Raw genomic sequence first — 213,627 nt, 5'->3', positions numbered from 1 at the left:
AGAAATGCATTTCCATAAAAAAAAAAAAGAGAAAAAGAACGAAACTGTAACCCATTTAAAAAAGAAAAATCGGACTTGCGGAAGATGGCGGAAGAGTAAGATGCAGAGATCACCTTCCTCCCCACAGATACATCAGAAATACATCTACACGTGGAACTACTCCTATAGAACACCCACTGAACGCTGGCAGAAGACCTCAGACCTCCCAAAAGGCAAGAAACTCTCCACGTACCTGGGTAGGGCAAAAGAAAAAAGAATAAACAGAGACAAAAGAATAGGGATGGGACCTGCATCAGTGGGAGGGAGCTATGAAGGAGGAAAGGTTTCCACACACTAGAAGCCCCTTCGCGGGGGGAGACTGCGGGTGGCTGAGGGGGGGAAGCTTCGGAGCCGCGGAGGAGAGCACAGCCACAGGGGTGTGGAGGGCAAAGCAGAAAGATTCCCGCACAAAGGATCGGTGCCGACCAACACTCACCAGCCCAAGGCTTGTCGGCTCACCCGCCGGGGCAGGCAGGGCTGGGAGCTGAGACTCGGGCTCTGGTCGGATCGCAGGGAGAGGACGGGGTTTGGCTGCGTGAACACAACCTGAAGGGGGCTGGTGCGCCACGGCTAGCCGGGAGGGAGTCCGGGGAAAAGTTTGGAGCTGCTGAAGAGGCAAGAGACTTTTTCTTGCCTCTTTGTTTCCTGGTGCTCAAGGAGAGGGGATTAAGAGCACCGCTTAAAGGAGCTCCAGAGACGGGTGAGAGATGCGGCTATCAGCGCAGACCCAAGAAATGGGCATGGGATGCTAAGGCTGCTGCTGCTGCCACCAAGAAGCATGTGTGTGAGCACAGGTCACTATCCACACCTCCCCTCCCGGGAGTCTGTGCAGCCCACCACTGTCAGGGTCCTGGGATCCAGGGACAACTTGCCCGGGAGAACACATGGCGCGCCTCAGGCTGGTGCAACGTCCTGCTGGCGTCTGCTGCCGCAGCTCGACCCGCAACCGTATCCCTCCCACCCCCAGCCTGAGTGAGCCAGAGCCCCCGAATCAGCGGCTCCTTTAACCCCGTCCTGTCTGAATGAAGAACAGACGCCCTCAGGCGACCTACACACAGAGGCAGAGCGAAATCCAGAGCTGAACCCCGGGAGCTGTGCGAACAAAGAAGAGAAAGGGAAGTCTCTCCCAGCAGCCTCAGGAGCAGCGGATTAAATCTCCACAATCAACTTGATGTACCCTGCACCTGTGGAATACATGAATAGAAAAAGAATCATCCCAAATTGAGGAGGTGGACTTTGAGAGCAAGATATATTACTTTTCCCCCTTTTCCTCTTTTTGTGAGTGTGTATATGTATGCTTCCGTGTGAGATTTTGTCTGTATAGATTTGCTTTCACCATTTGTCCTAGGGTTCTGTCCGTCTGATTTGTTGTTGTTTTGTTTTTTACTTTTTAAAAAAATTTTTTTCTTAATAATTATTTTTTATTTTAATAACTTTATTTTATTTTATCTTACTTTATTTTATTTTATTCTCTTTCTTTCTATTTTTTCTCCCTTTTATTCTAAGCTGTGTGGAGGACAGGCTCTTGGTGCTCCAGCCAGGAGTCAGTGCTGCGCCTCTGAGGTGCGAGAGCCAACTTCAGGACACTGGTCCACAAGAGACCTCCCATCTCCACGTAATATCAAATGGCGAAAATCTCCCAGAGATCTCCATCTCAACACCAAGACACAGCTTCACTCAACGACCAGCAAGCTACAGTGCTGGACACCCTATGCCATACAACTAGCAAGACAGAAACACAGCCCCACCCATTGGCAGAGAGGCTGCCTAAAATCATAATAAGGCCACAGACACCCCAAAACACACCACCAGACATGGACATGCCCACCATAAAGACAAGATCCAGGCTCATCCACCAGAACACAGGCACTAGTGCCCTCCACCAGGAAGCCTACACAACCCACTGAACCAACCTTAGCCACTGGGGACAGACACCAAAAACAACAAGAATTATGAACCTGCAGCCTGCAAAAAGGAGACCCCAAACACAGTAAGATAAGCAAAATGAGAAAACAGAGAAACACACAGCAGATGAAAGAGCAAGGTGAAAACCCACCAGACCTAACAAATGAAGAGGAAATAGGCAGTCTACCTGAAAAAGAATTCAGAATAATGATAGCAAAGATGATCCAAAATCTTGGAAATAGAATAGAGAAAATGCAGTAAACATTTAACAAGGACCTAGAAGAACAAAAGAGGAAACAAGCAACAATGAACAACACAATAAATGAAATTAAAAATACTCTAGAAGGGATCAGTAGGAGAATAACTGAGGCAGAAGAATGGATAACTGACCTGGAAGATAAAATAGTGGAAATAGCTACTGCAGAGCAGAATAAAGAAAAAAGAATGAAAAGAACTGAGGACAGTCTCAGAGACCTCTGGGACAACATTAAATGCACCAACATTCAAATTATAGGGGTCCCAGAAGAAGAAGAGAAAAAGAAAGGGACTGAGAAAGTATTTGAAGTGATTATAGTTGAAAACTTCCCTAATATGGGGAAGGAAATAGTTAACAAGTCCAGGAAGCACAGAGAGTCCCATACAGGATAAATCCAAGGAGAAACATGCCAAGAAACATATTAATCAAACTATCAAAAATTAAATACAGGGCTTCCCTGGTGGTGTAGTGGTTGAGAGTCCGCCTGCTGATGCAGGGGACACGGGTTCATGCCCCGGTCCGGGAACATCCCACATGCCGTGGAGTGGCTGGGCCCATGAGCCATGGCTGCTGAGCCTACATGTCCAGAGCCTGTGCTCCACAATGGGAGAGGCCACAACAGTGAGAGGGCTGCGTACCACAAAAAAAAAAAAAAAAAAAAAACGAAAACAAAAAAAATTAAATACAAAGAAAAAATATTAAAAGCAACAAGGGAAAAACAACAAATAACACACAAGGGAATCCCCATAAGGTTAACAGCTGATCTTTCAGCAGAAACTCTGCAAGCCAGAAGGGACTGGCAGGACATATTTAAAGTGATGAAGGAGAAAAACCTACAACCAAGATTACTCTACCCAGCAAGGATCTCATTCAGATTTGATGGAGAAATTAAAACCTTTACAGACAAGCAAAAGTTGAGAGAATTCAGCACCACAAAACCAGCTCTACAACAAATGCTAAAGGAACTTCTCTAGGCGAGAAACACAAGAGAAGGAAAAGACCTACAATAACAAACCCAAAACAATTAAGAAAATGGGAATAGGAACATACATATTGATAATTACCTTAAATGTGAATGGATTAAATGCTCCCACCAAAAGACACAGACTGGCTGAATGGATACAAAAACAAGACCCATATATATGCTGTCTACAAGAGACCCACTTCAGACATAGGGACACATACAGACTGAAAGTGAGGGGATGGGAAAAGATATTCTATGCAAATGGAAATCAAAAGAAAGCTGCAGCAGCAACTCTCATATCAGACAAAATAGTCCTTAAAATAAAGACTATTACAAGAGACAAAGAAGGACACTACATAATGATCAAGAGATCGATCCAAGAAGAAGATAAAACAATTGTAAATATTTAGCACCCAACATAGGAGCACCTCAATACATAAGGCAAATACTAACAGCCATAAAAGGGGAAATCGACAGTAACACAATCATAGTAGGGGACTTTAACACCCCACTTTCACCAATGGACAGATCATCCAAAATGAAGATAAAGAAACACAAGCTTTGAATGATACATTAAACACGATGGAGTTAACTGATATTCATAGGACATTCTATGCAAAAACAACAGAATATACTTTCTTCTCAAGTGCTCATGGAAATTCTCCTGGATAGATCATATCTTGGGGCGCAAATCAAGCCTTGGTAAATTTAAGAAAATTGAAATCGCATCAAGTATCTTTTCCGAGCACAACGCTCTGAGACTAGATATCAATTACAGGCAAAGATCTGTAAAAAATACAAACAATGGAGGCTAAACAATACACTACTTAATAATGAAGTGATCACTGAAGAAATCAAAGAGGAAATCAAAAAATACCTGGAAACACATGACAATGGAGACAAGACGACCCAAAACCTATGGGATGCAGCAAAAGCAGTCCTAAGAGGGGAGTTTATAGCAATACAATCCTACCTTAAGAAACAGGAGACATCTCAATAAACAACATAAAGCAATTTGAGAAAGAAGAACAAAAAAACCCCCAAAGTTAGCAGAAGGAAAGAAATTATAAATATCAGATCAGAAATAATGAAAAAGAAATGAAGGAAACAATAGCAAAGATCAATAAAACTAAAGCTGGTTCTTTGAGAAGATAAACAAAATTGATAAACCATTAGCCAGACTAAACAAGAAAAAGAGGAAGAAGACTCAAATCAATAGAATTAGAAATGAAAAAGGAGAAGTAACAACTGACACTGCAGAAATACAAAGGATCATGAGAGATTACTACAAGCAACTCTGTGCCAATAAAATGGACAACCTGGAAGAAATGGACAAATTCTTAGAAATGCACAACCTGCCAAGACTTAACCAGGAAGAAACAGAAAATATGAACCGACCAATCACAAGCACTGAAATTGAAACTGTGATTAAAAATCTTCCAACAACAACAACAACAAAATCTTCCAACAAACAAAAGCCCAGAACCAGATGGCTTCACAGGAGAATTCTATCAAATATTTAGAGAAGAGGTAACACCTATCCTTCTCAAATTCTTCAAAAATATAGCTGAGGGAGGAACACTCCCAAACTCATTCTACGAGGCCACCATCACCCTGATACCAAAACCTGACAAAGATGTCACAAGGAAAGAAAACTAGAGGCCCATATCACTGATGAACATAGATGCAAAAATCCTCAACAAAATACTAGCAAACAGAATCCAACAGCACATTAAAAGGATCATACACCATGATCAAGTGGGGTTTACTCCAGGAATGCAAGGATTCTTCAATATATGCAAATCAATCAACGTGATACACCATATTAACTAATTGAAGGAGAAAACACATATGATCATCTCAATAGACGCAGAGAAAGCTTTTGATAAAATTCAACACCCATATATGGTAAAAAAAAAAAAAAAACCTGCAGAAAGTATGCATAGAGGGAACTTTCCTCAACATAATAATGGCCATATATGACAAACCCACAGCCAACATCGTTCTCAGTGGTGAAAAACTAAAACCATTTCCACTAAGATCAGGAACAAGACAAGGTTGCCCACTCTCACCACTATTATTCAACATAGTTTTGGAAGTTGTAGCCAAGCAATCAGAGAAGAAAAAGATATAAAAGGAATACAAATTGGAAAAGAAGAAGTAAAGCTGTCACTGTTTGCAGATGACATGATACTATACATAGAGAATCCTAAAGATGCTACCAGAAAACTACTAGAGCTAATCAATGAATTTGGGAAAGTAGCAGGATACAAAATGAATGCACAGAAATCTCTGGCATTCCTACACACTAATGATGAAAAATTTGGAAGTGAAATTAAGAAAACACTCCCATTTACCATTGCAACAAAAAGAATAAAATATCTAGGAATAAACCTACCTAGGGAGACAAAAGACCTGTATGCAGAAAATTATGAGACACTGATGAAAGAAATTAAAGATGATACAAATAGATGGAGAGATATACCATGTTCTTGGATTGCAAGAATCAACATTGTGAAAATGACTCTACTACCCAAAGCAATCACAGATTCAATGCAATCCCTATCAAACTACCACTGGCATTTTTCACAGAACTAGAACAAAATATTTCACACTTTGTATGGAAACACAAAAGACCCCGAATAGCCAAAGCAGTCTTGAGAACGAAAAACGGAGAGGGAGGAATCAGGCTCCCTGACTTCAGACTATACTACAAAGCTACAGTAATCAAGACAGTATGGTACTGGCACAAAACCAGAAAGATAGATCAATGGAACAGGATAGAAAACCCAGAGATAAACCCACGCACATATGGTCACCTTATCTTTGATAAAGGAGGCAAGAATATACAGTGGAGAAAAGACAGCCTCTTCAATAAGTGATGCTGGGAAAACTCGACAGATACCTGTAAAAGTATGAAATTAGAACACTCCCTAACACCATACACAAAAATAAACTCAAAATGGCTTAAAGACCTAAATGTAAGGCTAGACACTATCAAACTCTTAGAGGAAAACATAGGCAGAACACTCTATGACATAAATCACAGCAAGATCCTTTTTGACCCACCTCCTAGAGAAATGGAAGTAAAAACAAAAATAAACAAATGGGACCTAATGAAAGTTAAAAGCTCTTGCACAGCAAAGGAAACCATAAACAAGACCAAAAGACAACCCTCAGTATGGGAGAAAATATTTGCAAATGAAGCAACTGATAAAGGATTAATCTCCAAGGTTTACAAGCAGCTCATGCACCTCAATATGAAAAACACAAAAAACCCAATTCTAAAATGGGCAGAAGACCTAAATAGACATTTCTCCAAAGAAGATATACAGATTGCCAACAAACACATGAAAGAATGCTCAACATCATTAATCATTAGAGAAATGCAAATCAAAACTACAATGAGATATCATCTCACACCGGTCAGGATGGCCATCATCAAAAAATCTAGAAACAATGGATGCTGGAGAGGGTGTGGAGAAAGGGGACTGTTGGTGTGAATGTAAATTGATACAGCCACTATGGAGAACAGTATGGAAGTTCCTTAAAAAACTACAAATAGAACTACCATATGACCTAGCAATCCCACTACTGGGCATGTATCCTGAGAAAACCATAATTCAAAGAGTCATGTACCAAAATGTTCATTGCAGCTCTATTTACAATAGCCAGGACATGGAAGCAACCTAAGTGTCCATCAACAGATGAATGGATAAAGAAGATGTGGCACATATATACAATGGAATACTACTCAGCCATAAAAAGAAATGAAATTGAGATATTTGTCGTGAGGTGGATGACCTAGAGTCTGTCATATAGAGTGAAGTAAATCAGAAAGAGAAAAACAAATACCGTATGCTAACACACAATATGGAATCTAAGAAAAAAACATAAAGGTCATGAAGAACCTAGGGGTAAGACGGGAATAAAGACACAGACCTACTAGATAATGGAGTTGAGGATATGGGGAGGGGGAAGGGTAAGCTGGGACAAAGTGAGAGAGTGGCATGGACATATATACACTACCAAACGTAAAATAGATAGGTAGTGGGAAGCTGCCGCATAGCACAGGGAGATCAGCTTGTTGCTTTGTGACCACCTAGAGGGGTGGGATAGGGAGGATGGGAGAGAGGGAGACGCAAGAGGGAAGAGATATGGGAACATATGTATATGTATAACTGATTCAGTTTGTTATAAAGCAGAAACTAACACACCATTGTAAAGCAATTATACTCCAATAAAGATGTTAAAAAAAAAGAAAAATCAACCAATCTAAACTGACCCAGAGCTGACAAAGATATTAGAATTATCAAACATTGTTGGGGGTTGAATTATGCCCCCCAAAAAGATATCTTAAAGTTCTAACACCTGGCACCTGTGAATGTGACCTTATTTGGAAATAGGGTCTTTGCAGGTATTCAAGTTAAATTGAGGTCAGAGTGGATTAGGGTGGACCTTAATATAATGCCTGCTGTCCTTATAGGAAAAGAGAAGTATGGACACAGAGATACACAGAGAGAACATCTTGTGATGATAGAAGAGAAATTGGAGTAATGCAAGCCAAGTGACGCAAGTCAAGGATTGCTGGCAACTATCACAAGCTGGAAGAGGCAATGAAGGATCCTTCCCTAGAGCCTTCAGAGAAAGAACACCCCTGCCAACACCTTTATTTTGGACTTCTAGCCTCCAGAACTGTGAGTGAATTAATTTCTTCTGTTTTAAGCCACCAAGTTTGTGGTTCTTTTTTTTCAGCAGCCCTGGGAAACTAATTCAGATATCAAAATAGTTACTGTGATTTAGATGTTCAGAAATTTACATAAAGACAAGGAAAATACGTTAAAGCCCAAATAGAACTTCTAGATATGAAAACTTCACCTGAGATGAAAAATACACTGGTAAGACTAGTGGCAAATTAACTCTTTCAGAAAAAGAGAAAAAGAATACTGAATATGAAAACATAGCAAAAGAAACTGTCTAAATGAAAAATAGAAAAAGAAAAGTTTTGATATAAAAAGCATCAATGAGCTCTTTGTGGGACAACTTCATTCAGCCTAATGTAAGTGTAATAACTGGAATCTCCAAAGGAGTAAAGAGAGATAAGGGGATAGAGAAAGTATTCATACATGAAGAAATAAAGCCTGAAATTTTTTCAAATTATAAAATTTGAAAACCATAAATGCACAAATCCAAGACCCTCAAAATACTGCATAAGAAAGATGAAGAAAAATACATCAAGGCACATGATAAAATGACTCTTAACCAGTGATAACAAAAGTCTTAAAAGCATCCTATGGGAGAAAAAAACATGCTGCAAAAGAACAAAGAAAAATGACAGAAGATTTGCCCTTGGGAACGATGCAAGCAACAAGACAATGAAGCCATATTTTGTAAGTACTGAAAAGAAAAAACTGTCAGTCTATGACTCTGTACTAAGCAATGATACCCTTTAAAAATAAAGGCAAAACTAGCACTTTTCAGACCCACAAAACCTGGCATAATTTGTAACCAGAAGATCTGTACTACAAGAAACGTTAAAGTCTTTCAAGCAAAAGCCGGGTGACAGGAGAAAATACGGCTCTACGTACACTCAGGAATGAAGACCAAAAAGGATAACTAAATGAGTCTTTTCTTATGACTTAAATTTCTTTGAAAGATAACTGGTTATCTTAACAAAGATAATAAGAACGTATTGTAGAGTTTATAGCTTACGCATAGGTAAAATGTACGGCAACAGAAGCATAAAGTCCAGGAAAGGAGAAATGGAAGTAACACCGTTATAGGGTTCTTAAACCATACATAAAGCAGTGTAATAGCAGCTGCAGGTAGACTCTGATAACTTAAAGACATCCACTATAAACCCTAAAGCAGGCACTATAATAACCAAACAGTTATAGCTAAGAGTCAACAAAGAAGATGAAATGGAATCATAAAAACTCCTGAATTAATCCAAACAGGTTAAAAAAAGAAAAGGAAAAGGGATCAAAGAATAGATGGGATGAATAGAAAACCAGGAGCAAGATTACAGACTGAAACATAATATCAATAATGGCATCTTGGGCTTCCCTGGTGGCTCAGTGGTTGAGGGTCCGCCTGCCGAGGCAGGGGACACGGGTTCGTGCCCCTGTCCGGGAGGATCCCACATGCCGCGGAGCGGCTGGGCCCGTGAGCCATAGCCGCTGGGCCTGTGTGTCCGGAGCCTGTGCTCCACAATGGGAGAGGACACAACAGTGAGAGGCCCGCGTACCAGAAAAAATTTTTTTTAAAATTTTTAAAAAAGTAATAATAATGGCATCAAATGTAAATGATCTACACAATCCAAATAAAAAGCAAAGATTGAAAGCAAAACCTGCTTTCAATCTGCTATTTATAAGAAATGGCAGTTCAAATATAAGGATGCAAAGAGGTTGAAGTAAAAGTATAGAAAAAGACTAGCATGGTAACACTAATCAAAAGAAAGTTGGATTGTCTCTATCTATAACATAAAAAAGTCAATTAAAAAGAAAAGGACATCACAAGAGATAAAAAAGTACATTTAATAATGATAAAGGCATCAATTCAAGAAAATAAGAGTTCTAAATAGTTGTATATTTAATAGTAGAACTTCAAAACATATGAATCAAAAACTGATAGAAATACAATGGAAAAAAAGACAAATCCCCAATTATAGTAAAAAAAATTTTAGGACCCATGTCTCAATAATTGACATAACAAGTAGATAGAAAAATCAGCAAAAATATAGATGACTTGAACAACACTATCAACAACTTGATCTGTTGTCATTTGTAGAACACATTCAGAATGCACATTTTTTTCAAAAACACACTGAACATTTGTCAAAATAGACCTTATTCTGAGTCTCACTAAATTTAAAAGTTCTCAAGTCATACAAACTATGTTCTCTCTCTACAGTGGAATAAATTTAGAAATCAATAACAGAACAATATGTGAAAAATCCCCAAATATTTGGAAACTAAATAACACACTACTAAATGACCCAGAAATCAAAGAAGAAAATTAGAAAGTATTTTCAGCTGAATGATAATAAATATCAAAACCTAAGAGATGTCTCTAAAGCAGTACTTAGAGGGAAAATCTATAGCACTATACAATATTATCTTTTAAAAAGGTCTCAAATCAATGACCTGAGCCTTCACCATAAGAAACTAAGAAAAGAAAGGCAAATTAAACCCAACAGATGCAAAAGAAAGGAGATAATAAAGATCTGAGCAGGTATCAATGAAATAGAACATAGAAAAACAATAGAGAATCTATGAAACAAAAAGTTGCTTCTTTGCGAATATTTATAAAATTGATAAACCTCTAGACATACTTATCAGGAAAGGAAGAGTGAAGACACAAATACCAGTATCAGGTATGAGAGTGCTGACATTAGAACAGATTATACAAATATGAAGAGGATAAGAGAATATTATGAACACATTTATGACAATAAGTTCAAAAATTTAAATAAAATGGACAAATACATAGTAAAACACAAACTGTTAAAGCTGTCTCAGGAAGAATTAGATACACTGAATAGCCCTACCATCTATTTTTAGAAATTTAATTTGAAGTTAAAAACCTTCCAGCAAGTAAAAATGTCCAGATAGCTTCACTGGTGAATTCTACCACATAACTAAGAAAGAAATAATGTCGATTCTACACAAACTTACACAAATTTGAAGAGGAGGGAATATTTTCTAACTTATTCTATGATGGCAGAATTAGCCTTATACAAAAACTTAACAAAAACATTACAAAAAAGAAAATGACAGTTAACATCTATGCAAAACCCATAACCAAATTTTAGAAAATTTAATCATAAAATAAATTAAAAACTTAATATGTCATGATCAAGTGGTGTTTATCCCTGGAATGCAAAATGGGTTTAACATTCAAAAATCCATCACTTTTATTCACCACATTAACAGACTAAAAAAGAAAAATGCTGACTCATCTTAACAGATGCAGAAAAAGCATTTGGAAAACTCTAATACCTATTCCTGATTAAAAACTCTAAGAAAAGGAGAATAGAAGGAAAATTTCTCAACCTGATGAAAAGCATTTATGGAAACTGTATACTTAACATCATATTTCATGATGAAAGAATGATTTCCCCCATATGATTAGAAACAAGATGATAACTGCCCTTAATCTTTCTACTCAAAATCGTACTGGAGTTTCTAGCCTGTGCAGTCCAATAGGAAAAAGAAATGAGAAGCATTCAGATTGGAAGAGAAGTAAACGATCTATACTCAGACAATACAACTCATCTATGTGGATAATTGGATGGAATCTATGAAACAGCTTCTAGAACTAATAAGTGAATTTCGTGATATTGCAGCCAAGCTATCAGATAACTGCAGCCCTAGCCGTCATTTTGTTTGCAACCTCATGATAGACCTTAAGCCAGAGCATCCAGTTAGACCTCTCCCAAATTGCACCACAGAAACTCTGAGATAGTAAATGTTGTTTTAAGCCAATATTTAACATTTTGGGGTTATTGATTATGCTGCAACAGATAGCTAATATAGCCATTGCCTATTCATTCATTTAACATTTATTATTTCCTAACTCTGAGCTAGGCACTGTTCTTGGTGTTAGGGATACAGTGGCAAAAAAAAAAAAAAAAAAAGCAAGGTTCCTGCTTTCATGGAGCTTATATTTTGATGGGGATGGGAGAGCAGCAAGAGACAGGCAATAAATGAGCAAACTAATTAATAATAATAACAAGAGATAAGTGCTTTGGTGAGGTAATATGATGGGGGGATCGTTACTTGAGAAAGCTTTTTCCAGAAAACCTTACGATATTTAAACAACAACTTGAATGATGTGACGATCTGGGGACAAATTTTTCCGGGCATAGAGTTCAACAATAGCAAAGGCCCAGAGGTGATAATAAACTTGTCTCTTTCCAGGTCCAGCAAAGTGATGGTAAGGGCCAGATCTTGAAAAACAGGAATCAGCAAACTTGTCTTCTAGGTCAAATCCTGCCCGAGTCCTGTTCCAGTACAGCCTACAAGCTAAAAATGGCTTTTACATTTTTAGAGGGTTGTATGAAAAAGAAGAAGGAGGAGAAGATGTGACAAAGATCCTATGTGGCCCACAAAGCCTAAAACATCTAGGTTCTTCACAGGAAAATTTCTTCACACGAAAAGTTTACAGGCACCCATAGTAGGATTTCATTGGTTAGTATAAAGAATTTATACTTAATTTTCTTTAAATTTTTTTAATTTCTTCTTTATATTGTGGAATAGTATTCCATTGTATGGATGTATCACTCTTTGTTATCTATTACCTAGTGGAAGAACATTTGGGTGATTTCCAGTTTGGGGGGATTAGGAACAAAGCCACTAAAAAAATTGAAATACACATATTTAAAGTGCACAGTCTGATGAATTTTGGCAAATGTATACATCCACTTATGTCCAGTCTAATCAAGATGTAGAACATTTCTATCAATATAACTGCCATGAGTTCTCTGCTGTCCTTTTCCAGTCAATCTCCCCTAACCATTATTCTGATTTCCTTCACCATAACTTCCTCCCGCCGTCCCAGAAGTTCATATAAATGGAACCATATATAGCATGTAAGAAGATGCTATATGATGCCATATGCTCCTTTTACCCAAGAAGAATTAGTAAGCAATTGAAAGTTTTTGAGAGCGAAATTGGCACAATCTGATATTTATTTTAAATTATCTTCTTGGCTACTGTGTGAAGGATGATGAGTATACAATAGTGTGCCCCTTAAGTATTCTTCCTCTTCCCATCTTCTGGGGGGATATGTAGCTCGATAATATTCCTGGCCAGACCAGAATTTACAGGTCGACTTCAACTACATAGAGCAAAGCTCGATTCAAGAGTTCCATTCAAGGCACTCGAACAGTTTCTGCCGTTCCAGGTTCTCCCGGCAGGTGGCGCCAGAGCCCAGTTCCTGGCCTGCCTCGCCGAGTCCGCGCGCGGCAGTGAGAGCCGGACGCCGCCGAACGCCGCCAGACGGCTCCCCGCGGCGATTTCTGCGCTAGTGGCTGCGCGCTCCCAGAGGTCCGGGTTTGCGCTGAAGTTGGGGAGCCGTGAGGATCCCCCCGTGGGTGTCGCGCCCCGGCCTCGGCCGCACCTCGGGCTGGCAAGCCACATGTGCCCGCCTCCGACCCTCGACAGAGGCGTCCTAGGCCAGGAAGAGCTGAAGTTCTGCGGCACCGGCGTCCGTCCCGGGACGGTCCTTTCCGCTGCAACTTTCTCTGGATAGAGGGTGCGTGCGGATGGATCCCGACAGGGAGCGCTTTGGAGAGGCTACCCACCCATGGGAAGAGGTGGCCCGTTGGGTTTAGAGCCAAGGAAAGGAGCGGGCGTGTAAACTAGGCTTTGGAGGGAAGTAATGGGAGGGGCGCGTGAGGCAGGTTGGAGGGCAGAGAGGACAGCCCGGACCGGCGCTGATTGTCAGGCAACAGACGGGAGTGGCATGGGGCAAGGAAAGTGAAGTACGTAAGCTTGTTTGGGTGGAGGGTTGCCTAGGGAAACGGAGCACTTGAGAGCCTCTTCTTTCCCCTCTCCAGCCTCCTCTTTGGTGCTGAAGTCACGACCCCATCGATTTCTCCTTCCTCCCACCCCTCCCGCTCTCCTTCAGCCTGAGGGAACCCGAGGCGCAGAGGGCTGAGAATGAGGCGATAGTGGAGGATGAAGACATAGCCTTGGAGCCCCGAGGACAATGAAACCGACGCCCCTGCTGCAGCTGGCGCTGCTTCTTGTCCTGCCCAGGAGCCTGAGGGGGAAAGGGTGTCCTTCTCCGCCCTGCAAATGCCACCAGGAGGACGACTTCAGAGTCACCTGCAAGGATATCCACCGCATCCCCAGCTTACCGCCCAGTACGCAGACCCTGTGAGTACCTGGGAGAGGAGAGGGGAGGACTCAGGAGCCAAAGTCGGCTGGAAAAGGTGGATGGAAGTGCACAAAAAGAGCTTGAGAGGGTTGTGTGTGCGTGTGTGTGTGGGTGGGTGTGTGTGTGCGCGCTATGAGTAAAAACTCCATCGACCAAACGTGGGATTGCTGACGCTCGAGTTACTCATAACACAGAAAAAGTTAACGAAAAAAGTTAACGAAATTTTAGTACAAGATGAAAAGTGAGAGTTGTTCTTTCTAAAGAGCTGCTGTTCTGCACTTTGCCTACTCCCAGACCTGGCTGAATCTTAATTTTACTTAAGATGTAAATAAGATTAATAGCAACTCAAAAACGGATCCTTTTGATCTTATTTTGGGTGATGAAAATTGCAAAAAAAAAAAGGGGGGGTTTCAACTTTTAATCTTTCTAGATGGGAAATTATCTTAGCAGGTCTCTTGGTTCATCAAACAGTTGACAAAAATTTAATCAGGGCTCTTTTAAAAACACAGTCGTCCCTCGGTATACATGGGGGATTGGTTCCAGGACCCCTGTGTACACTCAAATCAGAGGATGCTCAAGTATAGCATTTGCATATCACCTATGCACATCCTCCTGTATACTTTAGATCATCTCTAAATTACTTATAATACCTAATACAATGTAAATGCTATGTAAATAGTTGCCAGTGTGTGGCAAATCCAGGTTATGCTTTTTGGAACCTTCTGGAATTTTGTTCCCCCAAATATTTTCAATCCAGTGTTGGTTGAATCTGCAGATATGAAACCTGCCCAGATGGACGGTCAACTGAATATCCTTTATACTTTGGAACTCACTTTGTATGAAGTATTTGAGTTATTTACTCAAATGTGAGATACCCACTGATGTAGTGCATCCAAAAATCTCCTTTGGCTTTGGCATGGTAGAGGTATAAAGAGATGAAATTTCATAAAGTACATTTTTATCTGCGTGTTAAATGTTACCAGATTAGAAACTTGATGTTAAATGAGTTTTGTGTACATCTGTTCCTTAACAGATGTTGAAATCAACGATTGAAAGGATAATTGTAAACAAGGGAAGAAGGCTTTCTTGGGTAATTAGAAATAGAACAGTAGGAAAGAATAGTAAGACAATCTGGTTTTACTGTTTACTTAACTGGTTAAACCCAGTTAAGGTACAAAAGCTCAGGTTATTAAAGAAAATGTAGGTAAGTGGAAAGCAATGGTGAAGTTGTATTTAAGATTTCCTCAAGAATTCAGCTCATAGGGACATTCAACAGTGGGTTATGAACGTTTTGGACACAGGTGTGTATTTCTATGCTGCGATATCTCAGTTTCTTATCTCACCTGGGTCAATTAGTGTAATAACATCCAGTGAATAACATTCATTCTCGGGCTTCCCTGGTGGTGCAGTGGTTAGGAATCCACCTGCCAATACAGGGGGCGCGGGTTTGAGCCCTGGTCTGGGAAGATCCCACATGCGGTGGAGCAACTAAGCCTGTGCACCACAGCTACTGAGCCTGCGCTCTAGAGCCTGCGAGCCACAGCTACTGAAGCCCGCACGCTTAGAGCCCGTGCTCCACAACAAGAGAAGCCACCGCAGTGAGAAGCCCGCACACCAGAACAAAGAGCAGCCCCCGCTTGCCACAACTAGAGAAAGCCTGCGTGCAGTAACGAAGATCTCCATGCTGCCACTACAGAATAAAATACGTTCTTACCTCTTGATTAAACCCCTGCATTGACTCCCCATGTCTCCCATGATAAAACTCTTTTGTACAACCTACAAGATCCTTTAAGACGTAGCCCAGTCTTTCAAACCTCATGGCTCCTACTCTGTCACACTTTTCACTCCTACTGAACAGAATTTCTGGCACTTTCCCCAAAGTTCTTTGCTCTCACAACTAACTGCCTAGGCCTTCCCTTCCACATTCTCTTCCCTCTGCCTAAAGCGACTTTTCCCTTTTCTTCATCTGGCTGATGCCTACTCCAAGGTCCAGATTAGGTGTCAACTCCTTCAGGAAGCCCCTCCTGGTCCATGACCCCTAGGCTGGGTGAGCGACCTTCTCCACAACATTCTGTGCATTCACCCTGTCCTAGCCCTTACACACAGCTTTTCCGTAACTTGATATTTCTTTGAGTGCCTGTCTAAGCAGGACGTGAGCTTCTCTAACACAGGGACCCTGTCATTCAACTCTGGAACTACTCTGATGCTCAAAAAAAAGCTTGTTAGGTGAATGAAAGAACAAACAAATATGCTGGTCTCAGATTGTCTGCTGTGTGTGGGGAGAAAGGAGGCCAGAGACATCATGACTTCAGAGACTTCTTTAAGGGGAGCAGAACTTCAAGAGTCATTGAAGAGAAATGTGGCTCTGGCAGTGGAAGGGAAGCTGGAATCATTCTGTGTATAGTTCCACCAAGTGATGGGACAGGTAGTGTCAGAGAAAGAGCAATGAAATCAGAGTCAGGATACACATCTCTTCCTCCCTCTCTCACTAACTGTGAAATTAGGTGAGATAATTTATGTGGCAGGACCCAAGTTTCCTTCAGGGTAAAAGGGAGGGTTCCATTAGGTTCTTTCTGATGCCTGTGATGCAATGAGAATAGTCTGAGGGAATCCACTGAATCACTGGATAAAGACAGTAGTGGGGAGAATCTGACCTTGAAAACAGTGGGAAGGTGGGGAGAGGGAGGGCAGGAGGGGAGCTGTTCTGAAGAATGAAGTTATCCTGAGATAGAGAAGAGAAAATTGATGAAAAGTATAGGTTAAAGAGCATGCTAATTTGAACAATGACCGCAGCCCTGGGCAAAAGTAGCAGATTGATTTTCAAATCTTTTGGGGGCAGTAGAACTCTTCTGTGAAAGGAAAGCTTATGAGAGAAGTCAAATATGTAAAGCTAACAATCATACTGTGCTTTTTCCTGTTCTCAGTACTTTATACCAACTCACCCATTGAATCCTCACAAAATCAAATCTAGTAGACGATTTTATTACTCTCATTTTATAGATGAGAAAACTGAGACACAACAGAAATGAAGCTATTTGCTCAATGTCACACAACTTGTAAGCGGTACTCAGGATGTGAAATACTGCAGAGCTGCACCCTGAGCCCCCTGCTTTCAGAGGAAAATGGGTCTCACCCTGCCAGCTCTTCCCCAGTATGGTCGTGAGGCTTTGGAGAAAAAAGTTTGAAAGCTAGTGATGTCCAATAAGCCACAGATAACCTTGGGGGCTATTGTCCCTAGAAATATGCAGTAACTCAGAAAATGGGAGGGTAAGAGGAAAATAAAACAAGGAAAGAAAGAAGGAGGGAAAGAAGAAATTGGGAGGGAGGATTGGGACAGAGGGAGGAAAAGAAAGACTACATCTATCGTACAAGGCCTTCCCTGCTGGAGCAAACCAGATCCTTGTCATTAAAAACCTGTTCTGAGTGGTAACCCCTATTCCAAATACAGATGCTGTTTAACCATTGCCTAGCCATTTTACAAATTACTATGGTGCAATTTTCCCTAACCCTTACCTTCTATCCACATAGTATGGTGCTGAAAGGTAAAGAGATTGCCTCTTTCTTCACCACCCATACACCTGTCACATGGGCTGGGTGGGAGTTATACTGTTTATGGCTCCCACTGAAACAGTGGTTTGGAATCTTTTCTTCCACTTCCCTCCCTCCAAATGGGCATGATACACTCTCTTTATAACAGTGGTTCTAACTAGGTGAGAAGTGAGGGAGAGCTGGTATCCCTACTCCCCGGTGGAACATTCTAGAATCTTTGATATACAGGTAGTCTGAAAAAATTGCTCCTTCCAATTGGGAAGTACTGATTTAAGGGAACGTTAATGAAGCAAGAAGAATAAAATTTAAGTTTTCATGTATAATTATAGATCATATTACCTTAACACCAAGGATAACAAGATTGACCCATCACTCTCATTCAGAGAGTTGCCATTTGCTACTTCTGTGTATAAGAGACCATCCCTTCTCTGAGGAGGTAGATGAGGTTAGACGGCTGTTCTGGATTTCTGTGGATTCTTCCTCAAGAAAGTGCTGCCTTACCTTGCCTTGTCCTTTTAACCCACCTGCTTTTAGTTTTATGATGGTGACAATCATTGCCTCCACCCCCTCCATCCCCCGCCTTCCAGAGTCTAGGGCTTCAGTGAAGTAGTGGTTTGTCCATCACGCACTTGTGTGCCTTCAGAAATGTTTCTGAAAGAGTTGTAGCTATTGTTTTCGGGTTCTGCATTTTGCTTCAGTTTTTAGTCATTTGCATTCTGTATCTGTGTCTCTAATTGATGGCCTGCCCTGTTGTCTTCTAAACTGAAGATGGTAACTCACCATCTTCAGGATTTTTGCCTTCTCTGTGTTCTACCCGTGCTATGATTTACTCAATATTTTTAGGTTGACTCACTTCTTCAACTAAAAGAAATCTGTTTAGAAGGCTTATATTGTGACTATAAGTGGAAAATTAGCACGCCTTGCTCTAAATAGGAGGTAACTAGAAAACTAAATACAATTAAAACATAAATGTAATTCTATTCTAGCTCAAGACTATTGTCTTTGAATGTTCTGAGCCTGAGGCTGCCTTCTCTTTGTTATAAAGGAAGTTTAATAAGTGTTCAAGAAATATCAAAGAGATATCAATCCACCAATCCTTGGTGGTGTCAGAAAGACTGAAGGACAATGGAAAAGGGAATCACTTTCTCACTGTGTGATTCAATATTATTTAATGCCATGTGGGCATTCCACCTAAAATAATCTCAAGTTTCTCCAAATCACACCTGTTTTACACTTAGGGAAATGTGGATTCATTCTACATTTCACAATTACTTCAGTTACAATTAGCGGTCATAACCTGAATAACATTTGGCTTCAACCTAAAGAGAAGCCCTCTGCTTCAGCACCCATATCCTGTCCAAACATGGACCAATACTTTGTGTCTTATAAAGGCAGCTTCACTTCACACTTCCAGGCTCTGTGACTTATTCTCTGTTATTCTGTGTGAGTATGTGTGTGTGTATATCAGTCAAGGTTTTCATTGGTAAGTAACAGAAAACCCGCTATGTCTAGCTTAAGGAGAAAAGAAATATTTTGAAAGAATTACATATAATTTACAGAATCATCGTAGAACCAGGCTTTGAGAATAGGCCAAGGCCCACAGCAGGCAGGAAGTTGGAACCACCGCCAACCATCTGGTTGGAACAACTCCATGGACAATACCGTGATCACAGCCACAGAACATCTGTGGTGCTGGGCACCCAGTTGTATAGCTGCTGGACTATCTGTGTGCTGTCATAACTAATTTCTCAATTGTCCCTGCCTCTTTGAATCACCAGCCAGAGAATGATATCCTATGTGAGAGCAACTGATTATCTGGTGTAGTTTACCTGCTGTGTCCTAGCTGCTGGGGGTAGGAAGAGGAAAGAGGTCTCCCTTTATCATTTTTGGTGTCAGCAGTAGGAGATGCAGAATAGTGTCCTTCTAATATTACACACAATGGGGAATTTCCCACCAAAGAGGGGCCATATGCCCTCTACATGGCTCATCACTTCTTTCATTCTGCAAATGTTTAATAAGCACTGGCTATATTCCAGACACTGTGCTAAGCTCTGGATTTGGTGGAGAATGATGCCAACATGTCCCTGTCCTCAGGGGTCTCACAGTCTAGTGTGGAAGCTGAATATTAATCCAATAATCCCATAAACATGTAATTAGAATTGTGTAAGTGTGCTGAGAGTATACTTGGTGGAAATGGGCAGTGGGGGCGGGGCTAACTTTGACTGGGGTTCAAAGAAGGCTTTGAGCTGTATCCTGAACCAGTAGAATTTGGGTATAAGCGTTTCATGGAGGGTGAGGAAGCATTGTTCCAGGAGATGGAACTGTTCGTTTGAAGAACTTTGGAGAATTCTAACTTAAATGCTGAAGGGTTTGATTAATTCACTTGGGACAAAGATATTGATGGGCAACAAAATATGTACTACATACTTTCTTCATAATACAATACAGGTCAAAGTGAATTCTGATGTCAGTGGGGGCAGCTTTTGTGTCCAAAGAAGGCTTTTGAGGGTAACTGGTTTTAAAAACAAATATTTGACTCATTAAAGTAATAAATGTAAAACCTAGGGTTTTTTTTTTTTAGTTTTCCATGTATTTATTATTTTATTTGTAAATCTAGTTGTAACAATTACTTTAAGGAAGACTTTATAATTTAATAATATCTTAATAAGTACTTTAATAAAATAATAAGTAGTTTAAATGAATACAAATGTAATATATTTTCTTTTAAAGCATGTGAATATTTGACAAAACTTTCCAAAGACTTGGAAAATTCTAGAAAGTCTATTAAATTAAATCTTATAAGTACCGGGAATCCTAAGTTTTTAGATATCCCAGTGCTCTTTACGGGGCAGGAGAATAAAGTGGTTAAGAGCATGCTCTCTGGAGTGAGGTCATCTGGGTTGAATGGCTTGCTGTACTGTTTCCTAGGTATGCTTTTGAGAATGTAGGAGAGAAAAAAATTTCCCCCTACCCTTCTAAGTTCTCGGCTGGGGCCTCTGTAACAGTAACAGATTAACAAAAGAAAGGCATACAAATTTATTTAATATAAGTTTTACATGACATGACACAGAGCTTTCACAAGGAAATGAAGACCCCAAGAAGCATTATACCTGAGCGTCTTTATGCTAGTTTTGATGAAGCATGGTGAGCCATGGAACAATATGACAAGACAAAAAAAGGTGTGAGCTAAGTGTAATAAAGGGGCAAACAGCAAAGTCTGTTCATTCAGATTCCTCTTGCCTTCCCTCTGTCTTTAGAGATAGGGATGGTCCTTCCCTCCGGGTATAGGGAGGACACCTCTCACAAGAGGGTGTTGTGACCTGCTTTGGGGGAAGGTCAGAAAGTCCTCCCTGCACATGCTGTTTCTCAAATTCCTTAAAATACTCAATATGCCAAAGTTCTGTATTTTGGGGTAGCCTGTCCTAAACCCCATCAGGAACATTGCCTGATTGTTCTGTGCCTCAGTTTCTTCATCTATAAAATAAGGATAAAAATAGTACCTGCCTCATTGGATTGCTGGGAGGTGTGAATGACCTAACACTGTTAAAGAATAATTTTCAAAGGCAGGTAAAATTATGACTCTCCTACAGCTATAAATTGAACACATTAAAGATTGTACTTAACTCATTGCAGCGTATTAGTTTCCTAAGACTGCCGTAACAGAGTATCACAAACTGAGGAGCTTACCATAACAGAAATGTATTGTCTCACGGTTCTGGAAGCTAAGTAAGAAATCAAGGTGTTAACACGGCTATGTTCCTCTGAAAGCTCTAGGGAAGAATCCTTCCTGCCTTTTCCAGCTTCTGATGGCCATGGGAATCCTTGGTGTTCCTTGGCTCGTAGCTGCAGGATGCCAATCTCTGTCTCTGTATTGATGTGGCCTTCTCTCTGTGTGTCTTTGTCTCTGTGTGTCCTTTCCTCATCTTATCACAATCCCAGTCATTGGATTTAGGGCTCACCCTACTCCAGGATGACCTCAGCTTAACTAATTATATCTACAAACACCCTATTTCCAAATAAGGTCACATACTCAGGTTCCAGGTGGACATGAGTTTTACGGGGACACTAGTCAACCCACAACAAGGAGAAAACTGGTAAGATGTTGCAATCAGCTTAAAGGAGAGCCCACAAAATCAGCACTTTTATAGATGTGGAATACCGAAGTGAACATGCTGATGGAGGCAAAACTAACTTCTTTCGTGTGGGGAAGAGTGGGCAGAGTCAACTGAAGCGCTCACAGGACAGAATTTGCGTGTCCGCAGACAAAATTGTTTCGCCTTGTTGTCAGTCATCTACAACCTACAGAGCTGTAAAGTAGCTCTTGTTGAATCAGACTCAGTCTTGGAAGAATGTGCTCTAAATCAATGCATAGTTTTCCACTGAAGCACGATTTTGCCCCTACAATGTGTATAAATTGCTTAGAACAGTTACTGGCTCACGGTAGACATTTACAAGTAAACACAGTAAAAAAATAATTTTCTTTTCAACTTAAATCACAGGTTGAAATAAATTACTCAATCATTCATTTTAAATTGGAGTTGCAAGGGCAATCTATTAGATATTCCAACAGCCCAAGTTTAAATAAGACAAAGACTGAACATACCAAATATGTATTGACTATTCTTAAACTCAACACAAACATATTGATACTGTGGATCTGGGTTAGCCTCTCATTTCTATTCTTAATTGTAAAATTTCCCAGGCTAAAAGATGTCTATTCAGTAAGCAAGTTGGTCTTCCTCCTCTAACGAACTCTGGTTCCTAAGTTCCTTGTAATTAGGGTTGCCCTATCTGAAAGGAACCTTCTCTTGTACCTGTTGTCCAGGTGTAATTAATAGCATTCCTTTCATTCTCAAAGGTGTCCCAATTTGGAGGATAAATTACTAATAGAACATAAAGTCCAGAGGCCCACAGGACATATGGGGACATTCTTAGCCTTGTTTATTGTCACCGTAACTGGGAGACAATAACTTAAAATGGATTGGTCTCTCAATACCCCCTCAAAATCTGCAATCCCCACATAGTTAGGTAGCTAGCTTCCTTCACTGCTTCAGTTGATTTTGTGTTTCTTTGGCTCTCTTAAGATACTGAAAGTGTCTTCCCTTCTTGCTTACTGTAGGAGCCTCCGAACCTGTCCCGTCTTCCACCCCTGCCCTCCACAGTCTGTTCACACAGCAGCCAAAGAGCTTTTAAAATGTAGGTCAGGTCATGTCCCTCCTCTACTCAGGAACTTCTAACAGGGTTCCTAGTTATCTCAAGTTAAAAACCAAAGTCCTTACAGTTTGGCCCAAAAGGCCCTATGTGATTCAGACCTTCTTTACTTTTCCAATTTTATTTCTTATTACTTTCATTCGTAATCCAGCTTTCACTCCATTGGCCTCCTTGTTGTTCCTCACGTTTGTCAGGATTTACACATTTGGTCCTTCCCTGCGTCTCAAACATTATTTTCCCAGACATCCCCACGGTTAATCCCTGCACCTCCTTCAAGTTTCTGTTCAGATGGTACCTTCTCAATAAGGCTTTCCTAATCACTCCATTTAAAATTTAACACTCCTGCTTTAAAACATTTTTTAATCCATAGGACTTGTCACCTTCCAGTATCTAAGTAATTTGCTTGTTTTTATGTTTCTTGTTTATGTCTTTCTCCACAAGAATATAATCTCCACAAGGGCAAGGTTTTTGTTTTGTTTGTTGTTGTTGTTATTGTTTGTCTGTTTTGTTCAGTTATGTATCCCCAGTGTCCAGAAAAGGCCTGGTATATAATCGATAGTCAGTGAGTATTTGTTTAATAGATGAACAAACGCATGAATGAATGTCTCCAGAGGCACTCTAATGTTGTCCCATTGGGTTCTTTGCACCCTTTTATAATTCTTTTTCCAAGTCCTTTAGTTTTATTGCCCTGTTAAGACGGATGGAATTCTGCTTTGTTTCGTATTTTTCCTGGCTATCTGGGACACTAGTTCTTTAGATACTGAAGTGACATCCACATCTCTCATTGTTTGTTCATATTACTAAAGACCTGTTGATGAAGATCCTTTGAACTGCCACCCCCAAGAAATTAACTACCCCAGTGCTTTCTAAACTTCCCAAAGGTAGGGCTCCTCGGCAAGGGGAAGTGGAGCAGGGCCCCTGGGATAGCTGGGACACTCAGAAGGAATCCAGGGCAAGCAGGACATTCCTTCGAAGTCTTTGGTTTATTTTTTAAATTTAACTTCCAAAAAATTACTAAAATTTTAAATTCTTTTCCATCACGTATTTGTTTTTCATGTGGCTTCTTGTATACCTTCCCGGAGTTATTTCCTTGTACCTTCAGGTTAATGCATCTCTGTATTTGAATATCCCCGTCACTTGATCCACAGAAGTGCCTTGATGCACGGAATGGCAGGCACTGAAGGAGGCCAGTGAAGAAGTAGTTTGGGAGGCAGTGCTGTGTGTAAGAGCTCCATGATCAGACCAGCTCTGCAGAGGCCAAGCCCATTCAGTCCTGTTCTCAGAGACCTGGGTCCAGAATGGCTGGTTATGTCACCTGTCCCTGGGTCTAAGTCTGTCTTCATATATCAGCTCTGATAAAGTAGTAGACATAGAAAACAAATTCACACTACTTAAAATGTGTTGTTAAATGAGTGAACTTTACCTGAATTTATCAGTCAATTAATTGAAATAGCTTTTTCCCCTCCAGAGCTGAGAAATTAAAATGATATATTTGATTATTTTAATGTTTCTTGGTTGTACAAGGTATGTTTTTTACCCTTCAGGTTAAGATTTATTCCCAGAGAAAACCATAATTCAAAAAAACACATGCACACCAATGTTCATAGCAGCACTATTTACAATAGCCAGGACATGGAAGCAACCTAAATATCCATCAACAGAGGAATGGATAAAGAAGATGTGGTACATATATGCAATGGAATATTACTCAGCCATCAAAAGGAACGAAATTGGGTCATTTGTAGAGACGTGGATGGACCTAGAGAGTGTCATACAGAGTGAACTAAGTCAGAAAGAGAAAAGCAAATATCGTATAATAACACATATATGTGGAATCTAGAAAAATGGTATAGATGATCTTATTTGCAAAGCAGAAATAGAGACACAGATGTAGAGAACAAATGTATGGATACCAAAGGGGAAAGGGGTGGGGTGGGAGGAACTGGGAGACTGGGGTTGACACATATGCATTATTGATACTATGTATAAAATAGACAACTGATGGGAACATACTGTATAGCATAGAGAACTCTACCTGATGCACTGTGGTAACCTAAATGGGAGGGAAGTCCAAAAGGGAGGGAATATCTGTATGTGTATGGCTGATTCATTTTGTTGTGCAGTGGAGGCTAACGCATCATTAGCCATACTCCAATAAAAATTTTAAAAAAAAAGATTTATTAACCAGAGGTTCATGGGCTTCCTAGGGGTCTGTGGTTGGCCTCCTGGGAATCTGTGATCATGTAAAAATTTGTATACAAGAACATTAGGGCATTGCTGAGAGAGTCTATAATTCTTCTCAGATTTTTCAATGAAAATCTTTGGAGGTTTCTTGACCTCCAAAGAAATTCTGTTTTGGCATAATTTGGCATTTTTGTGTAACTGTAAGTATACGTTTGGTATCACCTATAATTCTTTTTATTATAAACATTTTTATTTTACTACAAAGAATGCTTAAACATATATTTAAACAAAAAAAAGTCTTGATCGTTGAATGTGATATATTTTCTCCTGAATACATTAGTATGGTTACTTTTTTATGCCTCACACTTAGCCTGTCCTTTGAATAGGCTTTTCACACAGAAGTTCACTGAATGTGGCTGTTCTTCAAGCCAATAGTTTAAAAACAGATCTTACAAGTGTCTAATACCTCATGTCTGACATCAACTCCTCCACACTGACCCTGTTTCCATTTTCACTGAAGCTGGCCAGTGTGCTTCATTACTCTTTAGCCCTTCATTCCTGCAATTAAAAAATCATTGAAGAAAATTTCAAGTATGGGCAAAATGGTCCCATTTGTTCAAAGCTACAAATTGGATTTTAAAGGATTCCATTTAGATGTCAGACACTACTTACTTTGCTTCATTCTTGTGTGGATCCTTAAGATCATTTAGGGTGTTCTGGAAATGTTCAAAACAGATTCTTTTCTTAAAGTTACAGAGCAGGCATTTGTGATTTTTAAAGCATCTTATAAATATTACTCTCTTAATGTAGTGACATGTGAATATGGCGTAGGTTTTGCACCATCACAATAGTCCAGAAATTCAAATATTTCATCTTAACTAAACTCCCCACACCCCTTTTGCACCTGGGAAAAGCTCACTGTGTCCCAGTTTTTCTTTCAAAACCACAATCTTTGTATTTATATGATACATAAGCTCTTGGTTTACATTTTACAAGCATTAGCTTAATTTTACCCACACCCGTGTGTTATCGTAATTACTCAACTCCAGTTAGAGGATTGAACTCATCTCTTCTTATTGCCAGGTCACTCTGTATTTTGTTATTTCAATCTTTTTGTGAGCTGGGAAACTAGAAGGCTAACGTTGGGTGAAGGATGTGGACTTGAGAATAAATAGGCTCTAAAGGGAGGGTGTCAGTGAGGGGCTTTCCTGTGACAGAGTCCTTAGTGGGCTGGGTGACTGCTCTGTTTCCTTCTCAACACCTTTTTCAATTATTTCTGGCTTCATGGCCATGGTCCAGAGGTTTGAGATGACCAGAAATCTTACCTCTAGATAGATGGCATTTTGTTCTAGTTAGTTATTCTTCCTTCCTTTCTTCTTTCTTTTTTCAATAAATATTCATTGATCACCTATTAAATGTAAATACCATTCTAGGCATTGGAGATATATAATAAATGACCTCCTTGACCTTACATTCTAGCAGGGGAAATAGCCACCAAAAATAAATTAATAAATAAATAAGGAAAACACATAAAATGTGATAAGTATAATGGAGAAGAATAAAGGAAGGGGGAGGAAGAATGCCGGAAGTTGCATTTTAAATGGTCAGAGAAGGCCCCACTGAGAAGGTGACATTTGGATAAAGACCTGAAGGATCTAAAAAAAACTAAGCCAGGCTGGTATCTGGGTGGGGGGGATTCTGAGTAAATGCAAAGACGCAGAGTCGGGGGGACAGGAGAAGAACACGCATAATATGTTTAAGAAGTAACAAGAAGAGAAATGTAGCTGGAGCAGAAAGAGTTGTTGGAAATGACATCAGAGCAGTTATAGATCATGTTTACTTTATAGATCATTATAAGGTATTTGTGTGTGTGTGTGTGTAAAAAATAAATAAATATTTATTTGTTTGTTTTCTGAGTGAGATAAGAAGCTAGTAAGGATTTTTAATCACCCCCCCCAAGAAAAATCGCATGAAAAAAAATACCCCCCATAGGTCAGGGTGTTAACTCACCAACCTTCCGGGTTTCTTATGCATGGATGATATAAGAGTTTCCAGATATTAACAGAAAAGCCCCGGGGTGGAAGGCGAGAGGAGCATGATGCAGGGCTGAGATGCAGCACTGTCAGGGTGCACCTGGGTGAAGCCAGCTGGCTTCTGCATGAACCGGTGGCTGCGGAATGGCTAGAGTAGGAGGCACGTAAGGCTGAGAGGATCTCAAGTGAGATATAAGAGATCTCCAACGTAGTTCACTCTTTGCACCACTCAGAATCTGCCCAAGATTTCCATTATATCCTGCTCCCATACGAAAATATGTTATCTGCAGTTTTGTAGGAATGATATGCCCTTACTTCTTTCCTGAGAGAGAGGAGGATACAAGTCCAATCTGCCACTCCCTTCAAGATGCAATCTTGGGCTTCCCTGGTGGCACAGTGGTTGAGAATCCGCCTGCCGATGCAGGGAACATGGGTTCGTGACCCGGTCCGGGAAGATCCCAGCAAAAAAAAAAAAAAAAAGATGCAATCTTTGCAAAGACATAATGCAGGAGAGTTTCTGACATGAGCTAAAGTCTTCTCTGTTGTGTTTGATCCCAAGCTTGTAATTGATAGTTATCATGTCTCTGCAACTCCAATTCTAGATTTCTTTCTCCTTCGGACAGCACTTTGACTGGCTGGGGTGATGACCTAGTGGTAGGACCCAGACTTGCACCTCCAAGTGTTCTAAACCCTTAGTTGCCTTGCCCTTTTCAACTATAGTCGCCCCATTTTCTCATTCACCATTATCACTGGCCATAGAAGAACCAAGGTATGTCCCAGTGAAATTCCCGGGTTCTAGACATACTCCTTGCAGCTGCTAATGTGTAGCAGCCACCCCAGCTTCTCCTGGTTCTATTATTCCCATCAGTAGAGAAACTCCTTTATTTTCCTATTCATGCACTGGTACAAGGAGCCCAAATGACCAGGTGGTTATTATAGCATCAGGCCCCCTGTGTTTTACTTTGTGGAAGTTATCTGTCCATCCAGGAACTAGGACCTCTAATCTGGCAGGAATTGAGAGGTTCAAATTCTGGAAGTAGGTCACTGTGGTGATGGTGAGAAAGGCCAATCCTACCAACTCTCCTAGGTCCTCAGACCCAGGTATTCTAGCTGTAAAGAACATAATAGCGTACAATGGCTATTGGTTCAGTGTGTATACTTCATTAGATCAGATCCCCAACCCTGCAGGACTTAGTCTCCAAGTTGGAACCTTAGCTGAGCCTTTAACGGGTCAGTCCCTCATTTTATTAGGCAGTCTGCTTCTGCACGATGGTAGGACTAGTGGATATGGCGGTCATGCACCCTTTGTTGTGCCTTCTCTGTCCTGAAAGGTGTCTCTTGGTTGAGGGTTGTATTGCACTGTTGCACAAGTCGCTTGTTGCGGTATTGTGCAGGATTTCCTACTGGTAGATCAAGCATTTTATAAGCCCTTGAATAGTGGTTCTGGTGGACGTGTTGAGGTCAGGGAAGATAAACCGAAATCTAAAGTAAAAATTCTTTCTAAAATGAATCACTATTTTCTACAGGGTGGAAAGGGTCCAGTGTAACCCAACTGCCACCAAATGGCTGGCTGTTTTCTGGGGAAATTTACTTTATCAAGGTTGCAGCATAGGGTTCTGCTGTTGGCAGGTCGGGATTTTACAGAGGCAGTATCTTGACTAGCTGTGATGAAAAGGAGCCCATGTTTGGCTTCAGTCCCTGTCGCCATGGCCGTTTCATTCATGTTCACTGCACCATAGAATGGGTCATCTTGTCCAGCTGGTTGTTGAACATCACCTCTAGGGTGGCATCGTAAAAATTTCCTTAGGGTGATCCAGCCTCCCTTTCAATCAATAGACTCCTGGTCTCAGAGATATTAAAGTTTTTTTCCAAAAATGTGCATCTTAAATTAATGAAATAGAGTACCTCTTGATGTAGGTCAAGCAGTATTAGAGTGAAGAATTTGCCACAACGGTAATTTTTAGGGTTAAATTAATGCCTTGATGCCAGAAAACTTGAGTTTCAAAAACAACTAGTTCTTCAGAGTGTTTGGATTTCTGAAAATTGCCATGATTTTTATCTACTATGGTTTATTAATCCAAGTTACTTTTATTACATCATAACAGTTTGAGCAATAATAGGAATTAAATGAGTTCTGTGTACTGCCTCAAAAAGCCTATCACTGTTATGTTATTTTCTTTTGTTGAATTATGTTCTGTGTGTGAACTCTGTGTCCAGCCCCATGCTATGTGTTTTCACATATGATATTTCACTTAGGACTCATGGTAGCTCTGTGAGGTAGATGTTTGACTCAGATGAGGAATCTGAGACCTAGAAATGTCATCTCTCTCATCTTTTATGTCACAACGAGTTTAAGTGAAAGGGTATTCGAACTCGGGTGTCCTAACTCTAAATCCAAGGCTCTCTCTACTATTCTGTAGTTCTCTTCCTAAATAACTCCCCACCACCCTCTCTTAATTGATGTGAAATTCATACAGTGCCCCGAGTAGTACTTAGTACGTTCATAGTGTTGTACAGCCATCACCTCTAGTTCCAAACTCTTTTCATCATCTCTAACGGAGATCCTGTACTGATTAAGCAGTCTCTTGCCATTCCCCCTCGCCACATAGCCCCTGGCAACCATTAATCTGCTTTCTGTCTCTATGGATTTACCTTTTCTAGACATTTTATATCAATGGAATCATACATATGTGACCTTTGTGTCTGGCTTCTTTTACTTCATGTTTTCACATTTCATCCACGTTGTAGGGATAGAAAGAATGTGGGTGATCAGATGAGTGGCCCAGTGCAAAAGGAGATGTAAAAGGCCAAGCTTGGTTTACTTTCAAGATTTTTCATACAGGTTCATTTCTAACACACCTGTATAAAAAGGACCCCCACCCCTTGTCTAAACACCTTACACCTTAGATATAATCATCTGAACACCAAAAATGTCCATACTTATTCTCAGAGGCTTAGAGCTACAAAATGACTTTCCCACGTCAAAAGGTTTTAAGAATACCCATCTTGTGAGGGAGAGTGTTTCTAGCCAGTTGGCTGAGGAACTCCATGCTCTTAACCCTTCTGGATCCCACAGCAATCTTAGTCAACACTTCTACAAAGAGGGGACTTAATAGCAATGCATGAGCCATTATCCATATCTCTTACCCTTTTAAGAGCCAATATTTATGCAAAGGACTTCCCTCTGTTATAGGGAAGCTGAAGAACTCAAACAGTATCCCATTTGTAATGGTGTTTCTTTTAATAATATTTTCCATCTCCGTTAAAAATTTTTAACCCATATGCCAATAAAGGATATTTGCTAAGAATAAAAAAAGGTTAAATGAGAGAAGTAGATTATTCTTCCCCTTATGTTTACCAGAGTTTACTTCTCAGCTATTTCTTCCTAACCTGCTCTGGACTTGGAGGCAGAAGCTGTATGGTCAAATCCTAGCTCTCCATCAACTCACTGTGTGGAAGACTCTATTTGCTCAACTCACAGGATGAACAAGCTAGTAAGTTGTGCTATACCCACATCATGGAGTGGTTATGAGGATCACGTGAGGTTATGCTAGTAGCATGTACGTGAAATACCTGATAAACCAGAATAAAGCCTTGATCACAGGTTAACTGTTATCACTAATGCAGTAGTGGGTCTGAGAGCCTGTGAGATCTGGCCTGATTTAACCCTTGATGTGGGTATTATATTGCCTCGGGGAGGTCAAGCTTCCATGCAGGGACCATTCAGCAGCTGTTTGGCTTGAGGGTTGTACAGCTTTATTAAGAAGAGCAAACACTTGTCCACTGTGCAAAAGGGACAGTTTAAAGATTTACAAGATTTCTTATCTTCTTCCCGAGATATTCATGCCCGAGAAGTTACTCTTAGTAGGGTAAAGTGACCGAAATTCTAGCTGGGAGGGTCTCTGTCCCAATAAGGCCCATAAATCTCTAGGAAGGGTTTATCTGTTCTGTGTCAGAGTTTGGCTGAAAGGCTTGTTAGTATTTCCAAACTCTCCAGATGCCCCTATTTAATGCTTGGCTGGCCTTCTTATGTAGCATAACCAAGTTGCCATTTCAAAACCATCCTCAATCCCTGGAATCTAAAACAACAAAGCCAGAAGCTCTGAAATGTGCTCTACGAAGCATGAAAGAATCCATTAAGGTTCTGTCTGATTCAGTTCTATGTGACAATAGAAGTTCTAATGTATTTATGAAGAATTCCTTCTACTCTTAAGAAACTGAGCACTTTACAGAAAGTATGTTATCTCATGGCCAAAAAAAAAAAAAAAATAGAGGGACTTGGAGGGGCTATGCTTTCTTTTTATATTATATCCAATGTCTTCAGTTTCAATAGCAGCAAAGTACGGAGGGAAATATTGTGGTTAAAGCCATGTCAGCTAAAAGTCATGGTGAAGAGTAGAGGATGGAAGTTTCTGGAGCAATAAGTAAATGATTATATGACTATGTGACAGAACTCTATATAGTAAGAGTGGTAAATAGAAATGGAGGTCATAAGTCAGGAGACCTTCAATAAGTCATGAACATTTTAGCAAGGCACTTAATCTTTCTGTGTCTCACTTTTTGTATCTGTTAAATGAACACCAAGGAATGGCTCTGTCCTACCTCGGAGAACTGATGGGTAGACCAGGGAAGTAACTGTTCAAGTGTAGAAGGTGCTCTTCATTATTCAAGGATAATCTTTCTCATTCAGCAGAGTAAGAATATGGGGGGTTATGCTTTATCAAATATTTTGGGGAACATAGATGTATCATATAGGGATTTTGAGGGAATTAGACTAAAAACAAAGCAACAACAACTAAATGCTTAATTTAAAAGCATCCACATCCATCCTTTCCTCCTCCACTCTTACAATAATGGAAGAGGAGTCTCTCCACCTGTGTCCATGCTCCCTGGTCTCTTCACCCTAGACTTTTTTTCCTCTCTCTTTCTCTCCCAGATCTTTTCCACTGCTCTCCAAACACACTCAAGTCTCTGTCTTCTTAAAAACATCTCTATAGTTCTCACATTTTAGTCCATCTACCACTCCTACTTCCCTGCCTTCTTCCCTTCACAGCTACATATTTATAAAGAGTTTTCTCGAGTTGCTCTCTTGATGTTTTTACTTCCTATTCATTCTTTAGCTTAGTGAAATCTGTCTTCTGCCCCATCACTCAATTGAAAAATCTCTTTTCCAAAGTGACTAACAATCTATGTTGAAAAATTCAGTGGACATTTTAGAAACTTTCCTGGATTGAACCTTTGGTAGCAGTGATGACCATCTCCCTTGGATTCCTCCACTTTACACTCTGATTGCCTGGTGCCTCGAAGTGGCTCTCTGATCATCATCTAAGGTAGGGCTGCTATTGCACAATGAGGGCAGATACTGAGATACTGAGCCAGTTAGGAATGTCAGCTGCACTCCTACAGCTTAATAGCAAGTGCTTTCTTGAACGGAGTGCTCACCTCCACAACTGGATCTCAGTTGGTCTCAGGATCACAATTGGTATTTATAGTCTCTCTCTTCCACTCTCCATTCTAAATTCCCCTCACACTCAGCTTTCACCTCAGCTGGTCTTGATGACTGATCTAGTTGTCTGATCCAAGCTTTCATTCCTGAGGGGTTTGAGCCCATGGTAACTATACCCTTCTCGGGTCAACGTTGCTGTCCGTGTCCATTTTAGTCATAACGGAACAAGTACTTCAATATGCCCAAATGGATCAGCTGAATTCCACACATATTCCCTTCTGCTCTCACTGTGGAACAGCAGCCCTACCTCTTCCTGCTGATCAGGATCACTTACTCTTGCCAAGATATTAACTCCTCCTTTAGTCTGCTGATTCCCTGGACATAAGGAGTCCAAAACGCCTAGGTAGCAGTCATAGTTTAAAATTCCCTGCAGAGCCTAGAATTGTAGGGATGGGAAACACAAAGATCCTTAGTGGGTCATTGGATATAAAGGCAACTGAGGCTACTCCTGCTTTGGCTGCTTGGTTCCCAGGCCCATTTTTCTTCCTAATAGAGCAAACATCCAAATAGAGGTTTGTGATTCAATGTGTAACCTGCATAATGGTACTCCATCACGGTCAAGTATTGCCTACAAGTTGTGCCTTTTGCAGGCTATTCCATTGCTCTGTAAAATCAATTGCTTCTGGATTATATGGTACTTGATAGGACCAGTGGATCCCCTGATATGGACTCACCTCCCTATCTCCTTCTCTGTGAAGTAGGTCTCATCGTCAGATGCTCTATTGTATGAGATTCTATGCCTGTGGATCAGACACTGAAATCTCTCAGCTAGTGGTGCTGGTTGAGGCTCTAGCGGCAGGAAAGGTGAACAGTTACTGATAATGTCTACTATTATGACAATAAACCACTGGCCCTTCTAGGAAGAAAGGGCTCAGTGTGGTCAACTTGTCACCAAGCAGGCATGTGGTGCTATCAAGTAATAGTGCCACATTGATTTCTGTTGCCAACTAGCTGGACTTTCAATGGTGATAGTGGCCAGATCAGCCTTAATAAGTGGGGTGGAGGGGGGCAGGGGGGTGTCTATGGTATTGGTGTGTAGTCTCCACTCTGTTAATGTTCCATTTATGCTAGTTCTGGGGTGGCCAATGATGAAGGCTGGCTACTGTCAATTGATCAAGTGATTTTGTCTTGGTTATTTCAATGTTTCTTCTATGGTAGCTGCTTTCTGACGGTCATTAATATATGATACAAAGGTCTTCACATTTTACACCCTTTCTCATATATTCATTCATTCTCCTCCATCTAGCCCAAACTTTTTTCCCTTCAACCTTCTCATCTTTGTCTTTTCCTTTCTTTCCTTTTCTTTTCGTTTCCTTTCGTTTCTTTTTTTCTTTTCTTTTCCTTTCCTTTCCTTTCTTTTCTTTTTCCTTTCCTTTCCTTTCTTTCCTTTTCTTTTCCTTTCTTTCCTTTTCTTTTCCTTTCCTTTCTTTTCCTTTCCTTGCCTTTCTTTTCCTTTCCTTTCTTTTCTTCCCCCTCCCCTCCCCTCTCCTCTTCTTTTCCTTTCTTTTCCTTTTTCTTTTCCCCCCTGCATCCTGAACATCTTTGATTTTCTTTCACCTGGAATCTTCTCTTCACCTTCCTTCTTTTGCACACAGCGTCAGCACTTATCGTATGGAGCCTGGCCCAGGCACCACCACGTGGGGTGTGGGGCTGGGATTGCCCCCCGGTAGGGCTCACGGAGTGCCCGGGGGGGTGAGGGCGGGGGTTAGCACGGGGAATAGTGCTGAATGCTGCAGAAGTGAGTGGTGCTTGGCGGCAGGAATTGACGGAGGCTCAAGGGTGCCGCATCTGTTTCAGGCAGTGAATAACCTGACTTCCGGTAGCTGAAGACTGTGGACTGTCACTGCCCAGCTGCCTTTTCTAGTCTTTTTCTTCCCAGGCCCCTGACCAGATGGCCAAACCATTTGTTCACAAATCCATATCTTTTTTTTTTTTTTTTTTTTTTTGCGGTACGCGGGCCTCTCACTGTTGTGGCCTCTCCCGTTGCGGAGCACAGGCTCCGGACGCGCAGGCTCAGCGGCCATGGCTCACGGGCCCGGCCGCTCCGCGGCATGTGGGATCTTCCCGGACCGGGGCACGAACCCGTGTCCCCTGCATCGGCAGGCGGACTCTCAACCACTGCACCACCAGGGAAGCCCCATATCTATTTTTTATCTCTGAACACTCTTCCATGAATTGAACCCATTAGGAAGATTTTCCCTTGCTGCTATCTTTCAAGGCCACTTCCACTTGCAGCCGATGTCGATTTTGGGTGGACATAGTGAACCAACATCTACACACCAGCAAATGATCCATTGACCAAGATCTGGCTTTTTGTTTTTCCCTTAGCTTCTCATATGGGACCTCATACAGCCATAGGTGTGAACAAGGAAGGGACTGTGCTGCAGTCTTAGTAGGTGACTTGAGGGTCTGGGTTACCTGTTCAGACAGTTTACTCATTCATGCTTTGTAGTTCTGCCCAGGTTTGATCTTGGATGTACCACTTTCCATCTGATTAACTGCTGCTGAGTCTGCCAGGTACTCTGACTTAGCCAGTCCTATAGAATTCAGCTCATGATGGACAGTTTAGGATGCGTGGCCTCTTGGTTTCCAGGGTCCAGTGTTCAGTCTCATTTGACTGAGAGCTCAGTAGCTTACCAAGAGCTGTTTTTCTGTACTGCAGATGGTGCGGCCTTGCTCTAGAACTCCAGGGGACTGCATTATATTTCTCTTGTGAGGGCTAACCGTAAAGTCCACTCCACACTATCTCTTTTTCCAGTATTAACACCTCCAACACAACAGGGTCTACCAGGTCATATGACCCAGCTGCTTGCCCTACAACCTGGTGTGCAGAGTCCTGCTCAGTCCCTACCCCAAGCTAGCAGGCTTCCATGTCAACTGATATATAGACAGAGCAATCCTTGTACAATACTCCATTGAATGAATAAACCACAGTTTGTCCATCTTCCTACTGAGGGATAAATAAAAGCATAACTCTTAACTGTAAGTCCTGAGTTTGGTCTTCAGCTTTCTCTGATTTCACACTGGACTGTACAAGGGCCTTTACATTTAGTTTTCAATTGTTTGTTAATTGTTCTCAGCTTTTCATTATCTGTCTGTAGTAGCTTCAATCACAACTTAATAATAAAAGCCAGCTCTTTCTTTGGATGCATTGCCTTCCTTCACTTCCCTCACTCCCACCTCAACCCATCCCCACTACTTTCCTAGACCATGAATCATTGCAAAGGCCAGGAAAGTTCCTCAACAAAACATTCTTCCAAGCCACTCCTGGTGAAAGTTTTAGTAATTGGGCTGCTACCTTGTGCCAGGGACTACTTGTACACCGCATACCACCCAGTATGGGATCCTCATTATCAACCTGCAGAAAGTGATCCATTCCCTAAACTCTACTTTTGCTCCTACTTTCTCATACCTGTTCCAGTACCAACTGTATAGGTTCAGTTATTCTGGGACAGATGCTGAGACAGAATGAGGAGTGCAAGTGGTTCGTTGGGAGATAACATCCGTGAAAGGTAAAGGGAGAAGAAGCAGACTTTGGCAGGGATACTCTCAAACTGTGCTGCACGTCTGACAAAGTCTCAGCCAACCCATTGGGGAGCTCTTGAGTGAAGATTGCCTGTTAGAGGAGCCCCACGTTGGGTGTAAAGGGTAGGCTCTAGTGCCTCTTCCATGCTCAGTCACTGGCTGTGGGCTTTCCAGGAAGAGTAGGTATTGGTTCAAACTCTGTGACAGATCTGAACTTGCTACAGATGGAGCAGCTAACTGCCTCTTGAGGGCAAAATAGAAAGCTGTTTCTTCCAAGGTGATCGGAGTGGCATGTCTCCATGGCTGCCGCATCCATTTTTCTCTTTTATCTGTTCTGTTTGCACATCCCTGGTTTTCCTTACAAGCTTCTCTTTCTCCACCCATCATTTAAACGATGTTGTTTATTAAGTTCTCTTCTCATAGGATACTTGCCCCCAACTGTCTTGTTCACTCCAATTCGTACATCCATTGAGATGCTAAATGAATTGCAATTTCAGATCTTTAGGCTAAGTCTATTTTCTGAGCACTAGATCTATATCATCCAAATGCCTATTTAGACATCCTACAGACTCCTAACATTTATATTTCCCAAAGTGACCTCATTCTTTTCTTAGCCAAAACTACCTTTCTGTCTACGCATCTCAGTGAGTGGATCGCCATTTACCCAGATACGCAAAACAGACAGCATATAATAGTATCTTTGGTACTATCTTCTCACGCATCCCTAATATCAATCCATAATCATTACCAATCTAAACATCTCTTGAATCTGTCTCTATTGCATTCGTGTTACTGCCATGCAAGTTCACACCACCACCATTGTTTTCCACCTGAACCACTATAAGTGGAGATTCTTCTGTCCTTATTAAACGCAGCAGTCAGAGTGATGTCTAAAATGTACTATGGATGGGGGTCTCAGTTCCCTGTTTAAAATACATTATTGGTTTTCGTTGTTCTCAGGAGAAATTTCAAACTCTGCTTGGTTTATGAAGCCTGTGTGATCTGGCCCTGCTTCTCTTTTCAGGCAGATCTCTTACCAGTTTCCCTCCATTTCAGTCACTTCTATTATTTCAGCAACTTTTCATTATTTTTATAGTCCAGAATGTGTGTGCACTGTGCTGCTCTTATGCAGTTTTGCACAGGCTATTCCTTCTTACTGGAACATTCTTTATCTGCACTCCTTTTTTATCTGGTTAACTCTTACTCATCCTTTACTTTTTAAAGTTATAATTTACATGTATAAAAGTACAAAAATAGCAATGCAGATGGCTGTGTATTACCATCAAGATTAACCAGAAGTTGGGGCTTCCCTGGTGGCGCAGTGGTTAAGAATCCTCCTGCCAATACAGGGCACACGGGTTCGATCCCTGCTCCGGGAAGATCCCACATGCCGTGTAGCAGCTAAGCCTGTGCGCCACAACTACTGCGCCTGCACTCTAGAGCCCATGAGCCACAACTACTGAAGCCCGCACGCCTAGAGCCCATGCTCCACAACAAGAGAAGCCACTGCAATAAGAAGCCCGTGCACCACAATGAAGAGTAGCCCTGGCTTACCACAACTGGAGAAAGCCTGCGCACAGCAACGAAGACCCAACACAGCCAAAAATAAATAAATAAATTTATTTAAAAAAATAATCAACCAGAAGTTAACATTTGGCCTTATTTGCTTCAGCTCTCTCTTTTATACTTTAAATAAGTAAAATGTTATTGAAACAGCTAAAGCCCTACCATTAGCCTGTATTTTGCTTCTCTCCCCACCTATAGGTCAAGATATATGTCTGTTGTCTCTTGCCTTCTATTATTGCTGTTAAAAATCTGCCATCAGGCTAACTGTCATTCTTTGTCTTTGACTTCTATTTGCTTTTAAGGTCTCTTTGTCTTCGATAGCCCACAGTTTTACTATAATGCGCGTAGGTATTATTTAATTTTTATTTATCCTGTTTTGAACTCATTGTCATGAGAATTCTCAGTCATTATTTCTTTAATATTGTCTCTCCTCATTTTCTCTATTCTTTTCTTCTGTAAGCCCTATTAGATGTATTTTGGATCATTCATCTTCCATTCTTGTCTCTTAACTTCTATTTTATGTTTTCCAATATGATATCTCTCTATGCTACATTTTATCTATTTTCCATGGCTTTATCTTCCAATTCACTCTTCTTCAGCTGACTACTTTTCTATTTAATCCATTCAGTATTACTGCATATATTTTTCATTTCTGTTATATTTCAGTTATCTGTTCTTTTTAATATTGCTCTATTCTTTTTTGTGGTTTGGGTTATATCTTTTATGTTTTGAATTATTTTAAACAAGCTTACTTTATAGTCACTATGAAATCGTTCTATTTTCTGAAATTCTTGGGGTCTCAATTTGCTAGCATGTTGAGTCTACTAGCTCTTTCATGGTGAATTGTAACCTCCTTATTTTTAAATTTTGGATTATAAACTCATCTTCAGCAGGGCTGTGTCACTGAGAATCTTGTGCAGCCTGGGCTGTGAGCCGAGCATGTTTCATCAGGAGCTCTGCATTTGTTTCTATCGGCAAAGTCATGGATCTCATCACTCAGGTCCATACTTTGTGTTACTATCACTGCTTGGGAGGTATCTCAACCAGGCAGCAGTTTAAGTGCTAACCCAGACACCCACATCTGTGGGTAGGTGCATTCCAGATTCTTAAAATATTTTTTAATACAGAATGTATACAAGGGATATACAAACTTTAGTCAGTGGGCAGATCTTTTCTGACTCACATTTTCACTAAGTGTGTAGCCATCTTACATTGCTAATATTGTAACAGTATCTTAATTCCAACTCTGCCCTTCACGTGTGCCAATGTCTGTTCTTATGACCCACTGTCAGCATTAAAAGCCAAGCTCCCAGGTTACTGAGTCTGGCAATGCCTTCCCCACTATCACTTTCCTATTTCTAGACCACTCACAAGGCTTACCATTCTGTTTGCCGTTCTCTCTTGATACCAGGGGAGCTCACCTATCCATTGAAAGAATTATAGTGTCTTACACAGAATTTACAGATGGTCATAGTAGGAAGGATTTTGGATTGTGTAGACTTCCAGGAAGTCTCCATCTTTCAGTTTCTAGATTATTCATTCTACAGATATCTTATTGTCTCAGGGGCTGTATAGGGTGTTGAAGACAGTGTCTTAAGGAAAAGGATAGAGATCCTATGCTATCAACTGTACAATATAAATTAGGCATCAGTTTCTCCAGGAAAACTTCCCTAACTTTCCTCAAATCTAGATACGTAGACCTAATTCAGCACTGTATGTTTCCTCGTTCTTTAACACTATTTTAATTGCATATTTACTTGTGTGTATCATCTTCTAGACTGGACTATAATCTCCAAGATGGTGAAGAATGTCCTCTCGATTAATGATTCCACATCACCTTGCACAGAGGCAGCATACTGTGGGAACTAGAATGTAATTGTCAAACACAATTATTTCCAAAGATACTTGAAAATTTTAAGTCTTTATGAAAATTCCATTTTCAGCCTTTTATTTCCCCCCATCATTCTTACAAATGTCAACCTTTCTTTTTTTCTCAAGTTTTTCTTCTCTGCATATAAATGTGCTCAGGCCTCCTCTATTCTTAAAAACAGAGCAAAGCAAAATGATACCTCCCCTGGTACTTGGTACCCTCTCAAGATAGCATTCTATCTATTCTTCAGTTACGTATTACTCCATTCTCCATTCCTGCATCTGTGAGTTCTCTTAAAAGCAAGGGAAAGCATTTGCAGCAAAATGGATGGATCTAGAGATTATCATACTAAGTAAAACAAGTCAGAGAGAGAAGGACAAAGATCATATGATATCACTATATGTGGAATCTAAAAAAATGATATAAATGAACTTATTAAAAAACAGAAATAGACTCACAGACATAGAAAACAAACTTATGGTTACCAAAGGGGAAAGGGGAGGGGAGAGATAAAGTAGGAGTTTGGGGATTAACAGATACACACTACTATATATAAAATAGATAAACAACAAGGACCTACTTTATAGCACAGGGAACTATATTCAATGTCTTGTAATAATCTATAATGGAAAAGAACCTGAAAAAGAATGTGTGTGTGTGCGTGCGCGCGTGTGTGTTTGTGTGTAACTGAATCACTTTGCTGTACTCTTGAAACTAACACAACATTGTAAATCGACTATACTTCAATTTAAAAAAAAGCCAGGCAAAGCAGTCTTGGTGCTTCCCATATGTCATTTCCAAAGTAATACTGGTCCTCCATGAGGCAACTTGCTGCAGTACATTGACACTGGATGCCAGCATTTATGACTTCCAGCCAATTCCCTTACCTCCTGGTGACCCCCTGAAGGCTTTGCTTTCTCATTTCTATGCGGGTACTTCAACTCTGGTTCAGTTTTTTTATATTGATTGTATTTTAACTCTACTTCAAGTCTTATGCTGCATCCCACACTTTAAAAAACTAAAACCTTTCATCCCACTTTTTCATTGACAGTACAGTTCACCTGAGATTTCTCCACCAGGTTGCTCAGCTCTGGAAGTTCTCTGCTGTTTCCTGGTAACTGACAGACCGGTACTTCGATTAGGTTACACTGCTAGTGCTAAGCGTTTTGCTTTATGTAGTTACCCCTCAGGTTCTAGTATCTTCCTTTCACTCTCATATTCCTCATTGCCACTGTTTGTTCATCCTCTATTCACTCCTCGTTCCTTTGCTACTTACTTCTGACCCCATCTTTCTACCAAAACTTGCTATCCTGTGTTTACAAGGGCTTCTTCTCAGTCTTTATCTTCTGGATGCTTTCTGGTATTTGAAATTCTCGTCCTTCCCTTTCCTTTCTACCCATAACACATTTATTCCAAGAACTGGAAGTTCTGTTACAAATTATCTACTTTAGCGGTTTTCAAATTTGACTACAGGTTAAAATTACCAGGAGAGCTTATTAAAAATATTGGTTCCCAGGCCCCATTCCTGAAAATTATTACACAGTAGGTCTGAGGTAGAGGTTGGAAATCTGCATTTTAATATATTTGTTCAGTTAGGTAAAACGTGTGCGTGGTAAAAATTTAAACAATACTAATGCGTAAGTGCTAAAATGTAAGTCCTTCTCCATCCTTCCCCTTAAGTTCCCTAAATTCTCTCCCCAAAGGCAACCACTGTTAACAGTTTCTGGATAGATCCATCCATACCCAAAAGTCCATATTTTTAATACATGTTTCAATTGATTTTGGTACAGCTGGTTCACCAAACTTGGGAAAACTTTTACCCTCATCTTTCTTGAAATTCTTTCTTCCCTTGAAATCCTTTATGCTGGTTGTCCACTATCTCTGACAGCCTGAACTCTGTCTTCTCGACTCATGACTTACTTCTTCTGACACCTAAGTGTGGGTATTCCCTAAAGGCATTCTCCTTGATCTTCTTCTGTCTCTGTCTTCCTCCTTGACAATCCTTCCCAGACCCGTGAGTTATTCAGAGAATACACTCATCCTTCAGTCTCTCACTCCAATATTTTAACCTCATCACAGACCAATATTTTTTCTACTTTTTAGACATTTCTGCCTGGTTGTCTGGAAGGACCTCAACTTCAACACCCAAAGCAAACTCATTTTCCTGTCAACAGAACTGCTCATCCTTTGCTCTTTCCTGCCGTCTTTACAGTCTCCCATCGTCATTGCCTCCTCTTCTGTCTCTTCAATGTTATCGTACCTCTGAAATGTCTCACACTTTCATGCTCTGCGTTCCAGTTTTATGTTACAGAATTTTACACACCACTTTCACTTCTGTTTCCCATTCCCCTGCCCACTGCTCATCACCTGCTTAAGGACAGGAGCTCTGTCTTCTTTATTTCTGTGTTCTCAGCACCTTGCTCTCTCTCTGTCACATAGTTAAGTGTTCTATAGATATGTTGAGTCAATGAATACAGAATAAAGCTCAAACTTAGCTTGGTGGTTGAGATCTTCCATTTTCTACTTTACCAATTTCTTTGATTTAGGTATCTATTTACCCCTTGCTTTGACCAAAATGAACTAGTCATACTCTCTCGAATACACGTTATACTTTTCCTTTTGTATTCCTTCGTGTATGATTCTCCTGCCTGACATGCTCATCTGCCCCATAATTGCCTATCAAAATCCTACAAATCCTGAAAGCTCAAATGCCTCCCTCATTCTTCACAGATGTTTCCCAAATCTCTAAAGCCCTGGGTCCGCACAACATTTGGATTCAGAAAATGCACCTGTCAGATTTATAAAGTCACAGGATTTTAGGTGTGGAAAAGACTTTTGAGGTTATCTAAGGCAACCCTGTATTTTACAGCTAAGAGCGCTGAGGCCCAGGAAGAATAAATGTTGTTCTCAAGCCAGTGACCCATAGAGCCAGACTTAGAAGGCAACTCTCCTGAATCCCTTTTTCAGAGCTGTGCCGCCTATGCAATTATTTTATCTTCTCTTCTCGACTATTAGCACCTAAGGTCACAGATTGAATTTTATTCAGCTGTGCTTCCCTGTACCATCTAATCTAGTGCCTTGCAGATTCACAAAGTTATCCTGGATTGAAATGAACTTTCGTGTGCTGGTTAATTGATATTTTTAGCTAATAGCCATCTTGTCCTAGATTCCCTGGAAAACAGAGTCTGAGGCGGAGGTTACTTGCTGATGTGAGCGTGAGGAAAAAGAGAAGTAAGGCAGGGAGGGCTGGGAGCAATGCACTGCTGCAGCTTCCTTCCCAGTAAGCCAGAAAAAATCCTGCAGGTCATGTGGTGAGTGCATCTGCACAGCCATGTAGGGCATCTGTGGACAGGCCCTGTGGAAAACCCATGTTTCAGAAGACAGTTCATAAGAAGGAACCTACCCACGCCCTCCCATCTCTTGTTTCCCATTGATTGAAGTCACTCCCCTGCACTTACAGGTGTGTCATCTGGCCTCTTTGATGGCTACTTGGAAAGCCAGATTCTTGCCCAATTAGAAGGCTTCTCATTTGGGTCCATAATAGAAGAAGATGCACATAAGATGCATCCAATAGAATATCCCTGACCTAAGCCTGTTATGATTGTTACTGCACTAGTTTCTATATTGATGCTAGAAACACAGGACTGGTGGCTGTTTTCTTTAAGAGAGAGGCCTGAAATAGGAATAATTTTTAAACATTTTATACAAGTAAACGGTGACATTCATGAATAAGAAGATTAAAATACAGATCGAACAAGTCCTAATTTTTTTCTCTCTTAGTCAAAAGTAATTTGTAAATTCATAGACGGCTTTTAAAAAATCAGTATTTTCTCCTATGATGTTATTATGCTAAAGTAAAAGACCTAGAAACTCCTCTTTCCATTAAATTGTTCAGTATAGTGCAAAAGAGTCCAGCCTTTTAACCTGTCACTCTCTGTCCTCATATGTTAACTCACATCTTTAAAGAAAGCTGCTCACCAGTGCACATGACAAAAAAACACTTGAGTGGGGAAAAGCATTCTTTTTTTCAGACAAGTGGTTTTACCTACTTACAAAAAAGACTTGAGAACTTGGACACACTTCAAGAGCCTCTGAATATGTTTCTTCAGCAGAAATTCCAGCCCAGACATTCAATAACCCAGGTTTGTTTTCAAAGTGGAAAAAAAGAAACAAATTTCATAAAGACAGGGCAAAATTTGAAAGCAATTAATGTTGACAGGGCCAGGGATTTTGCTTCATTTTGTTATTAACCCTACCCCTCTTTCCAGTTTTATTGTCAGATATTGGAGAAGAGGAGGGGGGAAAAGTCTGGGAACTGAAAATAAAATTCAACAGAAAGGGGACATTTGAAAACCATGTTCAGAGTAGAGCAAGAGTAATTGAAGGAGCAGATGGTCCAAGAACACTGTAACAGCAGATGACAAATAAGAGCCTAAGGAAGGTTCACAGACTTCAAACTCTGAAAGGAATTTTGAGGACCAAGTTCAGCTGACATATTGGTGAAGTTGCTTTAAATTAATTCACACCACCAGAGGGATTCACACCATTCAGAGGAATTACATCCCTCAGTGCTGAAGAGATCCAGTCATCAGTCTCTGAAGGCACAATGTGGAATATCTGGGGAATCTTGGGGAAAAAAAATTTTTTTTGAACAGAAAAATAGGACCCCTTTTTCCTGGCTTTCTAAAAAAGGGGAAAAGACACTTCTTACTTGCTGGGTCACTTAAATTGCTCTGAGCCTCTGGTTCTTCTGTAAACTGAGGATTATTTGCTAACCCTATTATCCACCAGAATTATTTTGAGAATTAAATAAAATCTGCAAGCTAATCATAAATCCTAAATCAATATAAAAATGTTAGCAGTTGTTTAAATCTCTTCCTTCTTTGCATGTTCACTACGCTTTACACGGACTCCCGGACTCCTGTTACAGGTCTTAACACGTTGCATAACATAACTGGAAACTTCGTGTCCAGTTTCCTGACTGGAATGTGAGATCCTCAGGAGGTGAGACAGTGACTTAGTTTTTCATTTGACTGCACAACCCAAAACAGTGACGAGCACTTAGTGGGCGCTTAATCAATATTTGCTGAATGAGAAGAGATTAAAAAATAATCTCAGTAGGCTATGTTATAAATCAAACTGTGCTAGATGATAAATTTAACCGAGATGAATATAAACCCTATAATCAGCTCTAAATAATAAATTACACAGTTACAGGATGGTAACATCCTAGCCCAGATTTCATGGTAAAAAGCCTCTGGGGGCTGTAGCTAACTATAAAAAGAGCCAAGAGACAGATGAAATTCCTAAAAATATTAACATTAATTTTATTAATAGTATAGGGTATGCAAATCAAGAGAAATGATAGCCTCACTGCATTCAGCACAAGTCAAATCACATTTGAAAAGGGAGTGGACAAACTGGAGAAATTCAGGTGACTGCCATCCAAGAAGGTAGACAGTACCCCAGGCTATATTTTAAAAGTTGAAAGAGCCCAGATAGGGCCCTGGGGGAGAGAAAAATAAAAAAAACAGACTTGATCTGTTTTCGGATATTTAAAAGCTATCCGGTGTTGCCCTTGTAGGCAAAACTTAGATGGGTAAAAATTTACTTCCAGATTGGATTGTCATCTTTCAGATTTAGATACAGTATAAGACGGAATGTTCTGAAGATAGCAGCTGTTCAACAGTGGAATGGACTCCTCTAAGAGATGGAGAGACAAGCATTCAGGCTAAACACCTGTGGCTTAGACCTTCCTTGTAGTCCCCTCGGTGCCTAGCATAGTGCTGAGCACACAATCCATATTCCCTAAATATTTTTCTCAGATTGATGCCAAGGGAAACAGTCATAGTTAATTATGAGCGCATGCCTATCCTGCCCAGTAAAGTTTAGAATTGGGCAAATCACCCAGAGGCGTGATCTCCAGATTCAATTTATTGTGCGCTCTTATCAGTACATTTTTGAACATGTACTCCTAACATCCACATTTACTTATAAATTCCATGCTAAACTACTGAACTAATCAGCACACTTTATACATGCTTATAAAACACACAAATAATGTAAAGGCAAAAGGTATGAGAAAAAGAAATGCTAGTGTGTTATCTTTCTGCACTTTAGTGGCTCAGCGTGACCCCCTGCTTTGCAGAGAACCAGCGGACCAGTTAAGGAGCTTAACGTACTTCTGTCTCCAATACCTGGCTGTATGGGTGCTTCTTGGTCTGAATTATCTACATATCAATCTTAACTTTTTCCTTTTCCCATGTAGATAAAACTAGTTTTGATTTTTTTTAAAGAAGGGTAAGTGATTTTCTGGAGTTTCTGTATATTTTTGTAAGTCAAAAAAAATTAATAGTTTCCTGTTGACCCTGCATGATTTTGATCCTATTTTTCTATCTTATGTCTTAAAAATAGGTGCATTCCCTTGTAAATATAATAAATTTTACAAAATTGCAACTGTGTGGTGTTCTGTTGAGACAGAAATGTAAATAAATGCATCAGCAGGAACTGAATCAAGAATTTATACCCCTTTCTGTCAGACTTTCAATTAAATCCCAAAGTCCCAACATGAACCCAGCAGCCTTGTTTGAATACTTAGAGGTTCTTTGCTTCACCAATATCTTTTCCCTTTCCTAGGAGATTTGAACTGTTTTTGCATAAATTATTATACAGTACAATGCTACATATTCCCATGATTGTCCTTTATTTTTGGAAACATTGTTCTTTGGCCAAGTGACTATAACTTTATTGCAACATTTTCTGAATCACATTGCTCCGTCGCAGTAAGCTTTCAGAGAACCAGCCGAGGGAGTAGTAAGAGACAAGCAGGTGTCATCTCAGAAATTTATTTCCAGTTACCTAAGGGGCCAAAAAACCCCCACAAATTCAGATCTGGTCCTCAGCAGAAAGAAGCACTGTTCTAGTAATTGGGAAAACCTGGGGTTTAAGCAATGGCACCACTAGGAATCCAATCTCTTGCCTAAGTTTTCTTGGGATTCTCATAGCAATAGAGGAGGGGAAGTCTCCTGTACTAGTTCCTCCTTGGGCCTCCCTGGCTCCTGTTTTCTCAGATCCTAATGAAATAGACCCTGTGGACTGAGGTGGCTGGAGGTAGTGGGATAGAGAGAAAAAGAAAAAAGTTTCTTCTTGTTCAGCATCCACTCACCAAATCTGTTTCTCCCAGAGCAAACACAAGCCTTAGCACTGGTTTACCAAGTCTCTTACTGCTCTGCTCTCTGGGTACCCTGAGACCAAATCAGTAAGCTACTGAATCTCAGTTTCTTCAACTGTAAAGAAGACATTATTATTTTCATTATTATTATTATCATCATCATCATCATTATCATTATCATACTACTACCATCTTTTTAGTCACTTCTGTTTCCTGCACTTAATCTCATTTAACCCTCATGTCAGCCCTATGAGTCAGGTTTTGTTGTTCCCACATTACAGATAAGGAAACTGAGTTTTAGTGAGGGTTCAGGAACTCAGACAAGGTCATACAATTAGAAAAGAGTAGTCCTGGGACTTAAATGAAGCCTCTGTGACTCCAATACCCCATGCTCTGCACCTCCCTTGGGAGCAAGAAGAGCAATACCGTCTCACAGTTATACCTTACAGAGCACTTTAATCTTTATTATACCCACCTCAGAATAATGCCATGAGGTAAACAGGAAAAATATTAACATCTCTTCTTCCCTATTCCTCTGTACCTCTTTAGCCTGCATTTTAAAAATATTTCAGGAAAGTAAAGCCTAGAAAATGCAAAGGATTTTTCTAAGCTCTTATGGATAGTAAATGGAGTTGAGATCAAGCAGGCTTTAGTCCTGTGATGGCTCCACCACACTGCTTTGTCACCTAGAGATAAAGAGACCCAGCTTTGCCTATAACTAGCACTTTAGCCCTAAAATGGTCATTTAAACCCTGCAGTTTTTGCCTATGAAAAATAGATGGGAATAACAATAATAATAACTAATACCTATGTTAACTACCTCACAGTGTTATTACAAAGATCAAATGAAATCATATATGTAGGTGTTTATGGAACAAATGGACAATACACAAACCCAGATAGTGTTATCATTAGGATTATGCTGGTTAAACTATCATAGCATTATTTGCCAGTCTGGTTTCTGGCAAAATGTAAGACAGGGTAGGTTTGTGGTTAACGCTGCCCATCTCCCTGCCTTCCAATTCCCAGGTAGCACATACAACCCTGCTGCCTTTGTCCCGCCTCTCAGAAAGGAATGTTGCCTGAAAAGGCATTTGAAGGTATTTAAGAAGCAGGAGATCTTCCATATTTACTTACATTTTTATGATGAGGCTGCCTATCTCAACTGTCCCATGAGGTGGTGTTCACCTACTTGGGAAACCATCCACAGCTTGTTCTCCCCTGCATAGGACTTGGAAGCAGTTTTGTTGTGCTTTAGAGGGAAACCTTGAAAGCCAGGTGAGTTGTGCTTACACCTCTGTGAACTGTCCCAGTGCCCATTTGATATAGTTGGTTACAGAGATTAATGAAGTAGTTTAAAAGGAGGAAATAGAATCTTTGGTCTGATCCAGAACAAGGGGACAAGAAAATACTGCTATCTTTCTGAAATTTATGAAATGAAAGGGGAGGCTATTTTTTTTTTTTAAGGAACTTTTCCAAAACAGGTAAGTTGTCTGTCTGTGTGTGTGTGTGTGTGTGTGTGTGTGTGTGTGTGTTTTGATGTGATGTGATGTGACGTGGAAGATATGAGGAGCATTGGAAGGAGCAGATGATCATTTCCTTGCTTGATTTCTTCATTCAATTCAATATTTTTGAGTGCTGACACTATGCTAGGCACTGGAAATGGGATGCTGAACAAGACAGATAAGTTGTCCATACTCTCATGGAATTTGCATTCCAGACAGGTGGCCAACATTGATCAAATGTATCATTACAAGTTTGATGGGTATTATAAAGGAGAAAAAGAGACTTCCATTACAACTTTATTTGTGAGCATACTACAATGCCTTGAAGTTATTACTTATAAAGGTCAAGAAGAAGCTACTGCCACATTCTAAAGAACACCAAGTGATTTCCAACAATGAAAAACTTGAATTTCTTAAATAGTAACTATTCTAAAAAGAAGCTAGAATGGCTAATCTTGGCTCTCAGTCTCTTTAAAGCCAATATAAAGGAAATGAGAGCTATACAACATTATCTTTACCTCACTGACCACCAGATAGCCCAAGAAACAGTGCATGCAATATGGTAGAAGGAAGGATCAAAGAATGTGTTTTATAAGGATAATGAATTCTGCTGAGTTTTCCCTGTCTGGGCTCTAATAATTTTGGCTTCTTTTGTAATCATACCCTGTTGGAAAGCCACATGGCTTGGACTGATTTTTGCCTACTACAGATTTTGGATTCCAAAAGTATATCTCCATGACTAAAGAAATGGGCAGTCCCAGGTTGGCTGGCTCCTTCAAGAATACTTAAAACCTGATTGCACAACTGCATGGCCAACTGGGGTCTTAGCATTAACTTGACTTTTCTTACTGGCATCCAGTTTTGAGGATATCATATTACTTTGGGAAGAAGGGAGTAGTTATTATGATTTTCATGGACTTGAGGGGTTTTAGTATTGGAAAGAGGGACTTGGAGATCATCTATTTTAATCTTCTACCAAATGTAAGAATCTCTTGTGGTTGATTCATGATATTCATCCTTTGAATACATATGGTAAAAAGAACTTACTATCTCGTTTTTGAAGAATTCTGTTATCCTTTCCTGCACTGGAGAAAATCTAGCACTATTGGTCTTAGATGTGTCTACTTGAGTGCCACAGATCGAATCAGAAAGAATCTCACTTCCATTTAATGACTTTCCTCCTCCTTAGTCTTTTCTAGGCTGAACATTCCATGTTTTCCCTCCATTTTCTACACAACATGATCCTCCAAACTGCTACACTTTTGGATGATAGATTGAGGAGATGGGAGAGGAGCAAAATATTTATCTCTTCCCTAACACATTTGCCATTTCTCTCACACACACCCACAACTTAACTTTTTTGGAAAAGTTTCTTAAGTAAATAAAAATAGCCTCCCTTTGTTTCACAAATGGCAGAAAGATAGCAGTACCTTCTTGTCCCCTTGTTCTGGATCAGAGCAAAGATTCTATTTCCTCCTTTTAAACTACTTCATTAATCTTTGTGACCAACTATATCAAATGGGCGCTGGGACAGTTCACAGTGGTGTAAGCAGAACTCACTTGGCTTTCAAGGTTTCCGTCTAAAGCACAACAAAACTGCTTCCAAGTCCCATGCAGGGGAGAATGAGCTGTGGATGGCTTCCCACCTCAGCAGGTTTGATCAGCATACCACCTGTGCCCGCATTCATGTTGATATTTAAACTGCACAGAGCTACTTTAATTGTAAAGATAAAAACAGAATTTCTCCATTAATATAGCCAGATGGGGTGGCTTGCCAACTCATCCTCTGTGGTTCTAGAAAATGCCCAATAAAATAATATTGACTCTAAAATTAAGCTTTGGGTTTGAAGATGCTACCATGCTGTTGAGTCACAAGAATATATTAGTTTTAACTTTTATAAGCTACTAATTTTAGTAACTTTGGCAAAGGGAATATAAAAACAGGCTGTCCCCAATTTATAGGGTTGTGTTCCACAAGTCAGTTGTTTGGAATGTATTTCACATGTGTATTAAATTTTCCGGCTAGCCTACTAAAGAGTTTTTAACCTTAAGATGCCAGACGTTATAATACCATTTCCAGAAATCAGCTGTAAACCAGAATGCAGTCTCGGGTGTTTTTTGCTTCACATGCACCTTAAGCACCACCAGAAATATCCTGGCATCTAACACTATGTTTTACCATGTTTCTATGGGTTAAAATGTCAAATGTCCAAGTGACTACTGGGATCACTAAGAACATTTTCATGCTTTCCCTTTCCTTTCCAATAGAGTTAGTCCCCCTGCCCCAGTCAGCTGAACGAAGAAACCGGAGGCTCCTGTGACCTGAGCCTGGTGGTGGCTGGGAGGGTGAGGTGCAGAGATAGATGCCAAAGACCTTCTGAAAAAAAGCACACTGTCAAGTATACTTCTCAGTCTTCACTGGTTCTACTCAGACACCCATTCTTTTCTTCAATGTCAGCCTGATTCATAGTCTCTTCATATCCATTCTCAGTCTCTCTCTTTTTTTTTCTCTGTCTTCCTGGGGGTCACAATGAAGTCTTTCAGGTTTGCTTCACTTGTCCCTTAAGCATTCTCCAAGGTTTTAACGGTTTTTCAGTTTTTCCCCACACTGGGTAGCAAAATGAATGAATGAATGACTATTACTAGGGATATAGGAACTATAAAGAATCTCTCTAGTAGCATCCTCTGTCCCTCAATATCTCTTTCCATTTTCTGTCTTACTAACACCTGGAAGGGAGAGGCAGGATCACCTTGACCCTACTGGTGGGTCAAGTAAAAAAAAAGGAAAAGCAAGGACAGGCCATGCTAGACCTTAAAGGAAAGAAGGTGACGTCTGTCTGGCATCTATCTGAGCTTTGATAAGAAAGCAGAACAAAGGAAAGCTTCTTGGGACATTTGGGAGTGAGGAGCTGGGACCTAGCTCTACTAGTCTTCCTTTCACCCCCTTTTCTCTTGTCACAAAGGAATAGGTGTTCCCAACCCTTTCCAAGGCCATACCCCCACCTCTGTTACCTTCTCCCCTTCCTTTCCTTCGGAGACATGTTCAGCTATTGTGGGAGCACTGTTCCCTATCCACAAAATTCAAACAGCTCTGTACAGTGACAAGTTTTTGGTAACTCACAGAAGCAGAACTTGGCCCAAACTAAAGTGAGCTATTTATAGTCTTAATTCATTCATATATTTACAAGTGGCATATTCGTAAACGGCTCTATTTTCCGGCATCTTCCTCTTTCCAGCAAAGTGTAGAAGTTAAAAGCATAGACTCTAGTGCCCCTAGCTGGACTTAAATCCTACCTCTGATACCAGGTGTGTGTGACCTTGCTTAATTTACTTAACTTCCCTGTGCCTTAGTTTCCTTGTTTGTAAAATGGAGATAATAGCAGTGCCTACCTCAGTGTTGTTGTGAAAATTAAAATGAACTGATCTATATAAAGTGCTGAGAATAATTCCTGGCACATGGTAAACACTTTACGTTTACTATTACCATCATGCTTTGTCCTTCACTGCTACCTACAAATATTATCTCATTTCCCCCTTGATGCTATCTTCCCAATAGTTAACTCTCTATCAGTTTCCTTTCATTCTGTCTTAAAGAGAAGACCATACGTTCGCAGTTCCCGTTTATGTTCAGTCTGCTAAAATCCTGTCCATTATCCCTTTACTCAACCCTGTGATAACTGCTCTCCTAAAGGTCCCTTAGGCCTCTTAACTGCCAATTTAAAATGTTGCAGTTTAGTTTTTATTCTGCTTGATATTCCCATAGATTATGATATTTCTGTAACAAATAGACCCTCTTCCTACCTCATCTCCATTCTGCCTCTCCTGAGACTTGCTCATTAAATGTTGACCTTCCCCAGGATTCGATCCTTTGTTCCTTTTGCACACTCCCCAGGCTCCTTAGAAAATCTCATCCAGTATTTGTCTTTCTGTGGCTGGCTTATGTCACTTAGCATAATGTCCTCAAGGTTTTGTATGACTCCACTTATTTGGGGTATTTAAAGTCATCAAATTCATAGAATCAAAGAGTGGAGTTGTGGTTGCCTGGGGTTAGAGGGGTCAGAAAGGAGCAGTTACTAATCAAGGGACATAAAGTTTCAGTTAATCAAGATGAATAAGTTCTAGAGATCTGCACAACATTGCAAATATAGTCAACAATAAAGTATTATATACTTAAACATCTAAGAGGGTAGATCTCTAGTATTTTTACTAAAATAAAATTAAATTAAAAAAATAAAAATAAAATAACACCTAAAACTTAAATCAGAAAAAGCTGGTAGCTGTGCAATAGCCAGCTAGTAAGTTTTTCTTAAATTTTTCGGTAAGGAAAAGCAGTTTGCATAGTAATAGCATACTATGGCTTATGTGAAAGAGATATTTATTTTCTTTTGAACAATATTAAAACAGACAAATTATTATGGAGTTCAGTAATGTAATGAGCTCACAATAGAGTTAACCTTTTAAAAGTCACTTCCGGTACAATCACAGTAATGTAGCATAGACGATTAGAGTTATTTCTTGCCACCTTATAAAATTGCCTGCTCATTTCACATTTTTCTTTTAATGTACTTCAGTGAATTATTGCATTTTATAAAAATTTCAGTCTCTTCATATAATGAACCTCTATTGATTGGTTTATTTTAGTTCCATTTACTATTAATTATCAACAATGAATCACATTTAAAAGACATGTTAAAATGTCATCCTTTATTCGTGTGCTAAATTGATCATTTCTTTACAGAGTTATAAGAAAGTGATTTAAGTACCCTCCTAAAAGAATAAAATTTGAATAAACCAAAAGAAAAAGGAAAAAGAAAACCTCATCCAATTTAACATGTCAGCTATCATCTGGATAATGATTACCAGACTTTATCATTAACCCTGAACTCTTCCAGGTACTTCAGACTTCATTTCCTATTGCCTCCTAGACATCTCCACTTGATGACCTGCAGGAAATTCAAACTCAGCTCATCTCAACCAAGCTCATCATCTTCTCACCAATATCCTGCCCATAATCCCCACTCCCAACCCCAGAAGAATCCCACATTTGTGCTTCTTCATTCTTCATCTCAGTTTTGACAACATTGTACTTCACCGGCTAGCTTCAGCCAGAAATTCCAAATTACCACCTTTCTTTACTTTCCACATTCACTTACTCACTAAATCCCACCAATTCTTTTTCAGTATCATCACGAAAATCTACCTACTGCTTTAATAAGAACTTCCATCAACTATCATGTAGATCAGTGGCTTCACACTTTTGACCATGACCCAGAGTGAAAAATATGTTTTGCATTGTGCCCCAGGACACAGACGTATTTATGGATGTGTGTGTTTTATTTTATTTCATTTCCCTAAACTGATGACCATGATACCCTAAATTGATTTAACAATCTACCGATGGGTTACAACCTGCAGTTTGGAAAAACACTAACCTAGAGTAATGGCACTTTTCTACCCCTTCCCTCTCCCATATCTGTAACAGGGGTTTAATACATAACACTACAGGGTGTGTGTATCAGGACCTCCAAGGGCAGGTGTTGCAATTTGAAAAAGAAAATCACCCCCCCTGCAGGTGATTCTGATATCTCCTATATGTTCTACTCAGTTATCAAAACAATAAGAAATATTTATTAAGCTGTATATATAACGCTTAAGGCAGTAGTCAAAATAAGCATGATTTACTTATCTGGCTTTTATATTTACTTTTACTCAGAGTCCTCACACGTCTCTTAACACTCCAAGCATTTCACAATTCATACCTTTGCACATATTATTCTCCTGCCTTGGAATGCCTTTCACACTCCCTTTCATCAGGTGCATGTCTACACTTAACAATGTATATAAAAATCTATTTCTTGGACTCCCCTGGTGGCACAGTGGTTAAGAATCCGACTGCCAGTGCAGAGGACACAGGTTCGATCCCTGGTCCAGGAAGATTCCACATGCCGTGGAGCAACTAAGCCCGTGCACCACAACTACTAAGCCTGTGCTCTAGAGCCCATGAGCCACAACTACTGAGCCCACATGCCACAACTACTGAAGCCTGTGCGCCTAGGGCCCGTGCTTCGCAACAAGAGAAGCCACCATAATGAGAAGCCTGCGCACTGCAATGAAGAGTAGCCCCCGCTCGCCGCAACTAGAGAAAGCCCACATGCAGCAACCTAGACCCAACGCAGCCAAAAATTAATTAATTAATTAATTAAAAAAAAACTCATTATCTCTTATTTAAAAAAAAGAATCTATTTCTTTACAAAAGACAACTCGATAGTAGGGGTACTGTGTCCAGTTTATGTGCTGTCCAGTTACTCTGTTTCCTGGTGAGCATGGACCTTGCAACAGCTCATGCAGTTCCTACTAGCTCACCCCAAAAAGCTCTGGTACATTGGCCTGCACCTCATTTTTCTCTGATGTGTTCTGATTCAGAGGTACTGGAAGTCAGGTTCAAGGTGAAACAGGAGGGAAGAGGGCAGGCACACCTTTTATTTATTTATTTATTTATTTATTTATTTATTTATTTATTTATTTATTTATTGGTTGCACCTGGTCTTAGTTGTAGCAGGCAGACTCCTTAGTTGTGGCATGTGAACTCTTAGTTGCGGCATGCATCTGGGATCTAGTTCCCTGACCAGGGATCGAACCCAGGCCCCCTGCATTGGGAGCTCAGAGTCTTATCCACTGCACCAACAGGAAAGTCTCAGGGCACACGTTTTAAAAGAATGACTTAGCCATAGGACATGACAAAAACTGGTTAGAACCAACTAGGTCCAAGATGGTGGAAGATTTGATTTCCAGTGAACCTTTAGCCTCATTATACGCTCATTGTAATACATTAGCATAAGCTAAGTGACACACCAACCAGCGCCATGACGGTTCCGAGGGCGACCATCGAAGATCAAAAAGTGGGTAGGGGCCCAATTCCTGGAAATCTCCGCCCCTTCCCCCAAAATAGTTGGAATAATCCTCCCACTCATTAGCCTGTGAAATTACCCAGCTCATAAAAACCAACCACCCCATATTTCAGGGCCTCTCATCTTCTGAGATGGCCCACACTCTGTCTGTGGAGTGTGTCTCTTTCTAAATAAATCCACTTCTTACCTATCACTTTGTCTCTCACTGAATTCTTTCTGTGACGAGACATCAAGAACTTGAGCTTCATTAAGTCCTGAGACTAGGTGTGTGATTGCAATTAAAAGACCTGTGCAATCTGGGTTGCAAAAACTAGGTGTGTGATTGCAATAAAAAGACCTGTGCAATCTGGGTTGCACGGTTTCAAAGGTTTGTTGAAGAACAAGTAGAAAGCTGAATCTGACAGTATGGGCTGCAGGTTTTACAACCACATGGGTTTCTGATTAAGAAAGTTTCCATCCTGATGAAACCAGGGTTTTTTTCCTCATCCCTCTCCTACCTGGAAATACAACATGAGGTAGTACTGTTATGATCCCCATTTAAAGGATGAGGGAGCCAGGGCAGAGAGAGATTAAATAATTTGTGCAAGGCACATACCCAACAAGTGGTAGAGCCTATAGTTTGAAAACATCCTTAAAGATGAAAATGTATTACTCACCTCTACTATTGTATTAAGGGGGGAAAAAAGCCCTAAGAATCTAGTTTATACTTTCTTACCCAGTGGTTCAGTTTTTTCTGGTTACTAATGATATGGTCTCCAAACCCTTTTGTGTACTTTAAAATATATGTGTATTTAAAATATATGTGCTCTCAATCAGCACTTTAAAATATATGTGTATGTGTGCATGTTTCATAGACACATACTACTGTGTTAACATACCATGTAAATTATAAGACACACACACACAAACAGAAATCCAAATATTTTAAAATTATAAATAGAGGTTCTAATTTTTTTCTGTACTCCAGAACGTTGCCTTGGACACTGTGTTTTGGAAACCAGCTATAAAGTATTATACTTAATAGAAAAACATGCTTTCCTCCATACACAGAAATAAAATTGACCTACAATCAATATTTATTCACAGAATTGCTTTTCAAGGTGTGTTGGTCCGCATGTCACGTCCCCCAGGGCAGCATTAAAGACAAGCATTTGCAGTTTTGAGATGGCTAACCCTGATTAGGAAAGTAAATTATAACTGCCACAGATTATAATCTGACTAATGTGCCCTTGAAACTGCTAGGCTACAGAAGTTTTTGAATTTGGGGTCAAATAGGAGTGATGGGAAGAGGGCTGGTTGATTAACAGCAGATAAGAGTTCTAAATAATTTGACTTCTGCCTAAAATAGCTATGAGACTTGGGCAAAACATTTAATAATGTCCTTTGATTAAATTGCTTTTGCATGTATTAATTCCACTGATGTCATAATAACCCTGTGAAATAAGTAGGGCAGATACTACCACCTTCATTTTACAAATGAGCAAAGGCTTAAAGAGGGAAAATAACCTGCCCACACAGCATGAGGTATAAGTGGGCTTCACCACAGCATTTTTGAGTTTTGTACTGCCTTGTTTAACCTCTTTGGGGTTCACTTCTTTAAAAAAAAAATGTCTATTTGTAGAACAGTTTTAGATTTAACAGGAGAATTGTGAAGATAGTACAGGTAGTTCCTATATACCCTGCACCCGGTTTCCTCTATGTTTTGGGTTATTAGAGCTGCCATAACAAAGGACCACAGACGGGATGGCTTAAACCAGTGGTTCCCAACCTTTTTGGTACTAGGGGCCAGTTTCGTGGAAGACAATTTTTCCATGGACTGGGGGTGGTTTTGGGATGATTCAAGCACATTACATTTATTGTGCACTTCATTTCTATTATTATTACATTGTAATATATAACGAAATAATTATACAACTTACCGTAATGCAGAATCAGTGGGAACCCTGAGCTTGTCCTCCTGCAACTAGATGGTCCCATCTGGGGGTGATGGGAGACAGTGACACCCAAAGTGTGTTGCTTATGTCCAGTCTACTCCGTAAGATGCAGCTTAATTGTTACTTGCCACTCACTGATAGGGTTTTGGTATGAGTCTGCAAGCAATTGATTTATTATGGTCCCTGTGCAGTCAAACCTCTTTGCTAATGATAATCTGTATTTGCAGCCGCTCCCCAGCACTAGCATCACCTCCTCAGCTCCACCTCAGATCACCAGGCATTAGATCCTCATAAGGAGCACGCAACCTAGGTCTCTCTCGCATGTGCAGTTCACAGTAGGGTTCGTGCTCCGCTGAGAATCTAATGCTACAGCTGATCTGACAGGAGGCGGAGCTCAGGCGGTAATGTGAGCGATGGGGAGTGGCTGTAAATACAGATGAAGCTTTGCTCACTCACCCGACGCTCACCTGCTGAGCGACCACGTTCCTAACAGGCCATGGACTGGTAGCAGTCCATGGTCCGGGGGGTTGGGGACCCCTGGCTTAAACAACAGATATTTATTTTGTCATGGTCTTGGAGGCTAGAAGTCCAAGATCAAAGTACAGGCAGCTTTGGTTTCTTCTGTGGCTTCCCTCCTTGGCTTTCAGACTACCTCTTTCTCACTGTACCCTCTCAAGGTTGTCCCTTGATCTGTGTATTGTCTGTGTCCTAATCTCCTCTTCCAATAAGGACACCAGTTGATTGGATTAGAGCCCACCCCAATGACCTCATTTTAACTGAATGACCTCTTTCAAGACCCTCTCTCCTGGGACTTCCCTGGTGGCACAGTGGTTAAGAATCCACCTGCTAATGCAGGCAACACGGGTTCAATCCCTGGTCCTGGAATATCCCACATACCGTGGAGCAGCTAAGCCCATGTGCCACAACTACTGAGCCCGCGTACCACAACTACTGAAGCCCACATGCCTAGACCCCATGCTCCGCAATGAGAAGCCCACGCACTGCAATGAAGAGTAGCCCCCGCTCACTGCAACTAGAGAAAGCCTGCGTGCAGCCAAACTCAGCCAAAAAAAAAAAAAAAAAAGAAAGACCCTATCTCCTAAAGCAGTCACATTATGAGGTACTGGAGGTCAAGACTTCAAAGTATGAATTTTGCAGGGGACACAACTCAGTCCACAACACCATTTTATTAACACCTTATATTTGTATGGTACATTTGTCACAATCAATAAACTAATATTGATATATTAACTAAAGTCCATACTTTATTCATATTTCCCTAATTTTTACCTAATGACCTTTTCCTATTCCAGGATGCCATTCGAGATACCACATTACATTTTGTTGTCATTATGGACCGAACTGTGTCTCCCTCCCCCCACCCGAATTCTTATGTCAAAGCCCTAACCCACAATGTGATGGTATTTGGAGGTGGGGTCTTTGCAAGGTAATTAGGTTTAGATGTAGTCACAAAGGTGGGGCCCTTGTGGTGGGATTAGTGCCCTTATAGGAAGTGGGAGAGACCAGAGCTCATTCTATCTCCATCATGTAAGGACAAAGCAAGAAAACTGCCATTTGCAAGCCAGGAACCAAATCCGCCAGCACCCTGATCTTGTACTTCCCAGCCTCCAGAACTGTGAGAAGTAATGTCTGTCTAAGCCACCTAGTCTATAGTATTTTGTTATGGCAGCCTGAGCAGACAGAAACAGTCATCATGTCTCCCTAGGCTCCTCTTGATTCCAACATTCTCAAGGGTTCCTTGTTTTTTTTTTTTTTTTTTTTTTTGCGGTACGCGGGCCTCTCACTGTTGTGGCTTCTCCCGTTGTGGAGCACAGGCTCCGGACGCGCAGGCCCAGCGGCCATGGCTCACGGGCCCAGCCGCTCCGCGGCACGTGGGATCTTCCCGGACCGGGGCATGAACCCGTGTCCCCTGCATCGGCAGGCGGACTCCCAACCACTGCGCCACCAGGGAAGCCCCAAGGGGTTCCTTGTTTTTGATGACCCTCAGAGTTTTGAGTACTGGTCAGGTATTTTGTAGAATTTTCCTCGATTGGAATTTGTCTGATGTTTTCCTTGTGATTAGACTGGGGTTACAGGTGTTTAGAGGAAGACCGCAGAGGCAAAATGCCATTCTCATCATGATTTATCACTATTAATATTAACCTTGATCTCCTGGCTGAGGTAAGGTTTTTCAGTTTCTCCATTGTAAAGTTATTCTTTTTTCCTCTTCAATACTGTGCTCTTTGGAGGAAAGTCACTATGTGCAGCCTGAACTTAAAGAACGAGGAGTAACAGGTTTTCACAACTTTTATCTGTAAACCAGCAGGGCTGGAGTAGTTGGTTTCTAAATCACCTTTAGTTTTTTCCCCACAATCATGAGAAGTGTTTTTCTGATTTAAAAAGAAGTCTGTATTCACAGAACAGGGTGAGAATTCTGAAAGCTTGTGGGGGTCTCTTCTTCACACCAATGACAGAGATTTGGATGCAATGCACTGTTTTCAGTAATCAGTACTCAATAATTATGTTAATTGCTGATTAGTTGCATCTGACAAACAAGAAACTCAGTACCATTTTCTATAAGTAAAGGGTAAAATTTACTAGAAATTTTACCTTGAATACAAACTTTATGTAGTTTACATTTTTTATCCCAGTATATGACGCATGCAGTGAAATTCAACCAACACGAATATGTAAGATAGGCAAAATAAGTGAATGTTGAATGGAAATTGTTTTCAGTCTTTATCAGAGATGAATTATTCTTAAAATAGGAAGAATTGCTAATTGTTTCATATCAATTTTCTGTTTCCTGCATCAGTTTAAAAGTATCCACATTAAGAGGTTCTTGAAAGCTCCAATTATTCTAGGAATAATAAACATTTTCTCTTTAAATATTGGAACACTAATCAGTTGTTCTTTAAGATTTCCTTCTTTAATGATTATAGAAGCACATCTGTTCAAGTTAGCAACATTTTATCCAAGCAACATGGAATTGTGTTTTACCCATAACCAGTCCTCAGATGACAAATAATTTTGCTGTTTACAAACTAATTAAAATCAAGTTTAAGCCCCATTAAACATGATTACATGGGCAAAATACCCACCTTTTTAAAGGAGAGCTCTACAGTGTTAATTTAGAAGAATGATTATAATTAATAGTTTCCACATTCTCAGATTTTTAAAACAATATTAATATAACCATACTTTTATCTCTTTATAATTTATGGGACAGGAAGCAAATGATCCTGTCTTGAATATGGAAAAAATTTTTAAATGAAGTTTCTGGAGGTTTCAAGTCGGCAAAATGTTTTTCAATAACATCATTTGTCTTATAGGCCACTATTATTCATATACTTACTGGCTACCCTCCGCATATTGTAGGTTCTTTATTATAGAACATTTAAAATGCATAAAGATAGACACTGTACTATAGCAAATACCCTCTTTCAAGAAAATTATTAATAATTTTTATAGTTTTATGACATATGCCATATCATAAATACCATAGGATTGTGTTTTATATTTTAACATTTTATTTAATGGTATCACATTTTGTGTATAATTCTATAGTTTAACTTCTTGACTCCATATATGAGTTCAAGAGAAATTAATATTGATATATGTAGTGTAGTTTATTTTAATGGCTATATACTATTTCATCACATAGCTAATCAAACTTTATTTATCCATTTCCTTATTGATAAGCTTCAAGTTGTTTCCAAAAGTTGACTCTTGTGAAGAATGCTGCAATGAACATCTTTGTATATGTTGCCTTGTGACAGTTTCTTTGGGGTATATACCTAGGAAAGAGGATTTGTTAGGTTGTAACATACAGTAAACTTCAGCTTTATCAGACATTTCCAAATTACTTTTTGTAATGATTGTAGCAGAATTCACTCCTAAGAGTAGAACATGAAAATTCTTATTTCCAAATATCCTCACCACATCCTTAGATGTTAAATATTTACCAGTCTGATGAATATTTTTCTTGCTCTCATTTTCCTTGTAACTACTGAGGTTGAGCATTTTTCATATTTATTCATCATTTTAACTTTTTCTTCTGTAAATTGTTTATTTATTGCCTTGTCTTTTTATTGCTTCAAGGAGTACTTTATCTATCTTGGGTATTAATGCTTTGGTATACAATTGGTAAGTATCTTTTCCCAGTCCATCACTTGCCTTTTGATTTAATTTTTAAAATATGTATTGAATAGGAAGTTATATTCTAGTCATTTAACTTTTAATTGTGCAATCCTTTATTATAGAGGTAATTTAAATTTTGATGTAGCCAAATGTATCTTTAATTTCCTTTCAATCAAATCTAGTAATTTACTCCACTGAGGTCTTGCATGTCTTCCATTTTTAACTATCTTGTAGTTTTGTTTTTATTTTTCTATGAGATTTTTTTTAAATTATATTTTCTAAATGATTTTTGCTGGTGTACAACAATGCTGTTGATGATTGTATGTTAATCTTGTTTAAAGCCAACTTTGCTGAATTCCCTTGATTTTCCTTACTGAAAAATATATAAATATGATTGTTTTGTTTCTTCCACCTTAATATCAACTCCTAAATTTTTCTTCTCTTAGTGCATTGATTAGGAACTCCAGTACAACACTGAATACGAGCATCCTATCTTCTTGACTTTAAAGATAATGCTTTGGAAGTTTACCCATCACATATGAAATTTGCTGTATTTTTTAGTAGATGCCCATTGATTTAGAGTTAGAGGTAACAGAAGCTTACCCCAATTAACTTAAGCTGAAGTCAGACAAATTCATTACCAAGGACACCATTGCAGGTATTGCTGCCTCATGGCACTGAGTACTGCTCCTATCATGTTCTCACTGTCATGGCTATCAGAAAACTTATCAACTTCATTATGGCTTGTTGTCACTCTCTCAAGATTCAAAGGCGCATATGTGAGCAGCCAATTAGCTATAGCTAGGAAATAAGCATGATTAGGTTGGACTTTTCCTTTCTTGTACTGTCAAGATTGTATGAGCTTCATAAAGCTAGTTGGTACACCCTTCACCCTTCCTTCCTTCCTTCCTTCCTTCCTCTTTCTTTTGTCCTCTTTTCTTCTCTTTTTCTCCCTCCCTCCTTTCCTTCCTTTTCTTCTTTCTTTTTTTCTGGAATGATTTGTACAAGAAGGAGAGTGTCAGTTTCTTGAAGGTTTGGTAAATCCATTCAGGCTGGTGCCTTGGGGGAGACAGATATAGATATATAGCTAGATAGATAGAATTTAATCTTATTTGTCTATTTAGGTTTTTCTATTTCTATTTTTGGCCATTCATTTTTTTCTAGAGACTAATCAGTTTCATTTAATTTTAAAAATTTATGAGGATAAAGCTATTCATAGTATTCTTTTCGTTATTTTTTCTTTTCTTTTTTTTTTTTTTTGCGGTACGCGGGCCTCTCACTGTTGTGGCCTCTCCCGTTGCGGAGCGCAGGCTCCAGACATGCAGGCTCAGCGGCCATGGCTCACGGGCCTAGCCACTCCGCAGCATGTGGCATCTTCCCAGACCGGGGCACGAACCCGTGTCCCCTGCATCGGCAGACGGACTCTCAATCACTGCGCCACCAGGGAAGCCCGTTTTCAGTTATTTTTATAAATCTGTACAGTATGTGTAGTTGTAGCCTCTTTTGCATTCCTAATACAGTTACGTATTGTGCTTTCTTCCTTTTTTCTGATCAATCTTGCTAGATGTTTGTCTATTTTATTTTCTCAAAGAACCAGCTTTTATGTTTATCAAATTTTTAAAATTATGGTACAATATTTATGGCCTAAAAGGAATTACAATTAGAATTTTTAATCATATGTAGTAATTTCTAGGAAAAAGTTTGTCTCAGTGACACTGAAAAGTCCCCTGGAAAATATGAATTAAGAGTTTTTTTTCTATGTAGCTCTTGCAAGGAGAATTGTAACACATGTACATATGTGTAGAGACATTTAGGTGTTTTTTTCTGATGAACATATGTCTATATAGGATTTGTTAGGTAAGCGCCATTGTGATAGACTTTGTTGCTACAAATATGAACATACATGCCCTGTCCTCCAGGAGTTTTCAAGCCAATGAAAATTTATAGCCACGTTTTATGTTCCACTCTACTGTTAGGAGTCAAGGTCATTATTAATCAGCTTTCATGACACTGGGCACTGACTTCCTGGGAAAGTGACTGGCCTGGACCTCACAGCCTCCAAAGCTTTCTCTTCATACCAGACCACACATATGGCCCACGGAGTGATATTTACTCTGACCTTTTAGAGTCTGAGAAAACATTGTTTAGTGGTCTGGCATCATCTATATTTACTTGGCTTGATTTGGGATAGAGTATAATCCTAACTCTTGATGAAAGGATTTTCATGCATTAACCTTATGGGTCATGATATTTGTGGGATTATTCCCACTCATAAAGTGATTTGTGGAAAAAATGTGTACTAATCTTTAATTTAGGATTAAAACAGATATACCCAGGAGACATGGGTCTATAAAATTCACCTTAACTTGAGAAATGCAATAAATAAACATTTCTAAAATATCATGTTGGTTCAGTTATTTCAGTCCAAAACCAATTGGAGATCTGTTCTATATCAAGATTCCCCAGCCCTCTTGTGAGAAGGAGCTGTTTTTCACAATGTCAGAGATGATCCTCCTCAGAGCCCTACAGGGTCTGCCCATGTAGAAGTGTTTGTCTCCCCAGGAAGAAACAGGATGACCTGAGCTTAAGTGTCAGACCAGAGAGAATGGTCAGATTTAATATCAACAGCCAGTCCCTGACTTTAGAGGTATCCTGGCTGATTCACACGATGCTAAATAACAAATATCTTTCTTTTAGGTGTCAGAGTCCAGTATGGTGGGGAGTTTGTATCTAGGGGATATAAAGGAGAATAAATGAGATCCTACGTTGACAAGCCAGCCAGAGTACCTGAAAAATAGCTTTCAGTAGATTTCTTCTCCACTTCCTCCTTCTCCTCGCCATCTCATCCTTAGCACCCCTCTAGAATTGTCTGTATAAGCCCTAAAGGTTTGATTGGACTTTGGCACCATACAGTTAATGCTACTGGACTCTAACATGCTCCGATAGCCACAGTTTCATCGAATGGGATTGGGGTTGGTAGCCAAACTAAGCTAATGGACTTTGTTGTCATAGAATTCCCACACCAAGTAGGAGGCATAAAATGACTTGGAGACCTGGTCATGCAGCTATTAGTCATGGTGTGTTAGTGGAATGCAGTCTCAAAAAGTTATTTCCTAAGTGCTTTCCAAAGACCTGGTTCTTCACACAGAGAGTTTTGGCCAACTGTAATGGCAGGGAGAAACTAGAATGTCAGGGAGAACAGAATTGATGCTTTAAGTTTAATTTTATTTTGGATCAAATGTTCCTTAAAAATAAACCTTCACCTGATCCTAATTTTCATTTCAATGCCATGGACTGGTGATTTGAGTGTTGGGGATGGAGATCTTAGAATCTGTTTATGTGGTATAAATACAGAAATGGTCTGGTTCTGAGTAGTAGGATCATGATCAGTGTTTGGATATAAACTCAAAACCTCTCTAAGTCACGTGTTCTTTTTTGAAGCATAGAAATTGGTCTTTGCAAACACCCTAAATCCCTTTGTTTGAGAAACTTTAAATACACATTGAGTCTTCTTGCCATAAAGTTCTGCACTGCATCTAGAAAGCTTCTTTAAAAAATAGCTCTGAAAACCTGAGGCTGGCAAAGAAGTTGGATAGTTGAAGGGGAAATGATAGAGCATTCTGTTCTGTGGTAAAGGGGAACAAAGGAAGGGGGAGAAGTTATTATTGTCAATTTAAAATTTTGTTTTAAATTTCTAGTGTACAGTGTTCAAGACTGGCAAAAATTTCAGTTTGTTTTATCCAAACATAGTTAAAGTGTTAGATGTGTGTTAGAAATCCAGCATGTGGATGCCACCTCCTTAAATTTTAATAGCACAAGAAATAGGAACAGCAAGGGAATAAGGAAATAAACAGAGCACAGGCTTTTGCAGTTCATGGAATACCAATGGTGCTTGGAGATAACAAAGGTAAGCTAAGGAAAGAATTGAATTTGAGCAATGTCTCATTTTTACCCATGTTACAAGTTTCAACCAGTTCTAATGTTCTGCTAATATTTTGTAATTTTATAGATGGTAAATTTGGATGGTGGAGGAAAGGGACTGGCATTAGGGTAATGCCCGGAGGGACGCTGGAGTAACCCCTGTGCAGCTTGAAGGTACTGGGAAGGTAAAAGGAAAGAGGGAGTGTACAGAGGGAAACTTGCCCCCTTTAAAACTGAGGTCAGCTGTGTGTGACACTCCAGAGCATTATTTCTCAAAGTGTGGCCCCCAGGACAGCTTGCATCCAAATTGACTGTGAAACTGTTAAAAATCCAAGTTCCCAGATGGCACTCCAAATCATTGAAACCAGAACACTGGGAATGTGGCCTGAGACTATGCATTTCAAACAAATAGCCTAGGCAATTTCAAGGCATGCAAACTCCTGTTTGAAACTTTGTGCCAAAGAATGTCAAGGGTAAGTAAAAAAGTAAGAAAGGAACCTACAAATACCATACATTAAAATACCATATATAAAAATGGCCACTGCTCAGGCTTCCATAACCCTTAGGTCAAACTCTCCTCTGCAATTGCTTAGAGAGTCATTGGGGAAATTTCGAACATGGAAATTTTGGAGAATCTCTAGTGTAACTGAAAGAAGGGAAGAATTGCAAAATGCCAAATAAGTAGATAGCATGCCATTTATTGGGACAGATTGGCCAGGGCCCATTTCATGTCTCTCCATTCCCATCTTGAAATGTACGGTCCAGCCATACTGAGCTGACTACATGTCCTCAGATGGACCACACTTTCCCTTGTCTCCATGCCTTTGCACTTTGTTGTTCCCTCTGCCTAGAATGTCTTTCTCCCGAGGGCAGATTTCTATTTGCTTTTCACGTCTTAGTTCAAGTGTTGCTTCCTCTGAGGAGCCTGACCACCCCAAATTCCATATTGCACAATTCTCTATAATAGCACTCAACACCGTCTATTGAATTACTTACCTGTCTTTCCCACTAGCCCACTAATTTTTCAGGGCCATTTATTTATTTCCTCTATTTAGTACAGAGTTTAGTTCATGAAAGCTGCTTGCAAATGTTCTTTAATAAATGACTTAATGTCACATACTGCCTAACCTGCATAATCCAGTAGCGAGAATATTGTCACTTCACGTTGTGTAAGATTCCATTTGGAGTAAGTGAGAATTTTAGTTCAATAAATGAAATCAGTCAGTTATCCAGTAGCATGAATTGATTCCACCTTTGGTTTTCCAAGGGTAGGAGAGAAACTACACACAGAGTAAGGAAGAGGTGACATGGGTAATTTTGACAAAAGTTTTAGGGTTAAATTGGTTCTGAGTGCAGCCATGCAATGAATGGGTAAGGGCTGTGTAAGGGCACTGAGCAGGAAGGACTTGGCAGGTAGGCCATAGAGAGGTTGAAAGTGTGGGGTGGAGGTGGGTTAGAGGGAGGAGGATGCAAAGTGCTTATTTCAAAATTTTACCTAGAGATGGCCCTGCACTCAAGAGTGGAGGCAGCTCTATTTACAACAGCCAGGACATGGGAGCAGCCTAAGTGTCCATCGACAGACGAATGCATAAAGAAGATGGGGCACATATATACAATGGAATATTACTCAGCCATAAAAAGAAACAAGACTGTGTTATTTGTAGTGAGGCAGATGGACCAGAGTCTGTCATACAGAGTGAAGTAAGTCAGAAAGAGAAAAACAAATACCGTATGCTAACACATATATATGGAATCTTAAAAAAAAATAATGGTTCTGAAGAACCTAGGGGCAAGACAGGAATAAAGACGCAGAGTATGGACTTGAGGACATGGGGAGGGGGAAGGGTAAGCTGTGACAAAGTGAGAGAGTAACATCGACATATATACACTACCAAACGTAAAATAGATAGCTAGTGGGAAGCAGCCGCATAGCACAGGGAGATCAGCTGGGTGCTTTGTGACCACCTAGAGCGGTGGGATAGGGAGGGTGGGAGGGAGACACAAGAGGGAGGGATATGGGGATATATGTATATGTATAGCTGATTCACTTTGTTACACAGCCGAAACTAACACACCATTGTAAAGCAATTATACTCCAATAAAGATGTTAAAAAAAAAAATAGTCGAGGCAGACAACTCCTCCTTCTCTGATGGCCATGGCCTCCTTATGGCTCCTAAATACAAAACTCAAGCAGGTCCTAATTCTACCACATTAATAAATGAAACAGGCTGTGGGAACCTGGCCTGAGAATTTGACCACCCTAAGGAAAAATGCATTCAAAATCCCAGAAAACAGATTTTCAAACAAACTTTTGAAATCTAACCAACTCAGAAATTGAACAAGGCCTAGATTAGCTTTCTCTTACAAATCAACTTAGTAATGAAAGCAGATTTTATTTGTGCAAAGGTCAGTACTCCAGAGATACAGCAAGAGACATTTTATGAGAAGGAAACTAGATGCAGTTTGAGGAGCTGGAGATATTAAAAGAAAAAAGTGCATTCCTTAAACAAAGAGTATCAAAATGACCAAACTTTCTGAACCCAACAAGCAGACACATGATCTTATAAGTCATATAACATATGAGTTGGCCCACTCCAAAGAATCTGTGGTGCGATCAATATATAAAAAGGGTGACTCAGCTGTGCCAAAATACAAGCAAGATTGAACAGGCAAGAAAATGTGAATGGTTTAGTGCAAGCCAATCGCCATTTCTAAAACTCATTAACAAATATTTATTAAGCGTGTGTGTGAGAGAGAGAGATACTTAGGCACATAAGAGGTATTTAATAAATATTATTGAATGAATGAATGAATGAATGAATAAATAAACATCTACTATGTGTCAGGTACAGTACTAGAGCTGGGGAGTAGTCCTAAGACACACATGGTATTTATTCTCATGGACATTACAGTCTAGTGGGATGACAAACAAAAGTGTTATGTGTAGAAAAGGAAGTACTAGTTTCTACTGGAGCACATATAGCAATTAATTTAAGCCAGAGGGTCAGATAAAATATCCTCTATTGAGATGAGGAAAATTGGAGAAAAGGCTGGCTTGGGGTTGGGATAGGTGGACAGAGATGATATCATGAGTTAGATTATAATGAGATATAGTTAAGCTCAGTTAACCTGTGAACTCAATATGTTATAGTGAAACACAGGAAACTTATCTGTAATCCAAAACTCGAACCCAAAACTTTAAACCAAAGCTAGAGTTCTGCTTAAAATATGCAGCACTAGCAGTGGAAATCTTAATATCCAGGCAATGTTTATTTTAAAAACCACGTATGTAGTAAATCTATTCTTTGAAATGGAATTGATTGCCCAACAGAGCTGTTTTTCTTCCTGTCAACTTTATGCTAACTAAAAGAACTCAAGAGTATGGATATTACTTAATAAGTAGGTATTATGTTTCAGAGGAAGCCTGTATAACAATTCAGCTGAGTATAATTAATAATTTTAACTATGTAAATCTTTTGAAAATCTACTTTCACAACAACTTCCTTTGAAATATAATTGACTTACAATACTAGGGTCAAAACAACTTCCTTTATTCAACAGATGTACATACACAATTTCTCAATCTTTTTATTGGGCTGAAATATATGGAATTGCAGGGTTTTGGTCAAAAATTATTGAATATAAGTTGTTTTGCGTGGGTTTCATACGGTTTGACCTAAAATTCTGGAACAGTACCTTGGGATCTCTGATGAAATAAAAGGAAATCTCTGATACTTATGTCAAGGAACAACTCGAGATCAATTCAGACTAGACAGACAGATGGATAAATAGATAGATGTTTTTCTTTCATTTTACTCTAAGATAAATGTTGAATCTGAGGGTAATATATATTTATTTCTATCTTTAATCATTTCAAATTTCTTACAAACATAGACTGTTAGACCTGAAAACAACCCTAGATAACTACTCAGTGAATTTAGGTAGTTAATCAAGTAAATAAATGTTCCAATTTGCTTATTTATTTTTGTTTATACAAATCAAGATTTTATTAAGCTGCCCACTTATTTCGGTCTTGGGAGCACCATGGTTGATTTTTTTTCCTATGTTTTTATTGAAGTATAATTGATTTACAATACTATAGTTGTTTCAGGTGTACAGTGTAGTGATTTGCTATTTTACACATTACAAAATTATCACTATGATAAGTCTAGTTACCATCTGTCACCGTACAAAGTTATTATAGTATTAGTGACTGTATTCCTCAGGCTGTATATTACATCCCTGACTTATTTATTTTGTTACTGGAAGTTTCTACCTCTTAATCTCCCTCATTTATTTCACTCATCCCTCCACCCCATTCCCCTCTGGTGACCACCAGTTTGTTCTCTGTATCTATGAGTCTGTTTCTACTGTGTTACATTTGTTCATTTGTTATAATTTTTAGATTCTATATATAAGTGAAATCATACAGTATTTGTCTTTCTCTGTCTGACTTATTTCACTTAGCTAATACCCTCTTGGTCCATTCGTGTTGTCACAGATGGCAAGATTTCATTCTTTAATAAATGTTTCAATTTACTGGTGGTGGTTATGGGGGCATGGGCTCTGAGGTCAAACAGATCTTGATTTATCTATTTATTTGACAAACTCTTTTTGATATCTCACCATTAAGCCAGACACTGATAGAAGCTAACTTCAAATGGTGAACAAAAGTCATCCTTACTACCTTACACAGGATTGGTTTTGTGGGACTCAGTTTTCTCTGTTATTGGGATGGGAGAAGAATAAAAACATATGCCTCAAAGAGTTGTTATGAATATTAAATGAAATAAATGCATGGAAATTATTTAGTAAAGTGCTGAGCATATGGTAAAATTTCAGTGTATGGTAGCTGTTGACATTACTGTGGACCAAGCCCTCATTTTAAAGCTGACAAAAACGGTATCACCCAGATGTTCTCATTCTCCTCACAACTCCAACTTCTCTTACCTCTGTATAGGTTTTATGCTCAGAAAGCCTTGCAATATGGTGGCAAAGATGGACACTGGGAGCTCTAGGCTTGTTCTTGCTGCTAATGATTCCAATGAGAAGACCGTGCCTTTGCCCAGCGATTAGTGGGTGGTGAGCAGAGTGAGGGGTTAGCCTCACTTGAACCACAAAGAAAGTATTTATGAGAAAGAGGGTTTCTACTACTAGAAAACAAGGATCAAGGAAAGGCAAGCTAGACAGACAAGAACTATAGCTACCACAGTTCACTTTAGTGAGACAAAGGGGAAAAAAGGGATGTATATGTGTGGTGGTAGTAGTGGGGTATGTGTGTGTGCATGCACACATATGTGTTTGTGAACTGTGAGTATGACTTAGATGACTCTAAAGCAATGGACTAGAAACCACAAAAATGATCAGTTCCTAAAGAAAAAAAGAGAAAAGTGAGCACTCACAAAAAGGTCATTTTCAAATTTGCATTCAAATTCTTTCATTGTACTCTATTTTGCACAATTCCTTATTATTTAATATGGTGAAGTCAACTACAACACTATGGATGAGAGCAATCGAAGATTCCTATGATTGCAATGATCAGAAACCTATCTCAAATTACCATTTCATGAAGATAAAGATGGGAGGTGAGGGTAGGCATAGGCTTACCTGGGGATGACAAGGCCAAACCAGATTTCTGTACCAGGTAGATGCAGGTGATGAACCTCTTGTATTTGCAAATACAGAAACCGTCAGGTACACCATGAGATTAGATTCTATAATCTAGAAGAATAGGAAAAGTAGGAATCCTTGAAGAAATTTCCATAACAACCTGAAACTTTAAAATACATGGGCAAAAGGCACTTTCTAAATGAGTATGAGTAACCACTGAATGAGTTCATGCAATGAGCAGAGTCATCAAGAATTCACACTGCTTTACCACATTGATCATAATTTGCATCAACCCAACATCCTTGATCTCAGAGTGATACTCAGAAATATTAAGAAACATGTCCCAAAGTCACACAGCCCATAATTTAGAAGGCTAGGTTGGGAGCCCATGTTCCCTGAATCTTAACCTATAGCTCTTTGTCTGTACTAGTGGTTGTCAAACTTGAGCAAGCATTAGAATCATGTAAAGAGCTTGTTAAAATACACATTGGATTGCCAACCCCTGAATAAGGGCCTAAGAACTTACATTTCTTTCAAGTACACAGGCAGTGCTGATGCTTTGGGTCCAGGGACCACACTGAGAATGATAGGTCTATACCAAACCTACTACCTTTAATATTTCCTCAATAATAAATATGAGATACAAGTAACTGCCAACACTCACTGAGAATTTACCATGTGTCAAGCACTGTTCTACGTATATCTATGCATGTTAATTCCCATGAGGCAGGGATAAAGCAGGCAACTTGCCCAAGGTCATACAGCTGATATGTGGCAAAGCTGGGTTGCAAAATCAGGTCATCTGGCTCCAAAGGCCAGTATCTAATTTATACACTATAGTCCACCTTTGGTACTGCAGTAGTACCTGTGGTATATGTAAGTCTACCCTTAGCACATATCTGGTGTAACGTCAGAAGACCCAGAGCTGACAAAGACAATGGCTCTTACTGGGAGCTACTGGTGTACAGAAACTGAGGTAATGAGTAAGAAAGAATTCTTTTAGTAATATCCACAATCTCTCCATTGCCCATAATTCTACAAACAGTAATCGCAATTTGTCATATTTTTTACATTGTCTTATTTTCTAGTAAATCCCCAACAAAAAATGTAAAATGTTAAACATGAAATTATGTAGATACTAATCAGAATACTGATAAATGTTCAATTTGATTGCAATTTTTTTCTTTAACAAAATCTGCAAGCAGAAAGTCAAGTATATAGAAATGGAAGTGGTGACAAAAAAACATAAGAAGAGATATCCAAACAAGTTTTCAGAATAATAAGTGTTGAGAAAGATATTGGAAGGTGGAGTCTGAATTCATGGAATCAAAGAGCAGGACTGTGAGAGCAGGGAATGATGGGGGTCAAAGTTTGGGTAATTTGGTTTCCAACCACAGAAAGAAACCTTGGATGCCTTAAGAAAAAATGTACTTAAAGACTATGAGGTTACTCATATCATTTAATAATTCCTTCCAGAATATGTCTCTTTGCTGACGAATCCCTGATCAACCTTTGAGGCCCAGCTTACATGTCTCCTCCCCTGTAAAGTCTTCTGTCAGCATAACTGATCACTATTGCACTGACAGAGTTCATCCCTTTATTTATGGGTTAGGTGTTCTACCTGCTTGTCTTCCTCACTAGGATAAGAGCAAAAAGATTCTGTGTTTTGTCCGTCTTTGTTTTCCCTAAATCTACTGATTGTAGTAAGAGAAGGAAGAAAGGAAAGAAAAGGAGTAAAGAACAGAGGAAAGGACAGTAAGAGGGAGAAGGAAAACAGAAAGGTAAAATAAATCATGTTCTCCTGCCTCTAAAGAAATTATGGTGCATGAGAGATCTGGTAGCCTGGTTGTTAGATAATGGAAATCTCAATTCTACTTTATACTCAATAAACATTGTTAAATGACATTAATTCCTCAGTTCTACTTTATACTCAATAAACATTGTTAAATGACATTAATTGCCCTACCACTCTGGGAAGAAATCTGTAATTTTATAATGTTTTAGATCAGTTCTTTTTAATATATTTTTGCAGCTCATTCAAACCACTTAGCATACTTTTAAGTATGCAAAATATATAATCTGACTCATGGTAAAGACATTTTCTAGGTAACAATATCAGTAAATATATGGCTGCACTTTCAGTTATGACCTACTTTTACTCTTTTCTAAGTTTACAACCTCAGTCCGTTCTCAATGGCTGATACTGTTCAATAGCTGGTACGTCACATACATTGATCTAAAAGTGGGCTTTAAAATTGCAGTTATTAGTATGGGTATGATGGTTAATTTCATGTGTTAACTTGACTGGGCCACAGAGTGCCCAGATATTTGGTGAAACATTATTCTAGGTGTTTTTGGATGACATTAACATTTGGATAGGTAGACTGAGTAAAGCAGATTGACCTCTCTAATGTGCGGGCCCTGGATTAATCAGCTGAAGGCCTGCATAGAACAAAAAGGCTGACCCTCTTGCAGTAAAAGGAGACTCCTACTGCCTTACTGTTGAGCTGGGATACTGGTCTTTTCCTGTGTTTAGGCTTAACTGGAACACTGGCTCTCCTTGGGTCTCGAGCTAACAGCTTTTGGACTGGAACTTGTGGCATCACCTGTCTTGGTGCTCAGGCCTTTAGACTCACGTTGGAACTACACCATCAGCTCTGCTGGGTCTCTAGCTTGGCAGCTGCAAATCTTGGGACTTTCAGCTTCCACAGTCACGTGAAAACCAATTCCTTATAATAAATCTCTCTCTATATATATACATCCTGATGGTTCTGTTTCTCTGGAGAACTCTATCTAATACAATGGCTAAATCAGTAGAAATATATACTTGTTTTTTTTAATGTGAGAAGAGGTGGAAAGTTAGGTTTGGACAAATCTGAAGCTGTTTTTATGAATAAATCCCTGATACTGATTTTTATAACTTAATGCCTATATATCTTTCACATAAAATAAGATGTAATGGGAATGGTGTTTAGCTGGGAGTCCGGATGCTTGAGTTCTGGATTGGATTCATATTATAAACTATATGTGAAACCTTGACTAAATCACTGAATCTTTTTCTTTTTTTTTTTTTTTTGTGGTACGCGCGCCTCTCACTGTTGTGGCCTCTCCCGCTGCAGAGCACAGGCTCCGGATGTGCAGGCTCAGCGGCCATGGCTCACGGGCCCAGCCGCTCCGTGGCAAGTGGGATCTTCCCGGACCAGGGCACGAACCCGTGTCCCCTGCATCGGCAGGCAGACTCTCAACCACTGCTCCACCAGCGAAGCCCACACTGAATCTTTCTAGGCTCAGGTTCCCTCACTTTAAAAGTGAAAAGATGGACTATTTAGTTTCAGAATAGTAAAGATATCTAGATCCTATACCAATCTCTGGAAACAAACCAAAAACAACAAGGAAAATTAGCAGCAGACATTCCCATTGTGATTATTAGAAAATCCTCATTAACTTGAACCATAATGTACATGAGGAACAGCTGTCAAGTACAGTAAAATTGGCCCAGAGGGAGGGAATAAACTGAAAGAAGAGGGCTTCTGGGGATCATAGCCTGAGAGGGCAAAGTTCTCTGAGTAGGTGGTACATACCAAGGAGCAAGACATTCATAAAACAAGATGGGTGAGCTCAAGGAGCTCTGGAAACCACACAAGGTACCCTGCAGTGGCAGGGGATGTGATGATTAATGAGGGCATTTGCAGACAAGCTAACTCTTCAATAAGTTATCTTTGTGTTTGGCAGACCAGATGAGAAACTGAATGATAAGCATTTTAGGCTCTCAATCTCCATCCTCTACAGAATGTAAACTCCATGGAGACAGGAACTTTTTTTCTGTTTTATTGCTATATTCCCCAAATCTAGAGCTGTACCTGACACAGAGAAAGTGCATAATAAATAAATATTTGTAGGATGGATGGATGGATGGGTGAAGAGAGACTATGGCTAAATCAACCCCTTAACCTACTTATAAGTGATACACACACACACACCCTTTCATTTTATTTGGGACCTTGATGTGAACTGAAAAATCTTCCTGCTATCCCAGAGCACCTCTCTGTCCCTTCACATATTCTCATACATTATTCTGCTACACCCAGAGAAAAATCCTTCATTATCAAAAAAGAATTTAATAGGATTTATGCAAAAGCATAAGATTTACGCAAAAAATAAAAACCTATACAAGTAACAAAGAAAAGGAACAAAACAAATAAAAATTATAAAAAGGATACCTACCAAGCTATTTTTATTGCCGTAGAGCAAACAAAACATGTGACCAAATAGTTATCTGTGAGCTCACAAAACTTAATGAGATAAAAGTCTCAAAAAAGAAAAAAGAATAAGACAACGTAAAATTAAAAAAAAAAATTAACTGGCAGATCTTGGGATAGAAGTGAAAAAGAAAAATAAAGTTATCATAGATATAAAAGCCTTGATAGAAACAGCAATGCTGCCAATGCTGAAAATACATTCATCTTGAGAAAACTAAGCAAAATGAAATGGAAAAGAGTAAAGATTATAGTAGATGGAAAAAAGGTAGCTAAAGAACACAGAAGGAAATCCAACACATGCAACATATGTTTTAAAAGACAAGAACAGAACAAACGGAGCACAAAAATATTCCAATATGTGCCCAAAACTCCTGAAATAAAAGAAGACCTGAATCTATAGAATTAAAGGACGCAGTATTCCAACAGATATAAGTATCTCCTAATACCCATGGAAAATCTAGTAAAGTTAATGGATTTCAAAGAAAAAGAAAAAAAAAATATCCAGAGAAGGGTGACATAAAGATCCCATCTTAAAATCAAAAGAATTAAGGTAGCTTCAAACTTTCCACATTCAGTGCAAGGAAGATTAAAGTCATGTCTGAAAAGTTCTCAGGGAAATAAAGTGTGACCCCAAAATTGTATACCGAGACACACTAGGCACTTTATCTCACTGTTCATATATGCAATAACTTTTTCAAATATGCAAGAAGTTAGGAAAATACAAACTACATGAGTTTTTAAAAAATGATTATCAAACTTAATCAAGATATGAATGTATTACATATAATAAAAGGACCAGCTGTGAGCATAGAGTCACTTTATATGTAGAACTCAGGTTAAAATAACTTGGGAGAATTATGATTATAGAACAGACTATAAACATAATAAATTATCACTTTGTAGAAATAATATAACTAACAAAAACCAGGTCTAGAGAGAAAAGAAGATGGAGTAGTATAAGTGTACTGATTTCCTAATCTTCAAAGTATGTGTTTAAGGCTGCTCTAAGATCAAGTACATAACTAAACAAAATAAGTGTAGCAGAAAAGAAAAACAAGAAGGTGAAACTGAAAGTATTCTAAAAATATAATCAGAGTGGGGCATTAATAGATACTGGTTAAAGAAAGAGAGAATGTAATATATTATTTGAAGTTATATTTTAGAAGATGACAAAAAAATTACTAGAACTAAAATTGGACCATACATCTTCCATATTATGAAAAAGAAATATACACATGGGCAAAATGAACCTAAGAAATCACAAATCAATGGTAAAATGTTAAAAACAAAGCATAAAAGACTTCCACTTCCAGGGATATTCACAATAACATGAACATAACATGCACATAACATAAACCACTCCTGCTGAGAAAAAGTAACAAAGCAGGATAAAAAAATTATTTTTCAATCTCACAGTCATCAAGGTAGTAAAGAATTGTAACAAAGAAGAGAGAAAGGAAACCTAGAGAGGTGAATCCCAGGAGTGGCTGATGATTCTGGAAGAGGTAATTAAGGGAGAAAGTAAGCACAGATTTTGGCAGCCCCATAGGACTAGACGGTTAAAAAAATTCTAATCTAAGTTTTGTCAAGTAGGGATCTCTGACAAAGCCCTCACATTGAGTTGGGATCCCAAAGGGCTTCATCTTAATGTAAGGAGTCACTGGAAGAAACTTGAGACTAAAGTACAGTTTCAAATCATCTCAGTCCCTATAATTGGAGTAAGGTGATCTAGGATTGCTGGTGCCCCTAACCACCTCCAAAGGCAAATGTAAATCCCACCTGGAGGAAACTAATTCCAGGCCTTAAATTATTTCAACATTTTTTTCCATATACAATGTCTTGCACAGAATTAAAAATAACCAGACAAATGAGAAGAGAAGATGATTTAATTAAAAAACCAAGAGAAATAACAGCAATAGAAATGGATGCACAGGAAATTCAGATAATGAATTCTAAGACAACTTTAAAATTTTTAATAGAAAAGATTTTTTAAAAACCCAAAGTTTGCTGTACAGTAGAAACTAACACAACATTGTAAATAACTATACCCCAATTTAAAAAAAACAAAAACAAACCAAAGTTGATTGTTTAAAAAGATGAATAAAATTGATAAACCCCAGGTGAAGCTCCTCAAGAAAAAAGAATAAGAAATGAAATGGGATATATCATTACAGAGCTTACAGATATTTTAAAAATTATTATATCATTTAAAGATATTATTAACAACTTTATGTTCCTAAATATGAGAATTTAGATAAAATGGACAAGTTTCTAGAAAAAAAATTCAACTTACCAAAACCGACACAAGAAGAAATAGATAGTCTGAATTATCCAATAAACTTAAAGAAATTAAAAACCATATCAAAGGTTCATTGTAACTTCCCCAGAGTTATCCCATTCACTTTTTCTACTTAAAACTTGATTTCCATCTTTTTGAGAAAGCATTCATTTTTCTATAGGAATGTTTGGGGAATTTTTAAAAATTATGAGTACCTATTTCCTCTTCATCTTATTTTACTCAATTTTCTCAAACTCTCCTATGATTTACTTTTAAGGATTATATGTATTAGCATCTCAATTATATTTCAAACCATAGGAGGCAGACCATGTGGCAGAAGAGTGAAGGAAGAAAAGGAGTAAGGAGGGAGACATGGAAGAAGGGAGAAAAAAAAGAACTGTTCTGACTTGAATTATTAAAGTTCTGCAACCACACCCTTTGCTGCCTATTTATAGCCTTCTGACATATAGTCATGAATAGTCATGGATGTTATTAAATATGAATATATTCAGAGAAGCAATATGAAAAGAGGTTAAGATTTGTGTGTGTGTGTGTGTGTGTGTGTGTAGTCTTGTAGTCCTTGAACAAGGTCCTTGGACAAATTACTTAACCCCTCTAATTTTCAATTTCCTAATCTATAAGATAAAGATCATCATGGTACACCTCCCATATCACTGTAAAGATTAAATGAGAAAATACACGTCACAGTATTAGTACAGAGCCTAGGATATAGCAGAATTCTATGAATAGTAGTTATTTATAATTATGATGGAGAGAAAATAAATAAAAATATATGTGATATGATTTTAGGCTTTAAAATGTGTTAATGAGGAAAACCCCAAATCAGTCAAAGTCTCTTTATGCTTCTTTCATGGAAATACAAACTTTCTATACTAAGCGGTAGAAATGAGTATGGCCATTCTGGGAAACTGTTCTAAGTTGGCCTACCTGATGGCCTATGAGTTGAACAAAACATTTGACATTTTTCTAAAGAAAAGAAGGTGAAATAATAACTTGGCCTTTCTTTAAAAAAATATACCAGGGACTCTGCATCCTTGCCAGTTTTCTGTTACACGGTTTGTTGAGACTGCCCAACATTGTCTGGAATTTCCAAGCCTCAGCACTATAAAAATAATTCACTAAAACCATCCTCCAAATAATTTTATATTGTGTACTTACTTAACACTGAACTTTGGACTACAGTATGGGATGGATATGCTGGGAATTATGTTGAGTTCAGTGAGAGTCCTGTATAAAGCCTATTTTGTCGTGAAGAGCAGACCCTGATGTTTAAGGAATGGTGCTGATAGGTTCCAGAAACTTATTACCTACAATTACTAGAACATATTTATCACAGCAAAGAGGGTATTTAAGAATGGCTGATGCAAACTCTGCAAAACAAGGTTACTGATGTTCCAGTTTGAACCTTCAAGAGCCCTTGAAGGAAAAAAAAATTACTTTCACAGTGAACTTTCAATTGCCTGTTCTCTGATGTCTAAACAGAATAGACTGAGTTCATTTTTTTCCTTGTCTCTTGGCTAAAAGACCACAGCAAACTGATCCTTCACTTAATTTCAAGAAAAAACAAATTGTATTTCTTTTGGTTAAATTCATTTTTCACCTCAGGGACTGAGTTCCAGTTCATCTCATCAAAATATATTTTCTTTAAAAATCTGAAATCCTTTCCCTGAATTTTATTGAAAGTAAATTCTACTTTAATTATAATACGAGGTAAAATATTTTGGTGTTAATCCTTTTCTCTTTTAGTGAATTAAAACACATAGAAGCACTATTTAAAAATCATGACGCGAGATAAATGTTAAATTCTTTTTACCAAGGATCTTTTGTTTTGTGAAACCAGCTTTTCCATATCTGAAGGCATCACTCAAAAAAGGACTTCACTGAAAAGTGTTTTTAATCATTCTGAATGGAATTATCTGAATATGACCTCCCAGATACTGATGCATTTGGATTTCCCATCCACTTAGACTATTTCATTCATAATCAAAAATCATGTGGTTTCATGTTCATTGTTTTTTCAGTTGAGAGGTTTGTCAGGAGGAAAGGTGAATGTGACTTTCTTGTCTTTTTTGTTTTAATCAAGAGAATTGTCAATAGGAAATGATTTCTGTATAAAATACACATGGAGCAAATATGACCTTTTGGTCATGACATTTTTCCATTATTACACTGGAGATTTTTCAGAGGTACACATCATGTTTTGCTGCCCTTTTCACATAAAATTGTAGCACCACAAAACTTCAGACCTGTCTATGAAAGCTAAAGAGTATTGGGAACCAGGAAGCTCTGACTGATTGCCATGATGAATAAAACAACCAGGAAATCTCTAGATTTTTCTTCCATAGATTTGAATATCCAGGTATGCCCTGCATAAGCCCTCGATCTTAGAAAACCTGTCTATACTTTTCCAACAGGGGACAGGGGAGATGGAAAGCTGACCTGCCAGTGACATATACAGCATTATACTTGGAAGAGCATGGGTTCCCTCCACCTTGCCACTCTGCTCTTACCATCAAGTCACCAGTTTAGGTCATGCAGTTTAGGTCTCTAGAGTCATACCTTTGGAGGAAATACAACCATAAGAGGCAAAGTGGGCATTGGCTCTGAGTATCTACATTAATATTTTGATGAATAGTATTTATCAAAACTTATTTTTAACTGAGTAATAATTTGAGTTATGGTAAAAATATAAAGCTGTTGGTTGGGAAAAACATTAAGCTTCAAACTGGATAAATAAATATATTTTAAGGGCAATTCTATCTACATTGTTCCTCATTTATTTACACTTTGCTACTATAGAACACCAATAGGGTATCTGGTTTCAGATTTTAAAACTTGTGTTTTTTTTCTTTTAGTTAGATAAAATTTAATTTTTTTTTCATGTGCTTCTTTGGGCATCTGGTTTTCCATGCATCTCTGGTGATTTTTTTTAAAATTTTTTAACACCTTTATTGGAGTATAATTGCTTTACAATGGTGTGTTAGTTTCTGCTTTATAACAAAGTGAATCAGTTATACATATACATATGTTCCCCTATCTCTTCCCTCTTGCATCTCCCTCCCTCCCATCCTCCCTATCTCACCCCTCTAGGTGGTCACAAACCACCTAGCTGATATCCCTGTGCTATGCGGCTACTTCCACTAGCTATCTATTTCATGATTGGTAGTGTATATATGTCCATGCCACTCTCTCACTTTGTCACAGCTTACCCTTCCCCCTCCCCATATCCACAAGTCCTTGCTCTAGTGGGTCTGTGTCTTTATTCTCATCTTAACCCTAGGTTCTTCATGACCTTTTTTTTTCTTCTTAAATTCCATATATATGTGTTAGCATACAGTATTTATTTTTCTCTTTATAACTTACTTCACTCTGTATGACAGACTCTAGGTCCATCCACCTCATTACAAATAACTCAATTTCGTTTCTTTTTATGGCTGAGTAATATTCCGTTGTATATATGTGCCACATCTTCTATATCCAGTCACCTGCTGATGGACACCTAGGTTGCTTCCATGTCCTGGCTACTGTAAATGGAGCTGCAATGAACATTTTGGTATACGACTTTTTTTAATTATGGTTTTCTCAGGGTATATGCCCAGTAGTGGGATTGCTGGGTCGTATGGTAGTTATATTTTTAGTTTTTTCAGGAACCTCCATACTGTTCTGCATAGTGGCTATATTAATTTACATTCCCACCAACACTGCAAGAGTGTTCCCTTTTCTGCACACCCTCTCCATCATTTATTGTTTCTAGATATTTTGATGATGCCCATTCTGACCGGTGTGAGATGATATCTCATTGTAGTTTTGATTTGCATTTCTCTAATGATTAATGATGTTGAGCATTCTTTCATGTGTTTGTTGGCAATCTGTATATCTTCTTTGGAGAAATGTCTATTTAGGTCTTCTGCCCATTTTTGGATTGGGTTGTTTGTTTTTTTGTTATTGAGCTGCATGGGCTGCTTATAAATTTTGGAGATTAATCCTTTGTCAGTTGCTTCATTTGCAAATATTTTCTCTCATTCTGAGGGTTGTCTTTTGGTCTTGTTTATGATTTCCTGTGCTGTGCAAAAGCTTTGAAGTTTCATTAGGTCCCATTTGTTTATTTTTGTTTTTATTTCCATTTCTGTAGGAGGTGGGTCAATAAGAATCTTGCTGTGATTTATGTCATAGAGTGTTCTGCCTATGTTTTCCTCTAAGAGTTTGATAGTGTCTAGCCTTACATTTAGGGATTTAAGCCATTTTGAGTTTATTTTTATGTATGGTGTTAGGGAGTGTTCTAATTTCATACTTTTACATGTACCTGTCCAGTTTTCCCAGCACCATTTATTGAAGAGGCTGTTTTTTTTCTACTGTATATTCTTGCCTCCTTAATCAAAGATAAGGTGACCATATGTGCGTGGGTTTATCTCTGGGCTTTCTATCCTGTTCCACTGATCTATATTTCTGTTTTAGTGCCAGTACCATGCAGTCTTGATTACTGTAGCTTTGTAGTATAGTCCGAAGTCAGGGAACCTGATTCCTCCAGCTCCATTTTTCGTTCTCAAGATTGCTTTGGCTATTCGGGGTCTTTTGTGTTTCCATACAAATTGTGAAATTTTTTGTTCTAGTTCTGTGAAAAATGCCAGTGGTAGTTTGGTAAGGATTGCATTGAATCTGTAGATTGCTTTGGGTAGTAGAGTCATTTTCACAATGTTGATTCTTCCAATCCAAGAACATGGGATATCTCTCCATCTATTTGTATCATCTTTAATTTCTTTCATCAGTGTCTTATAATTTTCTGCATACAGGTCTTTCGTCTCCTTAGGTAGGTTTATTCCTAGATATTTTATTCTTTTTGTTGCAATGGTAAATGGGAGTGTTTTCTTAATTTCACTTTCAGATATTTAATCATTAGTGTGTAGGAATGCCAGAGATTTCTGTGTATTAATTTTGTATCCTGCTACTTTACCAAATTCATTGATTAGCTCTAGTAGTTTTCTGGTAGCATCTTTAGGATTCTCTATGTATAGTATCATGTCATCTGCAAACAGTGACAGCTTTACTTCTTCTTTTACAATTTGGATTCCTTTTATTTCCTTTTCTTCTCTGATTGCTGTAGCTAAAACTTCCAAAACTATGTTAAATAAGAGTGGTGAGAGTGGGCAACCTTGTCTTGATCCTGATCTTAGTGGAAATGGTTTCAGTTTTTCACCATTGAGGACAATGTTGGCTGTGGGTTTGTCATATACAGCCTTTATTATGTTGAGGAAAGTTCCCTCTATGTCTACTTTCTGCAGGGTTTTTATCATAAATGGGTGTTGAATTTTGTCGAAAGCTTTCTCTGCATCTATTGAGATGATCATATGGTTTTTCTCCTTCAGTTTGTTAATATGGTGTATCACGTTGATTGATTTGCGTATATTGAAGAATCCTTGCATTCCTGGAATAAACCCCACTTGATCATGGTGTATGATCCTTTTAATGTGCTGCTGGATTCTGTTTGCTAGTATTTTGTTGAGGACTTTTGCATCTATGTTCATCAGTGATATTGGCCTGTAGTTTTCTTTATTTTTGACATCTTTGTCTGGTTTTGATATAAGGATGATGGTGGCCTCATAGAATGAGTTTGGGACTGCTCCTCCCTCTGCTATATTTTGAAAGCGTTTGCAAAGGATAGGTATTAGCTCTTTTCTAAATATTTGATAGAATTCGCCTGTGAATCCATCTAGTCCTGGGCTTTTGTTTGTTGGAAGATTTTTAATCACAGTCTCAATTTCTGTGCTTGTGATTGGTTTGTTCATATTTTCTGTTTTTTCCTAGTTCAGTCTTGGCAGGTTGTGCATTTCTAAGAATTTGTCCATTTCTTCCAGGTTGTCCATTTTATTGTCATAGAGTTGCTTGTAGTAATCTCTCATGATCTTTTTATTTCTGCAGTGTCAGTTGTTACTTCTCCTTTTTCATTTCTAATTCTATTGATTTTTTTCTTGATGAGTCTGGCTAATGGTTTATCAACTTTGTTTATCTTCTCCAAGAACCAGCTTTTAGATTTATTGATCTTTGCTATCCTTTCCTTCATTTATTTTTCATTTATTTCTGGTCTGATCTTTATGATTTCTTTCTTTCTGCTAACTTTGGGGTTTTTTGGTTCTTCTTTCTCTAATTGCCTTAGGTGCAAGGTTAGGTTGTTTATTCGAGATGTTTCCTTTTTCTTAAGGTAGGATTGTATTGCTATAAACTTCCCTCTTAGAACTGCTTTTGCTGCATCCCATAGGTTTTGGGTCGTCGTGTCTCCATTGTCATTTGTTTCTAGGTTTGTTTTTTTTTTTTCGGTATGCGGGCCTCTCACTGCCACGGCCTCTCCCATTGCGTAGCACAGGCTCCGGATGCGCAGGACCAGCAGCCATGGCTCACAGGCCCAGCCGCACTGCAGCACGTGGGATCCCCCCAGACCGGGGCATGAACCCGTGCCCCCCGCATTGGCAGGTGGACTCCCAACCACTGCGCCACCAGGGAAGCCCCCGTTTCTACGTATTTTTTGATATCCTCTTTAATTTCTTCAGAGATCACTTCATTATTAAGTAGTGTATTGTTTAGCCTCCATGTGTTTGTATATTTTACAGATCTTTTTCTGTAATTGTTATCTAGTCTCATACCGTTGTGGTCAGAAAAGATACTTGATACGATTTCAATTTTCTTAAATTTACCAAGGCTAGATTTGTGACCCAAGTTATGATCTATCCTGGAGAATGTTCCATGAGCACTTGAGAAAAATGTGTATTCTGTTGTTTTTGGATGAAATGTCCTATAAACGTCAATTAAGTCCATCTTGTTTAATGTATCATTTACAGCTTGTGTTTCCTTATTTATTTTCATTTTGGATGATCTGTCCATTGGTGAAAGTGGGGTGTTAAAATTCCCTACTATGATTGTGTTACTGTCAATTTCCCGTTTTATGGCTGTTAGTATTTGCCTTATGTATTGAGGTGCTCCTATGTTGGGTGCTAAATATTTACAATTGTTATATCTTCTTCTTGGATCACTCCCTTGATTAGTATGTAGTGTCCTTTTTTGTCTCTTGTAATAGTCTTTATTTTAAAGTCTATTTTGTCTGATATGAGAATTTCTACCCCAGCTTTCTTCTGATTTCCAATTGCATGGAATATCTTTTTCCATTCCCTCCCTTTCAGTCTGTATGTGTCCCTAGGTCTGAAGTGGGTCTCTATAGACAGCATATATATGGGTCTTGTTTTGTATCCATTCAGCCAGTCTGTGTCTTTTGGTGGGAGCATTTAATCCATTTACATTTAAGGTAATTATCAATATGTATGTTCCTATTCCCATTTTCTTAATTGTTTTGGGTTCATTATGGTAGGTCTTTCCCTTCTCTTGTGTTTCTTGCCTAGAGAAGTTCTTTTAGCAGTTGTTGTAGAGCTGGTTTGGTGGTGCTGAACTCTCTCAGCTTTTGCTTGTCTGTAAAGGTTTTAATTTCTCCATCAAATCTGAATGAGATCCTTGCTGGGTAGAGTAATCTTTTTTGTAGGTTTTTCTCCTTCATCACTTTAAATATGTCCTGCCTCTCCCTTCTGGCTTGCAGAGTTTCTGCTGAAAGATCAGCTGTTAACTTTATGGGGATTCCCTTGTGTGTTATTTGTTGTTTTTCCCTTGCTGCTTTTAATATGTTTTCTTTGTATTTAATTTTTGATAGTTTGATTAATATGTGTCTTGGCGTGTTTCTCCTTGGATTTATCCTGTATGGGACTCTCTGTGCTTCCTGGACTTGATTAACTATTTCCTTTCCCATATTAGGGAAGTTTTCAACTATAATCTCTTCAAATATTTTCTCAGTCCCTTTCTTTTTCTCTTCTTCTTCTGGGACCCCTATAATTCGAATGTTGGTGTGTTTAATGCTGGCCCAGAGATCTCTGAGACTGTCCTCAGTTCTTTTCATTCTTTTTTCTTTATTCTGCTCTGCAGTAGTTATTTCCACTATTTTATCTTCCAGGTCACTTATACGTTTTTCTGGCTCAGTTATTCTGCTATTGATCCCTTCTAGAGTATTTTTAATTTCATTTATTTTGTTGGTCATTGTTGCTTGTTTCCTCTTTAGTTCTTCTAGGTCCTCGTTAAATGTTTCTTGCATTTTCTCTATTCTATTTCCAAGATTTTGGATCATCTTTACTATCATTATTGTGCGTTCTTTTTCAGGTAGACTGCCTATTTCCTCTTCATTTGTTAGGTCTGGTGGGTTTTTACCTTTCTCCTTCATCTGCTGTGTGTTTTCCTGTCTTTTCATTTTGCTTATCTTACTGTGTTTGGGGTCTCTTTTTCGCAGGCTGCTGGTTCATAGTTCCCGTTGTTTTTGGTGTCTTTCCCCAGTGGCTAAGGTTGGTCAGTGGGTTGTGTAAGTTTTCTGGTGGAGGGGATTAGTGCCTGTGTTCTGGATGTGGCTGGATCTTGTCTTTCTGGTGGGCAGTTCCACGTCTGGTGGTGTGTTTTGGGGTGTCCGTGGCCTTATTATGATTTTAGGCAGCCTCTCTGCTAATGGATGGGGCTGTGTTCCTCTCTTGCTAGTTGTTTAGCATAGGGGGTCCAGCATTGTAGCTTGCTGGTCGTTGAGTGAAGCTGGGTCTTGGTGTTGAGATGGAAATATCTGGGACATTTTCGCCGTTTGATATTATGTGGAGCTGAGAGGTCTCTTGCTGACCAGTGTCCTGAAGTTGGCTCTCCAACCTCAGAGGCACAGCTCTGACTCCTGGCTGGAGCACCAAGAGCCTTTCATCCACACAGAAAAAGAGGTAAAGGGGGAAAAAAATAATCTTTCTTGCTCCCAAAGTCCACCTCCTCAATTTGGGATGATTCGTTGTCTATTCAGGTATTCCACAGATGCAGGGTACATCAAGTTGCTTGTGGAGCTTTAATCCACTGCTTCTGAGGCTGCTGGGAGAAATTTCCCTTTCTCTTCTTTGTTCTCACAGCTCCCGGGGTTCCTGTGAGGTAGCAAAAGTACCACCTTCCTCCTGTACTTCCTCTCTCCAGGTCCCAAAGTCACCTTCACAAGGTCTGCTAGTGTTGGAGGGTCTCCTGAAGAGGCGGGGGGTGGCTGTGGCTCACCGCAGGGACAAGGACACTGGCAGCAGAAGTTCTGGGAAGTACTCCTTGGCATAACCACTCCCAGAGTTCCTAAAAGTTTTTTTTTTTAATCTGCATCATTTGGTTTATTCCCTTTCAATTATGTTTTAGTATCTCATGTATTTAGAACAATTTCCTAAAAATCTTTTGTGGTTCCAAAGAAACATAGAATATTAAGGCTGGGCTTACTCTTTATCTGGTGCTGTCCAAGAGAAATATAATGCAAACCACATGCATAAGTTAAAATTTTCTAGTTGTCACATTAAACTAAGTAAAGAGAAATAGGTGAAATTAGTGTCAATTGTATGTTTAATTAAATTAGTATGTTCAAAATTTATAATTTTAACATGTAGTCAGAATAAGATATTATAAATATTTTACTTTTTCTCTTATTAAGTCTTCAAAATCCAGTGTGTATTTTACACCCTCAGTTCATACCAGCTGCATTTCAAGGGCTTGGAAGTCACATGTGACTATGACAATTGTGTTGGGCATTACAGCTGTACTTTATGAAGGGAAGTTATGGCTACCGTACTGGGTTGAAAGAACCAATACTTCCTTCTTTCCACTATGCTCATCCCCCAACCCCCATGCCTTTGAACTTTTAATGAGAAAATGACTCTTCTAGAACTATAGACCATGCTCATAGCTATGAGTAAAAATGATCCAACCCTGCTCCACCTAACCACACTTTTTTAAATGGTTAATAACTTTTCTTTCATTACAAGTGAAATACATGTTTTCTGTAGACAAATTAGAAAGTACGGATTACAAAAAGAAAAATTTAAATATCTCTAATCCCACTCCCTGAGAACTTCTAATATTTTGTTGAACATCTATTTAGAAGTTTTTTTGTGCAATTGATATAAAACAGTTTTATAATGCATGCACTCTTTTGTGACTGGATATTTTTTACCTAGTATTACCTTTTAAACATTTCTCATGTTCTTTTTATGCAACTTCTAGATGAATTTTAATGGCAGAATAATATTTCATTTAGTACATGTACCATAATTTATTTAAGCAATCCCTTGTGTTTGGACATTGCAACTATCTAACTATCAAATTTTTTGCTATCGCAAAGGAGTCTATTCTTTAGGTTTGTTTTGCTCATGTTTGGAGTGAGGGAGCAGGGAGCACTTCTACAGGTAATCCAAAAAACAGGAAGATAGTTGCAAATTGCAGCCAACTAAATAATAGTTTCCGGGTTTGTCTGGATACTTTGAAATGTTCAGTTTAGCATGCATAAGGGATCCTCATGAAACTATCAGAAAAACCATACACGTGTCTAAAGATCAAATGCATTTTATTTATTTATTTATTTATTGTTGAATGCATTTTAAATGCTTTTCAGGCTCATGTAAGAAAACAATAAAAATTAGTCTCTTTCTTTTTCCCAAGTAGATATTCTGAAAGAAAATAGGTAAACACAATCTCTTTTATGTTATCATTTGTTTTTGGAATCATCATCGCTGTTGCGATGAAAACATAAATCCAAACTCATTTCATTTTCTGAATTGTTAGGGAAGCTAGAAATCTAAAGGGTAATTTCATGAATGTAAAACATCTGCCTCAAGTGTCTCGTTTCCAGGGTGTGGGAAAAGGAAAGATCGTTCGTTGAGTTCTCTCTCCATCTTACCCCCAAATTATTCAAAATTCTCGGAGGCTGACTATTTTTCACAAAGTCAGTTTTGCTTCCTAAGAGCAAGTACAAATAGCCCACTGTTGCCATGAAGCCACTGCTCTTCCAGGTCTCTGCATGGAATGAAGTGGGTCTTCAAAGAAATAAGATCTTATACTCAGCCAAGCAAGTTCCATGTTCAAATGCCTCAGATTACAATGTCTTACCTTACGTTCTCATGACAAGCAATTATTTCCATAATGATCAGATTAAGAGGGATGACCCAGCCACAGGTCCACCCTGCACAGAATCACTATTAGCTCCATAACTATTTAAACTCCTGCAGAGTCTAGGTCAGAAGTCTAGATTGCCCTACCACTCATGTAAGTTCCATCAAGGGGTCCCCTAGGTGTCTTTTCCTTTCAATAAATCACACTGAGAACCATCTTAGTCCTTTAGTGAGGTTCTAGTTACATCTCAGCTCAGGAGGGAAGGGGTAAAAGCTTTCCTTCCCAGGAGACCTTGATCCTGGTACAAACTTTCTCATATCTTCTTCAGTGATCAGCCCTTCAAGCAAAAAAAGTAATGGAATAGAAAGCTTCATCAATCCCCCCAATGGGCTTCTCTTACCTTTCTCCCAGGATGGCCTCACCTCTGGATTCAAAGGTCCTGGGTTCAAATCCTTGCCAATTCATTTGTTGTGTAACCTTGAGCAAGTCAGTTAACCTTACTGAACCTCAGTTTCTCTACTTGTAAAATCATAGGGGTGTTGTAAGGCTTTATGTAACATAAAGCACTTAGCCCAGCAGCAGGCACCTAGTAAACTATAGTATTCGTTCCTGTATTACTTAGCTATACATAACTAAGAAGGGAAATAGCAGACTGTGGTGCTCCATCCATATCAATTTAGATCCCTTTATTGTTTCAGTGGACCCCCTTCCCCAACTTCTGTGTGGTTTTGCTTCTAGCAAATCATGCTTGCTCTTTAGAGGAATGCCTGGAGCTGATTTGAGGAGTTTATAATGGACTGAAGTAGGACTATGATAGCCACACTCTTTCTTTGAGTGAGGACCAACTCTAAGACATGATCTATACTCCAGAGCTCTCTGTGGGACCCCGCCGAGGCTGGGACTCTGCCTGAAATCACACCTTCACTCTCACACTTCACACACACACACACACACACACACACACACACACACTTCTCACTCTTTCCTGTCCTGCTTCCCTCTGTCCCTCTACAGTTTCCCCTAGGAATACTTCCCTAATAAATCACTTGCACACGAATCCTTGCCTCAGGATCTGCTTCTGGGCAACATGGACTAAGACAGGAAAATCCAGTGATTCTTTCTAAAACGAGAAAAATCTATTCCAAGATGTGTTGATGTCTTGACAATGTTAATAGCACCCTCTCTTGCGCACACACAAATTCCAGTCTGCTTAATGGGATATCAGATACAGTAGTAATACATAAAGCTTATCCCTAAGGTTGAAATAATAATGAAACCTTGTAAATTATTTCATGAGGGGAAAATTAGTGTTTGGCCATTTTGAGGCAACTCGTTTTATCATCCAGTTGAAATGATTTCATAAAATGGCTATTAGAAAACTTACCCTAAGAGAGTCTCATGATATGGAGAACTGAGTGTTTGTAGCCTTATAAAAAAGTAATTGATTTTTAAACTGTGGTAAGAAAGCATCTTAATGTTATTTTTTAAATAAAATTGTTTGCAGTGAGGACAATATTTATTAGCTTCTGCCTCCCTCCTTCCCCACCAAGGAAAACTCCTTGTGAGCCATTTTCTTGTATGATTTGTGGAACAAAATCAGGAAAATGTGTGGAGTAAGATAGCATCTAAAAATGAGGCAGATAGGACTTCCCTCGTGGTCCAGTGGGTAAGACTCCACACTCCCAATGCAGGGGGCTCAGGTTTGATCCCTGGTCGGGGAACTAGATCCCACAAGCATGCCACAGCTAAGAGTCTGCATGCCACAACTAAGAAGTCCGCACGCTGCAATGAAGATCCCGTGTGCCGCCACTAAGACCCAATACAGCCAAAATAAATTAATAAATAAAATAAAATAAAATAAAAATGAAGCACAAATAACCAGTAAGGCTTGGTCACTTTGTATAACCCAATACTTTGGGGAAGGAATGAAGTAGAAAAAGGAAGGGAGGAAGAAACTTTGTAGAGAATTTTGGAGGTTCATCAGGAGCGGGTTTGAAAGAAGGGAGAAGCAGAGGAAGGGCTTTTAAAGATGTGTTGTGAGGATTAAGAATGATTCCCCTTTGGAGATCAGCTCAGTGCTTTGTGACCACCTAGAGGGGTGGGATAGGGAGGCTGGGAGGGAGGGAGATGCAAGAGGGAAGAGATATGGGGACATATGTATATGTATAGCTGATTCACTTTGTTATAAAGCAGAAACTAACACACCATTGTAAAGCAATTATACTCCAATAAAGATGTTAAAACAAAAAAAGAATGATTCCCCTTTGAACCCTCCTGCACTGTTGGTGGGAATGTAAGTTGGTGCAGCCACTATGGAGAACAGTATGGAGGTTCCTCAGAAAACTAAAAATAGAATTACCATATGATCCAGCAGTCCTACTCCTGGGCATATACATGGACAAAACTATAATTCAAAAAGATACATGTACCCATATGCTCATAGCAACCCTATACCCAAAAGCCAAAACATGGAAACAACCTAAATGTTCATCAACAGATGAATGGATAAAGAAGATGTGGTACATATATACAATGGAATACTACTCAGCCATTAAAAAGAATGAAATAATGCCATTTGCAGCAACATGGATGCAACTAGAGATTGTCATATGACGTGAATTAAGTCAGAAAGAGAAAGACAAATACCATATGATATCACTTATATCTGGAATCTAAAATATGGCACAAATGAACCAATCTACAAAACAGAAACCGACTCACAAACACAGAGAACAGATTTGCAGTTGCCAAAGGGGAGCGGGGGAGGGAGAGGGATGGACTGGGAGTTTGGGGCTGGTAGATGCAAACTATTACATTTAGGATGGATAAACAACAAGGTCCTACTGTATAGCACAGGAAACTATATCCAATCTCTTGGGATAAATCATAATGGAAAAGAATATCAAAAAGAGAGTGTCTATATATATATGTGTGTGTGTGTGTATCACTGAGTCAGTGTGCTGTACAGCAGAGATTGCCAAAACATTGTAAATCAGCTATAGTTCAAATAAAGAAAAAAGAATGGTTCCCCTTTAACCCTAACTAACTCCCACAAGTAAAGACAGGACTTCCTTTTACTGACTTAACAGTATTTCTTTGCAAATGACATTGCAGTGAGCCTAGGTCACATGGGGCCTTGAGTTATTTCTGAATATCAACCTCTACCTTTCCCTATTCCCTAACTCAGAATCAATTTCAGTTTGAAAATGAGAGACCTCTGTTCTCTTCAAACCACTTCTTTATCCCTATAATTGGGAGGGCAAATATGATATAAGAAGTTAAATGCTTGTTAATTATAATACCTATTAATACTATTATAATCACAATCATAAAATTTTCATTTAACTTCAGTTAGTTTGTTTTAACTGGTGGTCATTATAACCCTGTGGGTTAATGAGAAGAGATACTATTCTCCACACGTGAAAAAAAATTGAGGCTCAGAGAGTTTAAAATTCACCTAAAGTCACAGAGACAGTTATTAGCAGAGTTGAGATTGGCCAGCCCAGTCAAAAGGCAGCTAAACTCTCTCCCCCATTGTACAACACAGGTGGTAAAATAAACACTAACAATGCTACATGGAGAAGAATCATTTCTAGTTTGCCTCTTTACAGGTTATTAAACTCTGTTATTACCCAAGTTTTCAAGTAACTTTGCAACCAGGATAGAAATAATAGAGGGAAAGAGAACAGTGGACGTGAAGCTTAATGTCTGTCATTCTGCAGGTGCTTATTAAATCAATCCTATTACATTTATCTCAGCTTGGTGAGGTTTATTATGATAAGATGTGGCTACTCTTAGCAATATGTGATACATGTAAAATTCATAGCACAATATTTGACTGGGTATTTTAGTTATCTATTATTGCAATAAAAAATTAGAGGTTTAAAGCAACCATTTTATTATATCTAAGTTATAATCAGGAATTATATAATCTAAATTATAATCAGGGTAGGATAAGATATAGCTGAATCTTTCTCATGGCATCATCAGAGTTCACTTAATGGTATTTGTGTGACAAATGGGTGTCGCTGGAGAGCCCAAGGTATGTTCCTTCACATGTCTGCTGCTTCGTGGGGATGGCTGAATGCTGGTCTCAGGTGGGACTGTGACTGGAGCTCCTACACTCTTCATTTCAGGGTAGTCAAACTTCTTTCATGACAGTTCAGGGCCCTCGAGGAGAATATTCAAAGACACCCATGCAGAAGCTTCAAGACATCTTCTAATCTAACCACAAAATGCAAGAACACTACTTCTACCACATTCTTTGGTCAAGCAACCAAGGCTAGCCCAAATTCAAGGGGAGGAAAATTTGTGGCCATCTTTTTACTACCGCAGTGGACATCAGTAAATCTTTTTTTCCCTTAAGTAACAGTTTCCACGTTATCTTATCTCTCTAAGCAATAGGAATTTTTTTAAAAAAAAAAAAAAGGCAGGAGGGGCTTCCCTGGTGGCTCAGTGGTTGAGAGTCTGCCTGCCGATGCAGGGGACACGGGTTCGTGCCCTGGTCCGGGAAGATCCCACATGCCGCGGAGCGGCTGGGCCCGTGAGCCATGGCCGCCAAGCCTGCGCATCCGGAGCCTGTGCTCCGCAACGGGAGAGGCCACAACAGTGAGAGGCCTGCGTACTGCAAAAAAAAAAAAAAAAAAGTAAAACAAAAAGGACAGGAAAAATGATCCATAAAAAAGAGAAAATCAGTTGATAACAACAGACCCATAATGACAGAGATGATGGAATTAACAGACAATGACACAAATTTTCTGTTATAAGTCTTCTAAAGAAACTCAAGAAAAGAAAACATGACCATAATGAGGAGAGAAATGGAAGATATGGAGAAGACCCAAATGGAATTCTATGGTTAAAAATACATAAAATGAAAAATTAACTGGATGGGCTTACTAGCATTAAACACTACAAAGTGAAAAATATTAAGACTTTGAAGACTTAGCAATAGAAAATATCCAAAATTGAGTACAGAGGGGAAAAAAGATATTTAAAAAAATGAAGAGTGCATCAATGACCTGTATGACAAAATCAAGTCTTTAATACACATGTAATTGGAGTTCCAAAAGGAGATGAGAGAGAAAGGGAACAAAAGAAAATTTTGAGGCAGTAATGACCCAAACTTTTCCAAATCTGATAAAAACTCTACGCCCACAAGTCCAAGAAGCTCTAATGAAGCAGAAGAAGAAGAAACAGAAAGAAAGCTACACCAGGGCACATCATAATCAAATTGCTGAAAATCAGTGATAAAGAGAATATCTTAAAAACAGCCATAGAAAAAAATAAATACACAGAGTTCTTGTCAGAAACTCCACAGATTGGAATGCAACAGAATGACATCTTTAAGTACTGAAAGAAAGAAAAAGCTGTTAACCTATAATTTTATGCCCAGTGAAAATATCTTTCCATATTGAAAGCAAAATAAAGACTTTTTCTGATAAAAGTTGAGTAAAGTCATTGCTAGCAGACCTGCACTAACAACAAGAAGAATAACATGTTAAAGGAAGTTCTTTAGGCAGGAAAAAAACAATACCAAATGGAAATTCGGATCTACATAAATGTATGAAGAGCAGCAGAAGTGGTAGGAAGACTGTGGTTTGAAATCAGTGTATAACACTTAAGACGCAAGCACAGAAAAGAAAATTAACTCATTCAAAAATATTAACACCTGAAATGCAAATTAGGAATGAGAAGAACTTGCTTTTTGATCATTTGTTAAATAAAATTATTTTTCTTCTCCCTAACAACAACAGCAACAACAAAAACATACACACACACAGACACACATACACACACATCTCCTTCAAAAATATTTGACCCTGGTATTTAACATTTCTGAATAGAATATATATATGATAAAGCTATGCATACTAACTCTTTGATGTTTCACTCTTTGTCCTGACTGGTTTGAAAGTTTCCTAAGCCAATAGTCTTTTATCCCTGGATAAAATTCACTGACAGTACTTTGAAATTTTAATGAGAGATGATGAACTTAATGAACTGCCAATCTGCACATGACTACGAGAAAAAAATGTTAATGTTACCCTCTGCCAAAGCCTGCATTGCCATTTTTAAGGAAAGCTACTTTCCGATCACTGGACAGATGGTAAGTGTTCACCAAGTGCATTTTTTTTTTTTTTTTTGCGGTACGCGGGCCTCTCACTGTTGTGGCCTCTCCCGCCGCAGAGCACAGGCTCCGGACGCACAGACTCAGCGGCCGTGGCCCACGGGCCCAGCCGCTCCGCGGCACGTGAGATCCTCGCGGACCGGGGCACGAACCCGTGTGCCCTGCATCGGCAGGCGGACTCTCAACCACTGCGCCACCAGGGAAGCCCTCACCAAGTGCTTTTATCTGGAGTACAAACTGGAGGCCAGCTATGTTTATGGGCATCATTTTATATAAGACCTCATGCATTATAATTCCTGACATTCATTCAGTATTGTGTGATATATAATTCACTTTTCATTTCTCCTCATAATAACTGAGAAGAGTGGATAATATCATCACCCTTCTTTGGTTAAGGTTCAAAAAGCCTTGACTCCCAGTCCATCACCCTGCTTCTTTCACTGACACTTTTAATCCTTCAGATTCTGTTATAAATTATAGTCTTCTGGTTTCAGCTTAAATCAGTTCTTTGGAGAGGACTTCTTATGCACTTGCACAGATCTGGGCTCTTCCTTCATAGCATTAACACAGTGATAATAATATAGTAAGTTAACTGTATTAAATAGCTTTTTTAATGTCTAGCTCCTCCACTGGTCTCAGCTTCATGAAGGCAGGATGTCCATCTGAGTTGTTTATCATTGCATTCCCCTCACCATACGTGGTGCCTGGAACATGGTAAACACTCAACATATGTGTAGTACTAAATATGTGTTGATTCCTGAAGTGCCTCTGGGTCACACCTTCACAACAAAGGAAAGAACCTATGGTTATGTAGTTTCAGAACACCATATGTATGTATACTTTATAGTGGAAGGCTTGCAGGACTGCTATTACTTTATTATATGAACTTAAGTCACTCAACCTTTCCTCATATTATTCATCCATAAAATAACAAGGTTTAGACAAATATATAGGCTTTAAACAGTGCTCCTCAAAGCCTAAAACGCTCCTTGAGGGTTGAGGAAATGTTAAAGGGAACCATTTACATTTTCTCTTTTATTTACATACCAAGTAAGACTACCACACAAAGTAAACAGTAGTCCAAGGCTCTGTAATAAAATATTCCCAATAATATTGAGGCTGCACTGTAATCCTCCCTCGTAAATTAGAAACAAATGAAATAGAGGAAATTTTTAAAGTAACACATAATGGATCATAATAGAGATATATAAAATCTCTTAAAGGAAATACAACAACCTCATGCAATCTAGTTGAAGAAAATATCCATCTGGCAGAGAACTGATCAGCCATAAATGCAGAGAGAAAGTGGAGTCACACATGAGAATTGTGGAAGTTCCTGTCTAGTCAATGTCCAAGACAAATGAAACTTAAACCAGTGAATGCAAAGTGCTGTGATCCCACAGGCAAGGTCATTCCTTGTAAGAAGTGGTGATGTTAGGCTCTCTTAGCCTGAGAGCATTAAAAAAGTGAGTTCCTCTCCTTCTTTTGATGGATTTCATGCTCTACAAGCAACCTTCTGAATCTGTCTTGGTTCCCTACAATAGTCTGCTCACAAGAAAACACGGGCTTGGCATCATGACTACTCTGGTCCATGTGACAGTTTTATTTCTCATCATCGATTAATACATTGGCAAACAGATTTGTATGTTTTTATTTCTTTAAGAAAAACAGTTCATCTAGTGTTCAACCACTATGTGCCAGACATTGTTCTACGTGCTTCTAACAATAATTTGTTAAATCTTCATGGCAATCCTATGAGGTAGGTATTATTATTATCATCTACATTTCATACTTTGCAGAACAGCAGTAGTGTATACTGAAGAATCTGATGTCTTTTTGCCTGTGATCAAAACCCTGCTCTCCTACTGAACAGCTGTGTGGCTTTTAGCAAGTTATTTAACCTTCCTGTATCTCAGATCATCATCTGTAAAATGGGGATAATAATATTACATAACTCTCACGGCTGTTATGGTGATGAAGTAATAAATGTAATGTACTTTCATAGTGCCTGGCTCAGAGCTATGTAGATATTTATCATTTTCAATTTACATCCTTGTTGTACTAGTCTGGATTTTCCAAAGAAACAGAATACATACATATATATTCTATATACAGAGACATAGGCAGAGGGAGAAGGATTTTTTACAATAAGGCATTGGCTCACATGGTAATGGAGGCTGAGAAGGCTGAGACCTGCAGCTGGAAAGCTGGAAACACAAGAGAGCTGACAGTATATTTCCAGTCTGAGTCCAAAGACCTGAGAATCAGGAGAGACTCTACGTAAGTTCCAGTTAAGTCCGAGTCCAAAGGCAGGAAAAGACCAGTGTCCCAGCTGGAAGATAGGCAGGCAGAGAGAAAGAATTTTCTCTCTTATACAGCCTTTTTTTTTTTCTATTCAAGCCTTCAATGAATTGGATGAGGTCCATCCACAATGGGGAGGGAAATCTACTTTACTCAGCCTACTCATTCAAATGTTTACCTCATCCAGAAATACCCTCACAGACACAACCAGAATAATGTTTAACCAAATATCTGGGCACTCTATGGCCCTGTCAAGTTGACACACAAAATTAACCCTCACACTTGGGTTTACAAATATACTTTTTTACATGACTGTGCATATCTCCAAATCCTTTAGCAGTTAAAAATACCAATCATGTGGTATTGGTAAATACCAATTGGTATTTACATACACATCTACCAGTCTGGCTAAAATTTAAAAGACAGATAATACCAGGTGTTGGTGAGGAGGCAGAGTTAACTGGAACTCCCATCCATCACTGGTAAGAGGGAACATGGTACAGTCACTTTGGAAACCAGCAGTTTTTGTTATAATTAAGTATATATTTACCTATGATTCATAAATCCCACTCCTAGGTATTTACCTAAGAGCAGTGATTGTATATGCCCATAAAAAATTTGCACACGGATGTTCATAGAAGCTTTAAACATAATAACCCCAATTGGAAAAATATCAATTATAGAATGAATAAACAAATGATGTGTATTCATAGTTAGCAATAAAAAAGAACGACTGATACAGGCAACAACATGGACGAATCTCAAAACCATTATGTTGAACAAAAGAAGCCAGACAGAAAAGGGTGGCTAATGTATGATTACATTTATGTGAAGTTAACAAAAAGAGCAATCTGCGAGGGACGGGGTTACTGACTGGAAAGGGGCACAAGGGAACTTTCTCAGATGATGGAGATATTCTATATTTTGATCTAGGTCCTCGTCACATGGAGGTATGTGTTCATATGTGTAAAGTATAAGTATACCTACCTATACTGGATGAAATAAAAATTCATATTTTAAGGTAAGACAAGAAAAATTTAAACATAAAATTTTTCTCTGCCCTTTGGCCTCCTCCCTCCCCTCGAGTGCACATTGTGTGTCTACATTATATGTTAACCAGACCTCCCCAACAGCAGAAATAACTGCTCAACCCTAAAGATCAATTTTCTCCTTCTGGCGCCAGCCATGTAACTCCTCGGAAGACAACATTCCTTTCTCAATCCTAGAAGGAGTCACAATGACTCACTACTCCCCTGTATGTGCGGACATCTCTGGTGAACTGTATGTACATTGCCAGTGTATCATTTCCCTTAAAGATAGCGATTGGTGTGGAACAGACTATTCACACGAGCTGGGGAGATACTGGCCCACACCCAGTGGAAGTTCTTGCTTAAATACTTAACGGATGACCTACTAATCTTACTAGTCATATTACTTGTATTCTGCCTAATTGTACAAGATTATTGTTTCTTATATTACCAAATGTGTGACTGAGGCTCAGATAAAATTAATGATGATTAGGCACCTTGAAACCTAATTGATCAAATTTATAATTCTATAAGATCAATTGCTGTAATAGTGTAACTCTAATTATGAGAAGCAGCAACAAGAGGGAACCATTTCCTGGACCCCGACAGACAGGTAGTCCAGAGGATTTGGGCTACTGTTAACAGGGCCTACTTCAGTAACAGCACACTGAACGGCCTATCAACGAAGTCCTCACCTGACCTGGGGATGAGCATTCCTGCACCATGGGACAAATTGCTCATGAAATGCCTCCCAAACCTTGGTTGAAATTAAGACCGAAAGGGAAGGGATTATAAAATAAAGAATGTTGGGCTTCCCTGGTGGCACAGTGGTTGAGAGTCCGCCTGCTGATGCAGGGGACACGGGTTCGTGCCCCGGTCCGGGAGGATCCCACATGCCGCGGAGCGGCTGGGCCCGTGAGCCATGGCCGCTGAGCCTGCGCGTCCGGAGCCTGTGCTCCGCAACGGGAGAGGCCACAACAGTGAGAGGCCCGCGTACTGCAAAAAATAATAATAATAAAAATAAAGAAAGAAAGAATGTTGTCCACTATCCAGGTCTACACATTAGCCACTGCAGTCGCTGACCTGCAATACACCTTGAAAGGAATTCATGGCGAAGATCAGGAAGAGGCACTCTGTGCTTTGGGAAAACTGGCAGAACAGACCTTCAGATAGATATTTTCAGGGGAAATTTTTTATAAACCTAGATTCTTGCATCTTCCCATACTTAGAAAAGCACTAAACCATTAACTAAGACGTCTGTTCCTTGTGACTAGCAGCAAATTTCTACTGAGATGTGTGTTTGATTGTATATACCCCATTCACCAAAATCCAATGTATACTGGCCTTCCCCTTTACCTCTTCAGAGCAGTTCTCAAAGCTCTCTGAGAGACTGTGTCCTGGGTTATAATTCTTAGACTGGCTCAAATAAAAATTTCCATTTCATTCTTAGACTGACTATTGATTAATTTTTTCATTGACACACTGGTATACCCTTAAGTAGCTAAGTAGACATTTAAGATTTGTGCATCTTACTGGACACAAATTATACTTGAGAAAAAATTTCAATACAATAAGTATCCCAAATGAAATAAAACTAAATTAAATATGTATTTTTCAATCTGGAAACCAAGCATCATAAATAGAAAACTCTCTCCCAGATGACGTAAGCTGGACAATTTCCATAAGCCAGATCTCTCAGGCCATTGCTTGGGTTCCTAAGTCTTGGATGACAAAAATTAAAGCCCAAACGGAAACTGTCTGTCCCAAAATGATGACTCATAGGCGCCTCTGGAATCTGGGTATTGTAGTTTCACACCTTGCGCTGCAGGCATCACCTGGTATTTTTGTACTGTTTGTAAATAATTCAGCAGCAGCCCTGACTGAAATCCCACTCTACCACCAAAAACAGAAAACACAACTTAGTACAGATTAAAATTTGTTCATACTTAAACATACGGCCTATATGTAAAGAGGGCCAACTATTTGACTGTGTGATTCTTCTGGGTCTACATCCCTGATATTAATCCCTGTGCTTGCTGCACTCTCTCACAACTCACCACAGAGTTAGAAAAAAAAAAAAAATTTGCACAGTGGTAAAACAAATTCACCAATGAGAATTTTTTTCTCAGCCAAGTAGAAACAATGGGAAAACGATAAATGTCATATTTAATATTGTCCGGTTTATAGGGTACAACTTCACAATATATAAGTATCTGGATTATTTGCACCAATTCTCTCTTCTTCTACTGCCAGTACTTTCCAGTACTTTTTATGGTCACACTTGGCACATCTAAATGAATTATCAGTTGATTGATACAGGTATTTAATAAAAAGGAGCTTTTCCAGATCTGCTAGTCAACACAGTGCCTGTAGTTAACAATAACGTATTGTTCACTAAAGATTTGTTTAGCAGGTAGATCTCATGTTAAATGTTCTTAACATACACGCGAAAACCAAGAAAAAACAAACAAAGAAAAGGGGACACAGGAAACTTTTGGAGGCGATAGATATGTCTATTACCTTTATTGTGGTTTCATGGGTGCATGAAACCCATATGGGTGCATATGGCCGAACTCAGCAAATTGTATACATTAATTATGTATAGGTTTTTGTATGTCAATTAACCTCCACAAAGCTGTTAAAAATAGAATTAATGTAATTCTGAATAAAAAATACTTTCTCCTAAAATATTTTTAAATAAAAAAATAAATAAAAAGGAGCCCTTGAAATGCAGATGACAAGGGAATTCCCTGGCGGTCCAGTGGTTAGGATGCAAAAAAAAAAAAAAAAAAAAAAAAAAAAACAGAAGGAAATGCCGATGACAACATTAAACAAACAAGCTTGGTGCAGAATCACAAAATATTCTCAGCCTGGGCTTCCCTGGTGGCACATTGGCTAAGAATCTACCTGCCAATGCAGGAGACACGGGTTCAAGCCCTGGTCCAGGAAGATTCCACATGCGCTGGAGCAGCTAAGCCCGTGCGCCACAGCTACTAAGCCTGTGCTCTAGAGCCCACAAGCCACAACAAGAGAAGCCACTGCAGTGAGAAGCCCACGCACCGCAACAAAGAGTAGCCCACGCTCACAGCAACTAGAGAAAAGCCCGCACACAGGAATGAGGACCCAACGCAGCCAAAAATAAATAAATAAATTTATAAAAAAATAAAATATTCTCAGCCTGATTGCCAAGAGACCAAAAATGTGACACGCAAGTGAAAAGTTTGGTGTTTCTGGACCACACAAGCTCAGCCATGGCAAAGAAGATCAGCAGGGATTCTCAACTCATGAGATTCAGTTTGGCTCATCTGCTCATACTCCACATTCTTTATCAAGTAAAGGCTGTAATGGGAAACCTGAAGCATTGCTTAATTAAAACCTCACCCACATGTACACACTGACACACAAACTATGTATTATGAGTCCAGAAACCTTGTAAAACACAAGACGCTGGAATGTTGATTGGATTTACGTGTTGATAAAATTTCAGTGAAATGAGCCTACTATCATGCAAGATTACTGTGAAAAATTTAATTGCGCTAACTGTTCTTTTTGGAACATAGAGAACTATCTGCTCTCTTTAGTAGCATTAATCAGATTTCCCTCTTCCATCGCTACTGCAAGAACAAAGACGGTACTTAAAACTGGATCCTATTCGGCAAAATCTGTAAGTCAATCAGTGGCATCTCACATGCATTTCGATTTCTGCACTGCAGCTTCCAAATGCAGATATTTGAGAAATATAAATCTTGCCTGCTCAAAGCCCAAAGGAAACATTTGACTCTAAGTCATATTCTCACTGATACTTCTTGGTTAAATAAGTCTTAGAAAAACAAATTAAATTACATCAGCAGCTTAAATATTTATTCTCTCTTGTAATTTCCATATCTTAAAGCCAACATGTTTAACTATTAAATGTACATAGTCCACTTAGGATACAAAACTATAGCTGTAAACTTTTTTCCCCAATGACTTATATGTGATGCCTTAGTCATTAATAGTAAATACCGATACTATTTGTATAAAGTAAGCCTTCTGAGTTTTTTCATTCTATTTTAGAGAGAATAATCATTGCCTTCTTATTTTGAACCATAAAAAAAAAAAAGCAGAGTCTCTTCTGTACCTGGTGTATTTTCATACGAAATAAACATTATTTTGATGCTAATCCTTTGGATAATAGTATAACACCTTGAAGCTTTTCTAATGTATTTATCAAAAGAATATACTCTTAGATATGTATTTTTCTCCTCCAAAAATATTCAAAATGTATTCTGAAAGTAAAATAAAACATTTTGGCCAAATAATTACAATCATTTGCTTTCTTTCCTCTCCCATCTGCTTTTAAAGCAGTAATCACAGGCTTCCCTGGTGGCGCAGTGGTTGAGAGTCCGCCTGCCGATGCAGGGGACATGGGTTCGTGCCCCGGTCTGGGAAGATCCCACATGCCGCGGAGCAGCTGGGCCCGTGAGCCACGGCCGCTGAGCCTGCGCTCGGCAACGGGAGAGACCACAACACTGAGATGGCCGCGTAAAGCAAAAAAAAAGCAAAAAAAAAAAAAAAAAAAAAGCAGTAAACACATGTCACAAAATTCTTTGAATAAAGTTCTGCTTTTGAAAATATAGACAATGGAAAGAATATTGTGCATATTGTATCATTAGTAAGACAGCTGTTCTGAGATACGTAATTCTTATCAGTGCATTTATATGGGTGGCTTTCTTTGATGAGAAATCTGGCTGAGAAGAATATCTTGTTTGTGCAATCAAGCAAAATGTTAGCATTTCAAAAATGATTGTCTTTTAAAACACGTTCTGCATGTAGGTGAGGAAAAAAAAATATTTCCCTTCTACTCCTCTAGGTTCTCAGCTAGGGCTTTGTAACCAAACACAGAGTGGCAAGAGAAAAGCATACAAATATATTTAATGCAAGTTTTACATGACATGGGAGCATTTATGAAGAAATGAAGACTTGAAGAAGTGATTTAACTTGAGCATTCTTATGCTAGGTTTAATGAAGATAGGAAAGTGGTGGGAAAATGTGATAGGACAAAGGGGTATGAGCTGAGAATAGTAAACTAGGGGAAACTTGCAAGGTCTGTTCATTCAGAATCCCCTCGTCATCCCTCTGTCTTCTGTGATAAGGCTGCTCCTTTCCTCCGGGGAGGGCACCTCTCGCATGAGGGTCTTAGGGCTTGCTTCAGAGTGTGAAGGGGAGTCAGAGAATCCTTCCTACACCTCTGCTTCTCAGATTCCTCCAGCTTAAAGTATTCAGTATGCCAACACAATATGTTTTGGGATAGTGTGTCCTGAACTCCATCAACTACAACTAACTCAGTAGTAGGTAAAAGATCTTTGTTCTGACTTAAAGTGTGTATGTGTTTACGTGTGTGAAAGAGAAAGAGAGAATCCAAGAAACGTGTATTACAAATTTCAGAAATTCATATATTGGAAAATGATATAAACATTATTTGAAACTTTAACCAAAGGCTATTAAATTGCATTTAGATGTTATTTCTGTTCCAAGTCAAACTTCTCTGAAACCATTGTTGCTCTAATTTTCTTTTAAATTAAGTATAGTTTCTTTTCTTTTAAACACAGAATAAACCCCCAAATTTTTAGCCAATGAAAGTTACAAATTAAGTCCGCATTACCTACAAGCAGCGTGCAAAATCTTAGATAAATATGCCCTTGATATCCATGCCTTAGGACATGCTCTATAAGTAAGACTATCTGTGAGCTTAAGTAAGTCTCTTCGGGTGATACCCAACAGGTGTGTACCTTATCCTTTGTTTTTCTTAGGCATGGCCCAATTTTACTGGGAGATTTTAGTCCCAACGACTTGTTATTCTCATTTCTTTTTAACTTCAGAAACTTGGATCTGGACCAACAGGCTTTTAATCAATCCAATTAAGGGAATGTAAGTGGGAGACCTGTGAGGGAGTACAGGTAATCTATGGGACCTGAATTTCTGGAATCATATGAAGGCATGTTGCACTTTATGCTGAATCACCAGTGTTGCAAAGGGCTGACAATCTACCCTTTTATCATTCAGGTTGCCTCCCTCTGCCCCCTTTTATAAATTAATTTGGTTTTACTGAGGCTTTGATTAGGTAAGTTACAGATGTATTTCTTGATAGACAGACATGATGTACTGGGTAAAAGGAATGGCTATAAATAGGTCTTAGTAAGGTGGTGATAAGATGTCAGGGGAGGGGTAGTGTTCTATATTCCTGTGATTAGGTATTTTAGTGAGCCTATGCCTCTGGAATGTGAACTTCACAAGTGTTTCTCAGTTTTTTTCTCTCCACCCTAGGTAGGACAGAATGGCTAGAGTGAGCTGGAGTTGTGTATTTCCCTTCCACAGGGTCTGGATAACTAGTTTCCCCTGAGGGTAGGCCTTGTTAAAAAGAACAGAGTGCTCTGATGTACAGTTGGCCCTTGAACAACATGGCTTTGAACTGCATGGGTCCACTCATTCGTGGATTTTCTTCAGTAGTAAATACTACAATACTACTTGATCCAGCAGTGGTTGGTTGAATCTGCAGGTGCAGAACTGCAGATACGGAAGGCCAACTATAAAGTTATACGTGGATTTCCGACTGTGTGGGCATTGGTGCCCCTAACTAACCCCTCCATTGTTAAAGGGTCAACTGTATTTCCAGATGGTTCCTTTTCCCCTCCCTGTGACAGAAGCACAATGGGATTTTTCCCTAGTGGTTACTCTTAGAACCTTGTGGAACTCCTGGAGGTAAATCTCACAAAATTGTGGAAGTCCGCCTGTGACTAGGTTCTCCTAGAATTTCCAGCTCTCAGAGTTGTCTGCACTGCACCTCTGGCAATTGGTCAATCACAGCTCAGGTTTTCCTACCCTACCCTGGCACTGGTTCCCCCTTATAGTTTTTGCTCATGAGTCTCTGCTCTGGGAAGTAGGGACTCCTTGTATTTACCTGTCTCTCCAGTCCTGGGGACAGTGGTTTGCCCTATGTCTTCCCCTGTCCCACAGATCCAAGAAGAGCTGTTGATTTTTCAGTCTGTTCAACTTTTTGCTTACTGTTAGGAGGGAGGGGTGACTTCCAGGCTCCAGTCATGCAGAACCAGAAACCAGAAATTCTAAATATATTTCAATCACTGCAAAAATTAGTAGTTCAAAGAGTACATAGATCAAGGAAATAGATTACTGAGAAAAAACCCTGCAGCATAGAAGGAAAAATACACAATCTCAGTATGATGTCTTTTAAAAAGGTAGCAAATGAACAATGTGTAATTACCAACATTTAAATGGCAAAAACAGACCCGCGGGAGAAGAGGATAAGCATGGTGAGGCATTGGCGTTTTGCAAAGCCAGCTTAGAACAGTAAGTACACCTTTCTCCATACAGAATTCTATTCAAGCAGTTGCTATAACAAAGAAAGACAATAAAAAATGGAGGATCAAGGTGGAGACATACTGGAATGCATAAAGAGGTCTCATTGAGTAAGGAAACCACTCTCCGCCTTCTGAAAAGTAACAAAAAAGCAAACTGGAAGAAAAGGCACAACCTTTTGGTTGCATATGCAACAAAGACATCATGATCCTGAGAAGAATTAGCTCCTTGTCAGTCATTTATTTCCAAATTGCAGCAAGTTGACGATAAGATCAAGGTAATGGTTGAAGAGACCTTTGCTTGGGCAAAAAGATTATAATCATACCACTATATTTAATCTTTAAGATATATCAAATGCATTTAATCCTCTTAATACATACTCTGGTGGCATTTCAAGATATTTCCATTGACCGTGAATTCAGTAGTCCTAATAAACTTATGAATATATTATGTTGCCCTTCCATTAACAAATTGAATATGATGTTATACAAGGCATACTAGTTCACTGATAATTCAAAGGCAAAGTTTGAAGATTTATTGTCTGCATTTGATTCTCACTCTCAATTCTTGTTTTGTTGGGGGAAAAATTGTTTTCTTGCTTATGTATGATAAAATATACATTGTAAGGATTGTCATGCTTCTAATAATGTGTTCTGTATAATTAAGGTGGATTACTAGAAAAGTCTAATGATTTAAACTCTAATTGTGTAACTGTTATTTTCATAGGAAGTTTATAGAGACTCATCTGAAAACCATTCCCAGTCATGCATTTTCAAATCTGCCCAATATTTCCAGGATGTAAGTCAATTTTTTTAATATAAAGAGAAGTTTGCAATTGTGACGTGTTATTTTCTAAATGTGTTCTATCAAGAAAAATACTTGTTATATATCGCACTTGCATAAGTCAATAACATTCTACATTTCCAATATATATGAAGTTTATGTACAAGATGTTTATTTGATTTGGCTACATATTTATTCCCTAATTCCTAAATGATTTTTTAAACCTAAAGTAAATTTAAATTCCTTTGGCCTTAAGAATTTAATAATTCTTGATGTATTTCAATATATTTTGAGATGTGGCAAAACCTTAGCCAGGAATCTCTCCCATAAACAGATCTATATATCTATCTCTAATCTATCTATCCCAGTTACCAATTCCTGATTTTCTTTTCACCACTAGTACAAACGTTTACATTTTGTCATAAATGTAGCCAGTGATTTCAGACTTCTCACTTTAAAAAATAACTAAAATTAATTTGAAAATTTGAAATCGTAGAAAACTGAATTGCTGTACACTCAAGAGTGAGGAGAAAAAGGGGTTCCATGTTGCATTGACAAAGAGTGTCTGAAATGAGCCAGGTCTTTATTTCATTTAGTTGATTCTGACAAGCAATGCAGATAATCCAGGCCTACCAATGACATTACCACCAGCCCGTGTGGTCTCTGGCTAAATTTATTCATTTCATTACCATTTATTGAGTGTCCATTGTGTCATGTCAGGAGCATTTGATGTTTTTGGTTGTCACAACTGGAGAGACGGGTGCTACTGTCATCTAAGGGGTAGAGGTGAAGGATCTACTCAACATCCTACAAGGCATAGGATGCCCCCCACCTCCAACAAAGCATTATCTAGTCTACAATGTCAGTAGTGCTGAGACTGAGAAACCATCCCAGCTGAACATCTCTGCAGTTTTTTCTTTTTCTACCAGCCCTTCCTTTTTCAAATTCTTGCCTCCTTTGGTTTCCCTGCTGTTGTTCTCTCCCTCTTTTTAACATCTTACCCTGGCTACTCTTCCTCAATTTCCTCTCCTGGATTCCTATTTCATTTCATTTCATTTCATTCAGTTACTTACATACCAGTTCTTTGTTTATTTTGTCCTAATTCCTTTATACCCTCCGCACCTTGAATGAAAACTCTCATTCCTTTGGCTTCACTATTACCTAATACAACTAAGTCCTAAATGAGTATCTCTAGCCCTGAGTTGTTCCTGCAGCTCAGGCCTGTATTACAAACTTCCTTCCAAATAGTGTCACCTTGATGTCCCACAGACACTTCAAACAACATATCCAAAATAAACTCATCATCTTCCTCCTAAACTGTTCCCTCTCTACTCCTTCTTGTAACAGCAGCACCATTTAGTGGTCTGAAAGCTAAAAGCCTCAAATTCCCCTTTAGCTCTTCCTTTTCCCTGATCTCCCCTATACAATTGCCTATTTGGTGTCTCTACTTGGCTATATTCATTCATTCATTCATTCAATGAATATTTATTGAGCCCTACTTTGTGCCTGGCGCTTTGCTAGATGTGTCACGTACAACAGTAGACAATACTTATGGAGCCTCCAGTTTCCTTCCTAAGAGAGTGGTAAGTGCCATGATGGGGTCAGTTCTAGGGTGACCTGGGAACTCATATGAGAGGTCTGTTACCTGGATATGGGGTGGGGTCAGGGAAGGCTTCCTGGAGGAAATGGTGCCTAATTTGCAATGTGTATTATCTGGCCAAAAAACAAAAGATGGAAAGATAGTTCCAAGCAGAAGAGAAAAGGGATGTCAGTGAAGTTAAAAATAAGTTTGTTGAGGCTGGAACTTAGGCTGGGAGTGGGGACAGTAGAGAAAAACAAAATTGGGAGGGAAGCGAGTACAGGGCCTTGTGAATCATTTGAAGGAGTCTGAAATCTTCCCTAAGGACCAAGCCACAGAACGATTATAAGCAGGGAAGTGAGAGATCAGATGTTTTAGAAATATTCCCTGGCTGGGCTGTGGAAAAGGGGTGGAAGTGGAGCAAGGCTGGAGACAGGAAGTTAGTGAGGAGGTCGATGCAGTGCCTGGGGAGAGGGGACGGCAGGTTGAATGGTGAAGGCTGAGTGGGAATAAAGAAAAAGTGGCCAGGTTTGAGAAATAAGGGAGAGCGGACAAACTTAAAAGTTGGTTGATTTTGAAGGGGGAAACAGATGGAGAATTTCAACGACATTTCTGACTAGGACACCTGTGTGGTTGATGAGCACATTTGCCAAGGTAGAGAAGTTTTCTGTGCATTTGCTATGGAGGGACAGGGGGTAAGTTAGGAATTCAATTTGGGGCCTGTGGCATTTGAGGTGCCTTTGAGGCATCCAGCAGCTATGGCTAATAGATATCAGGATAAAATTCTTTTATTAATTCATTCAAGAAATATTTATTCAGTCCCTGGTATATATCAATTATTTTTCCAAGAGATAGGGATACATCAGGGAACAAATGCACAGAGAGCCATGCCCCTGTGGAGTTCACATTCGAACGAAAAGAAATAGGCAAGGAACCAAAAACATAATAAATAAATACATTAATACAGAAGGGAATATGGATATGGCAAAAAGGAAAAAAAATCAAAGTAGACTAAGGAGAACTGGAAATTCTGGGTATGTAGGGGTACTCAGGAGAGATTTTGGTAGAGATTAAGACTTGAGAGTCATAAACAGGTAGAAGTAACTGGGACCAGGGAAAGGCATCAAAGAGAAGGAGAGGCTTAAAAAAAAACTGAAGAAAGAACAATTTTAAGAACATGAGGTCCCTAAGAAGGCAGGAGGGAATGGGGTCCAAATAGAGGGATTGACCTTTTACAGGAAGATGGACACCTTTTGTACTATAACGAGAAATAGTAGTTAGAGATGGGGCAGGTGCAGGTAAATTAATAGGCTTATTAGAGAGGGATTCCAGGAATTCTCATCTCAAGGTTTCAATATTTTCTACAAATTATTAAAAAGATTATCTACTAATATTTGGGTAGAAAGGGCAGAGTTAGAAATTTGAGAAGGTTTGAAATAAAATGATGGGCAATAAAAGAAGGAAGTTTGACTGGGATATTCAGGGCATCCAGGCAGATTTGAAGGTCCTGATGAGGACTCTTCCAGGGGGACTATGTTTAGATTCTCCAGTCTGGGTTAAGTGTGCCCTGAACCCCATCAAAGAATTTATCACTCTACATATTAATCCCATTTACCTGTCTGTATCTCCCACTACTGTGAGTTCCTTGAAGCTAGGGAACAGGTCTGAATGGTCAATGCTCATTTACTGACATATAGTGAATGTTTAATAGATATTTATTTAATGAAAGCATACACACATACGTAAATAATAGTTAGGGAGCTGTCACATCTACAGGGCAAGAGATCACCAGGTAGCTTTGCCTGGAACAGTACAAATTCCCACCTATTATTCTGGCATAATTATTAATAGCACCCTGCATTAACTCACAAAAATATCCTATTGTGGATGATTAATGATATGGTTACTCTAGTTGTTACATGAGACTTGCATGCTTAGAAGAAATATGAGGAAGAGGTGGGATCTGATTTTTCCTGATTATAAAAATGGGATAAGCAAGTAGGGAATCACTGCTCTTATCCCACTGAATAAATGGTTCCTATATATTGTCTTCGCAACCAAGCTATAAGAGTCCTCTAAGGAGGTATCATTCAGTTGGAGAAATTGGAACTTCAGTGATCATGACATGTGCTGAATGACTAAAACCTTAAGAAAGCTTTGCACCTCCTAAACTAAGAAATTCGGGAGAAAATTTGGAGCAGTGGGTATGATGCAAAGTTAGGAAAACAAGTTTGCAGCCTTCAAAATTAATCTTGTCCTTCAGATGGCTCAGCTTCATCCATTCTAAATCCCCACAATCTCTACACAATAAATTAATTCTTTTCAACATCTTCAGTGGTTTCCTCTATGTTAGAGGTATGATATTTGGATCAAAATAATTTATGTAATGTTATCCACAAGTGGTAATGACTTGGGAGACCTGGTAAATCAAAGGATAATTGTTTAGAGAATAGATAATTCAAAACAGAAAGCACAGGACCTTTAGAATACACACAATACCCATGAGAAAAACACTCAAATGGAACAGTCAGCACTCCTCTTATAAAAATTGTATTAATGAAAATATTTTACTGGCAGATTCAATTCAAACTATAGGCCAGTGGTTCTTAACCCTGCCTGCGCATTAGAATCATCTGGGAAGCTTTTTAAAAATAAAAATGTTTGCCCCATCCCTTAAATACTCTGAATTAATTATCCTGGACCGAGTCTTGGACATCTTATGTTTTAAAAGCCTCCCAAATAGTTCAGTTGTATGGCCAGGGTTGAGAAGCTCTGCTACGGCCACAGGTGGACACCATCTGTTAATCATTAATTTTCCCAAATGTCATAGAAATGCCTCTCAATAAAAAGCCGTCATTGAATTTGGCTGCATTAGTCATTCTTATTACAAGATAGAATTTAGGAGACTTTTTGAAACATCATCCCTTATGTATTCTCGACAAGTTGTATTTAGAAGTTTCTCTTTTCTCCTTTTTAGTACTTAAAACTTTTATTTGTGTTGCCTTTCAATTACAAAGTTCAAAATAAATATTGAGTTTTCAGCCTCTCAAAATCAAGAAGAGAAGTCTTGAGAGAATATATAGTCACCACCCTATGGAATGTTCCACTAGAGAAATGTGGCTTTTTCTTCATCTTCTTTGTAACTACATCTCTGACCTCATGCAATTAGCTACTCCATTAAAAATGCCTCTTATTTATTGGTGAATTCTTTTCTAATGTCTTTCATTTTCTGCCATTTTGAGTAACTCTCCTGTTCATTCATTCACTCAGTCATTCACTTAATCCATATTTATTGGACGTCTACTACATGACAAGCAATATGAAAGGTACTTTGAGTGTACCTTCAGTGTCCATCAGAAACAGACAGTTCCCCATTTCAGAGAACTGGTACTCTAATGAGACATCAATCACATATCATCCAAACACTTGCAAAGTTTCATTGTGATAATTAGTGGAAGGAGAAGTTCATGGTGCCATGAGGATATACTATGCAAAATTTGATCTAATCAGGAAATTTGGGGAAAGCTTCTAAAGGAAGTATCTGTTGAATGAAACCAGAAGAATGAATAGGTCCAATGAATTGGGAAACTTTCAGATAAAACAGGATCTAAAAAAAGTAATAACTAATTTTAACATAATTAGGGAGAAACCATGAGGGTTGTGCATGTTGCATGACCTGGGAAGCCCCTGACAAAGAAGTTACATCAAAATTAATAGTATGTTTGCAGTTTACAACCCTACTAACTTTCTACTTTGTTTTATATTTTTGTGATGTTCAGCTACTTGTCAATAGATGCAACTCTGCAGCGGCTGGAATCACATTCCTTCTACAATTTGAGTAAAATGACTCACATGTAAGTACAATGAAAAGTGAAGCATGAATCCAAGCCACAGCCAATCTTAATTGATAATTTGGGGGCTCCAGATGGCAATAGCAACTAGAACATGGGTCAGAATTTCCATTTATATTCAATTCTTAACTTGTTCTCACTCTCAGTTTATGTTAATTCATCCTAATTCTAACTTGCATGGCTGGAAGTTAAAGACAAAATTAGAAGTCCTCTTTTTGAATTGTCATTTCTTTCTATTACTACTGTGTCAACGGATTTTATTGACATGGATATCAGTAAGTCAATAAATATTTACTGACCACCTACTGGATTCCAGGGCCTGTGCAAGTTTCTGCAAAAACTAACTTTTTTCCCTCATTTAGGAAAGAGAAATGTAGCCTTGTGAGATTAGAACAGGAGTGGAGTTAAGAGCTCTGGCTTTGGAGTTGGTCAGAGTTGGGTTAAAACCCTGGTTTCTTTGCCTGTCATTGTCTAACCTTGATGTTCCCTGGTGGTCTAGTGGTTAGGTCACAGCAATCTCATTATCTAACCTTGGACATGTCATGTAATCCTTCCTAACCTCAGTTTCCTCATTTGTAAAATAATGGTAATAAGAGTTCCAACTTAATATGCTTATTATAAATATTGAATGACATAATGCATGTAAGCATTTAGCACAGTGCTTCCCATATAAAACCAATCAATACACTTCATAAATAATTATTCTGTTTTTATTTCTGTAGTACCTTGCAATCTATAAAAAGTTTTACACAAATAATCACATTACATTCTTTTAAGCAGCCATGTATTATGAAATATTAACTCTCTTTTCTTGATGAAGAACAAAAATACTTATCATCTATGAATACTTAGTATGTTCTAAACATTATGCTGAACATTTAAGTACTTTATTTATTTAACCTTCAAAAAACAACCCTGTGAAGTAGAGATTATCATTTGTATTATTTATTTAAGAAAAGCATAAATGTAGAGAGACTAAATACATTATCCTAGGTCACAGAGTTACTAATGGATAGGGTCAGAGGTTTTACATCATAAATAAGTGACTCAAATCTTCTTTCCCTATGTAATACAGTACGCTGCCTTTAACACATTTTTGACCAGAGACGTATTATGGCCACAGGTGTTAGTTTCTGCAAAAATCCCCCGGACAATAATGTGTTAAGAATACTGAGGCCCAGAAAGTTGTCTCCAGCTATGGTAGGCTAGCGGACATTATTATATCAACCATTGGTTTGAAAACAACTAGAGGAGCTAGAAAAAAATCTGTTTAAAGGTATTTGAGTGTTATGAAGGCAGCAAGAACTTAAGGGGAGAGAAGCAAATCCCCAAAACAACATTTGATTACTTTCCTCTTGAAGTATTTTCTAAACTGTAAACAACAGCTGAGAGGCTGCCCAGAGGTTTAGGCAGTCTCATAGAGCTAGGGAAATAAAAACTGGAGTTCAAGGCTTACTAAGGAGATGGTTCCTGGTAAACACCCAAGGATTTTAGCTGGGATGCCTAAAAGAGCTTCATCCCAGAAGTATGGTATAATGGGAAATAGATCAGTCCTCACAAAGACTAAAGCTCAGCTTTCAATAAAAAATAACCAAGCATACAAAAAAAAATTAAAAATAAAGAATTTATGGGAAAAATCAAGAGAAGAAAACAGACAATAGAAAATGATCCACAAGAGATTCAAATATTGGAGTTATCAGACAGACTTTAAAATAACTATGATCAAGACATTCAAAAATTTAATTGCCAAGATAGAGAATTTTAGAATAGAACTGGAAAATATTTTTGAAAGGATCAAATGGAAACTCTAGAATTTAAAAATTCAATAACTAAAATAAAACCTAAATACATGAGTTTAACAACAGATCTACATAGGTCAAAAGAGAGTAAGTAACCTAGAAGTTAGGTCAGAAGAATTTATCCAACCTGAAGCATGGAGAGACAAAGAAATATGTGGCACACTAAAAAGTCTAGCATACCTATTACTGGATCCCAAGAATAATAAGAGAAAGAATGAAAGAAGCAATATTTGAAAGAAAATTTCCAAAATTCATGAGACATCAAGTCACAAATGTAAGCAGTACTGCAAACCCCTAAAGGATAAATACAAAGAAAACCACAACAAGGCACATCATAGTAAAAGTGCTAAAAAATCAAAGAAAGAGAAAATCATAAAAAGCAGCCAGAGGAAAAAAATACATAATACTTTCAAAGAAGTAACAACATGACTGAAAGCTGACTTTTCAACAGAAATGATGGAATCCACAAAGCAAAAAGTAAGATATCTGCAAAAAGGAGAACTACACAAATAACAACAGCAAATATCAGCCAAACTAACAAAAAGATTCTCTGAAATTGAAGACAAAAGAAAGACATTTCGAGCAAACAAAAGCTGAGAGGATTCATCACCATTAGGCTCATATTAAAGAAACTGCTAAAGGGAATTATTAAGGCAAAAGGAAAATAATCCTACCTGATAGCACAGAGGTACAGGAGGAAATGAAAAGCAAAAAACAAAAACAAACGAACAAAAGAGCTAAATATAAATTAACCTCAACTGTACAAAACAAAACAAAACGTCTTATGGGGTTTAAAAAACAGGCAGTCTTTGCTCTGCATGATAGTGTTGTATCATAAAACTGTGCATGCTGAAACTGTGCAAAGCGATCTTAATCAATGATAAAAAGATTATTTTTTGTGACAAAAATTCTTGTCAAAACATTAAAATCTCTCTTACTATTGGGTTATAAATGCATGGGGAAAGTAAAAATAGTAAAACTAATATTTTTAGCACATTGTAATTTTAAACGTTAGAAGCATTTAGAAGTAAAATGTTTTCTTTCTTTCTAAAAAGCTTATCAAGAGTAGTTTGAATAGCACACACATTTTTCTCTGTTGTATATATAACTTACAAGAGAGTATCACGTCACTATCTTGGCAAATTGTCATACTCCTTTCTAGGTCTGGATCAGCTTCCAATATCTATCCTCTGTTCTTTCAATGTCAAAATATTTCTGAGAGTCCCTTTAATGTAAGTTCTTTTTTTTTTACCAGCATCATTTCTTTGGGGACATCTTCATTCTTTTATTCACAACCAGTTTTCTTATTTATGTCAATAATGCACCTTCACTTAAGTTCCTCTTATTAAATGTCTAGAGTCTCTCAAATGGTAGCAGTATGGACGTTCCCATGGTTAGCAGTTTCTATGATTCTATTTACATTTATTCAAATTTCCCTTCCAGCACTATCACATTTTGTTTCTTTGTTTCTTCCATCTTTGTTGGTCAATTACCTCTTTCAATTATCCTCTTTTATAAAATGTTGTGTGGGTTTATCACTGAGAGTCATGGAGGCAACACAACTGCACACCTTATTGTTTGTATATGAACTGAATAATAGATGCTAGGTGACCTATCACCAATGACTTTGAAAGGAGCGGTATAATTGATCACCTATCATGATGTGCATCTGTTACTTACATAGTGATGCGTGGACTGAAGATCTGGCAGCAAAGTTTGTACTTTATGCAATTACTCTTAGTTAATATATTGTGGTAACAAACTTGAACCATGTGGTTGGAACCAGTTATTATTTAAATTTAACTAAATAATGGTAACTGAACCTCATGCATATGGGAACCATGCAAAGCAAGGACTGCCTGTATACATAGAATTCAAATACACAATAGCAAACAAAGCGATGGGAGGGTTTTAAATGGTGTTAATGCATTCTAAGTTCTTTGAATTGTCTGGGAAATGGTAAAAGCACTAACTTATATTAGACTTTTACAAATAACGAATAAATATTCTAATCCATAGGGCAAAACCTAAAATAACTGTAAAAGAATGGATAAATCACAAGCTGATAATAGTGAGGAATGGAATAATAAAAATTAATACAAAAAGGGCAAGAAATTAGAAGAAATGAAGAACTTCTGGAACAAATAGTAGATTTAACTCCAAATAACCAATATTTACATTAAGTGCATAAAAGGACTAAACACTCCAATTAATACAAAGATTGCCACATAGGTTAATTAAAAATGCTGCTTATAAGAGACATACTTTAAATGTAAAGATATAGAAAGATAGAAAATGTAATCATGAAAATATTAACATGCAAACAGTAACCAAGGGAAAATTGATATAAACATACCAATATATATAAAGCATGAAGCCTTGCTATATATAAAAAGAAATTTTACTATGATATAAAAGGATTACTATACACTGTACGAAAAAGATATAATGATTCTAACTTTGAATGTCTATAAGAGCATAGCTTCAAACCATATAAAGCAGAAAGTAACAGAACTAAAAAAATAAAATAGATAAATCCACAATCATAGTGGGAGTTTAATATAACTTTATCTGATAGAACATATATACCAAAAAAGTAAATAATCATACTCATAAGAAATTAATATCTCAGTAGCTTACAAAAAATTAAAATCAACCATATTCTCTGACTAGTAGGTAGTACACTTCTAAATAATCATGGATCAAAGAAGAAATCCCAACAGGTACTAGAAAATAATTTTAACTAATTGTCAATAAAAATATGACAAATCAAAACCTGTAGGATACAATTTAAGTTATACCCAGAAGAAAATGTATATATTAGAAAAAAGGCTGAAAATAATTCATTTATATATCTTTCACAATAAATGTATAAAGGAACAGTGAATTAAAACCAAAGAAAGTAGAACAATACCCAAGAAAACTGAGAATTCAGGTCATTAAGAACAACAGTTAAAATTCAAAACCAAATCTCCAGACTCCGAATATAATGTTCATTTATCACCCATTTTGCTCCTCTGCCCCACTCACCAAAAAATCAAGGCAACTGATTTGTAATAAAGCTCTATATAAATCCTGCATCTCTTAAAAGCAACTGTTTTGTTTTATTACAGCCTTTTTCTCATAAAGGTTCTAGTTGTTAATATTTCTCTTATAAATATCCATTTTCCCTCTCTGAGCAAAAGTGTTAACTTCCAAAAGCAAAGGAAACTATTAAATACAATGACTACAACAAGGATGAATTTGAAAATGGGTTTTTAAAAAGATATTTTCCTTATATATATGAGGTATTGAAAGCCTAATATCTTAGAAAGTAAGAGAATAATGCATCTTGCATTCTTCAAATTTTCCTACTATATATCCAACATTATTATGTGCAAATGGTTCTAGTCAACATGAAGGATAAATAAAGACTTTGGGTGCCAAACATCAATAATTTGTTTAATCCACAGACCGCATGGTACTGTCAACCAAAATTTCCTGGGATTCCTGAGCACAGAATTAAAGCCCTCTGATTTATTTAGGAAATAGCTCTTCACCATGTTGGATTTGCTGCAAGGGTAGGTACAAAACTAAGGAGCACTGATCTCAAATGTCAGTGCATGTTGCCAGTGCTTATTGAAATGCCTCAGTGAGCACATCAGCAGTTAAAGAGCATAATGTTATTCTGTTTTGTGAATATATTTCCTTCCTCAGCTGCCTTCTCTCTACCCCTTTCTGACCATGTGATTTGGTGAATAGACTGATCTAGGGCTACAGAGAACTCACACGTCATCATCCCCACTTCTAATCATCTCTCCAATGCCTTTTCAAACTTTTCCTGCCAAAGCTCAATATTTGTCCTCTGAGACAGCTTCTTAATTCATGTTTAGATTTTATTCCCTGCTATGAATTGGGGTGGTAGAACATAAACATTGCTTCTGTTAGTGACCATGAGCTAGGTTTCCAAAGATACAAAGCTACCCATTCATTCAATAAATACGGTATGTTTAACACTGTGCTAAAGCTGCGGTAATTGCATCTTATAGCTAAACATACACAATAATCCACTATTCAAAATAGTGGATTATTCTATTTTTATCCAAACCCTCTTCCCCTGGGCTCTGTGATACCACACTCCCAGCTGTCCTCCAACCATGCTGGTCAGTCTTTCTCATTCTCCTTTGCTGGTGTCTCCTCCTTCCCCACTTCAAAATGTTGGGGTTCCATATGGCCCAGTCCTGTGTCCTCTTCTCACTCCACACTCTCCCCCATGTGATCTTATCCAACAAGTCTCAAACTTACACATCTAGTCCAGGCCTCACTTTTTAAGTATTGGACCATTAACCTATTGGTCTACTTGACATCTCCTCAGTTGTGTTACATCTCTCTCACTACTTAAATACCCCAAACTGAAATCTACCTCTCCTCCTGAAATCTGTAACTCCTCTGATACTTGCTGAGCCTGTATATGGCACCTCCATTCACCTTACTGCAAATCCCAGACACCTGAAGGGATCACTATACCTTCTTTCCTCATCACCCACTTCTAATCCTTCACCACGTCCTGTCCATTCTACTACGCTAATATATAAAAAATTCATCCTCTTCCTCTCCGCTGCCACCACCCTTGTCCAATCCACCATCATCTCTTGCTTGGACTACAATAACTTCATAGCCGAACTGGTTTTTCCAGTTTTGGCTTCCTCTATTTCATTTCTGCACAACAGCCAGAGTGATTTTTCTCTTAGGATAAATTCAGAGTCTTCAACATAAACTTCCAGGCCCAGGACTTCAGCCGGCCCTGCCCACCTCTGTCTCCTCATCTTGCTCCATTCCTGCACACCTGTGTTCTTTAGTTCCTTGAACAGTCCAAGATCTTCTCCACCTTGGGGCCTTCACATCCTTTTGCCTCTGTCCCTAAAGTTCTTTCTCTCTCTCTTTACCTGGTTAACACTACCGATTATTTTTTCAGCCTAAATATTACTTACACATACCCTTGATCCCACCTAAATGAACCCTTCACTTGAATCTATGATTGAACCCTTTATTTTTGCTTTATAGAACTTATTAAAATTTGTGAGAACAATGCAAATGTGTGAAGACAATAATAACTGTTTCCACAAGGCAGTGTGTTTTATGTGCCAATCACTCACACCATCAAACCAAAACCAAAAAACGGGGAACAATTAGATATATTCTAAACATGCACTTTTAAAATCATGAATTGAAGTAGAAGACTGAAGAAGTCTGAATTAATGAAAATTACAATTGATAGAACATTTAGTATTATGTGTGAACATACACAGATGCATATATGTTTAGCTGTCCTTAATGGAGAATTTACCATGTCCCAAGCACTATGCTGAATGCTCAACACACATATTTACTCACTTAATCTTTGCGACAATCCTCTGAAATAGCTACTATATTTTACAGAAAAAAATGGTGTTCAATAACTATATATATTTATATATAAAGTGCATTTTATGTAAACATCACATAACTGGACCTTGCTTTTCTGTCTAATAATCCCTACCCTTTTTTTTTTAGTCCATTACATTTACTGTAATTATTGATATGATTTAAACCTGCCATTTTCCAATTTGTTTTCAATTTTTCTTCTCTGTTCTTTGTTCCTCCTTTGTTTTCTCTTGGATTAATCAGGTTGTTTCTGCTTTTGTTTTTGTTTTCTAGTATTCTGTTCTATCTCCCCTATTAGCTGTTTAGCCCTTTGTAATATTTTCTTGTGGTTACTCAAGGGATTATAATACGCATCCTTCACTTATCATAGTCTACCAAGAACGATTATACCAATCCCCATATCATGTAAGAAACTTTTGAAATTATAATTGCATTTGCTCTCTCCCATTTTTTGTTCTGTTTTGTCATATATTTTATTTCTATATATGTTATAAATCCCACCACATTGCTATTTTTTAAAAGAGTTAATTAACCTTTAAAGAATTTGAGTAAAGAAAAACTAGTCTTTTACATATATTCCCATATTTAATATTTCCAGTGTTAATTCCTGCCTGTAGATCCAATCATTCCCTTTAGCCTGAAGAACTTCTTTTAGCATGTTAGTGTGGTTCTGTTGGCAACAAATTTTCTCAGCTTTCATTTATCTGAAGATAACTTTATTTTACCTTAATATTTAAAAATTAGTTTTGCTGGGTATAGAATTCTAGCAAGGCAGTTTTTTGTTTTGGCCCTTTGAAGGTATCTTTCCACGTCTTCTGGCCTCCATTGTTCACTCATATTCTCATCATTGTTCTCCTATGGATAACGTGTCCGTTTATCTCTGGCTGCTTTTCAGGCTTTCTCTCTATCTTTGGTTTTCAAAATTATGTACCTAGGTGATATTTTCTTTGTCTTTAACCTGCTTGGGGTTTGCTGAACTTCCTGGATCTATGGATTTCTGGTTTTGTTCAAATTTTGAAACTTTTGCCCAATATTTCAACAGACTATGGTGGAAATGACATCATGCATTTTCAGGCCCAGTCTTTAAGAGAACTGGCAGCTTTTAATTTAGACTCTTGGAGGCTTGAACCACTATGTAAGAAGTCCAGCTACACTGATGGGAAGACCATATGGGGAGGCCCTGAGATTACATGGAGATGGAGAATCAGCCAGCTGAACCTAGCCTTCTAACAACCCGCATCAGAGCCAGGCATAGAAGCACAACCATCCTGGACCCTCCAGATTGATACAGACACCAGCTATATACCAACCAATGATCCTAGGGGATGCCACATCGGGCAGAAAAATTGCCCAGTTTAGCACTGCCTGAAATCCTAATCCACAAAATTGTGAGCTATAATAAAATGGTTGTTATTTTAGCCATTTAGTTTGGGATAATTTGTTATGCAGCAATAGATGGCCAGAAGAGGTGGGACACTGAGAATTTGTAATAGAAAACTACAAGAATGGCAGGTCTCTTTGCAAATTATTGAGGGTCCTAAGTGGTTACAAATTAGTTCTCCTCAGTTCTAAATTTCAGCTAAGATACTGGTTGGACCCAAAAGTGTACATATGATAAAGATTTATGACTGTAAATTGTGTACATATGATAAATATTTGTAACTGTAAATTGATGAAACACTAGCCACATCCATCTTCTATTTCATTTCCTTTATAAAGAAGCCAATAGCATATAGTAGACGGTTGCTGTTGTTACTCCTATTAATAGTAGCTACCAATTACTGGATGCCTTTTATGGGCACACACTCTGCTAAAAGTGCTTCACATATACTGTCCCACTTAATAATACTAAGCCTCAGTTTCCACTATGTAAAATGAAGATGGTAGTAAGTATCTCACAGGGCTCTTACCCAAGTTTACTCAACTAAGAAATTTCAGAGTCAGAATTTGAAACTAAGAGTGTCTGCCTCCAGAACCAATGCAAACTCAAAATATCTCTTTAATTAAAAGAAGAAATAATTAAATAAAGTGCTGCCCTCAGAAATATGTTTTTACTGTTTTGTGGATTTTTGGGGTTTTGTTTTTGTTTTGTGGATTTTTTTGAAAATCACAAGTAAATAAAAATTCTACAACTGGGTAGGTAAAACGTGTGATTTACAGCAGATAGTGAGGTAAGACTTAATTTTGCTGATTCCCTGAATTGAATCAAGTGGATTTATTGGAGGTTTTGAGAGCACCAGTCTTAGTCCTGATCATTAAATAATCATGAAAGTAGCTGTATACATCTTCCAGGCATATATACACTACCATGTGTAAAACAGATAGCTAGTGGGAACCTCCTTATAGTGCAGGGAGCTCAGCTCAGTGCTCTGTGGTGACCTAGATGGGTGGGATGGGGGGTGGAGGGGTGAGGGAGGTCCAAGAGGGAGGGGATATATGTATACATATAGCTGATTCACTTTGTTGTACAGCAGAAACTAACACAACACAGTAAAGCAACTATATCCCAATAAAGAAAAAAATAAATTGAAAAAAAGAAAAATCATTTTTATAATGTTCTATTTCTAGTGGAAAATCTGCTGATAAACTTACATTTTCCTCAATCTGCTTCAAAACTCTGAACATTTATAAACTCTCTTTGAATTAGCATCTATTTTTTAAATTCCTCAATAAATTAAAAATGCATCAAAATCATGAATATCACCTTCCATTATAGATTATTTTTCCCCAGTTATGTAATGGAATGTTAGTGGTAAAATACTTTATCGATAATTATCATAGTAGAATAATTAAGATATCTCTCACTGAAAAGCCTTGATACACAGTAGCAGAGACAATAAAACTCAGAAAAGTCTGATGCGAGGAATAAGTTGTTAACTTTGGAGTATACAGTGTAAAACCTCTCCCCTGACTTATGAATCTTCAGTAAAATCTACATTGCTCACTTTCTGATGTGAGTGGATTCCTTATTATCAGCAGGCAAGTATGATGGAACAGAAGAATGATGGGACAGTCCATATCTGGGTTACATTTTAGAAAAATGTGACTACAACAAGTATTTTTTAATCCTGTAATCTGGTGTTGAAGAAGTCCTCCCAAACTAAAATTGATCCATTAATAAGCATTTTAGGATAAAGTTGTTCAATAATTTTGAGTCATTAAACTTACTCTTATCTTAAATTTTAAAAAAGAAAATGTAGGAAATAACTTAGTCTGTGAACTTATAGACTATTTCTGAAAAGTGAGTGTTAGTCCAAAAATCAGGACTTTAGAAGCTAAGGATCAAATATATACAAGAGCTTTGACAGCCTTGTACTTTTTAACCCAGTAATTCCATTTCAGTACATTTTCCCTAAGCAAATAAACATAGGAGTGAGAAAAAAGTTCACATAGAAAGCCATTTGGGGCTTCCCTGGTGGCGCAGTGGTTGAGAGTCCTGCCGATGCAGGGGACACGGGTTCGTGCCCCGATCCAGGAAGATCCCACATGCTGCAGCGCGGCTGGTCCTGTGAGCCATGGCCGCTGAGCCTGCGCATCCGGAGCCTGTGCTCCGCAACGGGAGAGGCCACAACAGTGAGAGGCCCGCGTACCGCAAAAAAAAAAAAAAAAAAAAAAAAAAAAAAGCCATTTGTCCCAGAATTAATTTATAATAGCAAAACTTTGGAAACTACTCAAATGATTAGGTAGAAAAATGGTTTAGTATGAAATATTGAGCAACCATTAGACATCTTTTGTCATAGACTAATATCAGAGGAACTGCTTTTGACACAATGCTGTTAAAACAACAACCACCACCAAATATATCTACGGAGAGAAAAAAACTGATTTTCTTTGGATCATGGAATGATGGGAGATTTCACATCTTTTTGATGTGAAAGTGTTTACAAGTTTTGCAATGTATATATATATATATATTATCTTTATAGTCAGATGAAATAAACTTTTTAAAAATTAAGGAGTCCTTCAATATGCATTAATTTTGAAATTAATACTTGATGTTAAAATACATGGGTGATTCAGCTCCCTCCCACTGGTGCAGGTCCCGTCCCTATTCTTTTGTCTCTGTTTTTTCTTTTTTCTTTTGCCCTACCCAGGTACGTAGGGAGTTTCTTGCCTTTTGGGAGGTCTGAGGTCTTCTGCCCACGTTCAGTAGGTGTTTTGTAGGAGCTGTTCCACATGTGGATGTATTTCTGATGTATTTGGAAAGAGGAAGTTGATCTCCGCATCTTACTCTTCCGCCATCTTGAAGCTCCTCAGTCCAGTTTTTGTCCCTAGGCATTCTTTAAATGTCAGTCTCTTCCTCCCACCGTCTCCACTTGCCTTATGTTACTAACGTGATGGTTGCATGAGATCAACATTTTATGGTTTCACATTTGGAAAAGGGAATCTCAAGCCTGTATTGCACAATTTTCTCTGTTCCCCATAAAGCTCAATTAATCTCATATTAATTACTCTTCTAGCCCTTTTACTTCAGTAATTACTAAACTTGTGACTGCCATAATCTGACTTTCACACGTTTCATGCTATTAGTGCAGAAAACTATCCATTTACTTCAAATCAGACGGATTTTATAAGGTGAAAAACACTTTTCAGCATGGGTGAACTATAAAAACAAAATACGTGGGTGATTTATTATGTGATAAAAGCCTATCACAAAATGTTACTTCAACATTAATTTACTTAATTCTTAGTCGCAGTTTTCACATCGGTATAGTACAGCATTTAAAGCATTTAAAGTATTTAAAGTAACAAAATTCTGGCTTTGCCAACATATTCACATCTTGGGGTTTTTTGTTTTTTGTTTTTTTTTTTGCGGTACGCGGGCCTCTCACTGTTGTGGCCTCTCCCGTTGCGGAGCACAGGCTCCGGACGCGCAGGCTCAGCGGCCATGGCCCACGGACCCAGCCGCTCCGCGGCATGTGGGATCCTCCCGGACCGGGGCACGAACCCGTGTCCCCTGCATCGGCAGGCGGACTCTCAACCACTGCGCCACTAGGGAAGCCCCACATCTTGTTTTTAAAGTAGCTAAATAATTAGTTGCTACTTCCCTACACCTCCTGGAGCATGCAGTAAAGTTGCACATGATAGATGTCCACTAATTATGTGTTTAACGAATCTCTCCACACACCACTCACTAGAGTAAGCAGATCTAGTCAAAGTCAAAGTGGCCTGCCTCCCATTTTTTTGAACCATTGCCACTTAAAAGCAGACTAGAAAAAAACCCTGAAAATCAAATTGAAATAAGCGTTGCAAAGGATCTGGGACTGGCTGAGAGCGAGGTTTTTGGTTAATAGTCTTGCTCAGTTTCTTGTTTTAAACAACACAGTCTTATGCATTATTGCATTTGTATTTCTTAAGAGTCCAGCTATGCTGACTGGGGCAGCTTGTCTTCTCTTCAATTATTTTAATTCAGTCTCCGAGCCCGGTGGGAGTCTGACGCTTTCCTATCGCCCTTGGCCCCATCTAACTTTGCAGGTGAAATGCCAACTCAAATTTATTATCGCCCTCAATTCTTTCCCAGCTTGGCGTGCTTTTCATTCATGGACTGGAGATGTTTAGGGTATATAGGCAAATATCTCGAAGGCTGAGGATCACAGTCAAATGCCAGGACTAATGCCTATTGAATAATTGAGGTGGGAGGGGGGACAGGACAATGGAAGAAAATCAGTAGCTGGAAAGTGCCTTCATAGGAGGGTTTAAGCCTTCATTTCCCCCCTTTTTGGTTGCTCACTCCCCAACCTGAGAACTCCCTTCTCTCACCTTGCTGATTTCCCTGTTCTTTCGGTTTAGACTGGATACTAAGTACCTGCCACAATGCCAGTTGTTTTAAACAAACCAATTTCTCTATTTTTGGCTCTGAGAATTAACAAATATTTCTCAGAAGAAGAAAAAAATCCAGAATCTAGATGTATGATTAAATGAGCCTAATGTATGCTAAATTATTAATCTGCTGTCTTGTGGAAACACTGCACACTGGGCATCATTGTTAGACTTTTCATCTAAATGTCCATTTTATTTGAAATCCAATGAAGGAAAATTAAGCAATAATGAGTATTTATATTTAAGCTCTGGTCGATGATCTCCTTTAAACATCATTAAAAAACAAAACAAAACTGTATTTGGAGTCAGAATTCCTAGTTTAAGGCCCAGAGTTGCCTCTAACTGTGTAACAGATCAGTCACTTAACCTTTCTAAGCGTCTGCATTGTTTTGTCTCTAAAATAAGGATGATGTTACCTGTTTCTCTAAAATCAGTTCTTCTATTCCCTCACTGGTAGAACTGTTCTGAGTAATAAATATACCCAATCCCTTTTCACCTTATAATTTTCCAAGGCTGGGCTTTTTTCTATTCAGTAAGCTTCGAGACCCTCAAGTATTTCCCGGACACAGCTAAATCGCCCCACTCCGTGGAAGAGCATACTTGAAGATTTAAGCAGACTCTTTGGCACTGCATATTAAAATTTTTTATATAAGATATGTATTGCTATTTTTTTTAAATTTGGGGTTTTCTTTTGCATGGCTTTTATTATATTTTTTTCCTTATTTGAACAAGATAAAATAAAAAGTGAAATTCACACATTCCTAGCCTCCAAACCTTCCTCCCAGAGATGACCACTATTAACAGTGTGCTCTGTATTTTAAGAATTTATTGATGCTTATTGTATGAGTTTGGGTAGGCTAATTACTGTAAGAAATAGACAAAAATAAAAATGTGTAAACCCTAAGGTAACAAGTTTATTTCTTCTTTATGAGGCAGTACTGGGTAGATGAGCAGGTGGGCAGGGTAGCTGTCCTCCATGCAGTCACTCGGGGACCCAGGCTCCTGATCCAGAGGCACTGGGATCTTCAGCGCTTGTTCAAACTCACCCTGCAGGACATCTCTATTCCAACTCACTGTGCTGCAATTGCATATAGGTTTTCTTTCTCTCGGTGTCCCCAGCTTCCTGGCAGCATATCTGGCCTCCTGCACACTTGAGCCATAATTGCTTTACTCAAAATTGTGTGATTCAAATTCACCCTCCCAGGCATTCTTGGAACGCATTCCAGTTTGGACTCCTATTTTCTCCTTATTATCAGAGGTTTCTGGTACTTACCTCTACACCTCCATTGCTTTTTTTGCAACAGCTATACCAGCTGCATTCACTTCTGACATCAGTCTCCATTTAGCTAAACTACTGGCAGTCCATGCCCCACTCCCCTTCTTTGTTTCAGCAGAGATTTTATTTTTCTAGATTTATCGAGATATAATTGACATATAACATTGTGTAAGTTTAAGGATGCAATGTGTTGATTTAGTATACTCATATACTGCAAAATGATTCCCACCATTGCATGAGCTAACACCTCTGTCCTGTTACATAATTACCATTTCTTTTTTGTGGTAAGAACATTTAAGATCTCTTGTAGCAACTTTCAGTGATATAGTACAGTATTATTAGCTATAATCACCATGCTGTACATTAGATTCTCAGAATTTGCTAATCTTATAACTGGAAGCTTGTACACTTTAACCAATATCTCCCCAGTCCCCTGACCACACTCCCACCCCAGTCCTTGGTAAACACCACTCTACTCTCTGTTTCTCTGAGTTTGACACTTTTAGATTCCACGTATAAATGATTTCATACAGTATTTATCTTTCTCTCAGCAGAGATATTTTAAAAGTCATTTGCGAACAAGTGTTAGCCACTTACCTCAGAAGGTGGCTTCTTTTGCCTGGTGTTTTCTTGTGGTATCTCTTGTCCATCTTTCCCCTTTATTTCACTCATACAATTTCCCTGAAAAATCCATCTCCTCTTTTGTGTCTCCCTCTCTGCCTGTAGCCTCTCTCACCTCTTTCTTCTCTTACAGCCGCCATGTTGGTTGCCAGCCTCATTTAATCAGCTTGTAACCAACAGCGGTGGTTCATTTCCCTTTCATTCTCTATCCCTAAAGTTGATTCAGCCAGGCTACACTCTTTTATTGTGACATTCTCTTGGGCTGCTCACTCAAGTTCACTTGTTCAACAATAGTCACTCATGGAGCAATTTTCCAGAATGCAAACCACACTCAGTTGTCAAACTCTTCTAACTAGTTTACGTTTGATTGACAGACGTTTGAACCGTCCTCTCCAAATGGAAAGCTCTGGCAAGGAGCTTACTGCTCACTACACAGAGCATCTCAACAGAGTCTGATAGTCTTAGAGGGGCAAGGTGGGATTGCTATGAGAGTGTGCAGTGGGGTAGCCAATGGTCCTAGTTTACCCAGGATAGAGGGAGTTTCAGGGATGCAGGGCTTTTAGTTTCAAGCCAGAGGAAAATTTAAACCATCTAGTTTAAAGTGGGTCTTTCTATGCAGGGTCTTGGTTGGATAAAGATCGTGATATGATAGTTTAGGATTAGTGGACACAACAAGGCAAAGATTTTGAAGTGAGGGTTTCTAAGAGTTTTGGGATATAAACTGTTGAAGCATTGATGGGTCTTTCAAGAAGTTCCCAAAATTAATAATAAAGTTATTTTCCTGGGCAAAAGTTATGCTAATGAAGACAAGGGACCAGGAAGGTTATGCTAATAATAGACAGTAAGCTGAGGTGGGGGAAGTGGGAGATGGTTTCTGTTCTCAGAGTTAATGCCACTCTCTCTTTTCCAAGGTCTGTTTCATATCCACTGTCCTTTGTCAAATGCAAAACCTAGTGGGGGTTTTTTGTTCGTTTGGTTTATGTTTTTAAATTTTTGCAAACATTGCATTACCTCCAACCCCAAGTCTCCAATGTCTGCTCCAGCTTTCATTCCACTCAGGAGAATAACAATAATAAAACTATCACCTATAGAGCCTTCACCATAAGCTAAGACACATGTCAAACCCGTTATAGACATTATTTGACCCTCATAAGAGTCTTATGAAAGAGGCACTATTATTGTCCCTATTTTACAGATGAGGAAACTATGGCTCAAAGAGGTCAGGTAACTTGTCCAAGGTCATGTAGCCAGAAGTGGCAGAGCCAAGATTTGATCTCAGGTCCACCCAACTCTTCAGTAATAAAAGGGAGCAAATTACTGATATATGCTACACGTGGATGAACTTTACAAACACTCTGTTAAGTGAAAGAAGCCAGACTCACAAGACTACATATTTATGATTCCATTTATATGAACTGTCCACATAAGGCAAATTTAGAGGTAGAAAGGAGATCAGTGGTTCCTAGGCAAGAGGCAGGGCATGGGAATTAATTGCAAATGTGCATATGATTATTTTTTGTCATTGATAGAAATGTTCTAAAACTGGATTGTGATGATAATTGATTTTACAATTCTGTAAGTTTACTAAACATCATCTAATTGTATCTAATCACAACGCATGAAGTTAATGGAAATTCTCATTCAGTAAAACTGTTTAAAAAATCCCAGAGGCCAGATTCTAAGCCTTCTAGTTGTTACCAGCAACCCCTAGGTGCAGGTTCCTTTAGGAATCAAGCCTTAGGTGCCATTCAGAAGGGGATAGACTATAAGTCTTACTATGTTTTCCTACCCTCTTCACATAAGCCTTTAAACTCTTTTAACCAATCTACACATGTTGAATACATTTAATTCTACCAATGAGAGCCTATTTCTGAACAGGCACTAATTTCATTAATGCTAACTGTACATTTGATTAGCATGTATATAAACCTAAGTAGATAAGTTATAGACATATATGATATTATCACATGTGCTCAAGAGTTTTCAATTACTGATATAGAAAAATAAACCCAAGTGAACTCTTAATACTCACTACCTCTACTGCCTCTGAAATAGCAATTGACAGAGGAGCCTCACTGACCTTATTTTCTTGCTGTAATCCATTATATAATCCTCTCAGACCCCCACTCCAGGGCCAGGTTACTTGCTGTTGTTAATAAAGATATCTTCCCTCAACAAACCATTGGAGAGATTTTTCTTTTCTATTCAAATCTAAAAGGAAAAAAGGCTCTGAGACTGTAGATGAGAAAGGTCACCCCAAAATTTAAATGGATTGAAACTAAGCCAGTGATGAGAGCTGAACAGTCATTGTGTCCCTGAAAGGAGCCAAAAAGTAGCTTGTGGGCTTCCCTGGTGGTGCAGTGGTTGGGAATCCACCTGCCGATGCAGGGCACACGGGTTCGTGCCCCGGTCCGGGAAGATCCCACATGCCATGGAGCGGCTGGGCCCATGGGCCATGGCTGCTGAGCCTGTGCGTCCGGAGCCTGTGCTCCTCAATGGGAGAGGTCACAACAGTGAGAGGCCCGCGTACAGCAAAAAAAAAAAAGTAGCTTGTTGTGGATGGGACTGGCTCCTGGGAGAAGAAGTCCCTGGGGCACCATGTAAATGTGTATTCCTCTCAGGAATATTTGCTAAACCTGATTTATGTTGTTTTATCTTTCATAAGAACAGAAAGGGATATATTACAGTGAATATGTTTCCTGTACTTTTACAGAGAGATTCGGAATACCAGAAGCTTAACTTACATAGACCGCAGCGCCCTGAAAGAGCTCCCCCTTCTAAAGTTCCTGTAAGTATTAACTGCTGTCCCTTCCTACCTTTTTTTTTTTTTAAGAGAATTATAATGTAGGAATATCCCTAGGATGATGTGGGCCATTTTAGTGGTGTGTGGCCTGGAGCAAATCACATCCTGTGACTTACTCCCCACCTTTTCCCATGAGGCAAGATAACAGGTGAAATGATCCACATTTTAAAAACCTATTCAAAAGTCAACACATAATGCTGGGACGAGAGACCTGCCCCAAGAGACATGAGGGAGAAAATGCCATCATGTATATATGGTCTTTAAATGAATATAACAAAACAAAACAAAAACCTCTGAAAGCCCACTGGTCAATTTTGTTAGGAAATGGGTATCACAATATTAGAGTGACTGTTACACAAAAACAAACAGAAAACAAAAAGGGTAAAACCTCATCTCTTAGAGCTAGGGGGACAAAAATGGAAGGGACAGCACTTACTGCTTTGCTTTGGTGACACCTTGTGAGCTAACTGTAACCTCAATGAGAGCAGGGACCACAACATTTTTGTTCTTTGTTGTATCTTTACTGCTTAGCGCCTACTGCCTAGGTACTCAAGGAAGTGTGTTCAGTGGATGTGTGTGTATGGCCTCAGGTCTTCTGGGTACCTTCCTTTCTTCCCTTCTTTCTTGCTCACATGCGTTGTAAAAAATTAGAACACAAAACGTTATGAAGAAAAAAAGCCAACTTTAATCCCAATACTCAGAAATAATCACTATTAACATATTAGTTCATTTCCATCTAGGGATTTTAAATAAAAGTATATATCCAAATGTATTTTATGAAATTAGTCTTTAAGGATGAATAGAGTTTATCCAGGAAAAGGAGGGGGAGGGGTAGAAGAGAAATACAAGTGGATGGGATAGCATGATAAAGATACAAAGGTGTGGAACCACATGACTTGTTTGGGGAATGAAAAATAGTTCAGTATTGAAGAGGTAGGGGTGGGAGATGCCAAGAGAACAGAAGAAGATATGGATCAGAAATGTGGCTGAAAGGGTATCTGGGGAGTAATAAAAACTTACAGCACAAGGCAATTGCTCCTGTGTGGACTTTGAGTTCCAATCCATCAGTAACTCTTTGATATGATGGTCCCCTGCTATGTGCAGGGCTCAGTGGGGAACATGTAGGATAAAAAAACATTGTCCTTGCCTTCAAGAAACTTACAATCTAGTTAAAGAAGATATTATATATGGGATTGAAAAGTTCCTCCCCAAGGAGAACAATGGTAAGTGACAAATAAGAGGTACATACATTATCTGGGGGTGCAGGTAATTAGAGGAGACATCCAGAAGGAGATGGACTTGTTCAGGGTTTTGAAGAATAGACAGGTCTTGGTCCAAGTTCCTAATATGGCATTTCCAGCCCTTTTTGATATGGTCCCCACTTAACTCTGGGTCTCCCCACCCCACTCTTCCACATGAACAGCTGTTGCAATTGAACTAGTTTTTTTTACTGTTCTTCAAATATACCTCATGGAATCTTACATCTCTCCTTTGTTATTTAGAATGTCCCATTTGCTTTTTTGAGAACTCAGGCTCTGCTTCCTCTTCAAGTCATATGTCTTCCCCTCTAGAAGGAGTCAGGTCAGAATTTGCCTTAGATGGTACAGCAATGGGACTAGAATTTTCTCTACTGGAAGACTTTCTTTAAAGATTTACTGGTAGTTACAAGTTCTCACCATGTCATACTGAAGATCTCAAAAAAATCACTAAATCCACTACCTATGTTCTAGTAGCTGCAAGAAATGTTAAACCAACTAAGTCTGAGAGGCATCCAGAGTTTGAGAGTTTTTGGATTCATGCTGTCAATGCACATTTTAATCTTGACATGTTGCCCTGATGACACAGCTTTGGAGAGTGAAGATATTGTCTTTGACTGATTTCCTCCCTTATCTGGACATAGTTTTATGGTAGTGCTGCCATGGTATTCTCAAGTGACTGCCATGGGAATACCATTCTTGGTAAAATAATGAACACAATATAATGTAGAGTTTGAAAGAAGAAGCCTGGCTTGGAGTTGGGTAATTATATTATCTTCCTGTCCCATCCTCTCCTTATTCTACCCTCCCTTCCCCCCAACACACACATAATGTCCTCCAGTTAAAACAAGGAAATCACACACACACACACACACACACACACACACACACACGAAAAGAAATCTGAATTCCTATTTCTAGGAATCCCACTTGGTTCAAACAATCCCCAGATTCTTCTAAACAGAAAAGATGTATTGACACTGGTGGACTGGGTTAGATTCTTGTACCTTCAGGGACCATCATTTCATCCAAGGATTAGAACTTGCCATGGTCTCTCAGATAATTAATGAAGGACTTAGGATTTGATCCTAGTCTGACTTCAGAGCACATACTTTTAGCTATTACATTATTCTACTTCTTATGTGTTGATTTTCTTACCTTATTTCTGTTCTTTTGTTCTTCTTTTTCATGTACTTTAGTGGCATTTTCAACACTGGACTTAGAGTATTCCCAGATCTGACCAAAGTTTATTCCACTGATGTATTCTTCATACTGTAAGTGTGCACATATGCAATATTTGGCAATATTTTACTTGCCACTGACAAGAACTAGGCTGCAGCCAGAGGGGTTGGTTGAAACCAAGTGAAGCAGTTGTTTCAAGGAGGAAGCAGTGATCAGCTGTGACAAATGCACTGATGGATGAAGTAAGGCAAGGACTGAGAAATGGCCATTGGGTTTAGTAACACGGGGCATCAGTGATTCTGAAGAGAACGTTTCCAGTGGGGTTCTGGGGGTGGAGAAGTCTGGTTGGAGTGGGCTCAAGAAAGAACCAGAAGGGGGAATTAGAGAGAGTGACCATAACAAACTCTTTAGGGAAGTTTTACTACAAAAAAGAAGCAGAAAATGCCTCAGTAGTTGGAGCATATTGAATACGGAGAAAAGTGTTTTTTGTTTTTTTGTTTTTAATGGGAGAAACTATGGCATATTTTTGCTGCTGGGATTGTTTGAATAGAAGGAATTTGATGATAATGATGATACTCTATTTTTCACATAGTTTTTCATAGCTTTTCACTCTCCCATGTGTTATCATATTTGCTCCTCTCGACCACCTTACGAGACATAAAAAGAAGTAACAATTTTTCCACTAAACAAACGAGGAAACGGAGGAATAGAAAACCTAAGGGATTTTGTCTGAGGAGAGTCCCAAGGAGCAGTTGTGAGTGGTGCTCAAACTACTTCCTGTGACTTCTGATTGGGGCCATGGTGCTCTTTTCCAAAACCTGTGACACAGTTAAGTATCTTACTAGTTGTTTAGAAGTGAAAGGACGTATGCAGAGAGAATTACAGACTGAGTTTGAACTACAGAGTCAGCAAAATGTAGAATGATAGGATCCAAACTCTTGGGATTTTGTTAGAAAAAATGCCCATGCTTCTTTGCTGCAGAAGAGCTCACTTCAAAATACAGGCCGTCTTCCAGCAACTAGACTGGCATAGAAATGTCCTCTAGGAGTATATGTCTTGCAAGTGGAGGGCACTTCAGTAATACTCATGAAATGAAATCAATTGATCCCATTCCAGCAACCCTTTTTAGGGGTTCCACACGCTGAGAAAACGAGTTGCTCTGGACAAAGTATTAGTCAGAGATTCATGAGAAATCTCTGAGACCCACCTGCTCCCCTTGCACATGAGGATTGTCAGGAACCTCAGCCCACACCCAAAGCTCACTTGCTCACTGCACATGTGGGGCTCTGAGTATATGTCCACCTAGGACAGCTCTCACCACTGCACCGGACCTCTGAGCCACCAACAGCTAAGAAGTGTCAATGACATCTAAAAAGAAATAAGATAAAACCGAATTGTGTCAGGTTATTTATTTAAGGGCATATGTGCAGCAAGAGCCCAGCTCCAGAAGGAAAGCATTTTTTTTTTAATTTATTTTTGGCTGCATTGGGTCTTTGTTGCTGCACACGGGCTCTCTAGTTGTGGCGAGCGGGGGCTACTCTTCATTGCGGTGCGCGGGCTTCTCAGTGCGGTGGCTTCTCTTGTTGCGGAGCATGGGCTCTAGGCATGTGGGCTTCAGTAGTTGTGGCTCGCGGGCTCTAGAGCGCAGGCTCAGCAGTTGTGGCACATGGGCTTAGTTGCTCCGCGGCATATGGGATCTTCCCAGACCAGGGCTTGAACCCGTGTCCCCTGCAACGGCAGGCAGATTCTTAACCACTGAGACACCAGGGAAGCCCAGAAAGCACTTTTTTCACCAGGTGTTTTTGTTCCTCCCCTGCAGTGAAATTACAGACAACCCCTACATGACTTCGATCCCTGCGAATGCTTTTCAGGGCCTGTGCAATGAAACCTTGACACTGTGAGTACTGCCAGTTCCACTCCTGCCAACAATGAAATATTTATTTGGGCCGCTGTACTATTTCCACAGGCCATCCAAGAACCGCACTACCATATAGTATGTGCTCTATGGTCTACCGAGGGTTTCACATAGTTAAATAAGAGTAGTGACTCATGGTGTGGTGCTCTACAGGTGACGAAGTGGTTTAGGTAACAAGACGAGAGAGTATTCCCTTACAGAGGTGGTCAGCACACTTTATCTGTAAAGCACCATTCAGATTTTACAGACCACATGGCCTTTGTGGCAACTGTTCAACTCTGCTATTTCAGGGCAAAAGCAGCCATCCACAATATAGAAACTAATGAGCATAGCTATGTTCCAACAAAATTTTATTTACAAAAACAGCCAGTGGGCCAGATTTGGCCTGCAGGCCTTATAATAGCCTGGGTTCTAGTATCCCCATTGAACAGAGGAGGAACCTGGGGTTAAAGCAAATTTAAGTGACTTTCCCAAGGTCACTGAGCTAGAAAATGGTGATGCTAAGGGCTTTTCATACTCTGCACTCATACTTCAACTGTGGCGTCACAAACTATGATTAAGTTCCTATGAAGGGATATTGAATAGAAAACATAGTTCTGCTGTACTTCATCACTTTTCCAGAGTTTGAATGGGCTCTGCTCTTTAGTTGTTCAAAAGAAATGCTAGATCAGGGAAATTCACAAAATGTTCTAGTGAAGGAGATCTAATAGAGGTACAAAAGATAAGTTAATTCTCCAAGCCGGTAAAAATTCCCCTCTCTCATCAAATTAGCTACAAAGTAGAGTTGGGACTACATCCAAAGGATCCCGTCTCTCTAGTTTCAGTACCACTGCCCAGGTTCAGGCCTAGTGGGGGTTTTGCCCAGATTGTCACCCAGCTCCCTTTCTCCAGTCACACTACAGTCCAAGGGTTCTTCATCGTATGCAAACCTGATTGAACTATGCCCCAGCTAAATTGATCCAGGCCTCCACACGACCCTTTGAAGAGGCAGTTTCCAAGCGTTCCAAGTCAAGCAGTCTTGACCCTGTGAAGGTATCTCAACATCTGGGACTCTATCCACAGTGGAGCATTTCAATTCATCCTTCTCGAAAAATGGGGAGAGCTCTCTTGATAAGACAAGAGACTCCTCAGCCACCATTTCATTTGACAGCACAGCAAAGACTGGGGTTTAGCCTGCTCAGTCCCCAAACCTCAAGGCCATTCACCTCTTCTGTAAAGCCTTCCATTGTGCCCACTCATTGTATATAAACACCAGTCTCAATTTCTTTGCAGAATGTTACCTCCACATTTTGACATCTTTTTCTAGGGATCCGTATCCCAAGCAGCCCTCTCAAGTGAAAGCTGCTGTTTGTCTCACACCCAGCATGGGGCCCAGTAGGCATTTGATAAACCTCTGAATGAGGGAACCTTAACTTTCCTGAAACCTAGAGGTGGGGATGGCATAGCTTGTCCATTATCTTTTCAGATGATTATTTCTACATACCTGCAAAAGTCCTGGCTTCTTTAAAGCTCATGCTCAAAAAACTATAAACATGAAAGGGTATGTGTCCAACAGCAAACTTTGTACTCATATTCCTGGTAGGATAGAGTTTCAATCAAAGTTTGCAACCCTTTGTTCTTTCTTTCCTTACTATGTTTTTCTTTCTTCACTATTTTCCCTTTCTGAGACCTACTTGTCCAATAAGAGTTTTGTTTAATCTTTGAAATGTGATTCCAACAAAGAACATTTTTATTGTCCAGGCCTCTCAGCAAAGTTTGGGAAAATAGAAATGCCAAATGTACAATTCTCACAACTTCATTAATGAACTCTAGTTCAGAAAAAATTAACTTACCTATAGAGCTTTCTCAGCCTCTGTGCTTAGCCTCCCGGTGCATTGCAGTCCTCCCCCAGGACACCTTAGTAGCAGGAAATAAACTCATTGTGTAATTATTTTAAACAAAACAAAAAGCAAACAAGGATTGCCTCTTAGTTCTTCACAACTACATACGATAAATCCAAGTTTGCAAGGTATTCATTTTAACATGGTCGTCTCATGTGTCCACATCTTACTTGTTAAATGTATAGCTGTTTTATCCTGCCAGTAACCTTTTGATTAGGTATTAGTTTATCATATTTTTACAGACAAGGAGAACTGCGGATAATTGAGGTTGAGAAGTTCTCAGGGTCACCTACTATGAAGTGACAGAGCCAGGTCTAATTCCAAGTTTGGAGTCTCCTGTATGCTTCTTCCTGTGTTACCAGAGTTCACAGGAGGCACTGCAGTAGTTTTCAGAGTTCCCCTACAATCGCCACTCACTGTGCCTGATTGTGGACATGGCAGCCTTCTCTTATCCCATGCCAGTAGCCCCCAGGAACCCCCATGCACCCCTGTGTAGACCAGAGTTCCCATGGCTGGAGCTCCTTTTCCAGCAGAAAGGATGTGTCCTTTTGGTGGGTGGGAAGAATTGCTTTTGAGTTCAGAAATCCTGATTCCCGACAGCTGTGCATCAGTGCGGCTTTGGCAAATCACCTCCATATCTCAATAACCTGACTAGGAAATAGAGGCGATAATGCTTCAGTCCAGCCCTTGGAATCGCTGTATGAATTAATTAGTTGCAGAAACATAGTAACAAGTTAAAACATTAAAACTTCCCCAAAAGGCCATGGTCTATCTATTTTCTTAGATTTGTTTTTGAAGTTCAATTTGATTCAGTCCTCAACCATTTAATTAAGCATTTAATGTATGATACACCCTGAGGATTAAAAATATGACTATAAATGTGAAACAACATTTTAAAGAGAAAAATATAAAACCTATGCATTCAGATGAATAATGTCTTTTAAAGTGCTCATCTTGAGAAACTGCACTTATTCCTCCATTATTGACATTGGGTTAACTATTTCCTGAAACCCCAGTTTTTTGAGTATATGTAAAACATTTTTTAAAAAATCCTTAATGATTGCAAATCTTTGCTCATTAAAGTGAATCTGCTTCTGGGAAACAGCTTAAAGCTCTAGGAGCTAAGTCTGGAGAATGGGGATTCAAACTGGAAAATACTATTCCATGTCCCAAATAAGACATACTGTAAAGTTTTCTTGTAGGGCCTAAGAACCTTCATGCACATCTCTGGCGCTGAAGAAATGAAGAGCAACCCTCAGAGAAGAGCCAGCACTACCTCTTATAGGTCACTGATTTCTCCTCTCTCTGTTGATTATAGGAAACTATACAACAATGGCTTTACTTCAGTCCAAGGACATGCTTTCAATGGGACAAAGCTGGATGCTGTGTAAGTCAAGGGTTGCCATGGAAACCACTATCCTGCCCTACACTCCCTCCCCCAAGAAGGACCATTCAGTGGGTCAGAATTCTGCTAGAGATAGGTTCCACCAGAGCATTCCTCAACCCCAGAGTTAGCATGACCAAGACTTGGGGATAATGTTAAGGAGCTTGACAAGAGCCAGCTTTAGTGGACACACATTAACTCCAATTCTAAATCCCAAAGCTTTTATCCTTAATAAAATGGAGAACGATGGTGTCACCTTCTATTATCTTATAGGAGTGTGTGTGTGTGTGTGTGTGTGTGTGTGTGTGTGTGTGTGTGTAAATGTTCATCTATCATGTACACGAAGTAAAGGGGTGTCTTTAATTAAGTCCAAAGCTATTCAGAAGGTAAGGCTTTTCTTTTCATTTTATCTGACATATTTTCAGGAAAGGTGTCAGTTTATATTTGATTCAGTTAGAAATAGCTGAAAAGCCATATCCAGATTTTGGCTTCTCTGCAAATAAATAATGCCTAGAACAGGATATTGGCAAAAAGATAGTGATTAACATGGGTCTCTGTCTTTGTAGTACCTTTCTATCAGATCTCTGTGGTCCCCAGTGTCCATGCCAGAGCATACTTTGTGTCTAAGAGCTGCTAGACTGGTTCAGCCATACTGGTGTGTGAGTTAACCTAATAGCTAATAAATGACAAAGAGCTTTAGTAGAGTCTGCTTTCCACAGTATGGTGAACTAGATAATTTGTTTCTACTACGAAAGAACTAGATGATATATTTTGAAAAAACTTATTTTATGTCATATCCCCAAGAGAGGAAAATGAAACAACTAACAAACCAGTAGCTGAAACCAAAATGGTGGGTGCTTACAGACGGTGCAGTTCCCTTGGGGGCAGCTGCCAACATCAGTGGTGCCAGGAGACTAGACTCAGTGAGAAGTCAGTGAGAAGGTGGAGAAGTGATGTAAACCTGAGACTGCTGGATTAAGCCAGGGAACCTGGATGAGAGCTGGAGTGGGACCACACTAGTAGAACCTCTGGACTCCTGGCAGAAATAAATGCAAACCTCTGCAGAGGAAAGAACCCCAGTGCAGGCCCAGATTTTTAAAATCAATCAAATAGGTGCTTACAGTCAAAAATCACACATAGGAAAGGAAGAAACTACCATGCGTAAGAGTCAGCTGAAGCAACAAACGATAGATTCTTGTGTTTAATTTGTTTTATGACAGTTTATTGAGTATTTTTAAACAATTGTATTTTTTCCATTCCAGAAGTTCTATTTGCTTCTTTAAAAGTTTGCCTGCTCATTTTTGTAATTCCATCTTTTTTTTTCCCTTTAAACATTTCATACATAGTTGTTTTATATTCTGGAAACGATCATTGCACAATCTTAAGGCCTGTGGTTCTAGATCTGTTGTGCTCTACGGTGCTTCTCAAACTTTATTGAGCATATAAACGATCTGGGGGGTCTTGTTAAAATGCAGAATCTGATTAAGTAGATCTGGGGTGAGCCCCCCAAGATTCTGCATTTCTAACAAGCTCCCAGGTGATACTGAGGCTGCTGGTCCATTGAGCAACTTGAGCAGGGTAAGTGAAATTACCTGCACAACACAGGTTAATAAGTTCAAAGTCATTATACCTTGACGTGGCTTCCTAAGTTCTGTTTGAAGTGGGGTCTCACTCTTTACCAGGCTTTTGGGTTTCTTAGTAGTCTTTGTTAAGTGAAGATCAGAGTACCTATATCTAGATTGCCTAGGTGTAGGCTCATCTGGGTTGATATTAGTCATTTGTTTAAATACATAATTATAGGGGAAGTCTGAAAAGACTCAACAGAGTAACATGAATACTTATACATCAAATTTATTTACAGTATTGGAGAGACCCTACTTCCATCTTAACTTTATTGTTCAAATCTCACACAATCCTACATTTAATTTTCTTTTCTTTTTTTAGTGTGCAGGATGTTTATTGAGGAGAGCTCCTGGAATCTACCGATATGGAAGGGAGGGTATGAAAGCAAAGCAAGATGGGGTAGCAGGAAAAGTTGGCTGACCTGACAGAGAACTCTGGAGCTAAATATGGCCTAGAGTTTTCCTGTTTCACTAAAATGGCCCGACAGCTATACTCCCATCTTCTTTGGTCGTTAGATTTAAGCTACCCTAACATAGGTTTCCGTAGGTGAGAACATTTTCTGCAGCTGAGGCAATCCCAGGGACTGATAGCTAAAGCTTTTCTCCTGACAGTAGGCCCAGCAGCTGGATAGACAATTCCTTCCTAGATGGAGGACCCAGGCGTATGAACTCCATGCCCATCACTGTCATAACTTGAACCTCTTGGATTCAACTTATTTATTTATTTATTAACCTTTTCATTGGAGTATAATTGCTTTAAATGGTGTGTTACTTTCTGCCTTATAACAAAGGGAATCAGTCATACATACACATATATCCCCATATCTCCTCCCTCTTGCGTCTCCCTCCCTCCCACCCTCCCTATTGACCTTGTAAAGTTAAACAAAGTATACAGGTGGACTTCTTGCATCTTTTGATAGAATAATCTGAATTACTAATATCCAGCAGGGGGATACAGTATGCAGAGCTTCTCAGGGAGTTCTTGGTTCCAGGAGCACCTCTCTGGACTGGTGTTCCACAGAACATATTTTGGGGAAAGCTACTTAAGAATCTTTTGATATACTGCCTTGTTCGGAGGCAGGTAAATTTAACAAGGTTTATTCAAGAGGCAGGCTATGGAGAATCTTAAGGGCCAGTAAATTTTCAGATCATCCTGTGGTCTTCTGAAGTTAAACCTATGAAAAGATTATGTAGGAAAACGGTCTCTACCTTCCTACCAACTTTCTCCTTAGACCATATCATGGGCTCTGTGAGAGGCTTGGTTGATGGGAGAGAGTTATTCTGATGAAAACAATGGATTTTAATTCACTGATTCTCTGGATTACATACAGTCTGCTCTAGTCACTACAACTATCCCTTGAAACACAGGAAAGAAATCAACGCACCATTTTCACATACTTTCTTGACATTTTTATGTAAAATTTGGAAGGGTTTAACAAATGTGGGCAATATTTCTTAACTGAGAATCATTTGTTTCTTGATTTTTAGAAGTCTAGATCTGAGATCAGCAAACTTTTTCTGGAAAGGGCCGGATAACAAATATTTTGGGCTTTGTGGGACATAAGATCTCAGTCACAGCTTCTTAACTCTACCATTGTAGTGTGAAAGCAGCCACAAACAATTCATAAACAAATGAGCATGGCTGTATTTCAATAAAATTTTATTTACAAAAATTGGTGACAGGCAGAATGTGACCACATGGTCATAGTTTGTGGACATCTGGTCTAGATGTAGGTATTCAGTGAGGATGACCATTGTGTGATGAAATATGTAGTTTATTTCTCCCAATTCCTGGGAAAGGTTAAATGGCAAACATGGGATAAAGATAAGAAGTATCTGGACAAAAATATTTTAGGGTTTGAAAGTTAAGATCCAATCATAAAATAAAATAAAGATCTTTTTATCCAATCAGTATTTTAAATCTGAACTTAAATCTCTGCTCCTGTTATAAAACAACATTCCATCTGTTCATTCTACCCTAAGTTTGTGATTCCTGGTTGATGGAAACTAAATTTTTCTTAGCTTTATGCACTCCATTAAAAGGTATCCAATAAATCCAAGGTAAAATCAGGATGATAATCATGATAAAGATGCCTGGAACTAGAGGAAGATAAATAAGGGTTGAGCTGTAGATGGAGAAAACAGAGGTTAGGTTTCCATAGTGATAACAAAATAGTATTCACTTTGTGATTTTAACATGGAGCTGTTGCCTCTATCCTCAATACTAACTGTGATTTAAAACTAATGTAAACACATCAGTATTCTATAATTACCCTAATAGTGTTCAAATACTGTACATGGCATGTTAGCAATTTGTTGAATCCTCCAGAAGTATGTTCAAATATTTTAACTTCTAATTTAAACAATTTCTCATCCAAAAGCGTGATTACTCCCCATCATCTGCCTCATGTCAATTCACTGAAATTAGCAGATTTGACCTCACTTAGACCTATTTTATTAGTGTAACTGAAGAACACGGTTGCAGCCAAGTTGGACAAATTCCACATTGAGAACAAGCACTGATGCCTCAGCAGCAGTTGGGTAATTAAAAGTTCATGAAAATTATGGCAGATGCTCGAAAGTACACGGTCCTGTGATTTCATATGGAACCAAGCACACTGTCATCACTCAGATGTGGAATTAATAATAATACAAGCATCCCTTGCTCAACAGAAGTTGAACTGCTCTCAGTCACAAGTTAAGTCACACATTCATTCTTTGGAACCTCTTTTCCACCCTCTCCACACAATCTGGCATGGAGATATATCGCTTATCTCAGAAAATTTAATTCTCTGTATTGTATTTTGTATTGTCAAATTCTAGCAACAAGCTACCATCTGACAGTAAACATTTGGGAAGAAAAAAATTACCATTTTGATGTGCTAAGAGCATACTGAAACACTAATCGTTATGAACAGAGAAGTCAACACAATTCATGTACTAATTAGCATCACACATTAGCTTATTACAAGCAAAACACTGCAGCTTGGAGCACTGGGAAAAGATGACGACAGAGAAGATTATAGGATTAAGCAGGCTATTCTTTCTAATGGAGTAAGTATTTGAACAGCTTGTAGGATATGCTCCAAGGCTGGCTTTTACCTCTGCCTGTTGAAGCCTTGAGCATTTTCTCACCTTTTACTATTTACAGGCAGGTATCCTGATTTCAGCTACTAAAAGGATTTTTATGGAACAGTGAGGGCTGGGCAGCGATTCTCTTTAATTTTCCAAATAACTGATGGTATGAGAGCGAAATACAGTTCCCACAGAAGTATTCCCATGAGAGTCTCACAGTATAAACAGGTGCCCGCCCATTTACCCTAAGGGGATTGTGGAAATGCAGGCTCAAATTCTATCTCGGAGCTGAAACGTATCCTAAAACTCCCGAGAGAGCAAGGCTCAGCAGCAACCACAACTCTCCTTACCACAGTGTCATACTCCTCCCTCTGACACGTCCTCACTTAAACATAATACAGAGGGTGCCTTGAGCTAGGAGTTACCCAGCAACTGGACTTTCATTTAGTCATCCAGCATGTTTTCACTGAATGGCTGTTGTGTGCCAAGTGTGAGTCCAATGGGGAAGGATGTGAGCTATGTCTATCATACTGAGTTCATCAACTGAATAGTCTTCCCCAGCTCGTTCCTGACCATCTTCATTTTTCTGACCACACTGTTCTTCCTTAACTGTGAGATACACGGCACTTAAATCAGGGCAGGACTTCTTAACTGCCCTCTCCCTACACCCCCCCACCCACCACATGAAAAATCTGACATATCTTTTCTCGGAAGAACTTCATTTCTTCCAAGAGGTTCTCAAAGAGGCATACATACTCCGAAGAGTGAAAAGTCATTGAATACTTACATGTAGCAGTGTCTATCCTATTTTTAAAGGAGATACCCGTCCTTTGCTCATAAGCCCTTCATAAGCCCTCATAAGCCAGTATTTGTACTTAGAAAGACTTTCAAGAAGTCTTTCCTTTCACCGCAGACTCCGAGACTTTCTACTCTTCTTTTGTTTACATTCATCTTGTCCTTGGAAGAGACAGTTTAGATGATCACACACACATACTCTCCCAATAAAATAATCATTGTCTGGAGTAGGTTACCCATGTAGTCTACCAAGATTTGTGATTGACTTACCCAAGTTGGCTTACAGAATGTGGATTCCAGAGGAATCAGGATAAGTCCGGGTCAAGGAATCAATTTAACTAACCTGACATTCCCAGTAAACATTATATGATAAATGAGGCTGATGGAAGCACAGTCTTCTTGGATATTAAGGCTTCTGCAGATATATTTCCCCATCTCCATCCCCTCCGCTCCAGGAGAAGGTAGGATCAGCAATCTGAACCCAAGGTTAAAGCTTCATGACATTATCATAATTTGTGATAATAAGACAGCCCTCCAAACCGCTAAACAGCGGAATGATGGTTTCATTTTTACGCACCTAATTATTTCTAAGAGATGAAGTGCCCAAACAACCCTCTTGGCTTTGAAGAATGCAGCCTCCCTCAAGACTCCAGTTCATCTCTGTTCACGTTGGCTGCACCCTCTCTCCATCCTCCTTCTCCCCTTCTGGACTCTGGCTGGCTTTCCCAGTTTAAAGTCTTCTGCAGCATTTCTGGTAAACTCTAACGCTTATCAACCAGACTCCTTATCCTTGGGGGCATATTGAATATCAGATGAGAACACTGCAGAATTGTACAAGCAATTATTTAGTTTTACAATCATTTCTAATGATTAGAGCAAGCCGATTTTCACTTGCGGCAGTCAGAGATGAAGAGGAAAAACTGAGATGAGCTCACCAGTCCTTACTTGATTTTCAGCAGTCTGGGAAAAGAATGTGATCTGCAAGTTGCATGGTCCAGAGAATATAAAAAGAGACACAAGCCAGTGTGGCACTTGAGTTGAGTTAGTTGTCTTTTTACAAAACCATGCTGCTCAAGATCCTCTCTCCAGGTGTTTTGTCTCCAAGGCAGCTCTTGTCTGCTCTGGCTATCACTGATCATGAACTCTGTGGACACAGTGGGTTGAAGGAGACTCAAACAATGATCGAATGAAGCCTATGAGTGAGAGATTTACATGATAGCCATTCATCCAGAAGGCACAGACTTACTGCTGTAACATCTCAGTTGCATCTTTGTACATATATGAGGGTTAATTGATACCCCTGCTCCATTTTTGACTTAACAGCACCCTGGAAGCTTGGTATCCATCCAGCCATTGCCTGAAGAGGCCATGTCTGGACCATACCCTTGTGGCATTTGTAAACAAGTTGCTTGTCACTGCCATCAAAAAAGTCAATTGGCCACCACACCATATGATGAGTCTTCTAGCTTTCATTCCCCATTACTTTTTCCATAAAGTAAAAGTTTAGCATAGCTCACCTCACTATTTTGGAGGAAAAGTGCATTGATTTTTTTATTCAATCATTTACACCTTCCTTCAGTAAATAGTTATAAAGGCACTGAATTTGGCACTGGTGATACAACAATGAGTAAGACAGAGAGCTTAAACTCTGATTTGGGAGACAGACGATGAAAAAGTAAACAAATACACAAGATAATCACAGACTGTGATAATGCCATGAAGGAAACAAAGATTGCAATGAGGAAAACTGATGGTGGCTACTTTAAGTTAGTTTGCAAGCTCGATTTGAGAAAAAATGTAAAGGATCACAAAATGTATACCAATTCATGAGATGTCATTGTGTGAAGTCGTAGTACTTGTCATTTGGTTAATCCCTCATCCTGCCCAGGAGAGGGAGACTTCTTGGTGTTCGGTAAAACTCTTCCTCCAATTGCTCCAGTGAACACCCATCTATGGCTCTGGGGCTGCCCTCTCTTATTCTAAGTTCCATCCTCTACAAAGGACTAGAGAGAGCAGAGCTGCTGGACCAGGAGAGGTTGAGGGCAGACCTCACGGAAGTGCTGTTTGTGCTTTCGCCTTCTGAACAGCAACAGAGGCTACCTCCTCATGGCTCAGCCACAAATAAAGCCACCCTCCCTCTCCTCAATCTCACCAAGAGATGCAGAGAAAGAGAGAGAGAGACGATTAACCAAGGAGAAGTTCTTCTGTGAGGGCTCTGGGGAAAGAATCCTTCTGACACAAAGTCCTCATGTCACACTATTTTTTTTTAATTGAAGTATAGTTGATTTGCAATGTTGTGTTAGTTTCAGGTGTGCAGCACTGTGATTCAGTTATACACACATATAGATATAGATATAGTTTTTCAGATTCTTTTCCATTATAGGTTATTACAAGATACTGAATATATTAATAGTTCCATGTGCTATACAGTAGGTCCTTGTTGTTTACCTAGTGTCACACTATTCTTATTAACCATCGCCCTTGAGGATTTTGCATCATGAAGAGCAAACACCATAAACAGAATAATGGAAGCATTATCTGTATCTAAGCAGATCTCCTGAGTCTCCACTGCATTCATTTTGCATCAACAGGTGACCACTCACTGACTCTTAAATTGACTAGTCTATGCAGGGGTGAGTTATTCTAAACATGTGTAAATTGAGATCATTTATAACAAGGAGATTTTATACACACACACACACACACACACACACACATATGATGGCTATATATATATACACATATATAATGCTTTGTTTCTTTTTAGATAACATTGTTCTCTAAAAAAGCTAGGGGGGAAAAGCCAGTTTCAAAATGCTTGGAAGCTTTTATCCATTTGGAGGTAATTTTATGTTTCAGAATCCCTTTGTGACTTAAATTGCTCAAAAATATTTTACACTTAACTGCCCAATATATTTTCAAAACGGAAAGATCAATGTGCCCATCAAGGCCCTTCAGGAAAGGTATACTCTGTAATCTTATCTGTATAACCTGCCCCCCATTCCCCAGATAGGATTGCCACAGAAAATGCTGGCCACCCAATTAAATTTGAAGTTCAGATAAACACCAAATAACCTTTTAGTATATGAATGTTTCAAAAATTACATGGGAAATACTTATACTAAAAAATTATTCATTGTTTATCTTGGCATCCTGTATTTTTACTTGCTAAATCTGGCAATCCTGCCCCAAATAAAAGATGTGAATCTCTGACAGTTCCCATCACCACTCACCACCTTCACTGAATACCTGATTTAAGCCCAGTCATCAAAAGTAAATGTAAATATTGATCAATGTTGAGAAAAAAAATTTAATTTAGTTGGTATTGAAGAAGATTGAAAAATACAGTTGCCATTGGCCAGGTAAATAGGGAATTAGGCAACTTTTATATCATCTAGACATGCAAACTAGATCATAAACAAGTTCTCTTTCAAAGACTTCTGCCATAATTAATGTGTATAAACCTTGCACAATTGAAACCTAGAATATTTTGAGTGCTTAACCTGGAAGAAGATAAGGTGTTTTCCAAATTCCTAAGAAACAGGTAATAGCTAAGGAGACCATGCTCTCATTTTATTTTGGTATTTATGTTAATTTGCTTAACCTCACCTAATCCATTCTCTCTCTCACTTTCTCTAGTTACCTGAACAAGAATAAATACCTGACAGCTATTGACAAAGATACATTTGGAGGAGTTTACAGTGGACCAACCTTGCTGTGAGTAAGACATACAAAAGAATATTTGCCTTTTTTTTTCTTTTAATGGAAGGGAGGGGGCCATTAAGAAGAGTAGCTGATGATGTCTGTGGGGAGGGAATGTTGTTGTCCTGGATAAAGGCTTCTGCTAGTACTTTTCTGCCCAGCTGTATAGGTTACTGCTTGGAAGAAAGTCCTTGTTCTTTGAGACTCAGAAGGCCCCAGACTCCACTGTGCCATCCTGATGCCTGATGCCACCTTGGTGTGGACATTCATGAAGGCCCTCTTTTGGAAAAAAAGACATTTTTGAGCAGCTGGTGTTTGCAAAATTCTGAGATATGAGGTCTACAAATAGGTGGAAGGCACTCTAGTCTTTGCTGAGAAATGAATGTGTATTGCATAATGCAATACATTATGGTACTGTACCATATGGGGGTTCATAGCACAAAGAAGGAAGAGTATAAAAAGTTTGATTCATATCTGGGAAAACTTACAATCACTGGAAAAGATGGGATATAAACAGTTTTTAAAACAACATGGAAAAAAAGTTATTTGTGCATTTCCTCTGATTTATACCTCCACATGTAATCATGATGAAGTTCTGTTGATTCTGTCTCCCGCAAGCCTCTTCTAGTGCCATCTTCTCCATCCCCTTGGTTTTGCCTTAGTTTAGAACTTCATTCTTGAGCATCTAGTACAATCCTTGCCAAAGTGGAACAGAGCCCCCCAGGAGAACCACAAGACAATCCATCAGAGGCACGAAGGTTCCATACATACATAAGAGGTTCCATTTAAAAATAAGAACAAATTGGGAATTCCCTGGTGGTCCAGTGGTTAGGACTCTGTGCTCTCACTGCTGAGGGCACGGGTTTGATCCCTGGTTGGGGAACTAAGACCCTGCAAGCCACGTGGCATGGCCAAAAAAATTAAAAAAAGAACAAATTAAGTTCTACTAATATTTTACATATAGATGATCACTGTCCCTCAGGTGTCAGGTAGGTAATGATTGTATCCCAAGGGAACAGCTGGTGATCCACAGTCTCGAAGACTTACATCCTCACTCTTTCACTTTTAACAATTTCACTTCACTTTTAGATTGAATACACCCAGTTAAGTGGGTTTATGGCCTTACTTTCTTAACACACAGGCTCCATATAAGAGGGCAGAGTGACCCTGAAAATCTATTGTACCATACGGGGATTCATTGTTAACTCATGGCAAAGTACTTAAAAGTATTATGCATTTTTCTTTTTATAAAAAGACAAGTGAAAAAAAGTGTATTGACCTTTTCTGTGATTTTTTTTTTTAAACTGGAAGACATTTTTTAAAGACATCTTTAACTGCTCCTTCAAGATAAAGGTGATATTTCACCAATGAATGAGGAAAGTTGTTGCTCTTCTAAAGAAATGTGTGCTTTGGAAAGTCTTTAGAAACAGGTATTTGGAAACTTTTCCATGTTACGTAATTTTCCTGATGAAAATAGTGAATGTCACTTATAAAAATTTTGCTTTTTTAAAATCAGAAATTGAATTTGAACATGTTTTAAAACCTTTCAAATTAAGAGTTGCAGTGGGTTTAAAATCCATGTATATAAAATATGAAAATGAAACATCTTTAGACTACTTTGCAAAAACTACTTATTGACAGCTGAGAATATGAATTTCAATAAAAACATGTATTTAATTACTGAATTAGATTGAGAGATGAGAATCTCAATTTAGTAAGTACAGCCAAGACTGCCCTATTCCATTTGGAACCATCTATCTTTGTGAGGTAACTTTTTCAATTGACAACGATTTAAACCAAAACAAAAATAAACTGACCCAGAAGCAGACCTCTGAATAGCTGTATCAGAAAGTTTAAACGACAATTTTCATAATTAGTAAAGTATTATTTAATAACATTGATTTCACTTTGGTGAAATATTTTTTTAATATTACTTATTTGTTTTTATCCTATCCTTTTAAATGTATGGTTAGTGTGTTTTGTAATGTATAATATATAACATGGTATTACAGTAATATGTGTATAGAGCTCATAAATATACATATGTTAAAGTACATACTCAGACATTTTTTACTTATAAATACATGACATTGAAAGAATCTGAAGACCAATAGTGTAGACCAGAAACATTCAAAGTGTGGCTCCACTATAAGGTTGGCTCCAGAATGTACTTCAAAGCACAGCTTTCTTCGTGGATAAAGTCTTCCTAGGAGAGCAAAGTTGCCCAAACTAAGCAGTGTGCTTAGTAAAGTAGTTGCTTACATTCCAGTACAAGCTTCTTACTTTATCAGGGGCTCATAAGAAACAGCCAATGGTTACCACACTTTGAGTAGCACTAGTCTAAATGACAAGTCTCCAAATTTCCCCTGGCCTTCTATCTTTGACCTTCTCAATTTTACCTTCTCCAAACCTCCTTGTGTTCAAATGCAAATAGGATCTTAAAAACCAATGCTGGTCTCCCATTCCCCTCAGGATAAAGACCTTGGTGTGGCATGCAAAGCCCTGCTATAACCTTCAGCTTTATCTCTCACACCTCTATACACTCCTGACCAATCATCCATCCATATTGAAACTTTCAGCTCCCCTAATATTCCAACCTACTTATATGGCTATGCTAAACTCTTGCTCTTCCTACTGCTTTGAAAACCCTAGCACAACTTTATCTGTCTGATAAGCACCTACTACCATTTTGACATTTGAGTAAAGATCTCTCTGAAGTCATTCTTGGCCCTCCTCTTCTTAGGGAAGGATGACCATTTCTTCCCTTATACTCCCCACCTCTATTTATGCATCTCATGGCACCAGTGACATGTTTCTATCTATCTCTCCAGGAGCTCCTAGACGGCAGGGGCTATGTCTGTTTCATTTCTACAGTTCTAGTTCATATTACAGTGCCTGAAACATAGTACTTGCTTAAAAATGTTTGTGAAATTAATACAGTATACTATAAATATTTGAATCACACTTCCATAAATGTTATGGCATTTAAGTAGTAGTCACATTTTAAAGATATTTTAGTACATTGTCTTTATGGGAGAGTGTCCATTTCTACTTCTTTGGAAGCGGTAAATTAAATTACCTATTTGTTTGTGCTGCTTAAAAGTTGTTTTGATAGTTTTGGTAAGTCTCTTTTTTACAAGACTGTCTAACCAAGTTAAGAGCAGATGTGCAACAGCTTGACGATGCCAGTTCTGCTTCCTAGAGGCATGCCAGGTTACAAAAAGTGAACTATATTAGGAGTTAGACCTGGAGTTGATTCTTGGCTCCATCACAAATTGTGAGACCCAAGTCTCAGTTTTCTTACTTGTCAAAAGAGGGTAGCTAAAAGTAGTGAAACTTAAGTAAGAAAATAAATCTGAACTATTTCATATATGCTTAATAAATGGTCAACATTATCATTACCTTCACTTCTTCCTGACTCTTGACAGCATCACTATTCTTATCTTTTGTAACCTCTCTGATCACTCCCTCCTGATTTCTCTCACTAGAGCTCACTGCCCCAGAACTTCAGTGTGGCTCAATCCTGGATCTTTCTCCTCTATATCTTCTCCTTTGGTTAAATCATTTGCTCTCTAATATTATGAGAATATGAATAATTTCTAAATTTCAGGTTTCCGACCATAGCTCTTATTTAGTCATCTCACCTGCCTGGAATTCCTCCCTCCTCTCCCTCTCATTCCTACCCATTCCCATCAGTTTGATGAAACTTTTCCTGACCAACCTCTGAAAATGTACAGTCAACATTTACTGAGCACTTGGTAAGCCCAGGACTCTTCATTATGAGCTTTCAATAGGGGAGGGTCACCACTTTGAAGGATGGTCAGGGAAAGCCTCATCAAGAAGGTCACAACTGGGAAAAGATTGGAAGGTCATAAGGGAGCAAGTCATGTGACTATATGAGGGAAGATCATTCTAGGCAAGTGCAAAGACCCCCAGGTGAAAACATACCTGGCGTGTTTGAAGAGTAGCAAGGAGGCTGTTATAGCTCAAGCAGAGCGAACTAATAGACGTATACATTTCATCCAAAAACAGCAGAACACATTCTTTTCAAGTGCACATGGAACATTCTCCAGAATAGACCACATCCTAGGCCAAAAAAGAAGTCTCAATACATTTAAGATTGAAATCACATCAAGCATCTTTTCCAACCACAATGGTATGAGACTAGAAATCAACTACAAGAAAAAAATGGAAAAATCACAAACACGTGGAGGCTAAACAATATGCTACTAAACAAAAAATGGGTCGTTGAAGAAATCAGAGGAAATCAGAAGATACCATGAGACAAATAAAAATGGAAGCATAGTGTCCCCAAATCTATGGGACACAGCAAAAGCATTTTTAAGAGGGACGTTTATAGCGATGTAGGCCTACCTTAGGAAACAAGAAAACTCTCAAATAAACAATCTAACATTATACCTAAAAGAACTAGAAAAGAAGAATAAACAAAACCCAAAGTTAGTAGAAGGAAGGAAATCATAAAGATCAGAGCAGAAATAAATGAAATAGAGACTAAAGAAACAGTAGAAAATATCAACAAAATTAAGAGCTAGTTCTCGAAAAGATAAACAAAATGGATAGACTTTTAGCCAGACTTACCAAGAAAAAAGAAGAGAAGGCCCAAATCAATTAAATCAGAAATAAAAGAAGAAAAGTTATAACAACCACAGAAATACAAAAGTGTTTTCCAAACTATCTATCAAAGATGAAGGTAAAATAAAGACATTTTCAGATGTGCAAAACCTCAAAAACTTGATTTCCCTTCACCTTTTCTTGAAGCATAAACAAATAAAGAGAAAAATGAGAATTTTAATGATCAACATTGGACAGAGGCAAATGGAATTCCCAGGATGACCAAAAAGGGAGGTCCTGGGAATCTTGAAACCAGGACATCTACATCAGGGCTGAAGGAGGGCTCCAAGAGAAAGTTCTACAGATAAAAAGGGATTGATAGATTATATGATAGGACTGACTTTATGAAAAACTGAGTTGAGAGATATTTTAAGAACTTGGGAGCATATAACAAGACTCAGCAAGAGGTCCATTCAAACCAAGATATGTAAATAAAAGAGAAATAGACATCTCATGAAGAAACTAAAAATGTTACACAAGAAATAAAATGAAATCACAATATGCAGGCTTGTAATAACCAAAATACTAAATATAGGTTTAACCAAATACATCCTAAAACTATTTCAGGAAAGTTAAGGGGGTGTGAGAAGGATGTATGTGCAGGGTGATGGAAGAGAGCTAAATCCTCATCTTCCAAAGTAGGGAGTCAGTGGGTGAATGAAAAACCAATAAATCAAGAAGTATTTTCAATTATAGAAAGAATACTGGAAGTTGAAAGTGGTTGCTTCAGGGGCATCAGAGAACAGAAGGCAGGGAAGAGCTGCACAGAAATCTGCTGTGTGTGTTAAGTTTCCAGTATAATTTGCTTTATAAAAATAAGTTCATGCATTATTTTAATAAAATTCTAAATTAAATTTTAAAAGAACACCACAAAGCATAGGAAGAAAGGACAATGGAGATTGTAGCATTTGAGAGGCCCGTAGGAGGAAAACAAGAAATGAATAAGAGTCCAGTCTCATTTCTCCACTTCCAAGCATCTGTCTTAAAATGCATCTGTTAACTAACCATGTATGGCCTTGCAACATCACTTTAATTCTTGTCTTGAACTTTTGTCAAAATCTTCATTACTTTATTCCCCCCATATCTTCTCCCCATAACTAGAATTTAAGATCCTAGAGGAAATGGATGGTGTCTTATACTTTTTGTAATGCCCCCACTTCAAAAAAGAAGACAGCAAGTACTCAATAAATCTTGATAAAGTATAACTTAATATCAAAGAGCCATGATTTGGCTATGATTTGGAGTAAAAGCCAAACTTGGAAAATCTTAAACTCCATCTAAAGAGAAGATAATTGGAATATATGTATACCTCATAAAGGTATTTGTGAATGACTGTATTCATCTCTGTTGACTAAAACAGTCAAATTTGCCCACTTAGTTTACCACCTGTTTTCAAGGTCATTTCTTTAAAAAGGATCTAATTTAAAACAGCTGCAACATCTAAAGTGAGATCTCATCTCCAATCTTTGCTAATTTTTAAAAAGCCTTTTAAATTTAGTTTCATAACATTTTTTCCTTATCGATTTTTTAATCAAGATATGCAATCTCATTTTCCATTTTTATACTGTCCATTTTTGATTATCGTGTTTTCTTTTCATCTTATTTTGAAAGAGAAGCTCTTGGTGTTTATAACCCCAAAGGAAAGAACACACTGAAATGTAATGCCTTCCATAATAACCAGAGTCCTCCAAGGTCTAAATTATGTAACTCACTCTAATAAGCATTTAACTTACTGTTGATAATGACCACTTACTATTATAAGTAACTCCTAAGAAGATGTAATCTCTGTGATAATATACTTGAGCTTGCACTACATGTTATCAACAAAAACAAACTTCAAAATAAACTATTGCTGCTATTAGCTGATCAAATTAATCATTTGAAAATCTAAGAGTCATGGCACTGCCATCTTGTTTTAGAGAAAAATAAGTCTTTCATGTATTTCTTTTGACTCGTAATGCTCTCCACAAGGTCATACTATTAGATGGCTGAAAAATTGTGGCAGGGTTCTTTCTAGCATGGCTGAAGTCCACAGGCATGTTGAATACATGATTTTCTAGGTTAATTCTGGGCAAAATTATTTTTTTATTGAGGTATAATTTACATACAATAACATGCACATTTTTAAAGTGTACAGTTTGATGAGTTTTGGCAAAACTATGTTACCTCATTGAAGGCTTAGAACATTTTCATGGCCCAGAAACTTCTCTCATGCCCCAATGTCCCATAGACAGCCACATATCTTTTTATTCTTCTAGTGTAAAAATAGGAGTGAAATTATCAGGTCATAGGATAGATGTATATTTAACTTTATAGGATATACTGTCAAACTGTTTTCCAAAATGACTATCCCATTTTCTAGTCCCACCAGTGAAGTGAGTTTCATACTTACCAATCCATTGTATTATCAATCTTTTTTATTCTAGCCATGCTAGTGGGTGTAAAGAGATATCTCATGGTGGTTTTACTTTGTGTTTCCCTGACTATTAATGATGTCAAGCACCTTTTCATGTACTTGTTAGCCATTTGTATATTTTCTTTTTACGAGGGTCTGTTCAAATATTTTATCCATTCTTAAAGTTGGGTTGCATGCCATTTTGTTGTTACTGAGGTGTGGTCCTGAGTAATGAAATCAGTTTTAGTCCTAACTACCAGTCCTCTATCATCCCTAGTTTATTCTCTCTTTCTGTTTCTCTTTTCTTTCTAAGGAGAAATAGCTAATCTGAAACAAACTCACACAAGGTGTTCATTAACTCATTCTGAAGATATTTTACTGAGCACCTACTGAACTCCATGAAAATTATAAGAATAAGATACAACCTCTGCCCTGAAAGAGGTTACAATCAAATTCAGGAGAAATGTGAATAAGGCACTATAAGTTTAATGTAAAAAGAGCCATAAGAAGTATTTAAAGAATCAAGATAGCATTTCTGGTTAGGGTGACCAGCAAAGGCCTTTTTAAAAGAGGTGGTATTTGAGATAGGCTTCAGGTGAGGGGTAGAATGACAATAGACAGAGACAGAAACTATAAGAGGAAGAACAAAGGCAAACGTACAGGAAAACAGGATATATTCTAAGAGCAACAACAACCAAAAAAACATAATTTGGGCCAAAGAATAGTGTCTGAAAAGCGCGTTGTGTTGAAATCATGTTATGGGAACATGACCTGACTCAGCAGGTAAGGATGACCCACTGAAGGTTACCATGGAAAGATTAGTAATAGCTGCATAATCAATTACAGTTTGTGGCCCTCTTCAACTCACCCCATGCTTCCTTTCCTTGGCCTCTGCCCACCCTTGACCCTGACTATATTAACCCTGGGTAGCTCTGTCCCAGCCATGGCACTGGGACCGCTCATCTCTACATCCTGGCTGTTTGGCAGGCACTGGCCCTCCCTCAGAGGGAGGGAAATCGAGCCCAAAGACCTAATCTGCCTAGTGTTCCTTGTCTTCCTTTCTGTGCCTGCCAGCAGAGCCTCTGGAGTAGCTCTCTTGGAGAGGAAGGGAGCTTCCCAAGGGTGGAAAACCAGAGGGGTTTGTCTACTAGGCTGCTCTACTCTGGGCTGTGAAATGAGTTACAAAGACAAACAGACCTCTTGCAGTGCCCGACTTGGGCACCAAGCCAGACTCATGCCAAGGAAGCCGGGTTGTCAGGGAAGCAACCAAAGCAGGATAAGCAACTTATCCTCCTAAGTCGTACACCCTTTTCTCCAGAGGCACAGCAAAGGAGAGGGCCTGTGGCCATTTTGTAGAGTCTATGAGAGCTGCAAGGAAGGTCACAGAAGAATTTGAAGAGAAAGAGAAGACAATTACCTTTCCAGAATTGTGTGCATGCTGGCTTCTTGCTAAAACAAAAGGACGGTCTGCTTCAGCCCTAGGAATCTTTGGACCAAAGGAGTTATGTCAACAACTCAGGATACTTGATTCCCCCCAAATCCAGATTTATTGATCAGTAGCATCTCTTACTACCATAGTCATTGATATGAGAAGAAAGGATTAGCACTTCAAGTCACGGAAACCTATAATGATAAGGTTACGTTTTACAATTATTGAGAAATTTTCAGAGCATTTCCCAACTAGGGGGATGACTCTGGTAGGAGAAGGATGATGGAGTTATTGCAAAGATCCTCAAAGCCATACAAACCTTTCAGCTTCTTCAATTGACAAAAAGCCCAGCTACTATTATCCTCAAAAGATTTTTCCTTTAAATAAAGTTCTCCAAAGCACTGAGAGCCACTGTCCTAGAGCAATGGCCTCAAATGATCATGCATTTTACGTCAGGGGATTCAGTCTGAGTAAAGGTTTTTGTATCTATGCCACGCCAAAAAGTAAACTAGGATGAATGCATCTCTAAAAAAGAATAACTCACAAATCCATTAACTGTTTCTTTTAACTCAGTTTTGCTAAAGTCAATTATTTAAAGGATTTTTACTTTGATCAAAACTGATAGAACATGAAAGAATCTTTACTGAGTCTGAATTCTAGGTAAACAACACTTGAAGTTTCAGGGAAAAAATTAGAAAAAAATTTCTAAACCATATTAATTTTCTAAACCAGTTTTATTAACTAATCAGTGCTCTTTAGCCAAGAGCCCTCAACAGTGAATCTTCAGAATAAACAGTGAATCTTCAGAATAAAAAGCAAGTAGGAACACGTAGTTTTCTCTGCAACTTTACATGTAAATAAATCTACTTTTTAGTGAGTGCCTACTAGTCTCAGTGCTAAACATTTTAAAATAAATTAGTTTATTTTATACTATCAATCCCAAAGGTTTCTGACCTCTCCACACTACTCCACTCATAATTTCTGGTAATTTTACCCATATCAAGTCTCAGTTGTATGATGAAAGAAGAGAAATGAGATTGCATAGGGCCAAATAGATGAGGCAAAAATCATGCGTACTCTGTTCTGTGGCAAGTTTTACTCATGATTTTATAATTCACTAAAAGATGCTGATAACAGGTTGATAGGAGGGGTGAATCAACCTGGGATTAAATTTTTAAATAAATAACCCACAAATATAAATAAAGAAGCAGTTTACAGTGTATACAAATGAGGCACTCAATTCTTCCCAAGCAAATATGGATGAGTACTAAATCTTTGACTCTTCTGTGATTTTTACTCTTGGAACAGGTGGAAGGAAATAAGGTAGTTAAGGGTTTTCATTCTGACATGCTATCTCTGTCAAGTCTCTGAAATCCATTTTGTAATTATGTTCTGCTTCTGAGTCTAAAAGAAACAAACACTCGAAAGAAAGTGGACTTTTCACTTCTCACAGACTGATAGTGATGGTTATTATGTATGTGTGTTGTGCATCGGGGAGGACTTAACACTGAGGAGGACATGTTTGTGTTTCAGCATTTGACTGTCGGTAATACCTTGCCATCATTTCCTCTTGTTACTGTGTGGAGGAGCTCCAACCTTACTGAATTACAGTATACAGGTAGTTTTTCATTCCAGAATATATAATGCTGAGACAGTCAACTCCATGAGATTTCATAGGTCATGGAAGCTATAGTCTTAAATGAAGTGTAATTATGCAAACTCAAGAGCAAAAAGAAAGAATAACAGTGATTATCGGAGTTATAAAGCAATTTTGTTTGTACGCAAAGACTTCAAGAAAAGATTGGTAATTTATGATCATCTAAATCTTTAGACAAACATTTTCTTATTAATAATAGGGGCCATTTTTGAGCTTCAGCTGTGTGCTAGGTTCTTTACAGATCACCTTGAGTCTCTTTAACTATTCAATAGTAGGTGCCATGATCCCTATTTAACAAATGAGAAAACCGAGGTGCAGCGATATCAGGTAAGTCCCCAAGGTCACCTGGCCATAAGTGGTGATATTAGGATGCAAACCCAGCCCTAACCCAGAAACACCATCAATTTACAGCACATCAGGTCAACCCCTTTCACATAAGATGATTCTTGCTCCTGTTGTAATCCTCCAACGTTGCTTGATCATTTTCTTAAATTTCTACTTGAACATCCCCAGTTCTTGATCATCTGACTCTGAAAAAAACCAAAGTCCTCACCAAGGCCTTCAAAGACCTATGCTGTTCACCCCCCACCCATGACCCAGTATCTCTGATCCCATCTCCTGCATCTTTCCTCATCACTCCACTCCAGCCACACTGAACTGGTGCCCCCAGGCACATTCTCACCTTGGGGGTTATGCACCAGCTGTTTTCTCTACCCAGGAGGCTCCTTCCCCAGATATCCATGGGGCTTGCTCTTCTGACTCCTTTGAGTTTTTGCTTAAATGTGAGCTTCTCACTGAGGTCTTCCCTGAATTCCCTGTTTAAATTAGAAGCTGCCCATCACCCTTCATCCCATTTCCCTGCTTCCTTTTTCTCCATGATACTGAGCACCATCCAAACTTCTAGCTATTTTAGACATCTACTGACTTGTTTACTCTTTCTCCCTCCATTAGTATGTAAATGTAATGGGAGAAGAGATTTTTTTTCTATCTTTCCCCATGGTTGTAACCACAGTGCCTGATACAATGACTCACACAGAGCAGAAGCTCCTTAAGAACGCCTCTTTTCTTATGGGTTCTCCGAAAATGAGCAAGCCCAGTAGCGAAGTAGTCCATGTGAACAACTTGCAAATTCTTGTTGCAAGTCAATCCTCATATGAAAAAACTAGACAGTTACCTGTGGGCACCAGCAGCTTGGAGGGATCTTAAAGTAGAATACCTGATTTTAAAACATGCTAATGATTGACTCATGTTGTAGAAACATAAGCAGTTTATATAAAATGAAGTCGAGGCAGATGCCCTCCTGCCTCCTCATTGTTGCTTTTGGACCATTATCTCTCCTCCTCCTTAAAACCTCTCCCAAACTTTGACTCTCGTGCCCTCAAACATTACCACCCAAATGTACTTTTATTTTTTTTAACCACTCTTTTTTTGGTGTGAATTCTATACAAACCTTTTTTTTTTCCAATTTTGTTTTATTTTCTTTCTTTAAAAAAATTTTTTTTAATTCAAGTATAGTTGATTTACCACCCAAATATCTTTTTTGTTGTGATTTGTGAACTCCAAAGTTACTCTATCTCATTTCTTGAAGCTCTCAGCACCTGATGTACTGTTACTGATTCCTCTAACACTACTCCTTTCATAATTTTTGTTGATTTCAGTATCCATGTGGATCTTCTTTTCTATACCTTGGCCTCTGACTTCCACTCTAGTAAACTTGTCCTCCTGGCCTCTGACTTCCACTCCAGTAACCTTGTCCTCCACTCTACCTCTAGACTTCATGTCCATGGCCAATGATTCCAAACCCTTCATAATCTCAGTCTCAAACATTCTGCTGTCTTTCCACGTGTTTCCTTCTAATACAGTCATTCCTTCAATTCTTTGGTCTTACTAGGAGCTACAATCTATTACTAATATTTCACTGTCTTTCACCTCTCTCAAGTCTTCATTTCTTCCTTATGAAGCTTAAATTCCATATCTATCATTATAAGCACTGATCTGTACACACAGCCAACTAACTACCTTGACCCTCTCTCTATCATCCTTGCATAGAAAAACCCTACCTTGGTTAAGTCCAATTCCCACCTACTGTGGTCCTGGACTTTTGCAGGTGGGCTTGGCAAGTGGTTTCATTTTAAATCATTCACCCCAGGTGGGCCCCAAGTGCTGTACAGCAATAACATCCCATTTCCCTAGGCACTCTCCCAGATGAACATGTCAGACCTCCTCCCCTCTCCTCAATTCTCTAGTCCTCTCTCATTCTCATGCCCAGCTGATCACCTTGACTTCCATTTCATTTAGAATAAAATCAATCAGAAGAGAATTCCTCATGCTCCCACCACCACATCTACCCACCTTCCTGTATCTATGTCTACATCCTCTGTCTTCTCTCCTGAATTTTAAGTCACTTTTTAAGGCTGGGCCCTTCACCAAGGTCCTGGGTCCCATGCCCTCTCAGCAATTCAAGGGCAATTGCTTTGGCAATCTTTGCCCTTCTGTCCCATAGCATTTATATTTTCCTCTTTACTGGATTATCTCCCATGGACATTTAAACATGCTATTGTTTCTCCCATCTTAAAAACAATATTTCTTGAGCCTATGGATTAAAAGACACCTAAGAGACATATCAATCAGCTGTAATACTTAGGTCAACTTGGCTCCTGACTCCAGTGAGACAACTACCTTGCCTCTCTTGGAACACTAATTGAATATTTGATGACTTTAAAGAGTTATTATTATTTTTAAGTGTTCTTTTATTTTTAAACGATACTTTAACTTTCAGGACTATATGCTGAACTACTTATAATTTTAAAATATCCCTTCAATTCCATATCTACCTCTGTGTCCTTTTGTAGCAAGACATCACAAAAGAGTTGGCTAGAATCCTAAATCCTCTCCCCCAATCCCTGTTAAGCTCACTCCAATCACGTTTTCACCATGCCACCAAAACTGCTCTTTTCAAGGTCACCAGTGACATCCACAGTTGCTAAATCAAATGGCCAATTCTTAGTTCATGTCTCAGAAGCATTTAACTAGGTTGATGACTTCATCCTCCTTACAATACCTTCTTCTTCTGGCTTCCAAGACACCACTCTCTCTTGGTTTTTCTCCACACCTCTGATTGCTCCTTCCCAGTCTCCCTCTCTGGTTCTCCCTCTTCTTCCTGATCTCTTGTTGTTGGAGTACCCCAGCGTTCCACCTGTGGCCTTCTTTTTATCTCTCTTTATCCGTGTCCTTGGTGATCTCATCCACTCATATGGCTTTGCATAATGCCTGTGATATCTAAATAGAAGTCTCCAATCCAGACAACTCTACCAAATTCCAGACTTATAACACACTGCCTACTTGACACTGCCACCTGGATGTCTCATAGGCATCTCAAACTTGACCTGTCAAAACTAGACCTCTGACCATTCCTCCAAATTTGCTTTACCTTCAGGCTTCCCCATCTCAGGAAATGGCAACTCCATTCTTCCAGCTGCAGACCATATGTCATGGAGTCATTCTTGACCTCACTTGCTCTTAGACCCCATATCCAAATCCATCAGAAAATCCCATTGGTTCTACATTTTAAATCTATACAAACTCCAACAATTCTCAGCATCTCCACTGCTACCACTCTGGTCCAGGGCACCATCTTGTCTATTGTTGGTCTCCTTGATTCCACCCTTTGCTCCCTTTGGTTTATTCTCAAAGCAGTAGTTTGATCCTTTTAAAATAAGTCAGATTGTACCATTCCTCTGAAGGCTTTTGATCTCACTGTGATGAAAAGACAAAGTCCTTTTGATGGCCTACAAGGCGCACATGATCTGGCTCCCTATTACCTCTCTGACTTCTTCTTCCACATTTCCTAATCCCCCACTGTCTCAGCTCCAGCCATACTGGCCTCTCTGCTTGTTTAAACATACCAGGTACACTCTCATCCCAGGGACTTTGCACTGACTGGTCTCTCTGCCTGGAAGGCTCTTTCCCAGATATAACTATGGCTCTCTCCCTCATCTCCTTCAGATCTTCACTCAACCAACTCCTCAGTGAGGTCTTCCCTGACACCCATCCCCATCTCTAATTGTGACTTACCTCTGGGCTCTTCCTTTCCCCTACTCCGTATTGCTTCTCCCCATGGTACTTATCCTTATCATCTAACATACTGTTACTTTTTAGAAAAAATTATCCCTCTCTCTAGAATGTAAGCATAAGAAGAGCAGGAATTTCTGCATGTTTAGTCAACTGCTATAACCCTAGATTCTAGAACTGTACCTGAGACATAGAAAGCAATCAATAAATACTTATTGAATAAATGCACATGCTGTTTTAAAATTTTAAACAAATAATTAAACAAGCTCACTGTCTTGAACTTATAGCTTTTAAGCCCTAGTTATTTTTAACTCAGTATCAATAAATTAATTAAACTGCTTTTTAAGCAGTAAGTTAATCTTCTTTCTGCTCTTAGATGCATTTCATCTACCAATTTACAGATGTGACTACACATTTATAATGGATCAGCTTCTACATACTGACCTTTAGAAAACCCCACATCCATTACAAGCAAACATAAAAGAGACTTGCAATTGCTGCTGAAACATTGGCAAGCCGATTAGTGCTTATTTAATTTGCAATTGAATTCATCAAAGGTTAATCGTGTATTTGATAACAAAATCTCTCACACAAAAATAGAAACTGTTCCAATGTTTGGGGATGCTAGAGCACCTAATTGCTTCTGAGGAGCAATTTGTTCTTCCTATGACATCAAATATCAGTTGGGTCTTTTCTTTTTCCTGGCATCCTTAAAATTTGGTGATATTCTTGCCCAGTATATAACCCTGCAGGCCTCACTCTCTCCAAATTCAGGTCCTGTTACTTTCATTAGACACTTAACTTGAGATGGTTCCCATGACCTAGGCAATTAGACTTCAAACTGTCTGCCAGGCTCAGCTCAGCTGCATTCTGTTTTGTGAGCAAATACTTGCTAGAGACAAATTCTCTTGAAGTTCAGTGCCCATCACTTGATGAGCTCCTTGTGGAAAGTGCCAGAGTCAGTAAGAGAGAGGGAGGCCCTCCAGCTAGTAGGCTTCATTCGATATGGCTGCATTCACAAAGGAATTCAGGTCCTTTAACAGCTGATAGCTACTCTCCATATTGTTATCACTTCAAAACCAAAATTTAAAAATTAAACTATATTTTGCAGGATTTATTTTAGGAAAGATACACTATTAGGAAATTCTGGATTCAAAGTGGTCAAATAAAAATTTAGATGAATGTGAAAAGATACAGCTTCAAATAACTTAAAATGATCCCTGCCTTGTTAAGTCTGAGGATTTCTTCAGACTGAGGCTCTTTCTCCATCAACTCCAGATTTGGAGATTGTCCAGTGTGGCTCAGCACTCAATAAGTATTCATTCTCAGCTCTTGCACACTTCTACATGCTAAATGGAGTAGTGATTAAAAGTCAAAGATGATGCATTGAACTTAAGCCTTTATTTCTTCTCCCTCCCGAGATCCCTCTTAAAAGATGGGAAAGAAAATTTTAATGTACATAAATCAACAAGGACAAAGAAGACGGGTGAGGGCAAATGGATGGCCTGGACAGCTACAGAATTCTGGGGGGAAAAAAGGCAGAGGAGAAGGAGGCAAAACCCACACGGAGCATATATTCAGAGGCAACTTCCTTGCCCTGCAGAATCTCTGAAGGGTATGAGATTTAGCAGTGATGGATGTGACATGTGGCAAGAGATGTGGGACTAAAAACAAAAGGATTAATTGAAGGTCTCTGTCTGGAAATGGTAACCCTCCACCCCATTCATGCAAAACACCAACAGCCAAGTACCTCCCCTCTAAGCTGGAGATTGAAGTCTCTTTTCTGAAGAAGTTGAAAAACTCTAAAACAAAAAAGACCTCCACATTGGCATTTTAGGGTTCAGCAGCATAATGGCCATCTCCCCACAGAATTGCCCTAAAGCACAGTCTACTGGTAGACAAGCTCCCTATCAGATTTTCAGTGCCTCGTTCTTCAGCATGAATGTGACACCAAGGAACACAAGCCAAAGAATGCTTCTAACATGAAAGATCAAAACCAAGAAAAACAAATGGGGGGTGGGGGTGGGGAGGGGCATGAGTCTGGAGGAACCAAAGACGTTAAAGAGAACAGAAAAGAACTTTTTACAAAGCAACAATTAGTGACCTGAGATAAATCTGAGAAGATGTTTTATCCCTATAACAGTAATGATAATAATGACTAATATTCATTGACAACACACTGTCAGTTACTGTTCAAGAAAATGAGGCACAAAATGTTAAGTAACTGATAGTAAGTGGGGAAGCCAAAATACAAATCCATATAGTGTGAATTGAAAACTCATGCTCCTAACTGTGTGTATGCGTCCTCAAACATGCTATAAAAAAGGAAGATAAAACAGGAAAGCACTCTTTAAAAATGTATTTGACAAGTATATATTCAGAGCCTTCTGTCTTCTAAGCACCAGTCTGTGTGCGAAAAATATAGCGATAAACAGAACAGGCAGAGTCCCAGCTCTCATCAAGCTAAATTTAAAAAATTCAAAGCCAGGCACAGAAAGACAAATACTGCATGATTCCTCTTATTTGTGGAATCAAAAAAGTTGAACTCATAGTAACAGTAGAATGGTGGTTGCCAGGGGATGGGGGATGAGGGAAATAGGAAAATGTGGGTCAAGAGGTACAAAGTTTCAGTTATGCAGTGTTAAGTTCTGACTGTCTAATACACAGCATGGTGACTATAGTTAATACTATATCGCATACTTGAAATTTGCTAAGAGAGTAAATCTTTTTATTTTTTCATTTTAACATCTTTATTAAAGTATAATTGCTTTACAATGGTATGTTAGTTTCGGCTTCACAACAAAATGAATCAGTTATATATATACATATGTTCCCATATCTCTTCCCGCTTGCATCTCCCTCCCTCCCAACCTCCCTATCCCACCCCTCCAGGCGGTCACAAAGCAGGGAGCTGATCTCCCTGTGCTATGCGGCTGCTTCCCACTAGCTATCTACCTTACGTTTGTTAGTGTATATATGTCCATGCCTCTCTCTCGCTTTGTCACAGTTTACCCTTCCCCCTCCCCATAGCCTCAAGTCCATTCTCTAGTAAGTCTGTGTCTTTATTCCTGTTTCACCCCTAGGTTTTTCATGACATTTTTTTTTCTTAAATTCCATATATATGTTTTAGCATACGGTATTTGTCTCTCTCTTTCTGACTTACTTCACTCTGTATGACAGACTCTAGGTCTATCCACCTCATTACAAATAGCTCAATTTCGTTTCTTTTTATGGCTGAGTAATATTCCATTGTATATATGAGCCACATCTTCTTTATCCATTCATCCGATGATGGACACTTGGGTTGTTTCCATCTCTGGGCTATTGTAAATAGAGCTGCAATGAACATTTTGGTACATGACTCTTTTTGAATTATGGTTTTCTCAGGGTATATAACCAGTAGTGGGATTGCTGGGTCATATGGTAGTTTTATTTGTAGTTTTTTAAGGAACATCCATACTGTTCTCCACAGTGGCTGTATCAATTTACATTCCCACCAACAGTGTAAGAGGGTTCCCTTTTCTCCACACCCTCTCCAGCATTTATTGTTTCTAGATTTTTTGATGATGGCCATTCTGACTGGTGTGAGATGATATCTCATTGTAGTTTTGATTTGCATTTCTCTAATGATTAGTGATGTTGAGCATTCTTTCATGTGTTTGATGGCAGTCTGTATATCTTCTTTGGAGAAATGTCTATTTAGATCTTCTGCCCATTTTTGGATTGGGTGGTTTGCTTTTTTCTTATTAAGCTGCATGAGCTGCTTATAAATTTTGGAGATTAATCCTTTGTCAGTTGCTTCATTTTCAAATATATTCTCCCATTCTGAGGGTTGTCTTTTAGTCTTGTTTATGGTTTCCTTTGCTGCACAAAAGCTTTTAAGTTTCATTAGGTCCCATTTGTTTATTTTTGTTTTTATTTCCATTCTCTAGGAGGTGGGTCAAAAAGGACCTTGCTGTGATTTATGTCATAGAGTGTCCTACCTATTTTTTCCTCTAAGAGTTTGATAGTTTCTGGCCTTACATTTAGGTCTTTAATCCATTTTGAGCTTATTTTTGTGTATGGTGTTAGGGAGTGATCTAATCTCATACTTTTACATGTAGCGGTCCAGTTTTCCCAGCACCACTTATAGAAGGGGCTATCCTTTCTCTACTGTACATTCCGCCTCCTTCATCAAAGATAAGGTGACCATATGTGCGTGGGTTTATCTCTGGGCTTTCTATCCTGTTCCATTGATCTATATTTCTGTTTTTGTGCCAGTACCATACTCTCTTGATTACTGTAGCTTTGTAGTATAGTCTGAAGTCAGGAAGCCTGATTCCTCCAGCTCTGTTTTTCGTTATCAAGACTGCTTTGGCTATTCGGGGTCTTTTGTGTTTCCATACAAATTGTGAAATTTTTTGTTCTAGTTCTGTGAAAAATGCCAGTGGTAGTTTGATAGGGATTGCATTGAATCTGTAGATTGCTTTGGGTAGTAGAGTCATTTTCACAATGTTGATTCTTCCAATCCAAGAACATGGGATATCTCTCCATCTATTTGTATCATCTTTAATTTCTTTCATCAGTGTCTTATAATTTTCTGCATACAGGTCTTTCGTCTCCTTAGGTAGGTTTATTCCTAGATATTTTATTCTTTTTGTTGCAATGGTAAATGGGAGTGTTTTCTTAATTTCACTTTCAAATTTTTCATCATTAGTGTATAGGAATGCCAGATATTTCTGTGCATTAATTTTGTATCCTGCTACTTTACCAAATTCATTGATTAGCTCTAGTAGTTTTCTGGTAGCATCTTTAGGATTCTCTATGTATAGTATCATGTCATCTGCAAATAGTGACAGCTTTACTTCTTCTTTTCCGATTTGGATTCCTTTTATTTCCTTTTCTTCTGTGATTGCTGTGGCTAAAACTTCCAAAACTATGTTGAATAAGAGTGGTGAGAGTGGGCAACCTTGTCTTGTTCCTGATATTAGTGGAAATGCTTTCGGTATTTCACCATTGAGGACAATGTTGGCTGTGGGTTTGTCATATATGGCCTTTATTATGTTGAGGAAAGTTCCCTCTATGCCTACTTTCTACAGGGTTTTTATCATAAATGGGTGTTGAATTTTGTCAAAAGCTTTCTCTGCATCAGTGATATTGCCCTGTAGTTTTCTTTCTTTGTGACATTCTTGTCTGGTTTTGGTATCAGGGTGATGGTGGCTTCGTAGAATGAGTTGGGGAGTGTTCCTCCCTCTGCTATATTTTGGAAGAGTTTCAGAAGGATAGGTGATAGCTCTTCTCTAAATGTTTGATAGAATTCGCCTGTGAAGCCATCTGGTCCTGGCCTTTGGCTTGTTGGAAGATTCTTAATCACAGTTTCAATTTCAGTGCTTGTGATTGGTCTGTTCATATTTTCTATTTCTTCCTGATTCAGTCTTGGCAGGTTGTGCCTTTCTAAGAATTTGTCCATTTCTTCCAGGTTTCCATTTTATTGGCATAGAGTTGCTTGTAGTAATCTCTCATGATCTTTTGTATTTCTGCAGTGTCAGTTGTTACTTCTTTTTCATTTCTAATTCTATTGATTTGAGTCTTCTCCCTTTTTTTCTTGATGAGTCTGGCTAATGGTTTATCAATTATTTTTATCCTTTCAAAGAACCAGTTTTAGTTTTATTGATCTTTGCTATTGTTTCCTTCATTTCTTTCTGATCTGATTTTTATGATTTCTTTCCTTCTTCTAACTTTGGGGTTTTTTTGTTCTTCTTTCTCTAATTGCTTTAGGTGCAAGCTTAGGTTGTTTATTCGAGATGTTTCCTGTTTCTTAAGGTAGGATTGTATTGCTATAAACTTCCCTCTTAGAACTGCTTTTGATGCATCCCATAGATTTTGAGTCGTCGTGTCTCCATTGTCATTTGTTTCTAGGTATTTTTTGATTTCCTCTTTGATTTCTTCAGTGATCACTTCGTTATTAAGTAGTGTATTGTTTAGCCTCCACGTGTTTGTATTTTTTACAGATCTTTTCCTGTAATTGATATCTAGTCTCATAGCGTTGTGGTCAGAAAAGATACTTGATACAATTTCAATTTTCTTAAATTTACCAAGGCTTGATTTGTGACCCAAGATATGATCTATCCTGGAGAATGTTCCATGAGCACTTGAGAAAAATGTGTATTCTGTTGTGTTTGGTTGGAATGTCCTATAAATATCAATTAAGTCCATCTTGTTTAATGTATCATTTAAAGCTTGTGTTTCCTTATTTATTTTCATTTTGGATGATCTGTCCATTGGTGAAAGTGGGGTGTTAAAGTCCCCTACTATGAATGTGTTACTGTCGATTTCCCGCTTTTTGGCTGTTAGTATTTGCCTTATGTATTGAGGTGCATCTATGTTGGGTGCATAAATATTTACAATTGTTATGTCTTCTTCTTGGATCGATCCCTTGATCATTATGTAGTGTCCTTCTTTGTCTCTTCTAATAGTCTTTATTTTAAAGTCTATTTTGTCTGATATGAGAATTGCTACTCCAGCTTTCTTTTGGTTTCCATTTCCATGAAATACCTTTTTCCATCCCCTTATTTTCAGTCTGTATGTGTCTCTAGGTCTGAAGTGGGTCTCTTGTAGACAGCAAATATATTGGTCTTGTTTTTGTATCCATTCAGCCAATCTGTGTCTTTTGGTGGGAGCATTTAGTCCATTTACATTTAAGATAATTATCGATATGTATGTTCCCATTCCCATTTTCTTAATTGCTTTGGGTTCGTTATTGTAGGTCTTTTCCTTCTTTTGTGTTTCTTGCCTAGAGAAGTTCCTTTAGCAGTTGTTGTAGAGCTGGTTTGGTGGTGTGAACTCTCTCAGCTTTTGCTTGTCTGTAAAGGTTTTAATTTCTCCATCAAATCTGAATGAGATCCTTGCTGGGTAGAGTAATCTTGGTTGCAGGTTTTTCTCCTTCATCACTTTCAATATGTCCTGCCACTCCCTTCTGGCTTGCAGAGTTTCTGGTGAAAGATCAGCTGTTAACCTTATGGGGATTCCTTTGTGTGTTATTTATTGTTTTTCCCTTGCTGCTTTTAATATGCTTTCTTTGTATTTAATTTTTGACAGTTTGATTAGTATGTGTCTTGGCGTATTTCTCCTTGGATTTATCCTGTATGGGACTCTCTGTGCTTCCTGGACTTGATTAACTATTTCCTTTCCCATATTAGGGAAGTTTTCAACTATAATCTCTTCAAATACTTTCTCAGTCCCTTTCTTTTTCTCTTCTTCTTCTGGAACCCCTATAATTCGAATGTTGGTGCGTTTAATGTTGTCCCAGAGGTCTCTGAGACTGTCCTCAGTTCTTTTCATTCTTTTTTCTTTATTCTGCTCTGCATTAGTCATTTCCACTATTTTATTTCCAGGTCACTTATCCATTCTTCTGCCTCAGTTATTCTGCTATTGATCCCATCTAGATTATTTTTCATTTCATTTCATCATTTCATCATTGTTTGTTTCATTTCATCATTTCATTTCATCATTGTTTGTTTCATCTTTAGTTCTTCTAGGTCCTTGTTAAATGTTTCTTGCATTTTGTCTATTCTATTTCCAAGATTTTGGATCATCTTTACTATCATTATTCTGAATTCTTTTTCAGGTAGACTGCCTATTTCCTCTTCATTTGTTAGGTCTGGTGGGTTTTTATCTTGCTCCTTCATCTGCTGTGTGTTTTTCTCTTTTCATTTTGCTTATCTTACTGTGTTTGGGTTCTCGTTTTTGCAGGCTGAAGGTTCGTAGTTCCTGTTGTTTTTAGTGTCTGACCCCAGTGGCTAAGGTTGGTTCTGTGGGTTGTGTAGGCTTCCTGGTGGAGGGTACTAGTGCCTGTGTTCTGGTGGATGAGGCTGGATCTTGTCTTTCTGGTGGGCAGGTCCACGTCTGGTGGTGTGTTTTGGGGTGTCTGTAGACTTATTATGATTTTGGGCAGCCTCTCTGCTAATGGGTGGGGTTGTGTTCCTGTCTTGCTAGTTGTTTGGCATGGGATGTCCAGCACTGTAGCTTGCTGGTCGTTGAGTGAAGCTGGGTGCTGGCGTTGAGATGGAGATCTCTGGGAGATTTTCGCCGTTTGATATTACGTGGAGCTGAGAGGTCTCTTGTTGATCAGTGTCCTGAAGTTGGCTCTCCCACCTCAGAGGCACAGCACTAACTCCTGGCTGCAGCACCAAAAGCCTTTCATCCACACGGCTCCTTAATTTGGGATGATTCGTTGTCTATTCATGTATTCCACAGATGCAGGGTACATCAAGTTGATTGTGGAGCTTTAATCCGCTGCTTCTGAGGCTGCTGGGAGAGATTTCCCTTTCTCTTCTTTGTTCTCACAGCTCCCAGGGGCTCAGCTTCGGATTTGGCCCCGCCTGTGCGTGTAGGTCGCTGGAGGGCGTCTGTTCTTTGCTCAGACATGACGGGGTTAAAGGAGCCGCTGATTCGGAGGCTCTGGCTCACTCAGGCCGGGGGTAGGGAGGGTCACGGAGTGTGGGGCGGGCCTGCGGCTGCAGAGGCCAGCGTGACGTTGCCAGCCTGAGGCACGCCGTGCGTTCTCTGAGGCGAGTTGTCCCTGGATCCCGGGACCCTGGCAATGGCGGGCTGCACAGGCTCCCCGGAATGGGGGTGTGGATAGTGACCTATGTTCGCACACAGGCTTCTTGGTGGTGGCAGCAGCGGCCTTAGTGTCTCATGTCTGTCTCTGGGGTCCGCACTTTTAGCCGCGGCTCGCGCCCGTCTCTGGAGCTCCTTTAAGCAGCGCTCTTAATCCCCTCTCCTCGCGCACCAGGAAACAAAGAGGGAAGAAAAAGTCTCTTGCCTCTTCGGCAGGTCCAGACTTTTCCCCGGACTCCCTCCCGGCTAGCCGTGGTGCACTAACGCGCTGCAGGCTGTGTTCACGCCGCCAACCCCAGTCCTCTGGACCGAAGCCCGAGCCTCAACTCCCAGCCCCGCCCACCCCGGCGGGTGAGCAGACAAGCCTCTCGGGCTGGTGAGGGCTGGTCGGCCCTGATCCTCTGTGCGGGAATCTCTCCGCTTTGCCCTCCGCAGCCCTGTTGCTGTGCTCTCCTCCGCGGCGCCGAAGCTCCTCCACTCCGCCACCCGCAGTGTCCGCCCGCGAAGGGGCTTCCTAGTGTGTGGACACTTTTCCTCCTTCACAGCTCCCTCCCGCTGGTGCAGGACCCGTCCCTATCCTTTTGTCTCTGTTTATTTATTTCTTTTGCCCTAACCAGGTACGTGGGGAGTTTCTTGCCTTTTGGGAGGCCTGAGGTCTTCTGCCAGCGTTCAGTAGGTGTTCTGTAGGAGTTGTTCCACGTGTAGACGTATTTCTGGTGTATCTGTGGGGAGGAAGGTGATCTCCGCGTCTTACTCTTCCGCCATCTTCCCGGAAGTCCTATGTCTGAGTCTTTAAGAGAGTAAATCTTAAGTGTTCTCACCACACTACATCTCACCACATTACATCTGTGTGGGGTGATGGATATGTTAATTAGCTTGATTGTGGTAATCATTTCACAGTGTATACATGTATCAGAACAGCACTTTGTACACCATAAATATATATAATTTTTATTTGTCAATTATACCTCAATAAAGTTGGATATTGTTTTAATTTTTTAATTCACTAGAAGAGATGGAAGATACAATCAAGGAATTTTACCAGAAGATTCAATAAAAATAATAGCAGAAAATTATAAGAAAAGATGGAGATATGTCTGATGGTTCCAGGATGGTCCTTTTCCACTTACCAGGAATTCCAGGGAAGAAACTCAAGTTATTGTGTTATTCCAAGGCACAAGTTATCCTGGGAACAATACCAAAAATTGTCTTACAGGTGAAGAGCACAGGTCTCCAGATTGAAGGGACCCCTCTATCCCAGTGTCCAGCACAATAAATGAAAAAAGATCTATATCTATATCAAGGCACACTTTCATGAAATCTCACACCAGGGAAGACAAGGCCATATAATTATTTCACAATATATACATATCTCAAATCATCATGTTGTACACCTTGAACGTAATATATGTCAATTATATCTCAATAAAGCTAAGAGAGAAGGCTATAAAAGCTGTCAGAAAGTAAAATCACATCAATGACCAAAGAATATATGGAATCTAAATAAAAAAGAAAAATGGTTCTGAAGAACCTAGGGGCAGGACAGGAATAAAGACACAGAGGTAGAGAATGGACTTGAGGACACGAGGAGGGGGAAGGGTAAGCTGCGACAAAGTGAGAGAGTGTCATGGACATATATACACTACCAAACGTAAAATAGATAGCTAGTGGGAAGCAGCTGCATAGCACAGGGAGATCAGCTCGGTGCTTTGTGACCATCTAGAGGGGTGGGATAGGGAGGGTGGGAGGGAGATGCAAGAGGGAGGGATATGGGGATATATGTATACTGATAGCTGATTCACTTTGTTATACAGCAGAAACTAACACACCATTGTAAAGCAATTATACTCCAATAAAGATGTTAAAAAAAATGACCAAAGAATAAGAACCTGAATGGCACCGTACTTACCAAAAGCAACACTGGGTGCTAGAATTCAATAGAGTAAAGCCTTTAGAATTCTGAAGAAAAGTGATTTGCAACCTAAAATTTATAGCCAGGTAAAGTGTCAATTGAATACAAGAGTAGGGAAAAAAGTCATTTTCAGTCATACAAGGACTCAGAAAATATCTTGCATATATGACCTCCAAAAAATTACTTGGAAATGTACTCCAGGGAATTCCCTGGTGGTCCAGTGGTTTGGACTCTGCACTTTCACCACCGAGGGCGTGGGTTCAATCCCTGGTGAGGGAACTAAGATCTTGTAAGCCGGGAAAAGAAAAAGAAAGAAAGGAAGGAAGGAAGGAAGAAAAGAAAGAAAGAAGGAAAAAGAGAGAGAGAGAGAGGGAGGGAGGAAGGAAGGAAGGAAGAAAATGTACTCCAGTGAAATGAGGGAGAAAACCAAGAAAGAAGACAACACAGAATTCAGGAAGAGACTTGCGCTGGAGAGAGGGCAGAGACTTAGAGAAGCGTGAACTGTAGACATTGGAGGAACCATGGGTTTCAAGCTGGAAAGCAACAAAACTTGTTCTTTCCAAGTTTTAGAAAGAACATCCTGTCCTAAGTCTGAAGGCAGAATTAGTAGACACTTTCTGGGAGACGAGTCCGGAAGTTTTTGCAAAACTCAGTTGAAATGTAATTCAGACCTAAACTAAGGTGGTAGTTATGAGAACCATGACACTGTAGACCCATAAACAGCAGAGCTGAAATCTGATTGGGGGTCTAGCTCAATTGCATTTTACTGTAAACATTCATGGCATGAATACTGAACAAGGACAAGAGAGAATCCACAAGGACATAAGCCCTGGAAGATGGCACTTGGTGGGCAGGAAATAAAGAAATACCAGCAGGCTTAGAGGGAAGAATCATTCCATTGGGTAATTTTGAAAAGAGAGACAGTGCTACATCCACTGGGAAGTACAGGAGCTCCTACCTTCCTTTCTGCAACACTCAGAGCTGTCTGATTAAAACTTTAGATCTCTGCAACAGAGGTTAAATTTTTTTAAAAGGGGGTGTTGGAGGGGAAGCCGTTGTTCTCCTTGCTTGACTCTGTAGGGCTGAAGTAGCACCAGTGCAGCAGCCTACATCAGGAGAGGGCCGTACCTCAGAGCACTTTAGGAGCAGTAGGCTTAATGGATACTTAGAGCTACATCAAGTGGCTCATGCCAGTTGGGAGTGAGATGGCTCCAGATAGATTCTAATTTGGGCTGTAAGCAGTCTATGGCCCTGAGATGAGGTTGGAGAGGAAGGCAAGGGCCAGATCTGCGGGCCTTGACAAGCATGGTATGAAGAGTAGATGTTATTCATGTACATTAGGAAGTCACCGCAAGGTTTTGAGCAGGAGAATGACCTGGCTCCACCCATATGTTACGACTACTCTACTGCTGTGTGGAGAATGGACTGGAAGGGAGTAAGAGCTGACAAGAAAACTACCACAGCAAGAGATGCTGTTAGCTTGAACCAGAGAGCTTCCATTAGAGATGCAAATACGAGCTCTTCTGGAGTTCAAATCCCTGCATTTTGCTCGATTAAATGGACGAGGAGCAGGTTGGTGTCAGGGTGGGGGATTAGAAGCTAAATTTGGGATGGATCTGTCAAGTTGGAGATGCCTGTGAAAAATCCATATGGAAATGTCAAATAAGCAGTTGACTATATAAGCCAAGATCTGGGCTGGAGCTGTATTTGCTTGGTTCCTTGCTTCTGATTTGAGCTTAAACTCCAGATTGTGGCAAGGAGGGCATTAACATTGAACACCTACTATAGGCCAAGTACCAATTATGTTACAGATGTTTCCATCACAAAGTTTATACACATTTTCCAAAAACGCCTTCCCAATTCAGCCCCACTAGAGGCTACCTGGGAAACGCTCATTGCAGACACTCAGACAAATCAGGGAGTAAATTCCTCCCCCCCCAGGTTGCTAACGAGTTCCTGGAGGGGTTGCTGCACCTGGATCTATGTTCAAAGACTCCAGAGACCTGAAGATATGAAGGAGCCTCGTGATAATCCCAGCCCCCAGCCACTGAGCTGTCCTAACCTTCAAGCCTTCCCAGCTGAGTCCCAGACAGCACAGAGCAGACATAAACCATCCCCTCCATGCCCTGTTCAAATTCCTGGCCCACAAAAGCTATGCTTGTAATAAAAAGATTGTTGTTTGATGTCATTTAGTTTGGGGGTATTTTGTCATGCAGTAACAGGAATGGTTACTAAAGTGTTTTCTCAAGAAATATCTATTTAAAGACACAGACCTACTAGAGAATGGACTTGAGGATACAGGGAGGGGAAAGGGTAAAAAAAAGAAATATCTATTAAAATGCAAACGCACGACTTGGAAGGATAAACTCTTTCAGATGAACACATACAATCAGTGTATCCAACAGACAGCAAAGCAGAAAAAAGGAGCCAAGAGATGCTCTCTTGTTTCACCAACAGAAAAGAGACACGTAAGTGGCCTCCAGAAAACCGGAGGCATGAAGATGGCCACACCATGAAGACACACAGCTAAAAGAGAAAGAGATGCATCCAAAGGAAGATGAGGCAGGAGAGCAAAGTCCAGCCTCATTTACCTCACAGTTGGGCTTAATTCCTCAACTCTCTCACTAACCACAAAGTTATTCATTTAGGCCAGTTTTTCCAAATGTACTTGCTTAACGTTAAAAATCACCTGGGGATCATATAGTAACAAGCACCAAGGGTAATTATTACCCCCAGGCAAGTTTGGGAAATGCTGAAATATGGAATTTTTAAATTAAATATAAAACAAAATAGCGAACATGACAGCCTCCCCCCAATAATCACAGTTCTGCAGTGAATGGGGTTAATACTCAAGCTTCCTGTTTATAAAAAGCAAGTTGCAAGTTCTAGCAGCCTTGAACCCTGAGAATGTAAATTCCAGCTAAGTCCAATTACAATAATGTGGAGTAGAAGTGGAAACTATTGGAATTCATTTGCTAATCAGTCATTACTAATTACATGAAACATTAAAAATATGACTGTAAAAAGAAGGAATATTTAATGAAGGTCAATTTAATTCAATTGATAAAATATAAAATAAGAGAGATGTTAGTTTAAATATTTATGGTCTTATTCAGGCTGTTACTCAACACAAGTAAAAATGATGGAGCAAGATACATAACCTGGATTCTGTGGGACTGAGAAAAGAGCAGAAAATGTCACACTAAAAGCCGTGAATTAATTCTACTTTAGTAACTGACACTAATGTCTACACTGTCCCCAGCCTCACCACCTCAATCTGAATCTCATTTCAAATTGTTAATATAAATACTGGAGTTTTCTTTCCCGGAATACATTTACAGCCTTCTAAGGAATCTGTGGCGAGATTGTTCTGAGTCATGAAGTCACCACGTAACTGGTTATGACTCCCAAGTTCTGTGTCATTAGGAGAAGACTTTCATGATACTGGTATTGATCCATATCGATGAACACTTTATCAATCCCCAAACCCTAGCCCCCACAGAGACTGGGAGCAATTTAGGCCCCTCTGAGCCTGTTCAAATTTATTGCTCTTGCCTCTTGAGACCATTTAGTAGTTATATGATGTAGTTTTCCAGAGTAAAATTGACATCCATCTCTGATTCCAAGAGTTTGTGTGTATTGTAATGGGTAAAACAAAATGTCTGCTGAACTATGTATTATTTGTACTGATAGATCCTGGAGTTCTAAACAATAGAAATGGAAGTCCCTTGCAACATACCAACTTAGAAGCATAATATCCATCCTTAGACCAGTGGCTGTGTGTAATAACTCAGAGTGCATATTCTACAGCAGAAAGCATCGTGTCATCTCCCCATTAATCTCAGGCCTGTCTGTCTTTCTGGCCAAGAACTGGAAGGCCCTGGCTGCTCACCATCTCTCTGTATCACTGTTCTCTCTCTCCCAGGGATGTCTCTCATACCAGTGTTACTGGCCTGCCATCCAAAGGCCTGGAACACCTGAAGGAATTGATAGCAAGAAACACTTGGACTCTAAAGCAACTTCCACTTTCCTTGAGTTTCCTTCATCTCACACGGGCTGACCTTTCTTATCCGAGCCACTGCTGTGCTTTTAAGAATCAGAAGAAAATCAGAGGGTAAGTGACAGTGTCTGGAATAAGTGACAAAAGGCTTTGGTGGAAGTTGAATTAATTTCTGGGTTTGAGGAAGAAGCTCTGTGGTTTGAAAACCAGGTGAAGAAGAATTTGGAAACATCTGTCAGAGACATGAAGTTCATGGGACACAGTGACTGCAGACCGAAAGTGGTTGCAGATAAGAAATAAGGCCTGTGTCGCTGGATCACAGCAGGGGAGGGAAGGATTTTAGGTGATGTTGTAGGAGAGGCAGGAATCTTGTAGAGGTTACACGACATGATTTCTGGCCTCCAGACCCAACCCATATTAGGTGCCACAACTATGAGGACGAACTTAGAAACAACACAAGCAATTGGATTACCTGGTCAGTTCAGGCCTTGCAAATGTCACAGCTCCCTGGTTACAGTGTGGGCTTTGTAGTCACCTGGGTTTGTGTCCCAGCTTTGCCACTTCCTAGCTGTGTTATCCCACCCTACTCATTTAACCTTCCTGAGCCTTTGTGAAGGGAGATCGTAATGCTACCATTTACAGAGGTTTTGAGAAGAGCAAATGAGAAACTGAGTAGAAAACACCTATCACCATGACCTGGAATTTAAGTTCTCATAATATGTATTATTTTATTAACAGGCTGCTTGTGGGGCTGCAAAAGAGGGATGGCCTTCTTTTTCTCCCATGCTCTCTCTGAATCTTGTCTTCACCTACAGTTTCACTCTGTCTCATTTCCCCTTTTGTGTCTGTTCTTCATTTATCTCTTATTCACTCCCTCTTGGTTTCTATATAATATCTGCGGGTTGACTTCCTGCACTCAGACTAGCAGTTGTAAATAAGTTGGGATCTAGCTGTGGGGATAGAAGCAAACAGGAAAGTTGAACAGCTGTGCAAAGAAAGCTACTGTGGGCATAACAGCGGCAGAAAACTAGGAGTGGTGTATGGGGACGGTGTCAGCCAGCCCTGAGCAGAAAAGGGACCAGGGACGGGCAGGAGGCTAAAGTGGACCCCGAGGGCAGTATCCAGATGTCTCGTCAACCTCCAAACAGGTTGGAATAGGCAGTCCACCAGGCATTTTAAGCAGAGCTCAATAGATGAATCTGCTCAGCAGCTAAAGCCAGTTAAAGAATCCCATTTGGGGAATTCCCTGGTGGTCCAGGGGTTAAGACTCTGTGCTTCCACTGCAGTGGGCACTGGTTCGATCCCTGGTCGAGGAACTAAGATCCTGCATGCCGTGTGGCATGGCCCCCCCCAAAAAGAATCCCTTTTGATATCAGTCTGGAGAGCTAGTGAAACACTAAATCTTACTTCCATAAGCATGTCTGAACAATAGTGTCCATTTGTTCAATAAATATTTATTGAGCACCTGTTATGTGCCTGGCACTGTCCTATCCACAGCAAGAGCCTTCTTGCATTTTGTTAACGTTCTAGAATGGGAAGTCAGAAAAGAAACAGGCAAACAAAAAGAAGATATTAGATAGTGCTGTGAAGAAAATAAACACAAGGCTCAGGCAATGTATTAAGGAAGATGAAGGAAGCCTCTTCTGAGGAAAGAAAATCTGAGTTTAAAACTGAATAATGAGTAGAGGCAGCCATGAGTTTTTCAGGCAAAGGGAACATGGAATTCTAAAGCTCTGAAGAGGAAAAAAAATAATAACCAAAATATACATGGCACTAACAATGTTCCAGGTGCTGTCATAAGAACTTCAAAATGATAAACTCATCTAATCCTTTAACAATCCAAAATGAAATAGATACTCTCCCTATCCCGTTCTACAAATGAATAAACCAATGTTCATAGACCTACCCAAGATGAAACAGCCAGTAAATAGTAGAATCAGATCCTAACCTAGGCAGACTGACTCTAGCATCCATACTTTTTTTTTTTTTTAAGTCACTGCTGTTCTTGAACCGGTTGCAGATGAGAAATAAGGACCAATGTCAGTGGATCACACTTGGAGAGGGGAGGGTTATAGGAAATGACATAGGAGAGACAGGCCTGACCAGATCACGTAGAATCTCACAGAATCATGTATATCATACGAAGTAGTTTGCATATTTTGCTAAGTGTTGTGGGGACTATTAGAGTGTTTTCAGCAAGTGGTGACTTATATCTACTGCCTTGCAGAATCTTTGAGTCTTTAATGTGTAATGAGAGCAGTATTCGGAGCCTGCGTCAGAGAAAATCTGTGAAAGCTGTAAATGGTCCCTTCGAACAAGACTATGAAGAGGATCTGGGTGACGGCAGCGCTGGGTACAAGGAAAACTCCAAGTTCCAGGATACCCACAGCAACTCTCATTATTACATCTTCTTAGAAGAACAAGAGGATGAGATCATTGGTTTTGGCCAAGAGCTCAAAAACCCCCAGGAAGAGACCCTACAGGCCTTTGACAGCCATTATGACTACACAGTGTGTGGGGGCAGTGAAGACATGGTGTGTACCCCCAAGTCGGATGAGTTCAACCCCTGTGAAGACATAATGGGCTACAAATTCCTGAGAATCGTGGTGTGGTTTGTTAGTCTGCTGGCTCTCCTGGGCAATGTCTTTGTCCTGGTCATCCTCCTCACGAGCCACTACAAACTGACTGTCCCACGCTTTCTCATGTGCAACTTGGCCTTCGCAGATTTCTGCATGGGGATGTACCTGCTCCTCATAGCCTCCGTAGACCTCTACACGCAGTCTGAGTACTACAACCATGCCATCGACTGGCAGACAGGCCCTGGGTGCAACACAGCTGGTTTCTTCACCGTCTTTGCCAGCGAACTGTCAGTGTACACACTGACAGTCATCACCCTGGAGCGCTGGTACGCCATCACCTTCGCAATGCGCCTGGACCGCAAGATCCGCCTCAGGCACGCCTACGCCATCATGGTTGGGGGCTGGGTTTGCTGCTTCTTGCTCGCCCTGCTCCCTTTGGTGGGAATAAGCAGCTATGCTAAGGTCAGTATCTGCCTGCCCATGGACACCGAGACTCCTCTTGCCCTGGCATATATTATCCTTGTTCTGTTGCTCAACATAGTTGCCTTTATCATCGTCTGCTCCTGTTACGTGAAGATCTACATCACAGTCCGGAATCCCCAGTACAACCCGGGGGACAAAGACACCAAAATTGCCAAAAGGATGGCTGTGTTGATCTTCACTGACTTCATGTGCATGGCCCCAATCTCATTCTATGCTCTGTCAGCACTTATGAACAAGCCTCTCATCACTGTTACCAACTCCAAAATCTTGCTGGTTCTCTTCTACCCACTTAACTCCTGTGCCAATCCATTCCTCTATGCCATTTTCACCAAAGCCTTCCAGAGGGATGTGTTTATCCTGCTCAGCAAGTTCGGTATCTGTAAACGTCAGGCTCAGGCATACCGGGGTCAGAGAATTTCTGCAAAGAACAGCACCGGTTTTCAGGTCCAAAAGGTTACCCAAGACATGAGGCAAAGTCTCCCCAACATGCAGGACAACTATGAACTGCTTGAAAACTCCCATCTAACCCCAAATAAGCAGGACCAAATCTCAAAAGAGTATAAGCAAACAGTTTTGTAAGTGGTAGGGGGACTTGGGCTGGTTTCTTGAGCATGCATTCCAACCACTGACACAACACACAGTTGACCCAACCTGCAGGTAGTGTTCAGCTCTGGACAGGGACTAGCCTTAACCTAATCATTGCCTCCAAGAAGGAAGAGAGGCTACCGACATGTCTGAATCCCAGGTGATATCAAAGTAATGTATACTTTCTGGAAGAGTTGCTGGATGCTAAGTGCAGTGATGACATTGTATAAAATGCTTAGTAAATATCACCTGAGCCATGTTGACACTGAGCTTTCTCACTTTCGTATGGCATATTTCATACTAGAGATTCAGCAAATGGCAAATGCTATTAACTTGGTTGGTGACCACAAGATAAAACTGGCCCCATGTTGGTTTAGTTCCACTTCATGTTCCCTGATACAACCCAAGAGAGTTTGAGTCCCTAGAAACTGAAAAGTCAAGCAGAACATCATGCACAGAACAGCTATTTTGACACATGAAGGAGGGGGAAGGTGTAGATTTGAGTTGTTTTTTCAGACTCTGAAACTTAATCATCTCTGCACAAGAATCTACCTGATGTGACCCAACTGTTGCCCGGAAAAACTGGCAAGATTTCAGCTGTTGTGGCTGAGCAGACTAAGAATTACTCTTCTTGGCCAGTCTTCTGGCATTAAAGATGTGAACTCTAGAAAGTACTTATAAATAGTGACAAGTGGGAATTATGAGTGGGGCACACTATATCTCCCACTGATTAATAAAGCAGGCTGGACACTAGTTTACTATTGGATCTTGGGCAAATTACTGGGCTTCTAAAGTCTGTAGAAATGAAGGAGATTGATGGCCTCTTCCAGTTTTAAAACTCCATGTATATCCCTTTCCCTCAAAACATAGGTTGCCATGACAAAGAGAAAGAAAAACAATAAGGAAGCAGAATCTGTTTTTCCTATCTTGTAGGAAAAACAATGTGCCATCTCCTTCTCTTTGGAGCCTAGACATATGACCCAGCAAATTTTTTCTTTGTTTCATTTTTGGTTATGATGTCTGAACCAGAAATTCTATTGAGTGACCATATTGGGTTGACTCTGAACCACTCATCTAATTATTAGATCTACACAGCTATAATTATCAGGCCAAAACCAGATTGATATTCACACAATAGAATTAGGGTTAGGGTGGTTTTGCAAATGCTTGTTATTTAGAGTTACTACTTCACTGTGCAGGTTCACTTCAAACATTTAACTTGTCTTCAGGGATTGGTTTCTTTACTTAGCCTTTTCTGACCCACAATACAGTACTAAAGAGAGGTTTCTTCTCTCTGAAACTGCCAGCTCTTTCCAACCTTGTTGACCACTGGACATAAAATCTTTATTCCCTAACAGTGCTCCCTTACTTAATATGGTCAGGATTTTTATCTATAGATGTATTCTCCAGGTTATCTGTCAAGACAGTCCCTTAATTTCATCCCAAAGGGAGATGGCATTTGCTTCTCAGTGCTCATGAACCACACTGTGCATTAAAACCACAGCATGAATTAAAAGCTTGTGTTAAGTCTATGGAGTGGGGCAAGTGGGCCCAGTGGGTCCCCAGAGATGGTGACCCTGACTTACCTGGAATCTCTCAATAGCCATACCCACTCCTGATCATCAGTGAGACATGGATTAGATGTCTTAGTAGAAATATTACACACACCTAAAATCATGACTAGTCCACCAGTTCACTTGTAACTAATGAAATTAAACAAATGTGTTACCTTTGACATGTATTTCTCATCTGTAACATTTTGAAATACCACATCCTGATAAATAATGTGTTTTATCTTGAGTAGTTGAAATAATGCTTTGGAAACAGTCCTAGAAAAGTAACTTCGACAGAATTGTTGCTAAAATTTGCATTTGCAACATGAAGTAAATTTTCTTCCTATGAAATGACTATGCTGAGTCCTAAAGTATTGCTTTTTGTACTTTGTGAGCTTCTTTAGAGTTATTATTATATGTGTTAAAACTAAAGACAGGAAAAAAATTGGCACATGGGCTAATAAATCCATATTAATAAATAAATTATTGACTACTAATAACTTAAGTATAATATTGTATCTTGGTTGTAAATGGTCTTCATGTGAAAAAATTTACTCATGGTTAAATGAATTATGATTCATTGAGAGGCAATGAATCTAAGAGAAAAACAACGATTGGTGTTGACACTAGGAATTTATATAGTGCTCTAATGAAGATAATAAATCTACAAGACCTGGTCAGAGTTCACTTTATCTGGCAACTATCTAAAGATTCCAACTGTCTAAAGATAGACCCAAATCAGTGAGGACAAACAGCCTCAAGTCAGTCACAATAGATGTCACAAAAATTCATGCCCTAAAATTTAAGCATGTTGCTCAAAGGAGTGTCTCTCAAAAAACCCTCAAAATTTGACTCTTGCTCTATGGATAATCTGCTGCATATCAGAAGCAGCTGATTAGAAAAAGAGAGTCTATTACAAGGCAGCACCATGAGAGGGGCAATAAAGTAAAAGTGAGGGCAAGAAGATGAAACTGGAATCATAAGAATTAAAAACAATAACAGGGCTTCCCTGGTGGCTCAGTGGTTGAGAGTCCGCCTGCCGATGCAGGGGACACGGGTTCGTGCCCCGGTCTGGGAAGATCCCACATGCCGCGGAGCGGCTGGGCCCATGAGCCATGGCTGCTAAGCCTGCGCGTCCAGAGCCTGTGCTCCGCAACGGGAGAGGCCACAACAGTGAGAGGCCTGCGTACCGCAAAAAAAAACCAAAAAAAAAACCCCCAAAAAACCCAATAACAGTTTGAGAACAAATACTCCTCACTGCTTGAAGGTTTTGGAGAAAAAACTGTATCATAACACAGTGGTGTGATTCTCATTCATTCTGAATACCTAAAGGGACAAGAAAAACTTGGTAGCAATATGTTCTACTTCAAAAGATATAGAGTTCCAGCTCAAAGTGATGGATGAGTTCTGGCATCTATCAATCTTCCTTTTTCAAATTCCACTGAAATGACAGTGAGAACATATAAAATGGGATCAAGCCAAAACTGTATTGTAAACAGGAGAAATGGTACCAACAACACACCCAAGTCTTTGATGACTTTCTGAAAGATGGAAAGTTTCTGGCCTTGAGTTGGTGGATAACTTAGAGTGGAGAAGGCCGCAGCCTAGAACATACAGGATAAGGCTGTAGCTGTGGAAGGATGTGTTCTTCCTTGCAGAGTCCTAAGAGACCCCTAAGCCTGAAGGTCACAGGACTGAGAGGCTAACTATGTAATTAACTGCCAGCCCATCTCACCTGGCCCCTCCCATCCCCTCTCACTCCATTTAGTTAGAACAACTGACACATTCAGTGTTTGCCCCAGGTTGAAATCAAGAAACTTATCTTAAAGAAAGTGAATGTTCAGTGTTGATAGGGCTAAGTTCCTGGTCTGGGGCAGGGGGCAGGAAGCAGGGAACCTAGCCCACTTGCCCACTTCCTGCCCTCACATCATAAAGTGAAGCCTGGTCATTGACACAGATGCATCAACATCAGTGTCCAGTCAGGGAAAGGCATCTTGGGGGAGAAAGATCTATGCCATCAGCTGACATTAACCATTCTCATCCTTTATTCAAAAATAAAAATGAACCACAATAATTATCAGACATTTGAGGAAGATGAACTGCATATCAATAGCCCAAAAAAAGACCAAATTGAACATTTCCCTAGAAAAGACAGTTCAGAAACACAGTATTATTTTTAAATTTGTAATTGATAACATCAGAGAAATTTGAGAAAATACTGGGCCCCAAAACAATAGCAAGCTACTATTTTTTAAAAAAGTAATAATCAAAAATGAGGAGGAGTTTTGGCAAATTTAAAATGGGATTGCCAAAGCCAAGAGCTTTAATAGAAGGACTAGGAGTTAAAGTAGAGGAAATCTAAAATGAACAAACAAATAAAGATGTGAAATATTTGACAAAAGTTGAAAGATACAGAGGATTAGTCTCAAAGTCCAACATATGTCTAATAGGAGTTTTAGAGAAAATGTAGAAAATGTAATAATACCAGAGCAACAGAAGGAAGAAACTTTCTTGAACTAATAAAGATTGATAGTGTCTCCTTAGTACTAAGGGGGCGGGGGGTGAATAAAAAAGACTCACGTGTAGAACAGTCCATATAAAATGTCAGAACACCAAAAGTAAAGGGGAGATCTAAAATGTTTGAGAGCGAATCAAGAAAGAAAGAGAGAAAAACGTCAGGTATTGTAAAGAATTAATAAGCAGAGTCACCTTTAATTCAAGTTAACAAATTGTATACTAGAGGTCAATGGAACACCACTTTCAATGCTGTGGGAAAAATATTTAAATCCAGGATACTATACCTAGCCAAATGTGCATCCAAGTGGAAGGGCAAAATAATAACATGTTCATATTACAAGTACTTGGAAAGTTTACTTATTTCAGATAAATTATCCAACACTTGGAAAAAAGCAAAAAGATAACTTTTTTTGGTGTGTCTTCAGTGCAGTATTGGGCTTGACTTCCTATTGTTCAGGGTATTTTACAACTTGGTAAGGACAGAGGTTAACTTGTGCAAATGATTTTGATCTGATAGAGATTCAACTAACTTCTGCATGGTTTGTGGCCCCATTGGATATTAACCAGTTTTGTATCTATCTAACCCAGCAGTTTTATCCTAACACTTAAAATTGCTTATAGATACTTAGCTTCTTAAGTGCTTTATTTTTTGGACCAATTTTAACAATTTGCTAATATCTTCATCAACTTTTAAGTTGAGTAAAACCTTTGGAAAAAATGTTTATTTTATATTTGCAGAAGCATCATTTTCTAACACTACCTATATATCCCATCTGAAAAATTACTTGAAGTTGTACTTCAGATATGACGTAATTTCCTTTTCAATGAATCTCAACACACTCCTGGTTTTAAAGTTAATAATATTTGTGTGTCATAATTCTCTAAACATTTAAAAAATCAAATTATATGGCTCACTTATATTTACCAGTAGAATACAAATATTACAAGCCTTGACATGTCAAAGTAATGGTACTGCTGACAAAAGTCAGGAGGGGGAGGGGGAAGGGAGAGGAGCAGGACATGATAAAGGAGCTAATTCCCTATCTTACACAGTGTGGAGGAAGGGAAGACTGCCCACAGTTAACAGAATAAGAAATAGAAGTTTGTTTTCTAAGGTTATAAAGTTGACCAGCTGAAAAACTTAAAATCAATACCAGCCTCCAAATTTTAAGGCTGAAAGTTAGGAGATTATGCTAAATCAACTAATTTCCTAATCTCCCTTATGTGCAGACAAAAGATACATTGTCTAAATATCTATAGTTCAAGTAACAGGTACCTAAGTATATAATAGTAATACAATAACAACCACCAGAAGAACTAAAATCAGAAAATGGCTAAAAGTAGTTTTCTAGGGATTGGGACTAGGGATTGAGTACTGTTAGGGGCTGAATTGAGTCCTCCCAGATTCATATGTTGAAGCCCTAACCCCCAACATGACTGTATTTGGAATAGGACCTTTTTGGAGATAATTAATGTTAAATGCAGTCATAAGGGTAAGGGCGTAATCCCATTGGACTGGTGTCCCTATAAGAAGAAGAAGAGACACCACAGCTCGCTCTCATTCTTGTGCACACAGAGAAAATGTCATGGGAGGACAGAGTGAGAAGATGGCCATTTGCAAGCCAGGAAGAGAGCCCATACCAGAAACGGAATCTGACAGCACTTCAATCTTAGACTTTTAGCCTCCAGAACTGTAAGAAAATAAAATTCTGTTGTTTAAGCCACCCACTGTGTGGTATTTTGTTATGGCAGCCCAAGGTGACTAACATAGATGAAAACTTTTCAACTGGTGCTCCTCTGTACTGCTAATTTTTTTATCATATGCTTACTTTTTAAAGACATTGGAATGGAAATTATTATAATAATATTATTCTTTAAGATAATAATTAAAATGTATCATTTAAAGAAAGGTGCAGAATGGCCAACTTTATCAGGTAATTGAGTTATTATATCTTTAGAGCTATAAGAGGGAGGCAGATATCACATTGAAGGTCACTTAAACAGTAATCTGACCATGATGAAATTTAGATTTTTAGGATGTGACAAATCTAAGCCATGAGTTTTAAAGTGCCTACTTTGTAGCAATATCAAGTAAACTAAACACTAAGAAAGTAAAAGCCCTTCAGAATTTATTCTATTGGACAGTCTAATCACATTAAATCAGAATTTCTGTTTCCCTTAAATGCATTGCTGTAAGTTGCACAGGGAGAATGAAGCAACTAATTGTTATATGAAATACGAATTTAGTAAGTAAAAAGAAAAACTCTGAATAAAGGAGAGGAAACTAAGATAGTGTAAACAACTTCAATTTCATCACCCATTTAGCATAATTTTGGAATCTATTTTGGGAATTTAAGAATATTGGGGAATATTCTGTTTCATTTATTGAAGTATTTTAGATGGAGAGGGATTAGGAAGGTGAAGGACAATTGCTATTGGACAGCACACAATAAAAACTTTAATTTTATCTCAGCGCTGTACCTGCTAGTCTTAAAAAACATAACATGGTTCCTTATAGCCCATCTTGGCGGTTTAGAGTCACAGTGCACTATAAAAATGGCTCAGGCATATGGAAACCATGTAATGATTTATTAATAATTCACCATAATGGGATACAAAGGATTCTAGTCATTGAGAAATTTACAATCAAAAACAGCACTATAGATCTGCCCATTGGATGGGAAGCATTTTGATAAAAGCCTATTTATAACTCATTCCTGTGACCCAGGTTTCTTTCACCACGGGCACTGCAATTTAAGGACTAACCCCAAAGGCAGTTGCAAAAAGGTCTGAAAGAGCCTCAGTTCTCTGGGAGGCTTTTCAAGTTTCTCAGCAAGGGCCATATTAAACAGGTGAGGTAAAAGTTTGAGAAAAACAAGACTAGTTTCATCCCTGTTTCTTTTTAGCAAATCCCAGGTCTAAATTTTATTACATTCCACATCAGTTCCCTGGACACCATGTGGAAAAGACTTCTGGAATGATAGTAGACAAATTTAGATATTGTCAAACAAGATATGGGCAGATGATTTGTGGATCTGTGGGAATATGGGACTCCTAAGATTTTTTTTTTTTAATAACAAATTAGAACCATTTTGCTCTGTTTGCTCTCAGATATTTCTCTGATTTCTCTAAGTGTTCTTTAAGCACTTTGACAGAAGAGGAACCAGGGGAAGTATTAATAGCTTCAGCAAACATTGGAGAAATGAGATACTGTGACCAGTCGATGCCATGGTCCAGATGAAAGAGGAGATGCCTGACATCATACCTGTTTTCACCATCTGTAGGCCAACTCTGGAGAAAAGGAAAAAGTGAGCACACACCTCTGGCACTCATAGCTCTTCCCAGAGATGTATCCAAGTTGCTACTTGATTTCATTTTCATTAATGCACTTGAGCCACTAGTGGGAGCAACAGTTGAAGGAAATTAAAGCATTTTCTTCTGCTTCTTTAACTGTTTGACCATCCAGCCTAAATGACACCCATGGTACCCACTCACCCTACAGCCACACCCTGTCTTCCATCTAGAAGACCCTCAATCTACACTGACCCTTCCATCCTATCCTAGTCCCAATACCCCCTTTCAAACCTATTCATTCTTTTCTATCCCTCTTCATGTCCTAAAAGTACCATTTCTTTGGCCCTCATGCCACTATTAAAATGGGGAAAGGGGCCTATATGCTGCATCTAGGATATATTCAGAAACTTTTCAGGAATCATCATCATAGACTGGTGATGGAGAAAGTGAGAAGGTGCAGAGTATAGTAGTACCAGTGGTTGAATGGTTCAGGATTAATTACATATAATGAGAAAGAAATGTGTGGCTGGTGCTTTTTATCATCTCCGTCAGTTGAAAAGGAAATGCAGGGGCTAATAATTTCATATTTATATGGTTGCCTCTTACAGCAGTTGCTTAGTAATGCCTACCATTTCTGCAGAAGGATTCTTTAACTTTTTGATAAGTTAATAATAACCATTACAAAATCAATGGTTAGAAGAAGTGTCCAGAAGCATCTAATTCTTTTGGGAAGACATGAGTTCTTAAATCCTAAACTTTAAAAACACTTTATTAGGGGCTTCCCTGGTGGCACAGTGGTTAAGAATCTGCCTGCTAATGCAGGGGTCATGGGTTTGAGCCCTGGTCAGGGAAGATCCCACATGCTGCAGAGCAACTAAGCACGTGTGCCACAACTACTGAGCCTGCGCTCTAGAGCCCGCAAGCCACAACTACTGAGCCCACGTGCCACAACTACTGAAGCCCGCGTGCCTAGAGCCCATGCTCCACAGCAAGAGAGACCACCGCAATGAGAAGCCCATGAACCGCAACGAAGAGGAGACCCCGCTCGGCACAACTAAAAGAAAGCCTAAGTGCAGCAACAAAGCCCAACACAGCCAAAAATAAATTAATTAATTTAAAAAAAACCACTTTATTAATAGCTAACACACACATAGATATGTGTATATGTATATAGTAACCCTGTTATGGTTCTTACTAGGTTTCAGAGCTGTTCTAAATGTTCTGTTAAAAGTAATTCATTTAGAATAAAGAAGATGTGGTACCTATATACAATGGAATATTACTCAGCCATAAAAAAGAACAAAGTAATGCCAATTGCAGCAACATGGATGGACCTAGAGATTGTCATACTGAGTGAAGTTAGAGAGAGAAAGACAAATATCATATGGTATCGATTATATGTAGAATCTAAGAAAAGGCTACAAATGAACTTATCTACAAAACAGAAATACAGTTTCAGATGTAGAAAATAAACTTGTGGTTACCAGGGGATAAGGGGTGGGGAGGGATAAATTGGAAGATTGGGATTGACACATATACACTACTATACATAAAATAGATAATTATTAAGAACCTACTGTAGAGCACAGGGAACACTACTCAAGACTCTGTAATGGCCTATATGGGAAAAGAATCTAAAAAAGAGTGGATATATGTATATGTAAAACAGGTTCACCTTGCTGTACATCTGAAACTTACACAACATTGTAAATTAACTATAACCCAATAAAAAGTTTTTTAAATAAAAAATAGAGGAGACCTTCAAGATGGCAGAGGAGTAAGACATGGAATGACCTTCCTCCCCACAAATACATCAGAAATACAACTACATGTGGAAAAACTCCTACAGAACACCTACTGAACACTGGCAGAAGACCTCAGACTTCCCAAAAGCCATGTGGCTGACAGGGTCTTGGTGCTCCGGCCGGGTGTCAAGCCTGTGCCTCTGAGGTGGGAGAGCTGAGTTCAGGACATTGGTGCACCAGAGACCTCCCAGCTCCACGTATTATCAAACGGTGAAAGGTCTCCCAGAGATCTCCATCTCAACACTGAGACCAGCTCGACACAACAACCAGCAAGCTACAGTGCTGGATACCCTATGCCAAACAACTAGCAAGACAGAAACACAACCCAAACCATTAGCGGAGAGGCTGCCCCAAATCATAATAAGGGCACAGACACCCAAAAACACACCACCAGACGCAGTGCTGCCCACCAGAAAGGCAAGATCCAGCCTCATCCACCAGAACACAGGCACCAGTCCCCTCCACCAGGAAGCCTACACAACCCACTGAACCAACCTTAGGCACTGGGGGCAGACACCAAAAACAATGTGAACTACGAACCTGCAGGCTGTGAAAAGGAGACCCCAAACACAGTAAGTTAAGCAAAATGAGAAAAAAGAAATATACAGCAGATGGAGGAGCGAGGTAAAAACTCACCAGGCCAAACGAATGAAGAGGAAATAAGCCATCTACCTGAAAAAGAATTCAGAGTAATGATAGTAAAGATGATCCAAAATCTTGGAAACAGAAAGGAGAAAATACAAGAAACATTTAAAAAGGACCGAGAAGAACTAAAGAGCAAACAAACAATGATGAACAACACAATAAATGAAATTTAAAATTCTCTATAAGGAATCAATAGCAGAATAACTGAGCCAGAAGAACAGATAAGTGACCTGGAAGATAAAATAGTGGAAATAACTACTGCAGAGCAGAATAAAGAAAGAAGAATGAAAAGAATTGAGGACAGTCTTAGAGACCTCTGGGACAACATTATTCGTGCCAACATTCAAATTATAGGGGTCCCAGAAGAAGAAGAGGAAAAGAAAGGGACTGAAGAAATATTTGGAGAGATTATAGTTGAAAACTTCCCTAATATGGGAAAGGAAATAGTTAGCCAAGTCCAGTAAGCGCAGAGAGTCCCATACAGGAAAAATCCAAGGAGAAACATGCCAAGACACATATTAATCAAAGTATCAAAAATTAAATACAAAGAAAAACTAAAAGCATACAAGGGAATCCCCATAAGGTTAACAGCTGATCTTTCAGCAGAAACTCTGCAAGCCAGAAGGGAGTGGCAGGACACATTTAAAGTAATGAAAGGGAAAAACCGACAACCAAGATTACTCTACCCAGCAAGGATCTCATTCAGATTCAATGGAGAAATTAAAACAGCTAAGAGAATTCAGCACCACCAAACAAGCTTTACAACAAATGCTAATGGAACTTCTCTAGGCAGGAAACACAAGAGAAGGAAAAGACCTACAATAACAAACCCAAAACAAGAAAATGGTACAGGAACATATATATCGATAACTACCTTAAATGTAAATGGATTAAATGCTCCAACCAAAAGACAGAGACTGGCTGAATGGATACAAAAACAAGACCAGTATATATGCTGCCTACAAGGCACCCACTTCAGACCTAGGGATACATACAGACTGAAAGTGAGGGGATGAAAAAGATATTCCATGCAAAGGGAAATCAAAAGAAAGCTGGAGGGGCTTCCCTGGTGGCGCAGTGGTTGGGGGTCCACCTGCCGATGCAGGGAACATGGGTTCGTGCCCCAGTCTGGGAGGATCCCATGTGCTGAAGAACGGCTGGGCCTGTGGGCCATGGCCGCTGGGCCTGCGCGTCCGGAGCCTGTGCTCCACAACGGGAGAGGCCTCAGCAGTGAGAAGCCCATGTACCGCCAAAAAAAAAAAAAAAAAAAAAAGAAAGCTGGAGCAGCAATTCTTATATGAGACAAAATGGACTTTAAAATAAAGACTATTATAAGAGACAAAGAAGGACACTACATAATGATCAAGGGATCAATCCAAGAAGAAGATATAACAGCTGTAAATATTTATGCACCCAACATAGGAGCAACTCAATACATAAGGCAAATGCTAAGAGCCATAAAAGGGGAAATCGACAGTAACACAATCATACTAGGGGACTTTAACACCCCACTTTCACCAATGGACAGATCATCCAAAATGAAAATTAAAAAGAAAACACAAGATATAAATGATACAGTAAACAAGATGGACTTAATGGATATTTACAGGACATTCCATCCAAAAACAATGGAATACACTTTCTTCTCAAGTGCTCATGGAACATTCTCCAGGATAGATCATATCCTGGGTCACAAATCAAGCGTTGGCAAATTTAAGAAAATTGAAATCGTATCAAGTATCTTTTCTGACCACAATGCTATGAGACTAGACATCAATTACAGGAAAAAATCTGTAAAAAATACAAACACATGGAGGCTAAACAATATACTACCTAATAACGAAGTGATCACTGAAGAAATCAAAGAGGAAATCAAAAGATACTTAGAAACAAATGACACTGAAAACACGAGGACCCAAAACCTATGGGATGCAGCAAAAGCAGTTCTAAGAGGGAAGTTTTTAGCAATACAATCCTACCTCCAGAAACAACTCAAATAAACAACCTAACCTTATACCTAAAGCAGTTAGAAAAATAAGAACAAAAATAACCCAAAAGTTAGGAGAAGGAAAGAAATGATAAAGATCAGATCAGAAATAAATGACAAGGAAATGAAGGAAATGATAGCAATAAAACGAAAAGCTGGTTCTTTGAGAAGATAAATAAAATTGATAAACCATTAGCCAGACTCATCAAGAAAAAAAGGGAGAAGACTCAAATCAACAGAATTAGAAATGAAAAAGGAGAAGTAACAACTGACACTGCAGAAATACAAAGGATCATGAGAGATTAATACAAGAAACTATATGCCAATAAAATGGACAACCTGGAAGAAATGGACAAATTCTTAGAAAAGCACAACCTTCCAAGACTGAACCAGGAAGAAACAGAAAATATGAACAGACCAATCACAAGCACTGAAATTAAGACTGTGATTAAAAATCTTCCAAAAACAAAAGCCCAGGACCAGATGGCTTCACAGGCGAATTCTATCAAACATTTAAAGAAGAGCTAAAACCTATCCTTCTCAAACTCTTCCAAAATATAGCAGAGGGAGGAACACTACCCAACTCATTCTACGAGTCTACCGTCACCCTGATACCAAAACCGGACAAAGACGTCACAAAGAAAAGAAAACTACAAGCCAATAAAACTGATGAACATAGATGCAAAAATCCTCAACAAAATACTAGCAAACAGAATCCAACAGCACATTAAAAGGATCATACACCATGATCAAGTGGGGTTTATCCCAGGAATGCAGGGATTCTTCAATATATGCACGTGAATCAATGTGATAAACCATACTAACAAATTGAAGGAGAAAAACCATATGATCACCTCAATAGATGCAGAAAAAGCTTTTGACAAAATTCAACACCCATTTATGATAAAAACCGTCCAGAGGGCTTCCCTGGTGGTGCAGTGGTTGAGAGTCCGCCTGCTGATGCAGGGGACATGGGTTTGAGCCCCGGTCCGGGAGGATCCCACATGCCACAGAGCGGCTGGGCCCATGAGCCATGGCCGCTGAACCTGCACGTCCGGGGCCTGCACTCCGCAGTGGGAGAGGCCACAGCAGTGAGAGGCCCGCATACCGCAAAAAAAAAAAAAACCGTCCAGAGAGTAAGCATGGAGGGAACTTTCCTCAACATAATAAAGGCCATATATGACAAACCCACAGCCAACATCGTTCTCAATGATGAAAAACTGAAACCATTTTCTCTAAGATCAGGAATAAGCCAAGGTTATACACTCTCACCACTACTATTCAACATAGTTTTGGAAGTTTCAGCCACAGCAATCAGAGAAGAAAAGGAAATAAAAGTAAACCAAATCAGAAAAGAAGTAAAGCCGTCACTGTTTGCAGATGACATGATACTATACATAGAAAATCCTAAAGATGCTACCAGAAAACTACTAGAGCTAATCAATGAATTTGGTAAAGTACCAGGATACAAAATTAATACACAGAAATCCCTTGCATTCCTATACACTACTGATGAAAAATCTGAAAGAGAAATTAAGGAAACAATCCCATTTACCACTGCAAAAGAATAAAATACCTAGGAATACACCTAACTAAGGAGACAAAAGACCTATATGCAGAAAACTATAAGATACTGATGAAAGAAATTAAAGATGATACAAACAGATGGAGAGATACACCATATTCTTGGATTGCAAGAATCAACATTGTGAAAATGAGTATACTACCCAAAGCAATCTACAGATTCAGAGCAATCCCTATCAAACTACCAATGGCATTCTTCACAGAACTAGAATAAAAAATTTCACAATTTGTATGGAAATATAAAAGACCCTGAATAGCCAAAGCAATCTTGAGAAAGCAAAAGGGAGCTGGAGGAATCAGGCTCCCGGACTTCAGACTATACTACAAAGCTGCAGTAATCAAGACAGTATGGTGCTGGCACAAAAACAGAAATATAGATCAATGGAACAGGATAGAAAGCCCAGAGATAAACCCACGCACATATGGTCACCTTATTTTTTGATAAAGGAGGCAAGAATATACAATGGAGAAAAGACAGTCTCTTCAATAAGTGGTATTGGGAAAACTGGACAGCTACATTTAAAAGAATGAAATTAGAACACTCCCTAACACCACACAGGAAAATAAACTCAAAATGCATTAAAGACCTAAATGTAAGGCAGACACTATAAAACTCTCAGAGGAAAACATAGGCAGAACACTCTATGACATGCATCACAGCAAGGTCCTTTTTGACCCACCTCCTAGAGGAATGGAAATAAAACCAAAAATAAACAAATGGGACCTAATGAAACTTAAAAGATTTTGCACAGCAAAGGAAACCATAAACAAGACCAAAAGACAACCCTCAGAATGGGAGAAAATATTTGCAAACGTAGCAACTGACAAAGGATTAATCTCCAAAATATACAAGCAGCTCATGCAGCTCAAGATCCAAAAAACAAACCACCCAATCCAAAAATGGGCAGAAGACCTAAATAGACATTTCTCCAAAGAAGGTATACAGATTGCCAACAAACACATGAAAGGATGCTCGACATCACTAATCATTAGAGAAATGCAAATCTAAACTACAATGAGGTATCACCTCATACCAGTCGGAATGGCCGTCATCAAAAACAATAAATGCTGGAGAGGGTGTGGAGAAAAGGGAATCCTCTTGCACTGTTAGTGGGAATGTAAATTGATATAGCCACTATGAAGAACAGTATGGAGGTCCCTTAAAAAACTAAAAATAAATGCAGTAATCCCACTACTGGGCGTATACCCTGAGAAAACCATAATTCAAAAAGAGTCATGTACCACAATGTTCATTGCAGCTCTATTTACAATAGCCAGGACATGGAAGCAACCTGTGTCCATTAACAGATGAATGGATAAAGAAGATGTGGCTCATATATACAATGGAATATTACTCAGCCATAAAAAGAAACGAAATTGAGTTATTTGTAGTGAGGTGGATGGACCTAGAGTCTGTCATACAGAGTGAAGTAAGTCAGAAAGAGAAAAACAAATATCGTATGCTAATACATATATGGAATCTAAAAAAAAATGGTTCTGATGAACCTAGGGGCAGGACAGGAATAAAGACACAGACGTAGAGAATGGACTTGAGGATATGGGGAGGGGGAATGGTAAGCTGGGACGAAGTGAGAGAGTGGCATGGACATATATACACTACCAAATGTAAAATAGATAGCTAGTGGGAAGCAGCCACATAGCACAGGGAGATCAGCTTGGTGCTTTGTGACCGCCTGGAGGGGTGGAATAGGTAGGGTGGGAGGGAGGGAGACGCAAGAGGGAAGAGATATGGGGACATATGTATATGTATAACTGGTTCACTTTGTTATAAAGCAGAAACTAACACACCATTGTAAAGCAATTGTACTCCAATAAAGATGTTTAAAAAAAAATAAAAAATTAAAAAAAAAGAAGACTTCAAAAGAAGGTTACTTTCAAGCTGGGATTTCAAGGGTGAGTAGGATTTCAAATGTATAAATATAGGAGGATGGTGGGAAGGGCATTCCAGACTGAGACATAAACATGAGCAAAGTCTCAGGAATGTGAACCACCATTAAGAAAAGGAACCAGAATGCGTAATGCATAGGCTTACAGGACCGGAAGGAGGGAAGGAATGTGCTGGTTATTCTCCAGAGGCATTCTCCAACCTTTTCTGCCCTGCAGAGGCTGACCCCTAGGGACTGCATCACCCACACTCTGTTGCCTTCTGGATTCCAGTTGGTTTAGCAATGAGGGTGGGTGGGCACTGGCTTGAGATCAAAGTGCAGCTCTCCAGCTCCCTCCCTGTCTCCTGGCTGTTCTGGCAGTGGTAGGTCTATGGTTACAGCTCCTGACTTACCCATCTCTCTTCTTAGGCTCCAAGTTCTCTCCAGGGTCTATTATCACCTCACCCCTGCTTTCCCTGTCCATTCAGCCGAGGGGTAGTAATAGCTTTGCTGTGGCTAACTCCTGTGTTAGTGTTTCATCATCCCTGTTGGGTTCCCTCAACCCCACGCATCACTCTGTAGATAGTTTGATCATTAAATTCTCCTCATTTAAACCCTTTTAGTGGGCCATCTGTTTCCCGGCAGCATCTTTACTGATTCAAGCAGACTGAAGCCAGACCATGGAAAGCCTTGCATGCCAGACTGTAAAGTTTAACCTCTATTCAGTAGACAGTGGAGAATATCAAGGCTCTTAGCATAGCGTTGTGTGGATTGTGCACTGCACAACCAAATGTGGAGGCCCTCCCTCTTAAGAAAGGGGGTGACATGGTTAAGAAGAACACAAAGGAGGAAGCTGGTCTGGGAGATATTTCTAGGAGAGAATCAACATGACGATACTATCAGTAGCTCAGATTATCATAGGCACTCTATGATACTAAGACTGGCAAGAATGGTTGTCAGTTTTAAATAGAAATTGTCACAGCTACTTAAGTCTGAGCTAAATAGCTCATATTCTCCCCAATATCCAGAGTTCATCTTTTGCATCAACCTGTGCCCATTCACTGCAGGATCCTCCAGCACTTCTGACTTAGAAACCAGTTGTAGCTGAAGGTTCTTTAGCAGATATTTTTCCACTTCATTATTTTCTGATGTTAGTCTGCGGTGGTTCTGGGAACCAGATAACCAAGTATAAGGGAGATTAGACATTTCCTTCAGGATGTGAAACCCAGGTCCTCTGACAAGTGAGACCTTATAGCAGTGCTCCCCAAACTTGTTCGCATCATGGCACGCTGCGAATCTCATCATATTGCATGCACACCACCTAAACGGATGAGGCTGCTCTTGGCCAGAGGTGACCAAGATAGAGGCTCTGGCTGCCCCCAACCTCGGCCAGCTTCCCCAAGGGTTAAGCAGTTCAACATTGAGTCACATGTGCCACACACTCAAGACATATTAGTTGTGAAGTTCTGCTTTAGAGCTCCAACTCCTTCTGCACAAGAGTCTTTTCCTCTTGGAGCTCTCTCAGGAATCATCATTGACCTCAGGCAGGGTCTGGTCCCCTTTAACGTTTGCTCTAATCACAGACATATGACCCCTCCCTTGATTCTCTGAAGCACCGTCAGGGCCATAGCTAGCCCGTATTGAACTCTTATACAAATGAGAAAAAGGTGCCCTTGCTCTGGATGGACATTGCCTAGCACCAAGATGTGACAGCAGGAATGTTTAAATAAATTTTTATTAAAAATTCATGGGATTATAAAAAGGAAGTGGCATCACTCAATAATCAGCCTTAGTTGGCCTTGGGGCTCACTGAAAGGCTGCCTCCTTACTTTGCTGGGCACCTTTCTACTCTCCCGCAAGTCACTCTATCTTTGTGACCCATCCAGCTGGGAAACTGACTGTCCAGTCCTATTGGCTGGCTCTTCCCTAAGCAGCTTAACCTTCTGTGAAAGCCATACTTGTATATCAAATACCGCGATATATTTCCAACCTCCAGTGTTGTACTGAGATTTAGCAACTATCTTGATGATACCCAAGATCTCAGGGAAGTTTGGCCAGTTCTATCATCTTCTCTCTTGAAGCTTTTACTCCTACTTCTGCTTCTGGGCCACCTAGTAACGAGACTAATCCCATTAATCTAACAGCATGATCCACTAACCATAATGTATAGTATCAACTCCTTGATCAAAATCAATCCTCCGCCCTCCAAGGTTGGCAATAGAGGAGACTAGGAGCAGAAGAAAAAAAACTGAAGCTTTAAAGTACCCTTTCTTTATGGAAGGTCTCACTGCTTCGCCAATTTAAAACGGCTTGATTATATTAGGGAATTGACAGACAATTTTAGTTTTTACTTTGGGTAGAATAAGCACAGGAGAGTCTCTCATGAGTCAAATACACATGAGTAAAATACACACTGGGATCAATAGGTCCAATAACTAGTTATGTGCTGTATTTGTGTACATCTAATGTCCTAGGTAAGTCCTGTTGCTGGACACATAGGCTCTTCAATAATAGCCCAAAATAGATCTGGCAGACTCAGCCTCAGAGTGAAAACGTGGCAAGGGATGAACTTTTTTCCAAATGTGGGGAAGGTTAACATGACCTAAAACCAAAGCTCCTCTGTTCCTTGCCAGATGTGAATGACCTTTTTGTGACAAATAAAAAAAGAGAACCTTAATGAAATATACCTGCACCACTAGGTGTGCTTACTGCAGACACTTACTCAGCAAGTCCATTAGGTCAGTGGATGAGGTCAAGGACTTGCCAAACTGGGGTCACTGTCAACTAATGGAACAAAAAGAGAAGGAAAAGAGAAGGAGGAAGAAAGCTAAGCAGTTTTGAGCTGAGACAGGAGTCACAGCCTCCTACATAGAACTGCTTGAGAATATGTCTTTCTCCCCCTTTCTCTTGCTAGAGAATTAGGAGCCTCTCAATGTGTTCACAGTTGACTGGTGTCACACAGCAAATCCTCCCCTTGATGGCATTCTCCCTCTGCAGGCTGCTCAGCTGGAGCACAAGGAAGGCACCTCTCCTCAGCTGTCCCCCAGTGTGACTGACACGTCTCCTGTGCCACTCACCCTTGGATGTCATTCTCTTGGCCAGCATATTATAACAACTAATTGCTCTGATAGTGATTCAAAGAGGAGAATACAAAACCACTGCTGGACAACTTGGTTCTTCTTTTTACCTTTTTGCCTTGGTCTGTAATATCGGCCACAAGTAAGGCACATCCATGTTAGCATGGCCCCCAACAGTATTAGAAAACACCAAATTAAAGAGTTTTACTGCATTCTATGAGACCCTTTGGCACCTTATTGTTTTAGTTAAAACTCTCCAAGATTGCTTGTCCCATCTGATAATGATGGTTGAATTGGGGAATGGTGGCTCGCACCACTCTACTTCACCTCGCCACCATTGTAAACTATTCAGGTTGTTTGAAAAAAGCTTCCTTTCTCAAAAAAGGTGGTGCATTTTGATTGGCCTCAGTCAATCTGAGGCCAAGTTACCTTGTGACCAGTCAAGGGGCAGGAATTGTTTTAAGGAAAGAATCACAGAAGATAAGGATGCTTCTTGTAGCTTAATAACTTACATTTGGCAGGTTGAACATTAGACTTTCACAGGACTATCTCTCCCTAAACTTCCCACAAGAATCAGACTGTATTCCTTGGGTGAAGCCAAACCCAGTGACTTGGGCCCCTTTGACACAGCGCTCTTTTCTCCTGTCTGCATGCTGAACTGCTTTGCCCAACTGTGGTCAAATCCAAAGCAACACCATTCTGCCAAGTGCTATCACCGTTGATGAAAGTAGGTAGACTTGAGGAGTTGCCCTACTTCTGCTTTGCTGGATAGTGTCCCTCTTCTAGAAAATTTCACAAAGGTGAAGCTCCAAGTTCATAGGTGAAGAGCCGAGTGCTGCCCAGCATCGACGTGCACTCCCCAGGCTACATGAAGGAGCATCCGGTGTTTGTCAATCATTAAGCCTCTGAGAAACATGTTATATTTTTAAAGACAAAACTTTTTAAATACAAAGTTAAGATGATACCTACTTACGGGTAAATTAAATTTATAAGACAAAATGTTGACAAAGTTCTTCAACTAAAGTAATGCAACATCTGTACTCAACTCTTCATAAGCAGCAAGCTGCGTATTTAAAAAATAATGAGTTGTTCAAACAAATAAATGAAACTGTGTTTAGGCATCAGGGCCCATGCTGGTGGCTATCAGGAAATAAAAGAATATAATTTACTTGGAAAAACTTTAAATGATAAATAAACAAATGTGATCACTATATATTTTAATCATCCTTGTTACCTTTTGCATACTTGCAAAACAGTCGTGATTAGCTATCTTATGGCAAACACCCAGGTCATATACTCAACTAAACCCATCTTCCCTACAACTTGGGCACACACCTACAAACACATCTCCCTGCCGTGCTTGCAGTTATTGAGGTCTGGCCAATGGAATATAAACAGGGGTAAGAGTGTCACATTCAGGTCCATGAAACCTCCCACACAATCCTCCTGTGTTCTCTGTCTTCTGTCTCTGCCAGACAGAAGCAAAGGATCCCAGGGAGATGGAGAGCGTATCTGAAATCCCAGGGAAAGGTAAACTTATTAGATGGAAGGAGCCTATGTCCCTGAATTACTGCGTGGAGCAGAGCCTTCCCTACCAACCTGGAGTGCACTGTGACATGCAGGAAAAACAAACCTTTACTGAGTTAAGCCACTGGAATCTTGGATTTAAAGAAACATTACATAAGTTCACTTTCTTTGACTAAAATCACATTCTTACACTGTATTCTTACCCCTTTATTTCAGAAATTGAGCAATGGTAGACAACATACCTTTATCTTTTCCATAGTTAGAACATACTTGAACTCTTTGCCAATGTTACTTGAATTCCTTCCATGTCAAACCTATTTGACAGCACAGATAAATAATACAGAATTATGTAGTCATCTTGTATGCAGTCCTTTAGACAATCATGCCATGATGCTAAATTTAGAATTAAAATGCATTGAATCCAAATGTAAATAGTTGGGAGAAAATTTTTAAATAGTGTTATATTCCTTCTTTAATAATAATCCCATAATGGCCATTTCATGGAAAAGTAAATTTTTTCCTCATGTTATATACATTACTGTCAACAAATATCCCCGAATTACACAGAAAATCACTGTCATTGCCCGATGTATATAAAAGGAAATTTCAAAAAACTTTTTTCTTGAAAGGAATGATTTTGACATTTTTTGACACCTGTATTAATGCTACATGACTAATAAAACTGTGAGAATTGCTTAGACTAAATCAGAATGAACACACGTCAAAATGCTTAAGAGAGAGGAATGTAGTCTTCACCTGTATGGATCTCTACCAATAAAAGGTAAAATATGGGCTTCCCTGGTGGCGCAGTGGTGGAGGGTCCGCCTGCCGATGCGGGGGACGCGGGTTCGTGCCCTGGTCCGGGAAGATCCCACATGCTGCAGAGCGGCTGGGCCCGTGAGCCATGGCCGCTGGGCCTGTGCATCCGGAGCCTGTGCTCCGCAACGGGAGAAGCCACAGCGGTGAGAGGCCCGCGTACCGCAAAAAAAAAAAAGGTAAAATATAAAAAATGGAATAACCAAAATGTACACTTTCTGAGTAGAATTAACTTAGGCTTGGAGAGTAATAATAGTGGCATCGACAAAACTTATTTTTGATGCCACCATTTTATCTTTGTATTTTTGTTACATATTTATATGTCAGGAATGTTTATTGGGACATCACCTCTGAGGAGAGACAACTGAATTGAGATAAACGCTAGAAACTGTCCTGATTTATATAAAGAAACTCCATTGCCTATAATTCATGGAGTAATTGATTTTGTTATAATGACATTTGGTTCACTTTCTTTTAAAACTTCCCACACTAATTTTTTTTCTTCAGTTAATGTTCAGGTTTATCCATGCTTACCAATTTCTTTGTTCTCCATTCCTTCTTTCACCCCCGTTCTGGTTCCCATAATCTTTTCTCCTGAAATTCATTATTTATCAATACTAATTCTTTCAGCCTGGGCCTTATAAATAATTTACACTTTCCACTTTTATCTAAAATTATTTTTATTTTCATCCTCACTCAAATAGTAGTTTTAACTTGGTATATAGGCTTCTAGGTTGAATTAGTCCACTTTAGCACTCTGAGTATACTAACTAGGTCATTGCTCTTGCTTTTGATGAGTAATCTATCTTAGTGGGTAAGTAGCTGGTCTCTAAGTTCAGCCTGGGTCCAGGTGTGGCTCCACCATTCACTTGCTGTGTGACTTGGGGGGAAAATACACAATCTTTCTGTGGCTTAGTTTCCCTATCTGTAAAATGGGGGGAAATCTAAAGCATACTGCATTGGGATATTGAAAGATTCAGGCATGACCAGTGTCTGTAACATAAAAAGCAATTTGGTTAAAAAAAAAAAAAGCAATTCGGTATCTTTTTTTATTTATCTTGCTCAGGACTAGATGTAAATGTAGATTCTATAGCTGTGCTTGAGTTCTCATGGGATTCTTTCTGTTTCACCAGAGCCCTGGGCATATGCATGCTTCCTTGAAAGGCACTACAGTGCAGAGACTAAAAGCACTGATTCTAATTTAGAGACTACCTGGGTTTCAATCTTCATGTGACGCTTGTAATACCACTGAACTTCTGGCATATTGTTAAAAAAAAAAAAACATTCTCTGTGACTCAGTTTTCCTGTCTGAAGTCCCTCTTCAGTGAAGGGGGATTAGAAAACTCCACCAAAAAAATGACAATAAAAGCTAACACCTATAACACATGACATGTGCCCTGCACTGTTCTAAGTATTTTACTATATTAACTCATTTAATCTTCATAACAACCTTACAAGGTAGGTATTATTATTAATTTCATTTTACAGAAAGGAAAACAGTCATGGAGAGGTTTTTGTTTGCTTGTTTTTACACGATGTCTAAGGTTCAATGGACTTTCTTTCCTTTCTTTCACACTCAGTTCTGTATACAATTTTTTTTCTTCTTTTGTACCAAAAAGGCTTGGAGGAGTGGTTAGGACAAGGGACGAGGAGTAGGGATCGCAGCTCACACTAGCACTGTCTGCTGTGTTGCCAGGATCCAAAGCCTGCAACTGAATTTTGAACACTCTCTTCAGTCAAAGCCATTGCTAGAAAAGGCTCTTTTTGCGACACCACAAGTTCTTCTCTAATTCTATTTGAAAATGTGCTTTAATTTTCTAAAATCTTATTGACAACATGTGGCCTTTTCCACAGCACATCACTCCTAGGAGCCAAAAGTTCTTATCTGTAGGATATGATCAAAGCAGATAAGACGTCACCTCTGAAACCCCAGCCTTTCCAAAAATCTCCTGTCTTAATTATTAAACAAAAATAATCTTCCTAGACTCACTAGCATCATTTTATACAATGGAAGAAATAATAGTACAATATATTCATCAAAAATAGTTTGCCTGGAAGTTCAAAGAAATAAGTCAAACTGCAGGCTTTTCTGATAGAACCAATTTTTTCTTTCCCTAGTGTATATAGGAAGAAATTTAAAAAAATATTGGGAAGAAAAACAATGTCGATAAAATTTAACTATCCAGAATTTAAACTAGTGTAATTTAAATATTGGTCATGAAACTTGCTGTGATTTTCTAAACCATTTACCTGGCAGCTGCAAGACTACAGTATATAAGCACTAGCTGTGAAACTAGTCCATGGTTCCCCTAAATTCTCCCATCTGAAGCCCCTGATGACAAAAGCTCATGGCCACAGAGGTGGGGTGGGAGGGAGTCTCTGTAGGTGAAAAAGGCCCTCCACTGAGGAACATAAACCAGATCAGGGCTCAAACCTGGGACCTGCTGTTTACTCTCTTGTATGTCATTAATGGCCCTCAAGGAACGACCTAAGTGTCAGCCAGACACCTGATTATACCCCAATTCTCCTGTCTTGTAGGTCACCATTTCTTTAATATTTAAATTAAAAGGTGTAAACTCCCATTCAAACACAGGAGAAAGCAGCATGCTGACTCCCACCCTAAGTAGTCTGGAGACACCGAGGAGTATATGTTTCTCCTGTTGACCTTCTGCTCTGATTTTCTTGATCCACTGTATCTTCAATCCCACTCACATCTTGTCTCCTGCAGTTTTGTCTTCCCTTCACCCTCAGCTAGCCCAACTCAAAAGGCATCCCCTCTTCCTTTGATTCCCCAAAGCCACCATGATGATAAGCCTTTTGAATGAATCAGACCATTTTTTGAAGGCTTAAGAGTCAGAGGGATTTGTGGTGATGAGGGTGGGGAATGCCTCCCATCACAGAATCATAACCGCATATGCCTTCAATTTGAACTTTAGACACTGCTGTTCTTAAAAGCCCCTCAAGGGCTTCCCTGGTGGCGCAGGGGTTGAGAGTCCGCCTGCCGATGCAGGGAACACGGGTTCGTGCCCCGGTCCGGGAAGATCCCACATGCCGCGGAGCGGCTGGGCCCGTGAGCCGTGGTCGCTGAGCCTGCGCACAGAGCCTGTGCTCCGCAACGGGAGAGGCCACAACAGTGAGAGGCCTGCGTACCGCAGAAAAAAAAAAAAAGCCCCTCAACTATCCTCGATTATAGAAACTTCTCCCGGGCTGTTTTCCTCTTTGGGGACGTCCCTCCACGTGATGCAGGACCAGCCCTCTTCACTTCTCTTCCTTCTTTTCCAACCAGCCTTCAAGTTCTCACGATCTCTTGGCATTTGTCACACACAGCAGTTCTTCTCTGTACTCCTTACCTCAAACCTTCTGAAGCCTACTTTTTAACGTCATTAAGGTGCTTCAAAAATAAAGGGCCATCTATTTTTCCCCATTTCCTAGCTCCAACCCCAAACACAGCAGAAGCTGTGACATCGGGCTCTGTAGGATCACATTCCTAGAAGTGGCTCCCTTACTCTTCAGTGTCTTTACAGAGAAGGAACCAGTATAAAGACTCATTCTTCCCATTATATGAATTATGCCACCTCCTCCTGTTATCTCCCTTAAGAAGAACCAAAGACAATTCATTTTTTGTTTTAAATAGTAATGTTTCCCTTCCCATTACAGGAAGTAATATCTGTTCTCCAGTGGAAATGAGGATGACATATGTGGATAAGCATATGCAAACTGCCAGGCCTGTATTAAGTATGGAGGCATTGTGGTTGCTCTGATTTTGACTGGTATTATTTCCTCTCCTTTTGGGAATAGTGATCTTTTCAAAAAATAAATCATTTTATCATGCTATCCTCTGCTTTAACTCTCCAATAGACTCTCATTGCACTCAGATATAATCTAGGGCCTACAGGCCCTACTTTCTAGCCCTTTCATACTTCTCTAACCTCATCACCCTTCAATCCCCTTCTTGTTTATGCTGTCACACTCCAGCCATACTGGTCTTCCTTCACTGCTTGCATTCAAGACATACGTATTGAGCATCTACTATGCACCAGGTAATGTTTTAGACACTTGAGGTACATCAGTGAACAAAACAGAAAACACTTCCTCACACAAAATATACTGTAGCTGCTATTTCCTCTTCCTAGTATGTTTACCCCAGAGTTTTGCAAGGTCCGGCTTCCCTTCATCCTTTAAGTCTCAGCTCAAACATTACCTCCTCCAAGAAGACTTCCCCAACCACACTTTCTGGAGTAGTACCCACTCCCCTGGCCACGATGTATTTCATCATCCTTCTTTGATTGCAGCTGTATTTACTATTTTTCAATATTATCTTGTCCATTTATTTATTTAATTTTAAAATTTTACTTATTAATCATCTGTCTTTCCCAGTTAGAATGTAAGCTCCATGAAGGCAGGGACTTAGCCTGTTATGTTCCTCATTAAATCCTTTGCACATATGACAGTGCCTCTCATGTTGTAAACAATAAACTGGATACAATGAATGAGTGAATAATGGATGAATGAATGAATGAAAGAAATTACATCTGCTTTTGCTTGAAGTAATTTTCCTTGCTCCGTGTGGTCCTTGTTGTCAAGAATGATACAAATAGATGGAGAGATATACCATGTTCTTGGATTGGAAGAATCAACATTGTGAAAATGACTCTACTACCCAAAGCAATCTACACATTCAATGCAATCCCTATCAAACTACCACTGGCATTTTTCACAGAACTAGAACAAAAATGTTCACAATTTGTATGGAAACACAAAAGACCCCGAATAGCCAAAGCAATCTTGAGAACGAAAAACGGAGCTGGAGGAATCAGGCTGCCTGACTTCAGACTATACTACAAAGCTACTGTAATCAAGACAGTATGGTACTGGCACAAAAACAGAAAGATAGATCAATGGAACAGGATAGAAAGCCCAGAGATAAACCCACGCACATATGGTCACCTTATCTTTGATGAAGGAGGCAGGAATGTACAGCGGAGAAAGGACAGGCTCTTCAATAAGTAGTGCTGGGAAAACTGGACAGGTACATGTAAAAGTATGAGATTAGGTCACTTCCTAACACCATACACAAAAATAAGCTCAAAATGGATTAAAGACCTAAATGTAAGGCCAGAAACTATCAAACTCTTAGAGGAAAACATAGGCAGAACACTCTATGACATAAATCACAGCAAGATCCTTTCTGACCCACCTCCCAGAAAAATGGAAATAAAAACAAAAATAAACAAATGGGACCTAATGAAACTTCAAAGCTTTTGCACAGCAAAGGAAACCATAAATAAGACCAAAAGACAACCCTCAGAACGGGAGAAAATATTTGCAAATGAAGCAACTGATAAAGGATTAACCTCCAAAATTTTTAAGCAGCTCATGCAGCTCAATAACAAAAAAACAAACCACCCAATCCAAAAATGGGCAGAAGATCTAAATAGACATTTCTCCAAAGAAGATATACAGACTGCCAACAATCACATGAAAGAATGCTCAACATCATTAATCATTAGATAAATGCAAATCAAAACTACAATGAGGGCTTCCCTGGTGGTGCAGTGGTTGAGAGTCCGCCTGCCGATGCAGGGGAGACGGGTTTGAGCCCTGGTCCAGGAGGATCCCACATGCCATGGAGCGGTTGGGCCCGTGAGCCATGGCCGCTGAGCTTGCGCGTCCAGAGCCTGTGCTCTGTAATGGGAGAGGCCACAACAGTGAGAGGCCTGCGTACTGCAAAAAAAAAAAAACTACAATGAGATATCATCTCACACCAGTCAGAATGGCCATCATCAAAAAATCTAGAAACAATAAATGCTGGAGAGGGTGTGGAGAAAAGGGAACACTCTTGTACTGCTGGTGGTAATGTGAATTGGTACAGCCACTATGGAGAACAGTATGGAGGTTCCTTAAAAAACTACAAATAGAACTACCATATGACCCAGCAATCCCACTACTGGGCATATACCCTGAGAAAACCATAATTCAAAAAGAGTCATGTACCAAAATGTTCATTGCAGCTCTATTTACAATAGCCCGGAGATGGAAACAACCTAAGTGTCCATCATCGGATGAATGGATAAAGAAGATGTGGCACATATATACAATGGAATATTACTCAGCCATAAAAAGAAATGAAATTGAGCTATTTGTAGTGAGGTGGATGGACCTAGAGTCTGTCATACAGAGTGAAGTAAGTCAGAAAGAGAAAGACAAATACCTTATGCTAAAACATATATATGGAATTTAAGAAAAAAAAAATGTCATGAAGAACCTAGGGGTAAGACAGGAATAAAGACACAGACCTACTAGATAATGGACTTGAGGATATGGGGAGCGGGAAGGGTAAGCTGTGACAAACCGAGAGAGAGAGGCATGGACATATATACACTACCAAACGTAAGGTAGATAGCTAGTGGGAAGCAGCCGCATAGCACAGGGAGATCAGCTCAGCTCAGTGCTTGTGACCGCCTGGAGGGGTGGGATAGGGAGGGTGTGAGGAAGGGAGACACAAGAGGGAAGAGATATGGGAACATATGTATATGTATAACTGATTCACTTTGTTATGAAGCAGAAACTAACACACCATTGTAATGCAATTATACTCCAATAAAGATGTTAAAAAAAAAAACAGTTCATCAGAAACAAAGGCCTCCTCACATTCCTACTCATGAACTTTCTTTCAGTTGCCAAGACCTAGAGGCAAGAAAACACTGTACTGAAGGAGCGTCTAGGGTCTACTACATTCTCGGAACCACACAGCGAAAAGAGAAGACATAGAACCATATTTGCCCTGACATGTGACAACGGGAGAAGTATACTATTTCTTGGATATACTCTGTACAGAGACCAATATATGTACAATATGTACAGTATTTAATATTAATAATACTAGTAGCTAACTGTAGTGGGTGGAATGGTGGCCCCCAGAAAGATATGTCCATGTCCCGGAACCCCTAAATATGCCTTTATTTGGAAAAGGTGTTTTTGTAGATGTAATTAAGTTAAGGATCTCCAGATGAGATTATCCTGGATTACCCAAGGGAGGCTTAAATCCAGTGACAAGTGTCTTTATAGAGTAAAGCAGAGAGATTAGACACACAGAGGAAAAGCCCATGTGAAAATGAGACAGAGACTGGAATGAGCAGCTCTAAATCAGGAAAAGCCTGGGCTACCAGAAACTGAAGTGGCAAGGAAGGATTCTCCCCCTAGAGTCTTCAGAGGGAACACAGTCCTGCTGACACGTGACTCTGAACTTCTGACTTCCAGAACTGAGAATAAATTTCTGTTATTTTAAGCCATCCAGTTGGTTGTAAGTTGTTATGGCAGTCTTAGAAATGGAATGCACTGGCCCACATTGTACTTACCCTGTGCCTACACCTGTGCTAGGTGCTTTGCCTTCATTTTCTCCTTTATTCATGGCAAATCCTCCTTACATGGGAGGTATTGTTCTTCCCCCTAAACAATGCCTTGCCCAAAGATTTTAAATGCCTTGCCCCAAAGTCCCCTGAGGAAAGGTGGAGCCTTAACTCAAATTCAGATCTACCTAACTCTGAAGCCCATGCTCTTTCCACCATACCTCTATTTCTGTATTTAATAAAGTGTTTGTTTTCAAATTATTAAAGAATAGGGTCTGATCCTGATGCCATTTCTAGAATATTTGACACCCAGAGCACTTCATTTTTTAACACCTCCTCCTCTCATATATGACACAATTATTTTCAGTAATAGTCATGAAATGAAATGAGAGTATTTCATTTACAGACTAAAATTTGCATTAACCAAACAAAAGGATTGCACTTCAGAGTTTATACTGTTTTATATTTAAGCAGAATAAAATTCCCAGTGGTCACAACGAAGGACATAATTAAATACCTAAATTTTGTTTCTTCCCTTACAATTATTGTGCTCCAACTGTTTCTTCCTAATCTACTGTTTAAAGACAGAATTATACACTACCACAAGAGTTGGACGCATGAGCTTAGCCTTAAATGAGTGTGAAGAATTCTGAACCCAGGGGAATTTATTCTTGAAACCAACGAATATGACTGTACCCCAAGTATCGGGGTCTGACTGTATAACTGGCAGTTGTTCAAATTAACTTCCACACTGATTATAATGTTTGTTAAAAAATATGTATACTTTTAAAAATTGTGGTTAAAAACATAATATAAAATTTAACCATCTTAATTAACCATTTTTAAGCATACAGTTCAGTAGTGTTAAGTATATTCACATTGTTGTGCAACTAATCTCCAGAACTTTTTCATCTTGCAAAAATGAAACTTTCTACCCATTAAATAACTCCTCATTTGCCCCTCCCCAAAGCCTCTGGCAACCACCATTCTACTTTATGTTATTATGAATCAGACTACTTTAGATACCTCCTATCAGTGGAATCATATGGTATTTGTATTTTTGTAATTGTCTTATTTCACTCATGTGAAATGTAGAAAAATGGCTTTTAAAAGACATGTAATGCAAATGAAGCTAACAAATATTTTATTATTAAAACTCAACACTAACTGCTGTATTTAGGCCAATTAGAACTTACACTAAAACATTATTTCTTGCAGGGAGTGGTAATAATAAAAGCATGCCGAATTTAATCAGCTTTATTATTACGTCTAAATTCTCTGCAAACAGTTCGCCCCTTCTTGCCTGTTCCTGGGACAGATTGCCCCCTGCCTTGGGGATACCATTGCTGCAAAATGTGCCTAGGAGGGCCACGTGGGACAGCTTTCCCCGGAGGCAGGCCAGGCGGGGCAGCAAGAGTTGCTGCCCACACTCACGTACTTAAATTAAAAACTGAAAGTGGGGCTTTTCAGTGACCACAGGGCATCAGCCTCTGGGTTTCTATATTCCTGCTGCGCCCTACAATGAAACCTTCAAAAGCTGTAGGAACCACTTTGATTGCATTAGGGAGCTTACTTGGGAATAAACCTCCAGAAGAGAAGTGGTATGAGCTCAGTGTAGACAACCCTCCCTTCAGGTAAACAAAAATTTTTTTTCCTGAAAGCACGTTCTTTTCCTTTAACTCATTTAACCTAATCCTATTAGTAGAGGGGGAAAAGTCTTAACTAACCACTTTGCTGATCCTCAGGTGAGCACAGAACCACTCTCCAGAGTGGCTTTGTCACTGTGGCCCCAGGTGGTATATTTATTTCTCTCCCTGTCTTTTCAGTGTCTTTTTAGAGTGGTGAATGCAAACGGTGAAGAGTCAACAAGTGTTCCCAGAATGCCTCCTCTGAACAAAAACAGGAGACCAGGCTGCTGTAAGGCTGCAGCCTCTTGTCCACAGGTTTAGTTAAGGTGAAAACCATTTGTTCCTGCAAACTGAGGAGATGGAGAGACCTAACTCATCCTTGAGCTACAATCTTGGCCTCACTCTGCAACAAGCCTACGCTTCACTATCATCATTTCACTGTGTGATCTTAGTTAAATTACTTGACCCCCATAAAAATAACCACCCTCAGGGCTATTGTGAGAATTAAAAGAGCAGCCAAAGCTTGTGGCACTCAAGAAAGATTCACTCCTAGTCTCTTCCTTCATCGAAACCTCTATTCCCAAACTTTTCTTTCTGCTCCACTAAGAGCTGTGTCTATAAAACCTTTCAGTGCGCTTCTCCTGTCATCTTTGATGCCCTTCTTATTTGGGAACAAGAACTCCCCACATAAGGTCCCTTGACTGTGGGAGGTAAAACCCTAAGGGGAGGCTCCAGAATATACAGGACATGTCAAAAAGAGGGTTTAATAAAGAACATGAAAATACATTAAGTACACATCACACACAAACTCCTTATAATGCAGAACATATCAACTAAAAAGTGCCATCTCAGGATAGGGCACAGGGTCCTGATGTATGTTCATACCAAGAAAAGAGAGGAAGTGTTAGAGTGGGGGGGCCTGGTGCAGGCAGACTTGTGCTAGAACAGGTTTAGGGAGATGTCGATGACTATGGAACCTCTGTGCTCCTTGTTTCCTACAAATGGGCCCCCAGTGGCCTCATCCAGGCAAGCCCCAGCCTCCAGAGAGCAGTAGTGCTAGCGATGAGGCATCTTGACCTGACTCTGCCGACCCTCCTGACCACTCACTCTACCAAGACCGTACTGGGTTGGAGTTTGGGTCTAGCTAACGGTGCATGTAGTAAGTATTCAATAAATAATGACAAAGCTATAAATAAGGAGCTAAAATTTAACTGAAACTCTTTTTATGCTCAAGTATAATCAGCCAGCCAACCACAATTGTAACTGTTAAACAGTAAATAATGTTAACAATAATAATGTAAATACATTGCTGTTTTGTGTATCCAGTGAAGGTTATAGGATATTGAATGCCTAATGGGAGGAAGGGGTTAATATAAGGCAGAAGACTCCCTGCAAGGGAAGGAAGGTGATTCTTAAGACATGCCTCTGTTTCCAGTTTTGCTGAATCAAACCTTGTTACCCCAGCTTACCGAGAGACAAATGTGGAAGTGTTTGAACACTGGGATAGATGTATAACTGAATAGGAACCTTGCTGCTGAACCATGCAAAGGACACTGCTTTGCATGATTAAGAAAGCTTTTCATGCTAACCCATAGTTCAGTGTGGCTCATTCCCAAGTGAACTGAGCTACACTGTCAGGGCTCTTGGTTGTGAACAATAAAAACAAAATCTGATTAATTTAAGCAGAAAAAGAATTGATTAGAAGAATAGAGTAGTTTGCAGAATCAACAGGAAGGCTGAAAAACCAGGCTCAGTGAGCAATCAAGCAAAGGAGGCAAAGCCACAGCCCTGCCCCAGCAAAAGTGTGCTTAGGAGGCTGCCACAGATACCCTTGCCCCAGACAGTCACTGTCACACCACTGGACCTAAACATATATAGGACCTCTGCCTGGTCCTGAAACTTTGTTTCAAGCCCTCAGGATTCAAAGTCCTCTGATTTTAAAACTTACTACAAAGCTACAGTGATTAAAACAATGTGACACTAATATAAAAGCAAACACATAGACTAAAGGAATTGAGAGCCTAGAAATAAACCCTCAAAAATATAGCCAAATTATTTTGACTAGGGTGCCAACACCATTCAATGGGGAAAGGACAGTCTTTTCACAAATGGTGCTGAGAAAACTTGATATCCACGTGTAAAAGAATGAAATTGGATCTGTATCTAACACCAAATGCAAAAATTAACTCAAAATGAATTAAATACCTAAATCTAAGGCCTAAAACTATATAGAAGAAAACATATGGCAAAAGCTTCACAACACTGGATTTGGAAATGATTTCTTGGATATGACACCAAAGGCACAGGCAACAAAATTTTAAAAATAGATAAACTGGACTTCATGAAAATTAAAAAATTTTGTGTATCAAAAAACAATATCAACAGAGTAAAAAGTCAATGCATAGAATAGGAGAAAATATTTGCAAATCACATATCTGATAAGAGATTAATATCTAGAATATATAGAGAACTCCTAAAACTCAACAACAGAAAACAAAAACCACCCATCTCAGAAATGGGCAAAGGACCTGAATAGACATTTCTCCAAAGGAGATATACAGATGGCCAATAAGCACATGAAGTTCAACATCACTAATCACTGGGGAAATATGAAATCAAAACTATGAGATACTACTTCACACCCATGAGGATAACTACTATGAAACTAACCTGGGTGGAATTCTTCATTTTCCTGTCTGTACTTGCTCTGCCCAGCTTTTCCAAGCTACCCTACGGCATCCATAGTGTGGAAGATCTGTCAACACTGCAGAAAAGTCAGTGTGCCTTTTTCAAAATGAAGAAGACAGATCCTTGACTTTCTTCATAATAACCAGCACAGCACTTTTATTTACTCACTCGTTCATTTAACAAATATGTACTTTTAATGTCTGGCACAGAGTTCAGTCCTGGAAACATGGTTGACATATTCACAGCCCTAATGGAATGTATAGTCCAGTGACCCAATCTTCAGCCCCTAAGGAATGCCATAGAATACTCTTCTCTTGAGGCTTTTTAATAAATGCCCACATTCTCATCAATTTGATGGCCTCCAAAGTCTATGCCTAAGAAAACAAAAATGGCCCAGATAACCCCTCAAGTTACCCTTATCCTATGGGATGTGTAAAATTTTCAGATTTTGAGCTTTTTCATATTTTAGAGCTCTCATAAAGAGATGATTATTGAGGAATGGAAATTATGCCTTTAAACCAAGTTCCCTTAAAACAACAAAACAGCCAGCTGTACCTTGTTTCTCTAATTACAATCAGGAGTATTTCACACAAGGAGGTACAAGACTAAGCCCACAGAGACACTCTGGTGGTCACCAGGTATTCCCTCCCACCCCATAGTCTGCCTTCTTGTAGAATACAATTGACTTTTTCTTTTTTAACATCTTTATTGGAGTATAATTGCTTTACAATGTTGCGTTAGTTTCTGCTGTATAACAAAGTGAATCAGCTATATGTATACGTATATCCACATATCCCCTCCTTCTTGCGTCTCCCTTCCACCCTCCCTATCTCACCCCTCTAGGTGGTCACAAAGCACAGAGCTGATCTCCCTGTGCTATGCAGCTGCTTCCCACTAGCCATCTATTTTACATTCGGTAGTGTATATATGTCAATGCTACTCTCTCACTTTGTCCCAGCTTACCCTTCCCCCTCCCCATGTCCTCAAGTCCATTCTCTAGGTCTGCATCTTTATTCCTCTCCTGCCCCTAGGTTCATTAGAACCATTTTTTTTTTTTAGATTCCATATATATGTGTTAGCATACGGTATTTGTTTCTCTCTTTCTGACTTACTTCACTCTGTAGATGGACCTAGAGTCTGTCATACAATTGCCTTTTATTTTGGAAAGGCAACAAGGTTTACAGCAGCTTCTCACAGATAAGTCCCGGAGAAAACAGAATGGTCTAGGAGGGTAACTACTTGACCTCAAATTGAATGGGATATTTTCACAAATCATTTTGCATCTGTTCTTAAAACCAACATGTGACAGGCTGTCACATGGGACCAGAGATTCACTGCCAAAAACACAAGCAGTTAGTACAAATATGTAAAGTAGACCAGGTGTAAGAAGAGGAGAATTGCCATCCTTTTGTCTCAACTGTACATTAAAAAGCCACCATTGTATACTATTAAAACAAGTTCGAGGAAACTTGGCCATGGGACATCACTGCCTGTAGGTTGCATGCCTCAAGGAATCTACCTAGGTATCAGGAGAGCTTCTGGCTATACCTTTTATTAGTTGCACAATGTTGGTTAATTTGCATTACTTTTTTGGGGGTTTAAAGTCCTCAACTGTAGAGTATGAAGATCAAACCAAAAGAACCTTAAGGCCCTTTTGCTAATATAATGAAATATTTTCAGGGGATTCCCTGGCGGTCCAGTGGTTAGGACTCGGTGCTTTCACTGCTGGGGCCCAGGTTTGATCCCTGGTCAAGGAACTAAGATCCTGCAAGCTGTGCCACATGGCCAAAAAAAATTCAGACCTAATATGTGCCCTACACTTTACATACACTATATCTTACAAAAAAGGATGCAAGATAACCATTATAATAATGCTTTTACTATAGATTTTATAAATTAGGGATCTGAGGCTCAGAGAGTGTAGTACACCTGGCACTCAACCCCAGGTCAGCCTGGTTCCAAAGCCTGAGCTGTTTCACCCTATAGTATTTTCCACTGTGTGTCTAGGAGCTATGCTCATAGGCCCCTCTGAGTATAGAGAAACAAGAGTTTCCCAAGGGAAACACAGTCTCAAAACCTAGGCCTAAAACAAGCCAGCAAATCATCAGGGAAAAATGCAGAAAACTGTATACAATTAAAAGGCAGAGAGGTGAGAAGAAATAAAGAAAAAGAATGGTAAACAAAATACAAAATCAGTATTTATGATAACAGTAAATGGAATAAATTACCTACTAAAATGCTTATTTACAAGAAGTCATGAAGGGGCTTCCCTGGTGGTGCAGTGGTTAAGAATCCGCCTGCCAATGCAGGGGACACGGGTCCATGCCCTGGTCTGGGAAGATCCCACATGCCATGCAGCAACTAAGCCTGTGCGCCACAACTACTGAAGCCTGTGCTCTAGAGCCCGTGAGCCACAACTACTGAGCCTGCGAGCCACAACTACTGAAGCCCGCGTGCCTAGAGCCCGTGCTCTGCAATAAGAGAAGCCACCGCAATGAGAAGCCCACACACCGCAACAAAGAGTAGCCTCCACTCGCCGCAACTAGAGAAAGCCTGCGCACAGCAACGAAGCCCCAACAAAGCCAAAACTAAATAAATAAAACAAATAAATGTATTAAAAAAAAAAAAGAAAAGAATCTGCCTGCCAATGCAGGGGACATGGGTTCAAGCCCCAGTCTGGGAAGATCCCACATGCTGCACAGCAACTAAGCCCACGCACCACAACTACTGAGCCTGTGCTCTAGAGCCCGTGTGCCACAACTACTGAACCTGTGTGCCATAACTACTGAAGCCCGCGTGCCTAGAGCCCGTGCTCTGCAACAGAGAAGCCACTGCAATGAGAAGCCCACGCACCACAATGAAGAGTAGCCCCCGCTCGCCGCAACTAGAGAAAGCCCGTGCACAGCGACAAAGACCCAGTGCAGCCCAAAATAAATAAATAAATAAATTTATTAAAAAAAAAAAAGTCATTAAGGATGCTGTTTCTTTCCATCTTCTGCTCTGCCTCCCTGTATCATCTTTACCTTAAGCTCAGTTCTCAAGGTCATAGGATGGCTGCTAATGCAATTGGAGCTAATGCCTCCTCATCCAAATCTGACAGGAGAGAGTCTGAGCATTTCAAGCAAGAATCCTGAATCCCTGAATCGATGACCATGGCCAGGAAAGAA

At 39.3% G+C, this 213,627-nt stretch overlaps 1 protein-coding gene across 2 annotated transcripts; it reads left to right on the top strand.

The window, feature by feature from the left end:
- Positions 1–13,877: 13,877 nt before the first annotated feature.
- TSHR (thyroid stimulating hormone receptor) lies at positions 13,878–178,098 on the top strand (the record flags this gene model as incomplete). 2 transcript variants are annotated; one of them, XM_082855132.1, is made up of 10 exons in its annotated part: positions 13,878–14,047; positions 105,741–105,812; positions 111,156–111,230; positions 128,860–128,934; positions 131,405–131,479; positions 133,207–133,284; positions 136,501–136,569; positions 145,698–145,775; positions 174,383–174,571; positions 176,685–178,098. In XM_082855132.1, the coding sequence occupies 10 exons, from the start codon at positions 13,878–13,880 to the stop codon at positions 178,096–178,098; spliced, it is 2,295 nt and encodes a 764-aa protein (XP_082711258.1). The 2 variants fall into 2 exon arrangements, with proteins under 2 accessions (XP_082711258.1, XP_082711259.1); XM_082855133.1 differs by lacking the exons at positions 174,383–174,571; positions 176,685–178,098 and adding an exon at positions 145,930–145,999.
- Between the last annotated feature and the right edge of the window lie 35,529 nt (positions 178,099–213,627).

The sequence above is a fragment of the Leucopleurus acutus genome, assembly GCF_964270905.1.
Source record: "Leucopleurus acutus genome assembly, chromosome: 1".
In the NCBI taxonomy this organism is placed as follows: Eukaryota; Metazoa; Chordata; class Mammalia; order Artiodactyla; family Delphinidae; genus Leucopleurus; species Leucopleurus acutus.
This window is presented reverse-complemented; position numbering and strand designations above follow the sequence as displayed.